At 40.3% G+C, this 288,358-nt stretch overlaps 2 long non-coding RNA genes across 8 annotated transcripts; both read right to left on the minus strand.

Moving 5' to 3' along the window:
- Positions 1-12,893: 12,893 nt before the first annotated feature.
- Positions 12,894-104,684, minus strand: LOC140895725 (uncharacterized). 6 transcript variants are annotated; one of them, XR_012154325.1, is made up of 13 exons: positions 104,578-104,684; positions 104,157-104,459; positions 101,338-101,443; positions 100,616-100,728; positions 98,493-98,651; positions 96,055-96,148; positions 93,667-93,842; positions 69,748-69,840; positions 53,772-53,884; positions 52,154-52,303; positions 51,888-52,037; positions 43,665-43,802; positions 12,894-12,987 (listed from the first exon to the last, which is right to left on the minus strand). It is a non-coding gene; the product is annotated as an uncharacterized LOC140895725 (long non-coding RNA). The 6 variants fall into 6 exon arrangements; XR_012154321.2 differs by having other exon boundaries at positions 12,895-12,987; positions 51,888-52,041; positions 104,578-104,683; XR_012154323.2 differs by having other exon boundaries at positions 12,896-12,987; positions 51,888-52,041; positions 96,055-96,145; positions 104,578-104,683.
- Positions 104,685-108,919: 4,235 nt separating this feature from the next.
- On the minus strand, positions 108,920-138,559 carry LOC140895726 (uncharacterized). Of its 2 annotated transcripts, XR_013636466.1 has the most exons (5): positions 137,807-138,559; positions 120,272-120,455; positions 115,118-115,351; positions 113,966-114,196; positions 108,920-108,997 (listed from the first exon to the last, which is right to left on the minus strand). It is a non-coding gene; the product is annotated as an uncharacterized LOC140895726 (long non-coding RNA). The 2 variants fall into 2 exon arrangements; XR_012154329.2 differs by lacking the exon at positions 108,920-108,997 and having other exon boundaries at positions 113,643-114,196.
- Positions 138,560-288,358: the final 149,799 nt, after the last annotated feature.

The raw sequence follows: 288,358 nt of genomic DNA on the forward strand, positions 1-288,358 counted from the left end.
TGATGGCAATAAATTTGACTGTGATCACTAGAACTAGCAACTTTAACTATCAAAAACTCTGTGTAATAAAGTGTCATGACATTGTGTTATATAGATACCTACACTTCTCTCCAGATCAGTGCACACTAAATGTATTTCCTTTAGTGTTAAGAGTTTCAGTATCTTCCCTTGATACTGCATCATTAATTTCTTGAGAGCTGAAATGCTCACAAAAACATTACCAAAATTAATAGCCATGTACCCCAAAGGTATCACAAAGAGCAAATATACAGAATATTACACAAATCCAAACTCAAAGCACTTCATAATGCTACTGCTATACCCTTTGCTCTTCTCTGTCATCTAGCCCTAACGCGTGAAAGGTTGGTGCTATGGGAAGAGTATAATTACTTAGACTGTATACTAATTACGGTGGGAAATAGCAATGCTTTTGACAGTTTAGCACTACAGGCAGTAAAAGTTAAATATTTTTTTTCCTAATTTAAGATCATTTTAAAATAATACCTCCAGGTTCAGTGACTTCTTTCATAAACAACTGTCTTGGCAAAAAATTAAAGAACACGGGAGGTCTTTCATTGTTTTCAGTGAGCTTTGTATCAATTCTTGAATGTACAAAAAGTGTTTTAGTGTCTATCATGATTATATTTCAAGTATAACACATTTCAGTTGGTTTAACTGTCTCTAGGAAAGATGGTATCTTTTTTAACAAACTATTTATTAGTAAAGGGTTGCATGATTGGGGGGGGTGTTTAAAGTATCACAGAGAATGTTTTGATCTTTACTAAAAAACAAAATAAAACCCTTAATCAGTTCAGAGGCAGTATGGTCTAGTGAATGGAGCATTGGTCAGGGACGTGAGAAAGGGCATTGTATTCCCAACTCTACCACCTTGGGCAAGTTGCTTTAGCTCTCTGTGCCTCTGTTTTTCCAATTATAAAATAAGGATAATACTTCTATTTCGCACCGTTTGTTTGTCTTGCCTATTCAGACTGCAAGCTTTCTGTAGCAGACACTGGACCCTAGATGCTATCAGAATACAAATAGTAAGTCATAATAATTCAGCAACTAACACATTTATGTTACAATGCTGGGATTACGTTTACAGTACTCTTAATGCAGTAATCATGGAAATTTGAGGCACAGGTAGGTTTATATTCAGATAATCAGTGCGTTTATACGTAGCTAAGTCTGACTTCTCAATTCATCTTTTTATCATCTGCATTGAGCAGAGGGTGAGACTATTAAAACATCAACATTCTAAGTAGCTGAACCTGAAGGAAAACACAACATCAGCAGCAAGGATATTCAGGGTGTGAAAAGCTTCCCTAAGTGCTGTAAAAGACCGTAAAGGGGAACTGAATTAAAAATAAACAGAGCGTGAGTAGTAGATGCAAACCTAATGCCAACAATCTTTCTACTCACAGTCATTAAAGATCCCACAGCACTCTTCACCAAAGCAGGGGTGCTACCTCCAGCGGCCTGGCCAAACTCCAGCGTGGATTACTGTGCATTCTGCCCTGTGGTTGCATTTGGACAAAGCATTCTTCATTTCCTCTCCTAAGCGTCTGTATTGGGCTATTATGCTGTATAGGGCTATTAAATAGTTGTCAGCCACCTCAGAGATTCATTTCAGTTATGGATGAAACATTCTGGTACTTACAAACATGATAAAGATGTTTTCTTGGTTAGTTCTCCAAATAAGTAAGGGACAACCACCTGAATTTAATGGGGGGGGAGGGGTTGGGTTTGTTTTTGTACCTTGGAAGGGAAAAAAGGGCAACAAGGAGAGGGGGTTGCTTCACATTCTCTGGTCTGTTGCCATTGGTTCTCTGATGGCTCTCTTTGTCCCATTTGTACCTTTCCCATCATTCCTTCCAACTTGCCTGTCCTCGTCCAACACCAATACTCCACAGGACTTCCCGACTTGCTCTCTTTCTCCTTGTTGCTCTCTGCCTGCAGGCAGGGTTGTCTCAACTGCTCAGTGGCCCTTTCCTGGGCCCTGGGCCAAAAAAAGTCAATAGGAGTCTTTCCTTTGGCTTAAAAGACTTTGGATAGGGCTTTTGGTTCCTGACAGCTGCCTCTTTCAGCTCAGCTGGTGGATGGCTGTTTGCAGATGGGAAAGGCAATGCTAAGGCTAGGGTTAAGGGTCACTGAACATTTAGACAAGGAGCACTTCACTTAAAAAATAATGGCCTCCCACACCTATTGCTGCATATCCCTAGAACACTGACTGGGGCATAACATCTGTGGGATGAGATTTTAAACCTGTGACAATCTTGGCCAAATAGGGACTGCTGACAGGTAGGGCAAAGTGATTCCTGTATTTATAAAGGACCAAATTTTACTTGCTGTACTCATGCAACTATTGATTTCAGTGGGACTCTCTGGGAAAGTGAGACAAGCAGGATTTGAGCCAAAGCTTGTAAAGCACTTTATTTGTACATCATACTAGCTGAAGGTTCTCAGTGAGGCCAGGACTAGCCAGGAGACAGAGGGCTTCAACAAATTTGCATGAATATTTACATTTATTGACATGAATTTTGTGGCAGTTTGCATTCCCTACATGATATATTTAAGAATAAGTTAAAATGTATTCATACAAGTAAATAGCATATATTCTGCCAGCTGTAAAGCTGAATGTTTGCTGGATTTTTCTTCCCTTTTTCCATTTCTTGATTCTCTTTTCTATCTGTCCCACTGCTGTTCTCTCTTTTATTAAATTTTCTCTCCTTGTTTTCCTCAAGATTTTCTTTTTTGCCTCAGACCTCATGCAAGAATATTAATGATCAGTGAGTTATTGGCTTTCAAATGATACCTCACAAGTCAGATTTTGTAGAAAGATTATTACAATAGTGTGTAGGATGTGAATACAAGGGTGCGTTGTGTCACACTCTCTCTTATTTGTCTCAGTTGTATCACTCTAGGGTAAAGGTCTGAAGATGTGCCTCCACACCAGTGCCTCTGTTCTATTATTCAAGTTGCCTCTTGACAATCCCCTCCCTGCCCCCAGCTCCTTTCCCATACCCCACAGTTATATACAGTAGGGAATGAACTTCATTTCTCAGCTATGGCTGGCTTGAGTGGAGAGCCGCTGCTGGGGGCCAAGCTGGGGACAGATGAGAAAAAGACAGCTCCAACTTCATATTTCCGTTAAAATAGCTCACCAAATAGCATTCTTACAAATGGGCAACTTGCCAGCACATTAGCCATCCGGTCAGCAGCTTGCACATCTTTGAATGAGAACATAAATGCGTTATTATAGTAATTCAATATTAAAGTGGGGACTCTGGACCAATGTTGCAAATTTGTAGTGTGCAAACAATATCGTAGCTGGTAAGTCATTTCAAGCCCTTTTACCATGTATCTCATTCATTCTTCACCCCTTAAAATGTTCATGCTTCTTTAGTCATAAACAAACAATAGGGTGGCTAGTTATTGCTTATGTAGAAGTGATAATAACTACTGATATATACGGAACTTCCCTAGGATGATCAGTAAACTAGAGAGAGACCCCGATAGCTTCACTAAACCTTCCCAACCCTGTTCCCCAAGAGTGACAGAACAGGAAATCAAACCATAACTGTCTAGGTTAGCTGATATTTGGATTAGGTATCTATGCATCCTAGAATAGCTGACAATGAATGAAAATAGAGATGAGCCCAAGCATAAGTAGTATGGGTCTGATTCAGTGACCAAAGAATTAAGTGGCAGTCTTCCTATTGACTTCAGGGGGCTTTAGATCAGGCCCTAATTGTGTTCGTATCTCTGTTTCACTTTCTAAGTAACAGATTTTTTTCTTGATCTTGAAACAGTACTTTACATTTAACTCTCAATTGCTTGAATGCTATTGGTTTAAGCTAGACGTTTCATATTTTGGGACAAAATAGCTTTCTTGTATTTATCAGCTAATGGTAGAGTACAGTCTTGCTTAATGTGCAATGTCTTTGGGAGATAGGTTTAATACCTGTGCTCTATAATTCTTTAGTATCCATTTACGTAAACCATCAAGATGATGATGTAAGCTTTTATTCCTGGTAAAAGGGACAAATAAATGAATCAGTTTTCATTACTCATTACACTGGTAACTCCTGAGTAATCATTTGCATAATGGCTATAAATGATCATTCTAGAAAGGAGACAAAGGAACGAGAACAAAGTTTTGAAAAAAATACAATTAAGTTGGACAGTCCATAGTCACAGAATCAAATTATCTCAGGAATAGGTGCTTAAATTAACTTCTCGGCTGTGACGGCGTGGACTGGCCCCGCACTAGAGCAGAACGGGTTAAAGCAGCACTCTTAGCAGCTGAAGCCATGCCCCCTTGACCCCGCTGGGCATGCTCTAACTGCTGCTGCAGTATAAGAGGGTAGCAGCATAGTTCAATCTGGGCTGATTGCCAGTGAGGAAGAGGTAGAGGTGCCAGCCCAAGAGCCATTACAGCCCTTATCTATAGGAGCCGAAGAGCCCAAGACCTGGACCAGAGGCCTGCTGCTATCGGAACCCCAGGGAGCATCTGACACTGAGAAGCCTGGAGGCCCTGATACCCTATGGACCACTGCTGCAGGAAAGCTGGTAGGAAGTGACCCAGGGAGGATGAGGGAGTAGTACCTCCCACCCTTGTTAGGTCAATGTTTCGGTGGGATTCCCTGCTGACCCAGTGGCAGATCATTTTGCTGCTTTTTGGGCCCTGGGTTGGGGCCTGGTGTAGTTGGGTGGGCCTGGGCCCCCCTACTGGGGCTGCCACACCCCTCCCCCCTCCAGTGACAGCATCCAGGTACTCGCCGATGGGCCGCACTCCCCTGCAGGTGACGGTGATTGTATTGACTCTGGACATTGGACTACACAGCCGAGTGGCTGAGCACAACCATATTGACTTAACTGCCAGGCTACCATGCCTGTACCCCACCCCAGAGTGATGGAAGGAGGGGTACTGGCCCCACGACATATGCATATATTGTTAATACTCATTTTACATGCCTAAATGCTCATACTATATTCATTCTATCAACCCTTAGGAGACTGTATAATTTCCAAGGTTTGGGGGAAGCCACTAGGTTGCACTGTACCTGAGAGAACAGAGGCAAGGCCAAGTCAGGATTCCTGTTGATATCAAATCCTCCCCTTTTCCCCAGCCTGGCTTTCTATTTAAGATATCAACCCTGTAGCCTTGTCTTGCTCCACCATTTCAGATAGGTAACCATCAGGGACTGGGCAAGTAGGAGTAGGAGAAATTCCTGGCAGAAAGTCTAGAAGAGCTGGTTACCAGTTAGGTATAGATGGATGAGATGCAGAGGAAGGAGGCTAGCAAGGTGGCTGAGGGTTCACTATAGAAATAATGGAGATTTGCAGGTTGGGCCTTGTGTTGGAGATGTATGGGGGCTTCAGGTACCCGGAATGAGTAAAATCAGTAAATCAGAATAATTTACTGATTATGAGCATGTTAATCCTCAAATTCCTAAGGGTTAAGGTTCCCATGCTTGGAGTTGTGCCTGTGGTCTAATTTGAAAGTGTGACATGTAGAAAATGATGATCTCAGAAAATATTTTAGAGATGGACAAACTTTTACTTTAAAAATTTAGAATGATTTATCACTAGTTAAGAACAGAGATCTGAGTTATTAAGAATTTGAATCTGATTTCCAGGTATTCTGTGTACATTGTGGGAAGATGTATATCAGAAGTGACAAGTAATTTGTTTTGGAGATATGAGTGGTTAGGAATGCTGCTCTTGACTAGTTTTGGGGGGATTAACAGAGGAATGATTTAGGTATTAACAACTCTTTTCATGTTCATAATAAAGGCTGCATGGCTGACAAGTGCATTATAGTGTCTGCATGGCTCACTATCGACTAATTAGAAGTCAGTATGTTTAAAGCCCAATAAAAAGACTTTTAAAAATCATAAAGGGGAGTACTCATACACATTCAAGTTAGATAAAAATACATTAAGTATATGTGTACTATGCCTTTTCCAGATAGGCAATCGCAGTAGTTAGCACAGCGATGTTTCTGAAAGGCAAACAGGAGTGGAGGTTCCATAGCAAATGAGGCAAAATGGTCCACAGAAGATGCACTCCATTAAGATATAAAGCTTGAGAACACATGGCTGATACTTCAAAGATTAGGATTTATGTACCCTAGTGTAATTTACCTTATTCTTGAGGTTACTGATGAAACGAGTGTTATCACGTGGTTGAAATTGTCTTGCGCTGAGTGGTGTTCTGAGGGTAGTAGTACTGGGGTAGATCTATGTGTAGACTTTAATGGAGTATTTGATTTGATTCTTACCTATGAATTTCTAGGCTCTCCAATTTAGAAGGCCAATTCTCTAATGGTCTGAAGAGGCAAAATTCCATTCAGGTTCACTGAGTTCTGTCCATATGTGTCAGTAGAGAATTTGCACAGGAGTGTTTTGCCTTGTGGTGTTTGATACTTTTTCTCTATAATGTTTTAAGGCAATTTTCAGTAAAGGTTAGTATTTCTTGTAAGCTTAGTGTCAACGTAACTATTTTTGGTTTGGTTTTGCCTGGTAAGATATCATATATATCTTTCTTTCTGTATAGCAATTACTGTTTAATGCAAAATCTGAGGTCAGTAAGGTTACACAAAAGTTATGTAAAACCCCTTAATCAATGTCTTCTGAACTAAAAGTTTGCTGTCTCAAGAGTGGCTGGGCTGTTCAGTTTTAATAGATGAACATCAATAATGTATTTACCTCTAGGTTACTAAACTATCTTCTGTGCTGCTCTTCATACACAAATTCATCAGCTACAGGGATTTCTAAGAGCAGAGCAGATCAACTTTCTCCCACTGCTGAACTCAGCTGTCAGCTAAAGACAAACAAACGACAAGTTGTATTGGAAAATAATAAGGCTATCTGACTTATACCCAGTGGGGATCAAAAGTCAATTGTTTTTAGCTGTTACAACTATGGCCAGTGAAAAAAGAAATCTGGCATTTACAAATTACATTTTTATTACACACCAGAAGTAAATAGCCTTGCCACCCTAGAGGCAGTGCTTTGTTGAAGAAAGACTCTGTTAAAGAGTTTTGTGTAGCTTTCAGGTGGTAACTATACTCTAATTTTTTGCATAGTAGTTACTTTGATTTTTACAAGGCATTAGTTCATAGAACACTGGGATGGCCACGTAAGGGTGGGACATATTAAAGTTCAGTAAGAGTGAAATGTGGTTATGGTCAGTATGTAATGTCAGAACAAAAATGTAAACCCAAAGGACGGGTAGAAATGACTTAAGATGGGCCACGGGGATATTACTAGGAACAGTGAGATAAAACAGAACAAAGGAAACATTTAAGCTGAATATCAGGAACATTTTCCTAACACTGAGATCTGTTAAATTGCAGAAAAGTCTCCATAGAGAGGCGACTGCAGCTTGACTTAAATTGATTTGAAGATCCAAGATCTTTTTTTGTAAAAAAACCCAACTCTAATAGCTGGGAAAAAAAGGAAAAGAATACCTCCACAATGGTCTCATTTTTCAAACTGCGTGTCTGCAACAATAGGAACACATCAGGTTACCTGCAAGATTTTGCATTTATGCACACAAATTGGGTGGTTGTGCTCCCCAGGTGCACATGTAAAATACACAATTTCCACACATAAATGTAGGTTTTGCAAATAACCCAATGAATGCTTTATTTTTGTAAATGTGGATTTCATTACAAAGAGTGCAGTCTGCGTCATCTCAATATCTACCTGTCTCGTACACCATAAAACAATCAAAAATACAATGGGAATATGAGACTGGGCAGAATTTGCCCTGACATATTTTGGAAACTTTGTTTAGGAACCACTTGAAATGAATGACTCTAAAGACTACTATATTAGATATGTTACAGTATTGCATATATTCACAAGCCTTCCCTTGAGATGTGCCCACAGCTCCCATTAAGTTAATATGGACTTTATACTATCCAGCATTCTTGCTGTTCTAATTTCTATGGTGGTGATATTTTCATAAAAAAAAATGCCAAACTAGTGAAGCAGGGGCTGCAGTAAAATCTTTCTAAAGGAACTTTTATTGTACGGTAGGTGTGCTTTACCGAAGAAATTTAAAAAGGCCATAAACTGCATGCTAGGTCCAAATGTTCCCTGTAAGAAAATGAGTTGTATAGTATTCTTTCCCTAGTTAAGGTTCAAGAACATTATAGGAATGAAAAAGTAACTTCAAGTAAAATTGCTAATATTGTTGGAAAAATAAGCTAGCATGACATTAGTATCCTCAAGGGATGAGAGCCCTCCAACATGAGCAGGGCCGGCTCTAGGGTTTTTGCCACCCCAAGCTTCAAAAGCGCAACTGCCCAAGCAAAAACACAACAACAACAAAACGGGGGCCGGAACGCCGCCCCAGAGTTGTGCTGCCCCAAACACATGCTTGCTTTGCTGGTGCCTGGAGCTGGTCCTGGCCATGAATCATTTTACTTTGGCTGAGTTACTTTGACCCTAAGGGACAGTTTTCTTCTAATTGCACATAATGAACTGGTTCCCTCACTTTCACACAAATTATCTCTTGTGGAAATAGAAATCTGAAGTGGGGGGGATTATATATAAACCAGCTCCTATTTTAAACTATCTGTTGTACATCTACTGAGATACCAGAAAAACAGCATTTTCATTTTGGAAAGGTTTACATTGTAGGAGAGGCTTGCTATTTTTACACTATACAGGTAACTAATTGAATAATGCCTGGATGTGCACTAAGAATGGGGAAGAAAGGACATAAATGCCCTGATATACCTAGGTAGGAAAGATGGTTTATATGGCCCCTGATACTACAGTATCTGAGTATTGCAGACATTCATGGATTTTATTCAACATCCCTATGAAGTTATGGGGAGTATTTTTATCTCTGCCTTGCAAAAGTGATACTAAGACAAACAACCATATCCTCAGCTGGTGCAAATTTGTTTTGCTCTATTGGAGCCAATGGCTCTAGTTTGATTCGCATCAGCTGAGGCTCTGTCCCAGAAGAATTAAGGGCCAGATCCATACGAAAGACTCCCATTGATTTCAATGGGCTTTGGAGAAAGCCCTTACTGACTAACCCAAAGTCTTACAGGAAACTTTTATCAGAGCCAGGAATTGAGCCCAGATCTTTTTGGTCTTACGTTAGTTTCTTAAGCCCAAGACACCCCAGCACCCTCCTTTGCATGGCCCACAAAGTCAGGCACAATTAGTCTTTGCTGTCAAGGGATGCACAGCAACCCAAAGGATGTGGGGCAAAGGCCTACCTCCCCCTGATCACCATGCCCTGGAGAAAAACTACAGCATAGGTGAGGAGCAGGCTACACCCAAAAAGAGATACAGGAGGGGGTGCTCTCCTACTGTCTTCCAGGGAATTCAGGCAGCAATCCATCTCCTGAGGCCAAAATCTCATGGGGCAGAGCAGTTTCTTGCAACCTCTTGCTATGGGCTGTGCCCAAAAGGCATGACCAACCCTTAGTGTGTTACATAAATTTAATTCACTGCTTTTGGGTGGGATCTCAGTTTGAATCTGGGTCAATGTTAAGCTGAGCTCTTCTTTCCTTGAAATAAGCAGCACTACCTTTAGAACATTATTCTAATGTGAGTGGAAGTATCCCTTCCAGGTCCAAGTTAATAGCCTTTTCTGAAAAGTATTTAGCACAGTAAGCACAGAGACATGAGGAAATCTGGAGCAGCCTGATAGCTGGCTACATTTCTAAGACAGCAAGCCTGCTGTGACTTAGCAAAATTTGATTGGCACTTGGAGCCTAATCAGCACTATTTGTCTAATACCTTATGTTAAATTACAGTGAAGCTGTAGTGTAGTGAGATGTGACATCCACTAAAATATCAAAATACATTATGATGAGAGCCTTTATGGCAAAGGTTACATTAATTCACGATAGGACACTTTCATACCACTTCTTTAATTTTGATGGTTTTGAGTTGATTCAAACATTCAAATTATTTTTTATGTCTGCCCTCTTGATTGCTCTGATTCTTCAAGAAAATGGTGTGAAAATGATAAACCTCACCTCCAAAACAAACTCAGTTAATGGCAAAAAAAAAAAAAAATCAACTAAAGACCACAGTGCACATTTTGAAAGTGGGAGAGAGAGTTTCATGCACATTACTAAACTCAATACTAATTCAATAAAAATGAATTTGATTATGATCTGAAGTTGCACTAGTGTACCTGGGATTAAAATTATAGTAATTAATCATGCTTCATGGTATAAATTATGAAGAAACCCTTTCAAAGATGAAATCAATGTAGTATTGAATCTGCAGACAGCTTGACTGTAACAGCCCAAAGGGACAAGTACTGCTTACCAACCCCACTTGCTCCAGGGAAACAGAAGGCCCTGAATACTACACAGGAAACCTCTACACTCGTGGGTGATCTGCCATTATATATTTGCACAGATCTGCATCCCCTGTGCAGAGAGTATATAGTGTTCCCGGCTGCTACCAATGCCATTAAGCTGTAGTGGGCTTTGTGGGAAAGGCTACACACACGGGCTCTAAACCAGGCCACTTGATTACGTACTGTCTTTTCCTCAGAATTTACAAGCTTCTTTGTGTAAAGCTCATTTGTATACTAAGGCTTTGCTCAGTGGAGGGTCAGCATTTAATCCCCGAAGAGGTGTGAAATAACTCTTCCTATTCTCAATTGAGGTTAACTCTGAAACAGAATGATGTGAGTTGAACATCAAAATAGTTAATCATTTCACTGCTGATCATTTTAACAAAATCATTCCACTCCAAATATTGGAATTGTGGGGAGTGTTTGAATATACATCGCCTCAATGATCTAACCCCATTCAACAATTTTTGAGTTATATCCCCTCCACGCTTTTTTTTTTTCCCCTCATCTCAAAAATTTACTTGTAGGGATTTCACTCAAACATTACATGGACACTCACAAACATTGATTTCTACTTCATGGTGAATCTAACTTGGAAAAATCTCATCCCAAAGACAACTTGTCTTGTGTTCCACTTTCCAAAACATTATACAATAAGCTGGGTTTTTTAGCCTTTACTTTAGTGGCCATCAGGAACACACTAAATGTTGTTGTGTTTTGAAATATGCCATTTTTCACCAATAACTTGTATCTTACCAAATTTATTACTGCACAGTTACTGAATCTAGTAAATGTTAATACATTCTTCCATAAGGCTAAATGGCTTGACATAAGAATCATAGAATCATAGAATATCAGGGTTGGAAGGGACCCCAGAAGGTCATCTAGTCCAACCCCCTGCTCGAAGCAGGACCAATTCCCAGTTAAATCATCCCAGCCAGGGCTTTGTCAAGCCTGACCTTAAAAACCTCTAAGGAAGGAGATTCTACCACCTCCCTAGGTAACGCATTCCAGTGTTTCACCACCCTCTTAGTGAAAAAGTTTTTCCTAATATCCAATCTAAACCTCCCCCACTGCAACTTGAGACCATTACTCCTCGTTCTGTCATCTGCTACCATTGAGAACAGTCTAGAGCCATCCTCTTTGGAACCCCCTTTCAGGTAGTTGAAAGCAGCTATCAAATCCCCCCTCATTCTTCTCTTCTGCAGGCTAAACAATCCCAGCTCCCTCAGCCTCTCCTCATAAGTCATGTGTTCCAGACCCCTAATCATTTTTGTTGCCCTTCGCTGGACTCTCTCCAATTTATCCACATCCTTCTTGTAGTGTGGGGCCCAAAACTGGACACAGTACTCCAGATGAGGCCTCACAAATGTCGAATAGAGGGGAACGATCACGTCCCTCGATCTGCTCGCTATGCCCCTACTTATACATCCCAAAATGACATTGGCCTTCTTGGCAACAAGGGCACACTGCTGACTCATATCCAGCTTCTTGTCCACTGTCACCCCTAGGTCCTTTTCCACAGAACTGCTGCCTAGCCATTCGGTCCCTAGTCTGTAGCTGTGCATTGGGTTCTTCCGTCCTAAGTGCAGGGCCCTGCACTTATCCTTATTGAACCTCATCAGATTTCTTTTGGCTCAATCCTCCAATTTGTCTAGGTCCTTCTGTATCCTATCCCTCCCCTCCAGCGTATCTACCACTCCTCCCAGTTTAGTATCATCCGCAAATTTGCTGAGAGTGCAATCCACACCATCCTCCAGATCATTTATGAAGATATTGAACAAAACTGGCCCCAGGACCGACCCTTGGGGCACTCCACTTGATACCGGCTGCCAACTAGACATGGAGCCATTGATCACCACCCATTCAGCCCGACAATCTAGCCAGCTTTCTTCCCACCTTATAGTGCATTCATCCAGCCCATACTTCCTTAACTTGCTGACAAGAATACTGTGGGAGACCGTGTCAAAAGCTTTGCTAAAGTCAAGAAACAATACATCCACTGCTTTCCCTTCATCCACAGAACCAGTAATCTCATCATAAAAGGCAATTAGATTAGTCAGGCATGACCTTCCCTTGGTGAATCCATGCTGGCTGTTCCTGATCACTTTCCTCTCATGCAAGTGCTTCAGGATTGATTCTTTGAGGACCTGCTCCATGATTTTTCCAGGGACTGAGGTGAGGCTGACTGGCCTGTAGTTCCCCGGATCCTCCTTCTTCCCTTTTTTAAAGATTGGCACTACATTAGCCTTTTTCCAGTCATCCAGGACTTCCCCGGTTCGCCACGAGTTTTCAAAGATAAACTTTGAAGAACTCCATTATAACGAGAAACTCAGCTATTATTTTTGACATTAAATTGTCATAGAATGCATAGCTGGAAATTATTCTTTACTCTCCATATAAAATATAGTGAATGCAATAATGGATGTGTAGGGACGGTCATCAGTTTCCTTATGAACAACAATTAAAAAACCTTAACTACTTAAGAGTTCTAATTTTCTTTGTCTGTTTCTGCAGAACTACTTTATTTTAAGAGTTTACATTGAAGAGGTCTAGATGAATAGTCAAGGAATTGGTGAAAAGCTGTGGAATCTTCTCTCTCGGTGATAGTTCAAATCCAGCTCAGTTCAGTAGTCACTGGAGGGAAAAAAAAAACATTACTATTGCATGGCTGTTCTGTGGGCTACACAAAAGAAGCTGATGGTTTCAGTCTAATTCTGAGTGGACAGGTGTAAATATAAACACAAGTGGCACTATTTGGTGCCCTTGTTAGCAAGAGAAGATATATGGAGATTGAATTCCTGTCTCACTACTTAAGCTGGCTATGCAAATTGGTGTGGAAACGTGGGGGAGCCTGTGTAGCTGTGTGTCATTGTTCTTTCCTACAGATAATTAGAGGGCCATTCACTCTGTCACATTCGTCAGCACAGACATTTGAAGTATGTACTAATTAAGCTCCATGATATGGAGCTATTCAGCCTGTGGAGCCTTCAAGCTCCGTTATGGGCACGAGTGAACTTGCAAGTTCTTTGACTTGTAGATGTTAAATCAGTGCAGTTTACAAACTCTAACCACTCCAATCAAAGGCTTAAGATGTCCTCAACTAGATGCTACTGTTGGTATGATCTATTAGAACTCTGTACTTCCTTGAATCATTTTTTATTTAGTAAGTTAGTATACACCTAAAGATGTATATTTCATTGCTGGATGCCAGGTGAGAAGCCTCATACAGATCTGCCAAATCAAGAAAAAATGGCCTCAAAGAATTAATGCAGTCATTAAACATCATAATATATTCTTATACAGAGCTATTATATCCTTGCCTCCAACCAAGAGTACCCTTCTTAAGGAGATAAAGATGTTTATGGAAAATCAAAGACTTCAGTGGCTATATTGATTAAAGTGTTGGAGAAAGAGAGCAGACAGCATGTATATTCAGTAGCCACTGGCACAGCAGATGTTGTTGAGTTGGACAGCATTTGTAAAACTCTGTATCAACAGGCCTGTTACTGTTGTACTGAGGTCTTGTACTGTTTCAAGCAGAATTATTGAATGATATTTCCCAGAGCAGCATAATGGGCAGAACTCCATTGATTTAAACTAGTGGCGAGTGTGAGACTCTGTACCCCAAAGCAACACCTTGAAACCCCCATATTCACCACTGTCATATAATGTTTCATACAAGGTATGCCTTGCAAGGTATCACTTTAAAAGTTTTGCTGTGTTGAACATTAATATCCTGTTGGATTGTATGTACTATCCTAGTATGGGAAGTTATGAAGTCTGTCCACTTGCCTTTGTAGAAGTGGCAGACTGGGTAATAAACTTACATTGGTCAGGCTTCTGACCAGGGCATGACTGTATAGCCCTGGGGTCTTAGGCTATGATGCTGGGGGAATTGGCTGGAGCCTCTCCATTGTTGGTTCATGGGTGGCTAGAACAGAGGTCAGCAAACTACGGCCCGCAGGCCACATCTGGCTCGCGGGACTATCCTGCCCGGCTCCTGGCCGGGGAGGCTAGTCCCTGACCCCTCCCCTGCTGTTCCCCTCTTCCACAACCACGCCACCGCGTGGGCAACGCTCTGGGCAGCAGGTCTGCACACTCCTGCAGGGAAGTATGGCAGCATGTCTGGCGGCGGCTGGGCAGCACGGCTGCCAGACATGCTGCTCTGAGAGGCATGGTAAGGGGCCCAGGGGGTTGGATAAGGGGCAGGGGGTTCCAGGGGGCAGTCAGAGGACAGGGAGAAGGGGGCAGTTGGATGGGGTGGAGGTTCGGGGGGGGGGGCGGTCAGGGGTGGGGGTTGGATAGGCATGGGAGTCCCAGGGGGCCTGTCAGGGGGTAGGAGTGTGGATAGGGGTTGGTGCAGTCAGGGAACAGGGGTGGGGGGTTGGATGAGGGGTGGGGTCCTGGGGGGGTGGTTAGGGTCAGGGGGTCTCAGAAGGGGGCTGTCAGGGGACAAGGAGCAGGGGGGGTTGGATGGGTCAGGGGTTTCAATGGGAGCAGTCAGGGGGCGAGAAGTGGGAGGGGGGTCAGATAGGGGCCAGGCTGTTTGGGGAGGCATAGCCTTCCCTACCCAGCCCTCCATACAGTTTTGCAACCCCAATGTGGCCCTTCGGCCAAAAAGTTTGCCCACCCCTGGGCTAGAAGAAGCATTCATGTAACTCAGCTGGGTTTGTTCCTGCCTGTGGATGTCTGGGTAAGTGCAGTACCTACCAGAGGTTTGCAGCTTGTCACAACATCACAGTGTGAGAGGAAGCATAGCTTGGTAAGACAGAGGGGTCAGAGGTACCTCAGTTCCAGGTTGTGCCCCATTGAATCTGTGACCGTAAGAGTCGGGCATCTCTTATTTGGCACCAGGAAGCAGTCATGTGGAGATACATGCTTCATATCATAGCTTGCAAGGAGATAAACCTCTCTTACGGGGGTGTGATCAGTGTCCCCATGAATAATGATTCTGACCTCATAACACTGGAAATCTGGAGTTGGTCCTGATTTGCATGCTGTAACTGAGATCAGAATCTGGTCTTACAGCTGGGGAATGAGTCTGGCCTATCTGCAACAATTTTTTTCATTGATTAGGATATGTAGGTGAATGAATGGTACACAAGGATGGGTTTAAGCAGAAGACCTCAACTTATTTTAACAAAAAGAAGGGGTGTTGTATGCTCACCCTCTCGACTCTCACATGCCAGGAATTTTACTGTGCCCATCATGTAACCAAAAACTGACAACTTTGCAGTTCACGTTTTTCATGGCCCTCCAAAAAACTCATCTCATGAGCATGTCTGACCAAACTAGTCTTGTTTGTGGCCTCAATCAATTCCACACCCCAAATGAATCCTAATTCTCAAGTATTCCAGTGCAAGTCCCAAGATCATTTTTACCAGATAAATCACCAAGATATCAGCTGGGTGTAGATGGACCATCAATGAATGCAAAAGGGGCATCAGCTGATCCCACAACATACCCCTTCTACCACACCCTCAAAGGCAGATGGCTTCAGTCCTAAAGCTCAGTTGTGATCCACCTGCCAACCTGGCTGCCTGCTTTTGGGCCTATGCATAATAGAGAGTGTCCACAGATACAGACACTGCCCTTCCTAGGTCTCCTGCAATCACAAATTACATGGTTAGTTCAAACCCTGGCATGCCCAGCAATCCATCAGTAGGGCAGACATGGGCTTAGGAAATCAGACTATTACAGGACCTAACTTCCTGGAACTACTGAAAGTAAAAATCCTTCAGTGCTGCTGACGTTGCTGCCCCATTTGCAAAGGAATGCATGCCAAAATTTGCTGGATTGAGACCAAAGTAGGTTAAGTCTTCTAATGACTGCAGCAAATTGGCACCTGATCGGGTAGCTGCTAGCCCTGTGTATGAACAGAGTCCAGTCTGGTTGGCTAAAAAGGGCTTTGATGGGACAAATATTGTTCATCTGCACATGCCTTTGGCTCTCCCCCCTTTCCTGCTTGATCAGTTTTTGAATATCTCCATTTCAGTGACATTGCTCTTTGCATACACTACTGTCCCCTGCTGCTTGTGCACAAGCTCATGAACCCTAAAAGAACAACACACACACACGCACACCATGACAAAGTGGTGGTGGGGTACAGGGAAAGGAGCATGAGAGCCAATCAGCATTCCTTTCCCCCCGCCCCCTGATTCCAAGCCAACATGAAGTAGAGGCCCTCAGGAGAAAGAGGTGCCCAGCTCTTGCCTTACTAAGCATGTACTGTCCACTTCCCACTTCCCTGACAGGCACCGTGTCTCATCATTACTGGTCCAATCAATAACTCCTCCCCTGGGAGGGGGGGGGAAATATTTCCATAGAAACTATTTTATTCGGTTCAGAGTTACTGAAAAATCAGCAACATTGGACTGTGCTCAGCTGTGAAGGAGCTGGACAATATAATCCACTCAACAAGACCAAAGTATGTCTTAAGAAAGCTTTGTAGTTAGTTTCTAGCAGTTAAAGGATTTGAAGTTGCTCAGTATGATCTGGCAAAGAAAAAAAAACATTCAAGGAAAAGATTTAATATACTTCTACCACACAATAAGAGTCACAGAACCCCTTTCTCTTTTTAGGTGCCTATTAAATAAATGAACCTATGATTATATCCATTTATACTCCAGTCTATTTCTTTACAGCTACTCCACATTTTTAATATGGATTTAAAAAAAAATTAAGCACACATCACATGTACAGCATACTTCTAACAAATAATAAACCATCTAAGTTGCCTCATATAGCTGAACTTAGTGCTCAAATTTCTGATGATCACCATTTTGAAAGGGTGCATTTATCAGAGCTGCTTGGATGCTTTATCGATGTCTGTATGGCAGACATACAAAGAAAAGGAAATATTAGCAACTCAGAAGCTGGAATTGAATATCTTGAAGCGTAATTATGCTTCTAAAAAGAGAATTTGGAAAACATCTTGATTTTTGGTTGAATTGCAGAGGGGCATGTAACTAATAATTTGAGAAGTTGCTTTAAAAGTTAACATTTTCATTCTAGTACTGCTAAAATAGTATTATTCACAGAATCAGAGGGCCCTTTCCAGCACAGTACATCTATGGTATTAGTAATTATTGAAGGTTGTAGGTCCTGGTTATGCAACAGGTCTAACAGTTCAGGAACTGAAGCATTAGGAAATACACATGGCTCATCCCATTGTGACATTTTGCTTTGTTTATATATGGCAATTCTCATAAATATAAACGGAGGGCTAACCACCTTTAAATCTCTTCTGGCCAGAGGAAAAACCCTTTCACCTGTAAAGGGTTAAGAAGCTAAAGATAACCTCGCTGGCACCTGACCAAAATGACCAATGAGGAGACAAGATACTTTCAAAGCTGGGGGTGGGGGGGGATGAACAAAGGGTTCTCTGCCTGTGTGTTGCTTTTGCCGGGACCAGAGCAGGAATGCAGGTCAGAACTCCTGTAAAGGGTTAATAAGCAATCTAGTTAGATACATGTTAGATTCTGTTTTGTTTAAATGGCTGATAAAATAAGTTGTGCTGAATGGAATGTATATTCCTGTTTTTGTGTCTTTTTGTAACTTAAGGTTTTGCCTAGCGGGATTCTCTGTTTTGAATCTGATTACCCTGTAAGGTAGTTACCATCCTGATTTTACAGAGCTGAGTCTTTTACTTTTTCTTCAATTAAAATTATTCTTTTAAGAATCTGATTGCTTTTTCCTTGTTCTTAAGATCCAAGGGTTTGGGTCTGTGTTCACCTATGCAAATTGGTGAGGATTTTTATCAAGCCTTCCCCAGGAAAGGGGGTGTAGGGCTTGGGGGATTTTGGAGGGAAAGACGTTTCCAAGTGTGCTCTTTCCTGGTTATATTTGTTAGATGCTTGGTGGTGGCAGCAATAAAGTCCAGGGACAAAAGGAAAAACAGTTTGTACCTTGGGGAAGTTTTAACCTAAGCTGGTAAAAATAAGCTTAGGGGGTTTTTCATGCAGGTCCCCACATCTGTACCCTAGAATTCAGAGTGGGGAAGGAACCTTGACATGGTGGCAGAGCGGTGGGATTAACTTGAAATCATTTTGAGATCAGTTTGAGATTTTTTGAACCAGAAGCACAGATTTTAAAAAAGGATATATTTTTTTCCTTTGGGCTGCTGGAAAGCAGGTTTTAAGCTGAAAGCAGTTAGAGGGTTTGTTTTTTTGTCTCTGCTTGGGGGCCAGAGCAGAGACAAAGGGGAATTGTATTTTGTGAGCTGGAGTTTTCTCTACCTAAAGGCAGGGTAGTTAACCTCCTGCAGGGAAATTCCCAGGTCTTCACAGACCTGAAGAAGTTTTTTTTTTTTTTTTAACCTGAGAGCAAATAGAGGGGTTTTCTGTCTATTTGCCTGGAGACAAATGTATTAGGGCTTTTTTTTAAAGGATTTTTCTGTAGGCTGACCATCACTATCAGAGAACATAGGTATCCGGTTACAGCACAATCTATTTATATACAGATATAGATATATTGACAAGCAAAGGTTTTTTTTTTTGTTTGTTTTTTCTTTCTAACTCTTGGGTGTAAAGTTAATTAAAAACAGAGAGGCTAACATGACAGAAACCAAGGCACAACACAAATTGGAGTTAACCAGACTGGAGGCAGTGAAAGAGGCAGAAAAAGCCCTAGAGGCTGCCCACAGAAGAGCTATGGAGGCAAGGGAAAAAGAGAGGAAGCATGCACTGGAGATGGAGAAGGTAAGGGCTGAGCGGAATCTACTGGATAACCCTAACAATCCACAGATGGGAGCGACTATGTCCACAGTATGATGAATCCAGTGATATTGCTGAATATTTTCTCACCTTTGAGAGACTGTGCACTCTCCATAAAATTCCTGAAGCTCACAAGATGACCACATTGGTCGCAAAATTGACTGGAAGAGCTCTGGACATATTCAATAAGATGCCTATTGATGAGGCTTCTGACTATAATAAGTTCAAGGATTTGGTTTTAAAGCAATTTCAAATTACATCTGAAACGTACAGAGTAAAATTTCGAACCCTTAAGAGAGGGCCTGGACTAAGTAATGTGGCTTATCTAAACCAGATGAAGGATCTGTTAGACAAAGAGGTCCAAGGAAGGGGTGTCACTAGCTTTGATGGCATGTGTGATTTGATAGCTCAGGAGCAATTCCGACGATGTCCAAGGAGAAAATAAAACCGTGTTTATGGGATAAGGAAATGAACTCAGCAGAAAGTCTTGCTGCTTATGCTGATTGATACGAGCAGTCCTAGACTGCCAGAGAGGCGGGGCAAACCGGAACAAAACGGGTGGAGAGAGGAACAACCCTGGTCGCAGTTGGAGTGGATACCAGAAGGGACCCCCTCAGACAACTCCCTACTACTGGGGGCAGCCCAAGACCCCAACTACACACCAAGAAATACTCCAGACACCTTATTGTCCTGCCACACCATTCTCCAGCAACCCACCTCACCCCAGTGATCCGTCAGCTGGACGATGTTTTAAATGTAATGAGCCGGGGCATGTAAAGGCCAACTGCCCCAAGAACCCCAACAGATTACAGTTCATTGCACCGGAATCACACCAGAGACCCTCTCAGTGGAGGGAAACTGTGAGCTTGGGCGGGAAGGTCACCGCGTGGAGGGACACCAGAGCACAAGTGTCGGTTATCCATGCTCCTTAGTGGACCCCAATTTAATCGGCCCAGAGATCCAAGTGACAAATCAACCCTTCAAGTGCAACTCTTTCAATTTGCCTACAGTCAAGTTGCCTGTCCAGTACAAGGGCTGGTCAGGAACGTGGACTTTTGCAGTCTATGATGATTATCCCATCCCCATGCTGTTGGGGGAAGACTTGGCCAATCATGTAAAACTAGCCAAAAGGGTGGGAATGGTCACCTGCAGCCAGGCTAAGCAAGCTGTCACACCTAGCTCTGTTCCGGAAACTTCTACCAGGACCCAGTCAGAGGTGATGGAACCGCACCCCATGCCAACGTCTGCAACAGCAGTAGTGGATCCCGTCCCAGAGACCCAGACAGAGCCAGCCCCAGAACCGGAACCAGCGGAACAACCAGCACCAGACCCATTGCCAGCACTGAATCCAGTACTCGCAACCCCAACACCAGAGGACCCCACCGAACCTGAACCGGCAGCAGCCGATAACCCTACACAAGAGGCTCAGCCGGAGCCTGAAACCCAACATAGTGCCCCAGTGGAGAGCGGTTCACAGTAAGTGGAAACAGCCCCATCACCTGAATCGCTTCCAGAGGGACCAAGCCTAGGTCCACAATCCAATGAGGAACTGATCTCTCCAGCGTCAAGGGAACCGTTCCAGACTGAACAGGAAGCAGATGAAAGCCTCCAGAGAGCTTGGACGGCGGCACAGAGCAATCCACCGCCTCTCAGCTCTTCTAATCGATCCAGGTTTGTTGTAGAAAAAGGGCTTTTATACAAGGAAACTTTCTGGTGGACACCAGGAAGACTGGAATCCTCAGACAGTTGGTAGTTCCAACTAAGTACCAGGTAAAGCTCTTGAGCTCAGCCCACAATCATCCTAGTGGCCATGCTGGGGTGAACAGGACCAAAGACCATTTGGGGAGGTCATTCCTTGCCTATTCCCTCCCAGTGGATGTTTCTACCTATGTCCGGTCTTGTGAGGTGTGCCAAAGAGTGGGAAAACCCCAAGACCAGGTCAAAGCCCCTCTCCAGCCACTCCCCATCATTGAAGTTCCATTTCAGCGAGTAGCTGTGGATATTCTGGGTCCTTTTCTGAAAAAGACATCCAGAGGAAAGCAGTACATACTGACTTTCATGGCTTTTGCCACCTGATAGCTGGAAGCAGTAGCTCTAAGCAACACCAGGGCTAAAAGTGTGTGCCAGGCACTAGCAGACATTTTTGCCAGGGTAGGATGGCCCTCCAACATCCTCACAGATGCAGGAACTAATTTCATGGCAGGAACTATGGAAAGCCTTTGGGAAGCTCAATGTGTGAATCACTTTGTTGCCACCCTTTACCATCATCAAACAAATGGCCTGGTGGAGAAATTTAATGGGACTTTGGGTGCCATGATTCATAAATGAGCACTCCAATGATTGGGACCTAGTGTTGCAGCAGTTGCTCTTTGCCTACAGAGCTGTACCACATCCCAGTTTAGGGTTTTCCCCATTTGAACTTGTATATGGCCGCGAGGTTAAGGGGCCATTATAGTTGGTGAAGCAGCAATGGGAGGGATTTACACCTTCTCCAGGAACTAACATTCTGGACTTTGTAACCAACCTACAAAACACCCTCCGAACCTCTTTAGCCCTTGCTAAAGAAAACCTAAAGGATGCTCAAAAAGAGCAAAAAGCCTGGTCTGATAAACATGCCAGAGAGTGTTCCTTCAAAGTAGAGGACCAGGTCATGGTCTTAAAGATGCTCCAGGCCCATAAAATGGAAGCATCATGGGAAGGACCATTCACGGTCCAGGAGCGCCTGGGAGCTGTTAATTATCTCATAGCATTCCCCACCTCCAACCGAAAGCCTAAAATGTACCATATTAATTCTCTAAAGCCCTTTTATTCCAGAGAATTAAAGGTTTGTCAGTTGACAGCTCAGGGAGGAGATGACGCTGAGTGGCCTGAAGGTGTCTACTATGAAGGGAAAAGTGCTGGTGATGTGGAAAAGGAGAACCTCTCCATGACCCTTGGGCATATGCAGCGACAGCAGATCAAGGAGCTGTGCACTAGCTATGCACAGACATTCTCAGCCACCCCAGGACTGACTGAACAGGCATACCACTCCATTGACACAGGTAATGCTCACCCGATTAAAGTCCCACCTTACCAGGTGTCGCCTCAAGCTAAAACTGCTATAGAACGGGAGATCCAGGATATGTTACAGATGGATGTAATCTGCCCCTCTGGCAGTGCATGGGTATCTCCAGTGGTTCTAGTTCCCAAACCAGATGGGGAGATACGTTTTTGCATGGACTACTGTAAGCTAAATGCTGTAACTCGCCCAGACAACTATCCAATGCCACGCACAGATGAACTATTAGAGAAACTGGGATGGGTCCAGTTCATCTCTATCTTGGACTTAACCAAGGGCTACTGGCAGGTACCGCTAGATGAATCCGCCAAGGAAAGGTCAGCCTTCACCACCCATGTCAGACTGTATGAATTTAATGTACTCCCCTTTCGGGCTGTGGAATGCACCCACCACCTTCCAAAAACTTGTAGATGGTCTCCTAGCAGGATTAGGAGAATATGCAGTCATTTACCTTGACAATGTGGCCATATTTTTGGATTCCTGGGCAGAATACCTGGAACATCTACAAAAAGTCTTTGAGTGCATAAGGGAGGCAGGACTAACTGTTAAGGCTAAGAAGTGTCAAATAGGCCTAAACAGAGTGACTTACCTTGGACACCAGGTGGGTAAAGGAACTATCAACCCCCTACAGGCCAAAGTGGATGCTATCCAAAAGTGGCCTGTTCCAAAGTCAAAGAAACAGGTCCAATCCTTCTTAGGCTTGGCCAGATATTATGGGCAATTTATATCGCAATACAGCCAAATCGCCACCCCACTGACCGACCTAACCAAAAAGAAATGGCCAAATGCTGTTCAGTGGACCGAAAAGTGTCAGAAGGCCTTTAACCAGCTTAAAGCGACACTCATGTCTGACCCTGTGCTAAGGGCCCCAGACTTTGACAAACCGTTCCTAGTAACCACAGATGCATCCGAGCATGGTGTAGGAGCAGTTTTAATGCAGGAAGGACTGGATCAAGAATTCCATCCTGTAGTGTTTCTCAGCAAGAAGCTGTCTGAGAGGGAAAGCAACAGGTCAGTCAGTGAAAAAGAACGTTATGCCATTGTCTATGCTCTCGAAAAGCTATGCCCATATGTTTGGGGACGGCGTTTCCACCTGCAAACCGACCATCCTGCGCTACAGTGGCTTCATACCGCCACGGGAAATAACAAACTTATTCAGTGGAGTTTAGCTCTCCAAGATTTTGATTTCGACATCCAACACATCTCAGGAGCTTCTAACAAAGTGGCTGATGAACTCTCCTGTGAAAGTTTCCCAAAATCAACTGGTTAAAATTGTCCTTGAGATGTGGAAAATATTGTTAGTCTTTATATACTTGGTGGTATATTTAGAGGTGCATATGTCTTATTAACTCTGTTTTCTCCTAGAGCGCCAGGAAGAAATCACAGCCAGCGTTTCACCCTATCTGTGATTTGGGGGCGTGTCATAAATATAAAGGGAAGGCTAACCACCTTTAATTCCCTCCTGGCCAGAGGAAAAACCCTTTCACCTGTAAAGGGTTAAGAAGCTAGGATAACCTCGCTGGCACCTGACCCAAATGACCAATGAGGAGACAAGATACTTTCAAAGCTGGGGGGGGGGAGAGTTCTCTCTGTCTGTGTTTTTTCTTTTGCCAGGACCACAGCAGGAATGCAGGTCAGAACTCCTGTAAAGGGTTAATAAGCAATCTAGTTAGATATGCATTAGATTCTGTTTTGTTTTAATGGCTGATAAAATAAGTTGTGCTGAATGGAATGTATATTCCTGTTTTTGTGTCTTTTTGTAACTTAAGGTTTTGCCTAGAGGGATTCTCTGTGTTTTGAATCTGATTATCCTGCAAGGTATTTACCATCCTGATTTTACAAAGGTAAGTCTTTTACTTTTTCTTCAACTAAAATTCTTCTTTTAAGAATTTGATTGCTTTTTCCTTGTTCTTAAGATCCAAGGGTTTGGGTCTGTGTTCACCTGTGCAAATTGGTGAGGATTTTTATCAAGCCTTCCCCAGGAAAGAGGGTGTAGGGCTTGGGGGGGATTTTGGGGGGAAAGACGTTTCCAAGTGGTTATATTTGTTAGACGCTTGGTGGTGGCAGCAATAAAGTCCAGGGACAAAAAGGTAAAATAGTTTGTACCTTGGGGAAGTTTTAACCTAAGCTGGTAAAAATAAGCTTAGGGTTTTTTTCATGCAGGTCCCCACATGTGTACCCTAGAGTTCAGAGTGGGGAAGGAACTTTGACAGCAATCAAGCTTTTTTAAAAGTTCTTTAAATCCACTCCCTCAAAGCAGTTAAGCACATGCATAACTTTAAGCACATGAGTAATCCCATTGTAGTCAGCAATACTACTGCACACAAGTACTTTGCTGGATTGGGGCCATTGTAGGGAAGAGAGAGCTGACCTGGTTTCCAACACTGTTGTCATTGTTTCTCTGCACTGTACATCACATTTCATTGAGTGGACAGGAGGGAGATGTTCCTGTGTATGTTCAGTTTAGGGATCTCCTGTGCCCAAGGTTAGGAAAGAAATCAAGGTTTCTATGATATACCAAAATAAAACTCAGATATTGAAGCTGACTACATGAAAGCATTTTTTATTTTTATTTCAAAAGGAGGTAAATTTATCTTCATTGCCACTGGGTATCTAAAAGCACATCTGTTGTGTCCAAATGCCAATGCAATCTGCCAGTGCTATTCGAGACACATGAGCTGTCTCCTCCTGGGACACTCTGTGGTAAAGGGAAGCAAACTTATTTTCTAATTCATACTCTCTTTCCTATTCTGAATACAGCACACCCGTTTAATGCGTCAAATAAGAGTTCACTTAACTAGCCAATGGTAATTCTTATGTGCCATTTAATACTTATTCTGTGCAGTTGAATAGGATGGTAAAAGTTTAGTAAAAGAGGATTGCGAAGTGGTTAATTTACTATGTGCACAGCTCTGAACGTTTTAAATAAATGATAACTACCACATCAGGAAAACAGAAGAATTAAAGTGAATATATAGTTTTTAGACAATGCTTATTGAATTCATTTTATCCCAGGAGTAGAATAGTTGTGTCCTCTTGCCTCCAGCTAGACGGTAAACAGAATTTAAGGTAGAAAAGTAAAAGAAAGTAGAAGGTAAAAGAGCAAAGGAGCTAGAAAGAACAGCTGAATGACAGGCCAAACCCAAGTTACTAGGCTTCAATTTTAGCACTACATCCTTGGGTCTGGTTTGTGGAAGTTCCAGTGTCACAACCTGCAAATAACTGTCTGAAAGTCCTACCAAAACCTGTACACCCCCAAACAGGTCAAAGGCACAAAACATACTTCAGAACCTTATAACACTGTGTAGAAAAGATCATGTTCTACAACCAGCATCAATGCGGCAAGGCACTCTCCTTACTCGTGTTCTATCAGTGAAACCCAATATTGGTCACGAGAAAACTTTGACCTGCAACTAGCCAACTCTGGTTTTTCTAGGTAAACTGGCACAAAGTACTAAGTAGGCAACGAATGCAACCATAGAGGGGAGATAATGTGTCACATTACTCACCAGTGTCTGCAGGCGTGATCAAGGAGCAACATTAAAGGATGCAGAAACTGAACCCCCCCAAAGTAATTGCATACGAGAAAGAGACTATAGTTTTAGGGCTGAAGAGTGACTTGATATTTAGAAGTGTTAGAGACTGTGTTACATCTTCAAGATCCATACCATTAGTTCTTTGTTTAAAAAATAGCTTCGATTGCATTTTTTTATTTTGCAATGTTATCCAAGTGGAATGATCATGTTCTATAATGGCAATCATAAGCACAGCGCTGGGCTATGATTTCCCATTTTCTGTACTCTAAAACTAGAAAATATACCTGATCCTTTGCTCTAGCCTAACTGCACTTGGCACGGAACCTGATGGATGGGGAATAGAAACAGATGGGAAGTGGAATGGGGCAAAGCTGAGAATACATCACATGCACTCCCCTGATCCCTGGGACATCCAGGGGTTTGTTCAAACCTTCTCTGTAATTAGAGCAACCTTAGGGATGTTCTAACTTATGTAACAGCTCCTGAATTTTTAAGCTGGGTAATGGCAGTGCCCCCACTTCACCTCCCCCAACTCACTCCATCTCATGGCCTGGAGAGGGGGGTGGTGTAGAGCCAAATATGACAGCCTACATTTGCTCCATCTGAGGAAAATTTTCCTCCCTTATAGTTCCTTTGTGCCACAAGAGTCGTGCATGCGGTGACTGTGTGCCAAGATCTGGTTTATTATTTTGAAACAAATATTAAGCCCTGTGTAAATTATTTCTTTTGGTGTTTTTCTTTCCACAGATTAGTCAACACTGAGGTAATGATCAGGGCTATCTTTGTAAATAAGCATTAAAAGTAATACCAGCCCAGCTGACCCAGAACTGAATAATTTTGTTAAAACTCTTCTCCTCCCACAAATCTGAGAAAAGTAGCAGGCCAGGATGGCTTTTCCCTTGTAGTCGGAAGAAATAATCACGGCCATGGAGGAAGTGAGTCTAGGCAAGACCCCGCATCCCCAGCCCTGATGATCTACTGATAGCATTCTATCACACTCTTAAAGAAATTATGGCTCCTAAGCAGTTGTACATTTATGAAAATGCCTTAGAGAATGGTATGTTACTTCCTACTATGAGGCAAGTCTTAATTACAGTTCTACTTAAACCAGGAAAGGATGTGTGAAAGTATAATATCTACTGACTCATATCTTTAATCAATACTGACATAAAATACTTTCAAAAATATTGGCTAAGAGATTTGAAAAAGTGATATGGTTCACCCCAATCAAGTGAGATTTATTTTAAAAAGCATGGTTCAGACATCAGTTGATTAATGCTATGGCATTCCACCAACATTCTAGACATTCCCATGCAAACGTTTCACTTGATGCAGAGAAAACCTTTGACATAGTGAACTGGCATTATCTGTTTCTTACCCTGGCTAAATTTGGGTTGGGAAATTCCTTTATTTCATGGATAAAGATGTTATATTCTAATCCCAAATCTAGTAGCCTATCTCCTTCTGCCTGCCCTGCTGTGATCTGTTTCAGGAAACTAAACAGGGATGTCCCTGCCCCTCTCCTGTTCAATTTAGCATTAGAACCATTTGCAATACTAATTAGGGCAATGGTTCTCAACCAGGAGTACATGTACCCCTGGGGATACACAGAGGTCTTCCAGGGTGTCCATCAACTCATCTAGGTATTTGCCTAGTTTTACAACAGGCAACATAAACAACACTAGCAAAGTCAGTACAAACTAAAATTTCATGCAGACAATGACTTGTTTGTATTTCTGTATGTACTGCACACTGAAATGTAAATACAATATTTATATTCCAATAGATTTATTTTATTATGGTAAAATGAGAACGTAAGCAATTTTTCAGTAGTAGTATGCTGTCACACTTTTGTATTTTTATGTCTGATTTTGTAAGCAGGTAGTTTAAGTGAGGTGTAACTTGGGGATACACAAGACAAATCAGACTCCTGAAAGGAGTACAGTAGTCTGGAAAGGTTGGGAGCCACTGAATTAGGGAACACCAAGGTATTCAAGAGATGAAATCAAGGGTCTCAGGAGATAAAAAAAAAAAATCCTTCTATATACAGACAACATACTCCTATTTATTAAAAATCCAGATCAATCTGTGCCAAACACCCTGAAAAAAAATAGATAACTTTGGCAAATTCTCTGGCTACAAGATACATTGGGATAACTCAAAGCAATAAGGATCTCATCAGATCTAGCTGGAAGTGACTCTCCAAAAGGGACATTTGGGTGGCAACAGACAAACCTGGGATATCTTGGCATCCTGTTCTCTAGGGAAATTAAAAGCATAGACAAAGTTAATCTAGTCCCATTAATCATGCAATTTAGCAAACTATTTAAATAGATGGCAGGTGCTACCTCTCCCCATTTTGGAGAAAAATAAACTACTAAAATGAATGCACTTCCCAGAATCCTTTTTATTATGAATTCCTTCCCTATCTACATTCCTCACTTTTATTTTAACCAAAAATCTAAAACCATGTTTAAGCCCTTCTTGTACGGTAAACAAACCCAGAATCTCCTTACACAGATTACAGCTCCTTGTCAAAACAGGTGGTTTTAAACTTCCCTAATTTTAAACTTTGCCATCAGGCAATAATTCTTAGCCAAGCTATGCAGTGACTCATTCCCTCATGCTGTACAGTCCTGGCTTGGCTCCAGCTGGAAGCAGAATTGGTTGCTCCTTTACCCCTTTTTTCAATTGACTGCACTTGGATTACTACTAATTCCCTAAAGAACAATCACCAACTACTGTGGCAGCCAGAAATACTTAGTGTATGATGTCTACTAAATTCAAAAATACCCCCTTCTAAATGCCAAGGCCTCTACCTGGGATAACTCAAAACTCTGTATAGCAGACAACCCCATAATTTAGCCAGACTGGATTAAGAAAGGGATTTTGACCATGAGTCAATGTATTAAAATGATACCTTCCTCCCTTTCATGATATTTGAAGAGAGACTAAGAAGGGAGAGGCCATATATCCAACTTAAACATGCCATCTCCCATCTGTTTAGTCCAGATACATGCGCTATCCCAACCTCCTTGAATTGCTTTATTTTCTCCAAATATTACACGTATTGCCAAGACCTATGGCAACACTATATGCACACTTGGCCAGCAAATTTGAATTAAACACAGAGATTCCCTAAACAAGGAATGAGAGGAAGAACTAGACCAATTGTTCTCTGTTAACCAATGGAACCTCATTTTAGCTAGCACTCTGAACTGTTCATGGACCTCTGTTTAAAATTAATCCAACAGTAAAATCATATGGACACCTCTCTGACTGCTCAAAACAGGTGCCACTAAGTCAGACTAATGCTGGCCCTGTGATTCATGGCCAACATTAACCCATATGCTCTGGGAATGCTCCTACACCCATATATTTTGGGTAGAACTAAATTGCAGAGTTAATATTTTTTCCTATAAAATAAAATTGTGTTACAAACTAAACATCTATTTTCAAACTTAATTGGTGTTAATTGGATGCTGAATAAAGCTTAAAAAAACATTGGCTAAGCAGAGTACTAATAATTATTAGAAGACTAGTACTACAAAAATGGAAATCCAAAAAATGACCAACAATTCAAGTCTTGAGCACAGAGATCGTAAACTTGGCCACCCTAGGAAGAACTGTATATTGTAAAAGAAAAATGTCAGAGATATGAGATACTTTCCTGGAAGCATCTGAATTATCCTGTTAAATGCATGAGCCCCCATCACTTTCCTCTCCTTTCTCCGCACTTCCTTTCCTTCCCATCTCTATCCCTCTCCTCTGAATTTAGCTTTATCTTACTTCATATTTTTTCTTTAAGTAGTTGGATTTATTATAAACAAATTTTGTTTTTAAATTGTGTAATAGAAATAAGTCAATATATAGAATAAAACGTTTCAAGTATAGCTAAAGTTAGGTAGCAAATGGTATAATATATTATAAGGATTTTATGCATAGTTAATTTTGTTTTAAATTAACACAAGTTAATAGGAAAAAAATAATCCCAGGCATTCTATTTCTGGGACATTGTTACGTGATCCCTTGAACTTTGCTGTAAATATACATAATGAATGTGATCTTGTAAACCTTATTCACCAAATGTGTGCACTGACTTTCATGGGATCATTTTGCAAGAAACATCTGCAGGATCTGGTCTCTAGTTAAAGAGGTCCTATTTACCTTATTGTCAGTATTTCCTACTGTATACTTTTTCAAAGAGCTAAATAATTTTATGACAAATATACTGATTGTGGTTTATCAAATGTCATGCTTCAGGGTTTAAACTGATGTTTTGAAGGGATCAGGAAGGATTTTCCTACCATGTACAGCATTACACAATTTATTAGGTGAATTTGATTATGTTGTTTTAATTTCTTTAGCTTTCTCTGAAGCATTTAGTTTGAGCCACAGCAAGACTGATGAACCAACTATCTGAATCATGATTGAAAATCTAGCAACATTATGTGCACTGAAAAGGACACACATGAAATCATATAACTAATGGTGTAGCACTTTATATGATCACTAAAGAAAAATAAGAAGCTGAAGCAATGCCTGACTGCACATATTACTCTTAACGACTTGCAGTATTTACCCTTTCCTCCATCCCATATTCGCCTGCCGAATATGCCTTTTATAGCCTTAAACTGATGCTCCACGGGACAACCTCTCAAGAGTGACACAAAGTGACCTGAAAGCTGAGAATCAGAGGTGATGTGAAATTTTCCAGTGGAATAGTTTTCCATCAGAAAACACTCACTTGATGAATGAAATATTTCTCAGCAACATATACCTTTAATCAAAAAAATTCACAGGAATTGTTTAATTTTCATAAAGTCAAATTATTCAATATAACAAAAGTCAAAACAATAAGAAAATAGAATTTTTCAGGAAATGAAACAGTCTGAAAATTTCGAGATTTTGACTTTGTCCTCATTCTGGGTGAAACCATATTTCAAAACCTTGGAATTTCCATCCCATGGGAAATTCCATTTTTCAACCTGCTGTACCGAGAGCTCACTCTGGTATGCACGAAAGGGGTTGTGGCAGGGAAATAATTAGATGGGGGCCTGAGGTGGGTGGTGGCAGGAATGGAGTTTACAGAACTTTACTAATCTCTGAGAAACACAATCGTCTCTAGAGAACTTTTCAAGCTGATAAAAATTAGAGCAGTTCTATGGATGCTCTAATTTGCATCAAGAATCAGTTCAGGCCCCAAGTTTCCCCCAGGTCTGGGAGAAGTGGGAAAGGTGTTTTACAGACAGTTTGCTTCCTCCACTAACTGCACTGAGCATAAGTTTAGCATCACTGAAGACTGAGCCCTAAGTGTCTAGTGTCAATAGAATTCTAAGCAACAGAACAGATTACTGCAAAACATCTGCAAGAAGTTAAAAAAAAAACAAAGCAGAAAACCACAAGCTCAATCTTGTTACAAAAGAGATTCTCAGGGAAAGGAAGAACAAAGAACTAGAATTATGAGTCAATACAGAAGTCAATAGTACATGTATACCTCTAGGGAGTTACTGTAATAAATTAGGCAGGGCTTTTTATTTTATTTTTTTTTAAAGGACTAGGATTCATTTTGTGTAACCAGAAACAAACAGTGAGTTTAAATGATTCTGTGCAAGTTAAAATAAATATTTTTAAAGGAATCTGGAAAGAGCATTGTTTACTGTTACCCTGTTCAGGGTGCAAAGATGTCTGCATTAGTCAAATTGCATGATTCTGATTTCTGGTGCCGGGGGAACACTACAAGGTTATAAAAGAGTTGTAGGAATCATATAGTTGTAATGAAACATGTATAACTAACATCACCAAAATTGCAAGGAAAGTGTCCGGTCCAGCTTTCACTACAGAGGATCAGACTCTGCATTGAGATATTCTTGGATTCTTTTTACAACTTGAAAGCTCATATATTATGCACAGTGCAAGTGAAGAATGCTGTTCACAGACCATGAACACCAAATCGTAGCATTTCAAATGAAGAGCATGCATATGTTACTCAGTTACAGAATTATTTTTGGCACAGTCAAGCAGGTTAGCAGTTGTTGCTTGGGAGAGTTCCAGAACAACAGCATCCTCTTAACTGGTACAGACCCTGGAGGAAGTTAAGTAATTGTCCCAGTTATCAAAAGCTCAGAGGAATACTTTGTGCTAGGAGATTTTTATTTCATGAATTGCTTTGAAGATTAGAAATATGCAAATTGGGTCAACCTTGCAATTTTCAGGGATCCAAGCAGAGATTGGGTACGTAGGGAATGAGTGGACTGGCAAGAAAATTGCAAATCTGAGTAGTAGCCTCAAGAAATTGCTTGCACTGCAACCATCTGATATGTATGCATGTGGATACATTACCCCCTAAATCTCTCTCCTATTGATCCTCCCTTGCAGACCACCATGGTTCACTGTTCTGTCGTTTTACGATTTTTATCCTTCCCATTTCATTAGACACAGGTTAAGAATCATGATCTTATACCATGTCAGTGAAAAAATTGTTTCTAGAACATTCTTCCAAAGCCTTGGCCAGAGAACCTCTGCACAATTGCAGATTTAAATGTTTCTTGCTGCAAAGAGCTGTTGTTGAGCAGATTGAATATCTGGAACAACCTTTCCGGCTTCATAGAAATACAGCCAAAGGCAAAACAATACCAGCCTCACTAACTGTCAAGCAAGAGTGCTGAAAGCACAGGGGAAGACTACACTACTACATGTGAATAGGACCCATGTCCCAAGCAGTTAGTGAAAGCCAGCAGACAATTCCAGTGATTACTAAGGACATGTCATAAAACTTTCAATTGTCCGATTTAAACTCATGGAACTTGTCACCTCAACTCACCAGTTGTTGTCCTGCCTCTAAACCCCTTTGACATGATAATCATTACCTTATGAGGCCACTAACCAACTTCATCAATAACTCATATCTTACTTGAATTTTCCACTCTGACATCAGTGCTGGTTTTGACATGGAGATGGAGCTAGTGATAGATGATCTCTTCAGGGCTGGCAGAAGCCAAAATATCTATGTGAGAGATCTTAGAGCTATCAGCAGCTTTCAACACTTGATCATAATCTGCTGTGGACATTACTGTAGGAACTAGCAAGACTAGAGAGTCAGGTACAGCTTGCTCCTTGCTCACTCTCAGAGATCACACTGGTGGTGACAGGAAACTCCTTCTCTTTCTTGGAGGTTTCTGCAGTCCTCAAACTGATCAGCTTATTTAATGTATAATTCAAGGCTGCTGACACTATGTGATGATACAGGCTACAGTGCCATCAATATAATAACAATACACTGCATCTTGTTCCTCTAGCATGGACAGTGTGTCCGCCCTGCTGTCCAAAGATTTGGAGTAAAGAAGGGCCCACTCAGTCTCAGCTTTGATAAGAGCAGAAGATGGAAGTATCTAAAGAAAGTAGTAGGAAAATTTCACTTCACCTCACATTAATGGCTCTGCCCTGCAATTGTTAAGGTGGTCCAAACTGCAGAATCCGTATTATGGACTTGTAACAGGGTGCACTCACCTCTCGTAAGCGCCCCCTTGGCAAAGTGTGTGTGCCTGTACTCTCTGTTTTTCCCTGCTCTGGGATAGAGCAGTGCCCCAGGGCTCCCTCCCTGGTGACAATGTCTTCACCTTCTTGGGCTTTCTGGCTGCAACTCTCCAACTGGACCGCTGTAGTTCAGTTCACTCTCTGCCTCAATGTCCAGGCCACTTCCCCCTAGTGGCTAATAGGTGACGGTGGGGACCAGGCCCATCCACTATTCCAGGTCCCAGCCCAGGGACCCTATAGAGAGCAGCCATCTGCTGTGTTCCTTAAATTACGTCACATGGCTTCTCTAATTCCCTGGGCCATTTCCCCATGGCTCCCCACCATCTTCTCCCTTACCTCAGAGCCTTGTCCTAATGGAGTCCCAGCAACCAGCTCAGGACTCCTTCTCGCTCTCCCTGCCTTCTGGCAGCACTCCCTGGTCTGAGGTTCTGGAGCTCCATCAGTGAGTCACACTCCTCCAGCTCCAGCAAGGAACTGAACTCCCTCTGGTCTTGAAGCTCTTCTTACACTAGGCCGTTGGGCCCTGACTGGCTGTGTCCCAGACAGCCTCTCTAGGCAGCTTGGAGGACCCCCTCAACTGCCCTTTTTGGGGGTGCAGGGTGTGGCAGGGGCATGAAGCCTCCAGCAGGGGGCCTCAGAGGGGGCCTCAGAGGGTCTGATATACTCCCTCACAGGACTCCATTACTGATGGATGCCCAAATAGCAGCAGTGGCCAGAAACATCTTCTGATTTCAGCTGGTCAGAAGACTACTCTCTCTCTTTCTCAATTACAGATTTAGGCACAAAGAGGCATGCTTCTCTCATATTAAGACTGATTTACTGCTGTACTATGGGTGAGATTTGGGGCCCACTGAAGTCAATGGAAAAACTTCCATTGACCTAGAGTCAGGATTTCTCTTACTATACCTTGACCTGCACTAGAAGAAGGTGGTTCAGCAACAAATCTACTAAGTATTGTAACTAATGAAGAAAAATAATTCTATGGCCTGTGTAAGGAAGGTCAGACTGATCTGAGTTGTCATTTCTGGATTTACAATCTAGGAATGCCACACTACATTGGCTACCCCTCCAATTCCCAATGCTTTTTAAAGACCTAGCAATAATCTTCAAACCCTTATACAGACTACAATCCAGTTATCTCAAAGAGATAAGATATCCTAGAGAGCTGTGGAGAGAGTTTTCTTCACAGCAGCTGCATTCTCTAAGTCTGAATCAACATGTGGCAACAGGTTAAATTTAAGCTTAGTTTGACTGATTTATCAGTCATATTAAAGTAGTGATGTATTGTGATATGAACAAAAGGCCTCCCAAAAGGAAATTTATATCAGCAAATATCAGTCAACGCCTGTTAACCTCTGTAAGTAGGCTTGCAGGCATACTACCTGAACAGAATTGTTAGAACTCAATAGTGCTCACAGTCACTGAACATTTTGCATAGAAAGTGTTTACAAAAGGCACCAGACTGACAGCGCTACAAAATTCAGGGGGATTTTCAACTTCCATCAATTAATGTGTATGTAAAATTTGGGGCAGTATATATCAGCCCACACAAACTGCTATTTATGCTTCCTCATTGAACATTTGGCTCTAAATGTTGTTGTATTCACAGACCAAGCTCAGCACATACTTTGCCAGCTTAAGGTTTTTCAAACTATGCCACCAGAAGTGTCCAAGTCTCTTAGAAGGTCTGGCCATCTCTAGGTGTCAGAGGAAAATTCAATCTCCATTCTCACTTCATGGAGAAATCACATCCCTCAAAGCCAGAGAAAATAAGTTTAATTTGGGGAAGAACTGCCTCAGGGGCTGGGAATGAATCTTTCCTCTCTAGCTGGAGTAAGCACATGGAGAAGTCTTGCACCACCCAGCAGCTGCTAACAGTGGTAGTAATGGCTATGACTTGCTATATTCTCAGGTTTGGGTCATTCAGTTGGTGGATGGAATCGATTGTTGATATCCCATCCCCAACTTGACTTCATAATACCCCTCCTCACTGCTACAGAGAGAACTGCCTCAACAGAATTCCAAGGCACACAGGCAGAGGGGTTTCTGGCCCTGGGCCAGAGGAAGTGGGAGCCCATCCCCTCTCCTTCTGCTTGCAGTCCCTGCCAGCGCTCCTTCAGGGGAAATGGGGTTGGGGCTCGGGGTTCTGGCCCAGTCCTCACACCCAGCACTCCTGCCAGGGAATGGGGTCGGGATGGGGGGGCCCCATTTTTCTGGGGGGGGCCCCAATTGACCATGGCCCCTGGGCACAGGCTGTTGGCCCAATGGCTAATCCATCACTGCACACAAGTGCCAAATGGAGCTGGACCATAAGTGGAATATATGGACCACAAATGGAATATATGGCTACAGCAAGGTAGCCATAGATGATTAATGCAATAAAATGACCTCTATACGTATGTACTGTTCTTAGTGTTATCTTTGTTTAGGGTTCTTTCTTGATTTTTAACAATGTCTGTATCTGTACATACAAATGAATGCAAATAAATTAATAAAAACATGTATATAACTGTCCGCTATGGCACCATATCTTTAAAGCTGCTTGTCAGTCTTTCCAATACCGTAAATAAAGCCCCTTCAGTATTGTTTGTGCTTGCCTAATTCTTTTAAAAAAAAACTTTTTGCCTAACACTATCGAGGAGAGCCACAGGGTGCCCTGGAGCCAGAACAGAGTTTCAATACTGTGGGCACTGGCTTCCTATGGATCCCAAAAGAGTTTGGGACAGAACTGCAGCCCCTCACCCTGATTGAAGGATTCAAGAAAAAAACATCTGCTAAGGGCTTCTTGTCAAATTTTCCGACTTTCAGACCCAAGGGATATTTCCAAGAAGGGGGCTGATTTGAGCCCTGATGAGCAATTAAGATGATTCTTATCCACTAATATATACATTGTTACATTCTGTTCTTTGATTCACATCAATAAATCCCAAAATCTCACAGGGATTTATATTTATATGAGCAAACAGAATGTGCTCCATGGTTAACAGCAACTGCTTATTGTGCCAAATCTTAAAGGAAATTCAGCGCTATTGTTTATTCTCACATCCACTCCCCAGGATCCAAGTTAAACTACTCATTTCTGCAATAACCAATAAAAAGGTACAAAAGAAACTGCCATTAAATTCTTGTAATGGCCTATTTCACTAACATTGTTAATTATTAATTTTTAATTAACAGATTCTGTGTAATAAAGAAGAAATCTTTTGTAACTGAGGGTGAAATTCACTCCCCTCTTTAAAGAGACAAATCAAACCTGTCCAGGGAACTAAGCAAGGTTAACAAAATTAAATTCACTTTCCAAATCTGTCGACAGGCCATAAGGCCACAATAGCAGATTCTGCATCTCCAAAACCCCCATAAGGAGTTTATAGGCAATGGGATCTACATTTTTTCCGTCCATTTCCAACAGCTCTATTGCACAGCCTGTTGAAATACCCTTTCAGTGCAATGAAAGGGATATGGAGAAACTTGGTATAGCTGTTGTTCCCTCCACCATCATGTAGTGAAAAGGGCCTATCCCAACTCTCCATACTCATTTGAATGTTAACCATAGTAATTTAAGTTAACCAGTAACTCCTGCTTCCTGTCAATTGCTAGGGATCTTTTCCCAGTGAATTCTGGATAATAGACAACCCACTTGTTTTAAGAGATCACCCAGATAATCTTTACACAAGCTATGGGCCTCATTTGCCACACGGTTATACCAGCACAAAAATGGAATGGAATGCTGCTCCACCTTTACTAGACAACCATTTCTATTAATTAACAGGTTTTAGTCAGTACCTTGCATCTTAACAGGACCATTAATTAATACAACAAAACCTAAGGTTATGAGGCTATGACTGTTCTCATTAAAATAAGAGATTTTCCTGTCAATGGATGAGTAATGCAATCTGAAACATTTCCAGAGACAAGGTTTCTTTGCCAGGGATTCTTCATATACAAGACTCAGTTAAAGTAACATCACATTTTTATATCATTCATCCCAGAGTATCTGAGCACTGTAGAAAAGTTAGAACAAGAAATGAACCTGAGCTCACCCAAAGGCCAGAGAGAAGAAGCCACCCTATTAGCAAATATATAAATAAATGAAACAAACCTGAGCGGGGGGAGGGGGGGGAATCCTTTCATTGATTCACAGGGAAAACTTTCACTGACCTCAGTGCGAGTTACACAAAAGGGAACAATGGTAAAAAAAAAAAAAAAAAAAAGTTGTGAACTCTTAGCTGTGGCCAAGCACACAGTACAAATCAGGAGCAAGGAAGCCACCCGCAGCTCCCATTGGCCGGGAACGGTGAACTGCAGGCCCTGGGAGCTGCGGGCGGTGGTGCCTGCGGACAGTCAATGTAAACAAACTGTCTCACGGCTTGCCAGCAGATTACCCTGGCAGGCTGTGTGTGGCCCATGGGCTGCAGGTTGCTCACCACTGTGCTAAGGTCTTTTCAAACCACCTCAATATTTCATTAATTTAAATTATATCCATCACATACACACACCAAGTGAAAAAACTAAAACCACCATCTGAAGGATATAAAGCAGTGGCTCTCAAACTTTTTTACTGGTGACCCCTTTCACATAGCAAAGCCTCTGAGTGCGACCCCCCCTTATAAATTAAAAACACTTTTTTATATATTTAACACCATTATAAATGCTGGAGGCAAAGCAGGGTTTGGGTTGGAGGCTGACAGCTTGTGATCCCCCCATGTAATAATCTTGTGACCCCCTGAGGGGTCCCGACCCCCAGTTTGAGAACCCCTGATATAAAGCTGTATTTTTATCTTCAGTTCAGGATGACAACATTAAGCATAGGTCCAAACCTTGAGTACTTTGTATATGTCACCAGCACCTAAAGATGAAAATGAGATGCATGGGTATAAACAAAACACACACTCCAGTTATGTAGCCAGTTCCTCAACTATGGAGTGACCCTCTAATGGCCAGATATGCTAGCTCTCTGGCCTCAGCACACCACATGATCTTGCTAATACATTGTCATGCCCCTCAGCGAAGTACATAAGCATGTACCTAACCTTAAGCATATGAGCAGTCCCACTGATTTCAAAGGAATACTTCATAGGCTTAACGTTAGACATGTTCTTTAAATATTTTGTCTAATATTTTGCCAAACACTTTTACTCAACATTTACAAAACTATCAACCTCTTTTATTCTAAAATTTATAACACCATAGTCTGTCCTGCATTCCTTGTGGAGCCACTGAAGTCAATGGTATATTGGGGCATACAAGAAATATAGGATTGTGCCCTTATTTCCTTTGGCACTGATTCTGAAATCACTCCATATGAAATCCACAGGACTCCTGGGTCCTTTATTTGTATTTGTTCTAATTTTCCTCACTGTTCTCCTCATAAAATAGCATATCCAGGCACTGTAGACTATATTTTGCTAAACTTAGGCTTTCAAAATCCTTTCTTGAAAATATTCCAAGTTCTAAAGAACAAAGTCTGCCCTCAGATACACATGAACAGCGTCCACTGAAATAATGGAAGCTGTATGTTGGTAACTAAGGGCAGAAGAGAAGAGAAGAGAAGAGAAGAGAAGAGAAGAGAACGAGAGTGTGTGTGTGTGAGAGAGAGAGAGAGACAGACACTCCAGTGTAAAAATACAATGTTCCCAAAGTCCTGTAATTTATAACATTGTAACAGGTAGCGTAAAACCTATCTGAACTGATTTACAAATAAATATGCTCATTGATTTAAAATACATCCTCCTTTTCATTTTGGAATATTGGATTGGTGTTCCGAGGGGTTTTGCAGATAAATCATAATCTTTCCATATGACATTTTTAATAGAGAGAAGATTGGAAGTGTGGACTGGGAACAATGAAAAAATAAGATGGTGTTATTCATCAAACTTCAAGTTAGAAAATGGGAAGGTTATTATATAAAGTACTTGAGATTCATCTTTATGACCTTAGGTGAACTTCAGCATAAGCCTTTTTTACTACAACTTTGAGAGCTTAGAAAAATCCTCCAAGCAAAGTACCTTATAAAAATAAATCCCACTGTCCCAACTTCCCTTTCTGATGGACTGCAGGATGTTGCCCTCTTGTATTTGTTCCCTCTCTACTGACTCTCAATTTTCTGAACAATATCTGGAGTCTCCCAGGCAGTTCAGATAGCTGCAAGCCATAGGAGAGTTTAATTAAATGTCTATTATACTGAATCAGAAATGGGCACATGTGAGACAAGATTTTAAAATATATAGCTCTCACTGTACTACCTGTGCCTCCTGACACTGAATCCCATGATTATGTGCTCTCTTTTTCTTTGTATAAACGGAGTTTTAGTGCCTGGAAAAATCACTACAAACCAAATACTGGCAGATACCATTCAGCATGAGGTCCACCCTATGACTAGTCCCATTGAAATTAATGGGAACAGTTGGCAAGTAAGGTATTACTCAGCAAGCACGAGGAAGAATGTCGGGATCTGTCCTGAACTAACAGAATTGGAAATTCAAGTCTTTTGTTGATGCACAAAAGTGTTACTGCGTAGACAGCAGTGGTCCAATGCTCTCTTTACTGTCCATCAGCCATGTTACGAAAGGATCAATTCTAGAGCTGAGGGGGGTAGTTCAATCTTTCTATAGAATATGTAGAAATACTACCAGTTGGGAGGCGATGTATGGGTTGTGGACCTTTTTCACTGGAAACTGTGTGGCAAAGAGGGCAGAATTATCTTTATTTCATTGTAGGTACAAATATTTGGCCAGCTTTTCATGATGTAAATGAGCACAGCTACATTGCCATCAGTGGAGTGATGATGATTTATATCAGTTGAAGATTTAGCTACTAAAATAAAGTCCCTGCTTATATTATTGACAAAACTATCACAAAGGCTCTGTGGGGGTGACAGGGAGAAAGGTGACAAAAGAACTTTACTTTGATTTTGCATGCTAATTTTGGATTACAATCCATTGAGGTGTCATATCACCTTAACTACTGGAGTATCTTTGGGGGCAGAAGGTTTAGGTGGGGTTTTTGGTCCTTTAATAATCCTGCCATGTGGGGCAAGTGCCTATTCTCCAGCTACTCCCACCCCTGCTCCCTTCCCCAAAATCTCAGGAGAAGTGTGTGATCATCACTCTAGGATTATCTGCAGCCTCACAGGAAGCAGGGAGTGTGTCCTGCTTCTGCCACTATGCATCTCAGTTGGATTTTCTGGCCAGATATGCTTCCCCTGCACATCACATAGCAAAGGGGGTTAGGTGACCCATCACACTCTTCCTTATCCAGCACAGAATTCTGCCCTGATCCTTTTTTTCACTTGAGTTCATGGGAATTTATTCACTAAAAAGCAATTTCACTCCAGTGATTCTTCCAACTGGCTGCTGCTTTTGTCAGTTTCAGCTGACAGCTGCAGCATAGTGGTAGGGTGCTAAGAAGGATGTTAGCACCAGGGTCTGCCATACTCAGATGAAGCAATCAGATAAATTCAGTATGCAAGAAGAGCAAGTCAGGCCAGACACAAGGTTGATACGTGAACAGTGTACTCAGAAGATGGAGCTTGTATGCTTGGGGGAGTTTATTCAGAAGTGTTCAAATCTCAGACAAACATCTCACTGCAACTTTCATATTATGCACCATTGAAGTAATCTTGGAAACAAGTTTAACCATGTAGCTAGAGGGACTTCCCTTCATGAACAGGCTGATGAGCAGTCAGCTAGTTTGGCAGGAAAATTCCACTTTTTGAAAAGTAGCTGTTCAACCAACCATTATGACAAATGGGGCATTTTTAGTACAAGTTTGGGGTCCATTTCTGTGCCCCTTTATCTTAGTCCTCTGGCACAATATGCACTGCTTGTGCATTGCTCTGAGTGAAATCCTGACCCAACCGATGTCAATGGCAAAGCTCATTGACTTCAATGAGACCAGGGTTTTACGCTCTGTCTGTAGAATAGCAAGAGTGGATAGAAGTGCAGTGGTGGTGCACCTAGATAAGTTGGGCCTCTAGTATCCGTAGAACTGCAACAATAAAATTTTGGATTGCTCCCCTTAACAGCAAGCAAGACACTGTATTTTGTGAGAATGTTCCAATTACTTTTTAATTTTTTTTTGAAGAGGTGAAAGGTCCAAAAAATGTGGGTGGCACCAGCAAGAGGAATTAAAGGAACTACAGGAAAACAAGAACAGTGGAAAAACAAAATTCCTAGGAGGAAAAAGAAAATAAATATGAAATTCAAGGAAAATGAATAAAAAGTAAATAGACTTTAAAAGACAGTCAGCCTGAGAGAGATACAGATTCCGGCAGCCTTCCTTTGTCCCTTCCCCGCTGGACCTAGCGGTACCCACTCCAAAGCATTGGGCTCAATGACCTCTTCTCCATCCTCTACATGGTGAGCAGCAAGAGACAGAAGGAACTCCCAGGAAATGGCCAGGAGAGTCTCCAGTTTCTCAGGGCTACTTTGCCAGTGCAGATAGCACCTTAGCTAAGAGTACAAGGTGTATGCCACCTTATAAGTGATTGCACCCTCCAACCAAACCCAGAGGGCTGAATCTAGGGAACAGAGACCAGAAGCTCCCCTCCCACCTCCACAGGTGAACTCTCCCCTTTTTTATGCCTACAATCCTTTCCTCTCTGTCACATTAACCATACTCAACTTCCCCCTGCCCCACCAGTATTCCCTAAAATAAGGGTTTTTTTAATATAAATAAAACAAATGTGAAAAAAGGAAACTAAAGACATAAAACTAGTATGACATGCACCTGTCATCAGCCTGGTCTCTTCACTTGCATCTTGTATCTCATCACCCCCTTCCCCAACACTTCATCTGTTTTTTTCCCCCTTTCTTTTTCGATGGTAAGTACTTTGGAACAGGAACTGTATCTACCCATATGTTTATACAGTGTCCAGCACAAGAGGGCCCAATCCCGTTTGAGTTCTATTGCAGTGTAAATATATAAAAATAATGCAAGCAAAGCCATTTCAAAAACAGCTTCCAAGAGAACAAGGTATTAGGAATTCTACAGAAATGATAAAAATTACTGAGGAAAATTGTACATGAAGATATGGAGGGAAAAAGGATATGGAGAAAAGGAAAGGAGTCATAGGGCCTAATTCTGTAATGCAACTTCACTGAACTTCACTGAGAATTTTGCCTAGAGCATAGGGCTGGATCTATAGCAAGCCATGGCCATGCCTCTCAAGAGCAGTTGCTGTTTTTGGTTGCCCAGGCCCAACCTCAAACAGATAGTGCCTGATGTTCAGAAGAGATGAGCACGCCATTCTAACTGAAATCAGTGGGAGCCATGCATACTCAGCACCCTGAAAAATTCAGGCCCAAAGTCTCTCACATTGGGCATTCAAATTAGATATTACTTAAATTGTGTCTTAAGATTTTTGTTGAATGTTTGGTGATAATATGTGTTATACTATTGAAGGCCACATAAAATGGAGGCTGTCTACAACAGATAGTGTGGTTGTGAAAAGTATGGGAATATGAGCTTTTGGGGTCCTGTCATTTCTCAGTTGTTTACCCTATTTTTGATGACCAGAGCTTCAAGAAAAGACATCCCATTACTAGCCTCCCTTTCTTTGCTAGCACTCCTAGCTAGGGGGAGTATTTATAGTGTTGCAAATAATAAACCATCAAAGGTTTTGGGAAGACAGAACACCATTCAATTCAGTGTAGCCATGGAGTGCAGGCCAATGAGAAAGGATAGAGAAACAAATGATGATTAAAAAAGGTAAGAGACATGAAAGGGGACAAAAAATGTGTCTCTTGTCCTTCTGTTGAAATGCCACCATATCTATTTTAGAGTCTTACATTTTCAGTCACATTTATGATTCCAAAATAACTGTAGAATAAACGATAATAGCTAAACAAAACAAAAAACACCTGAGTGTTAATATTTTCTATATAGGTTTCAGAGTAGCGGCTGTGTTAGTCTGTATTCGCAAAAAGAAAAGGAGTACTAGTGGCACCTTAGAGACTAACCAATTTATTTGAGCATAAGCTTTCGTGAGCTGCTGTAGCTCACGAAAGCTTATGCTCAAATAAATTGGTTAGTCTCTAAGGTGCCACTAGTACTCCTTTTCTATTTTCTGTATATAATCACATGAAAGGTGATGTAAAGAAATAGCCCCTAAAGACAGATTTTAGTAGCCTCTGTATAACCAAAACAACGTTATTTGCTGCGTCTGTTAACAGTTATAAAACATTTGATCATATTATAAAATAAAGGATTAATTTATATTTTATTGTACCTTTTATAAAATACAGAAGTTTCAATATTGTATTTTTTTAGCAACCTTTAAACAAACCTTATCTGAAGTGATTCCCCCCCATCTCCTCTCACTAATTAAGACAGTTTGAAATTTCTGAATTTAAAATAGGCACAAGAAAAAGAGTGTAAATATACAGTCACTATTTAATTGTCAGGAGATGACTATTTAATTTCCAGAAGCTGGGAATTGGCAATGGGGATGGATCACTTGATGATTACCTGTTCTGTTCATTCCCTCTGGGGCACCTGGCATTGGCCACTGTCGGAAGACAGGATACTAGGCTAGATGGATTTTTGATCTGACCCAGTATGGCTCTTCTTGTGTTCTTATGACTTTTTCTGGACAATTGTGTGCTCCTTAACAGAGTAAAGATACAGGTTAGAGAGTTTTCAATTCACTAATCAGTTATTAGAAAATATACACAAATCCAGGTTTTCTCACATCCCCCCCACCCCCATACACACACAAACTCACTCTCCTGCTGGTAATAGCTCATCCAAACTGACCACTCTTCAAGTTTAAATCCAAGTTAAACCAGAACATCTGGGGGGGGGGTAGGAAAAAACAAGAGGAAACAGGCTACCTTGCATAATGACTTAGCCTCTCCCAGTCTCTATTTAAGCCTAAATTAATAGTATCCAATTTGCAAATGAATTCCAATTCAGCAGTTTCTCGCTGGAGTCTGGATTTGAAGTTTTTTTGTTTTAAGATAGCGACCTTCATGTCTGTGATTGCGTGACCAGAGAGATTGAAGTGTTCTCTGACTGGTTTATGAATGTTATAATTCTTGACATCTGATTTGTGTCCATTTATTCTTTTACGTAGAGACTGTCCAGTTTGACCAATGTACATGGCAGAGGGGCATTGCTGGCACATGATGGCATATATCACATTGGTGGATGTGCAGGTGAACGAGCCTCTGATAGTGTGGCTGATGTTATTAGGCCCTGTGATGGTGTCCCCTGAATAGATATGTGGGCACAATTGGCAACGGGCTTTGTTGCAAGGATAAGTTCCTGGGTTAGTGGTTCTGTTGTGTGGTATGTGGTTGTTGGTGAGTATTTGCTTCAGGTTGCGGGGCTGTCTGTAGGCAAGGACTGGCCTGTCTCCCAAGATTTGTGAGAGTGTTGGGTCATCCTTTAGGATAGGTTGTAGATCCTTAATAATGCGTTGGAGGGGTTTTAGTTGGGGGCTGAAGGTGACGGCTAGCGGCGTTCTGTTATTTTCTTTGTTAGGCCTGTCCTGTAGTAGGTAACTTCTGGGAACTCTTCTGGCTCTATCAATCTGTTTCTTTACTTCTGCAGGTGGGTATTGTAGTTGTAAGAAAACTTGACAGAGATCTTGTAGGTGTTTGTCTCTGTCTGAGGGGTTGGAGCAAATGCGGTTGTATCGCAGAGCTTGGCTGTAGACGATGGATCGTGTGGTGTGGTCAGGGTGAAAGCTGGAGGCATGCAGGTAGGAATAGCGGTCAGTAGGTTTCCGCTATAGGGTGGTGTTTATGTGACCATTGTTTATTAGCACTGTAGTGTCCAGGAAGTGGATCTCTTGTGTGGACTGGACCAGGCTGAGGTTGGTGGTGGGATGAAAATTGTTGAAATCATGGTGGAATTCCTCAAGGGCTTCTTTTCCATGGGTCCAGATGATGAAGATGTCATCAATATAGCGCAAGTAGAGTAGGGGCTTTAGGGGACGAGAGCTGAGGAAGCGTTGTTCTAAATCAGCCATAAAAATGTTGGCATACTGTGGGGCCATGCGGGTACCCATAGCAGTGCCGCTGATCTGAAGGTATACATTGTCCCCAAATGTGAAGTAGTTATGGGTGGAAATCTATCAACTGCATGAAAAAACTTGTATAGATACAGACAGACATCATCTTCCTTTCCAAATGCAAACAGATGGACATCGTACCAAAAGGACTGAAGGTAAAAAATCCATTACAATCTACATACCACACAGACTATGCTGACAGCTTGTGCCACACGCTCTCAGAGAAACTGCGGAATCACCTGATCAACATCCTCTACAGCAAACAGGGAAAGATTAAGAATGAGCTCTCAAAAATGGATACTCTCATAAAAAACCAAGCTTCCACACAAGCTTCCTCGTGGCTGGATTTTATTAAAACTAGACAAGCCATTTACAACGCACACTTTGCTTCTCTACAAAAGAAAAAGGACACTAAACTTTCTAAACTACTACATGCTACAAGGGGCCACGGCTAAGTCATTATGCAAGGTAGCCTGTTTCCTCTTGTTTTTTCCTACCCCCCCCAGATGTTCTGGTTTAACTTGGATTTAAACTTGAAGAGTGGTCAGTTTGGATAAGCTATTACCAGCAGGAGAGTGAGTTTGTGTGTGTATGGGGGTGGGGGGATGTGAGAAAACCTGGATTTGTGCAGGAAATAGCCCAACTTGATTGTCATGCACATTGTGTAAAGAGTTGTCACTTTGGATGGGCTATCACCAGCAGGAGAGTGAATTTGTGTGAGGGGGTGGGGGTGAGAAAACCTGGATTTGTGCTGGAAATGGCCCACCTGATGATCACTTTAGATAAGCTATTACCAGCAGGACAGTGGGGTGGGAGTAGGTATTGTTTCATATTCTCTGTGTATATATAAAGCCTGCTGCAGTTTCCACGATATGCATCTGAGGAAGTGAGCTGTAGCTCACGAAAGCTTATGCTCTAATAAATTGGTTAGTCTCTAAGGTGCCACAAGTACTCCTTTTCTTTTTGCGAATACAGACTAACACGGCTGTTACTCTGAAACAAGTTTAATTCTGGCACAGCCCGGGGTCAATATTCTGAAAGATATACCACCTTATTCCAGAAGAGGAACTTAACCATCTCTCCAGACAGCAGTCCCAAGTCTCACCAATATAGTTACACTGTCTCTCTGAAAGAATTTGACCAGTCTATAAAATGTGGCTTAGTCCTGAATGTGTAACCCACTATTTCAGTGCATTATACATCCTCCTCAAGTGGCTAGTCCACAGAGAATAACAGCATTCTGCTACTGCCAGATAATGTCACAAAATACTTTAGTTCCGGTGGAAGAGGTCTGAACAGTGGTGCTGGAGATCTTGGTTTCAAGCAAGCTGATAACTCATACAGCTGCACATGACAGAAGTTGTACTTTTTCTTTTTAAAATAAACTAGGACATTGCATACAAAAATACATTAAGACTTTTTTAATAAGGTTGCAAATTCAACCATGGAAATGTTAAGTGCCAGAAATAAGATGACTTATTCAACCCCTTTGTGCAAAGGGGTTAATATGCCATCTTTAATTAAATGAACACCTATGCATTTTTAATGTTTTTTGGTGGACAAGGCTGTACAAGATATAACTGTTGCGAGTCTAATCTCAGATATTAGAAATGCCTAATAATTTAGATGTCCTGTGTTACCACTTTAAACTCTATCACTATATTAAATTTTAATGCCATAAACATTCAAATTCATTAAGCTAAAGTAACCCTAATGTATTCAGAATTTAATTCTTGGGGAAATTGATAGAGTGGTTGAATTGCCTTTTTGCCAGGGGCTGATGAGCAGAAAAATTAGAGATAATTTGTTCATAATCAGCACAGTGTTTGATTGACAAGAAGATACTGTCTTCATGCAAAAAGATACAAAAGTACATTTTTTGGTGTCAGGCTACCAGGAACTAAAAGGTCACTTCTCAATAACAAGCAGGTTGGCCTTAATAAATGACAACTGACTATTTAATATGGCCAGGAGTTATAGGACTAGATCCTCAGCAAGACCCCATAAATCTGAGAGGAGGTTCAAATTAATTAGAGGGGGAGTGCAGGGCCAACCAGCTCCCTTTGGCTGGAAGTCTATAGAGGAGGGGAGGAGGAGCCCACCCCTGCATTCTTAGATATGCATTCTCCCTTCATTCCAGCTGTCTATCCCAGTAGCCCCCCACCTGGTGGAAAAGGTAGGGGAGGGGCATTTAGACTCTAGGTTGGCTTCACGTTCACATTTTAGGTCACATAAGTCAGTAAGTAGATTATATTAGTTGCTTTTTCCCCCCTAATCAAACAAGTCCCGGTAAGATGGATCAGAGGCCAAAGTGATTAGAGGTCCAAGTTAATTTGTTTGATCAAAATCACATGGATTTTATACAAACATGTTTTCTTTCTTATGTATATGTACATCGGATGTGCAGAAACATTCTTCTGTTGGTTTTGCTGATGTAATTGCCTCATGAACTACTCATTTATACTCTAGTTACTGAAAAAAAATATTTGGTCAAGCCTGTAGACAGCCCTCATACGTTTATAATTCAAGACCCTAGGGTTTTGATTCAACATGTGACCATAGCTCACCTGACTAGTCACACCTCTGAAGAGCTATCAAGTAGCAAAGACTTTTATACACTTTTGACCTGAGCCATATTCAAACTGTTACATAAAAGTTTTTATATTCACTTGTAAAGTCTGTGAGCCAGACAGTTACCACATAAATTTCATAATTAAAAATCAGATTATTTCCCCCCTAAATACCCTGTAATTCAAGGTTCATTATGATTATCAGGTGAAATGTGGGAATACCTCAGGAAATTATGTCTTTGGGAAGGGAACAGTATTTGAAATTTGAATCAAGATCTTGTTCCATAACCCTCAAAAGTAATCATTGAGCCTGAACAGACATCCACCTCGGTCTCTACAGTCCAGAGAGATTTTATTTTTTATTCAGAGAAGATGTCAGTAAGAAACCAAAAAAATTGATTTTCGGTGCACATACACAGCCATTGTAAATATGCTGGATCCTGTGGCCAGTTAATCAGTGTATGTGCTTAAATCCATCCATCGTCAGCAAAGCACTTTAGTGCCTGCTTAACTGAGAGACTTTTTTCCATTGGACCATATAAACTGGAACCATAAACTCACTGAACATTAAATCCCACCAAATGAGGGTAGATCCATCCCCATCATCGTACCCGCTCATTATACTCCACACCTGAATATAGCCATTATATGGACAACATACCCCCAGAGCTCAATGTCTGTACTTTGACCCGTTAAACTTTTATCCCCAATCAGGTAGACTGCAGATTATGTATTCCTTACGCCACCCACTCCTAAACCGAATTTCGCACCCCTTGATAATCTGTACCTTATTCCCTGATAACCAGAAACTTCTATGCCTAAATTCTGTACCATTTTCTTTTTACTTCAACATTATCTTAATAAAATTATTAAGCATGTGTCTAACACTGAAGTTAATGGGACTGAAGCACAGGCTTCTTGCTGAACTGGGATGTTTTTATCTCTGAGGGTACTGTTCTGGCCCTGACACCATCATCATAATACCTGAATATAGCCCAGTAACCTGATTTAAAGTTAGACTTGAAAATTATAAACTTTGCCACACTAGCATAGCCTTTCCTGAATTTTGTACCCTACTTTCAACTCTTTTGAGGTCATCTCCTGGATGCACAATGAAGGAGACCATTAGGTGTCTTTTTGTTCTGTGTTTGTACAGCACCTAGCACAGCGGGATCCTGGTCCTTGACTCATGCTCTAAGGCCCAATGGTAATACAAATAACAAATAACAGCATACACTAGGATAATCAGACATGGTCAAGGTTAACTTGAAGGTTTTGTTTTTATTTTTCTCTTTTCAAAGTTCATGTCATTCCTTATGCACATGAATTAAATTTGTCAAAGAAATAATCAACCTCCATGATCACTTTTTCTGAGGGAAAATTCAGTGTGATTTGCCTAATGCTCAGATAGGGTTTGATCCTACAAGATGCTGAGCATAATTAAGAGTGCTGAGTGCCCTCAGTTCTCACTAAAGCCAGTGGTAGTGAAGAGAACCCATCAGTTCACAGGAGGAGCTCAGCACTTTGAAGGATTGACCTGATAACCAATATAATACAAGCAGGTAGTGTGTCTTAATAATAGAAATAGGAGTGGACTGGTGTCAAGGCCAGGGCATAGGCAGCCCTATTAGAATCATGAGCCAATTACGAGGAATCAGGCCAAACTGGAATGCCAGGAGATCAGACTCCAGAATCAATCATAGAATATCAGGGTTGAAAGAGACCTCAGGAGGTCATCTAGTCCAACCCCCTGCGCAAAGCAGGACCAATCCCCAACTAAATCACCCCAGCCAGGGCTTTGTCAATCTGGGCCTTAAAAACCTCTAAGAAGGGAGATTCCACCACCTCTCTAGGTAACCCATTCCAGTGCTTCACCACCCTCCTAGTGAAAAAGTTTTTCCTAATATCCAAACCAGAAGGCAGTTATCAGGAATCAGTTATGGAATCAGACCTAGTCAGGATACTAGGAGATCAGGATTAGGCAACAGAACCAGAGGACAGGAACCAGGTACCAACTGTCAGGCTAAGTCAGACTACCTGGAGATCACAATCAGAAGACAAGCAGGTAAGCAGTCCATGGTAGGGTGGAGCCCAACTCTATTTCCTATTCCCTCCTCTGGCTTAAATAAATTGGCTGTGACCCAATCAGGAGCCTTTGAATTCTCCCTACCAGAGCATAGATGTGGGGCTTGTGCTCCTTTTGGGCTTTGTGGACTTCAGTCTCAGCTGTTGTCTGTTAGCTGCCAGGTGGAAGATTGGAGTGTGATGACTCCCAGACCTGTGCTCAAGACTTGTGGGGCCTATTGACTATTTAGATGCACACTGCCAAGAGGCACTATTTATAATAGTGAAAAAAGTGTTTAATAATTAAAATATTCTTCTTTTAATATACTCCATTTAAGTGGGTGAAATCTTCTGCATCCCTCAAGTTGATATCAATGGATCACTTGTTTCAAAGAAAAGTGTGTCTTCATCAGAGTTAAGAAGCTTCTTTTAAAAGCATTTTGTAAATACAGCTGACATCTTCAACCTGCGTGCTCACTCTCTTAACATAACATCTATTTGCATGAAAAGCCATCCACAACACATACATGAAACAAACTCCTGTTAAAATATGTTAATAAAAAACATCATATTCCTAAAATCACACAGAACATCCTATTTTTCTCACATGGGCTATACAGAATTACCATAGAGGAGAGGGTTGAAGAGTATAAAGCTGATTGCAGCCATTTTTTGTCTAGCACAGCACAGGCAAAGTTAAACAAATTCATCACTGAGTCCTTTGTAGTAGCATCACCACTTATCTCCAATGTGAGGTCACTTACCAGATTAGATAACATATGCTGGGTGAACCTCAAAAGATTTGAACACTCTGTGTACTTTAGAAGGCATACAGAGTCCCCAAAGCATATCCAAATCTCTCTGGTTTGGGTGTCTCCCAAGATTAGGCATTTTCATTACATTTCTGATCATATCCAGTTTCAGCTGGACTGGAAATACCCTGGAAATAGTTTCTCTGTCATAGTGCTGCTGCGGCCACTGCTGGGGAACCAACGTTAACCAAATATTTTCAAACCTCTAAAGAGAGTTTTGACCTTTAAGTTTAAAGTTTTTATTTTATTTTATCTGAGGTGATTTGTCTGTCCCGACATACAGCAAATGTTATCAGATACTGCAGCGTACCAGATTCTAGTCTTACGTACAGCACTGTAAATCAGTAGCAGAAGTCAACGGAGTTACAGCGATATAAGTGAGATCAGAATCATGTCCATTGACTTTCAATAGGACTTCCAGACAGGAAAATACAGTAGGGTTGTGATCAGGTTAGCAATATAATATTGTAGGGTTTCAAGTTCACCCCTCCCAATTTGCTCAGTCTTCTAAATGTAGGGGCAGGGGCATGGGGGAGGGAGTCTAGGAGGACAGAAATTCCTTCATAGACAGGCTCTCACTTAAAGAACAGCGGGCACAGGAGGACAATAAAAATTATTCAAAGACACTTCCCCCTACTTACATTCAAAGTCCAACGTTGTCCCCACAGAGGAATTACAATTATGCCAGTGAATACTGGAATTACCATATAGTACAAGTGCCTAGTGGCATTAGTCAGCAATGAGTATCATTTTTAGAAGACTTCATAAATATTTCTTTGAAACGACCATAAACACTTGCTCATGAACAGGCAAGTAGAATTGAATATTTGTCCTGCCAGGACTGAGTTACATCCCGGTCCTCCTAGTAAAGTTCTGATGCTGGCTGGATTAATTAATGACAATGTGATTAACACAGTACGTCCAAGTGGTGCCACCATCAGAATCACAGTCAGAATCATTGTTTACAATGCGGGTTTTGTATTGTGCAGCGGAGACGCACACCCATGCAACTACTTTTGTGGAGTTTCACTCAAAATGTGAGTCCTCTTTGCATTACATTACTCAAGCACATTGAGAGATAAAATACAACAGCCTTAGAATAACAGGCCTAGAAGACAGATGCACTTTGATGTCTATTGAAAATTTTGCACCAGTGGCACATATTCAAATTTCCCACTTAGTTAAATGAGAAACAGCACAAAAAAATATGGAAACATTTTGTACTTACATAGATGACAGGCATAGGAGAGTCTAAGCTGCTGGCTAATGTAATTTCAGTCGAAATGGTTTCTGTGGATTTGTTCCTGCACCATTTATGTCAATGGAGGTTTATCAACTGGCTTAAATGGAGACTGGATCAAGACCTATAAGCAGATGACTATCTAGGTCCAGGGGTGAAAAACAAACAAACATGTGACAGGAAATTTGGGTCATTTCAAGCATAAGTTTAAATGTGCATGTACAAATGCCTTGTCTGGCTTCTTTTTAACTGACCTGACAAATTTTTCTTTAGATTTTGGTTACCCTGGCGTACTGCTGAAATATTCAGATCTTACTTTTGGCCCAGGGGAATGAAAAGGACGTTGGAAAAGTTCTTAGCCTTTAGAGGATTTTTTTCAGCTGAAGAAGAATGCTTTGTCCTTTCTATGGTGGAGAAAATAAATAAAATTAATGTTACAACACAAAGAGAATTGTTGTGTATTGTTGTTTGTAAATCCTGAGCATCATAATGCTGAAATACATCCAGAGAGATGGAGAGGTCCTAAATAGCATCCCTTAGTTTCCCCTTTACAGTCTGGAATACCTAAAGAACGAGGCTTCTTATAGCTGAGAAAAATTGTGAACTTTGATCTTAGGCTTGTGGCTTTTTGAGAAATGCAGTGTAGAAACTAGATAACCATTTGTTATGGGAATTAATGCTTGTGATTGGTTAAGTTAAAGTGTGTTTACTAGGGAAAGCAGAGTATTTCAGGGTGCTGCTGGGTTGTCTGGTCTGTTTGTAGCACAATTGAATTAACAATTACTTATTTTTAAAAATAGAGAGGAAGATTTCCCTTCTTTTGTGTGGAATTAAGGGTACTATCCTCCGACAGTCTAAATTCTCTCTAAGCTGTGCGGCCACACAGCAGCCTATTAAAGGCTGCGCAGGCATGCAGGGTGGAGAGGCACCTCTCCCCCAGCCCTGGAGCTGCTGCGGCTGGGGAAAGGCACCTCTCCCCCAGTTCCTGGCTGCTGCTGTGAGAGGGGGCTGTGGGGAGTCCTCTCTCCCCACCACAGCCTCTGGGCAGCCTGCACCCCCAACCACTCATCCCTGGCCCTTCCCCCAAGCCCACACCCCCAGCCAGAGCCTCACCTCCCCTGCACCCCAACCTTCTGCCCAGCCCTGAGTGTCCTCCCACACTCCGAATCCCTCGGCCCCATCCCCTGCCACACCTGACCTCCATATTGTTGCACATAACAAAATTGATTCTGCATGTGGATGTAACAAATTAGAGGGAACATAGCCTACAGTCCTCTGCAAGCTATTTCTCTTCATTCTACTTAGCATGTGAAATGGTGGAGAGAGAGAAAGCAGCTCCTTCCCCCCATCCTGCGGGCGGTGCAGCATTCATTTGCCCCATCTTGCAGCTCCACTACTGCTGGCCAGTTCGGGGGGGAAGGGTCAGCAGTGGCCCACACTTTTTCCTACGGTCACAGTTGCAGGGTTAGCAGTCCCCTTTCTGGTTTCTCTGGCAGCAACTGCCTCAGGTGCTCAGCCTCTTGTCCCTTACCAGTCTTGGGGTAAAATCTCATAATTTTTCCACTCTTAGACAGGGGCCTGGGTATAATACCACATGAATACCAACTGTTCATCACCCTGCAGATATGATTAGGTATTGGGCACCTGTATTTCCTCCCTTTCGGAACCTGAGACCAGTGATAGAAACCAAAAGACTTATTTTTATTCAGCAATTAGAACAAAGCATTAAAAAAAGAAAAAAAGGATTTTAAAGCAACAGCCTACAGCCAGCAGATTTAGTATAATCTGATTTTAACTTTCCTACAAGATAAATCAGTTGGGATTTCCTCTTCAGTTACAGGAACAGAACAGAACAGAACAGAACCAACTTACATGCTCCTAGCAAGCCCAGATTTTCCTGTGCATCTGAAGAACTCATTCTGGTTCTCTCTTGTTCAAACTGATTTGGATCCTCCCCATGAGAGCAATAGTTCAATATTTCTCTGCTAGAAATTTCAGAAGCAGAAAGAAGGAAAGCAATTAAGCAGCTGAAAAACAGCAGAGTCACTGATTAAGATAAGGTCACTGTTAAAGCTGAGGAGGACATGGTAACACATGAAATGCATAAACTTTGTGATGCAGGCTGGGAGAAAGAATTCTGCCTGGAGACTGAAAGACAGTGAGATCTGTAAATTACCAAATAAATGTAACTACCTTGTGTATGATAATTGGTGATGGATACCTCTACTTGCAGTACCCAGAAAAGTGTTGTGTACAGTAGATAGAACAGAATCACTCTAGATCCAGATGAAAAATTGTGTAATGAGCAAGCAAGCTTCAGATTGAAATGACTGTGTGTAGATCACATCTTTACCTTGAAATGATTGATTAAGAAAGGGCTTGCCTGCCAGAGGAGACTAGTTTTGAACTTAGTTTTCACCAGAGCTTTAGAGCACCTTCATAGAGTCGCTACAGAAGATCTTGTGACAATATGGGCTTTTCTAGAAAGACAGTGTCACTGATCACAATGCTGTATGAAGGTTAAAAATGCTGTATAAAGACAGGAAGTGGAGAGACTAATCGGTTTGATATCATCCCTGAAGTGTGGCAGGGTTGCATGTTATCATCCCTTGTCTTCTACATTGTGATAGATTACGTGTTGCAAAAAGAAGATACTGGAGTGAAGTAGAGGAAAATGTCAAGATCTTGACTTTGCAAATCACATTGTTCTATTGAACACAGGCGATGATGGCATGAAAAAAATCACTACCAATGTCAAATGTGAATCTGCCAAAGTAGGATTAAGAACCAGCCAAAAGAAAATGAATCATGATAGTTGAAAGTGGAGTCTGTAATGATAGTACATATGTGACTGATAGCAATGGGTGCATCATGATTAACAACTTTGAATGTCTTGGAAGCACAATCACACAACTCCATTAGGTGGTGAAAGCAAGAATCTGGAAAGCAAGTGGAGCTTTTTCAACACTGGTAAATAACTGGAAAAAATGAGGAGATCCTTACAAGAACAGGAAACTTAATTCCATCAGAGATGTTTGAGGAGAATACTTGGTGTCCGCTGGTGGCATAAAGTGACCAACACTGATGTGTAACAAAGGACTGGTCAACAGACTGTGTAGACCGGGGTGGCCAACCTGTGGCTCCAGAGCCACATGTGGTTCTTCAGAAGTGAATATGCGGCTCCTTGTCTAGGCACCGACTCCAGGGCTGAAGCTACAGGCACCATCTTTCCAATGTGCCGGGGGGGTGCTCACGGCTCAACCCCTGGCTCTACCAAAGGCCTTGCCCCCACTCCACCCCTTCCCACCTCCTTCCCTGAGCCTGCCATGCCCTCGCTCCTCACCCCCCGAGGCTCCTGCATGCCACAAAACAGCCAATCAGGAGGTGCTGGGAACGGGGAGTGGAGCTGATGGGGGGGCTGCTGACATGTTACTGTGGCTCTTTGGCAATGCAGACCGGTAAATTCTTGCTTATTCTCCGGCTCAGGTTGGCCACCCCGGTGCAGCCAATGATTAAAGAAAGAAGGCTGAAGTGATTTGGACATGTTGTACAGATGTCAAAAACGTATTCCAAGACAAGCCCTTGAACAGTTACCCATCTGGTGGAAGAGGGAAAAGAGGAGGACAACAGATGACACATACGAAAACTATTGAGAAAGATGCTGCTGTAATGGAAAGAGACTGTGACAAAGCAAGAAATGTGGCATTAGACGATCAGATGTGCAAACACTGGGTTTCCTCATGTATCACAAGGCTTCTGATCTAATCATGAGAGTGGTCTAGAGCCATTAAGGCTACTCACTCTGCCCTCACCTCTTAACCACCTTTAAGGGCAACTATTAGAGAAGGGTTAAGGTCTGCGACTCAGTCAGACCCTAGGGTGAAATACCCGCTATCATGGTACAGACCAGCACACTAGTGACAGATCCAGACACAGTATCAGTAATTAATAAAGAGCACCTCCAACGTTGCCACAACTATGCTTTTATGTGGCACAGTCTAATGCAGGTGATGGCGCTAAGTTTACATCATCTGTGTTCAGGAAAGTGCAAAGACTGTGCTTGTGCCCAGCCCCAAAAGAGGGGCACAATCAATCAGGAAGACTTGTCAAACCCTCCTTGTACATAGGAGGAGCCAGTCTCATCTTTCTAGTCTGTCCTGGAGCTGCCACGCAAGTAAAGAAACTAATGCATGCTCCTCAATTAACCTTTGTAATGTAGAGAAGCTCTCAGCTCCTCAGGTATTAGAAAAACATTTGACACAAGACACACAGTTGTTAATTCACAAGCAGAGGCTGGGTCACTAATGCATAGGTGACATACATCTGAAATCTATCTTGTTTTTCTATTGCTGTATCACAAGGTCACGCCTAAATTACATATTGAAGATTCATCTGTAAGTAAACTAGTGAGCACTCTAAATCTATTAAATCTGTTTGGGGCAGCTTTTCATATTCATTTTTAAGATTAGAACAGGAGTGGATTTTAAGACAGCCCTAACTTAAAACAACTGATCGACTACTGCAACAGTTCTTCAAAAACCCATCAATTTGGCTGAGGTCATGAAAAGGTGCTGCCTCAGAGTTATTCACAGGACTCAGTACAGAGCATTTTGGTAATCTGAGTGCTGTGGTAACCGTATCTGATTGCAAAGGCAGTACTGGAAGGTGTGAGGCCAAATCAGAATTTAGTCACAAAGCAATTCAAATTCTGACTCACCTAGTTTACTTATGGCACACTTTTGGGCCCTATTTTCAAATGTAACGACCTAGAGTTAGATACTTAAATTGATATTTAGGAACCTCACTTTTGAGTTAAGTGATTAAAATAGATATTTAGGAGCATCAATATGGATTTAAGCTATTTCTAGGTGCCCAAGTTTGAAAATTATTCCTGTTTTGACAATATGAAAAGATATGTATTATTCACCCAGTGTCCAGTCTAGAACTAGTCATGACCATGCTAGTTCCTTTGATGGACCATTAATCTTTCCCAAACTGATCAGATGTATTTGTTGTTCATAACACCCTGAATAGTTTGTGAGAACAATTTTCAGATAGTAGGTTATCAAACCGTAGTTCACATTGTGTATTTTGCTTCTGATCTTAATCACATTGTATTGTTTCTGCTTCCTGATTGGATGACTGAATATTTTTAAATAGAAAAATAAAAAATTGTGAATAATGCACTTTCTGGTAAAAAAAAATGAATAAATAATCGTCACAGCCATCACAAATATTTTCCAAATACTTTGGAGTTGTCTGAACAGATGTGACTAAAAATAAAATGACTCTGTGAACTAGAATGAGCTGAAGTTAGCACTATTATTCAGGAAATAGTAGTGGTTCAGAATTCTTTTATTATTAAATTACGTACCAGCTCTAATATAGCCAGGTACCACAGATTTCTCAGTAGCAAAATCTTTTCTCTTTCCTCTTCTCTTTAGCACAGAGATTTATTTTCTACTGTACATATGATTACTGGAGGAATTGTTGAACTCAAAAGCAAGCCAACAAAACTACAGCCTTGTTTTAGGACTTTAGATTTTTACTATATTTCATTCTTAAAGAAAGAGCATTTTTACAACCCAAGTGCCACATGTTAACTCCTACTTGTGAAAGCAAAATTACGATATGTATGATAATATTTTATCTAGCAGTGACAAGGCCAGGCACTTTGCTGACTAATATAGTAATGGGGATTTTAGATTAGATTACCCCATTTTTTTTTCAATGCAAAAAGATGAAGAAAAACACTTTCCCCCATGCAAAACACATTTTTCTTTGGCTTTGCAGGAGCACCGATATTTCACCTGAATTCACTTTGCCACACCCAATAAGAATGAAACAATCTGCTGTTATCAAATATGAAATCTTGGGAAGGATGCACCCTGACAAATTATAACACTATTTCTAAAAGTCAGACACAAGCTTAATAGTGTAAGACCAGGGGTAAATGCAGATTTTCCATGTGAGCTAATTCAAGCTGCTTGCTACTTAGAATATGTAGATCAACATCTGTTAAAGCTTTGGTGGGCTGACATGCTTGGTTCTATATTTATTTGCTATACAGTTTGATTTACCCTACTGATTCGGGGGACTCTGTGTAATATTTCTGGGATTCTCCCATTGATTGTATAGACCCACTCAGAAAGTTTTCTCTTCGTTTGTGAAGTATGAAAGCACTCACAGTTTAGCTTTCCAGACACAGAGTGAAGTCCTGGCCCCACTGATGTCAATGGGAGTTTGCCGGGATCTCAGCACAAAGTTCAGTGTTAACATGTAAAAACTGTGAGCCAGATCCTCAGCTTGCTGTAGCTTCATTGACTTCACCGGAGATATGCCAGTTTACACTCGCTGGGGATCTGGCCTGGTGTCTTCATTTATTTCAATCATTTGTGTCTAGATATGGCACAGCTCATGTTGCAGTAATTTTATATGCTCATTTGCTGTCACTGCACGCCAAGTCAAACCTGGAGGAGGTCCACTTTACCAAAAATGTTCAAAAACATATTAAGAAAGGGAAAAATCTCAAGAAAGTATGATTATTATTATTTTTCTTTTTATCCCTTTGCATCTAAGTATTGATTCTGCAACACTGAAGTCAGCGGGGATTTTGTTGTTGGTTTTAAAACTATGAGGATTAGTCCCATAAAAACTAGCAATTTCTACATTTATCTATTATATGTGCAAATAAACTCACAAGACAGCTATAAAGTTGCTCTTTATTATAAAACATTGTATAGCAGTAATAAAATTTTAAAAACTGGCTTTCAAGGCTGCAAAAGAAAAAAGGAACATATTCTGGAAAGATTTCTGAAGAAAAAAGGGTTTATTTCTATAAAGGATCTATATAAATGTTTTCAGAGAGTCCTCTCAATTGTGTATATTTAATAGATTATCAGAAACCGCTCTTTTAAAGTTTGATTGTTAAGTTACTTAAAACATTCCTTGAGTTATATGTGGCACACGCCCAAGATATTTAGCAAGAGTTCATGTTTTGATTGTGTTAGGGCACTTAGTACGGCTCAAGCTGAGAAGAAAAAAATAAATAAATAACAATCCCAGAAAACTGAAGCATAACTCACATTAGTCCGTCTTTCCAGTGACTGGTCACCATTTTTTAGAGAGAAACTTTAAAGGGAAAATTTCAAGACTGCTGGATTCAAAATGTTACTGTTCTGTCTTACTTTTATAAACTGCACAGAACTCAGAGGATGGGCCAGATCCTCAGCTAGTGTTAGCTGGCAATGCTTTACCGATTTAAGCAGAGTTATGCATTACCTTAGGATCTGGTCCTGTGTATTTTTCCCAACGAAATTTTTTCACTGCTGATTTTATCAGCTAAGGCCCCAAGTCAGTAAACCATTCTGATTCAGCAAATCACTCCAGTATGTGTTAAATTTAACCATGTGCTTAAATCCCATTTATTTTAGTGGGATTTGAGAACATGTCTAATTGTAAGCATGAGCTTAAGTCTTTTGCTGAATTGGGACCAGAAAAAAAACAAGTTCACACAAGTAGTTTATGAGAGAGTTTAGAATGGAACTAGATCTCCTGACTCTCAGTCCTGAAGTTTCCACAAGAACATCCTTCTCCTCTAGTCACTAACAATGAACCTTATTTAGTATTTTTTTAGACGCATCAAAAATCTCTTATATTTGAGTCCAGGGTAAATTTTTTCCTGATGAAACTCAAAAATATTTTCTTCAAATGGAAATTCCAACACAGCTTTAATTAAAAGCAGTACTGGATCATGTAGCTAAAAGTGCACACACATAGCATTGCATTCATTAGATACATCTGCAATATTGGGTTATAAAAAATAAGCCTATCTGCAACAACAACAAAAAGAAACAAAATCAGAGACTCAAAGTGTATATGTTAGTTATTTCTCCATAGAAAATAGCAATGAAAAAAAGATAAATTCCACACATATACACATGAGAGCATTTGTGTGCCTCTTACTCACAGTTTTGACTCAGCAGTACAACAAAGTGCTGAACTGCACACTTCATTGAGTGGAACACTGCCAGATGACTTTTGGCTGTGACCACCTGGCATTAATTGTTGCATCATCACTTTGTTTAATCAATGATAAAACAGATGAAGTGTGTTACACTTTATAAGATTTAAAATGAATCACTTTATCGGTGGTGGCCAAGCAAAATCTCTGTGTATCTCAGCCAGCACCATGAGCATTTTGAAATATATTTGCAATCATAGTTTTTATTAAATGAACACTAATACATCAGGTATTTTCTTATAAGCACCCTATTGTACGATTTATGAAATGCCTATGAAAATGAGAATTTCTTTTGACCAATAATTGCCTTCAAAAATGTCATTTAGCCACCTTGTGTGTCTCTTCTGTGTCAAAGTTATAAAAGATATATTAGAAATGGAAAAGGTACAGAAAAGGGCAACAAAAATGATTAGGGGCATGGAAATGCTTCCATATGAGGAAAGACTAAGAAGACTAGGACTGTTCAGCTTGGAAAAGAGATGATTAAGTAGGGATATGATAGAGGTCTATAAAATCATAAATGGTGTAGAGAAAGTGACCCCTTTACATAACACAAGAACCAGGGGGCAGATTTAATATAAATAAAAGAAAGTACTTCTTCACACAACTCACAGCCAACCTGGGGAACTCGTTGCCAGGGGATGCTGTGAAGGCCAAAATTGTATCTGGGTTCAAAAAAGAATTAGATATGTTCATGGAGGATAGATCCAACAGTGGCTATTAGCTAACATGGTCAGGAATGCAACTCCATGGTCTGGGTGTTCCCCTAAGTCTCTGATTGCCAGATGCTGGGACTGGACGACAGGAGATGTATACTTGATGATTGCCCTGTTCCATTCATTCCCTTGGAAGCATCTGACATTAGCCACTGTCAGAAGACAAGATACAGGGCTAGATGGACCATTGGTCAGACCCAAAAATGCCATTCTTATATATTTAAAGTAATCATCCTGTTAAGATAGGATGCTTTTCCAGTGTCTGAGCTTGGCGCTTGGATAGGAGCTAGATGGTGGAGACTCAGTCCAGAGAAGACAAAGATGATGCTGGTGAACTAAGATTATATGTGCACTGGTAGTCAAAGAGGGATGCCCATTTTTGCTACCATTATTCACAATGTAATAGTCCTATTGATTGTCTCATCATCAGCAATGACCAGTAATTTTCTGGAAATCTTTGCTTGCCAAGTAGTTTGTGACCTTTCCTACTGGATGAGATCCTCTCCATACTTACCAATGAATCTGTCACTCACACATTGGATTCACTCTACATAGGATTGAAGACCACTTGGAAATGTCACCAAGTAGAGCAGTGTTTCCCAGACTTGTTCTGCTGCGTGTGCAGTGAAAGCCCCTGGTGGGCCAGGCCAGTTTGTTTTCCTGCCGCGTCCGTAGGTTTGGCCGATCATGGCTCCCAGTGGCTGCAGTTCGCTGCTCCAGGCCAATGGGAGCTGCTGGAAATGGCTCGGGCTGAGGGATGTACTGGCTGCCGCTTCCAGCGGCTCCCATTGGCCTGGAGCAGTGGAAGCCACAATCGGCCGAACCTGCGGCCACTGGAAGCCACATTCGGCCGAACCTGCGGACGCGGCAGGTAAACAAACTGGCTCGGCCCACTAGGGGCTTTCCCTTCACAAGCGGTGGAACAAGTTTGGGAACCGCTGAAGTAGAGAATAGAGCTGCCTGCTTCAATCCGGCAAGCTAATTCATGCAGACACACCCACGCACAGATCCTCTTGCAGGATTGAGATCTTAGAGGTGTTTCATGCTAATAAAGAACGAGGTCTGTCTGGAAAACAACAATCCTGTTTTGAAAAAAAGAAAAGACCCTGCAATTATGAAAACTGATTTTGTTCTGATGCAGAATGAAAGTGAGACTCTTTGAAAAATTCCTAAAAAAACCCAGAAACAGTGAGAAAGGCCCACCCACACCAGAAAAGCACTCACCTGTGGTGTACGAGATACAAATTAGCCAGCATGAGCGCTTGAACCTAGGCCTCAATTCGTTGAGGCGGGTTCCTTAGCCAGTAGGGTGTTGGTTATTCTGGGTACACTTACTGCCTTTAGAAACCTTTCTAAAGAAAGTTTAATCAAAATGCCCTTTATGATTTGGCCCTGTGTACATTAGACACCACCTCTCTCCTGGGAGCTAAGATCAACTGGGATGCTCAAGTTAACAATCCCTCGTGCACATTGGGATCAGGAGAAGGTATTGTCAATGGAAGGCTCATTTCACAACCTCTCTACGGTAGTTATTCAGGCGTTTGCTGAGAAGGTTGGTTAAGTAGAGTGATTTTTTTCTCTTTTGTTTGTGGGTTCTTAAATGTCATTTTTGACCATTGAACTAATGTATTTTTAAATGTTACTGTTAGTGTGCTTAATGAGGCTGTAATAGAGGAATAACGTGTATATGAATGCCTTTAGGAGGTTTCTAATTTCTTTAATAGTCATAAACCCCGTACAATGAATGATGATGAAATGTCTTATTTTTATAACAGTTCCAGAAATCTAAGCTTCAGCCTGCCTTTTCCAAAGTTCCAGTTCTTTTCTGGAAATATTGCTGTGAATATTTCTTTCAGAAATGACTGTAATTAAAGGGGCATCATGAAGTTCAAATTTTGTCTCAAATTTAGGTATTGTAAAAAATAAAATTTTACAAAACCTAAAGACCCAATGAAAAAGGTTTCCATCAATTTGTTAAATACAAAGGAAAAAAAGGTGAAACAAACTGGAATTAACTAGAAATTGTCTAAGAAACAGAAGTGAAACTTGCTACTCTATTGTCATGCCAAGGATGAGAAAAATGCAAAATTAAAGAAACAGCATAAGCAGTGAAAAGTAAACTAGGCTCAATTTTTTCTTAAAATAAAGTACTGCACATTTTAACTTGTCAGAGTCTCTCTAAAATTGTTTATTAGTTCAGATTTTTGTCCGTTAGGCAAAATGCCTAAAACATTTGTAGACCTTCTACCTGTTGTCCCTGCAGTTTTCTGTCCCTGTTCAGCCCAAGTATACAGTTGACTTGCTATTGTGAGCCAGAAGACATTTAGAAAGTACGTTAGCAAGCAACTTGCAGGCGCACCCACCTCCCCATGTTTATTCATACAAAACAATGCAATGCTGTCTAATCTTGCAAGCAGAAAAGAATGTAAACACCAAAATATATTGTACCTTAAAAGAGGGCTCAACTCTATAAATCTCAAGGGGGACTCGGATTTAGGTAAGCATGAAAGGTTGCAATAATTAAAAAAAAAAGATATCTGCATAAACTTTCGGCTCCACAGAAATGAAATTTGTTGTATCACGTACTAAATACAAAGAACAAAAAACTTGCGTTTTCACTAATCTCCTATACCTCAAAAACTAGTGAGGCCCTGTCTTGACCTGCACAAAAAGTCTGTATTTCAGTCATATTAGCTCAGCTGAGCTACTGTAGCATGACTGAAAAGTCCTGTTAAAACACAGGCCTAGCACTCTTGAATTGCTCCCTCCTAGGCTAAAACATAGATAGCAAACACCATCAGACCTGTTAGCTGGGTTAACACTAGCACAGGCTAACATGATTTACAAAACATTTGTTTGCCTGTCCAAACAGAGCCTAAAGCCAGAGATCAGTAGGATGTGAAACTAACAAGCCCCATTAGTATAATGGTGTAAATCTGCATTACCCTCATGGGTGCGAGTTTTCACTATTGCACTCTTATTTATACTCAATCCATTTTCCCTGTCCAATGGGCTAACAGGTAGTGTTCTACAGCTTGCACTCTGCCCATCTACACAACACCCACAAAGTTGGTCACTCAACCACACTGATCCTCATCTCTTCACTGTCTTTTCAGACTTTGTTATGGTACAACTAGAAAAAATAAAAGATTACTTAAAACAACATTAAGGGCATGACCATCACAGGAGTAGGTGATTTCACAGACCATATACAGTGCCGCAATAATAATGATATATATGTTTATAATGGAACCATTCATTCAGAGGACCTGATTGAGAATCGTGTGCCAGTCATAACTCTGAATTTCTTTGCACTTATGGATATATATCAGATTTTTATTGTACACCCACTGCTGCTATTGTCAAGTGAAACTTTACTTCTGATCCCACATGCACCAATCTGAAAATGTATCCCTTAACACTGTATTAACCATAGAATCATAGGACTGGAAGGGACCTCGAAAGGTCATCTAGTCCAATCTCCTGCATTCATGGCAGGATTACATATTATGTAGACCATTCCTGACAGATGTTTGTCTATCCTGCTCATAAAAATCTCCAGTGATGGAGATTCCACAAACTCCCTAGGCAATTTATTCCAGTGCTTAACCACTGAGACAGTTAGGAAGTTTTTCCTAATGTCCAACCTAAACCTCCCTTGCTGCAATTTAAGGCCATTGCTTCTTGTCCTATCCTCAGAGGTTAAGAACAACAATTTTTCTCCCTCCTCATTGTAACAACCTTTTATGTACTTGAAAACCGTTATCATGTCCCCTTTCAGTCTTTTCTTTTCCAGACTAAACAAACCCTTTTCTTTTTTCAAATCTTTCCTCACAGGTCATGTTTTCTAGACCTTTAATCATTTTTGTTGCTCTTCTCTGGAATTTCTCCAATTTGTCCACATCTTTCCTGAAATGTGGTGCCCAGAACTGGACACAATACTCCAGTTGAGGCCTAATCTGTATGGAATAGAGTGGAAGAATTACTTCTTGTGTCTTGCTTACAACACTCCTGCTAACATATCCCAGAATGATGTTCACTTTTTTTGCAACAGTGATCCACTGTTACGCCCAGATCCCTTTCCGCGGTACTCCTTCTGAGGCAGTCATTTCCCATTTTGTATGTGTGCAACTGATTGTTCCTTCCTAAATGGAGTACTTTGTATTTTTCCTTATTGAATTTCATCCTATTTACTTCCATTTCTCCAATCTGTCCAGATCATTTTGAATTTTAATCCTATCCTCCAAAGCACTTGCAACCCCTCCCAGCTTGGTATCATCTGGAAACTTTATAAGTGTACACTCTATGCCATTATCTGAATTATTGATGAAGATATTGAACATAATCAGGGCCATAACTGATCCCTGTGGGACCCCACTCATTATGTCCTTCCAGCATGACTGTGAACCACTGAAAACTACTCTCTGGGACCGATTTTCCAACCAGTTATGCACCCATCTTATAGTAGCTCCATCTAGGTTGTATCATGCTTGTGTATGAGAAGGTCATGCAAGACAGTACCAAAAGTCAAGGTATACCACATCTACTGCTTCCCCCCATCTACAAGGCTTGTTACCCTGTCAAAGAAAGCTATCAGGTTGGTTTGACATGATTTGATCTTGAGAAATCCATGGTGACTGTTACTTGTCACCTTATTACCTTCTAGATGTTTGAAAATTAATTGCTCAATTATTTGCTCCATTACCTTTCTGGGTATAGAAGTTAAGCTGAGTGGTCTGTAATTCCCTGGGTTGTCCCAATTTCCCTTTTTATAGATTGGCACTATATTTGCCCTTTTCCAGTCTTCTGGAATCTCTCAGGTCTTCCATGACTTTCCAAAGATAATCACTAATGGCTCAGATATCTCCTCTGTCAACTCCTTGAGTATTCTAGGATGCATTTCATCAGACCCTGGAGACTTGAAGACATCTAATTTGTCTAAGTAATTTTTAACTTGTTCTTTCCCTATTTTAGTCTCTGATCCTACCTCATTTTCACTGGCATTCACTATGTTAGATGTCCAATCACCACCAACCTTCTTGATGAAAACCAAAACAAAGAAGTCATTAAACACCTCTGCCATTTGCACATTTTCTGTTATCCCCCCCCCCCCCCATGGAGTAACAGACCTACCCTGTCCTTGGTCTTCCTCTTGCTTCTAATGTATTTGTAGAATGTTTTCTTGTTACCCTTTATGTCTCTTGCTAGTTTGATTTCATTTTGTGCTTTGACCTTTCTGATTTTGTCCCTACATACTTGTTTATTTGTTCATATTCATCCTTTGTAATTTGACCTAGTTTCCACTTTTTGTAGGACTCTTTTTTTTTTTTTAGATCACTGAAGGTCTCCTGGTTAAGCCAGGGTGGTCTCTTGCCACACTTACTATCTTCCCTACGCAGTGGGTTAGTTTGCTGTTGTGCCCTTAATTATGTCTCTTTGAAAAACTGCCAACTGTCTTCAATTGTTTTTCCCCTTAAACTTGCTTCCCATGGGATCTTACCTACCAACTTCCAGAGTTTGCTAATGTAACAATGTACCTACCAACTTCCAGAGTTTGCTAATGTAACAATGTACCAACTTCCAGAGTTTGCTTCTGCCCATCCGAGTTGACAGCAACAAGGGCTGGGTTCAATATCTAGGGGTTCCATTCCAATATCACAATGCAAAACTGGCTCGAGCCCCCACCCAGTGACCTGGGAATATATACCACCCCCACTGGGCGCCTCTAACAGGCAATACTTCCCCTCTTGCAAGCACAGAGTCAGAGTGTAGCAAAAGCCTTTTAATAACAGAGGAAAACAAGGTGGCCTCATGTTGGGGAAACACCACCACAGGATTCATAACACAAAAGTCACCCAAAGTCCCAAAAGTCCAACAACCCAAAAGTCTCTGTCCCTGGTCAGTGCAGCCCCAGAGTTCAAAAGTTTATCTGCAGAGTTTTACCTCCCAACCTGGGTGGAAATGGGGGGGTTAAGAGGCACCTTACATGGTCCGAAGCCAACTGCCCCACCTCTCTGTGGGGCTGTGCTCCGCTCTGCTCTGCCAGCCGCTCTGCTCCACCCCACCCCACCAGCCATCCCATGAGCCGCTCCAGCCATCCCACAAACTGCTCTGCTCCACCAGCCGCCCCACTCTGCCCCTCCAGCCATCCCATTAGCTGCTCCAGCCATCGTGCAAACTGCTCTGCTATGCCAGCCACTCTGCTCTGCCAGCTGCTCCAGCTGTCCCGCAAACTGCTCTGCAATATATCTTCAGCCCTCCCCCCACTACTTAACACAACACTCAGTGATTTCAGCTCTTTAGTGATTTCAGTTTGTAGTAGGGGAGCCACAGTGCTGGTGCGCCATTGGCCCAAAGTGAATTCAGCTCAGCAGCCTGTAACTAGACTCCTAGTGGAATCAAAACTAGCTCTGATATTCCACAGTGGAGAAGGTACAATTGGCATGTAGGACAACCACCAGGGCCCATACCACCAGGCATTAATACCTATCCCCAGCCTCTCTCGCTCTCAATTCACTGGGTTTTGGAACCCACAACCCTTGCCTACTCAGTGCTGCTTAGTTGATGGTGAGTCCCTCCATCATAACAAAAGGCCAAGTACAGTTCCACTGTCCTTGAGTCACATAATCAGGATAATAACAGTTTTTTCTTCCTGCCCCAATTACAAAGAAACTGGGGCTCCTACAGCAGCCAAAGAGACCATCTAGGCGGGGTGGGTGTCCCTATGCAAATGAGATCAGCCCCTGAAGTTCTTTTCCACAACCCACCACAACTTGCCACCAGATGTCAGGGTAGAGCTCATCCTGACTCTTCTTACACTAAAGTCTGCCTTCTTGAAATCAATTGTCTTTATTTTGATGTTCTCCCTCCTACCATTCTTTAGAATCATGAACTCTACCATTTCATGATTTATTTCACCCAAGCTGCCTTCCACTTTCAAATTCTCAACCAGTTCCGCCATTTTTGTCAATATCAAATCTAGAACAGCCTCTCCCCTAGTAGCTTTCTGGAAAAAAAATGTCTCCAATACAGTCCAAGAACTTGTTGAATAATCTGTGCCGTGCTGTGTTATTTTCCTAACAGATGTATGAGTAGTTGAAGTCCCCCATCACCACCAAGTCCTGTGCTTTGGATGATTTTGTTAGTTATTTTAAAAAGCCTCATCCACCTCTTTTTCCTGGTTAGGTGGTCTGGAGTAGACCCCTACCGTGACATCACCCTTGTTTTTTATCCCTTTTATCGTTACCCTGAGACTTTCAACAAGTCTGTCCCCTATTTCCATCTCAACCTCAGTCCAAGTGTATACATTTTTAATATATAAGGCAACACCTCCTCCCTTTTTGCCCTGCCTGTCCTTCCTGAGCAAAATGTACCCTTTGATACCAATATTCCAGTCATGCATATTATCTCACCAAGATTCTATGATATCAATTATGTCATAGTTGTGTTTATTTATTAGCATTTTGAGTTCTGCCTGCTTGTTCCCCATAGTTCTCGCATTAGTATACAGTTATCTAAGATGCGGATTTGATTCCTGACCCCCAGTTCTGTCTGGTCTCTTCTTTATCCCTGTTATAACAGCCCATGCTCCCCCCAAATTCCCACCCTTCTCCCTGGTCTCCATGTTTTTGACTTACCTGTGGGCTTTGATCACCTGCCCCCTTCAAACCTAGTTTAAAGCCCTCCTCACTAGGTTAGCCAGCCTACTAACATGAATCCTGCCACCCTATTACAATATCCTACAATGAAAGTGAAGTTTACTTAATTATTAAAGGCCACAAATAAACATTGAAGTTGTCAAGTTTCTTTTCCCACTTTGAACTCTAGGGTACAGATGTGGGGACCTGCATGAAAGACCACCTAAGATTATTCTTACCAGCTTAGGTTAAAACTTCCCCAAGGCACAGATTTCTTTCTTGCCTTGGGAACCAGCTTAGGTTAAAAACCTGATACACTGCCACCATCAAGCGATTTAAACAAAGAACGGGGAAAGAGACCACTTGGAGACGTCTTCCCCAAAAATATCCCCCCAAGCCCTACACCCCCTTTCCTGGGGAAGGCTTGATAATAATATCCTCACCAATTGGTACAGGTGAACACAGACCCAAACCCTTGGATCTTAAGAACAATGAAAAATCAATCAGATTCATAAAAGAAGAATTTTATTTAAAGAAAAGGTAAAAGAATCTCCTCTGTAAAATCAGGATGGTAAATCATTTACAGGGTAATCAGATTCAAAACATAGAGAATCCCTCTAGGCAAAACCATAAGTTACAAAAAGACACAAAACCAGGAATACACATTCCTCCAGCACAGCGAATTTACAAGCCAAAAAACAAAGCAAACGTAACGCATTTTCAGCTAGATTACTTACTAACTCTACAGGAGTTGGAGAGCTTGCATCCTTGATCTGTTTCCGGCAAAGGTATCACACAGACAGACAGACAAAAGCCTTTTTCCCCCGCTCCAGATTTGAAAGAATCTTTTCCCCTCATTTGCTATTTTGGATCAGGTGCCAGCAAGGTTACCTTAGCTTCTTAACCCTTTACAGGTGAAAGGCCAAGAGGGCTTTTATAGATAGCACTGTATAGAGAAAGGTGGTTACCCTTCCCTTTATATTTATGACAGGAGTCAAAGGGTATATTAAGGTTTTGGGCCAGATTAGCAAACACCTACTCATGTGATTCCAATTAACTATTCAAAGCTACTTGTGTCCTTTCGTGATTTCAGGATTGGGCCCTCAGAAAGTAGAGCCCCACTTCCATGTATTTGCTATACATACCGCTTTACAGAAAAGAGAAATGCTCACAAAATTAGTGCTTATGCTGTAGTACATATGGAGAAATATTTGTAAAGGTATTAGTATGCACCGCTGTGTAGATTCTTCTCATACAAGGGCCAAAGAGGGAGGTCAGCAAGACACGACTCATACTTTTTTTCCACTGACAATCACAGTCGCAGAAGTTACAGCCACACATCTGCTATTTTTTCTGGCAGTCAGAATTCCAGAAGTGCACATTCTTTTGCAGTATGAGCTGCCTATCAGCCAGAACAGGGACACAGGCCCATACAATTTTAAAGATTTAAATACAAATATTTTCCTTCTTACTTGCTCAGGTGTTTTGAGTCTCTTGTGGTGAAATAAATCTGCTGGTTCTTCAGTCTTCCAAGGACCACCTCAGCAAAACGAGATATAGGGTTTCTAAAAGAAAAACAAACAGAAAAAATAAAACAAAAATACGAAATCAAGAAAATAAACAAATTAACCAACACACACACACACACCCCGGCCTTTTAATACATCATGATTAGTTGGGTTTTTTTGTTTTTGTTTTTTAAAGGCACAGATATTTTATCCCAAATTAGCTGAGCTGGGTTTGAAAGAGATGCTGGGGGAATGGAAAAATTTAAACAAAAGTATATTTTGCAGGGATAGAGTAGCCTGTTAATAGTTCTAGGGGAGGCAGGCAATGCTGTGTGTGGACTCTGGCTACATTAAAGTTATTTTAGACAAGGTGGTCTCACCCGATTCCCTTAGAGACCCTTGGTGCTACAATACATTTTGACAAGTCACCTTTAAGGCAAACAAGCATGATTTGTTTTCATGAACTCTATTCTTACACTCCTGTATCCTAAGCTGTAATTATTCAGTGATAGTCTGTCACTATTATTCTGTTTCAGACACATCCAATTAAAAATAGTGGCTTGGTTCATAGTTCTCTTGTGGGTTTTATTCCCCTCAAATAAAGTTCTTAATTTAGCTTCTGTTGAGCCTAGAACACATCACATTATCTGAACAAGGCAAATTCATGATTCAGAACATAATCATATCCAAGCAGGCTGTTCGAACTAATCTGATTAGTTCTGACAAGCATAACACGAATCAGTGTATGTCTGGTTAGTATTGTGCTCCTGTTTTTGTGTTCTTCCTGTTTAAACTAATAACTACATTGCTAAAACATTTGGAAAATGCTTCTTTGGCCTAAATCCACACTTGAACTGTACATATTCATCACTTCACTTTTCTTTAAACATTTCCCTGTCCTTTTCCGACTTCCTTCATCTTATATGCTTTAGTGACACTTAGTAACTTTACTCCCTTTGCAGGAACTGTGGCTGGCTCTGTCTGATGTAGTATAGTTATTACAATACAAATATCTTGCTTAGCGAAATATATCCTCTAAAATGGAAGGTAATAGGAGAATGGAACCTAGGGAATTTCCAGTGTCTTTGCCTCTGCAGCCCTGGGCCTGTGGAATATCCTCTTTTCCAGTGTCTGTAACACTCAGAAGATGTACTTTGTTTAAAAAGATAGATATGGATCAGATCTCATTTATCTGTACCACTTCAGGCACTTTAACTGAAACATATTGAATAGATGTGTATTATGGCTACAATATTACAACATATGGGTCATTTTTCTCCCTACAAAACATATGGGCAAAAGTTGACTTGTAAAACTTAACTTATTCCAAAGTCAGTTTATGAAACCTATGTTCGAGTAACATTAGGGTATGGGCTACAGCTTTATAATTACTGATTAATTGTACTAATAGTCTCAGTGATATACAGATAGAGAGGATGCACAATCTTAGCCACACAGGGCTCAAACTCAAACACATATAGACCCTGATAAATTCCAAACTCAAAATGATGCAGTTTTTCCTTTTTAAAAATAAAATGTCCTTGTTTAACTGACCATTACTGAAAGCTTAATGGAAGGATTGTGTTTTAAGAAAGGGATTTAAACGAAGAGGGAGTGATTATATTACAAACAAGATGGGCATAAGGGACAGAATGGGAGAAGGCATGTAGATGAGATTGGTAGAAGGATTCAAAGGGATAAATTAGGCTTGGGTGCAGCAAGCTGAAAAAATAATGGGACATGCTTAAAACTAAGCATATGCTTAAGTGCGTTACTGGACTGGGTCCTTGAAGAACAAAACAGATTTTGGATTAACTTCACCCTTGCAATTTTCTGTGCCAGATTTTAGCGTCAAATATTTAAGGTTTTATCTGTAAGGTCCTATGCCTTTACGCACAGTAACTAATATTTGTTTTCACACAGTGTTCAGACAAATTTTAAGGACAGAACATTTATCTAATTGAACTCCAGGGTATACAGTCCTGATCCTCAGAAAAACACCCTGGGATATATAAAGCCACTAAGCAAGAAAGCCTGTCTTGAAATATTTTTTAGATTTCTTTCCAAAGAGTTATAACCAATAGGACAGTACAAAAAAAAGTTACTGTAAAGGTACAATATGGTTAAGTCAGTAGGAGCCCAATGTTATTTTCAAACAAAGCTATTTTTTATAGATTGGCCCTTTTAAGATGCTGTTCTTGAGCACCATAGTCAATAAAGCTCTGTTCTTTAATTATTAAACACCCTCAAAAATCTCTCAGGCAACTAAGGAAAAGTACCATACTGAATATTTCTCTGTGGATCCCTGCAGAAGAGATAGTTGTTATGCTGTGCAATAGCTCTGACTTTTGCAGTCTGTGTTAATTGCACATTTTTTAAACCAAACAGAATGTTTCATCTCTTGGTCAATATTAGATTTCACTCCTGCAAACAGCTGGAAGAATGGCAGGAGTTTGGGCTTTGAAATACTTATTGTTGAATTATCTTTAGGTCCTTCTTTTAAAAGTTAAACACATTAGAAGTTCAAAAATGAGTTTGAGTGTTGGCAAGAATATACTCTGCACCTTACTATATTTTACAAACTACGATCCATTTTAATGTCTGATATCATACATATCAATGTCAATTTCCACTTCAGTATGCTAAGAAGGTAAGATGTGGGCTTACATTTTTAACAAAAGCCAGTAACAAATAACAATCTCAACAGCCTATATCACTCAGAAAATCATCTAACCATATTCCAGATTTTACATTCTTAGAGAGCCTTTGCTGCCAATGTTTGGTACATAGCCTTAAGTCTTGTGTCATTGTGCCTTAGTGTGTCGCAGCTGAAGATGCCAGATTCAGGACAAACTGCTGAGAAATATGGCAGACTTACCCCACACTAGTAGTTATTCGATCATTAGATATACCAAGCCAATGACAAAACTAAACTTCTGTGTCACCACACTGGTTAACAAGAAGTTAAAAATGCAGTCTTCTTAGGTATTCCAGCACTTATTTCACCACCTAGACACTAGACTTTATGGTGAGTAGTTATTGAAAACCAATTTAATCAAATAAAGGGGCTTCTGATCTCAGAAGATTAGCCACATAGCCAGGTCATTATATAACTCACATCTTACCCAATAATCACATGGCTTTACTAACTAAAATCTAAAGGTTTATTTAAAAGAGAAGAAGAGAGTTAAAATGGTTAATAGATCATGTACATACAATAATGGCAATGTTCTTATACCAGAATTATAGCAGTGATGTTATAGACTGCTGGCTTGTAAAATCTCTGGTAACTTCCTAAAGATTGGAATGGACTCCAATGGTCCTCTGTCCATAGTTCAAATATGCTCCTTTTATTGTTAATCCACAGTCCGGGGAATCCGAGCAAAAAAGAGGCAACATGGAGATGTTTCAAGGGTCTTTTATACCCTCTACCATGTACTTGGAATTTTACTGTCCCAAAACAGAGCTTACAGCACAGTTTGTGGAAAACAAGATGGAGTCCAGGGTCACATGAGCAAGTCACATGCCCTTACATGGCTTGCTAATGCATAGGGGCAGCCATTATGCATATTTTGGGTGGGCCATCCACAGGAAGGCTCACCAGGTGCGACAGGCTTCTTCTTTGGCCCATGGTTAGAATGAACTGTCCTAATGGGCCATCAAACTTGAAGAGTCATTCATAATGTGTGGCCAGAGCATATGTAAATTATCTTGTGGGTGTTACTCCATGAACCATACCATGTAACCATAGATTACATAGCCAATATTCAAAACTTCAGATACAGTGATGATACATGGATTTAAACAAGATAACCATATTTAGCAAATATTAACTTTTCTGTTGATACCTTACATGATATATTTTGTATAAGTTTGTCACAATTGTCTAACAGTGGTAATATTAATTATATAATGGTCATATTTCAATCATACAGCATCACACCTTAGCTTTGCAGGAAAACCATTGGTGACACCGTAAGGAGAGATTTCATGGGGTGGGCAATTAACACAATTTGTGGGGGAAGAGTCAACATGGCTTTTGTAAAGGGAAATCATGCCTTACCAATCTATTAGAATTCTTTGAGTGGCAGTCAACAAACATGTGGACAAGGGGGATCCAGTGGATATAATGTACTTGAACTTTCAGAAAGCCTTTTACAAGGTCTCTCACCAAAGACTCTTAAACAAAGTAAGCAGTCATGGGATAAGAGGGAAGGTCCTCTCATGGATCTGTAACTGGTTGAAAGATAGGAAACAAAAACTAGGAATAAATGGTCAGTTTTCAGAAAGGAGAAAGATAAACAGTGTGTCCTGCAAGGATCTGTACTGGGAGCAGTATGGGCATAAATGATCTGGAAAAAAAGGGTAAAACAGTAAGGTGGCAAAATTTTCAGATGATACAAAATTTCTCAAAATAGTTAGATCGAAAGCTGACTGCAAAGAGTTACAAAGGAATCTCACAAAACTGGGTGACTGCATTTATCAGCATTGAATTTCATCTGCCATTTTGTTGCTCAAAGCAAGGCACATTAGAAACAATAATCCTAACTATACATACAAAACGACAGGATCTAAATTAGCTGTTACCACTCCAGCAAGAGATCTTGGAGCCATTGTGAATAGTTCTCTGAAAACATCTGCTCAATATGCAGCAGCAGCCAAAAAAGCTAACAGAATGTTAGGAACCATTAGACAAGGGATAGATAAGAAGACAGAAAATATCATAATGCCACTATATAAATCCATGATACGCCCACAACTTGAATACTGCGTTCAGTTCTGGTCACCCCGTTTCAAAAAAGATATATTAGAATTGTAAATGGTACATAGAAGGGCAACAAAAATGATTAGGGGTATGGAACAACTTCCATACGAGGAGAGATTAAAAAGAATGGGACTTTTCATACTGGAAAAGGGATGAGTAAGAGGGGATACTATAGAGATCTATAAAGTCATGAATGGTGTGGAGAAAGTGAATAAGAAAGTGTTATTAACTCCTTTGCATAGCAGAAGAACCTGGGGGGTCACCCAATGAAATTAATACACAGCAGGTTTAAAACAAACAAAAGGAAGTTCACACAACGTACAGTCAACTTGTGGAACTCATTGCCATGGGATATTGTAACAGGGTTCAGAAAAGAATTAGATAAGTTCATTGAGGGCAGGTATATCAATGGCTATTAGCCAAGATGGTCAGTGATGCAACCCCATGCTCTGGATGTCCTTAGCCTCTGACTGCCAGAAGCTGGGAGTGGATGACAGGGGATCATTCAATGACTTCCTGTTCTGTTCATTCCCTCTGAAGCACCTGACATTGGTCACTGTTGGAAGACAGGATACTGGGCTAGATGGACCATTGTTTTTACCATCTATGGCTGTTCTTATATTCATATTTGCTTAGGACTAGATTGTGACATGAATTGCTTATCCACATAAGGGATTAAGAGAAAGTAAAATTCCCTCTAATGCTCCTACGTGGATTACAGAGACCATGGACTCGTAATGCAGAAGTAAGCAGAGCTATTCACTTACCAGTAGACTATTGGGGCATGTAAATAAAGACAACAGAGACTAGGAAAATAAGAGAAATGTTTAAAATTGCATTCGCTGTTCAAGCGAAAATTAGAGTGAGCTAAGACAGAGCAACATTCAAGCATTATTCCTTCCTCCTATGTTGTTCTCTCTCATCAAGCCCTTCCTGAAAGTAGTGTTCTCTACGTTCCTGTACTATAGTAGTGCTGCCTGTTGGGATGCTCTTTATTTTAGCAAATGGTGCCGGACATTTCTGAAAATCAGTGGGGGGAGAATCCCCCTCCCACACACACACACCCTTTAAATCAATTATTTGATTCTGTAGTCCTCAGTTGGGCAAAATCCACATGGATTTCAATGTGATTTGCGCCTAAGGCAGTGATTCTCTTCCTTTTCTGTACTGTCACTTTTGCAACAAGAAAAAAAGCTGCAGGACCCATCTAAGCAACAAAGCAAGGGAGGGTGGTTGCAATCCACCGAAAAAACTCTTCACAATCACCACGTTGACAATTCATGATGGAATGGTCTGATCCAACACCCACAGAAGTCAACTTAAAGACTCCTATTAATTTCAGCGAGCTTTGGATCAGGGCTAAAGATAGGACTGCACTATTGCAACCCAGATCTCAAGAGCCTGAACTATACATGTCCTGCTGAAAAGGCTGTTGTCACATTGCTCTCACCTCGGTGAGATCAACCTTCAGGCAGACTAGGAATCAATTTCATTGTGCTGAGACCTTTCCCCAACAGCAGGACTTGTCTGCTCCAAAAGCTGGTGGAATTAATATTGTATCTGTGAGGAAGATGATTTTTTAAAAAAAGGTCAGGGAAATTGGAACTTGACAGCTGTCTCAAGAAATTTTTACCAAAGCTATTGTGAGAACAGCCATCATTTCCTTGTTAATGACTTCTATTTTTAGATCACAAATGGCTTTGTAAGTAACTAGTGCACACATCTTCTGTGAACAGGATCTAGCTAACCAGATTAACACAGTTATAAGGTAAAGTGAAAGAGGAGGGAAGTAGCTAGTTTTCATAGCTCATTGATGGGATGTTTGTCCATATGGTTCAGAAAGATATGAAGAGATTTGTTTTGTTTTAAAGCTTTTCAAATCAAGCAGGCAGGTTCCCTAACATTGAGATTTTAATAGCTTTGTACTGTAAAATCAGGAGATTTTGGAGCCTGCTTATTGTGATTTTGTTGATAATTAACAATGGGTGGACCTTAAAGGGTTAGTATAACCAAATGAATACTCTATGGGGCATGATACTAAGGCAGGAAAACTCCCATTGACTGTAGTGGAATATTGTCCTTTCTAGGAACTATGGGAGATGGCTCAAAACCATTGGAATTCATTAGAATTTTAAGGCACATTCAAAACACACGACAGCCTCTGTCGGTTAGAATCCTTGAAGTAAGTTGTTGTAAGGGGTTTCGTAGGCTCCTTTTCTTCCTACCTGTGGTGCCAGATGATTTTGTTTACCCATTTATGAAAAGTGTACCAACACCATTCCATTCAATACCTGCATTAGGCCCAGTCCTTCAAGATAATGAGTACTCTCAACACCCACCAAAATCAGTGGAAGGTGAGAGGGCCTAACCCCTCAGTGTATCAGACCCAGCACTTTCCAGGAAGGCTTTCTGTTTGTTTGTTTGTTTGTTTAATATAAGTAACACTTCACTTTTCATTAAGTATAAAGGCATTTTTAATGGCAAGGCTTTTGTTTTAAACTTTGTTTCGTGCCATTTTAAAAAAACATGGTAGTGAATTTCATTTCTAAGATACTGACCTGTTGTGTGTGTGAGTGTAAAGGGTGGGATTAAACTATTGTCTGGCTAGAGTTTTGACATATGGTGAGAAGTTTTTGCCATCAAACATTAGCTGAATGACGAAGATTGTCATTTCCATTTTTAAACTCTGCTTAAAGACAGTGACTGGGAGGTGGGGAACATTACCATTGGTTTATGGCTTTTCCTAAGATTATCAGGCCAAATTATCCCCACTCATGCTAAATTCTTTTTCCACCATAGTGCTGGGTTTGCCCCCCTGTGGAAAAGGCTGCAGGGCGTACTCCCAACCCTGGTGGATTTCCAGGGATTTCCATGGAAGGACAGTGACTCACACTGGCTCTGACACCCACTACCACCCTCATCTCCTTGGCAATGTGACTTCATTGAAACCCTACTACAAGACTCCCCCAGTGGCAGTGGCCCCTGCATGGATGCTCTCTCTGAAGTTTTTTTCTGAGGATTAGAAGGAAGTACAATGTGTATCTCTGCCCCCTATCACAGCAGGGGCGTTGGACACAGAGAAGCATCCGTTATATCCATGCACATTATTAACACCACTTTTCCTCCTGGAATGGATGCACTGTACATTGTAACTTGCTTCTCCCATTGTTGCAGTAGATTTCTGCAGTTTTGTGCCCTCTGAGAATATTTTGCTACAAACAGAGGAAGCTGCTCAACCTCAGTTACATGTAACAGAATGAGGGCAGATGAAAAGTAACCTCGTAGTTTCTGATGGCATATGAAAAACTGGAACACTTCCAGGAGAGCCTGACCCCACTCTCCCAATGAATTCTATGACAAAACTACTTTTGACTTTACTGGAAGTATAACAGGCCTCAAGTTTGATTGTAAATAACCCAGTTTCATCTGATTCTAGAAATGTCATGGGATATTTTTTAGCAATGTCTGTTCTAAGTGTTGTCATGCTGCTTGACACTATATTTAATTTTCTCTATGTGCAAGATTCAGATTCACCTCCAGAATTTTCAAAACAAAGGGCCATAGTGTGCTGTTAGTTTTAAAGCACAACTCCTTGAAATCAGTGGGGAGTTCTGCTTAAAATCTGATGGTGTGGTATAGCTTAAGGGCAGAAATATATCATTTAAGATTTGTAACTTTCTCTAAATCCAAAGAACTATAAAACACACCGATTCCTGTGAATAAAAGAAACGTAAAATACTGAGGCTCACCTGTCTGTGTTTTATTTTATTAATCTCCATAATTTATTTATATAATATAAATAATTATGGAGATTAATAAAATAAATAAAATATATAAAATTAAAAAATAGAGCTTATGAGAAAAAAATCTTCTAGGAAGATGAACACACATCCTGCATCAGTGATAGTTTATTGAGAAGACAAATGATGTGTTATCTGCTCCATAGAAAAAGACACCCAAAAAGGCACTCTAAAAATGAACAAACGTTTTAACCGATGATGTTATATAGCTTACAGATTCATACAATACTTGTCAGAACAATGTTACACAGAAATCTACATCCAACATTCATAAATATTTTCCGTACATGACCAGAGGGATTAGGAACTGCACTGAAACAGAGAAAACAGACTTGTTATTTACAAAAAAAAAAAAAAAGAGTCTAACTTGTTCACCAAAACATGTGAGTTTTATTAAAATCATTTGAAATGGAGCCAGCTTATGTTATGGTTTCATTAACCCCGATCTCAAATTTCAGACGCATATAAGGTTTTGTTTTAGGGTTTTTTTTCCTAGCAATGGTAACACTTAAACAGCTCTGAATTAGGGTTTGGTTCAGATAAACATTCAGAAATACAGATGCTTATTCAAACTTCTTGAGTCTGCCAAACTGGGCTAGAAATCTCCCAAGAAAAAACAAACCTAGTGACACTTTTGGTGCACTTCCAGGCCCAGCTGGGATTGGGGAGGACATGCAACAGGGCGGAAGAGGGGGAAGTGAAGGAGGTAAAAACATTTAGCTGAGTATTTCAAAACCTCAGAAAGAAGTTGAGTTTAGTTTTACAAATGGAGGAATTTTCGCATTTGTACTAAGAGGGGGATGACAAGTGAGTGCCTTGTTGTAGGTGGAGAAGTGGGGATAAAGAAACTGGTACCCACATATATTTGAAAGTATAGAAATTCAGAGTTAAAACAGTCAAAACTACCTTAACTCTTCTCCCCACGCTTAGGAAGATGGGAGTCTGATATTGCTTTTTCTTTGGAAATGTGTACGACTGACCATTGAATTTATATTTGATTTTTTAAAAATCTGTCTCTCATTCTTGATGTGATGGTTTGCTATCACCATTCTGACTCTGTTCAAGCAAATTCTCTGATCTCACAGACAGCTTTGTGCATAAGCTGAACCAATCATAACGATGTGCGAACACTGTGATTGGTCACATTGTTGCATATCATTTTCCTGCACTTGGGGCAGGAATGGCATGAGGGAAGGGTTCTGTTCACAGCATACACACAGAGAATTTTGATGGAAACATAAAAGACTCCCACTGGAGATTGTACCATACTACTACTTTATTTCTTAGTATTCAGAATAACACACATGAACCCCAAAACAGAGAGAGACAAAGCAGGCTGCTCCCTAAAACAGAGAGTCAGAACTCATCCACCCCCCCCACACACACACACTTTACTCTTTACACTTTACTCTGCTGGCTTTCTGCATATTGACTCTGGATTGTGTGCTTTCTTACAGAACCCCTACCCTGCAAGCAGAACAGTAAACTCCTTAGGTTTTAAAGTGATGGCTTGTAGTTTTTACAGTTTTCAATACAACACAGGAAACAAAAGGCCAGGCCCAGCTGTAATTCAGAGCAGACTCAAGGCTACTCTAATATATACTCTGCTTCCTATGATTCCCTATGGGGTCTGGTAAGTAGAGAATAGCCCTGTCCTCTCCATCTACCTAGTACTTATGTCAGACACGTCCTTTATGCTGGGGCTGGAAGCAGAGCTTGTACATTCCTTATATTGACTCTATGCCAAATGGGGAGACATTTCTACCCCATTTACTGTAACTGAGAAGTGGATACATTTTCTCTGTGTTTAATAAGGCTGAGATTGTTGGCTGAATATGGAATCACAGGGCTCAATTTGGTTAGTCAATCACTGTCTTGGGGCACGGGAGGTGGAGAGTCAAAGAAAAATCAGAAACTTGGGCCTGTGGGAGAAATGATCCTGAAGGAAGTTGGGGAAGCTCCCAATTTTATAGGCTTGGTGGAAACCATGCATAATTTCAGTGTTTCAGATGAGTTTTCCAGATTTCACAACTCCCACTGAATCTCAGTGGGGTGAAAGCGCTTTAGATCCAAAATGGAAAAAAAGATCTGTACAAATCTGTAGCTGCCAGTCTTAACACAGCTCCAGTCTGAATCCACTTAGGGAAGATTCTCATTATTTCATGTAGGAAACAAGTTTCACTTCATAATTGTTTCCAAATGCATTAAGCAGACTGTACTTTTGTCAAATGGCAGAGATTCATTCTACAAAAACCACCAAGAGAACTCAAGCAGATCAGCAGCACAGAATATATTTTAATTTGCTGCAGCTGAGAATAAAGGCTTGCTAGTGGTAGGAGTAAGCTGGTTTTCTTCTGAGTGATGGGGAAAACGTGCGTTTTTTATTTATTCGTTCACTTTTTGTTAGTACAATGGGGCATGCTTGTCGCGAAGTTTGAGAAAAAATAAGATTTACTGATCTTTTATGCGTCGTCAGCACAAGACAAACATATTACAGTTAGGACAAAAGGCTGGTTTAAATTTCTCACTTTTCCATCTTTTTTGTGAGCCTTGAAAGTAGCCACTTTTTAAAAAATTTGGTTGTTGTTTCTCAATACAAGTTCTGACCCTGCAATTGAATACGAACAGATGGGCACCTGCAGAGTCTCAATGATTTCTATAGGCAAGAGGGACTGCCCATGTGCTTCCAGACAGTTTGTTATAGCTTTTATTGGAGAGAAAGCCGTAGTTCAGGTTACATTCTAACTTCCATTCTAAGCGCCTCTTTTGAATCTTTCACCGCTTTCTCAGAAATTGTCCTTTGGAGCAAAGGTTTCCATGCTTGGTCTCTCAGTCCAAAGGCAATTCTTTTGTTTTGAAGTTTAAGCCAAATCCCTTAAGTTCTGTGTAGGTCAAAAGCTTGTCTTTTTCACCAACAGAAGTTGGTCCAATAAACGATGTTACCTCACCTACCTTGTCTCTAAGCATTTGTCATTAGTGAATGGGGAAAAGATTACCCTGTCCATTAAAGAGGATGGCTCAGATATTTTTGCTTACCAATTACTCAAAATAATAATAGTGAATAATGCAGTCACCCCATCCCCCTGATGATACAGGCTTTATACCATATCGTCACATAGGATGAAATCCTGATCCCATTGTAGTCAATAAGAATTTTGCTATTGACGTCAGTGGGGTCAGGATTTTTCACTCAGAGTCTTTATATACCTTCTGATCAAAACCACATATTGCCCATTATCTGGTTAAACTTCATTTATTTTGAATATACAGTCTGATTATAAAAGACACTGTTAATTGATAAGTACTCAGTAACGTGATAGGTCCAGCCCTGCGGTCACTGGAGTGAGTGGCAAATCTCCCATTGACTTCAATGGTTTCAAGACTGGGTCTAATTTCATTTAAAAGGTAAAGTTCAATTGGGAAATAAAATGCACGATGTAATTCTTTTTATCATTCAAGTGGCTCTGGAAAATACTGATTTTTATGCTTTTACAGGACATACACACACAAAATAATCTATCAGCCAGCTGTACTAACCATAAATTTCTAATCAAGTGAAAAAATGAACCTTTGAAATGAATATTCTGCCACTCTACACTGGATATATTCATTTGACAAAGGTTTTCTTTGATAAGTAATCCATAAAAATCAATCCTTCATGTGGACTATATTATGAATAAGACAGTGAGTTTGATGCTTCTTCTCATGTCAGCTGAGCTGTTATTATGTTACTATTTATTTTTTGTACTGTGGTAGCACCTAGTTGCTCCAGTCTCATTTTGCAAGGCACTGTTCTAACACACAAAAAAGATAATCTCTGCCCTGAAGCACTTACAGCGAGTGGAGATACATAACTGTAGAATTTAAACACTCATATGTATGTGTTTACATTGCAACTCTATCCTATCCTGGCCATACTATCATTAGTGGTTGGGGGCCATCCAGTTGCAATCCTACCAGAGGAAATGCACAAGCTGTCTGAGAGGCCACCAGAGGTCGAGCCAGCAATGGACACGGCTGCACTATAATACATCTTTATCAATTTGATAATCAAAATGTATATGCTAGTCAAAAGTTATGGAACTGTCAATGACAAATATCACACACCAACCCCAAATAAACTCTTAATGGCCTAGATCCATAGCTCTATTTGGCGTGACTGGAGGAAGAAAATGCAAATCTGGAGGGAGGCCTACACCAGCTCTACATTGCCTTGGAATCCCTCCTACCCATTTAGGGAAGTTTTATAGCACCAAAAAAGGGGACAGAGAACTGGAGGGAGTTTGGGCCAATGATTCTACAGTACAAGGTAGTTCCTCATGGAGCTGAAAGCCAATGGTCACAGAATCCTCCCCCCTCATCATTATTTGTTAAAACTGTCTGCACGGTGAGCTCTCATTTTTTGTAGAGAGTTATTATAAAGTTGTGACACTGTGACAGGCACCTCTCTCTTCAGACTGTTTACTTTTTTGCAGTGTTACAAAACCAATTGAATATTTATGAAATACATAGAAAGGAAAAAGAAGAAAGAATACTGTACATACTTTGGCCCTGATTCAGCAAAGTACTTAAGCACTTTTCTACCTCTAAACTAGTGAGTAGGCCCACTGATGCTTAAACTTATGCAACATGCTAAATTGAGGCTAAATTACTGTAACTGAATGCAAGTTACATGAGCATGCAACATATGGTGAAACTTGTCTTCAAGTAACCATCCAAAGGATGCAGAAAAAAATTGGCTGCCCGGTAAAAGTGATCTTAAAAGGCCTGATCTTGCACCATTTAATCAATGAGAGCTTTGCCATTACTTCAACGGGTGCAGGATCAAGCCCTAACCGAAGACCTAAAAAAGTTGTACTAGAAACCTTGGTGTAACAGCCAGGAAAGGATTAAAGGTTGCCTAGGTATGACTTCCTTCAGGACATTGAGAGCGGAAAAGCAGGAAAGGCCTCTTGGGACTGCCACCCGCGTTAGCCAGGGGAATGGTTTTGTTTTGTGTTCCTTCATGGGGTTTTGAATAATAAATTGTGCCCCAAGACAAGGGCCTGGAACAACCTGAGGCATGGCACCGGTTCTTTCCTGATGAAGCAGCCCACCAGCTTCAAATGGGACACTCTGAAGTGGCTACTTAAATAAGAGAACACCCTAATGCAAAGGATTCTTTTGTGCAAGCCTTGGTCTCTGGCATCAGTTTTTCATGAACAAAATTGTGTACAGCGATCCATACATTAAGAAATATAGGTATATTCTTATCCTTAGAAGTGCATACTCACCAATTTCTCGGCCAAAAGACAGAATAAATGCATTAAAACTGAAAAGAGTCTTTCCAGCAGAATGATCATATTAATTGTATTGTGAATATTCTTATTAGTCTCATCTTCTTATTATTCGCTTTGTTTACAAACTTTTTAATTAAAAAAAGGTTTATCTTTTAATTCTTTGAGAATGATCTAACGTTTTTTCCCAGAATGCATAGGGACAATGAAGTTTACTTTGAAATTCTAATTTATTACTTGAATTACGTTCTTCTTCTTAATAGTTCCTACTTACTTCTAGGTCTCATTTTGCACTCTTCCTTTTTTAGCATTTCATGCTATAGCACCATTTATATTTTGCTGCAGCTTGGGTTATTCCACCCGAGATGAGGAAACAACAGGCGGGGCTCTCAACCTTTTTCTTTCTGAGCTCCCCCACCTTACCTCCCCCCGACAGGCTATAAAAACTCCATGGCCCACCTGTGCCACATCATCTGGTTTTCTGCATATAAAAGCCAGGGCTGGCATTAAGCAATTGCCCAGGGCCCAAACCACAGGGGGCAATGAGAAGTTAAGTTTCTCAGGCTTCTGCTTCAACCCCAGGTGGCAGGGCTCAGGGCTTCAGCCCCATGCAGTGGGGCTTCACCCAGCGAGTCTAAAGCTGGTCCTGTTTGGTGGCCTCCCTGAAACCTGTTCGCAACCCCCCAGGGATCCCTAGACACCTGGTTGAGAACCACTGCCTCAGGGAATATTTCTCTTATCCATTTACTAATTGAAAAGTCTGAGATCATTGTCTTTCCAACAGGCTTGATCTCCAATTTCTGCTCCTGCTTCAAACAAGACTGATGTATTTCATTACATAGCACTGTGGCTAGACAATTTGCTTGGCAGAATAAATCAGTTGGCAGTTCTTTAATTTTACTTGTAAACACATTACAGAAGGAAGCAGGATTAGTTTCATTAGGGTTCATTAGTTTAATCATTTAGGATTTGTCTCAATATAACAACGGATTTTTCTAAAATGAAATAAAAATTATGAAATATTATAGGCTTGAAATACATTACATTTTGACTACTTTTCTTGTGTCCTAATGAATGTTTATGGGGTATATAGTCTGTTTTATAAGAAGGCATTGTCTACGTTATATTCATTTAAAAAGAGGACTTGATTCATATGCAACAGGGGTTTTCTCAAAGATGAATTTTCATTCTGTACTTAAGAGTGACAAAGTGAAAATCTTTTTGTCCAGAGGCAAACAAGTGACAATGTTGGCTAGCATCATGTAGTAATCATACATTACCTGCCAGCACTTAGCTCAACTTTCATGGCAGCCACTAAAGACAAAGACAATAGGAAGAAGCCATATTGGACATAGTGGGCCAAATTCAGAGGTGAATCTAAGAGACTAAGGTAATCTAAGTGTGAATAAATTGAACAACTGTCATGTCAAGCTTGACATAATAGAAGTATTGCAAATGTTAGGCCTCTAACTTCCGTATTCTGCAAAATGCAAGCCTTGCAAAAATAAAGCTTATGCTTGTGACTTGTGGTCAGGAAACGGGGTGACCAGATAGCGATTTATGCTGACTCCTATGTACTTATCAATCCAAAATTACCCACATTCAAAATCTAATTGGCTACAAAAAATAGATAGACCTAAAAATTAATTATGCATCAATTATACAATGAGGGCAACCACATAAACAATGTGGCCCACCCTGATTGGTTGGTCTGTTCTAAAACACGGCCGTGAGACCAGAGAAAAAGGCAAAGGCACAAGTGTGTGTGTGTGTGCCATTGGTTGTACCTGACCCACACCCCCTGAACCGAAGGGATGTGCACTTCTCAACTGTCTGTACCTGGCCAGTGCGGAAAATGGCAGACTGAAGGGTAACATATTTTTTGGATGAATGCAGGGAAAGTCTATGGAGTAAAAAAGTCTGGTCACTCGAGCCGAATTGATCATAGTCGTATCGATACCATAGTATACAATCAATAGTAGAATAATTATCCTTAATAAAAATATTATTTACTGGAGTGAAGGTCCATATTTTAAATGGATAGCCAGCACTAAAATGAAAAAATCAAATTGCTTTGCAAGGGAATCTTGTTTGCACTTCACAGCTGCTGGAGAAATAGCCCTCAGACTAGTATGGTATGCTATGAATGTGTCAGCTAGGTTAATAGGTGCAGAAAAAGAGAGGACGCCAATATAGATATTGAAGAGCAGAGCTGTTATCCAAGCTGGGGAGGAGGGAAGTTATCTTGGTAGTGACATTTTCAATGAACTGTAAGGCAAAGAGTAGATGTCATCCATGAATCAGAGGTTGTAGTAGTCAAGACAGATGTTCGGCAAGGAAACGGGTAGGGTGTAAACATAACTCCATCCAAGGCAGCAGAAATTTCTAAGTGAACAAGGAAAGAAGAGAGACCTTTAGATTTGTCTGGTAAAATGTCATTAGCATCTTTGGTTTCAGAGGAGCAAGAAAGAGAAATGCCAGATTGAAGGAGATCCAAGGGGCAGGGGAGGAGGATTTTATGGTCATGGAAATAGATCACATACTGGAAAAGTTTAGAGACAAAAGGAAGGAGGAAAATTGCCTGAGAAAGAGAGAGTATCAAAAGAAGGGGCTTTTTAGAAGAGTTATTGGGACAACCATTTTAGGAGATCACACCTCATACTCCAGAAGGGGAAGGACAACATTATACAGGCACTTCGAATAAAGGGATAGATTTCATACAGTTGCATGGAAAACTACAACACTGGAAGGAGAATCCCAGAAGACAATTTGAAGGTTATTATAACCAGGATTTATTCTTTGCTAATCAGATTGTTTTACTATGAGCTGATTAGGTTTAGTTTGCCTACAGCACTATTTCGGCATGGAACTCGGTGCTGTATAAGGTCTTGGTGATAGTGGGGGCTTTTACTACTGCTCTACTGAAGTACTTCTTTTAGGTAAAAGATAATGAAAGACTATATTGATGAGAGGAGATAGGTCAATAGCAATGAGATTGTGTAGCTTCAGTTTGAAATAGACATGTTTCAACCTTTGAGAATGGTGCAGTTTACACTGACTTAAGCAGCACTTTCCTCTCTGACAGGAACTGGCCCTCTGAGACTATCTTATAAAGTAGGGTCAGTGGAGACAGGTTGCTGAGATTCTTTTCCTCCCCAACCACTCTTGCTGTATGGCAAAATCTTTGCTGGAGCTATAAATGTTCATATTTCAAATTTACTCTAACTGCCATCATGTGAATAAAAACTCACTTTAAACATGAGGTTCAGTGTCTTTGTGATTGAAGTATTTTTCAAGAATGTTAGATCTTGGAAAACAAAGTTGAAATCAAAGATTCAGACTGCGGATGATCCTCTATGCAGGATTTTTCCATTCCAGGAAGACAAAGATCGTGGAAGTGGAGGCTCACTGAAGTTTGAGACCAGCTTTATGAATGAAGGGAGTGAATGCATAGGCCTTTGTGACAAAATGCATCAACCATAACTATTTGGCCAAGGTAACAGGTGCTTCCAAGGGATGGAAGTAAATAAATTTAGCCTTAGAAGTGGTTTACATTAACGTCCTTATGTCTGCTCATATCATGAGTATCCTGGAAACTAAAACATGAAGAGTGCAAATGAAATCATTTTTGGATAACTAAAGCATACATTCCTTAGCTACTACCTATGCTCTGGCCATATAAAAAGATATCACCTTTGACATACAGTATAATCAGTACAAGGTTAAATTTATGTAATATAGTAGTTATTTAGCATAGCTCAATACTTAAGAAAAAATACATGTCCTACATCTGACTACAACTTGTATACAGTACCCTTGGGTTCCTCTAGAGTAGACTCAATAAGTGACACAGTCATAGTGCTTATGGAAAAGCTCAGATCTATAATCAGGTGGCCTAATGTGTGCTTAGGGGATATATAACACCATAGTAAGTATACAGGAATTCATAAATAATATTTATAAATATCTACATCTGAAACATTAAAAAATGAAGTTTTCTGAAGAAGACAGCCATAATTATAGGGCATAATTATAGGGTGGCCAAACCGGGGCTCTTTTACAGTTAAAGTGTGGCTCATGGAGCCTATCATGCCCCCACATTCTCCACTTCCAGATAGGTGGGAGGGGAGTTTGTGGCTTCTGCCCTGCGGTGGGATGGTGGGGCTAGGGACTTGTGCCCAGCGGAAAGGGTGGTCTCAGGACTTCATCCCTGCAGGAGGAGTTTGCTGGGGCTCAGGGCTTCAGCAGGAGCGGGGCTAAAGCCCTGAGGCCCGGCAGATGCCTCCTGTGGGGCTGAAGCCCCAAGACCCCCTCCCTGTAGGGCAGAAGACCCTAGGTACACGACCCTTCTGCAGGGCTGAAGCCCCAATCCCCAGCAGGTGCGCCCAGCTCTCAACCTTCTGAAGATTATCGTATTTGGCTCAGAGGGTCAGTAAGTTTGGCCACCCCTGTTATAGAGGAACTCTAGTGTCTCCAGAGCCTCAGTCCTAACTAGATTTCTGTTACAAGCTCAAATTTTACTCTAATTTCAGCAGAACTAAAGCATTCTTAGGGGATCAGCTTGTAGGACTGGAGGTCTCATGGCTACCAAACATATCTTCAAAGAAAATGAACATTTGTTTTGATTCCCTAATTAGTCCTTTCCTGAGGTCCAATGTATTAGATTTTTAAGATCAATAAGTTCTTGGTTTTCTCAGACTTTTTCCTCTAACATGCTTTTAAATCGCTCAATTTTCCTTTGGTTACCCAAATGCTACAAATCTTTCTGACATGTACTGATAAGAGCAGCACTGATTTAGAAGAAGAAGAGATCTCCCTACAGTGACATTAGTACTGAAGCAGGTTCAGAGTATAGCAGATGTTGTGCTTTCAAACCAATGAAACTTTAAGGATAAAGTTTCTTCTCTATCTCTTTCCCAAAAGCAAACTCCTGCCTTAGTCCACAAATACGCCACTTCAAATAGAAGAAAACCTAGAAAAGGCCAATGCAATGTCATGGTTTATTCTTATGCTGGGATGCTTTGAAGAAGAAACTTAACTCAATTATAAGGAAATATGAACACAGTAAGAACCATTTTACAAGTAGAAATAAGAAACACAAAATATGCAACTATTTTATGCACCTAGAGACCCCATCTGAGATCAGGACCCCATTGTGCTAGGCACTGCACAAATATAGTAAGACAGTCCCTTCCAACAATTATTGGAAACTGGTCCAATTGTATATATTAAGATTTATGTGCAATATTTTTTGTTTTTAAGATGGTTTCCTGGTCTTCTCTCTAGCTGTGAGTGAAACATCTTCCACTCCTAATTTTAATTGTTCCTAAACAGCATCAAGGTAACATCACCTTTAAATCTTTCAGCTAAATTCTGCCTTCAGTTACCCCTTGTACAACCTCACTCACTTCACAAAAGGTGTAAGAGGTAGAATTTGACCTTTTGCAAGCAACTGCTGGCATCAGGAGAGCTAAATCATCTCAGTGAGAACCAGCATTCTAGTAGCCATGGCAGGGAAAGGTTAAACACAGGTTAGATTTAGGAAAGATGGAAGGGAGAAAATATAAGGCAGGGAAAGGACAAAAGGTCAGAGGGCAGAAAGACAGAACAGTATTGAAAAGAGAGTTAAGGAACAGAAGGAGTATTCTCTATATCACCTGCAAGCCTATGCGAAAGTCAGTCTATGCCACCCTAAATAATGAATCAGTGGAAAGTTCTCAATTTCTGAGCAAGGGCTAGCCTCACTGAAGTACTTTCTGCAATGCCTCTTCACACCTCCAAGAACCACGGCATGAGGCCATTTCTTCCAACAATTCCAAGGCTCCTGGATTTGTTCTTACATGCAGGTAACAGCAGACAACTGGAAAAAGAAAACAAAAAGGTTGCAGAGCCCAAGGGCAGCTCTGTACAGGATTATAGGACCTGCTTCTCTAGGGAGGAGACCTGTCCTGTCATTTCATAATCTCACTGGTATCTCTTTCAATATAATGCCAGCATAAAAAGCTTAAAAATAAAGATCCCATGGAAATGTCTTGCAGGAATACAAAGATGATAGAATATGAATGAACAGATAATTAGATACGGTATATTATATAAGAAACTAAATGCAAAGCAAAAGAATCACAAAAGGAATTTATCCAGGAAATCTTCTAAACTTTTGACTTAAAAAAAACAAAGAACATACAGTTCTATCTACAAATGTCTAAAGAATCCCAAAATGTACTTGTTCTGTCAGAACTTTCTAAGCCAAAGTTATGAACCCTGCGAACATGTAAACCGCTTTTTGGCATTTGTCCTAAGTTTAAGGAAACCAAAGTCTGATAATTTTGTAAAAACATTACTAAGCATTACTCAGCTTCACAGCCTTGTTTTGAGATATTCCAACTGATTCACTGTGTGTTAAGGTAAGCAATCCAGATTGGAAATCAAGCTGTCAAGGTTCCTTCCCCACCCTGAACTCTAGGGTACAGATGTGGGGACCTGCATGAAAACACCCTAAGCTTATTTTTAAGCTTATTTTTAAGCTTAGGTTAAAATTTCCCCAAGGTACAAACTATTTTACTTTTTGCCCTTGGACTTTATTGCTGCCACCACCAAGTGTCTAACAAATATATAACAGGGAAAGAGCCCGCTTGGAAACGTCTTTCCCCTCAAAATCCTCCCCAAGCCCTACACCCCCTTTCCTGGGGAAGGCTTGATAAAAATCCTCATCAATTTGCATAGGTGAACACAGACCCAAACCCTTGGATCTGAAGAACAATGAAAAAGTAATCAGGTTCTTAAAAGAAGAATTTTAATTGAAGAAAAAAGTAAAAGAATCACCTCTATAAAATCAGGATGGTAACTACCGTACAGGGTAATCAGATTCAAAACATAGAGAATCCCTCTAGGCAAAACCTCAAATTACAAAAAGACACAAAAACAGGAATATACATTCCATTCAGCACAGCTTATTTTATCAGCCATTTAAACAAAACAGAATCTAATGCATATCTAGCTAGATTACTTACTAAATTCTAAGACTCTGTTCCTTTTCTGTTCCCGGCAAAAGCATCACACAGACAGAGAGAACTCTTCCCCCCCCTCCCCCAGCTTTGAAAGTATCTTGTCTCCTCATTGGTCATTTTGGTCAAGTGCCAGCGAGGTTATCCTAGCTTCTTAACCCTTTACAGGTGAAAGGGTTTTTCTTCTGACCAGGAGGGATTTTAAAGGTGTTTACCCTTCCCTTTATATTTATGACACAAGTGTTTTTATTACAGCAGTTGCTGACCTTTCAAAAGACTCTGGCTGCTCAACTAAGATTTGCAGAAGTGAGAAAGAGACCCAAAGAAGGAAGCCACAAGGCAGCTAAATGAACCTTGTAAAAATCCTACTTCAGAGGAATTCTTTTGTGAATAGAGTCTTTGGGGGCAGTTTGGTGGTAAGGACTTATATTGAAACAAACACAAACATGTACCAAGATCTTTCCAATAAGAGTCTAAGTCCTTACAACTGTCTTAGACAGAAAGGGTTGTATTCTCCTCTCGCTTATTGCAGCTGTTCACATTGCTTACTCCATTGACTTCAGCGAATCCGCATTTGCACCCATGTGAGAGGAGAACAAAGCCCAAAGACTATGTGCTAATTATGCATTCTACAGTACAGTAGGAGCCTTCCTTTTTTTTTTTTATTGCAGCAGCAAATATATTTCCATGGCCTGTGACCCAGTTTTCAAAGATCTGTTTCTGTCTCAAGGAAATCTTTGAAAGTAAGAGTGCGGTAGGAAACCAATCTGCTTCTATAGCAGGCCATATATTGGTCTGTTCTTTGTCTGGTATTAAAGATGTTACACAAAAAACAAATCTTTATTCCTTTCTAGTTTATCAGCTACTGGTGGTATCCTAGCCATCTTTAAAAAATATTGGAAGTGAATTTTATGCTGGGATAGCATACAAGATTGACAATCTTACAACTGCCAAACAGAGGCCAGTCAAAAGCCATGTTTAACCAGTTACCCCTCTGCATATTTGTGCGTATGCATGTTCATTGACGCCATTGCAGCCTGTTCATTGCAACCAAGACTCAAACTGGGATCCTTTGTCAGATCAGACAAGAGAAGGCTTCCCCTTCTCTGGGCCAGTATTACTATTGATCTTGTCTCAGTGGGAGTCCTTTAGGGATTAGGGGGGAAGGATATATGTCGTAGACCTTCACTGGAGTCTCAGCCAAGGTTTGAATGAACACAGAACCATCTATTTTTCACTGAAGTTCAGTCTCCATGCCCATTAAGTCCTCGCCTATTTGCCAAAATTACCAATAAGGGTACCATGTGGGATAGTTTTTGTAGGCTGTGTGGTGCCCACCAAGAGCTGAAGCAAGGCTTCTGCCAACATACTACAGATATACTGCCTTTTAGGAAAAAAGAAACAAAAAACTTTAGATGGTAAGATTTTCAGTTGTTACCAGCCTTGTCTAGGTTTCAAACAATGACCTACAGAGGAAAGAGATCATGGACTTTACTTCTGCACTGAGTCATCCAGCTTCATAACCATTTCCACTGAAAAGTTAGGAACAGAGAACCATGACTCCATGTGGCAAACAACAATAAAATGACCTGTATACTAAAGACTGATTGAAAAGTGTGGGAGGGGAAAATGCAGAAAATTTAGAAGCCAAATGTTATATCACTTGACTGTATTAAAGGATGTTATGAAGTTTTCAAATGCTGTTTAAAACTTTGTGTTTTCCAGAAGATATATACAGTATTTGATAACATAATGTAAGCTCTCTTAAACTGCACTTGGAATGAAACTGAGGGATGATGTACCTGTAATACTTAAGACAAGTTTTTTAAGGCTTAATCAAATTATATCTCCTTAATTTAGAGATGTAACCTTATGATTGTACATGGGAGGCTTACATGAATAATGCCCATTAATGATAACGGAGTTAGAAGTATGCAGGATCACTACGGATCCTGAATTACTTTACTGGATGCTCTTAGATTGTCTGAATAGCAGTCAGATGAAGAGCAGAAATAATGCTGATACGAAATCATTGAAACCACTTAAGAGATTTATCTCTGTGTAGTAGATAGACATAATGGCAGTTTAAAAAAAAAATCTGAAGTCAACTTGAGTGAAAGAAATAAATGGACTATGTTCAACAGCATGATATATTTAGAGTTGCTTGTTTTACCTCAGTTTTGACTTTTCTCTTTTTCCTCAATCTTTCATTTAAGAAAGAATAGATATTTGTTCTGCCAACAAAAATAAAAAGCTTGGAAGAAAACGCAAACCAGATAGGGAGCAGTAGGAGTAATGAATAATCTACCAGTCATCCAAAATTCAGATTACATCCAGCTAAACTTTACATTTGTTTTGTAAATTTAAAAGGATATAATCATTTTAGATGGCTAATGCTGCAGAGGTGACTGATCTACACTATATTTCTCAAGTGAAAAGAGGTTTGGGGATTGAAGCAATTGTTTTCTTACTTGAAAAGAAATTACGTTATTGATGTCCTTCATGGAGCTTTAAGGTTATCCTGACAAACTAAAATAGGGAACACGATTATTTTGTACTTGATTCATTTTTGAATTTCAGTTCATTGCCTTATGGTTGAAAGCAGCTAATCCAGAGTCGTTTTCTGGAAAGGGCTATTGCCTTCTTTATAAAGGCATGCTTTTTGTTTGCTAAAGAATGAAGTTGCCTTGATTTAAAGTTTAGCACGGTAAAATGATCACAATATATGGCTGGCTGAAAAATATTCTGTAGAAATATTCAGAGGAAAAAACTGTGTTTTCACTTAGAAAGAGGTTGTTGTGGAAAAAATTACCTTTTCAACTAAAAAAAGAATCTACAACTTTTTGTTTTTCAATTAAAAAAAAAGATCAATTTTTCCTCAGAGGAAATTCATAAAAACTAACATTTTTCTTTTGTCAACATTTACCACAAGGAAAAAATCCATTTTCTAACAAGCTTTAATAGTATACATTAGTAAATATTTAAAACTCACTTCCTAAGCAGCAGTACTTTTCATTGACAATTACAGGTGAACCTACCTTCGTCTTTCTATCTCCAGGTCCTCATTTTCTTTTCTTGCATTGCTTTCTCTCCCAGCTCATGTTTCTTTGTTTTCTCTTTCTAACCCATTTCTTGTTCCTTCTATGGAGGTGATTAAGATGTGGCTTTTTAGTGTGTACCTCTCAGATTTTTCAGATCATTAAGTTAGGCCTTCCTGTTATGCGAGTCAAATCAAAAAGGTACGTGGCTTTCAAACAGCATTAAATGAATTACATGGTAACAGCTATCATGAAAAGTTACAAACATTTTCTGGGGAAGCTCCTGAAGAAGGGACATATTACGTTGGCCTGCCTGCTTCAAAATCTCATGGTTCTCTACTGTTGATGAGCGAAAAATATCCAATACCTCACAATAATTCCTCTTTCAAATTTTACCCCATTTTACCCCTTGGATAAATGTAATGATTTCACTGACCTGAAAGAGGGAAGACTGCTTAACAATGAATCCTGACTCACACTGTTATGTTACAGAACTGAACACAGAAACTTTGCCCGCTAATCAGATGCATCTGTCAGTTATGCTGACTATACAAATAAAGCTCTCTCTATGCGCATATGCATTTTGCTTTCAAATTTAAAATGGCCCAGTTGAGGTCAGTCACTCTGCTCCTTGTGTTAACCCAGAGAAGTGCTGACTTTGCCTCAGTCTTACAGCTGTACATATTTTTTTTAAAATGAGGAATGTGTTTATTTTCATTGATATGCAAACACATGAAGCTCCTTGAGATTGGCTCTTTAGATACTCTGAAAAAAGAAAAGGAGTACTTGTGGCACCTTAGAGACTAACTAATTTATTAGAGCATAAGCTTTCGTGAGCTACAGCTCACTTCATCAGATGCATCTGATGAAGTAAGCTGTAGCTCACGAAAGCTTATGCTCTAATAAATTGGTTAGTCTCTAAGGTGCCACAAGTACTCCTTTTCTTTTTGCGAATACAGACTAACATGGCTGTTACTCTGAAATCTAGATACTCTGAAGCATTCTGGCTGTGATCCCAGGGAAGACAACACCTTCAGGGATTTGTAGTGCTTTAGTATGAGGGAAAAACATAAACCAAAATTTTAAAATGGTCATATTTGGTTGGGCGCTCAAGAAGACGCTCCCGCTCAAAGAAGGCCCAACCACATAACCCCACCGAACACTAAGGAGCCCCAGTCCTGGGGCACTTGAAGCATTAGGTGAGTTGATCTGCCAGATACTTTGAGTGAAATCCTGGCCCCAATGAAAATCAAAGGGAGTTATGCCACTGACTTCAATGGAACAAGGATTTCACTCTTATTCTCTCATGACATACACTGTTGGGCAACCAGACTTCACATCATTATCAATGCACTGAAAAGTATGAGATGGTGCAGATCTTGTGCTAATCATTCTATATGTCTAACAGACCAGTAAAAATACTTTAAAATCCTGCCCACAGATTATGCTTATGCTAAAAATAACTATTTGCTAACAAAATTCCAATTCTTACACTGGCTTGGGAGGAGAAGATTCTGAGACTTACTGGGAAGAAATGAGGTGGTCAGAGTCTGTGAACATTTGGATCAGTAATGGGGAGCGCTCACAACTTTCTAGATGGCTCTAGGACTCATGGCAGGACAGTATGTGCTCCCAAGAATAAGTACCTGCAGAGGTAGTTCTTGGTAGAAAAGAAAAGGTTTGCACACAGTCCTTGATTCACAGAGCTGTAGTTCAAAGTGGTGAAACATTTTGAAGTTACAGTTGGTTCCTTCGGGCACTTATGGTCTATTTTGCTATGAAATGAGGTAAGAAATCAATGCTGCATCCATATGAAAGGCACATCATCTCGAGTCAGAACTAGAGAAAATGACAAGCTTCACAGTAAGAAACTACAAGGAATGAACATTTAACTGTCCAAACCGAATGATATGTAATGAGTTAAATAATTACAACTGAAGGTAGAGTTTGAAACCAGGCTCATTATTTCATTTAAATGGCTCTCTCTCCAGTAGGAAATGGAGGAAGATTTTGAGTATATTGAATTGAGAAATAAGAGTAACACGAAAAAGGTGAAAAAGTGGTTATGGAGGAAAATAATCTCATGTTCTTTAATTTTAAAATATGCATTTCATGGTCCAGTACAAATGGTTTGATCTCATTTTCTGTGCTGCCTATGTTTAGAAAGAAAGGCATGCATCTATTGAAATGAAATAAGCTTTAAAAATGATGATAGAGTTGCTGCCAAATTTATGCCATCTTTGCTGCTATGGTGCTATTATATGAGTGACATATGAGTGACATTGATAAAGTGACATGATAAAAGTTAGATAGTACCAGCTGCTTCAGATAAAATGTTTGCATTTTTTAATTTTAAATTATTAAGGCTAAAACTGCTGCTTTTCATACCTGATTCCTTGGCGATTAATCTTTTGAGGAAAAACTTGCAAAACTTTGAGTAGAGTTCATTTCATTTTTTCCTGAAGTAGATCCTGGATGTCTGCTTTTGTGAACAAAATTTTCATGGTAATTTAAGAAAATGCATTTATTTACTTATTTGGATTTCTACAAACAAATCAGAAATATGCTCTCCTGAGATCTAGGAGCCCTCAATCGAGGCATCTAGCTAAAGTGAAAGTTGTCTAACCACAAGATTTCAGTAATCTGAACTGAAAAAGGAAGGTTAGGTATAGATTATAGCTAGTCACTTTGTCAAATGATGGCTTCTTCAAGGGAGGCCACATCAGTGCTTCTTTAAGAGAATATAAAACTACTCTCCTTGTGGGAGGTGTTGCCAATGACCCATGCCATCTCGTTACTCTGTGGACACTAACACCAGCTACAGAGGGAGCACAATTTCAAATTTTCAGCAGAAAGTTAATTTGTAAAGTGGCTGTTGGGTACAAATTCCTTTTTAAAAGATATTCTCTTTTCAAACATGTTCAATGTAACAAATATATTTCCTTCAATCTTGATCTTCTCAGTGCCATTTTCCCTTATCCTTCTATGAATGATTTGCAGAGGAAGGATACATTGGATACAAGTATACATTGCACAAAGCTTTATAGTTTTTTTGTTTAAAAACCTATTGTTAGTGGTAAGGTTCAAACTAAGGAACCTGGATCCAAATAGGTCATGAGCATGGGTTAGTCACAAAGCTTACAGGTAAGGAAGGCTTAGTCCTCGGTTTCTGGAATGGTGCCAAACTTAGTTCGTACTTGTCTACACTTTCACCTTAAAATGTTCAGCTACACCTGTTGCTAAAATTCATGAATATTTTCGTAGTCTTGACAGTGACCAGTAAGTTAAAATAAAATGTAAGTTATTGTTTCAGTGTAAGAGCTTTGGGCCTTTATCAAGACCACTGTATGGGCTAATTCATCTACTGCTTGCTGCTTCTGCTAATAAAAATAACTTTTTAAGCTGAAGTCTCCATTTCACTGTTATTATTAAAGCTGTAAGAAGTTCACACCAAGATATTTATTGTATTAATCTGATGGTGAAGGAGAACATAAACAATTTGCCTTTGGCAGCACCTTAAGGGAACTAAAATAAACATGAAAAGGTTTGCAAGACCAGGAAGCAGTGGCAGATTAGCCACAGGGCCAACAAGGCTTATGCCCAGGGTCCCGGCTAATTGGGGGGCTGCAGAAGAATGGGCGCCCTCCTCACCTCGCTCTCAAAGACATATGGAGTACTGCATTGGGAATATGCTATCTAGCTCCCCTCCTGTTGCAGTACCAGGCCTATTGTTCTTATAGCACTCACTTCCCCTCCTCCCCCAACACGTTTCTTCTTCTTCTTCACCAAATTTCAACTAGTGTCTGCACGATCATCCTCCCCCTGGACCAGTACGAAAGCTAAATCACTTATGCTCATCAACCTCTCCAAACTGACCTAATTAAGTCTAATTAGCTGATTCCCTGACGTGGGACTTTAGGAACAAAGAAGATTTTACCGTTAGGATATTAGTTTATTTAAAAAAAGAAAAGGAGTACTTGTGGCACTTTAGAGACTAACAAATTTATTTGAGCATAAGCTTTTGTGAGCTACAGCTCACTTCATTGGATGCATGCAGTGGAAAATACAGTAGGGAGATTTAAAGAAGCCAAACATTGCTCATACTAACTTTGTCTCTCAGCCACTGAATTTCTACTATTAAATCAACCAGGGAAAGCAACCTTTAAAAAGGATGGATCCTTAAGACAAATATCATTTAAAACCAAAAAACCTTAAGAAACCAAAACCATGATCTATTACGGCCTTAAGAGAAGACAAAGCAAATATGTCACAATATCAAATAGTAAAGCCTGATCACTTTACTTGCTATGACACAAAAATGCATCAAAATCATGTGCTAAAAATCTTTAAAACTGTTATTAATTACTCTGTAAATAAAAACAAGCTAACCAGAGCTTGTTAAAGGGGAAACACAGACACGTACGTATTCTGGACTAGATGCTAAATTGATGCCAAGGGTCAATTTTTACACGGGTTATAAACCCATGAAATAGGGGTTTCTCTTAGCACAGTACTTAAAACCTTTAACTACAGTGGCACTTACAGTGTTGCTATGACATACATAATACACAGTTTCTAGATCGTTAATGCTGGAGAGGGATCCAGTCCACAAACCCAGTTCCAATTATCCCTGAAGAACTCCAGAAAAATTTGAACCTCGATCTACATATACATTTTGTGGCTGTCCCTTTATCATGGGTTCAATCAAAACCAAAACCTGAAGAAATTGATCTAGAACACCACTGCATCTTTGGATATTTTTTACTTGTAAAATAAATATGCGTGAGCTTAAAAAAAAAAAAGTGAGCAAACAAATAAAAACAAACCTTAAATTTCTTGCAGATGTTATATGCAGTGTAGTTGTAGCCGTGTGAGTCGCAGGATATTAGACACGCAAGGTGGGTGAGGTGTGATATCTTTTATTGGACCAACTTCTGTTGGTGAGAGAGACCAGCTTTCAAATCTCACGGACCTCTTCTTCAGGTCTGAGAAAATTATAGAAGACAAAAAAATAAAATAAACCTCACCCTGTCACCAGTGGGTGAACACTTCACAAAGTGATCACTCTATATCCGATTTATCCATCCTCACATTCAAAGGAAACCTGCACACTTCCAGAAGATGAGCCTGGGAGCTTAAATTCAGTATTCTGCTAAACACTAAAAATCATGGACTGCAGAGACACTGGCTTTATGGTTTATTACAACAATCTGTAACCCACTAATCCTCCTCTATTTATACTAAGCAATCTGTTCCCCTTTGCATTTTGCTGTGATCTGGGAGTACCTTTCCCCGATGTCAAGAAGAGCCGTGTGCGTCTTGAAAGCTGGTCTGTCACCAGCAGAAGTTGGTCCAATAAAAGATATTACCTCATCCACTGTATCTCTCTTGCGGATGTTATAGCAGAGTTCCAACATATCAGGTAGTAATTACCATTACGTACATAGAATTTTTAACAAGTCGCTATAAAACATTTGTCTGCCTTATACTACAAAGGCTATGTTTAAAATATTACACGTGATTTTCTGTGCTACAGTCCAGGTACATATATACAGCCATTTTACATAAGCTGTCCTGAATATTCATGCAAATACACATTCTGCATACACACAGTTCAATCACTGTGTAGTTAGCCCTGTGATATACAACCAAGGACTTGTGCACACGCATACAGTAGTGTGTATACAAAATAGCAGCAAAGATGCATACACAGACCCCAGAGCTGAAAATCAAGCCCTATTCATTCCAGTGGAGAAGGTTCAACATCCAGGGTTAGATCTCTTTTATTGTTATTGTAGTAATACCATACGTTTAAAATATGTTTTAAAAATTAGATTTTCAATTAATAGTTTGACTTATTGCATATTTATTCACTAACTTGAGCTGCTTTGTGTTCTGGATTTGTGCACTGTGGTCTCGGTGGGAAAACAAAAAACAAAACAAAACACACAGGTTCCTGGAGAAAGGTAGGTTTTAACTCTGAGCAAGCCAACGTGACTCATTCTATGATCTTAAGCAAATTGTTTAAACTCCTTGTTACACATTCAGCCCACCTGGAAAAATGGGGATCAAAAGAATGACCACAGTGAGAACTGGAGCTGGGACTTTCCAAGGACAGTTCTTGCAACTGTCTTGCAGAGAAAAAAGCAGCTACAGATTCTCTTTGACTTTTTATAATGGAATAATGGTTTTTATCCTTTTAATAAACCTCTTCCACATTGATTATGGGTGCCTTGAGAGAGACATCATGCAAGTGGGAAGTGGTATTTGGAAACAGATTAAGTCTTCTAGCTGCTCTTCACTGTCCCAATTATGATACTTATCCTGCTGCTAAGTCATAGACATTTGAACTGAGAGAAGAACTTATGACCGCCTACGAGCTAGGAATCCATTAAGTATTGAACAAACTGACACTGGAGGATAGCTGTTTTTGTCTGTAGCTTTCAGGGACAACCTGATTAGCATATATATTTTTGACAACATCCTCCACGCTTCTCCATGTAGTTTATATTTTCCTTTATGGGATTTTTTTTCTTTTTAATTTATAGGACAAATATTTCCACTGCCACTATCTTCTAATTCTGGCTGCCGAAAGTTGTAAAACAAGGAATGAAATCCTGTCCCACTGAAGTCAATGCTAGCTTTATTTCAGACAAGGTTTCTTACATTCTTTTGGCTTATTCTGCAGAAATCTGGCCACCATTTGGAAACATATTTTGGCTCAGTTTTCAAGGGTTCAGAATCAGAGAAGGTGTGGGAACCTATTATAACTTTTCTTCATCTCGGCAAAACACTATACACACAGTGTTACAATATATAAACATGTTGGGCCAGATCCTCAGTGGATATAAACCACTGAAGACAGAATTAACCTGATTTATTCTATCTAAGGATCTTGCCCAGGGTATTAAAGTCTGTTCAGCTGCACACAAGAGTTGTTATTACATACCTAACTTGACCACAAGCTAATATGTTCTGGGTGGGCTGTTTTGACTTTTCTGGCTGTGCATCTTGCCCTTCACAATCTTGTGCACTCTCTTTTGGCTTTGTATTTACACGCATCTGTTAGGATGACATGGTGCCAACTCTTAAGGCTATATGCCAGGTTTGCTAGGCCATAGTTACCAACAAAACAAATATTCAACTTGATTGTGTTCAAAACACTCAACATTCATTTTGCAAAGAGTCCCCTATGTGTAGTAGCTATGCCATTTACTCAGGCCGCAGTCAAACTGTTCTGTGCCTAGGGAGAGTAAGTAAAGAGGCCCTCAAACATTGATAAGGAAAGGAGATGGAATTATAGAAGACTAAAAAGGACTCTTATAGACACCAAACTTGGGGATATGGATCTTAATAAAAAATGAATCCGACCCAAACCTTTGCTCATCCTTTGGAGCGAAGAGAACCCTAACTGGGAATAACAACAACAACAATTGGTAAATTTTTAAAAAATGGTGGATGCTTCTCCACTTACTTGGGTTGGTAAAACACTGTGGGTTGGATTCAAAAGGGGGACTCAGGGGGCTAAGTCCAACTCGGTGGCTGCCCAACCCTGCAGGCATCCACAATCAACATACACTTAAGTTTCTGCCACTAAAATCCCCAAGGCACCTACATTAGGCACGAAAGATCACGACTATGACTCTATAGTCCAGTGCTAAACATACTTACCTGGGCATTCAGACACCCAAGTTCGACTCCTACAGCTGTTCACCACACAGAGGAGGCAATTGAACCCAGGTCTCCCACATCCTGGTTGGATACTTTAATCACTTGGCTACGGAAAATAACGTTGGTTTCATTAATCCCATGCTTACACACCTAACTGTCTCCATGCATCGTATAAAGGAGCCTGGATAGCTAATTCAGAATAGTGAATTCCACTAGGCAGCACAGCAACTAAAAGTTCAGCTCTGCAATGCTCACTCAACTGAGTGGAATTCACCTATGTTCAGAAGCCCAGCACAAGGCCTATTTTGAGGACTTAAATAGGATGTAAATAGTTCATAGAGTCTGCGGCCAGGTTTCTGTACAGGCATGGACTTCACCTTATGATAAAAGCTTTTCTAGTGCTAACTTTTACCTGGAAGAAATCAAGAATTGGAGCCAGTCTTGTGATCTCCATCCTGGTTCTGTGCTGTGTCTGGCAATAGCCTATCATTTCATGTAACAAAAAGCGGCAGAGAGAGGGGAGAGAGGGGGAGAGAGAGAGAGAAAGAAAGGTTGCTCATTGTGTCACACTAGTGAACATAAGAGCTACTTAAGTGGTCTGAAAAAGACAACAGCCAGCCACAAAAACATTAGAAAACAAGTGTGCATGTCAGTGCATGAGTGAGAGTGCACGTCCTAAATGCTGGTGTTTGCACAAACTATTAAACGTCTGTTCACTGCAAAATGTAGGGTAGGGAATTTGACAATCTGGGCACCACAAGTTTGACAAGTTTGCAATGTGTTTATAAAGCATGAGGATCTGCTTCCTGGAATGGTATGCATAACTCACTGCATAATTGCAACAGACTGTTACAATACCTGGACCACTGTGTGGCCAATCCTGAAAGGTAGGTAAGCACAAGGAGTCTTACCTTTCTGTCCCCCCCACCACCACTGCCCTTGCCTCCCTGTACATGTAAAGCCAGTGGCAGAGGTGTGGAGGAGTACAGTGTGTACACCACAGTGAAGTGGAGAACACGATGGTGCAGCCATGTCTTTATTCCTCTCCCATACCGGCCTGGGGAGCAGGGCTAGCATGGGGGAGTGCAGACCACTTCCTTTTATAGAATAGTACAGCTTCTGCTTAGATATTCACTTTACTTCGGAAGCATTCTTATTGTGTTAAAAGCCACCGGACAGCCCTGTACATCCTCTGGAAGAACAGCCAGTATGCACAGCATCACAGCCAGCCTCAGTTCATCACCTCTAAAACGCAGCTCAAAGGGATACTTTAGCTGAAATGTATTTGTCATAAATATAAAGGGAAGGGTAAACCCCTTTGAAATCCCTCCTGGCCAGGGGAAAGCTCCTCTCACCTGTAAAGGGTTAAGAAGCTAAAGGTAACCTCGCTGGCACCTGATCAAAATGACCAATGAGGAGACAAGATACTTTCAAAAGCTGGGAGGAGGGAGAGAAACAAAGGGTCTGTGTGTCTGTCTATATGCTGGTTTCTGCCGGGGATAGACCAGGAATGGAGTCTTAGAACTTTTAGTAAGTAATCTAGCTAGGTATGTGTTAGATTATGATTTCTTTAAATGGCTGAGAAAAGAATTGTGCTGAATAGAATAACTATTTCTGTCTGTGTATCTTTTTTGTAACTTAAGGTTTTGCCTAGAGGGGTTCTCTATGTTTTTTTAATCTAATTACCGTGTAAGATATCTATCATCCTGATTTTACAGGGGGGATTTCTTTATTTCTATTTACTTCTATTTTTATTAAAAGTCTTCTTGTAAGAAAACTGAATGCTTTTTCATTGTTCTCAGATCCAAGGGTTTGGGTCTGTGGTCACCTATGCAAATTGGTGAGGCTTTTTATCCAACATTTCCCTGGAAAGGGGGGGTGCAAGTGTTGGGAGGATTGTTCATTGTTAAGATCCAAGGGTTTGGGTCTGTAGTCACCTAGGCAAATTGGTGAGGCTTTTTACCAAACCTTGTCCAGGAAGTGGGGTGCAAGGTTTTGGGAAGTATTTTGGGGGGAAAGACGCGTCCAAACAGCTCTTCCCCAGTAACCAGTATTAGTTTGGTTGTGGTAGCGGCCAATCCAAGGACAACGGGTGGAATATTTTGTACCTTGGGGAAGTTTTGACCTAAGCTGGTAAAGATAAGCTTAGGAGGTTTTTCATGCAGGTCCCCACATCTGTACCCTAGAGTTCAGAGTGGGGGAGGAACCTTGACAGTGTTGGACACATGAAATGGATGAATGTCCCAACCCTAAATTATACAAGATGGTGATCAGACAACGACACAGACGTAACAATTACAATTAACTTGCCTAATGAAAGTTTCAGGGTAACCACAGGACCTTTATCATAAATCTGAGTTTATAGATCTAGTGAGCAGCAGTCCAAGAAGAAAACTATGCTAATAAAGAAATCCTTAAGAGTTGACCTTCAGTATCAAGTTTGCTTAAAAAAAAAGACTAAAAAGGCAATTGTAATAATGCAAATAACAAGAAACAACTCTTGATATATTGCTTGTAGGTAGGACGAATTCAGCTGATAAATATAAAGTCCAGAGTCTGTTTAATTACTTAGGTACGTCAACTAGAACTCTGTTATTGTACCTGAGCCTACATGGAAAAAAAGTCCCCTTCCTGCAGCTTGACCCACCCCACTGCATTGATGCTGAGGTACTGTTTTAACCATTCTCTCCATCCCACAGTGAAGTTCCTTCCATAGATTCCTTCAGTATTGTACAGAGCTGATTGTGTTTCTCGTATTAAAATGAAACAAAGTCTATATTGACTTGCAAGTCTTAGTTCAGTTATACGTTACAACTTACTATCCCATTTGGCGGTTAGCATTACTGCTATTATTCATAGCTCAGCCATCTTTTTTGAGTGGTTCGGTTAACGTTTAAAACGTTTCTGGATGAAAATAGAAGCTTATCTTGTCAATTGCACGACTTTTCACATACACCTTACGTAAATCAGAAAGCGAGGTCACTGGGGAATGTGCTTCTCGGCAGGTATTTCTATTTTCGCAGCTATATTTGAACTGAGTACAAGTTCTGGCAGCACATTTTAAAACACAGTGAAGTTTTGGGAATTAGCTTTTCTTTCACAATAATGTAAGAGATGCAAATCTGAAATAGAAAAGGTAGAAATACCATCATCTTGTTAGATGTCCAGCCTAAGCCTCTTGGTCAGGTCTGAGCTGGCTTAACTACATGTGATTTTAAGAGAGCTGGTGGCACTCATTACCTTCCAGGAGGGGTGATCAGCACCTTGAAGGCCTGGGACCTGATTTTATAGACTCAGGTTCAGATAGTTTTAATAATCATATGAGCTTCCAAAATAGAGGAGGTTCATTCAAACTAAATCCAAACTGCAATGCTTCTGAGGTTGGCTTGTATCTAATGTAGACATGACAATGGAATGGAATACATAACTTGTGAACAATGGAGCAGTCTATTTTGCAAAGAGAAAAAGGCAAAGCACATCACTTTCAAACAAAAAAGGTCATGATTCATTTTATTAATTGATAATTGCCTTGTAGTCAGTCCCATCATAATTAATTCCCCAAAGGTAATTTAATTTTAATTATTGAAATAGTCAATCATATAAAATTAAGTAACAATTGAAGGATAATAATCAGCTACATACATCTGGCTCACAATATTGTTCTATTGCTTAAAGTGACAATCGCCTTGAAAGCCATTCATCATAGTCAACATGGTTCTGACATCTCAGTAATAACCAAGCACCATACTTACAAGTCTCCACATTCATCAAATCCATGTGAATGTGGATTCACTACACATTTTAAACAAAAATTGGTACATATATTACCCAGATGATTTAAACATACTAAACATAGAGACCTCATGATTAAAGTGTCTGGTTATACCGATGACTGCAAATCCAGATCAAGATATTTCCTACGTTTAATATTAATTCCTTGCTAATTAATGGCTAATTCTGGTCTCTGTATCCACATGCCCTAAACTCGATCTGTAAGTCCACGAACATTAAATGCCATGTCCTCTTCATTCCTCTAACAGAGTCATTTTTGGTGGTGTGGAATATAAGCCTGTACATATCCTGTGCAGCGGATCCTCTGTGGCTGAAATTAAGTCATACGAATGGAACAAACATTAACAAATCTAATAGCCTTAAAGATGCAGTACATCTGATCATGATATTTGGTAAAGGTAGGTAGGTGGAGATGTCAGAACTCTCTGAAAGCTCAATATTCTGGTTGGAGTTATGTTTAACCAGCTATGTGGATGTCATCTGGGGATTGGCTCATTTCTAGGTTTATACAATAGCTTAATTTCAAAGCAAGACAGAAAAGTAAATTAAGCAGAGATTTATGTACTGAATATCCCCACTAGATATATTGCACACAGGACTTTAAAGCCTGATCCAGCTGCATTAAAAATTGACCTATACTTACTCCCTTAATAAAGAAATAAATTCTCGCTAGCCTCACTATAACCCATTTCCCTTTCCCCCGTGAAACATCCTCCCAGAAATTCCTGGGGTACAGAAGATGGCCCAGAATGGGATATCACAAGTACCAGAAACCTCATTACCATCACTGCAATTCAAGGTATGTATGATGTCACTCAATTAGCTTGTGAACTATGTGAAAGTTATGCATATGGATGGAGATAAATGTGTACCTAATGATAAAATAGAAAAAACAACAACAAAACGGTCAGTTCTGAAAGGGAAAGATCACTCAAATTCTACCAGTAGTCAACACTAGCTTTTTCATACTTTTGGCTCAGGCAGTACAAAACCCAAAGATGCTTGGATATCAGTGATAAACACAGAATTAGCTAGAAAGATAAAAACATAGCAAAGAGTAAGTTCATGCATCCTGTATAATAGTTCTGAAGACATATTCATTAATCAATGCAGCAAATTCAGCGCTACCATTTGGGTATCTTCCTGCTAAGGTCCCCATCCTGCTGCCCTCACTCATGTGGATAGTTCTGTATGCAGAGAATTTCAGGGAGACTACTAACAGGACCATTCCATTAACCAGTATTTGTTATTTATGGCCATGATACTAATGCCATATCAGAAGCAAAAGAGATGACACAAGGTTCTGTATCAATAAAGTCCAATTAATTATTGGCCTTAATTTTGGATCTCAGCTAAGGGATGTAATAGCAGTGGCCTTTATGTAGTTGTTTAGTAAATGTTATAATACACGCAAATGGCAGCAGTTCAATACTGAATTGCTATTGAAAAAATTGACAGTGCTTTTGCAAAGTGACTAAAGAGATTAGTGAAAGTGCCAAGTGTTCACTTAGCTCATTTATTGCCAGAAAATGTGTTAGTGACTCTGTGATTGAATTTTTTTCATGTCCTTAAATGACTTGATAATGGATGGAATTGCCAACAGAACATATTTTCTGATGTGATATTTACAAAATTACAAATAGATATTCTTATTCTTATATATATATATATATATATATATATATATATATACACACACAAAAAACTTAATTCTATAGTATAAAGTTGTTAGACTGAATATTTTGCCTCCCCCAAAGAAAATGCTAAAATGAAAGAAATGAAGTCACGAGTTTCAAAAGTAAGGTATCTCAAATGTTGGGTGCCCAGCTTGACACACCTTATAAGGGCCTGAAAATTAGTGTCAAAGCTGGCAGATCCCACCCCACACAAATAGATGGTGGCTGCCAAGTAGAATGTGGTGATGAGGAGAACTAGCAAATGCCAGTGGGAAAATAGCTTTTACAATGAAAAATGCCAAGTAAATGATGGACCCAAATGTCATTGATGAAAATTGTTAGGCAGGCTCAGAGCCTGTACAACCAGAGTGACAGTAGGTCCGGTTTTGCCATCTTCACTCACACGGAATAGCGCCTTGTTCCACTTGTAACCCTATTCCTTCCAGTGGGAATACTGAAGGAGTAAAAGTGTCACAGCTCAGAGCAATTGTATCTGTATTTCCCTTACGTGGTTCAACAAGGGCACCCCCTGGCTTCTGGCTGCCTTTCTTGGGTGGAGACTCACATCCTCTCTCCCTCCTGACTACTGTACTTCCAAGCTGAACAGATCCCAGCCTTCCCTGTGTGCAGTCTGCCTAAGCAAGCCTGCCTTGCTTCTCCCTCAGGTACACAGTGTAATTGCCATCAGTTCTAAGTTACCATACAATACTTTCTAAGGAAGCCTATTTTATTCTTAAGGTAAAAGCATTACAGAAAAAAAAGTATTAAAAATAAAAGAACCTGCAAGCATGCTAATAAGTTTACCCAGCTGTCTCCTTCAGACCCCTAAAGGGGTCTCTCATGGTCACAAGTTCATAACAGCCCTAGCTGAGAACTAGCACACATGCAAAGTTTAGTCCCTTCTTTATACAATTTGGAGGTCTTTGAACGGGAGTCTTCAGGAGCAGGTAATCAGTATACAATAGGTTTCAGAGTGGTAGCCCTGTTAGTCTGTGTCAGAAAAAAAACACCGAGGAGGACTTGTGGCACCTTAGAGACTAACAAATCTATTTGGGCATAAGCTTTCGTCGGCTAAAACCCATCTGATGAAGTGGGTTTCAGCCCATGAAAGCTTATAGCCAAATAAATTTGTTAGTCTTTTGGGTTTTTTTGCAGTACACAATAGGTTTCTCTTCCCAGGGTGCATCTTCAAAATGATGGATTACAAGTGGATCATTTGCATTCCTCTCATTCCCAAGCATTTCCTATGAAATTCACTTCACACATATCGTCTGAAAATGTCCTTTGAAGTTCTTAATATCTCCCAAAGATTGCATTAATCCTGTCTTCCTGCTAAAGAAATTCTATACACTCCCACAATAGTACATAAACATTTGCATTTTCAATATTCTGAACTTCAAAGATGTCAAACTTAAATCAATAAGGTTTAACTTAATTCAGTAAGGTTTGTCTAGGATATTGTCATACCTGTCACATAAGGTATTTACCATTCAGCATGAGTAAGTGTAGGAGACTCTAACCTGGTGCTACCAGGAGATTAGAAGATGACTAAGGATCACTGACAGCAGTAAACTAATGCACAAGATTTAAAACCAGAAGATTATTTGAGAAAGAAACTAGATCTGGTAATTATCCTTTGCAGATGAATATACTGATAAGGAATCATTCTCTTGCTTACATGCTGGTAAAGGAGCTCCTCCAATTGTAGGGGTATTACGCCATATTTAAAGGTTATCTATGAGCATCTATCACAACATTTTCCCTTAGAGTCCCAGATACATGTGGTGTTCGTGGGTGGTACCAGACTGACAGCCCTGGAAACTCAAGTCTTCTGTTTACTCGCACAACCTGTACAGCATAAAGTTGCAGAGCAAGTTTCTCCACCTGACACCATCCTGCCAATATGCCTCAGTGCTGATCTGATTGTTACTCCACTAGGGATGAGAGAGTCTATTTCCACTCAAACCCTGACACCTCACTAATACTGACAATATGAGTGTCAAATGGTGCCAAGCTGTGATGGTGGTTTATGTGAATTTCACATCTGTAAGCAACACATTCTACATAGGCCACCAGACCAGGGTTATGTCACACAGAAGGAGTATATTTGAATCTGTGATGCAGAGGTAAAACACTTAGCGTACCATTCCTTTCTTCTATCCACCATAATTATTCTTTTCTGAAAGGTATGTCTGAAGAAGGCAGACCAGAAAGAAAAAAGAAAAAAAAGCTTTAGGAAAAAGCTTGTCAATTGTTTATTTTGTTACAAACTGCATTTGTGTTTTCTCATTCAACCTGAATTGCAAACCAACCAAATTATCTTGGGAACTACATATTTAGTATTTAGCTTTCCACTGACACCTTCATCATAGCCAGATAACTCAATGGCACATCAGCTTTTCAATGCTAATTAATGTTAAAGTTATTTTACTTCATTACATTCATACTGTTAACTCACTTTGCTAATGAGATTCAGAGTCAGTGCATTTTTACCCCTTCCGTAAATAATGCTTACAGAAGCAAAGTCAATAAAAACCAGTATACCAAAACCTTCTCACCTAAGTTTCATGGTCAGTACATATTTCATTAGTGTATTTCCATAGCACTTTCATGGCTACAATGACTACATAAATAAGGATAGGCCCCAGCCCAAAAGATGAAATCCAGATCAAAATCTTCTCAAAGACTGACTGGTGTACAGCTCCAAATTTTGCTTTGGTTCATTATACATAAAGAAGCCAACCTTGACTTTGTGTCTGGATCCAAAGTTCCTCATAAAGTTTAGGGGTGTTCAGATGCAGGAGTTTTGATTCAGAACCATTTTTAAATCTAAATTAGGCAGCATGGTCCAGGTTACACGGCAATGCACTTGGAGTCTAGAGAATCGGGTTCTATTTCCAGCTCTAACAGGCAACTCACCTCTCAGTGTCTTACATTCTCGATCTGTAATTGGAGGGAATTATACTTACTGTCCATAGTAAAGGGCTTTGAGATCTATGGTTGAATTATTTTACTACACATCAGCTATATCCCTCTCCTAATCACAAAATGCCTGTTATTTAAGAGCTGGAAGGATACTATTATTGATGTAAATTCCTGTTAAACAGCATATTGCATACAGCGAAACTTGTCTTGATAAACCATCCAAAGGATTAACAAATGTCAGTTGACCCACAGACTTTTAACTCAAGGTCAAACAAAACTGATTGGAAATGTTGTGAATACTGCAGATTAGTCATTTAGATGAATTATACCTCACATTTCGTTGTACTTAGCTTACCAAAAAAAAAAGCCATCATTATCTTTCCATCATGCTGTTGGTCCAGCTAAATGCTCTGAATCTACAATGGACAGGCAGAACTTGAGTGAAATCCTAGACCTTTTCGGTAAAATTCCCATTGAATTCAATGAGATCAGAATTTCACCCCTCAAAACTGTGTGGATTCCCTGTAACTTCAGTGGAACTTCACATGGACATAAGGATTACTTTGCACGATTTAGGCTTAAATTCTATACAGTTGTATAGTCTTTTCAGTGTATCAAAGTCCACAGACCATAAAAATGTTTCAAAGTGCACCACATCATCTGAAATGGAATGTAAGTCTGTATAATTTTGAAAAGCTAATATGACTGCAAAGATTCACAAGTTGTGTACTGTTCTCAGAGTGGTAGCTGTGTTAGTCTGTATCAGCAAAAAAAAAACACCCCAAAACGAGGAGTACTTGTGGCACCTTAGAGTCTAACAAATTTATTTGGGCATAAGCTTTTGTGGGTTAAAACCCACTTCATCAGATGCATGCAGTGGAAAATACAGTAGGAAGATATATATACACACAGAGAACATGAAAAAATGGGTGTTGTCATACCAACCGTAATGAGACCAATCAATTTGGGTGGGCTATTATCAGCAGGAATAAAAAAAAAAAACTTTTGTAGTGATAATCAGGATGGCCCATTTCAAACAGTTGACAAGAAGGTGTGAATAACAGTAGGGGGAAAAATTAGCATGGGGAAATAGTTTTTACTTTGTGTAATGACCCATCCACTCCCAGTCTTTATTCAAGCCTAATTTAATGGTGTCCAGTTTGCAAATTAATTCCAATTCTGCAGTTTCTCGTTGGAGTCTGGTTTTGAAGTTTTTTTGTTTGAGAATTGCGACTTTTAGGTCTGAAATTGCGTGACCAGGGAGGTTGAAGTGTTCTCTGACTGTTTTTTGAATGTTATAATTCTAGATGTCTGATTTGCATCCATTTATTCTTTTGCGTAGAGATTGTCTGGTTTGGCCAATGTACATAGCAGAGGGGCATTGTTGGCACATGATGGCATATCACATTGGTAGATGTGCAGGTGAATGAGCCTCTTATGGTGTGGCTGATGTGATTAGGCCCTATGATGGTGTCTCTTGAATAGATATGTGGACAGAGTTGGCAATGGGCTTTGTTGCAAGGATAGGTTCCTGGGTTAGTGGTTTTGTTGTCTGGGTACTGGTGAGTATTTGTTTCAGGTTGGGGGGCTGTCTGTAAGTGAGGACTGGCCTGTCTCCCAAGATCTGTGAGGGTGAAGGATCGTCCTTCAGGATAGGTTGTAGATCCTTGATGATGCGCTGGAGAGGTTTTAGTTGGGGGCTGAAGGTGACAGCTAGTGGCGTTCTGTTATTTTCTTTGTTGGGCCTGTCCTGTAGTAGGTGACTTCTGGGTACTCTTCTGGCTCTGTCAGTCTGTTTCTTCACGTCAGCAGGTGAGTATTGTAGTTTTAAGAACGCCTGATAGAAATCATATAGGTGTGTGTCTCCATCTGAGGAATTGGAGCAAATGCGGTTGTATCTTAGAGCATGGCTGTAGACAATGGATCTTTTGATGTAGCCTGGATGAAAGCTGGAGGCATGTAGGTAAGTATACAGGTCAGTAGGTTTCCGGTATAGGGAGGTGTTTATGTGGCCATCATTTATTAGCACTGTAGTGTCCAGGAAGTGGATCTCTTGTGTGACTGGTCCAGGCTGAGGTTGATGGTGGGGTGGAAATTGTTGAAATCATGGTGGAATTCCTCAAGGGCTTCTTTTCCATAGGTCCAGATGATGAAGATGTCATCAATGTAGCGTAAGTGGAGTAGGGGCATTAGGGGACGAGAGCTGAGGAAGCGTTGTTCTAAGTCAGCCATAAAAATGTTGGCATACTGTGGGGCCATGCGGGTACCCATTGTGTACCGTGTGCCTGAATGCAGTAAAGCTGAAGGCCAAAGTTTAATATTGGTTTATACAATGTTAATCTGATTGTTATTCATGTGATGTATTCATGCAATCCATTTTTCATGACCCTAATCAAAAGTAAAAAATGAATAAATTCAGCAATGCAGAAAAAATAAAGAATGAATGAGGAGGAATACCACCAAGGCCATCAGAGTTTCTTTAGAAAAAGGAAGTTGCTCTATGTGCTAGTCCAGGAGGCTCTCTCCCACTGCTTTATTAATACTGAGCTTCTGCACTATGCAGTGATCTACAATGGTTTCTGAGGATCTCATTTATCTCAGTCCTTCAAATCCCAAAAAAACTGGCAAACATTTTTAAATAACTGACTTGCTTGCATATCAAACTTTGAAAAGTTTTCAAGATTTTGTTTAGTTTTGCATCCTAAGCTGCAAACCCAACATTATTCATTAAAATATTCAAGTATTACCAGAAACATTTTCTGACACCAATTTCAGTGTGTTTTGTTTGTTTGTTTGCTTTGTTTTCCTCTTCTTCATTAGCATTTATTACTACTTAGTTAAATTCATTTATATTTTAAGGTCAGCAGGAACTGATAAGTCAAATTACTTTCCATCTTATACTGGGATACATCGCCATTACTTAATGGACCATAAATGTTCCTTATATTATCTCTTGATAATGATTTTGATTGGTTGGCTAATGCTAGTGCCTTCAGCTAGCAGAGATTCATAAAAAAATTATTTGGGTTTGAGCTACATTTTATTTAGAATTTTGAGAGTTTTATTTTGAATTTTAAGTTTTACTAAAACAGAAACTCAGTGTTAAACTGTTTGGTTTTGTGTTTAAAACCCATGTTTTAATTGACCTTGACAAACTGTCCAGGATTCACTTTGGATGGCACTAAGGATCAATCAAAAGGATCACAAACCATTTGAAAGACAGCAGATCTGGACTGCATTTTGAGCTTTGAACTGAGCAACATTTTTTTTGACAAATAGTTTATTTGCAAAAAAAAAAAAAAGGCAGTTTTGATCAACCCCAAACTATTTACAAATTTGTCACAAATTCACTAAATAGTTTCAGCCAAAAAAATAAGAGGGGAGGGGAGCTAGAGTCAGAAAATGGCAAGTGGAGGAGGTGGTGGTGCCAACCATATAACGTTTAGAGGAGCTACCTTATAACTTTTAGCCTGGTGGTTAGACCACTCACCTGGGATACCCAGATTCAATTTCCTCCCTGTTAATGGGGAGAAGGGATTTGAACTTGAGTCTCCAACCTCTCAGGAGGTAGCTCTAATCACTGGGCTATGGGATATTCTGATGTGGAACACTCAGTCTTTCCTATTGAAGCTGGTCCAGTATGTACAAATAATAAATCTTTGGAGCAGGGACTTGAACTTGGGTCTCCTCCACTCCCAAATGAATGCCCTAAGAAACCAGGCTTGAGAGTATTCTTATTCACTTTCTCTGGCCCAATGACTAATCAAGTATTTTATTACAATGTGGATGAGCTGCAACAGGCAAGATGGAGAAAGAGCTACCCCAAATTTCTCCATAACCAAGCAGTCTCCTGAGGAACGGAAGACCCAAATTAAAATACCCTTTTCCAAAGTAAACCCAGGTCTCCCACATTTTACACATGAGTTCCCTAAAAGTTATAGATTTAGAATCATAGGACTGGAAGGGACCTCAAGAGGTCTTCTAGTGCAATCTTCTCAACTCAGGGAAGGACTAAGTATTATCTAGACCATCCTTGAGAAGTGTTTCTCTAACCTGCTCTTAAAAATCTCCAGTGATGGCGGTTCCACAACCTCCCTAGGCAATTTATTCCAGGGCTTAACTACCCTGATAGTTATGAAGTTTTTCCTAATGTGCAACCTAAACCATCCTTGTTGTAATTTAAGCCCATTGCTTCTTGCCCTATCCTCAGGGGTTAAAGAAAACATTTTTCCTACCTCCTTCTTGAAAACTGTTATGTCCCCTCTTAGTCTTCTCTTCTCCAGACTAAATAAACCCAGTTTTTTCAATCTTCCCTCAGAAGTCACATTTTCTAGACCTTTTATCATTTTTGTTGCTGTTCTCTGGACTTTCTCCAATTTTTCCACATCATTCCCGAGATGCGATACCCAGAACTGGACATCACTACGACCTCTTTCTGCCGCTCCTCCTCTTTTGTTAATCTAGTCCTTTAAAAATACCAGACACAAAATGGTTTGGGTCAAACATCATGTTTTGTTAGACCCAAATGGAGTTTTTCAATTTGCCAAAAGATTTCTGAATTTTTAGCTTGAATTCAACCTGAACGAATATAAAAATAAAAAATATAAAATTAAGGAACGGCCACTGAACAGAAAAATTAGTTTTTCACCCAGCTCCACTTGTAACCAGATATGTAATTGTGAGAACTTTGTACGTCTGTGTATTTCATAATAAAAGGTATCACACAACTTTATAATGGATACCAAGACTCTTCAGTGAGGAAAAACAAAGCAGGTTTCTGAACAACTGAACTGAAGTTCACAGTAAGTTCATTTATTCAGGAGGAAAAATAAAGCACTACTATCTAAAACTGTCATGCCATCTGAGACAAACTCCCTGCTTCAAAGCATAAACTAATCACCTGTGGGAGTCTGGAAGGTATTTCACAATTAGCATTGCACAATTATCTAGATACATAGCAGCGTAAGACGGTGAGGTGGTTAGCTACTCAGAAGCATCAGATCATCATTTAACACTGCCCCACCCCCCACCCAAGAACATGAAAAATCCACTGTATAAATAACAAATAATTCTTCCCCCAAAAAGGCCTCCTAAAAGGACTAGAAACAGAAATATTAATAGAATCATAGACATATAGGGCTGGTAGGGACCTTGAGAGGTTAGCTAGTCCAGTCCCTGTGCTGGGGCAGGACAAAGTATACCCAGACCAGATATACACCAGCTAAAATCTAACCTGTTCTTAAAAACATCCAATCACAAGAATTCCACAATCTCCCTCAGAAGCCTATTCCAGTGCTTACCTATCTTTATATTAGGAAAAACAGTCTAACTATCTAACCTAAATGTCCCTGGATGCAGATTAAAAACTGATTACTTCTCGTCCCTACCTTCAGTGGACATGGAGAACAATTGATCACTATTCCTTTTTGTAACTCCTCTTAACTTATTTGAAGACTGTTATCAGGTACCCCCCGGTCTGCTTTTCTGCAGACTAAACATATCCATTTTTTATAATATTTGCTCATCTTAAAAGTTTAGAAAGCTTGACCTTTCTTCTTTAGCTCTCCTTTAGATTTACTCCAATTCTTCAGCTTTTTCCCCCATGCAGTAGGCCAGTAACCCTGTTAAAGAAGAAAATTAGGTTAGTTGGTAAGACTTGTTATTGACAAATCCGTGCTGGCTATTACTTACTACTCTATCATCATCTAGGTGCTTACAAATTGACTGTTTAATAATTTATTGCAGTATCTTTCCAGATATTTCAGTTAAGCTGACTGGTCTATAATTCTACAGGTCCTTTTTGTTTCCACTTTTAAAATAGATACTGTTTGCCCTTCTCCAGTCCTCTGGGATGTTGCCTGTTGTGTATTAATTATATTGATTACTTAAGGGAGAATTCTTAACACTCTGAGATTTGGTAGCTTCTTCTTCCAAGATCAGGCCCTGTATTATTAAAATTACGGTTCAGTTGGGAACCCCAATGTGCATGGTTGCAACACTCACACTTAATAAAACTATGACAAATACAGAAGGTTTTTCCTAACACAGTTAGCAAAGTTACAAACACTTCAACTCAGCAAGGTAGACAGATAATTTAGAAAGTGTGTCTGAGCATCCATATACTCTCACCATCCCTTGAAAAAGGATCCAAAAATGTTAGTCACACAAGCCAAGATATAACTTGTATGATGTGTTATGCTGACACCATTATGCCTAATACATATTCAATGTTTCATCCCCTTTTCTTATTTGTACTTCCCCTCCCTACTAATGGTGGAGTGCCCTTCTCGCATAGGTTTCTAATCTATTTACCTCAAGTTTATTGGCATATATGTCAATTAGTAACTATGGCACGTTTGTGGTCAGATATCTGCTGACATTCCTAACTTGAAATATCCCAAACTGGTATAAACTAGCATCCTGTGGTTATCTGTCAGCAGTTTAGTCATTACAGCATTCAATCTCGTGATATCTTATGATCTATGGTGACTCCTGGTTAACTAGTGCCTAACGTCTTATTTAGCTAAGACTGAGGCCTGTAGGATCATAACTTTACCACCTTAACTTATGCCTATGCCTTACCTAGCAAATACTTAAAGGTTACAGGGACCTCACCCATCCTCCATGATTTCTCAGAGATAATTGCTAACTGTTTGGAATTGCTTCAGCTGGTTTCTTAAGTACTCTAAAATTATTAATTTAATCAGGTACTGATGACTTGAATATACGTAATTTTTCTAAATATTCTTTAACCTGTTCTTTCCTTGTTCTGGCTTGTGTTCCTTCTCAATTGCTGTTAATATTAATTGTGTTAAGTATCTAATCACAACCAACATTTTTAGTGAAGCAAAATAAGCATTAAACACCTGAGCCTTCTTGATGTCATCTGTTATTAGCTCTCCTACTCTGTAAAGTAGTGGACCTGCACTTTTCTTCACCTTTCTCTTGCTCCTAATGCATTTCTAGACCCTCTTCTTATTACCTTCTATGTCCCTCACTATGTGTAACTCATTTTGTGCCTTAGCCTTTCTGATTTTGCCACTACATGCTTGTGCTATTCTTTTGTATTCATCCTTAGGAATTTGTCCATGTTTCCACTATTTGTACGATTCTCTCTCAATTTTTAAGCCTTTAAAGAGCTCCTGCTGGGGCCATATTGGCATCTCACTAGTCTTCCCAACAAACACTAGATAGATTTGCTAATTCCTTCAGAAAATGTTGAGCTGTGGAGTCCCAAAGACTTCCATCCCACTGGAAAATTAACCCAATTAAAATTCAGAATATCTAAAAACTATACAACAAAATAATATTAAGATCCAGAATATATCCCACTTGAATACTCTAGACAAAGTTTCACAGCTCTGAAACAAAAACTCGGAGACAGAAAAATTATCAAAATAACTTTAACGGAACACCTTAAACATGTTTCATATCCCCAAATGCCTCATTTCAGCCTGAACTTTAATGAGGTTTAATGGAATTAGCCATATGCTTAAAGTTAAATAGGTGCATAGGTATTTTTCTGGAATGAGGTTTTACAATAAAATCTCTAGGAAAAAAAATTAAATTACCCTGATATCGACAGCAATGTTTATTAATAGCGCTGGGCATGAAACGGAAATGCCAGAAAGTCTTTGGACTAGGTCCCTCACAAAAGGTTCCTTAGCAAAGAAAATAGCCATGGGATAAGAGAGAAGGTTCTCTCATGGAAATTCCAAATTTCGCTCAGCTATATTGATCAGTACTGAAGGGTGGACAGCAGACAAGGTGAACCAAGGGTATAACTGAAAATTTAATAGAAGCATAAGAAAGCAACAGCTGTGGCTGGAGGGAAGGATTGTGAAGCTGAAAGGAGCAGTGATTAATGGCTAAATGTTCCCAGAAGCTCAATTTCGGGTATTGAGACTTGCCAGTGTTGACACTTGTCAAGTATGTTTACAATTCAATTATAAATAGAAAATCATATACTGATCATCTTAGAACACTCTATTCTTTGAGTTATTTTTCTTGATATACAAGACAATTGTCAGTATTTTTAGTCCACCAATCATTGGGATATGAAAACAAGGCAAATTAATTGTGAGTTTAGACTGTTCCTTGGTTCTTAGATCACAACGCAAGCAAGAATAAACTGTTGGAGGCAGAGTGAAAGTAAAATTGGGAGGGCAGACATGATTTAACTTCAGTTACTGGAGCATGAATCACAGTTAATGGGTGTTTTCTGAGTGTGTGATATCAGTATTATGAGACAGGAAGTAAACAAAAAACAAATAGATATCAAAATTGCCCTCAGATAATTAAAAAAAAAGTTATTTTTCTTTCACAGGAGACATAGTTCTCAACCAAACAAGAATTTAATCGTCTCTAATTCATTGCACACATTGCACTGACCTAACAAGGTATTTGTTTTCTGTGACACACAAGTGTCTGTTAAGAGACAACGTCTATGATAATGACTTACATATACATTTCTCTTTTCATATGGAATGATCGCTAAGATTTTATAAACTTTGCAAAATGTACAAGCTGATTTTCAAAATTACACATATTGGAATCAGTTCATCTATCACATATGGGCCAGGTACTCAACTTCACTGATGTCAGTGCAGCCATATGGACTATACCAGATGAGACTCTGACCCATTATTTGTATAACATTCATGGAATTTTACATGCAGTAAGAAAACAAGGCTCTGATTCCACTCTCATTTAATACCCTTGACTTCAACAAAATTTGACATCTGTAAACATTCCCTTCTGTGCAAAGCTCCCATTTTATCTACGCAAATGAACTATGAAGTGATATGCGACACCCGCTCTACCAATCTGTTTTTAATTTCACTCCTTTCAGCCATCAGTATTTCCTGTTCTGCTAGAGACAGAAAGCTAAGCATCAATTAGGAAAGAAGTCTGGTTAACACATACAGTATTGCTAATTAAAAGTAAACATTTCCCAGTTATTACCATGGATCAGTCCTATTCCAAGTGCAGGGAAACTGTCCTACTCTAGGATATCACTATGTACTGATGGCAAATGCTGATTTTTTAATGGTGACCACTGAACAAATGCTCTTCTGGTAGCTTCCCCTGTTGGCACTATACAAATGCCCATCTGGTCAATTACCTTGTGTCAGGCAAAGCAAAGAAAACAAGGCCTGCTGCAGTAACTGTTCTACGCCACCAGCAGAGCCAGATAGCGATTAGGACGAGGTGTGGGCAGGGTTAGAGTGGGGAAGCTAGCAGGTGATAAAAATCAAAATTGTATAATAACCCTGAGGCAAATTCACACCTCGGTTCTAGCTGTAACTTGCTAAAACTAATACAGACACCTTTGGGTTTAGCCCCTGGTTAATATCATGCAGTAGCACTACACAACAATTCAAGATCAGGAACAGAAAATATTTTATCCAGTTTGAACTACAAGTAAAATATTAAGTATCAGAAGGGTAGCCATGTTAGTCTGGATCTGTAAAAGTGGCAAAGAGTCCTGTGGCACCTTATAGAGTAACAGATGTATTGGAGCATAAGCTTTCGTGGGTGAATACCCACTTCGTCAGATGCAAGTATTGGAAATTTCCAGAGGCAGGTATAAATATGCAATATACATGGTATAAGATACCCAATCATGTGCCAGCAATGCCCTTCTGCTATGTACATTGGCCAAACTGGATAGTCCCTACGTAAAAGGATAAATGGACACAAATCAGATATTAGGAACGGCAATATACAAAAACCTGTAGAACACTTCAACCTCCCTGGACACACAATAGCAGATTTAAAGTTAGCCATCCTGCCGCAAAAATACTTCAGGAGCAGATTTCAAAGAGAAACTGCTGAGCTTCAGTTCATTTGCAAATTTGACACCATCAGCTCAGAATTAAACAAAGACCGTGAATGGCTAGCCAACTACAAAAGCAGTTTCTCCTCCCTTGGTATTCACACCTCAACTGCTAGAAGAGGGCCTCATCCTCCCTGATTGAACTAACCTCGTTATCCCTAGCCTGATTCTTGCTTGCATATTTATACCTGCCTCTGGAAATTTCCACTACATGCATCCGATGAAGTGGGTATTCATCCATGAAAGCTTATGCTCCAATATGTCTGTTAGTCTATAAGGTGACACAGGACTCTCTGCCACTTTTTAAGGAAAATATTAGATAGTCTGAAGAGCATAATTACTTGTTCTGCAATATGGGAAGGACACGGCAGAGAGTTTCAACTCTGTTCTTGCAAAGAGTGATATGGTTTTCTAATGACAAAGGTGGGTAGGTTATAAAGTACTCCATCAAATCATAAATTAGCAGGAGAGGCCTCGATTAAAACTATCTGACACTACTGGTTCATGACTACACTCAGTAGAAAAATATGAAAACCAAAAACCACATTATTCTTTAAAGTCATATGACAAAACAGCACAGAGGAAAGGTGTGGCAAGTCAGCACAACAGTGTAGCAACCAACAGCAGCCGACGTTAGTAGCAATAGAGCAGCATAGCCTTGTAACTTGCAAGGAGGAAGGTACAGCCAGAGGTTGGGGAATACCTGGAACTTTATGAAGAGGTAGGTAGTGTATCCTTTGTGGAGATTCCTGTATTTCTTCAGACAGTGTTTCATTTGAAAAACCATTATTAAAGCTTCATTGTTCATACCACTGTAGTCAAAGTTTTCCAATTCCATAAATCTTCAATATTCTCCCTATACCGTCTTTGGGAGGGAGGGGGACTATCTAGGATGAAATTTGACATAGAGATTAAAACCCTGATCAGTTTCCTCATTTTTACACAAGACAACTTCAAAAACGATGGGTAAGCAATTTTTGAGTTTCAGAAACATATTTAAAATTCACTTATTTCAGGAACATAAGAATGGCCCTACTGGGTCAGACTAAAGGTCCGTCTAGCCTAGCCTGTCTTCGAACAGTGTCCAGCGCCAAGTGCCCCAGAGGGAATGAACAGAACAGGTAATCATCAAGTGATCCATCCCCTGTCACTCATTCCCAGCTTCTGGCAAACAGAATGGAGGAAGCAACAGGTTATTAATACAAAAAGCCTCTATTTAAAAAAAGGAAATCAAGTATATGATTAACATGTGAAAAGGTTCAATCTTTTTGGGTGTTCTCTGCATGTATGCAATATATTTTGATCCACACATTTTCTGAAGGATTTTTACAATGTAACTTACGCTTCAGGAATATACAATAATGGCATTCAGGTCTATTACATACATAATATGGCTTTCAATACACGGCCTAATCATAGATTTATTCAATAGATCAAAAGAGCCATTTTGGTCTATCAGGTACAAAATGTGAGTATAATTACTGCATGTGTTTGTGTAATAGATGTTCCTTTTTAGCCTATTACAAAAAAGGGGGGGGCACTATACGAGTTTTTTATCTCAACCTAAATATAGTTTTATCATTTTTTCCTTTTTTGCTAACAGAAAAAAAAACGGGTTTTTTTATTTAAATAATTTAAGTCTTTGACAAAAAGAAATGAGGGCCAGGAAATAAAAAAAAAAAGTGGCGTGGGCCAAGGGATGTGCTGGTTGCTCTTCCTGCAGCCCCCATTAGCCTGGAGTGGCGAACCGTGGCTAGTGGGAGCCGCAATCGGCCGAACCTGCGGACATGGCAGGTAAACAAACCGGCCCGGCCCGCCAAGGGCTTTCCCTGAACAAGTGGTGGCCCTAGTTTGAAAACCACTGATCTAGATTAAATTAGTATAAGGTGGATGCACAACTGATTGAAAAACTGTATTCAAAAAATAGTTATCAATGGTTCACTGTCAACTGGGAAGACATATCTTATGCAGTCCTTCGGGGTCTGTCCAAGATCCAGTACTCTTCAATATTTTCATTAATGAGTTGGATAGTGGAGTGGATGGTGTGCTTATAAAGTTTTCAGATGACACTGTGCTGGAGGGGTGGCCAGCATTTTGGAGGACAAGGTTAGAATTCAAAATGACCTTGACCAAGTGGAGAATTGGTCTGAAATCAACAAGATGAAATTAAGAAAAGACAAGCACAAAGTAGTTCAAAGGGAAAAGATCAAATGCACAGCTACAACATGGGGAATAACTGGCTAATCAGTACTACTGAAAGGGGGTTATACTGGATCGCAAATTGAATATGAGCCACAGTGTGATGCCGTTGCAAAACGGACTAATATCATTCTGGGGTGTATTAACAGGAGTGTTGTATGTAAGACATGTGAAGTAATTGTTCCATCCTACTCCATACTGGTGTGGCCTCAGCTGGAGTACTGTGTCCCATTCTGGACACCACACTTTGGGAAACATATGGACAAATTGGAGAGAGTCCAGAGGAGAACAACCAAAACAACAAAAAGGTTTGGAAAACCTTACCTATGAGGACTGGTTAAAAATTGGGCATGTTTGAGAAAAGAGGAAGGGAGACTTGATTATAGTGTCAAACATGTTAAGGGCTGTTACAAAGAGGATGGTGATTAATTGTTCTCCATGTCCACTAAAGACAGCACAAGTAATGGGCTTAATCTGAAGCAAGGGAGATTTAGATTAGATATTAGGAAAAATATCCTCACTGTAAGTATAGTTAAGCATTGAGGTTGTGGAATCCTAGTCCTTGGAAGTTTTTTAAGAGCAGATTAGACAAACACCTGTCAGGGATGGTTTAGGTTTAGGTGCAGGGGGCTGGCCTAGGTGACTTCTCAAGGTCCTTTCCAGTCCCACATTTCTATAATTCAAAAAAGAAAAATGGTAGAATGAGGCACCTGAATTACAAATTGCATGAGGTCCTTCAGCAGCATTTCTGACTCAGAATTTCAGTTTTCTGCCAAAATATTCAGTTTTTAATTTTTTTTGGCAAAAAAGTTAAAAAAGAAGCCTTTTTTCTGACCACATTAGTCCATTACTTCCTGACCCATAGAGACTGATAGGGCCTACCAATAATGCTTTCCAACTTTCTGCCACACAAAGGATTGTTCCCAAAATCTGTTTTCAAGTGCTTTGTACAGATTCATATGCAGTGACTAGCACAATGGCTATTTCACAAAATTGTTATCATTTTTGATGTGCCACCCATATACTGGAGCATGAAGAATGCCCATAGAAAGTGTATTTCATCAAAGAAATCAGCCCTCCCACATCCTCAGAAAGGCCTGATTTTACAGGATACAACTTATACACCCTAGAAGTGCATTGTACAGCGTAACCACATAGCACTGAAATGCAGGTAAGTGCAGTTTTGTATTCTATGAAGAGTCATTGTCTACTGCACCCAGCTGCTAAGATGAGACTTTCAGCTTAAAGAGAGCTGGAAAAACAAGAAAATATGTAGTGGTTTTTAACAGTTATAAACAAGCACAAAGTGAATGGAATTACCTTGATGTAGTAGAGATCAGACCTAATATATTCTCTTTATTAAAAGAAATAAAAAATCAGAGATTGATTTAGTTTTCTTTATTGATAGTTCAGTGCATGGGTAATAGGATAAAAAGCCTTTTATCTCTACATCATTAATTCAGCTTCAGCCCTAGGTGAGTAGCGGCTAAAAGCTTTAATCATCACAGATGAGCGTTCAATAGCCTCTGTGAGGTAGGCTGATGCTCTCGGTCTAGACACTCACAATAGGAATGTGTGTGCACGTCACAGAAATCATCACCGTGTGTGGAATCAATTGGATATGCATCCTTGCTGGCAGTCTAAGCAGAGAGAAGGAAAACCGAATGGGCCCATAGAGTGCACTCTCATGTGGACTTTAGAAATGTTCCTTGCAGCGGAGGATTGAAGCACATTTGTGCAGGGAGAGGGGCTGCTTTTAGGGCCATTGGCTGTGCTGGGTCTGTTATATTGGGCTTGTCTACGCAGCGCCAGCAAAGTCTGCCAGAAGAGTGTGATTTGTAGTATGTTACATGTGCACTCTGTCACAGATAGACACTGGTGGCATGGTCTAAAAAGGTATCTACATTGTGTTAACCTTTCAAACTGGACTACGTTAACACAAACTAGGTACCTTTCGGAACACACCAGCAGAGTCTACACAGGGAAGCTAGAGAGCAACACATTAAAACACTCTACAAACCACGCTACTCTGGTGCGCTTTGCCACAGCACATAGACAACCCCATTGATGAATTTGGCACTTCAACCTTTAGTGCTATCATGATGCATACCTTTCATAGCAATGGCAGATTAGCCACTGGGCCAATTGGGCTCGTGCCCAGGGTCCCGGGCCAATTGGGGGGCCCCCATAAAAATGGGCACCTCTGTGCCCTGACCTGCTCTGCCCACCCGGTGCTCCTGCAGAAGCCCCTGCACCCTGAGCCCACTCCCTGGCAGGAGCACCAGGGATGCGGGGTGGGGACTGCAGGCGGAAAGGGTGGGGAGGGGCCCCCACTTGCTCTTGCCCAGGACCCCACTAAGCCCTACTCCACTTCTGTTTCATAGGCACTATTTTTTTAACATATTTAGTTGCAGCAAGTAAGAGGAACTGGATTGCTGTTGTGGCAACATTTTAACACAACCTCTGAGAGCAGAAAACAAGCTACAGTGTTTGGTGAGCCAGTCCAATTCAAGCACATACATTTTACGTCTTTTACTCCACATAAAGGAAATGAATGCCTACAACTCCAACAGACTTCAATGAGAGTTCCTGGCGCACGTGCGCACACACACACAGGTTGGTTTTATTTCTTACTTCTCCACATGCATCATGGTTCAGCAGGAATATCTAATATGTATTGAATATTGCCATAGGGTTTTGCAATATATAATTATTTATCAAGCAAATCAATGTTAATTTGATTTTAGCAGGCACCTGTTAGTACCTGAAGGCCTCGGTCATTCTTTGCATTTCAGAATGGCGATGCTCACATCAGCCAACAAAATAAAGAAAAAAGAAAAGGAGTACTTGTGGCACCTTAGAGACTAACCAATTTATTTGAGCATGAGCTAGTGAGCTGTAGCTCACGAAAGCTCATGCTCAAATAAATTGGTTAGTCTCTAAGGTGCCACAAGTACTCCTTTTCTTTTTGCGAATACAGACTAACACGGCTGTTACTCTGAAACCTGTCAAAATAGAGAAGTTATCTGCATCAAATTTGTCCAGTGGCATTGAGGATGTAGCACAAAATATTCCACTTCCTTAAGCAGCATCCTGATTCAGCAATATGCTTTTAGGTGCACCAATGCTACTTCAGACCTATTGCCTAATGCTACTTCAGACCTATATCCTCTAACCAGTTATTCATTCTCCAGAGTACTATTAAATTCCATTCAGTCAAACACAAGCCACCCATATCATATAATATTCCCTCAAGACTTGTATTAAGAATTGAATATATTGTGCAAAATAAGATAAAAACCAGGCAGATATTGCTAGTGACTTATGAGGGACTATAAGCTAAATAAGGCTTCTCGGGCTTTTATGAAACTACAAGGTAGCTCATTGTAATTAAGACTGTAATCATGTCAGAGGTGTTTTCTATTTTGTTGAAATTTCATCTTCATATAAATATTTCATAGAGCATGAATGAAAACATGTTCATTAAAGAATCCTAATCAGGATCTGTAAGCCAAATACAAAATGATATTAAGAGAATAAAAGAAGGAAAAAACTACGGAGCTTCCACTGAATGTGTCATGAGGAAGGCAAACTGCTAATAATGTACTTCTACGTTGTAAATATTGCATTAGATGCAGATTTATGAGTTAGATGCAATTTCATAATTGTGTTGAAAGGGGAGTTGTAGACTGCCAGAAAATAAATAGTCTTTTACCTTATTTGCAATTTGCTCCTTGTAGGCGCAAACGGTTTATGGCTAACAATAAACATATCATTAAAAGAATAAGTCAGTTAGGGAATCTTAGCCATTGCAAGAAGACCACTTAGACACTAGGTATGATTTTTCTGCCCAAATACTAGTTCAAACTTACAGAAATGGCTAATATGATAACAATTTGATTGTTAAGAGGTACAAAGGCCTTGGGTGGGGCCTATGCCCGATTACCGAAATCAGTAATTTTAGTAGCTCTTTTCCTTTAATCAGTATTAATGTGACTGACTTTTAATAACAATAGATATTGGAACTGTGGTACAGTAGAACCTCAGAGTTATGACCACCTTGGGAATGGAGGTTGTTCATAACTCTGAAATGTTTGTAACTCTGAACAAAACAGTGTGGTGGTTCTTTCAAAAGATTACAACTGAACATTGACCTAATACATCTTTGAAACTTTACTATGCAGAAGAAAAATGCTGCTTTCCCTTTATTTTTTTTAGTAGTTTATGTTTAACACAGAACTGTACTGTATTTGTTTTATTCATTTATTTTTGTCTCTGCTGTTGCCTGATTATGTACTTCCAGTTCCAAATGAGGTGTGTGGCTGACTGGTCTATTCGTAACTCTAGTGTTTGTAACTCTGAGGTTCTACTGTAATAGTTTTCATTTAATACATTGAACAGTTTCGGCGAAGGGGGGGGGGGCAGTGCGCGTCAGAAAATGCTTATTCATTGAAACTGAAACTTTTCAGATAAATATATAGGTTTTGACCAAATTTTAGTTGAGGGGGTTTCTCAGGTGCATGATGGAATATCTAATCAAGACTAGAGAGGAAGAAACACATCCCATCATAAACAATAGTCTGGTGGTTAGGGCACTTGTCTTGGATGTACCAGGTTCAAGTCACTACTTCACCTCAGGTTGAGCTAGGACTTGAACGTGGGTCTTCTGCAACTCAGTTAAGTACCCTAACAATGAAACTATTACTGTTCATTTGTCTCTTCCCCTCCCTTATTTTTACTGAGAGATTTCAAAGAGTATTGATTTTGTTCCAATTTGGAACAAAAACCAGTTTCCAAACCAATTTTTGCAGATTCAGCTTGACTGAAATGGTTCACAAATTCAGGTCTAGTTTGCCAAAGTTTCAGCCAGGGAATAAAAATCACAAGCAGAAGAAACATTTTGTTTTTACATTTTGAAATAAAATGTTTCAAACCTTTCATTTTGAAATATTGCTAGATTTTTTTATGGGTTAAAAACATTCTAACAAAGCAATGTTTTGTTTGAAGTTGAACAAAAATATTTTGTTTAACCTGAAACAAATTGTTTGTTTTTATTTTAGCAAGGGGAAAAAAAGTCATCTTGGGTCAACTCAAAATGATTTTGTATTTTTGTGGGGGAAGGGAGGTTGGTTTAGCCTCCACACTGAAAAGTCAGTTATTTGCCCAGCTCTGATCTTTATATCAGTTGTGATGACTGTGTTGAGGACTTTTGAGGGCTTTGTATATCAGAAATGAACAAAAATAGTCACTTTAAAACACAACAAATGCCACTTTAGATATAGAACATTTCTTCAAGAAGCACTAACTGTACACATTCAATAAGGCAAACATGCAGTATTAGACAATGAGAACTGTCACGCTAAAGGATAAACATGGCAAAAGCATTGGGCTTTATTTACCACTGACCAAGGGTTAGATTGGTCTGGGTCACAGATCAGTGACAGTCAGAACTGTTGCTGGTAAAGAAACATTTAAAATATTAGTGTCTGAGCCCTGAAATCCTGATCAGGTAATAAAATTGTGTGATCTGGCAACTGCAGGTTGGGAAAGTATTTTTCTTCTCCTTTGATTTACAGTATAATACCCTGTGATGTTGAGTCCTTCTGTGGTCCCACAGAACTAAAAGCATAAAAGACTTAAAAAAAAAAAAACCACGTATAATTAGTCACTAACACTCATCTATTCACTTCCTGTCTAGTCGAGGATGAAGTTGTCTGTTGCTGGAGGTAACAAGAACAAATGATAACTCAGCTCTGCATTTTTTTAAAAAAAAGGAAAGGAGGCACTTTGATCCAGATGAACAATTTAATTTTCAGAAATTAATTCTCTCAGTAATTTATGGAATGCCAATAAAATGGGTCTCTTTGAGGGCACAAGAATTAGTATTTTTTCATTGCAAAGCAGCAGCAGAAATAAATTAACCTCTATTCACAAAACCATGCTTTCTAATGCATCCCATTATTTTAACAGTTTCACAGATTGTTTAATGTACCGTATGTCAGCGAGTCCATAAATGCTCCTTTGCTGAATATTCAACTTGAGACAATGAAATCAGAATAAAAGCAGACCTTTGAATTTCTGCCATAATTAACATCTGAATTCAATACAAAGTTGTTATAGGTTCATTCAATACATAATGTTTTATTTTTCTTTCTTCTGAACTAGCTTACAGTTAATTCAGCTAGCCCTGGTTCCAGTTACTGTTTATGACCCCAGCTCAAGGCTTTAGATTGATTTCAAGAACTTCTAGTATTATTTCCCCAAATCAGCCTGCATCTGGACCTAGAAAGCTCAGACTAGGTGATAGGCAGGAGCTGCAGCAGCAAGTGACCCCAAAATACTGGTTGGAAGAAAAGGACAGGAATTAAACTGAGGACACTTATTTTAAGCAGGATTCTGTTTAACATCCAGCCAAAGTGACAAAGGTAGACTATCATCTCTACTTTGGGTTTTCCTGGACCCTTCTCCTGGTGAGTGCTTTCAGAGACTCAGAGTCATCCTCCAAGGTCCTACAAGCCCCACAATGGTCCCTACCATTTATCCTTAAATCTGTTTCTAGAGTTGATAGGACAAAATCTTGGATAGTTGAGCACTTCAGTTCCTGGATGGTGAGTGCGTTGAAACACACTGGGTTAGAGATTTGGATAGTAATTGAAGAGTGTGATACTTCAGAAAACCTTTCCATTACGATACATTCACTTGTATCTTCTTTGGCACTAAAGGGAAAAGAATTACCAATATGTGAAAACTCATGCTAAAACTAGATACAGTAGATTTACAGAACTTAGACATTTAGGCCGTCTAGTTGATATATGATATAATGAATTTCACCCTTCCCAACCATAAATTTTTGTCCAAAAGCATTCTATTTTGAAAGTTCACCAAAAGTCATAAAAAGCTCTGTTCACCTTTGTGCACTGTGTAAAAGATATTTGAATAGGACAGGGAAGAATTAAACAAACATTTGCCAATTACTGACAAGAGATGAGCTGAATTTACTATTATCTTCTACAGCTGACATGTTTACAAACCCTTCAGAAAAATGGAAATCCAGAGCAACTGAAACAATTAGAGAGATTTCAGGTAAAATTTATGGTGGAAATTAGGAAAGTTAAGTGGGATTTTAAAGACCATTAAACTAAGGACATGAAAACAAAGATTCTCTGTGCATCAGAAGCAGGAAGCCAGTGACAGAATTAGTGAGTCTGATTGATTTCCAGGATGTAAAAAGAAAAGGAGTACTAGTGGCACCTTAGAGACTAACCAGTTTATTTGAACATAAGCTTTTGTGAGCTACAGCTTACTTCATCGGATGCAAGGAGCAATTAAGGAGAAAATGGACATTGCACCAGTCTTCATCCTCTCTGCAAAGATATCATTTAACACACAGTCTATTAGACAGGTTAGATATCATTATTAGATTATTATTAGATATCATTTAACACAGAGTCTATTAAACAGGTACTCCATTTCCCCTTCTCAGCATGAAAACAATGCAATAATATTGGTGCAAGGAAACAAAATTCACTAGTTTTGCTTTGTGTGACTTTTTTTGCAATGGTATGTCAGATCAGTTGCAGAACAATACACAATAAGGTACGGTATCAATATTGAAGTTGAGGCATGCACATTAAGAAGCCCCAGAACATGTTCAACTGTAACAAATATATGAAAGGGGTGTGCAGAACTGAGCAGATGTTTGACTCATAAATACACCATATAGAATAGCATAACATAGTTATATAAAAAACCTGGATGCTTTATATGGTACAGCTGCCTATTTATAAGGTTTCTGTAACTTATCAGGCCACAGCACCTCTCTCTTTCCAATATTTCTTAGTTTCAAAATACAGGCTGTTTTGAAAGACTGTCTTTACAAGGAATAAATAGTTTGCATACTAAATACATAAAGGAGCCATTCTTGTGTCAACATTCCCTATTTGTCTGAAGTAGAAGACACCAGCTACATCACATCAAACTAGATGGAGTTGTCTCCAATGAAGTCTCAGGAAAGAAGACTTCCAGGTGGATCTGTCTTCTGCCCATAACGCTGAGGATTCCTTAAGAATTAAATTAGTCAATGCCTCATAACGGGAATGACAAGGACATTACGTTTCAAAGTTCAAAAACAATAATGGAGTCTACAAATCAATAAGGTAATAGGTGTGGTGTGATACCAGGAAAATTCCCCAGACTCCATTTTGCATTTCTGACCTCCCTATTGAATAAGGAGGAGTCACTACACCACTGGAAGCTTCAGGTAATATGGTCAAAAGTAGGGGAAAGGTCACTCCATCACTGAATGTAGGCTAAAGGTCACATAAAATAGGCAGGAGAAAGAAAGTGGTAAACAACTGACAGATCAGAACACTGAGGTAAATAACAAACAGTGATAGGCTAAAGTAGACCTGACGTTAGCCAATGGAATGCTTGGAATGTTGGCACTGAACAGGTGTAGTAAGGATAAGCATCTAGAAAGTTCTCACAGAACAGTATAAGGGAGGGAGTTAGGAGCTGCTGGGAGGGAGAGAGAGAGAGAGGTTAGGAGCTGCTGCTGCAGAGAAGAAGATAGGAAGAGAAGCAGAGCTGATGGTAAGTATCAGGTTGGACAGCTGATAGTGGATGAAAAGAAGCAGCCGCAGCAACAGAGGAGGCCCTGCTGGAATGTAGCAGCAGAGGGAGACAGAGTGCGCAGGCAGCGAAGTCAGCAAATAGAGTAAGCCCATCAGTTATAATTATAATATAGTCTACTGTCAACGTGTACATGTGTATGTTTGGGTTAATAAAGGTGTATGAGTGTGTGTTGGTTGTGGAGGGAATGTTTATATGTAAAATTTAAAGTACATTGAAGAATTGCTGTCAGCAACCTGTGACAGACTGATCACCTATAACAGGGCACATCCACTTAGAATCATCTCAACTGTATGTTACTGCAGTTCGGGTGCTCTTTAACCTGTTATAAGGGATTTATGTTTTTAAATTAATACTGTATATGGGATTATTGTTTGCAACAATAAAAAGATGACTTTTTTTGGAAAAAATGCTGCCTATGTCAATCAATTACTGGAAGACTGTATCCATGTCCTCCAAGTATTTCCTTAGCTACCCTGGAGAGCATAACTGAGGAAAGATAGATTAAGGGGGCGATAGGTGGACTATTGTAGGTGCACACCAAAACCTGTTTTTCAGGGAAACATGGTGCACAACCGTTGATATTCCTTCCCTTGATATATGTCTTCATGGCTATATTAAATGGTGTTAAACACAAGATACAATTAAATTTTAATTGTAGGTGTATTAGCCAATTACAGTAGCAAGGGGAGCAGTTTAGTTTACTAGTAGCCTCAGAGGGATCATTGAAAGTGCCAGGGACAGCTGGCAAAAACTAAAGAAAGTGGTAACAGTCAGAAGACCACAAAGGTCCGCTGAGCATCAGAGAGAGCTGGCAATGGCTGAAGTGAGGGTGAGAATAAGCTGTACGTCTACACAAGTAGCAGACTGTGCCAGGAATGTCTGAAAGAGCCTTAGAGGGTACTACTGGTGATAACTAGAAAGACCCAACCCCAACTCAACTACCACACTTATTTGAAATCTTGTTTTAAGTAATGGCACATCAGTCATATTTTGTGATACTACTAATGAACTGCTACTAATGAACTTTAAATATAGCATTGATTCTAACTAAATATAACAAAATGACTAGCATGTATGTGTTTTACTGTCTTTGCCTGCCTGGATGGATGGATGCAGAATAACTTAACTGTGTTATAAGTAAAACCAGTCTAAACTTTCCAATTTTCCATCCAAATTTATCAGAATTTCTACAATGAAAATGGAATAAAATTTCCCATTTCCCCCCTTTTTATTGATCAGCTCTAACCATCAGCCCTGAAACGTCAATGCTAATAGAGATCCTTCTTATTCTGAAATGGAAAGGAACCCATGTTTTCAAAACAAAAGTACGTTGTGGCAATAGTCACACTGTGACAACCAAGAAGTTTTAACTGGGCATACAATTATTACATAACAAAATGCATGCTTAGCAGATTTGTAGACATGCTTTTTTAATGTATTTCTCATTGGTTTTCGTAGAGAAGCCTCTTAAACACCACATCCTCCAGTGCTTATTTTGTGGCAGGACTTGCCAAGATTAAGTCGCAGCACCTTTAGGCTTGGCAGTTCATAGCCCCAGAACCTTGTCCGGCAATTTAATTACTCCAGCCCCTGTGTGCACAAAGATAGCTATGTCAGTGGGAGAAATTCTCCTACCAACATAGTGCTGTCTATACTGCGGGTTAGGTCAGTGTAACTTATGTCACTCAGGGTGTGGCTTATTCACACTCCTGAGCGATGTAAGTTATACCAATGAAAGCTGTAGTGCATTCATGGTCTAATGCACTGAGTGGATAAGAGACTATTCAGGGCTGTACAAGGTTAGCGACTGAACAGGAAATGGAACTCAGAAGTTCTAGCCTCCAGTCCTGCACTCTTACCAATAAACCACACTTCATAATGCTAAAGTGAATCTGACCTTATTGATACCTGACTGATTTGTGCTGAAAGGTGGGAAATCATGTAGAGGTGAACCAGGGCACTAGTATGTTCTTTCAGTGATCTATCAAGTCTGCATCAGACCGAAGGATGGAATACCCAGTTTTGTTTCAGCGCACTATATTTCTTTCTTTTTTGAAGCTGTAGCAGGCCTATATTAGCCAGAACGAAGGGAAGGTAAAATACTAAGCATCTGAGTACAGCATTCTAACACCATTCTAACCTTCCAACAGCATTCTATCACCACCCCTTCTGTTTACCCAAACAATTCACTTTTGTATTTTCTGAGGAATACAGAAAATCTAATTTGACTCATTTAAAATAAAAACTCAAAGCCTTTTAAAAAAAGATTATTGCACAGTAAATTCTGCAGCATGCTCAAGTGCCCCTGGCTTCTGGATACTTCAAGTATGAAATATCCACTTCAGTGGAACAGATATGAAAGAACACAAAAATGTTTACTTAATTACTAACTGACTGCTACAATAGATTTATTCTATCATTACTAAAAATCAAATTATTCATATGCTAAGGTATTTAACCTCAGGTATCCATATCATAGGAATATAGTGTAGCATATGAAGTGCAAATTTAAAAGGGGTTATTTGTTTATGTCTTGCACTTGAAGGGTTTAACTTAGCTTAGAATTAATTATTTGCATCAAGCACATCAAAGAGAAGGGATAAACAAATATAGCTTGGAAGTTCATTAATTAGAATTATAAGTTGAATAGGGTCTCAAGAATTAATGTAATCAAACTATCTATCTAATGCACAGTACATGTGAAGATGGACAGGCTGGTATTTCAAATCTAATAGGCTACAGCAAACTGATGTACTAACACCTTGTACAGGCAGGATATAAAGGAAACTTCAAACTTTGTTCTTTTTACAGATTGTTTTTAATTCAATTATTTCTCCTATGTATCCAAATACAATTATTTTGACTGTATGGGAAGATTGCAGGTTTTAAAATAAAATATACAAGATGATTTATGATGGAATTAGACCAGCCCCAGGGGCTGTATGTTGTACCAGCTATACACCAGTGCTCACATGGCTTGCATCTGATTTTACACAAATAGAAAATTATGTCCATCTCCTGGATAGGGAAAATGGGCCAAACACTTTTAAGTAGTCCCACTGAGGTCAAGACTCACTGAGTTGAACAAGATTTGGCCCTGGTCTTCACTTAAGAAACTTGCTTCCAGGAACTGGATGTTTATTTCAGATGTTGTCAATAGAAGTAGAGGGTTTAACTTGGCCAGAGATGTAGCCATTTTCTCTAAAATTTATAGCACAAGAAATTACAGAGGTTAAAGGAACTCTCCCACGGAGATCCAAGATGAAGGAGCCTTAGTCTTCCCATATGTATATAAATATAATTTATTTTCATCACAATTAAGTGCTTTGATAGCATGGAAATGATCACAGTAAGAAATGTTAGGCCTGATTCAGATCTCATTTATACCAGTTTTACCACAGTTTAGTTCTATTGACTTCATTGGAATTACATTTTATTTGTATCAATGTAACAGACAGCAGAATCGGGCCCATTGGATTCGATCAGAGCAAAAGCTATGGTGAAGAAATATGGTTAAAGGAAACCTGCAGAACAAGAACATCTTCATGAACATTACATTGTAGGCTCATCATGGGAACAAATAAATGGGAAAACTACAATAATATTTCTCTCTGTGCTCTCCAATAATAAGCAATGAGACCTTTCTACAATCTCAGGTGTATACCTCAGATGGCCATTGGGCCTTGATGCTAGTGAGTGTGTGAGAGAGAAAGAGAGAGAGAGAGAAAAAAAAATCATCCTTTGGCACATCAATCCCATCAGAACAATATTTCCAATTGTTTACATAGCTGAAAATTCCTCACTGTGGCAATATATTTTGCATTATGATTATGTCAAGTGCCAGCAGCATGCTGGGCTTAGTACTGAGCCAAGATGAGTCATGGGCTTACCTTGTAATTCTCCTTATGAAATCTTTGATGATATGATTACCACAGTTGAGAGTAAACTATAATTTGAGTTCCTGTACAATAATATTAATAACCGTAAAAGCAAAATAAAGTTAGATTGTAAAAAGCTATTCTATTTATGCAGTGACTAACTAATAAAAGTAATATATTAATGAAGTGCATTCAAGCACTTTGGAATTAGTTGTGTGTATTATCCATTTAATCATGAATACAGTCTTTAGATATAAAACAGAATTACAAACTGTAAATTGGCAGCAGGTTTAAATCAAACAAAAGGAAGCACTTATTCACACAGTCAACCTGTGGCACTCGTTGTCGGGGTGTTGTGAATACAAAAAGTTTAATTCTTTTTTTAATCCAGTTAGACAAGTTCAAGGAGATTAGGTCCATCAATGGCTCTTAAATCAAGATGGTCAGGGACCTAAACCTCTGACTTCTAGAAGCTGGGACGGGATGACTCAATAATTTGCTCTCTTCTCTTAATTCCTTCTAAAGCCTCTGTCACTGGTTGCTGTTAGAAGATAGGATATTGTGCCCGATGTAGCATTGATCTGACCACTATGGCCATTCTTTTGTTCTTATTAGTTACAACATTCTTTCATGTTTCGTTTATCCTTAATTTACTGATATGTAATCTGTACCTAACTCCAAATCACATTAGTTTTAAAATGATTTCATTGCACTGACCTCAATAGAGTTACCTTTGATTTACACCATGCGAGATCAATACCAGTTTGGTGCCAGATCAAGAGTCCTTGAGATTGAAAGCGTTTTTATACTCAGAAATGGACAGTACAGGCAGCTGCAGCGCAAGCTTCAGCATAGTGCCCTATTGTTATGCATATACCCTGACTCTGGAGGGACTTAATCTAAACACAGGAAGTGAAATCCTTGTCTCTTTGAAGTCAATGGGAGTTCCCATGCCCATTCAAACCCTGGAGACTCTGTGCAGCCAATAAACGTTCAACCAGTTCTCATTGTGTTTTTATTTCACCTGTCTACTAGAGAACTGGAGTGAAACCACAAACAATTCACAAAGACACTTAACAGCCATCAGAAAGTGAGAGTTTTCAGCCACTACTAACTCAAGCTGAAATCAAACAAATGCCTTGATGTAAAAGGTGGTGTTATCCCATTAGCTGAGTTGTTCAGATTCTTATCAGTGTTATATCTTTCAACAGAAATTTTAAAACTAGTAGCCTAATCATTAGCTATTTATAGTAGGCTTTACATTTCAAAATCCTGTAACTACCACAGGGCAAGAAAATCATTTGTATTCCGAGAGTATAATCAAATTAGCACTAGTCTTTTGAGTGGCATTGACATTCCTGGGTAAATAGCATAGTTACTTGCTGGCTTGTTTACAGTGTTCAAAATTATTAAATAGGATTGATTTGCATTTTCTACTTCAGATTTTTTCATTGGACCTATGCCAAAGCTACTACTATTATGAGTATAAATAAGATATCAGGGCAAAGAATACTAATGGAAAACCACACTGAAGTCTCCTTTTGCATTTTCTAATGTCAAAACCCTCAGGCCATGAAAATGAGAAGTGGACCGAGCTACCAGCTAGATGTACAAATTAAGGCTCTGATTGCTAGCTTGGGGCCCAGATCTTCAAATAAACTGCGTGAAAGCTGTTCTGCTTGGCCAAATCTAGATAATTGAAATACAAAACTTAGAAATATTAGAGGCTATAAATTAATAAAAAAAAAGACATGGGATATGGCATACTAAATCAGATCTTAGAACTAACAGGAGCAATAAACTGAAGCAGGAATTAGCTTAATCACCCATGTTAAACACTACTAGGGAGTTGGTTTTTCAGGAGGGGGGCAAACTCCATATAAAAACTTAAGGTTATAAAGGTAGCATTTTCTCTCACTGACCATCTAAATCAGTGGTGGGCAACCAATGGCCCATCAGAGTTATCCGCTGGCGGGCCGCGAGACAGTTTGCTTACATTGACCGTCTGCAGGCACTGCTGCCCGCAGCTCCCAGTGGCTGCAGTTCGCTGTTCCTGGCCAATGGGAACTGTGGGAAGCGTGGCCAGCACGTCCCTGTGGCCCGCGCCACTTTCTGCAGCTCCCATTGGCCGGGAACAGCAAACCGCAGGCACTGTGAGCTGCGGGTGGCCATGCCTATGGACGGTCAATGTAAACAAACTGTCTCACGGCCAGCCAGCAGATTACCTTGACGGGCCATGTGTGGCCCGCAGGCCGCAGGTTGCCCACCACTGATCTAAACTGTGTCAACAAAATGTATTCATAGAGTCCAAGGTCAGAAGGGACTATTGTAATCATCTAGACTGATGATTGTCTAGTCATTTAGGAGTATGTTTTCTGTATGTATGTAAGTGGGCATTTGTACACATGTATCCCAGCGTCATTCAAGAAAATGGTGCACAGATAAATGTGGAATTTTAGGTAGACAAGTTTAAGGTTGGATTGTATAGCTGTCTTATATCTGCCGCCTATCCACTCTCTAGAAAACCCCACTGAAAGGGACATTTGGAAACCCACGGTTTCTATTTAATAAATGGTGTCTGTACCTTAAAGTTGTAGAAATTTTGCTTCGCTGCTGAACTAAGAACTCTGTGTAATAGTGTTCCATTCATTATGTTACATGTCATCTTGCAGTATACATGGACAGGGCAACAAAGAGCGACACTAACAAAACAGTTAGGATCTGGATGACATTGCAGCAGGTAGACAGTGCATCTTTTTCTCCAGATTAATTTAGCTCTATTCTTTCCACATTAAACAGGAAGTAAAACTTAAGACTTCCAACCTTGACAGTGAATAGCTGGTGCATAGAGTAATACTTCCTACAATAAAAATTATTGGGAACAGTCAGAGGCATACTGATAGGCAGTCACAGACAGGGGCAGTCACAGACAGGCAAAACTAGTAATGACTGGATACTCTGGAGTAGGGATCAGGGAATCATGGTTCATACACAGAATGGGATGGAACAGATTGCTCCAGCTACTGGCACGCAAGCAACATACCAAGCAAATTACAAGAATTGGTCAATACACTATACCATACTTTGTGATACAAGATTTAATCAATATCAACCTCCCTGAGACATTTATAAATATGACAAAAAAATCTAGCATAAAAATATACTGTTAGAGTAGATACCACAAAAACTCCCCACCCCCATCTTCCTAGAACTGCTGGAAGACAGCTACAAAACAAGTGAGCTGTTTTAGCTCAGGACTGGACCAACACTTGAGTTTTTCAAATTTTGAGGCCCCAGATTGTGTTATACCAATAAAATAAAACCCAACAGGATCTTTTGAAAGGGGATAAGACAAAATGCCGCGTTTATTGTGAATACAAAAAGAGGCACAGTAAACAAGTAATCATAAACATTCTATCCCATGTACTCACACAAAATACCAAAAGAGGCAAAGCAAGTAAACAGTCATATTTACTACATCCTATTGACTCCCACACATACAAGTTCTGCAAAGTTGTTATAGTTACCAGCCTAGAGGTTGCTCAAGCTAAGTTACTGGCCAGGTAACTTGGGCATGAGGGTGGAGCCAAGTCTTTGTCAGATGCGCATCCGATGCTCCTGGAGGGTGGTTGCAGAACCAGACTCAAAGTCCTTAGTCTTTAGGGTCTGTTTTTATAGGCGTTTATTCCTATGCCAGGCTATGAAGGTGGCTTCACCATGCTGTTGCTGAATCAATCAGCAGATGACACATTCCTGATGGCTCTGTGCTGCCAGGTGTTATCTTGTTCTTCGGTTCTCCCATCCTTGAGGTTGCTGGGTGGATTCCAGTCTGCCCTCCAAGGGTCATCCGGTTATCTCCACTTAGCGCATTCTTCAGCCAATCAATACTGAAGTTGTAACTCTTAGGCTGCTACTCCTAACCATTCATCTTCTATTTACACACAACATCCATTCACATGTATTCTCGAGCTTTATTTCAACATATATCTCTTCTGACTTTAACAACTCTTTGGGTATAACGAAACTGCTTAGTCCCCTTACCATATAACATACATAACAAGCAAGATAAAGAATGCGAGAAGGGTGGGAGTCTCTGTGTGCTGTTCCGAGGAACAGTTGTTTTTGAAAAGTCTTATCTCTTCTGAGAACAGACACTCTGTCCCAGGATGTGCTGAGCAGTTTGGCCTTGCAAACCGGTCACAGAGAAAGGAAAAAGGAAAGGCCTTCTAATTAACATTACTTTGGGATCTTTAAACTATATAAAATTAAAAATCATACAGAAATCCTCATACAGAAAGTAACAATTGGACCTTAAAACTTTAAGTGTCACAGCCTTTAAGAGATCTCATGTGCTCTGGTTGCCTCTACAACTCTGAAAGGCTTGATATCACATGATGTTTTCAAAAAGGCTACTCGGTCAAACTGACCCCCTGTGCTAAATACATCACAAATGAAGAACATTTCAACAGATTTAAAAACAAAACAAACTCTCACACACTCTTCTCTTGTTTTCCAGTAAACAAAGTGGCATGTATCTGGTGCAGTGGTCCTGTGTCATGTCTTTTTCCTTGTCCATTATTAAGGATGCTGCAGGATAACAGTTTCTCTATCTCCTCAGATTTCATCTGTTAGAGAAATGATGATCAATTCCATTATTTTCTAAATTGAATTTAGAACTCAGACTGACTGACAGTGTTGTGTCTGCCCACTGCTTGACTAGACAAGGTGCAAGACTAGACAAGTACTGGCCCAACTTCTGTTGGTGAGAGAGACCTTGGTTTTAGTATCTAGAAAAGTTACTAACCCAGAAAAATGATAAAAGACAAAACATCATATAATCTGTGTGTGAATACTTTTCAGAAAGCAATCATTCTATATCTGATGTCTCAGTCCTCATCCTCAAAGGAAACCTGCACAACACCTTCAAAAGATGAGCCTAGGAGCTTAAATTCATAACTTTGCTAGATACTGAAAAAATCATTGACTGAATAGAGACACTGGATTTATGGCTTATTACAACAATGTATAAACCACTCAAATGTCCCCCACCAGCTTTCTCCTCCCCACCTGCCACCCCCCGACCTTTGTCCCGTGATTGGAGTAGTGTTAACAGGCCCCTTCACCTTGAATGGTTCATTGAAATACATTGTTAACTATGTATGCTAAACAATCTGTTCCACCTTGTATTTAGCTGTGATGCTTTGAGTACATTTCCCAGCAGTGCAGAAGAAGAGCTCCATTTAAGCGAGAAAGCTTGTGTCTCTCACCAACAGAAGTTGGTCTAGTAAAAGATATTACCACACTATCTTGTCTCTATAATGTGCTGGGACAAACGCAACTACAACAGCACTACCTATAACTGCTAGACAGCATGGGCGAGTCTCCTACTGCATATTATTGCAGATAAGCTCTCAAAATGTGGTCCTCTTGATTTCTAGGCACTAATTGTATCAGACAAGCCAAAGAGCAAGTAATTCCAAGCTGGGCTATTAGGAGACTTGATAAACTTCCTTCAGCTTTCTTTGTACATCTTACAGTTGGCACTAGAAACTGAAGTCTCCAATTTGTCCATGAGCAGGCCTACTTCAGGAAGTGGCCAAAAAATCTTCTGCAGAAGGTTGTCCCATTAGTCTCATTTCCAACCCACAGGGGCCACCTTTAGGGGTGAGAGGGTACTTGTACTCTTACACTCATTCCATACTTATCCTATGTGCTGAGAATAGCTGTTTCTAGTTATGATGATGCTTTTTGTATGATGCCAACATGTCTACTGAAAACTAAACTAAGACCACCAGCTCATAAGGGTATTAACTTACTTTTGATTCCTACTGACCTGTAATAGATCCAAATAAGTAACCTAGTAATGAAATATGGAAACTTTCATTTCCAATAGTCCAAGTCATGTTTTTGACTGAATATACAATATTTAGCACATGCATTTTAATGTATTTAACAAAGACCAATCAAGCCAACTAATTTTGCCTCATTAAGGACTTCAGACTGAACCTGCAATGTTTTAAGTATTAATGAAAAATCATAAGACATAAGGCAATGTTAACATTGTATTTCTGCTACCCTGCATGATTAACCTATAATAGAAAGCAAAGTGCTAATGACATGATCTTGTCTAATGTGTAAAAATGGGAAAACACAGTTCTAGTAAATTGTGCATCCATTTGCCATATGCTCCAAGAAAGATTTCAAGCAACAGTCATTAACTTTGTGTAAGTGGTGACTATGCTTTTGAAATAGATAACTAGGGAACAGAATTAAAGAAAAAAAGACATTTATTCCTGCATTCTACATGACTATAATAGCTGATTGCTCTATTTAGTGGCTTACAAAACATTCTATAATACAGTCTATAAACAGGAGTAATAATAATTCTGAAAGAGAAGCCATAATGTAGGAACAGACATCAAAATGTGCCTAATCATTAAGCCTAATGATTAAACCTGAATTAAGGCAATTTGATAGTTTATTGTGTCTTCCTCATACATCTTCAAATATCAAAAGTGAAAAAGTGGGCGGGGGGAATGAACAGAATGGTAAAGTACAAGGGCAGATTTACACTACTGTAACATATCAGAATTTGACCTGTACACTAGGACAGATGACTCAAAGTACATCGGATCAATGTAGCTAACATTTTCAAAGCCATCATAAACTCAGGCGACCAACTATTGTCAGAGACACTAATCACCATTAGAACTGAGTAAATAGTTCATAGTTAATATTCATTTCATAATTTTTTCCCACACCCCTTCTTCCTCATAGGACTTTAACACTAGAAGGAACCATCATGATCACCTAGTTTGATCTCCTGCACATTGCAGGCCACAGAACCTCTCCCACCCACTCCTGCAATAGAAACCTAACCTGTGGTTGCGTTACTGAATTCCTCAAATCATGATTTAAAGATTTCAAATTATACTTTTCCTGTTTGAAAACTGTCTTCCCAAAAGGTGCCTCTGCAGGTCTTTTTTTTTTTTTTTCCACCTCTGATATAGAGTAGCTTTTATAAAACTTCTCTGTGGCCTAATGGGAGAATTTCCTTATTTGCCTACTATCTGAGCCAGGCAGTGGATGTTCCCTTTAGTTGTTGAGAAGGTGGTTCAACCTCTAAAGTAAAGGACTATGGACTATTATAAATGACCATGCAAACTATATGTTTAGGTAAGGATGTCCATGCAAGTGTTATACTTTAATTTTAAGCAAAAACATGGAGATTCTGGAAATGCATCTTGATTAGTGCACAATCATTTCTTTCCCCTCTCCCCACAGGTGCATTTGCCAGTAGGAAAGCCCACTTTGCGAGTTCTCTCTATTTACTAGCAAATCTCTCACTTCTAGAGAGAAGGTCTTGGCATTATAAGCTGTTGAAGAAATCTTGCTTGATGGCCAGCCTAGCATAAGTATTTGCTTCACAAGTCATTGGTAATATGATGCAACATATCAAAATATTATAAGATCTATTGTTTGTTTTTTAAAGCTAGAGTACATGTACAATTTCAGGTATATTTTAAAAGGGTCTAGGAGTGCCCTATGTAGATTCAAAGAAAGCAAGAAAATATGTTTGCAGACTAACTACAGAATGGAGAAGGAGAAATCATAAAATTACAGATAGATCAGCAGAAGGAATGGAGAGTAAAAAAAAGGGGGGGGGGGAGGGTCCAAAGAGAATTACCATAAAAAAGAAAATTAAGGAAGAAAAGAGAAGAGAGTGGAGACCATAATCCAAAGAAAGCCTTTTCTAAGAATACAGAAGGTTAAGAGGATTTCATGAAGGATTTCAAGGGACACAGAAAACCTGGATTTTGTTGAAACTGATTAACTTAAAATATCACAATTTCTGATCAAACACCCTTTAAGTGGTATGTTCTGGATTTACGTGGAAATTCCTTTTTAGAATAGGTTTCAGAGTAACAGCCGTGTTAGTCTGTCTTTGCAAAAAGAAAAGGAGTACTTGTGGCACCTTAGAGACTAACCAATTTATTTGAGCATGAGCTTTCGTGAGCTACAGCTCGATGAAGTGAGCTGTAGCTCACGAAAGCTCATGCTCAGATAAATTGGTTAGTCTCTAAGGTGCCACAAGTACTCCTTTTCTTTTTAGAATAGTTTACAAGGTCTCCATTTCACAAGCTTGAAGTATGGCTCTTACATTTTGGATTCTGCTATTTTGTCACTTGCCCAGGGGCGGTGAGTTGTATGGCCCCATAGTGCCCAGGCTCCAGCAAATTCAGGGTCCGAGGGGCCCGGCTCCACCAATGTTCGGGGCCGGGTCTCTCCCCCGGCCCCACCTGCTGCCCCGCACACCTCCCCTGAGTGTTCCTGCCTGCCCTGGGCAGCGGGCAGCTACCCCCTGCAGCTCCGCGCTGCGCTCCCTTGCCCCCAGCTGCCAGCTGCAAGGGAGCAGTGCCAGGAGCAGGCTGAGGCGGCTGCTGTGCCTGTGGAGGGAGGAGGGGAGGAAGCGCATGGCAGCCCCTCCGCCCCCTGCCCCCTAGCATACGACTCCGAGTCAACTCCGAGGGAAGGGGGGGCTTATTCTGGCTGGACCTCCTGAGCAGCAGCCTAGGGGGGCTTGGGTGAGTGTCATACTGGGGGAGCTGGGGAGAGGCCCCTCTCCCCTGGAGCTTGCTGCTCCCAGCGGGGAGAGGGCTGGGGGGGAGTCCCTTCTGGTCCCTCCACCCCAGCCCCGGGGCAGCCTGCCTGCTGCACCCCAAACTCATCCCTGGCCCAGCCTCACTCCCTGCACCCCCTCCCACGCCCCAACCCTCTGTCCCAGCCCAGAGCCCACATCCAGCACCCCAAACCTCCTCCACCCCCTCCTGCATCCCAACCCCCTGTCCCAGCCCAGAGCCTGCACCCCTCCTGCACCCAAACTCTCTCCCAGAAGCTGCAGCCCAAACCCCCTCCTGTACCCCAACATCCTGCCCAGCCCAGAGCCTGCACCCAGCATCCAAACTCTGTCCCAGAGCCTTAGGCAGGTGGGAGGTGAGGGGGAACAGGACTTGGACCTGGACTCATTCTGGACACCACCAAAAATTATACAAACCTGCCCCCCACCCCCGCCACATTCAAGCACCTTAAGGAAACAAAGTTAAGTAACTGAGATGTCAACAAGCATTCTCCACTGCCTTGCTCATGGTATTGTCATTTACACCTGTGCAAAGTGGTAAAAAGCACTTTTGTTCTTACTTTGTAGCTTTTCACATGCACTTCACAAAAATGTAAATAACTATGCAAGTTCCAAGTCTGTGCTTAATGAGTTTCTAGGTGCTTAATGTTAGATACATTTAGCTACTATCTTTAAGAATTTGGAGATTCCTTGCCTCATCCAAAAAGCAGAAGGAAAAAAATTCTTAAATGGTTCAGTCAGAGTGTCACTTTTGTGAATACTTGCTTTAATACTCGTTTTCCTGCTCTGTAACCAAGGGCAATAACATTCTATTCCTTTCATTTGCTCAAGAGGAAAATTTGTTCCAATTTCTGACACTATCATCTCTAACTTCAGGGGTCTAAAGTATTACAACAGATATATGTCAAAGGGGAAAAGGTTAATCTTGTCTTCATGTTTTTCTACAGTGCTTTATAAACTGTTTATTTATTTATTTATTTTAAAAAAGTTGTTTAGCAACTTACCCAAGGATATGCTAATACTGACTGCCCCCCGCCCCTAGCAGATGAAATGCTAATGCTTCAGCAACAGACAAGGAAGGATCCTAAACAAATTGCTTCTTTTTCATTGTAATTTTGAAGTGTCCTGGAGAAACGGTCATATTTCTCAATATTACATTACAACTCATGGACTATGCTTTTGTTATTTAGGGAAAGATGAGCAGTGCTAAGCAGACCTACTATGAGCTTTCCTCTACTTTCAGGAACTACAAGAAGCCAGTCCCTTTCTTTAACCTGCTGTGCTTTCTGTGGTTTGTGCTCACTACCGCTGATCTAACACACTTGCTCTTCATCTCATATTTAATGTGCTCAAGCCTATAATTAAAATATCTCAACCCAGAGTTCAGAATAGGGCCACCAATTGCAGGGAAATTTTAAGCTTTTTACATTTTAAAAGGTCAATCTGAAAATGAGATGGCACTGCCTGCTGACCTTTCCCTGAATGTTTTTTGTTGTGGTTCTTGCAGAGTGTGTGTGTGTACACACGCACACAATGGTGAAAAGCCTGGGGCCAGTGTCTGACAATAATCTTCAAGAGATTTTCAAAAGGAATAAAGAAACGTGTGGAAGAAGGTCTGAAACTGAATATTTAGAGGCATTTCCTCTCCTGCTTTCAGAAGGAGCGGGAGAGAGTGGGAGTAGAGACTGAAACCAGAACACAAAGTGAGGTGCCCTTTCTCCCCCTCATCTTGTCAAAGGCTTAGAGACTGAGAAGAGAGAGGGGGTTCGAATGCCTTCAATCAGTCTCACAAAATAATCTGTTTAAAGGATGGCAGAATTCAACTCATGAGCACCGATTCAAGGGACTGGGTTGATGATACACATACAGATAAGTTGGAAGTTGCCATACAAACTGTGAGAGGCTAATTCGTTAAGATGAGCTATTATCAGCAGGAGAAAAAAAACGTTTGTAGTAATAATCAAGTTGGCCCATTTAGACAGGTGACAAGAAGGTGTGAGGATGCTTAACTTAGGGAAATAGATTCAATATGTGTAATGACCCAGCCACTCCCACTCTCTATTCAAACCCAAGTTCAACTTCCAACTTATCTGTATGTGTATTATTTTTATATATATAATCTTCTTACTATATGTTCCATTCTGTGCATCTGATGAAGTGAGCTGTAGCCCACGAAAGCTTATGCTCTAATAAATTTGTTAGTCTCTAAGGTGCCACAAGTACTCCTGTTCTTTTTGTGGATACAGACTAACACGGCTGCTACTCTGAAACAGACATTCAGAAAAGAATCTTATAATGGAAATACTGGGGAGAGAAATTTGAACTCTGATAGGCAGGGGACTGAGGGAAGCAGCAGCAGGAGCTGCATCACAAAAGCAGGAAAACAAAGAAAAATAGACGAATGCATGCATCTATCAATAGATACACACATCCCAGAGTCTATTATGAGTGTCTATACATTTCATGAAATTGTAAGCAAAGAGAAACCTACGAGTATAAGATTCCCCAACAGGAATAAACGGGAATTGTTACAAGATGGGAAGCAACAAATGAACAGGCAGAGGAAGAGATTTCTCTTTTTTGTTGCTGCTTAATTATAAATTTCAGTCAAAGTGATACACACACTATCCCTTTCCCCCTCAATTATGCAGTCAGGAGAGATTTAACAAGCATCACAGATACAAGTATAATAAGTTCCCAAGTAAGATGAGATGACTGTAGCAATTGACCTTGGTCTGATTCTTACTTAAGTACAGCCACCCACACTATCCATTCTGCTGAGAACACAGACTCATCTCAGTACAGATGATGTTGGATTCATTCTATATTCCTGCCTAACCACTGCTGTGGCTACACTCCCTGACCCCTCCTTTATCTGCCCCTACAAACCTCTGTATATGTACTGCACTCAGAACAGAGCCAGAATCTCTCTCCCTTTGCCTGTCTCTCTCCCCTACTTCTCAAGTGGTAAATAAGATGTAATTTTGCTGTGATATTTTGTAATTGCTTTGTTTGGGAAGTTTAACAGATTTTTTTCCCTCTGACACTGACAACAGTGAGTTGCTTCCACTCCAATATCCCAAACTATTTCACATACGTATTTATTTCACACCAGTCACCCTAGTTTCTAGGCACTGGAAAGAAACAGAAGGAACAGCAAAACTATTACAGGATTAGTGCAAAATGGCTGAGTCACACAGGCAAATCCAGCCAGTGATTGAACAGAATGAAGGTACTGAGAAACTTTGAATTCTCTCTCTAACCCCAATTTGGGATATATACTCGCTAATGCTCACCTTGCTAGCTGGGATACAGCTTTGATGGGGCTGGGAGCAGTAGAGACACCTCCTAGGTCCAGCAGGGAAAGATCTTAACTAGCAGCAGCCGAAGCAGTATTCCTTTTGTTCTCTTTCCTTTCTCTCCTCCCTACTTTGCTTTCAGCAGGTGGAGGCTGCTTCTTCCCTCTTTTTTCCTTGTGCTCAGAGCAGAGGGGGGATGTCACATGCTGTATTGGGGAATTGAGTTCTGGGACCTGTCCCACCCACTGATACTGCCATTGGGTGGTGAGATGGTTCTGGGGCCAGGTGATTGGCTCCTTTTTGGTGGTGGTAGAGGAGGAGCAGGGCTATACAGTTTACTGCCTAGGGGATAGCCCCAACAGATTCCCTGTTTCAGTCCCACCTTTCTCACCCATTTTCTAGTAGCTGGATCTCTGGGGCTGGGTTAACTGTTGGTTTGGGGGTTTAGAAGGGATTTTTTTCCATATTCAAAAATTGGCAAACTGCCCTGTGGGATTTTTTACCTTCTACCTAATGTCTAATAGGTCTAGATTTGGGGTTTAAGTTAGAATTGTCACAACTCTGGGAGGGTTCTACTGCAGCTGATGGTTTAGAAAAGTGTCCAATTCAGGTCCCTCTGACCCTTGGACTGCCTTGGGACTGAAACTCATGATGAAGAGATGTGTCTCTAAGGTTACAGCTACACTCCAAGCTAGGGATGTGATTCCCATGTCATGTACACATACTCACTTTAGCTCGATCAAAGCTAATGCAACTATAAATAGCAGTGCACCTATTGAGGCACTGGGGAGGGGCAGATGTGACCTTGCCCATCACTAAAGGTACGGCCCCCTCATTGTAAGGGGAGGAGCCACAAACCCAGGCATCAGCCAAACCTGGAGGACAACAAATGAAAAAACAGGGACGGGAATGAAGGTTACAGGAATAAAATCAGGGGACCCCAGATATAGCCCACTGCTCCTCAAAGGCATCCAAGAATTGAGGCAGGCAGCAGACACTGCCCAGAGGAACTCTGCTTGGATACCTAAATAAAGGAGAAATTGGAAGTAGACCTCAAAGTAGCGAAGGCCTCCTCCTGTCCAGATTCCTCTTCCTGGTAGGGTGGACGGCCACCTTGGCCAGTGCTTGGAGGAGACTGACAAGGAGGTCTCATGACTTTATGGGGCCACGGACATGGTGTGTATGGATCAGGAGGTGTTGGGGGAAAATGCAGCCAGAGCTTTAGGGGGAGGATCTGGAGGAGCCAGAAAAGGGGCTGCCATCTGGCACACCCTGCATTATGTGCACCAAGGCCTCTCTCTTGCCATAGAAAGGGCGGGTGTCAGGGGAGGCCATAGCTGCAGTAGCACAAGCAGGGGCAGAACAGTTTAGAGTTGCTGGTTATAAGCCCACCTGAACTCCATGGGTGCATATTCATACCAGGTAAGCTGTGCCACCGTGAATGCTGCCTATGCTACCACGGCTACTTTGCTATTTATACTCACACTAGCTTTAATCTCACCCCCAGTTCATAGAATCACAGGGTTTGAAGGGACCACAAGGGTCATCTAGTCTAACCCCCTGCCAAGATATAGGATTTGTTGTGTCTAAAGCACCCAAGACAGATGGCTAGCCAGTGTCCTTTTAAAAACCTCCAGTGAGAGAACTTCTATAACCTCCCTAGGCAGTCTGTTCCATTGTCCTACTGTCCTTATAGTTAGGAAGTTTTCCCTGAGATTTAATCTAAATCTGCTGTGCTGTAGTTTGAACCCATTGCCTCTTGTCCATAGTGCAGACATAGTCTGTCTTGTTCAGCTTGTGGCTTTCCTCATCTGAGCGCTTCTATGTCCACTGTGGGGGAGGGAGGAGGCCAGGACTCTAGATTCCAATCAGGGTTCCCTGGCAGGACTGAGGGTGTACAGGAGGCATGGCCTTCACACACCCTTTAAACCTGTCGTTCCCCAAGACAACTGGTTCCCATTGAGAGTGGCACTGGAACCTGATGGCTACTGTGAGGTCGTTACCCTAAGTGGGTAATAGTCTTAAAGTTGCAGTCTCTGCATTTAGCCAAATGGGTGTTTGTCTCTCATTATTTCCACGTCTACTTCAGTGCCTGACAGCTGACTTTTTGCACAAGTGGTTTGTCTTGTCAGATAGGGTTATTTATTTTTTGGTTCTCCCATCCCTGCTAATTAGCACTTTGAGATGATCACCTTTTATTTCCCCTCATGAGTGGTCTCTCTTCTTTTTAGTAACTAGATAATAAGACTTTGAAACAGAGGAGTGCTGGGTGGCAAAAAAAAAAAAAAAAATGAACTCCTTTTCCTGAGCTGAGTCACATGAGCTCTAAAGCTTGACAGCAGCATTGCCATCCTCAACCATTCAAAACGCATACACCTTGCTTTCAAATCATGAGATTTAAATAACTAACCCACTTTAGGTTCTTTTCATTTGCCTTCTGGTTTCTGAAACTTCAGAATACACTTGGGTCACATGCATTCAGGCCTTTCTCCCAGATCACAAGGGCTAGAAACCTGCCTTTTAAAAAAAAAAAAAAAACACCACAGCTGAGATTTCTCCCATAAACCCTTGCCTTCAGGAGCTGGGGTTTTGTTTAAAACCGCCCACAGCAAATATTGTGTCTCATGATAAAATCCAGAGAGTTAGCACCTCTGAAATAGCATTGTCATAGGATAGGCATCAGTCTTCGCTGATTCCAGCAGTTAATGTTACAATGACTTCATGAGACTTTGAATATTCTCTCTACCTCCTTCACCCATTTTGGGGGACATACAACTTCAAGATTCTTGGGAGTGTATGTTTTCCAGGAGTGTTTGGCTTGCTCAGTAGAGTTAATATTCATGCTGTCTAGCAAATCTATTATTTGATGCCTCCCATCCTTGCTAATTAGCACTTTGAAGTGATTACTTTTTTTCAGCTGACTATAGATAAGTGGGTTTCTCCTCTTTGGGAATTAACTACAGATATGTGCTTGACTTCATTTGTTTCTGTTGCTACGCTGCAATTTTACATGTTTCTATAAACAATGAATCAGCCTGATCTTCTAGGTTAATAGGGGCTTGCTCTGTTATGATGGGACAACTTCAGCCTGATGAGACACTTCAGCTCAAGACAAGTTTATGTGAGGAAAAGAATTATCAACATCCAGTTTTAATTGACAGACTCTATTGACAGATTGTTCAGCTGCAGAAATAACATCAACTATCCATGCTCAATGCTAAGCCTACTGCTAAAAACACAGTAAAGAGTCATATCTTCTCACGGGCATAGGGAAAGGAACAGAACTTTGATTCTCAAAATGTCCCAAATATTGGGAGATCTGTGAACAGAACTGGACCCCTAGATAAAACTACTCAGAGGTTCAGGCAGGATCTTCAAAAGTCTGTTGGGTCATTCTAAGTGATCTTGGCAGGGGGTGGCCAAGGAACTGCAACTAAGAACATTGTTTGGCAGGCACTCTATTAGCTCTTCCTGGTCGTAGCTCTTCCCTAACTCTTCCAGCACTAATCGCTCCTGCTACAAATTCTCTTGAATTACAAGTTTTGGGACACATGGACATCCCTCCTAAAGTGAATGGCAATAATGGAGTGGAGGAGGAAGTTATCTGTTGACATGATTCCTATTTTATAGCATGAAAACTTCTTGTATTTGAATTAGTGGACCGCTGTCTATGGAAATCTCTCTTGTAATTAAATTGGCACACTTATATTCTAAGGGATGATTGTGGGTTCAGTTGCAGAACTCCCGCTTCACTATTTTACTACCAAAATATCCTGGCACAAGTGCACTGGAGAATAATCATTCAGATGCTACAGTATTTTGGGCAATTAAATATGTTTAATCCCAGGGACAAATATAATTACATTTAAAGAGCTTCTCTCCGTCTCCCACTTCCCCAGCGGTACAACATCATAAGATGAGACAAAAATGACAACATTAAATAATTAGTATTCCACCTAGACCAGTCATACTTACCAAACTTAAAAAGTGGCTGCAAGGAAATTGCTCGCTTACTTTAAAAACAAAAGAAAAGCTCATGTAAGCAAAGGTTAAGCATGAAAAATGTTATCCCAAAAGTGAATGCTTCAGAGAGTTACGAATATATGAAAAGTCAGCTTGTGAAACAATTTGTCATCCTTAACTATAATAGCCGCTAACAAGCATTGGCTATACTACTTCTATGCATCGGAAAGGGATTTTCCTTTCCCTTTCTTTGCTCTGGAACAGCAGCTTCTAATATGTGTTTGCTTCCTGGTTTGTGCAAGAGTTTTCCAACCTTTGCTCCTAGACAGCTTCAATTATTTGTTTTCAGTCAAAAATAAAAAAACTATATCATTTCCTGCCAATTCCTGTCCTCCCTGATTTTTGCCTCTTCCATTTGTCTTCTTTCAGCCACTTTGCTCAGTACATAGCTAGTTTATATGGGTTGGAAATCTCATAAAAGACCATCTTAAAATAATAAACACCACACTGCTTTATTTTCCTAAAGTGGGATAGATGTTAAGGGAGATGTAGGTTCCACAGCCCAAGCCTGATAAAGATTAAGCTGGTCAAAATTTTTCAATAGAAAATGTTGATTCACTGAAACAGGAGGATTAGGAGTCGGGGGGGTCTTTCTTTCTCCCCCCCCCCCCCGGAATGTCCCCCACCCCACCAGGAATGTATTTGTTTTGAATAAATTTTTGTCAGGAAGCTTTGTCAGGTCCAGGATGGCATTTGAATTGGGAAATGGACACTCCAGAATAGTCAATAGCTCAGTGGTTAGGGAAGTCACCTGAGATGTGGGAGACCCAGGTTAAAGTTCCTCGAATCAAGTAGAGCAGGAATTTGAACTAGGGTCTCAGTTTTGTCCTGATATATAATGGGAAAATGTCTCAAATCTCAAAGATTTTCATAGGATGGAAAAACCATTTCCTGTCCAGCTCTACTGATGACTGCTTGCTGTCCCGTGATGAGATGATCAGGCCAAGATAGTAGGTCAAGTCTGAACACAGCCCTCAGGACAAGGCTATTAGAGAAAGAACCATCCCTTTGAGAATATATTTTTTTAGTTGAACAGTACTTATGGATTCTCAAAAAAAAAAATCAATAAAACTATTAATTTTGAATCAAATAAGTAAACTTTAATACTAGGCATTAGTCTTTACTTCAACCTACTTTGCATATTTAATTTTTTAAAATATTTCTAGCCTTTGCAGAATTTAATGAAACATCAGGACTCAAGTGCATTTCATTTACTATAAATCCTCCACGAATGGAATTTTGCTTGACAAATTAATCTTTGCCTCCTCCTCTTGCACGGGTAACCCATGATTAATTGCAGTGATTGTGTAGAGCTCTTGAAGTCTGGCATTAAAGTGTGCCAGGAAAAATAATTTTTTGCCCACCAAAAATCCTGATGTTATGCACTTCACAGTAACTATGCTTAATTTGAATAGGGATGGCGAAAACTGGAACCTCCAATCTGAATCCCTTCAAACTTCAGAGGTGGTGGTTCTGATCTGAACGGCTGCTTCTGAATCTGCTTCTCCAGTTTCAGTTCCAAGTTGAATCCAAAACCAGAAGTTGCATCCCCTCAAGACACACTTTGGAGGTGGCCAAAACCCCATGAGAATGTCCATTCTCATAAGAGTCAATCCAAAATTAGTACAATTTCTTGAACTACAGATCTGATAAGATTTTTAGAATTGGGGGGGGGGGGTGAGGAGGTCTTATTAAATAGGCTCACAAAATATTGATCCCATTGGTCCCACTGTAACTCTGATTTAACCCTCAAACCATTGCCTAAACTTCCTCCAGACCCAGATCCAAACACTGCCTTTCTTCAGCCCATGACTAATTTTGAGAGGAAGCAGTTATGTCAGATCCATTAGGTGACCTGCATTATCACCTGCTAATGAGTTTTACTTTATCAGTGAAGTGGAAATGTTACTTTAATTGTGAATTTAGTATTTGTTTGGCCATTTTCCTTTAATTAGCAAATATCTGAAGCTATTATTTCTTCCAGATTCTCTCAGTTGCTATGAGTCATGAGCTTCTTTTGGGAATTTAGCAATTACATAGTTTAGTTTATATTTGGCATTATACACACCACCTGGATGTTAAATTACTAGAAATATTTCTGTGCCTATAAATAATGCAAGTTCCTGGTGCTGCTCTAATTATGACACGTTCATGATGTATTGCTTCCTAAAATTGATGGAAATCCTCCTTTGCCACAAAATGCATGCATTTATCGTGGTAAGGGTGATTTTGAGGAAAATCGATATAAAGAGATCACATCCTGCTTTCCTTAATCAGTTGACTCTGGGAGTTAATGAGAGTTTAGATTGAGGTCTGGTCTACACTACAGACCTATATCAGAAGAACTACGTCACTCAGGGGTGTGAAAAATCCACACTCCTGAGCGACATAGTTATACCAACCTACCCCACCCCCCACGTAGACAGCACTATGTCAGCAGGAGAACTTCTCTCATTGACATAGCTACCACCTCTAGGGAAGGTGGATTAACTGAGCAGACGGAAGAGCTCTCTCATGGCAGCTTAAAGTATCCTCATTAAAGTGCGGCATTGGTGCAGGCTATGCCGATGCAGCGTTTTTAAGTGTAGACGTGCCATGAGTATAGGACTTAGAGCCAGATTTTTTAAGTGATTTATGCACCTAAAGATGCATTGATTTCAATGATAGCAAGGCTCCTTGGTGCTTCTTGGCACCTCTTTGCGTGTTTAGGCACCTAAATCAGTCTCGCCCTTAATCCTATTTTCTCTTGTAGAAGAGCATTTACTGTCATGAGGGAAGGTTTTTAAAAGGCACAACTAGGTGTTATGTGCCTAATTCCCATGGCCTTTCAATGATGGTTTGGTGCTGAATTGACATTTGTGCTTTTGAAACCCTCCCCAGTGGTGATTTCAGTTGTCTCATTTATAATGTTAGTAGCAATAAGGAAGTGCATAAAATGACTTAGAATAAATGTGAATGGCTTCAGTTAATCGTGGGAGCAGGATGAGAAAGTGGCTGGCTTGTTACATCTATATCTTAGCTTCACTGCACAGAGCATCCCATTAGTCAGCCATCAGAAATGTAGGTGTATAATTGCTTTAGGGAGTAGATTTGTAGAAATGCATAGAAGACCTAGAATGTGAAATGTAATTAAGGGGATTCATACAGAACCACAAATTAATATAATAGACCCCTTTCTCTACTGCACTCAGTGGTATTTGAACGCATTACAAAGAAAGAAATGTAAAGTAGACAAGCAGGCCAAGATTTTCAATAGTGAGTCGTGATGGGTGCCTGAGTTTTTGAATGCCTATCTTGAGGCATCTGCAAGAGAACTGATTTTTCAGAGGATGAGTGTTCAGCACTTCCTGAAAATCCAGTCCTTTTCAGCCAGCTGAGCACCTAAAACCTGAAGCACAAAAAAAAAAAAAATCACTGCTCATTATTGAAAAAAGTTGGCTACAAGCTATTGCTTCTCTCCCTTTCACTAGTATGTTTCACAGGGTTTTGTTTTCTTTCATTTCATTTATTGGGAGCAGGGTGGGTGAACTGCTATTAGAAATATTTTTGAGCACAGCTAAGGTGGCTACACATAAGAATGGCCATACTGGGTCAGACCAAACATCCATCTAGCCCAGTATCCTGTCTTCCAACAGTGGCCAATGCCAGGTGCCCTGGAGGGAATGAACAGAACAGGTCATCATCAAGTGATCCATTTCCTGTCACCCATTCCCAGCTTGGCAAACAAAGGCTAGGGACACCATCCCTACCTATCCTAGCTAATAGCCATTGATGGACCTATCCTTCATGAATTTATCTAGTTCTTTTTTGAACCCTGTTACATGTGATCTGTTGTCATCCCCAACTCTTGTGGCAGTGATCCTACACCCTTGGATGGGAAAAAGCTCTGTCTGCCACAAATTTCATATCCTACTTGTTATAGTAATTGTCTCTGCACGTAGCCATAGCTTATTTTTAAGTTTATGTAACAATTTCCTCTTAATTTATTTTTCCAAGGGAAAGTGTGTTCTAAGGATACAGAAATTATGCTGTCTGAAATCCTTCTAATGTTTAAGTGCCACCTCAGGGGAGCACTGTAGCAAACCAGGAGTGTGAACATTTAACTTGGTTTCTTATATAATTTATAATTTTTTCAGTTTATAAACTCAGTGAATATTCAGTTTGTGTGCAGCTCAAAACAATACACATATGCTTTCTATTCCATACACATTAAGCATTTCAACTAGGAAATGGCTGTTCAGTCTCATGGCACCACCACCACCGTCTAGCCTATGGAAAGTCACTATAGGGAACAAGATAGATATTCCTAACATGTAGTGTTAGACAGTTAATGTGGACGGGGGAGAGGGGGACTTAGAATCCATTAGAAATTCTGTATAGGTTTTCATAAAAATGTGTATTGCTCTGGATAGATTCAATAAACTCAAGTTTTCTAATCCATTGTATGAAAATAGAACAGTAGAAAAACGATATTACAATACTTGTAAATCTACAACATTTTGACATGAACTTATGCATTTCTTTACCCAACAGTGACAGATCACGACACATACATAGCTGGAGATTTGAAGTTTGTAATAAGCAGATGCAGCTTTATGAACACACAGCTCCTGAGCAAACCAGAAATACCATTTTGTAAGCAGCTTTTCAACTCTAACTCACTGACAGGTTCTTTGAACATATGTTTTGTTTAAAAAAAAAGGCACTGCGATTGAGTTTCTGCTGCAGCAAAATTGTAATGAGGCATTTTTTCCCCTTCAAATTATTTTAGTTTTTTTGGAAACACAGTAGTGTGTCAAATTTGTTAAGAACTTTCTGCAACAAGATGCCCTTTTTTTTTTAAATGGGGAAGGAGATGAACTAGAGGGCATTACCCAGGCTTTTTAAACAGGTTATCCTTGTCTTTAAAAGACATGATGCTAATTCTCAAGATATAAATGATTACTTTAAAGCTCCAATTGCATGGCTTGCTTAAATACAGATGACTGCAATGCAGATAATAATTCAATGCATTTGAATAGCTGTTTATAGCTCCGTCGTATTTTCATTAAGGTTGTTGGATATATTAACCTATTATTTTTCAGTAATAAAAGATATGAATGATTAAAACAGTCATGATTTTGAGGAAGAACAAGACAGACTCACCTACATAACATAAGCATCACCTCTGAACAGCACAATTTAAGTTAGTTTTTAAAGTGACGCCACTCCCGTCTGTAAATTACCTGAATGGAATGGCAGTCAGCATCTAAAAAATAAGTTAGAGAGTGTATCTTAGATACTGACCTCCACTGGATGGCATGACACAAGGTGTGTGAGGTAATATCTTTTACTGGACCAAAACCTGTTGGTGAGAGAGACAAACTTTCCAGCTCACACAGAGCTCTTCACCTCAGCTGGGAAAGGTACTCAGAGTGTCATAGCTATATACAAGGTGGAACAGATCGTTTAGCATAAGTAGCTAACACATATTTCAAGGTGAAGTGGTCCATTAACAACCCTCCAATAATAAGGGTGAAAGGACAGGGCATTGTTAGTGGGCTACATATTGTTGTAGTAAGTCAAAATTCAGTGTCTGGATTATGAACTAGGGGTCACCAAATGAAATAAATAGGCATCAGGTTTAAAACAAAGAAAAGGAAGTATTTCTTCACACAATCCAAAGTCAACTTGTGGAACTCCTTACCAGAGAATGTTGTTAAGGCCAAGACTAAAACAGGGTTCAAAAGAGAACTAGATAAGTTCATGGATGATAGGTCCATCAACGGCTATTAGCTAGAATGGACAGGGATGGTTTCCCTAGCCTCTGTTTGCCAGAAGCTGGGAACGGGCAACAGGGAATGGATCACTTGATGATTACCTGTTCTGTTCATTCCCTCTAGCACACCTGGCATTGACCACTGTTGGAAGACAGAATCCTTTGGTCTGACCCAGTATGGCTGTTCTTATGTCTCTATTGAGTCCATGATTTTTATGGTCTTGCAAAGTTATGAATTTAAGCTCCCATGCTTGTCTTTTGTAAGTGTTGTGCAAGTTTCTTTTCAGGATGAGGACTGAGAGGTCAGCTGTAGAGTGATTGCTTTGTGAAAAGTGTTCATTCAGACATGATATTGTCACAAGCTCAGGGGTTCCCCGGGGAAGACAGATCAGCACTGCATGTTGCTAATGCTGTTGCAAGCATCGCAAAGCATTTTGGGGAGGGTAAAAGGTGTGAGTGAAGAGTGAAAGATTCTTTTGCAGGCTGCAAGCGGCCAAAGGGGGAAGGAGAAAGAGAGCAGAGAATGGGTTAACTCAACACTGCAGCTAGCAAGGTCAGTTCAAAGATAAGACGCTGGCTCCAGCCCAAGGACGCTGCTCACAGTCGAGACTTGGCTGACAGCTGAGAAAGATGGGGGTGTGAACATGCCTGAGCAGCCATAAGAAAGAAAAACCCAATTGCACAGACCTGCAAGGCAGCGAGGCCAACAAAGAAGAAAACAAGGTCTAAAACTGCAGAGATTGAAAACACCGGTGAGACAGCAAGAGGTGGAGCCGACCCTTGTGGCCCTGGAGCCGGGGTGTTTTGAGAAAACTAAAGACACCATGGAAAGCCAGTTTGGACTGGCACAGAGGGCACCAGGAGCAGAGGTCTCTGAACAAGGCATCCTCCCTCCCCTCAAGGAGCCTGGGACTTAAAACCCTCCTGAGAGCTGGAGCAACTTGGAGATCACAGCGAATCCTTGGATGACCTGGGCCCAGGACAGCACTCCTGTCCACCCTTTCCCCCCTCTTCTTACATTACCCTCAGGTCATTGGCCAGCTTTGGGTCAAGCGTATGTGAGTATGAAAGTGGGTCAGGGCTTGGGGCACTAATGCTTTCTTCCTTCCTTTGAATGATGTGGAAGCATTTCCAGCCCTCTCCGCGGTTATTTTATTATTTTATCAATAAAGCTTTAAAATTTAGACACTTGGTGTGTTACGTCATCTCCTCCCTTAATGATCCTGTGGCCTTAGACCGATCATCTGACGCTTCAGGCAGATTGGTAACAGAAATCTGTCACAATATGGTGTTTCTATCTTATTTTCCTATGTGAGTTCATTTGAGGGTGTAGAGGTTGTCTGGTTTCACCAGTTGCTATAGAGGCATTTAGTGCACTGGATGAGGTTCACTACATGTTGTGATAGACATGTATAGGACTCATTAATCTTGAAAGGTGTGTTGTGTGGGGTATTAATCATTGTAGCATTGGAGATATGTCTCCAGGTTTCACACCCGTTGTTCTGGCAGGGGCTGATTCTGCTTTGAGTTGGTGGGTCCCAGTCTATGGGGAGCTTTCGTCTCCTGATGAGCTTGGGGATTGTTTGAAGGCCAGAAGAGGGGACTCAGGACAGAAAACAGGACTGAAGATTAGCAAATATAAAAAAAATTAATCCTCAGGCTCCAGTCTGAGATCACGAGTTAGTAGGTTTCTTTTCTGACAGTACCATTACAACATAATTACCCACGTGCTATGTTTAAAAATGGGTCAAATCAGCTGTAAATCCACAAAATCATTTTGTATTAATGTTTAAAATCAAATTAATGCACCATTCATTTATGGCTCATAAATACAAAGACCTCTGCATAACCTTGATCGAGGAATTTTAAAGATGACCCTGTTTAAATTCTAAAATATTTCCACAGAAAATTTTAGAAGTAATAGCATAGCTCAATGCACAAGCCATTAAGTCACTGTTTAACACTGCATAAGATTAAAGTGATTCAGCACAGCATAACCCTTTCTACAGGCCCTTTTATACACAAGGATGTCAGAACTAAATTTATTATTTCTAGTAATAAACACACCCATTCTGTTATATACCCCAGACCATACAACTTTACCCTGTCCTCCCAGGCTACCACCCTTCCATCACTCCCTTAATACACCCTTTACCAAACTACGTTCTCCTAACACAATCAACTACTACAAACATCCACAACTATGTGTGTGTATATTATTTGAGGTGGAATCTGAATCTTATTGATTGTTGTAAGATTCTGGAATCTAAAGCTTATTGATTGTTGTAAGATTCCTTCATTGTAATTCAGCTAGGTTCTACATATCCATTTATTTTCCTCAGAAGCAATCCCTCCTGCCCTTTCTAGGTCCTTTAATCACCGATGGGCAATGCAATTCAATTAAGGCATACTGTACCAGTGACTCAGGTCCCCAGGATTTAGACTTCAGTTTCAGAGCTCTGTTTTTTTAAACTATATAAGATTGGTGAGAACATCAAAATCTCTTCACATTGGTCTAACTGTTCCCACTGATGTCAATAGGATTTTTAACATTGTTTTCAAAAGAAAAAGGGGAGGCCAGTAGTGAGCACTTTTGAATTAACACTTATTGTCCCCTTTTTCATACTTAGGGTGGGATTATTTCCCAAAAACTTTGAATAGAAACCTTCAGACTCTTGACCTATTTGAATGCATTGTCTTAAAACACTTGGATTTACTCCAAACTGTTCCAAATCATCTCCAGAAAGTCATTGTATAAACATTTGTTCTTCCCAATGCTATTTCCAACTTGTTTGGTGAAATTATTGATTTTGAAATAATAAATTGCTTTAGACAACACATAATTTCTCCATTATGATTTATATCAGGAAAACCAATCAAGTGAAAAACACTAAATTATTTGTGAATGTCTTTATTAAAGTATATATATATATTTTACACTAAAATTTTACAGCAATATTAAATCTAATTAAATGCCTCATAAAGCAAAACATTAAGTAGATGACAAGTCATTCTTCTGCCCTCACTGTCATGAATCCCTGTTTTTGTTTGCAAATGGATATTTGGCCCATGTGATAGGATAATGATATTAGATGTGCTCTCAAATGTTTGGGAAGGTCAAATGAAAGCTGCAAAATCCTCTCCAGTGATGATTTAGTGTAAATGAATTTAGAGTCCTGTTTGACATAATCCTGAACTCAGAGATAGTCAGACATTTCCCATGACTCAGTTGAGCTGCCCTCATCCCTGCACAAGCACAGTTTTGTCTGTATTTTAGAATCACTTTGCCATTTATTGAGAACATTTATGAGCATTAAGTTCCATTTAGAAGAAATCAGAGGCAACAATTAAAGACTGAATTGATAGCTAGCATGGTAATGGAGATCTCTTCTAAAGTATTGTCTGGAGCAGCACCTGGCCAGTTTCTGGAGATTAATATAATTTTAAAATATCCTGCTAGATGTATATCATTAAATGCCCACTGAAGTCAGTTGGAATATTTCTACTCACTTCAACGGGCTTTGGATCAGTCTCAGTGATATCATACCAAGCCATATATTACACAGATAGCGTTAGGGTCACATGGAAAATATGAGTTTGCTCCTTATCAGGCAAATCAGAGGAGCTTGCAATGTGACTTGAGAACCGACTAGGCAGAATGTTTTGGGCAGCATTCAGGACACAGAGGCCAGACTGTATCACTTTATGATGCAGAAAGTGTATTGTCCTTTGCCCTTATGTGTCTGGCAAGATTGTACCTAGTATGCTGCTTTCAGCTCTGACCATCTCATTACCAGAAAGATATGGACAAACTGGACCTCAGTCAGAGAAAATTATGGGGAGTCTAATTAATGAGGTAATTAAAAGCATTGATTGGTGAAGTAACAACTAAAAGGTGACAGATATCTACAAATGTGTGAAGAATCAAGGAAGGAGAGGAACTGTTTAGCATGGGTTCAGAAGGGTATAATTAGAAGTAATGGAATGAAGTTAGGAAATGAGAAATAGGAAAACCAACTCCCATATAGTGCTATATAGTCTTTAAGGAAACTGCTTCACTCTCCAGTACTACAATGGACAGCACACTTGAAAAACTGAGTAAAAATCCTGCACTTGCAATGGGAAGATTAATTGACCTATTGGTTCTTCTTCATTTCTAGTGTATTACTCTATGGCATAAGAATCAATGATGATCCATCAGTTAGGTTAGCATCTGGCTTACTTTCCATTTATTTTAAAATATGCCTCCTGCCACTCTCACTGTGTCCAGTATACAGTGCCATTCAAACAGGGCCTCGAGAAACTAATTCTTCCAAAGAGTAAAGGTTCTGTCTTGGGAACAAGAAAATGTGTTTCTTGATGCTGACTATGTTATCAAGTAAACCACATCAATATGAGCCCGTCTTCAGAACAATGATTGTCCTGGGAAGAACACGGAGGCTTTACAAGCCTGTCACTTAAAAACATCCCTATTCTGTTTTGACACTGATTTGGTGCAGCATCGGAGATCGAAAAAGAAAGCTTTGCAAAGCAGCATCCCTGCAGAGATCAGCAAATCTTAAACGAGATGCTGGAATTTCTAAACAGAATTTCTGTGTTTTGTATCAATGATTCTCAACCTGGCACATGGGTACACCAATGGATACTCATCATCAGCTCTGATGGGGTCAGGAGCAGTGGAGACACCATCTGGGACCAGGAAGGAGAAATCGCAAGTGGGAGCGGCTAAGGCAATGTTTCACATGACCCGTTATTTCCTTTGATCTCAGTGTGTGCGGGGGGGGGGGGGGGCAGGCAGTGGGCAGTTCCTTTTCTCTTCCCAGCCTTCTTCCTTGTGCTCAATACATTGGGAGGGGATACATGCTGATCTGGGACTAGGACTCCAGAACCTGTCCTACCTAGTGTTGCTGCCACTGGTTGGTGGGTGTGTTGCTGAGTTCAGGTGATCAACTCCCATTTGGTGGTGGAGTGGGTATATGTGTGCAGGGTTTGATACCATACTAGACAGGGAAGCCATTCAGGCTTCCTGTGTCAGCCCCTCTCTTTATCTAGTTGCCAGATCTCAGATGATGCCAGGAGCTGAGCTGATTGCCAGTTCTGGGGCCTAGATGGGATTTTTATCATATGCCAACAACGACAAATTGCTGTGGTGATTTTTTCACCTTCCATCCAGCATTCAGGAGCTCTGGATTGGAGGGGAAGAGTTAAATAAGCTTGTTCCAGTGCATTTCCTGCGTTAGAAAGTGTCCAACTGAGGTTCCCGTAACTCAGCATTGGTCACAGGCACAGCAATGCCTCTGTGTCTCACGCAGCTAGAGGCTGACCTCATCTTCTCTCTCCTACCTCCAATGAGAGGAGGTGGTTGGGATTCTAGGTTCCAGCTAGGATCCTCTGGCAGAACTGAGGATATAGAGGGAGCACAGCCTTCATGCTAACCCTCAGGGACCATTCAGAACTGCGCTGCAAAACAATAGCAGGCAGGTTTGAGGTGTTTACCAGAGTTTGGTAATAATTTAACTATATTATCATGTCCACATCAATGGTTCAATTTGCAATATCTTGAATGCATTAAACTGTTTGCAAGTAATATCCATAGGAAGATTATTACCCCAAATACTAGAAGTTTCTACTAACAATCTCTTCCAGTACTATAGTGCTTAGAGGAGTTCATACTCAGACAATTTGGGGTGATGTAGCTAAACAAAGGTCTCTGATGTTTTTCTATCTATATATCTTCATACATGAGTTTGTTTATATTTAAATATACATATTAAAATTAGTTCAACCAAAAAAAACTCAGTGATTCAAAAGTTAAATCCACAAATCACTTTTGAGAATCAAAGAATTTGATCTTTACTTGCTGTACAGGAATAGAAAAGTAAATACTGAGGCATAAAACAGTGACATTTTAAAAGAAGGATAATAATAAATGTATAATTTCTATGCAAGGCTATCCAACCTGATAAAATTCAGGAAGATTAGAGTTTAAAAAGTTAGTAAATCATCAGAAAATCTATTTCTTCAATATAAAAGCCCTTTGACCTGATGCAAGGACCACTGGAATCAGTGAAAAGAACCCCATTAATTCCAATGGGCTATGGATTAGACCCATTATGAACAAAAGATAGAAATAACAACTAAAGGATGCAAGGGGGAGGGGGTCAAGAAATAAAGGGAATAAAAGTCACACTTTCAAATATGGCCCTTAAAAACCACCTATGTAAGCTTTTGTGTACTGACCAACTAGTTGGGTGGCCACTCTGTGTACACAGTTTGCACCTGCAGATAGATTTTCAGAGGAACCTAAAGGAATCAAGCTCCCACCTCCCAGTGCAATTCAGTTGGAGTTGGGCATCTTTACTCCGTTGGGCTCCTTTCAAAAATCTCAGCCACAATCCATTGCACAGGCAGAACTGAGGACACCAGTGTCAGAATCTGGGTTGAGATCACTTTGGGGCATTTAATCCAAGAGACTCAGCAATAGCAAGTCTCAACATACTTTCCCAAATGCAAAAGGTAGTCTCCGAAAACAAATATTAAGCACCTAAAAAAAAGGAGGTTGGGGATGTTAGCTAGAATGCCTTTTTCTAAAATATATCCATTTACATAAAGACAAATAAGTCTCAAACTCTCCTTTTGTTTCTGAGTCTAGAGTAAAGGTGGGACAAGTCATTTTGAAGAGTTGGAGTACTTCCAAAAATTAGGGTGAGGTAAGGGTTACATGTCAGCACATTGTAAAGCACTGTATCAGAAACCCAGAGTCTGTCCTTATTCCCATTGAATAGGCACTGTTTGCCAGTTTAGCTAAGGGCATTAGCAACAATGTTTGATACACGTCTAAAGGGCAAATGCAGCACTGGTCATTACTCCTACCCCTGGCAGACAGACAGCTGAAGGGATTCTTTCATAAAGCAGCAGCGCTGGAAGTCTATCATCTTCCTCTTTTACCTCATTTCCCAAACCACATACCACAAGCACCAATTGACAGCAAATCTTACTGAGTGTGCACTATTCCGGAGAGAGAGAAAGCTAAAGAGAGCTTTCAGGAGAACTTCCGTTCTCTCTTTTCAATGAATTCAAGAACTGAGTTTAAAACAAATTTATATATAAGACACAAAACCTTCCATCTAACCTTTCTAGCTGGCTCAAAACCTTTGGTACAAGGCTTTTAAATCAGGTCCCTGCTCAGGCTTTCCTCCAGCAGACTTGCTACCCACACTGCAAACTTCCCAGCCACAGCCTGTTTTCTGAAGGCTTGCACTTCCTAGGCTCTCTGCCAGCTAAGGAGAGTCTCTCTCTGAGTTTAGGCTGTCCTTCATAATTCCAAGGAAGCCTGGCTCTAAGCCACATGCTCCTATCATGTGACCAGACTCATTTCCTTCCCTTGGGGAAGCAGACTACATCTGGCACTGGTGACACTGACCCTTCCTCCTAAAGGGCCAGCTTACACTTTACCAACAACTGTTTCATGCCTGTGTAACTTTACTGAAGTCACTCACTCCCTGGTATTTCTGCTTTGAAATCAATGGAGAAATGGATATAAAACTGGAGTAGTACAATGGTGAATTGGGCCTTTATTTAGTCATGCTGGCCATTGCTACAGTCAGTCCCTCATTTTTCTGAGCACAAACATTCACACCTCTTGTCAAAAATATTAAAAAGGGAAGAAAAGGAATAAGGTATCTTCCTAAAAATTAATTAATCCTGCATCTTTGTTTCTTTCCTTCTCCTATCGCTAGACACATGGAAATGAAGGGAGCACTGTCATCCTTCAGTGCTCCAGATGGTAGAATTTTGAAAACATGCCACAGGCTGATTGAATTGGCTTGTGGCATTAAAACTTTAAACCTTGAAATTCCTGTCTAATTTCAGTCTTTCAAAATGAACAGCTATAAAGATAAAAGGGCAATTTGAAGCCAAAGTTTGTTGGGAACATTCTGTAGGTACATTAGAACGTTCCAATGAGGATCCTTGTTAGCTAGCGAGTTTCATCTGGTTAATTTGATAACAATATGGGAAGATTATAACATTTGCACATCCACTTGTCTGGGGACATGGCTTAGGCTACATAGACTAAACCCAGGAATGCTGGAGGTATTTTCTTTCTTGAATAAAAATTTAGTAACTACCTAAATTCAGGATCTTATTGTTTAACTTTTATTGTACATTCCAGAGGCGAAGGGAAATAGTTACTGAGAATCCTGCTAATTGTGGATTTTTCATGGCATTCATGATTTTCAAATGCTAAAAGTATAGTTACATACAGGAGATGCTCAGCACCTTGCAGGATTGGACCCTGTACATGTGAGCAGTAACCATATCATAGCAATAGCCTGGCTTTAGGATACTCTCTTATATTTTTACACAGTAGCACCAAGGAACCAAACAAATGGGTGGTAAATGCTAAATTGCTTATTCACATGTCATTAAATATTCCATGTTAGTACTCCAGTCTTTTAATTCTTATCCATATCTGACTATGCAAGTCTCAAGGAGCCTCTTCAAAACTTAGCCACACAGAATAGTATTAAATATAATATCTAAGAATGAAAAGCTGACATTTATCATAGAAAAAATCTTCCAAATTCAGGATGAATCAGACAGTGATTATGAGATACAACTGCTTTTACTTTGACATATCGGCTAGGATATATCAACTTGAGGGAAAGAATGCACAAAAGTGGAAGCTTGCATTAAGTAAATGGTAACTTTTATCTGCATGCATTTTTAGTGGTTGCCGCAACACTGTTCAATATTATGTTATGGAAAGCTCTCTGAAGGAGCTGGTGTTTGTTTTTTAATCATTATGATCATTTGGGAGGCAGTGGGTGAATCCCAGTGAGAAACTCCACTATAGTGCATAACTAAAGGCTTCTGGGAATCCTGGCTTACTTGACAGCTGGAAAATGATTCGCAGGGTCTTGTGGATATTTCACATCTGTAGAAGAGGTCATATAATGGCATATAATGAAGTGTGAAATAGAAAATGTTAATCTCATTTTACCTAGTTTTTCACTCAGGAAATTATCTCTCCTTGGGCAATGGATAGTGCCAGACAAATATGGATGAGTCATGATGAAGAAGGTCAGTTGTTGAATGTTTCTTCTTTCTGAAAGAAATGCTCATTTTGTATTTCTTGTGTGCAACATAGAAAAGTTTGGTTTGTGAGGGCTGGATTCCAAGAAACAGAACATCAGACTGCAATTTGAATAGAAAGGCAATCTTTATATTTGCACTTTTTTGTCCCAGACACATCCACACAGGTGCCTTGACAAAGTATGCTGAATAGGAGCATCATTAAATGTTAATAGCCCCAGTGCTATAGTAAATATCAATTGTGTGATGTCTTGAATTAATTGGTGAAAACACTTGTTAAGAAAAATATCCTGGAACAGATTTTAGTTCTGCCCTTAATACAGTTCTGCCCTTAATATACTGCTGTAGTGTGCACTGGGAGTGGGGGGGGGATTTCTAAAGCGTAGCGATGTGTTCTGCAGTAACTGGCCCATATAGACCCTGCTGATGCAAACTGAACACTAACACTGTATTAATGTGCACTAGGGAACTTTTAGTTTGCATCAGCAGGGTCTTCATGGGCCAATTATTGCTCAACACATCAGTACGCTTTAGAAATCACACCCCTGCCCCCCAATACGGTAAATACATTGCTGTAGTGTGTACACAAGCCTTTACACTTTTTATTAGGAACTTTGCCCATGTTACAAACCAAATAATTGTTCTTCATTTTCCAACATTCCAAAGCACTTTTATCTTGCAAAGTATTATCACATTCTGGCCTGTGATCCTAAAGAGTTAAGATCACTGACTGGCAGTTAGTGCAGTAAAGAATCATTATCTGAAAAAAATGTAGACTGCAAAATGATGACTGGAGCTTGCCAGAAAATTTTGACATTCAGCATTTTCCCATTTGAAAAGGGTCAGGTTTTTTCATGAATAGTTTTGTGAAACATTTTATCTTCCTCCTATTTCCCCCCCAAAATCAGGTCTATTTGTGACAATGGTTCCCGATTCTGTCATCTTAAAGATGTTCATTGGTTATCTTCACATTGAACCAAAACCTGAAGTTACTCAGATTATTCCCATTAGAGATCAGCCTATTTTGTCAAGACATATTTTAATTGTGTTTTTCAATGGGAGCTTAACCTGAGTAAGGACTTCAGGATTTGACCCATAGCATTTAAAACACAATAAAATAAAAGTGCTAAATTCATAATTAATTAATACAAGTGACTACTGTGGGGATCTTTTCAGGAAATGTATTTACTCATTCATACTATAAGAAGTGTCAGAACAGCTCCTGATCTGTTATCCTAGAAAAAAGACAATGCTCTATTATGATCTACCTTCCCCTTCCTATTGTTTCCTGTCATTGTTCTCCTTTCCTCCCCATCCTGGTCTTGTTAGCTTTCTTCAGACATAAATATCACATAAGAGATACTGATTTACATTAAAGTGTCATACTAATGGAACAAGAGGCAGTAAATAAGCAATAATGAACGACTCAGTTTTGTCTCTGTTATCTTCTTTAGAACAAAATGTCTCAGGAGATGATTACCTAATGTATTTAGAGTGCCATGTGATCTAGAGCTATTGTATATGTATTCTTTTTCCAAACTGTGGTAAATATATTTTCAAATATGATCTGATTTATTGACATACTTTAGGTTTTTATTGTACTTCTGTTTACATTTAAAATACCAGCAAAATATATTTATTTTAACAGCATTACAAATACCATACCAGCATATTAACTGAGAATCAACACTACACAACAGAGATTGACAGTGGGATGGCCCTATACTTCTCCTCGATTGGTTGGATAAAACTCTGGCATTCAACTGGTATCTTGTCTATCTCAGTGCTCCTGCTGTTACTACCATGAGAGAGGCTGCAACAATGATAGTAAGGGTGGGATTTTTTGGGTGTGTGGGGGGGGAGGGCGGGAGAGAAGCTAGTGTAGATAAAAAGCATAAAAGAATAGAGAGAATAATCACTTAACAGCTAGATTCTGATACCCTTACTCACAGAGGCGAGTGTTTACTTCACAGGTAGTTTTATATGGTTCAGTGGGATTATTTGAGAAGTAGTGTACTATCCAGTGTGAGTAAGGGTATCACAATCTGGCTCCTAATAAGAAAGCAGATTTTTGATCCAAATAAAAACAAAGGGTTAAATAATAATAGTGATTTAACAGCAACTATTGAGCAAGAAACATATTGCAAGTCTCTGCTCCCTACTGTGAAACAATAAACAGTTGTTGAGCCAATGTAACTTTTAATTTGTCCACCCATTAAACAAGATAAAAAAGCAACCCTTGTCACAAAAGATTGATACGAAAGTTCCCCAAATCACTTCAAAACACACCCTTCATCCAACTCACATGAAGTCTTTCTTAGCTAATAGTTTAGCCTAACAGGATATACCTTCTTCAAACTGGTCATTAAACATCACTCTAACTAGCATCCACTAGTTATGCAACACATTATAGAAACGAACATAAGAATGCCCATACTGGGTCAGACCAATGATCCATCTAGCCCAGTATCCCGTCTTCCGACAGTGGCCAATGCCAGCTGTCCCAGAGGGAATGAACAGAACAGATAATCATAAAGTGATCCATTCCCTGTCACCCATTCCCAGCTTCTGGCAAACAGAGGCTAGAGAAACCATCCCTGCCCATCCCTAGTGAAAAAACTAGCTGTCAACCTCACGCTGACCCGATTTCTGAGATTGCTCAGAATGAAGGACAGAAGATTACAATGATCTGGGAGTCATTAATGTGTTTCAAAATTCCTAAAAACCTCAGTTGTAGAATTCCCCATTTCTAATATTAATTTTATAATGACAATACTAGGCTGAAATCCTGGTCCCACTGACATCGGTGGCAAGACTTCCATTGACTTAAGTGGGGCCAGGATTTTACCCTAGGGGAGCAGGGGGAGGAGGCCATACACAAAGATAAGTGTATATCTAACTTGAGTGACCTCCCTCAGTTTGGTATTCACTTGCAGATTTTTCCTGTGTAATTGTACTGCACGCATGTTGAGAGCTTGGCTTTCACCTCGAATTGTGAAAGTACTCTGCAGTCTCTAACCTTCTGCATGATTTTACAGATCCTGTAAACTCATGTTTAATGGTCAACTAAGGACAGCTCATCTCACTGCACTGCTGAATTAGCAATGTTGGAAACCCCCGCAACCATGAGGTGAAAGATGTTGAAATGCTTACCTAGCTCTGAAGGATGCAGGGGCATGTCAGAGGATGCCAGGGTTAGAGCAGTTGGAAAGAGGAAAGGAATCCATTAAATCATGCCAGGTGTTTATGAATTTCAACCTGTTTCTCACTGTGTGGTGCCTTTGGAAGTGTCTCAGAAGCTACCTATTCATATTAAAAGCATACCCTGTTCAAAAGGGAATGAAAACACTGACACGAAAAGACTTATATGAATTTAATAGCTATCCTCCACAGAAACTGCATCCATTCTGCAAATTCTTGGGGAAAAAACCCAACTATTTTAATTGCAAATCAATCAGAACAAGCTAGTTTGTGTACATTCAAACTACAGACTGCCCTGCACTACAGTTGACCAGCAGATAATTTTAGTTTCAGCTGCATATTAGTCTGCATTAAAACAGCCAAGTGGCTAAATAACTACCAGTACTACCAAAATACCTGGTTAACCTATACCATGCTGTTTTCCAAAATAAGTTAAAAATGGGATGGAACATACTCAGATGTCCAAAACTTGTCAAAATATGAGTGCATAAGATAATGTCCAGAATTTCCAATGCTAGGGGACACAAATATAGAAATATGAGAAGATGAGTTGTAAAGGACGATGTTAGTTTCTTAATTGAACTAGGAAGTTAGAAAAGGACCATGCCATGATTTTTTCCCAACACTGATATTCTGAAGGAGTGTTTTTACGATGCCGCTCCTAAAGTAATCTCATTTTGTCAATTATTTTTTGGTTTGGTTTGCAAACAAGTATGTTGTCATGGTCTGATTTTCATAGGTGCTGAGCTCCTGCAACTCTTTTTGACTTAAAGAGGTCAGAGTATTCAGCACTTTCAAAAAAAAAAAAAAAATCGGCCCAATCCAGTTGGCATGATTCTCAATTGCATGAAGGCCTCCTTATACTGCTTTGTAAAGGTGCTAAAATGTGGGTGCATATAGCTACCTGAGAATACCCCTTGTGCAGCAGGCTTCCCTGGCTGGCAAACAAGTGTCATGAGGGCTCTGGACCAGCCCCATTTTCAGCCTTCAGCGTAGGGGACAGTTTGTGGGTATATCCAGGCCTGTACAGAGTACTACTGGGCGGTATTCTTTGCTTCCTGGGGTTAACAGGGGCTAGAGCAGGGGTGGGCAAACTTTTTGGCCTGAGGGCCATATCTGGGTATGGAAATTGTATGGTGGGCCATGAATGCTCACAAAATTGGGGGTTGGGGAGTGGCTCTGGCTGGGGGTGCAGGCTCTGGGGTGTGGCCAGAAATGAGGAGTTCAGGGTGCAGGAGGGAGCTCCCGCCTGGGGCAGGGGGTTGGGATGTGAGAGAGGGGAGAAGATGAGGACTCTGGCTGGAGGTGCTTCCTCTGGGGTGGGGCTGGGGGTGCAGGAAGGTGCTCCAGGCTGGGACTGAGGGGTTTGGCGGGTGGGAGGGGGATCAGGGTTGGGGTTGGGATGTGGGAGGGGTTCAGGGGTGCAGGCTCTGGGTGGCACTTACCTCAAGCGGCTCCCAGAAGCAGTGGCATGTCTCCCCTCCAGCTCCTACACCAAGGCATGGCCAGGCAGCTCTGCGTGCTGCCCTGTCCGTAGGAGCTGCAGGGGCAGCGCCTATTGACCATGGTTCCCAGCCAATGGGAGCTGCGGGGACAGCGCTTGGGGTGGCGGCAGCATGCAGAGCCCACCGGCTGTCCCCACATGTAGGAGCCAGAGGGGGACGTACTGCTGCTTCCAGGAGCCATGCGAAGTGGGGCAAGCACAAAGAAGAATACATGTGTCACGGGGCCAGTACACCCCATCCCCCTTTCGGGTTGGGCAAAGGCATTGCGGCCCCGTGGTTATGTCTGCCCACCTGCCTTTGTCTAAGGGCAATATGGTCCAATGGCTAGATGCAGTATGGCCTATAGCCAGAGTCAATCTAGTCACTCTTGACATCAGGGTGGTGCAGCCTAATTGTCAGAGTCAATATGGCTGCCCTTGCTGTCAGGGCAGTACAGCTGTAACAATGCTGCCTCTGGTGGGACACAGCTGAGAATATCAATTCAGGACAAATTGCTCAGAGCATGGCATTTACAGCCCAAAGCTGGAGTTCCTTTACTATTAAGGCACACCAAGCCAGCCAAACAGAGAGTACTTCGGTCTCACCCCACTGGCTAACCATAAGTCATACAAGCAAATCCCGTAGATGCTCCAGTTTCCACCACCAGTGCCATTCATTATGGGGATGACTGGTTATGAAAATCAATACCCCAGTAAAAGAAATAAGGTTCTCCCGATCCCAAAGGGCCAAGCCCCAGACCCAGGTCAATATACAATTCAGATCTCATCCACAAATCATTGCGAATCCTTTAGAATCTAAAATCTAAAGGTTTATTCATAAAAAGAAAGAAATATAGATGAGAGTTAAAACTGGTTAAATGGAATCGATGACATACAGTAATGGCAAAGTTCTTGGTTTAGGCTTGTAGCAGTAATGGAATAAACTGCAGGTTCAAATCACGTCTCTGGAGTACATCCACAGCTGGGATGGGTCATTTAGTCCTTTGTTCAGAGCTTCAGCTTGTAGCAAGGTTCCTCCAGAGGCAAGAAGCAGAATTGAAGATGAAATGGAGATGATGATGATGATGCCTTTTATAGTCCTTTTGCCATGTGGCTTGTGCTTTCTTTGTTCCAACCACAAGCCACCCAGCACATGGCATGGAAAAATCATAGAGTTCTGTCCATAGGCATGTCCCTGCATGCCTTGCTGAGTCACAAGGTGTATCTGCCTTCTCTCAATGGGTCAGTTGTATAGCTTATGTTCCTTAATGGGCCATCAAGCAGGCTAGACAGTGCTGATGCCAAATTGTCTGGGGTGTCACCCAGAAGCATACTGCGAGTTTGAACTACAGACAGTATAGAGCCAACACTTATAACTTTAAATACAAAAATGATACATGCATACAGATAGCATAATCATAACCAGCAAATCATAACCTCCTCATAGACACCTCACTTGACCTCCCCTGTACAAGATTTGGTGCCACTATAGGACCTTGGTTGCAACAACGATCTATACAGTCACAGTTCATGTCAAGAACATCACAACAGCCTAATGCAGTGGTTCCTAAACTTTTTCCGCCGCTTCTACAGGGAAAGCCCCTGGCAGGCCGGGCCGGTTTGTTTACTTGCCGCGTCCGCAGGTTCAGCCAATTGCGGCTCCCAGTGGCCGTGGTTCGCTGCTTCAGGCCAATGGGAGCTATTGGAAGTGGCATGGGCTGAGGGATGTACTGGCCGCCGCTTCCAGCAGCTCTCATTGGCCTGGAGCAGTGAACCGCGGCCACTGGGACGATCGGCCAAACCTGTGGACGCGGCAGGTAAACAAACCAGCCCGGCCCACCAGGGGCTTTCCCTGCACCAGAGGCGGAACAAGTTTGAGAAACACTGGCCTAATGGTTAAAATCAATACAAGTGCCCGCTCACTAGGACTGTATGGCCTACTGGCCAGAGTCACTACAACTGCCCTCTCACTTGGGCTGTATGGCCTCGGGACCAGAGGCAATAAGGTTGCCCTCCTTAGCAGGGTTATGCGGCCTAATGGTCAGAGTTGGGGAAGTGGGCCACCCCCTCGGGGGATGGGTGGACGGGTTACAGGGACCCAGGCTCTCCCTCTCCACCAGATCCCAGACCAGGGCCCTGGTAGTGGCAAGTGTGCGTGCCACTGAGTTGGCGGGGATCTGGCAGAAACACACCAACTCAAAACCTGGTTCACTAACCAGTCCACTGCCTACTTTCCCTGGGTTTCTTCCTACCGTATCCCCTGATGATATGACCTTGACGTCTTCAGGTTCCTCATGCTGTGCTACCGCAGTAACTCTGGCCTCCACAGGGCGTCCACAGGTATCTGGGCATCTGCCTGGGTCTCGGCATCTCTGGCTCCCACAGCCTGGGGCTTTGGCTGCTCCCAGGCTGGAGCCAGCAGCGTTCATCCTTCTTTTCCAGCAGTCAGCCTAGAATGAGCTGGACTGCTCTCTTTTATACTGAGGCAGTACTTGGAGCATGCCCAGTAAGGGGATGGAGAGAAGCTTCCTCTGTCCAGAGTGTGGGGTTAACCCCTTCTTGTCCAATCTGGGGCCAGTACACCCCATCACAACATGGTCAATCAATTGTTACAAATTGTTAACGTCCAACAGTTCAATACCTTGTTTATAATCATAGTTTATAACAGCTTCTAACTATTACACGCTATTCGTGTTTGTGACATGTTTATAACATACATTAAACATTTATAAACCCTTTATAAGCCTTTTATAAACATATTCTTAACATAAAGTGCAAACAAGCTACTTTAATTTAAAAAAAACAAACAAACAAACAAAAAAACAGCAACACTTTTGTAGAGAAGTGGGCTCACTGGCCAGCATGCCCTCTCATGACAAGGCATGGCATAGCAGGCTCTCCTCCTCTGGAGCATTCTGCAGTGGTCTGCTTTTTCTCATGACTTGGCCCTTGGGCCTGGTCACATTCATTTCCACCTCTTCTGGTGGGACAGAAAGTCCCATACACCATTGTCTAAAACCTTATTCCAGGCTTTCAGCTCCAACTCTGCGCCCAGTCATCCTCACATACCTTTGCCCTTGTATGAGGAGGGGTTTAACACCATCTTCCTTGGTGGCCAGTACAGGAACCCAGGCTGTCCCTTTACTACAAATTCCAGCCAAGGCACCCCTGTGGCAAGCAGCTAAGGTCTGCTTCTCCAGAGTCTCTGCTGCCTCCCTGCACTACTATCTGGAAATAGCCGGTCTCTTCTAGGCCCTTTTCTGGTCTCTGCAGAGTTCTTTTCAGCTTCTTGTACAAAGGAACACCTCCCAGGGCTTTCTTCCTGGAGATTCAGCTTCTCCCCTATTGTGAGGAATCACCATAGAATCATAGAAGAATCATAGTAGATTAGGGTTGGAAGAGACCTTAAGAGGTCATCTAGTCCAACCCCCTGCTCAAAGCAGGACACCACTGTGGTTGCATCACCCCTGGGTTTCCCAGTATCTCTCTTGATCCTTCTCCAGTGTTCCCTTCTCAGAAGAGAAAAAAAAGAGAATAGCTTTGAAGGCTCTCTCCTTCTTTTTTTTTTTTTTTTTTTGGTTAGTTAGCCCCATCCATCACAGCTAGGACTCATTCTTAATTGTCCTAACCCATCTTCCAGATGCAAGCAAGTGAACTAACTGTTCTCTGGTTCCAGTTAACCCTTTCACTGCCACACACACAGCGCATCACCACTTTCTTTTAAGCATTTTCCAGAAAACAATACAAAAATGCTACCTCCCCCTTACTCAGCCAAATTCCACCTACTTCAGATGACTTCAGTGGAACTGTTAGTATAACTAAGGTGAACAGGATTTGATATTGTCTAATATATAAGAGCCTATATATTCTGATATTTGTTTCCTGCATAGTAAATGCAGAAAATAAGTAATAATCTGAGCACCACAGAGTTTAATAGAAAAGTTTTTGTCTAGGGGGAAAACATAATCAAGAACGATAATTAATTTTGAGTAGTAAATTAATTACATACTACATTCTCTCCACTTTTCATCTTCATTACCAAGCTATACAAGTGAATCATATTAATGATCCTGCTTGAAATTCTCTGACATTGCTGATTTATTAAAGCATGGAAGATGGATGCAGAATATCTATGTCAGCAACGTGGCTGGCAGATCTTATGTTTCACTCAAGATGCTGTCAACATAAAATAAAAAAGCACAGATGTTACAGTCTCAGCAATGTTACAATCTCAGCAATACACTCTGTCCCTCTTTGTATAGTTATTACAAAGTAAATTTGCAGTAAATAAGGATGAGATCTTAAAGAGCTAATCATTATATATATATATATAGTACCTTATGTTCAATATTTAGACTCTGTGCCCTAGTCAACCTTCACTGTTTGTTGCATGTTCACTAAAATTAAGGCTCTTTTTAGCTATATTCTAAGGATTTTAAAGGAAATATGTAAACAAACATTCCTGAGCAGTTGAAAGACTTCACAGTAAGTGCTAGATTAAAGAAAACTGCAGATGCAGCACAAGTAGTTCATACCATTCAAAATCCAGTCGCAGAACCTTTCCTTCTTTTGGCCTTGGGTATTAAGCGTGTATCTATTTCTGTTATCATTATATCCCACCGGCAACTTAAATTCATCTCTGTCAAATTTTAAATGGGTTTTGGAATGCAATTATATTTCTCATGTTTATTCATGGGTAACTTCTGAGTTGGTCCCAACAAGAGAAAAGGATTTAGCGAATATTCTGAGTTTATCCTATATCTACCTTTTGGACTTTACAACTAGGTATCATTAAAAATCAAAATGTGCTTCAAGTTACAAACAAAGATAAACACCTAAAAATAAGGGGATTATCAAAATGGTAAAAAAAAAAATGGTTAAGAAACTATTCAAATAACTCATGTTCACTGCTCACGTCTTTCTATATTTCATCTTAAAAGTTCAGTTAACAAACGGTTTAACCTATTGTCTCAAAGGCTGAAGATCTTTGTAATAGGTAAACGTGGTTTCCATTTTGGTAGCAAAACAACCCCAAATAGATTGAGGCTGACTAAGGGCTTGTCTGCATAGGGAAATTGACCGGTTATTCTGCTGCAGCTATCCTGGCATAACTCCCCTGTGACTTTATTCCAGAATAATTATTCTACTGTAGCTATGTCAGTCAATTTTCCTGTGCAGACAAGCCTTGAAAAGGATTTGGGGGGGGGGGGAAGAGGGACGGACGGACTTATTTGCGTATCTCCCAGGACCACATAACCAAGCCAATATGAGTTTTGAAAGACGGACAAATCACATGTTCTTACAAAAAGGACATTAATGTGTTTCGGCTGGAGATAAGACACAAGCACAGCAGCCGAAAGCAGTGCCTGAGAGAAGGAGGAAAGAATATCTGAAATCCAGGCACTTTCTCTGTGCATGCGTTGACGCTGCTTTTCCTGCTAATCCATTTTTGTTGCTGGCAACTTCAAAAAGTATTTTCCATTATAGAAGTCATTTATATAGGCTAACCTGCCATGCTGTTTTCAAATCTGGCCACCTTATCTTAAAACAAGTTATAGAAGAGTTCAGAAATGGGTAATAAAAAGGAGTAGAGTCCTGGAAAGACTTCACATGAGGAGGGATTGAAAAGACAGAGACTGTTTAGAGAGAAGACAAATAAGACAGGACATGATAGAGGTGTACAAAATGATAAATAGCAAATAAACTCATTTGGTAGCTTTAGCAAACAACATTAGAGGAGCAATCAGCAGATGCTAAGATGCAGGCTACGTGAATCAAGTTTGTGAGCTGTGGGATTACAAAGGCACAAAGGGAATTCTTCCAGACTTCTGGGATGTCTTGTGGTGCAGGGGGATTTTGAGACAAAGCCCAAATGGAGTGTCTCTGGCCTGCAATTAAAGCTTGTAACCCCAATGGTATTGCACTAGGTAAGAGGGGCTTTTAAAGCCAAAGGTCAGTTTAGACCTGTTCTTTGTGCAAGCCAGTACTTTTCCCTCATGGCTAAAATCTCTCATTCCAAAACCTAAACTTTTGCATTAAAAAAAAATATTAAGGCCAACATTTTAAATCTGGTTGCTTAAAGTTAGGCTCCCAAATCCATATTTAGGCAACTAAATATTATAGTATAGGTTTCTAGAGTTACTCGAGTGCTCTGAATCTACAATCAATAGTGCAATACTGAGACCGGATAGGAAGATTCCACATATATTGATCTGATTAATTATATGTACCTGAAAAGGCTCAAATTGTGCTTCTTTCCTTCCCCTCCCCTCCCCAGCAGGAATTCGTGTTCATAGGCAGCTAAGGGCAATCAGATCCCAAAACATATTAGTAATGCCTGATATTCATTGGACTATGTTCTGGTACTCACCCCAAAATCACTTTGAAATTAACTTTATTTATTAGTTGTTCTATGTGGTTTATAAATAAAGTAAGAGTTAGATGGATCCACAGATTTGGAAATTCTAAATGTAATGTAATTTGGAAGCTTAGGGTAAAGTATACGTACATTGAGGTACCCCTCTATTTTATAGACCTGCATGAATTTATTTTTTTTACTTTAGACCATAACTTTTGCTGTACTAGGGATTGCATTGACAACATGGCAGGAGCCCAAATGCTGCACCTAATCTGCATGTACATTTACACAGAATTTTAATGAAAAATGAATACAGTTATTTTATTAATATAGAGTGATGTACTGTAAGTGCATGCAGAACTTCACATAAAGTAGACACAATATGCTTTGAAGATTTCAAGGTGTGGAGTGTCCATGAAAAGACGAAAGTCAACTTCCTGAGATCCAGCTGTATCTTAGAGGTGGCCATGTGCACTGCAGAATGCAAGTCCAAGTCTGCTAGTTGATCATGGGGATATGTTCAGATTAGCTGCCTTCTCCTATAACTCTAGGAAGCATTTATGGAACTCCAAAGGGTTTCCTTCACAAAACGGGTATTGAAGCATTGTGAATAAGCTCTAGAGAACTTTGGTTTTAGCTTCAAGGTGATCTAAAAATGGACCTGTAAACAACGAACATTTTGAACCCATCAAGGGAACAAAGTTGAAGCTAATATAATCAGCAGTAAAATAGTTTACATTCCATTTAGATGAATAAGGACTGTACATACCACCTCAGATCTATTATTTCAGGCCATCAGCCTCCCAGATTAAAACTTTGCTACAATGGCTCATGTCAAGGTTCCTTCCCCACTCTGAACTCTAGGGTACAGATGTGGGGACCTGCATGAAAAATCCCCTAAACTTATTTTTACCAGCTTAGGTTAAAACTCCCCAAAGGTACTAACTATTTTACCTTTTGCCCTTGGACTTTAATGCTGCCACCATCAAGCGTCTAACAAATATATAACAGGGAAAGAGCCCGCTTGGAAACGTCTTTCCCCCCCAAAATCCTCCCAAACCCTACACCCCCTTTCCTGGGGAAGGCTTGATAAAAATCCTCACCAATTTGCATAGGTGATCACAGACCCAAACCCTTGGATCTTAAGAACAAGGAAAAAGCAATCAGGTTCTTAAAAAAAGAATTTTAATTGAGGAAAAAGTAAAAGAATCACCTCTGTAAAATCAGGATGGTAAATACCTTACAGGGTAATCAGATTCAAAACATAGAGAATCCCTCTAGGCAAAACCTCAAGTTACAAAAAGACACAAAAACAGGAATATACATTCCATCCAGCACAACTTATTTTATCAGCCATTTAAACAAAACAGAATCTAACACATATCTAACTAGATTGCTTATTAACCCTTTACAGGAGTTCTGACCTGCATTCCTGCTCTGGTCCCAGCAAAAGCAACACAGAGACAGAGAGAACCCTTTGTTTCCCCCCCCCTCCAGCTTTGAAAGTATCTTGTCTCCTCATTGGTCATTTTGGTCAGGTGCCAGCGAGGTTATCCTAGCTTCTTAACCCTTTACAGGTGAAAGGGTTTTTCCACTGGCCAGGAGGGATTTAAAGGTGGTTAGCCTTCCCTTTATATTTATGACAGCTCACAATCACATGCTTTTTGATAAGGGCCAGAAGCTTGCTTTTTAAAAAAAATGAAAGCATCCATTCTGAAGAAACTGACTTGTGTTTCTGATGGGCTGAAATTTGTGGAGCACAGTTTCAGAAATTGTTACATACATAAATACCTATTCCTTATGGACAATAAAAGTTAATGAGGAAAATAAGCCTAACAAAGCATGTTAATAATAAGTAGAAATGGAAAGCATAATAAATAAGGATGAACAAATTAATTAGGGCAAATAAAAGCAAAACCCAATCCTGAGCCAAACCAACATTATTCAGATTCAGACTGGTTTGGATATTCTCCCCCATCTAGAACATAGTTCCTAAATGTGGCTGCTCTTTGTACATCACATACAGATTTCCCTTTTTTTGAAGAACTGGGGCCTAAAATTGCCTCCTGATGTGTGAGATCTAACCCAAAGAAACAAGGGTAGTCCAAATAAAGCACAGTGCTAAAACATACAATCCTTACATAATCTTCAGCATGCATACTACTTATGCATATCCACAGATTGCCATTATTAAGCTATCAGGAGATGCCAATGCTTACCACACAGTGGCATCTGAGAAACCACAATATTTTCCTAGACTTAGAGTACCACATAACTATACTATCCCTGATGCCACTATATTAAATGTAGTATATGTTGACTTCTTATAGGACAACCTGTGCGTGCATATTATTCTGCCTTTGTATATTGTGTGTAACTTGCCTTATTTACTGACTGTGTTTGGTAGAATTTGAAGTTAATGCATAAAGTTAGGCACCTTCATAGTCTTTGCAGGACCCGGGCCTTAGTTTGTCATTTTTCTTTGGTAAGTGACCATCAGAGTTTTCCTAAATTAAAGAAACTCCACCAAACCCCTGGCTGGTATAACTGGCATAGTTCCTCTGAAGTTAATTGAGCCACACTACTCTACACATGCGGAGGATCTGGACCAGTATATCCTATGTTAAATAAATTGTAATATTGATGATAAAACACAGTCCTAACTGGGAGCCACTTCCTCTTCCTATTGGAGTCAATGGGGGTTTTGCCATTAATTGAGTGAAAGGAGGATGAAGCCTGAAAGCTGGAGAGAGATGTGAAAGACCCAGTATTTGCAGGTCCAGCACTGCACTTTTTCTGTAAGCTGTCAATACAGTCTTCAGTGCACTACCATGTGGTAATGTGATCAGACTAATATGCTCATTCCACCTTTGCTTTACTTTTAATGTGTCCTACCTACAGAGCTGCAAAAGGCTGTGTGACCTGATCCAATACATCTATGTTAAAAATCTCAGTGTATTTTTATATTTGTTTCCTTGTTAGGTCTTGGCCATTGATACTTTCCAAGTTGATTTAATAAAGCAACTGGGAGCTTGTCTGCTTCTTTTTGGTGAGATCTGTGTGCTACATGAAACATACATATTTGCTGAGAATGAGACTCCTAGCAGGGGAGTAGTCAGGATTTACTATATTTACTACCTTGTAAATTCAGGCAGGATTCTGCATATTGCCAGAATAAGTGCTCTCTTGCAATTTGTGTTCTATCTTTTCATTCCCTCACCCTGGATTCCTTCCTGAAAACAGTCCTCACACACACACCAGAGGCAAGTTCAACACCATAAGCTTTATTTACAACATACTTTACAAGTGTTTGTTCCACGCAGCATTTAGCAGTTCCACAAGCTTTTACTCACTACCAAGGTACAGGACAGGAGGGGGAGACAGATTAGATTTTGGGCTCCTTCGCTCCAGCCTTCCCTCCCTTCCCCTCTTCTCTTTCAACCATCCTCAGCTGAGGAGTTGGATCCTCTTTTTGCTGGTTTAATCACCTGTTACTTAATCAATTATCTCGTCTCTTTGGCTCAGGTAGGGGATGCTTACCACGTACAAAGAGTGGAGAGTTAGCCCTAAGCTACTCACACTGTGTCATGCCATTACAAGCAGTGCTGGAATTGCTGCCAACATTCTGCTGAAACCAGAAAGTGAAGAAAAATGTAAAAACAGAGGAAGAGACAATAAAAATGTACCTAAACTATTCTGAACCTCAAAAAGAAAAAAAAAATTGGGTTTGATCTGAACTTTCTCCAAAATGTCAGATAAGTTCTTTTTCAACTGAACCAGTGCACATATCTTACATATCTTGTAAGATTCCAGCACTTATAAACAGGTAGTTAATAATTATAGAGTATAATGGTCATAGGAGCAGTTCTAAAATCTCCATGGTCGTTCCTGGAAGTTCTTGTAACAAATACTTGAAGTGCTACTATGACTACTATCTGTTTTCAAACTAGCACCGTTTTCTAATTATCTTCGTAAATATTTTCCTAAAAATACCATCATTATGGAAATGAAATAATTTCAAATGCATTCCTATGACAATAGATATGGAAAAGTTTGGTTAAGCATTCTCTTTCCCTTGGTGACTCTATATATGATATATCTATGAAGATACGTATACATATATTTATGGAGTTCATACAAGAATGGATGTCAAATTATATACTTCTAGTTGTTTCAAAACTGACCATCTATGGTTATGAACCTATGTTCCATTCCTTTTGATTGATCTCATTCTATCCCCTAATAGGTTTATTTTATTTTTGCATTATTCTTGCTATTCAAACTGCCTATTGGATACTCTGATTACACAATCTTACAATATAAAATAATATAGTCACTGCAGGATGAGCTAAGGATGGAGTAAGCCCTGAAACAGTGAAAATATCATAAAGAACATTGAAGAAATTGATACAAAAGGCTGAGGAGATTCATGGTAGAAATTATGTAAAACAAAATTGGCACCATATGACTCTATACACAGATAAATATTTATACATTAGACAAGTAGGGATAGATGCACTGCAGGTCACATGTACAGGAAAGTACATGGTGAACCTAGAAAAAGTAAGCGTAGGAATAGAAGAATAGTAGTATTAGTCAGAAGGGGAAAGAAGACATGGGGCCAAGTTCTCTGCTGGCACAGTTCCTTTGGCTTCAGTGGAGATACACCAGCAGAGAATTTGACTCAGTGTGTCATGCTTGCAGCTAAAATTATCATCAATAGTTTAGAAGACCAGAGAGTGTTCAAAAAGCAATTATATTTACAGTAAAGGCATTAACATTAGGGTTAGGAACATCGTCTGTAAAACACCCAATACTGGCCTTTCCACAGCAACTTTGGGTTCTCTTTCCTGATACCTCAGCTTGCAAATAAACAGTAGATATTGGCTGCAGTTGAATTTAATATAATCATTTATTGACCAAAGAAGTACATATTGAGCAAAGCTTCGGCAATGTCAGTATTTAATGTGAGCGACAATAAATCTGGCTGAAGAAAACTAGAAGTCAATATATGTATTGCTACATATATTGTATTTTAAAAAGTAGTCCTGACATGGATATTGATCTAATTTTATGTAAGCTCTTGGGACTTTTTAAGTCAAGTTAGAAGGCAGTATAGCCATGCTGTAGGTAATATGTTCCATTTCCTTACATTCATTATCATAGTGGTGCCCTACTGGAAAAAAAGCTCATTGGACAGCAAAGCTGAATAATGCTTTCTATTAGAGATGCACAAAAACTGAAGAAAAAATTTGTAAGCATTCATTCGATTTTAAAAATGATGTGCTCCAGCAACAATTACATATCTATAGCATCTATGCGATCAAGTTATCATGAATGTATACAGATAGTGAATTTTAAACTCACAAATACAAGAATTTGCACTGGAAACTGAATATGTCTCTACGTAAAAGAATAAATGGACACAAATCAGACATCAAGAAATATAACATTCAAAAACCAGTCAGAGAACACTTCAATCTCTCTGGTCACTCGATTACAGACCTAAAAGTCACAATTCTTCAACAAAAAAACTTCAAAAACAGACTCCAACAAGAGACTGCTGAATTGGAATTAATTTGCAAACTGGACACCATTACATTAGGCTCGAATAAAGACTGGGAGTGGATGCTCAAATAAATTTGTTAGTCTCTAAGGTGCCACAAGTACTCCTTTTCTTTTTGCGGATACAGACTAACATGGCTGCTACTCTGAAACCTGAATATTTTATATGGTATAGGACACTATATGGCACAATAAGGGGACAGAGGTCCCAAACTTCCTTACAAGGCTTTTGAAATAGAAACAATTAAATAGGAAAGATATAAATTGTATCACACCATTAGCAGCTAGAACTCCACATACAGAATAATGATATTTCTAGGAGTTATGAGCTAGGCCTCAAAAAACATGAGATTGCCTGAAAAATCATGAAGAAAAAAATAAATTTTAGGTTCTCTATATTCACCTTCTGTTTTCTAAGCCTTTAGGGTTGACATTTTCAAGATTTTCTCTTCAAACGTTCTTCCTGTAAATGAAAGCTGAGAGTCTCATTTAATCACATGACTCCAGTAGCTGGAGCTTTAAGAAAACACACCAAATATCTCAAGACTTGTGGGTAAAATCTCAAACTACTCAAATTACAAACTGGAGGTGCCTTCCTGAGCTACAAGTAACAAAGGGAGAGAGTGGCCCCAGTGAGTTTATCTTCACTAAACTGCTGCACCAATGCAGCTGCACTACTGTAGTGCTTTAGTGAAGATGCTACAATGTCAGTGGGAGAACTTCTCTCATAAGCATAGTTAATTCACCTCCCCGAGAGGGGATACCTGTGTTGATGGGAGAAGCTCTCCCGTTCACATAGCGCTGTCTCAGTATAACTGCATTGTCCAGGGGTGTGGATTTTTCACACCCCTGAGCAACGTAGTTATTCTAATATAGGTCTGTAGTATAGACCTGGCCTGTGCCACCTTTTGCAAGACTGCAGTACACAGTTCCAACCACAATTAAAGGTGCTCAGCTCTTCTGAAAAATCATTTTCAATTAGGTGTCTAAATATGAAGTTAAAAACCTGATATTAGGCATCCAAGTTTGAAAACTACAGCTTTATCCATTTATAAAATGGATATAATCAATGGGAATTGTTCAATGTGAGCCAGACTCTGGAAAATTGGCATTGCTCAACCCCCTCCTCCTCCCAACCAACAGTTGCCCTTGTTTTTAGTAAACAAAAATATCACTGAAGTCCCCCTTTGAATCCTCCATGTTCCACCCCTCTCAACCCCCCTCCCCATCTCCACTCTCCTCATGAGGGTTGTGTGAGATGTGCAGTCTCTGTTCTCTCAGCATCTGAAGCTACTAATTCCGGGAGATCTAGTACAGTTATGCAGGAGATGGAGTCCTTTCCAGCCCACAGTGATTGCTACAGCTCAAAGTAGACTCCAAGATTTCTCTGACTCATGCCCCTGGCTCTAATGAGCAGATCTCTAGGCCTCCAAGCACTCCCAAGCAAATCCCCTTGCTCTATTTCTCACTGTAATTCTCACATGCCACAGTGTGAGATATAGCCCATCTCCTAGATCATTAAGTCCCTGTGGCTTTAACTTCTTACAGTTCTAGCTTTAAATTCTGCTCTGCTTTTAAGTAAACTAGCCTTAAGATTGTCAGACTGGTAGAAATTACTTTTTAAAAAAAAAAAAAACACAACAAAGATGGGTGACTCATCCTGCCAGGTCTGTTTTCCCAACTCAGGTGCCTTCCATTGCTCTTTGGTACAGATTTCATCCTTGTGTGCATATCAGTATGTCCAAGGTGAAATGGTAGTCAGTCTGCTGACTTTGATTGATGAAAATGCATGCATATTACAAATACACAGTTGTCTGTCACCTGATGGTAGGCAGCCTGATAGACCTATTGTTTTGAGACTGATACAAAGTCAATAAAATCACATACCACTTAAGAAGATACATGCTCCACTGGCACTGCAGGTCCAAACCCAAACCCAATCTTACATTCTAAGGCTTACTTGTCTCAATTGCATGCGATAAAACGAAGAACTGAAAATGGCAAAGTTTACAGAGATACTTAACTGTGCTGCCTTGCACCTAAACTCAGATTTCAAGCTTCTACTCTTCTACCCCATTAAGATGTTGGATTTGTTTGGACACAGAATTTTGATTAGCGATAAGGAGCTTTGCCAGAATTTCACCCCAGATATTTACTATAGATTAAAATTGGGCTCCAATGGAGTTAAGTGTCACTGACGTTCCACATGAGAAGTTGTGGAAGAAAGTCATGTTTTCTTTACGTCAGAACTGTGTGTTATTTAACAATTAGTATTAGATTGCTGTATTCATACGACTTAAAACTATGATACTGCAAGGTAAGGAGGTAGAATTCTAAAATACTGGATGCATGACAAGAGCTGGCAAGAACTGTGGAAGATCAGTATAAAGGGTTTTATTTTTTATGTTTGTCATTGGGATGGCCTGCATCAGACAACCAAAACAGATGAATTAATGAAAGGACAGTCATACTCCATGATTTAGTTCTAGCAAAGGGGTTGGTGACCCCCAAATGAATACAATTTGCATAAAGATACTGTGCCTCTAGGGTTCAGGGCTAGGCTAATTTCACTGAACCATTTCCCCAACAATAGTATGTTAAATCCAGGTTGCTAATCCAAGGAATTTGATCATGTATCATTTCATTCAAACTTTGGCTCAGGACATGCCTGATTTTGTAGTTTTAGACTTGGCTGAAAGAAATGTTTAAAAAAAATTCTCAGAATACTAGATCCACAGCTGAGGAAATTAGCATAACTCAATTAGCTAGTGTGAATCAATTGAAGTTAAGGCTCTGACCCTTGAAGTGTAATATAAAATTGCTTGATACTGTAAAGTATGCATTAAAAATAAATCATCAATAATAGAAGTGCTACATATACTTGTACATTACAGCAGATTGATCTTCAAAAAATTAAGAATTACTCTAATTTTAAGAGCCAAATTCAACCTTTGTTGAAGGATGAATTTGGCCTACACATTCTATAATTTATTATGCATTGTCATGTGGTAAAATCTGAATACTGCACCAAATACTCTTTCCTTGAATGGATTGTATGTCATAACATTGTTGTTAACTCAAGGGGAGTTGATCTGAAACTTAATTGATTAGAACGTCTTCACATTTCTGGTGTTGACACTGGGATTTTGTGGCTTCTCTATGAAGGAATATAACAAATTATATGTTGTGGGAAATGTACAGTAGCAGTAGAGTTCTTGCTACTGTAGAGTTATTTCTAAATTTAATCAAATATTTTCTTTGAATTCTAAGGCTGCACTGTTATGTGCTGTAATTTACTGATTCTCTTCAGCAGTAGCTGGTGAGGGAGCAGCTAAGAGGCAATAATGTGTAGCAATATCCCCTCCAGAAACCTCTTCATGTTAATTTAGACGATTGGATTAGGTTACTGAGAAGATTACTTTGGAGTTTTTCACTTTTCTACCAGTTTTCATTACCGCTTTTCTAGGTAAATTGAAGAACTTAGCTCACAGAGTCAGAAGCTAATCCTTTGAGTAATTTACAATTGGTGAGAGACTTGAACATTTTTCCTACCAAAGCATTATATTTAATCTTAAAATACTAAGTAAACAAACCCAAACGAGAGCTTGCAGTTAACATCAATGAGTGTTACAGACTGCAGGATGGCCTAATCCGCTTTGAATTTTCAGAGAAATTAATTCCAGACAGCTAGTAGGCCAAATGCTCTTCCCTTAACTTACATGGCTAGCAGCATGTAAATTAATGGAACTGTTAGTGTCTGGAAGGCGAGCAGGATTTGGCTTAATCTACTAATTTGGTGTAATACTAGGAGAAAGCTCATGCTTCCTCCTAGTATTTTGATCTGAAAAATCATAAAATTGCTATTCCTCACAAAATCACTGTTGAAAACAGAACAGAAAACCTCTATGCATGTCATTTGAGAGGGTGGGAATGAGAAGAACATACAATGGATTACCTGTTTCCTGGGGAACTGTTTTTTCTTATATTTGGTCTTCTGCTTTGGTGTGGCGTATTTGATAGGGGTCCAGATATCACATTTTAGTGAGGGGAGGTGGGATGGTTTTATGGCTCAAAACTTTTGGGTTCTAATTTCAGCTATGTGTCAGATGTCCTGCCTGACACTGAGAAAGTCACATGCAGGGGAATCTTCAAAGGGGAGAGTTTGGGCAAATGACAGGGGATTGGAAAATTTGAGTATTTGAGTCTGTAAAGCATGTAATAAATATAAATAACAGAGGTGTAGCATATACTTTTATTACAGCAGATTGATCTGCAACTAAAGTTACAAGGTGTTGTGGAAACAAGGTGACCAGACAGCAAATGTGAAAAACTGGGACAGGGGATGGGGGGGTAATAGGAGCCAATATAAGAAAGAGACTCAAAAATCAGGATTGTCCCTGTAAAATCGGGACATCTGGTCACCCTATCTGGAAATGGGAAGCATTTTCTAAGCTTAAGGGAATCAGTGTTGAGTTCTGAAAATGCTCTATATGCACAAACAGGAATGGAGCCCCAACGGAGCATGCAACAGGCTACCTATGGCAGTGCAGGCTTTTGAAAATGTTGGTGTTAATCCGTGTGGGTGAAATCCTGATCCTAGGGAAGTCAATGAGAGTTCTGCCATTTACTTCACTGCGGCAAGGATTTCACCCTCTGCGCCTCAGTTTCACATAGGATGCACTTCAGAGACTAACCAATTTATTTGAGCATAAGCTTTCATGAGCTACAGCTCACTTCATCGGATGCTGTAGCTTACGAAATCTTATGCTCAAATAAATTGGTTAGTCTCTAAGGTGCCACAAGTACTCCTTTTCTTTTTGCGAATACAGACTAACACGGCTGTTACTCTGAAACCTAAAATAGGAGGAATAATAATCCTTCCTTATGTCTCAGGAGTATTGTGAAAACCAATTCATTATTGTTAGAGAGACTCTTAAATACCACAGTGGCAGCATCATAGCCAAGGATGTATCTAAATAAAAGTTCTGTGTCATCGTAGTAAAAATGATTTGTATAACAATAAAATACATTTATTTTGTAATAGGTTTTATATCGCACTAATTTTTTTCCCCACTGGTATAAATTGATACAGAACTCCTGTACTTTTCATGAATCCATGCCGACTGGTAACGACTTGGAAAATGAAATGATACTAAGAGCTGCAGGGTATCAGTATTGAACACATTGCTACAGGAAGATTATTTCTGGAAAAAATGGTAGTAGCCGCCAAGATATTTGAAAGAATAAGTATTTTCAACTTTCTGACCAATCCAGTTGCTTTTTTCTCCTGATTCAACTAAACAGATAACCACCTTTCACTGATTAAAATGATGAATGTATGCGTTGGGATCTGGGAGTTCTCTTCCTTTCAGTCCCAACAACAATATCAAAAGTACTTGTAATATACCATACAAGCTAACAGTGATCTTCATTTGTAAATTCCCATATAATTATCTCTTTATTTCATTAATTCTCCCTTTAATTTATATTGCAGCTAATCCATATGAAGTGGCCAGAACAAAAAGAAAAACAGTTCTATTAATTCAGTTTGACACGTGGCTCTTTAGTATGACAGCAGGCCAGGGAGGTGGAGGAGCTTTTTGACAACATATTAGTAAATGAGAATTGGTTCTTTCACGATACAGGCAATTCATTCCTCCAAACTTGCCATGATGTCAGTTGTGATTGTGCCATGCTAACAACAACGTACTTTACCTCTTGTTCTGCCTTCACTCCCTTAAAGGAGAGGCTGACAAATTAAAAATAATTAATTATGAATTTAAGGAGCAGACACACTTGTAATTATCTCAGACATGCAGTGATTATGATAAGATCCCCTGAGGGGATCAGCTGGAGTGACTTCAGACTCTATGGTAATCGTTGAAAGGGCAACTAAATTACCTCCTGTCCCTGTGTCAGCAGAGCTTGAAACATACAGCTACAATAATTGTGTCCGAGCATTGAGCATGACTAGAAGCTGAGCAGGTATTTTATTTAAGGGAGGTTGATTCATGAGCGTTGGAAAGACTGGGAGGCTGCAGAAGGGGGAACAGACACTTTTCAGTTACAGTAAAAAGACCTAAGATGAATGTAAACGATTTTTTTTTTAATGTGGGATTTGAGCTTATTGCTACTGCTCCTTGCAGTGCATTTAACAATTAGCTTTCTTTGACTTGCTAGTATGAACCCTGGGCTATGGGAGACAAAGTGTAAAATAAGGGGTGATCCTGCAAATACTTATCCATGCAAGTAGTTCTATTGACTTCAGTGTGACTAGTCCTGAATAAGGCTTACACATAAAAGTACATTCCCAGGATTAGCCCCTAAGAACTGGGCACAGCAGTTTTTTCCTCAAGTTAAAAATTCCCATGGAAGCAATAGAAATCATATTTAACTTTTCATTTTAAAGTAAAGCATACAGATTATCTAACATACTCTTTGCAAAGAAAAACCTGTATTCTGAAATACCATTTGCCAGGTTTAGCACTTTTATCAAGGAAAAGCCTTGGATATCTCAAAAGGAAAGGAAAGGAAATCAGAATTTTTTTTTAATTCATGCTAAAACAATATATTTTTCCATGTTGTCATAAATATAAAGGGAAGGGTAAACACCTTTAAAATCCCTCCTGGCCAGAGGAAAAACCCTTTCACCTGTAAAGGGTTAAGAAGCTAAGATAACCTTGCTGACACCTGACCAAAATGACCAATGAGAAGACAAGATACTTTCAAAAGCTGGGGGGAGGGAGAAACAAAGCCCCCCCTCTCTCTCTGCCTGTGTGATGCTTTTGCCGGGGACAGAACAGGAATGGAGTCTTAGAACTTAGTAAGTAATCTAGCTAGATATGCGTTAGATTCCATTTTCTTTAAATGGCTGAGAAAATAAGCTGTGCTGAATAGAATGGATATTCCTGTTTTTGTGTCTTTTTGTAACTTAAGGTTTTGCCTAGAGGGATTCTCTATGTTTTGAATCTAATTACCCTGTAAGGTATTTACCATCCTGATTTTACAGAGGTGATTCTTTTTACTTCTGTTAAAATTCTTCTTTTAAGAAACTGAATGCTTTTTCATTGTTCTTAAGATCCAAGGGTTTGGGTCTGTGGTCACATATGCAAATTGGTGAGGATTTTTATCAAACCTTCCCCAGGAAAGGGGGGGTAATATTTGGGAGGATTTTGGGGGGAAAGACGTTTCCAAACGAACTCTTTCCCAGTAACCAGTGTTAGACGTTTGGTGGTGACAGCGAAAGTCCAAGGGCAAAAGGTAAAATAGTTTCTACCTTGGGGAAGTTTTAACCTAAGCTGGTAAGAATAAGTTTAGGAGGTTTTCATGCAGGTCCCCACATCTGTACCGTAGTATTCAGAGTGGGGAAGGAACCTTGACACATGTACAGGCATTAACAAAAAGGGTTGAAAGGTGTGATCCCGTTCCTAGACAGAAAAGCAGACCTCTACAAAGTACCAACCTCCCTAACATTAGTTCTTGAACCACAACCATGTTTTTCTGTCTCCCATTGCAGCAAATGAAATCTGCTGAAAGCAAGCAGACCTACAAGAACCAATTCTGGAAGAGACATCTGAGTGCTGCAGAAACCAGAAGTGAAATCCTGGCCTTACTGAAGTCAATGGAAGTTTCACCCCATCTGCCTTTCCTGAATGGTGTATATTACCCAACCTAGGATAATATAATTATTTGTTAAACAATGTGTATATAAAACTGGAAATTAAAAACAAGGAGGAGAGGGAAAGCTGCATTCTGTTACTCACCAATTAATTAGCAAGATAAATCTATGTATTAACATAATCAGTGAGCAAAATAAAGGAGAAAATAGGAAACCTATGTTACTTTCAATATTTGGATACAAAACAGAATTCTTGAGGGTGCTTTATGATGTATCAAATTGAACTGTAAGAAAGTGAACCTAAATCAGTAGGCAAGAGATTTTCAAAGACACAGACAGCAGTTAGATAGCTAATTCTCATTGACTTTCCATAGGCATTATGTGCTTAGTGGCTAGTTCTGCCTTTCAAAATCTATGGGCACCTATGTTGTGTTGAAGATCCCAACCCATAGTTAAAGTTTCTGTATTTCATTTATGCAGGGGGTGCTGCATGCCCACTTACTCATTCCTGGAACAGACCAAGACCAGTTCTGGGGAGGGGGCAAGCAGGACAATCACTCAGGGCATCAACTCCTGGGGGCATCAAACTCCTGTTCTGCTCAGTGTTTCCTCTCCTCCCTGCACTTTGCTCCTGAGTGGCCAGCTCAGCTGCTCAAAGGCGGGGATGGGGATGGGGATGTTTTTCACCCTGGCCAGCTAAATGGTTTAGATGACTTCTGGAGCAGAGGGTGAGTAGGAGCAGGCAATGGCAGGAGCTTTGCTGCCCATGAGAGTTGGATGAATAATTGATTTTTCAGTTTGGTGGCAGTTCTAAAAAATGCTGGGGGGAAAAAAAAACAGGTTAGGAATTAAATGAATCTGAAATTTTTCAGAATTTGTGGTGAATTGAAAAAAGTCTGTTCCAGAGAAGGGATTTGAACCAGATTCTCCCACATTCCAGGTGAGAGCCGGTGGGCTGTTGGTCACAAATTGTGGGGGGGAAGGAATCAGCACCACCAACTGCTACCTTTTGCGAGTGGCCAGAATTACTACTATCAAATTTGCAATTATTTTGAGGTTGACTAAAACTGCATTTTTTGTCAAATAAACTATTCATCCGAAAAACTTTGGCCAGCTCTACTGGCCAGTGCAGCTGAGCTGGAGCAAGGGGCAGTAGCAAATTACTACCACTCCCTCTCTCCATAAAATAAGGAGGAAGGAAAGTAAGAACTGTGCCTCAGAGCCATGGCTCTGAGGCACATGGCTTCCTCAGCTACCCCTAGGGTGTAAGCTTTCATAGCTAAAAACCCACTTCTTTAGATGCATGGAGTGAAAATTACAGGTAAATTTATATTGGCATACATAAAATTACAGATACCCACGTGTGTGTATGTTATGCCTATATCTGTAATTTTCACTCCATACAGCTGAAAACATGGGTTTTCTACCCATGAAAGCTTATGCCCAAATAAATCTGTTAGTCTTTAAAGGTGCCACCAGACTTGTTGTTTTTGTGGATACAGACTAATATAGCTACCCCTCTGATACTTAGTACCCCTAAGGTGGTGAAGCTTACATATCATCTCTTGCTCTGGGCTATACCTAAAGTCACGAGACGCTATACAAACTTATTTCTCACCTATCCTTGAGAATAACATACCAGGATTTTGGAATAATGCTAACTATTACACCATCTCCTTTTGTATTGAGTTAATATATGTGGGATAAAAAAATAAGAATGAAAAAGAGTAAGAATACTATAGAGTCAGGCTAGACAGTAGCAGAGGAAAAAGAGTCTAAACCCTCTTTTTGATTTCTATGAAACCGGAAGTAACAAAATTTCTGAAGTATAGTGTATGTTCTGTCCTAGTTCTAGTCATGACCAGAGAAAGTTTTTAGAATAATTCGATCTGACAAAGAATAACGGAGGATTTCTTTTAGTTCAGTGTTACACTTACTACAGAATGCTCTGATCTTCCACAATCAAGTTCTAGAGCACATGAAAACTCCTATACACAGGAATTTATGGAATAGGTAACAAAAGGTCAGCTCTTAGTCCCATTTGCCCTGCCACTTGCTTGTTAAAACTTCTTTCACATTATGGCCTTACTTCTTCCACTGTTTCACACATTCTGAGCAGTAGGATCATACAGACAGAAAAAAATTAGAATGAATTTTGTTTTAAAGGAAAAGAATATCACAGCATTAAAAGAACCCATGGACTAAAAGTGAATGTTCGCAAACCTATCTTAACACTGTTTTGCATGGGAGCATAGTGAATGTGGTTTAGTTACTCTGTTTAATTCTGAATTTAGTTTAGTTTAGTTTCGTATGCTTGTTTTGTAGGTTTATATTATAATGCCACCTGCAGTGATGGAGTATGAATACCAAATTTGAGGCAGACTGTTGGGACCCATGGCACAAATGCAAAATTGGTTGTGAACTCTATACTTAGGTTTCACCAACCAAGTGTAACATCCTCAGGCACTAGAGCAGCCTAAACATGGAGTCACAGACAGTCTCCTTGGGTACTCCCATCTATCTTGCCACACAGGTGGGTATATCCTTGTGAGAGATGATCCCTTACACCAAGAATCAATCAGGTTATTATCAGTCCTAAAGGACCAGCCGCTTACCCCGGGACAATTGCACCTTAGATCTCACACCAAAGACAACGCTTGTAGCCAATCCTATAATAAACAATGAGAATTTATTAAATAGGAAAAAAAAACAAGAAAGTTATTTACAAGGTTAAAACAGGTAACACATGCACAAATGAGTTACAATCTTAACTTTCAAAGGATAATAGAAACTTCTATAATAAATAAGCTCAGTTTGAACTTTAGGGCTAGCCTTGGCTAAGCAGCTGGGGATTGCTTACATGTGCCTAGAAAACCTTGCCCCCCCCCCACTTTCGCCCCCCAGGGTCCAAGCAGCATAGAGATACAGTTCCTTCTTGTAAGGGATTTTATCCCCTTCCCCCCCGTGCTCTGAACTGTAAACTCAGCCACTTGCATACTCATCTTCGGTGGGGGGGGGACACGAGAGGGGGGCAGAACACCACATGTATTTTGTCCTCTTTAATGCCACACAATAGTCTGTCTGGTGTTGATGGACCTTTCCTGCTGGGCAGGATGTAACCCTTTCTGTTGGCGATTAGCATTTGACTCTTGCTAATGTCTCTCTCGTCTGGTGATTTACACAGTTACAAAGGCTCCCAATACAACTGCTCAAATGTTACCTTACAATGCGGGATACAGATGGTATAAGTGAGGATGCTACATGCAGCAACTAACAAGCATTCAATAAAGTTAAAACACTAAAACCATTCTTATAATAAAATACAATACTAACACACAGGTGAGACAGACCAGTCTCAACTGAATACTGACAAATACATAATTGGAATCAGAGACCGTGGCATGAACTGGCACTTGGTCTGCCAGCATCACAATAATTGTGGGAGGATTTATGAAGATTTATTAAGGTAATTTAGAACATAATAGATCTCTTTTTCTTGTATTTACCCTTTTATTGACCTCTGGCACCTTCCACTGAGGCAGTGAAATAGTTTGTATTGCTTTCAAGCTGCACAAATTCACCTACCACCGTGTTTTCATGACATTTTGTGTCTTCTGATCACTGGAAAACTGCAATTTCCTCTAAGAACCCTGACTCAGAAGTATTTGTGTTCTTATGCTGCAGTGTTTTGATCTTTTAGAAGAGCAGCTCATTGTTTAATCTTAACTATTGGTCCCTGGCAGTTAACTGGCCCACCGTCTCACTTGGCAACTGGTATTGTCTATGCTAATATCTTTAGAGCTGGTTGCATCTCTGTCCAAAGAACAAAGAAAGGAGGTAACAAAGTTTGGCTGCCACTATTGTCATATTCGTTTAAATTAAAAGCAGTGTTACTAAGATTAATATTTCAATCTTCCTGCAAGAGTAGGGTCATATGTAAACATGACTACAGGGAAACACATAATTGAGTGAAAGAACTTAACTGGCTTGTTTATATTGTGATTGCTAGGAAAATTTATCTGTGTAGGCTGAACTTTATTTTTATTACTTAGCTTGTTTTAATATGCAATCTGTTTTGGATCAGACACCTAGGATAATATAGCACACTCCTATGAAAAGACTTTTATACACTGTTTCTCTGCTGCTTAATTCACTTTGGTATGTCTGCCTCAAAAGGCATAACCCTGGGCATGCTTGGCTGTGCAATTAAGGGGCAAAGTCAGCAAACTGCTATGAATCAGCTCTGCCATCACACGGCCTGATTCTGCCATTGAAGTCAACAGCACAGGGATTTATTAAATACTCTATGGTTTAGAGGTCTGGGAACAGAAGAACATTTATTGGTTCACTAGATCAGTTACCCAGAGGCAAACTGCAGCACTGAATACAAACCGTCTAGTGAGTCACCATGTCCTAATGGCTTATAGGAATACCAGCTCCATTGATACTGATGCATGAAAGTAATAAAGTCTATAATTAATGTTTTCCTTGGCTGTAAATCTTTCCCTGGTTTTGGCTGATGAAATTCTGTTCTGTTATTAAGTGCAGTGCTGTTTTACAGAACCAAGGGTTTAAAAGAGCATAAAGGAGCTAGACAAATGCTGAATATATTTACATCATCAAGAAACATAACATTCAGGGAAGCAAAAATTTAGAAGTTATTTACACATCATTTTTGCTAATGTTTACTTTTTTTTTTTTTAAAACACATTCAACTGCAGGGGAATTTACTGTAATGAAGCATTTAATGGCATTTGTCCAAACTATCCTGCAGGCAATATTGAGTCGTGCAGAATTTCTTTTAAAATTCTGCTTCACGCACATTAGACAGTATAATACATCATTTATATTATTCTCCTGGGTGTCCTTAGACTATCTGAGCTGGCATAAACCAAATTAAAATAAAAATAGAACTACAAAAACATCTGCTAGCTTAGTAGATCTGTGGTAGAACTTTACATTTCTTCTTATTTTATTTCATTATGCTGTACCTTTTGGGACTTATTACTCTTCAGTACTTGTAGTGCAACTTTTCTGGTAAGGTATTTATGATCATTTCTGTTTAGTATTTTATCCTCCAGGGACCAACACTATTTGAATCTGTTCTCATAATATCAATGGCACAACATAAATTCAGTGAAGGACCAAAGGTTTCCTTTTTTCTGTAAGTCCTTCCTTGACAGCATCGAAAAGGACCAAAAAAGGTGTTGCGTGCTCACACTTGCATTTATGAGAACATTTGCTGAAATATATTTTGGCCTGGATCCTACAAACACTTATGCATATGTGTAATGTAATAACATGATACATGTGAGTAGCCCCATGGATCTGAAAGAGACCACTCAATCATATGAAAAGGTATGGATATTTTTAAGTTGTTTGCAGGATCAGGGCTATCAATAGTAGTATACAAACACTAGAAATCAGCCTTTTCTGAGACACAAATACAGAATAATATGTATTTAAAACCTTAGTTGGAGTACGGTTGTGGAAATCTAGCTACTTAACCCAGAAAATTGGACAAATAGGTTTAGTTGTGTGCAAAAATCATAATTTTGTTTTATTGCATTTTCAAAAATTTAAGGCATATCATCTTTCATGAGTTACCATCCCCCAAATTCTGCCTTGTTCACAGCTTCTATAAATTGACTATTTTTGCATTCAAAGTGTATAAAAACAGAACTGATCTGGCAAAAGCCACCTCTACTTGGAAACAATTACTGACTTTAGCAGCTGATTCTGCGCAAAAGGGCCAATATGAAGATTTAGAATGAAGTTCTGAAAACTGAATTTTGAGCAGTCTTACATTTTTCCCCACTGAAATAGTATTAGAGTATAGTGTAAACAGACTGCTTCAGCTGACACAGGAAAACTATTTTTTAAAAGAAAACTACTTTTTTTTTCCTTAATCTATGAAACACATTCATCCTTTGGAGTTTATGTGCTTTCATAGATTTAGAATGCATTGCAGGACGAACTCATCTCTGTTAGATGGGTGTTAACTTCATTGTAGTCAAAGTTACAAGGGGTTAAAAACAGAACTTAATTTGGAAGCAAAATGTGATTGTTTATGTTGCAAACCAGCCATTCTGATTTTAGAAGAATGGTCACGGGATATGTCCAACATATACTTTATAAAACACTTCATTAAAGGAGCTGTTCTAAGGGCCTCAGAAATAGTGGCATGACTGCGCCCTCATACAGTTTAATTCAATTGCAATTGATTCTGTTACAAGTTGAAATCATATATTGGAGGGAAAAATTGTGTGTTGTGTTCTCCCCACACTGAGCAAGTTTAAAAATATGTATGAGGTGAGTTTTGGCATGACTTTTCCCTCGTAAAAATCCAGTAGATTTTTTTGTCCAACAGACTTCGCAGTATCTGATGTTGATTCATAGTGATTGCAGATGAACATCTGGTCAGTTTATAGAAATGGTACAATGTCATATTGAAGCAATATTTTCTTGGTTTGGTTTTACTCTTTTCTAATTTTCTCTCACACAATGTTAGTGATAATATATAGGCTGAATTCAAGAAAAATCAGAGGTCTTCAGTCCCATCTCAGCCATTCCATTATTTTGCAGAGGATCGATAGCAGGTTGACAGGGCTGGAAATTGCCATGCTCTTTATTAACTCAGACATGAACTCTTTTAGGAACTTTAAGTCAAATCAATTCAGTTATTTTTCCACTTGTGGAAAAGGAGAAACATTCCCACCACCTCTTAAGAAAATTTTAAAATGCTTTTCAATGGAAACAGTCTGAATTTTAAAAATGGAAATTTTCAGATTGTCTAGTTCTCCTACACCCTACAACACTTACATTGTTAGCAAAATAAATAAGTAACATAACTGAAGGTCACTATTCTGGTCAGTCAATTTCCAGTAAGTCCAGAGGAAATCACCCCAGAGAGTATGTGTAGATAGATTTGGGCCCTTATGGCGTCTCATATTAAAATATAATTCAGCTGGTTTTATTAGTAGTTTTTATTAGGAAAGAAGGATATCCTGGCTTGCAGTGAAAGCTGATCTATCTCTTTGGCCATGGACTCTGCAATGCATGTGAATTTCATTTTTACGTTTGTTGAGAAGTGTTGTCAGATAAGAAGCTTGGAAAGATCTGCACCTTATTTCTAGTCTGAATTTGTCTATCTTCAACTTCCAGCCATTAGATAGTGCTATACCTTTCTCTATTACATTTAAGAGCCCATTTTCAAATATTTGTTCTCCAAATAGATACTTACAGTAGGTGATCAATCTTCTCTTTGTTAATGTAAACAGATTGAGCTCCCCCAGTCTTTCATTACAAAGCATATTTTCCAATCTTTTAATCATGTTCATGGCTCTCCCCTGAACCCTCTCCAATTTTTCAACATCCTTCTTGAACTGAACACCAGAACTGCATACAGTGCTCCAGCAGTGGTCACCCCAGTGCCAAATACAGAGGTAAAAGAACTTCTCTACACCAACTCAGTATTCCCTTTTTTACATTCAAGGATCATTTCCCCCCCTTTGGGCACAGCAGTGTACTGGGAGTTCATATTCAGTTCATTATCCAGGACGACCCCAAATCCTTTTTAGAATCATTGCTTCTCAGGATAGAGTCCTCCCATCATGTAAGTCTGGCCTACATCCTTTGTTTCTAGATGTATAACTTTACATCTGGCTGTAATGAAATGTATGTATGCAGCCAGTTTTACCAAGCAATCCAGATTGCTCTGTATCAGTGGCCTGTCCTCTTCTGTATTTATCACTCCCAGTATCTTTGTGTCATCTGCAAACTTTATCAGTAATGATTCTATGTTTTCTTCCAGCTCATTGCTGAAAGTGTTAAATAGACTATAGCCAAACACCAGACCCTGTAGAACCTGGATAACACGCACCTTGCTCAGTAATGATTCCCTATTTACAAGAGTTGTCAGGTAGCCAGTGCTTAATTCATTTAACATGTACCATGTTGATTGTGTCTTCTTTTAGTTTCTTAATCAAGATGTCATGAAGTATCTAGGCAAATGCTTTACAGAAACCTATGTATTTTACAGCATCACTTTATCTTTTTCAACCAAACTTGTAATCTCGTCAAAAAATGAAACCAAGTTAGTTTGACAAGAACTTTTTTCCACGTTGGCACGAATTATATTATCTTTAATTCATTATTGAGTCCCATATCAGGCATGCCATTCTTTTGCCTGGAATTGATATCATGCTAACAGCCCTATAATTACAGGCATCATCCCATTTACCCTTTTTACTGTGACAAAATGGCCAATGTTGGTATTGTGGGTCCCACACTTTTCTTGGTGGGAGGCTTAGAGGTTTTTCTAGGCCCCTGCTCTTGGGGCACAAATGGCCCCACTAGTGGCCCAGGAAGGTTGTAGAGGAGGGAAGTGGGGGAGGGGTCTGGGTTTGCACCTCACTCTGAGCCCTAGCCCCTCTCAATCCCTGCGGGTGTCTTACTCTCTTCCCCTTTGGGTAGGGTTACTCTCAGTCCTTGACACTGGGAGAGGGAGTCTCCCTGCCCTGCTTGGGCAGAGTACCCTTCCGTTGGTTCGCTGGTCTCTCAATTCTCAGCAACATACCTCCAAACTTCAGTCCTCCTGCCTTCCTCTCACACACTGACTGCCTGAAGTTTTATAGGTTCCTGACAGGCCCTTAATTGACTACAGGTGCTCCAATTAACCTGTAGCAACCCTCCCTAGTCTACAGGGAGCTACACCTTAAATAGCCTAGGGCTTATATATCCTCCTTAGACCACTCTCCTCAGCTAGCGCTCGCCTGCATTCCAGTGCTCAAAAGGACTACTCTCTTACTGCTCCTTGGCCGTGCTGTATCACTTCACATTACATATTGAGACAACATTAGCTTTCCTTTAGTTGTCTAAAATCTTTGTAGTGTTCCAAAACCTACTGAAAATCAACATTACCATCAAAATAGTTCTTTGACTATTCTTTAAAAACTCTTGGATGTAAGTTCTCTGGACCTGCTGATTTTACAATGTCTAACTTTAGTAGCTGCTGTTCAACATCCTCCTGAAATACTGAGGATCTCTGTGTTTATTCTAGATAAGTAAATGAGTGACTTTTCCCAGGATAGGGTCAAAGAGGTGCCACAAACCTAACGCATATCAAGCGGAGGGCACTCATATACCTTTTATATTTGGGAGAGGCTTCAGGCAGTAAGCATTGTATAACACAACTTAATATACATCTCTATCTAGAATTAATAGCAATGTTCAAGACCAACACATCATTTCCTCACAGCTATCAGCTAAATAGAGGCCCTAATCTTTCACTCATTGGTTTCTAACCCCATTTTTTCTTGTTAGGTCACATGTAAACATAGTTTAATATAAAATAATCCTTGAACTAAAAGAATCCTTTGGGATATGGGTCCTCAGAATTTGCTATTGTAAAATGAGGGTTTGTTTCCCCCCTCTTTGCATGTTTAATCAGCTCTCTAGATAGGCTGGAAAAAGATCAAGGAAGAGGGCCAATGGTTCTTTAAAAATAATAAAACCAAGTCCCTTATAAAGCTTTTTTAAGGCTTCTGGATTTTCAGTTTTGCATTTCTGGAAGATAATCTTAAAGTCATTGGGAATTGTTAGAAGTAGTCAGACAGATTTTAGCTTATCCAACCCCCATTTGAGCCAAATAATAGTGATATATTTTGTCTAATTATATATCTTATGTTGGATATTATACTTATAGAGCAGTATTCCATACTAGCTAGACCACTATCTACAGTTACTGCTTTTTATAATAATATAGCAAAGCATTAATGTAACAAAACTAAAGAACAAAAAGCACAACAAACTGAGTTTGTGCTGCCAAGTACATGACTGGGTGAGACCACTCTAACATGAGGGGAGTAATAAAATAAAATGACCGACTTTGGCTCACACAGTTGCCAAAATGACAAGGAAAAATACATTTTAATGTAGCTTTCTTTGCTCCCCACCCACTCCATGAAATACTTAATGAGGTTTTTTGGAACATCAATGGGGATAGATTTACAATTAATTTACTAGGTAAAGATAGAGGCAATTATGCCACAAGAACATTCCTGTTGTGCTTTATATGAGTGTGAATAACTTGTCTGCAAGTACTTTATTTTTGTCCCTGTGAGTCACTGCTATTTGTTAGTTAATATCACCTGTAAATTTAATCAAAGAGCTCTGCTAACTACAGTAGGGAATTAATTTTAGTTGAACTTACTTAATGGAAAGACTGAATAATTGTTTACGTTATTGCATACCTGTGATGGATAAAGTAAGATTTTTTTAGTAAATCTGTATATTTTCATGATCTGATGTAGACTTCCCAACAATGTCATGGGAATCTTGTTATGCGATTCCTATGTTAGTTTTACAGGCTCTGGAAGTCCAGGTAGTTCAGGTAAACTACTTTTGTAACCCACTAAATATGTATGAAATACTTATGTAACCCATTAAAGCTTGATTACACAAGTACCCACGAAAATTCCATTTTACTGCAGGAATAGTGAGCGGGTTCCATCTGTTTTGACAGTGGAACTCCCATTTGTGGATATGATAAATATGCAAATTTGGATAGCTGTGGACGCCCATATGCTGAGTTGCTCTAGTTTGGAACAAAGACACCAGAATATAATAAAAAAGACTGAAAAAACAAAAAAAAAATCAAAGTTTGTAAGAAGACAATGAGGGTTAACTACAACTCTTCATAAATCTAAATGCAATTTTATCATTACAGCAAATTCTACGTATTTCTTCAGTACCAAAAAGTACACACAGATCTTATGCCCATGATATTATGTGGGCTTTGAACCCACTCCTACAAGATGCTAGGCCACTCTGGGCAAGGTGCAGAACTCCAATGGGAGCTGAAGGTGCTTCATCCCTTGCGTGATCAATAATACATAAAATGAGAATCGGCAGGGGACATAAAAATCTTGTCATTTGAGATATAGCTTGGTAAATAAGATGTAAGTAATGAACTCATAACATAGAAACTTTTCTCTCAAATGGCATTTTAGGCTTCAAAATACAGATTCCAGAGCTTTAAATGAGCAGCCTTAATCTCCAGCCATAGGTTTGTGCTACTAATGCCTGAATCTCTGTTACAGTCATTTGGCAGCATTGGTACCAGTTTTCCTTTATGGCAAGGTTCCTTCCCCACTCTGAACTCTAGGGTGGAGATGTAGGGACCTGCATGAAAACCTCCTAAGCTTACTTTTACCAGCTTAGGTTAAAACTTCCCCAAGGTACAAACTATTTTACCCTTGAACTTCCACTGCCACCACCAAACTTTATCTGGGTTCCTGAGAAAACATTGTTTGGAAACGTCTTTCCCCCCAAAATCCTCCTAACCCTTGCACCCCGCTTCCTGGGGAAGGTTTGGTAAAAATCCTCACCAATTTGCATAGGTGACCACAGATCCAAACCCTTGGATCTTAGAACAATGAAAAAGCATTCAGTTTCCTTACAAGAAGACTTTTAATAGAAGTAAAAAAGAATCACCTCTGTAAAATCAGGATGGTAAATACCTTACAGGGTAATTAGATTCAAAACATAGAGAATCCCTCTAGGCAAAACCTTAAGCTACAAAAAAGACACACAGACAGGAATATTCATTCTATTCAGCACAGCTATTTTCTCAGCCATTTAAAAAAATTCATAATCTAACACATACCTAGCTAGATTACTTACAAAGTTTGAAGACTCCATTCCTGTTCTATCCCCGGCAAAAGCATCACACAGACAGACACAGACCCTTTGTTTTTCTCCCTCCCCCCAGCTTTTGAAAGTATCTTGTCTCCTCATTGGTCATTTTGGTCAGGTGCCAGCGAGGTTACTTTTAGCTTCTTAACCCTTTACAGGTGAAAGGATTTTTCCTCTGGCCAGGAGGGATTTTAAAGGTGATTACCCTTCCCTTTATATTTATGACACCTTAATTATAGATATTTGCACATTTCTGGCCAAATCTAAACATGTTTTCCTATGTAAGCTAACTTATGTACTCGGTTTGCAAATACACATTAAGTGTCTGTATTTCATATCCTACAAAAAGGAACGCAATGGATCACAAGTTAGCAAATGTGCTAGACATTATTCCATGTCCTAACAGATGACATTTAAATGATCCCAATGCTGTCAAATGCATTCAGCTGGATGGATATTTTGGACCTAAATCTGAACTGGATCGTAAGCTCGCTGGGCAGGGACTGTTTCTTCCTTTTGGTCTTAAAAATAGCTGAGCACACTGTTTATACTTAATAGTACATAATCGCTCCCTATTCAAATTGAAATCAAACCAAATCACTTTGCAGACTGGAAAAGGTTTTGTTAAGGCCCTCCCCCCACCCTTTCCCTACCTGTGCCCAGCCAGCATCTCAAATGTGTACCTGCCCATTTCACCTTCAAGCAATTGAGAGGCAGATTGCACCTGCCTGTGTCAGGTCTTTGCTTTGCTTTGTTGTCCAACATTGACGTGAGGTAGGATGGGGGAGGGAAGTTCAGATACTTTGCTCATCAGACCCATTACCCCTTAATTCTTCACTCTGCACACTTCTAATTTAACAATCAACATCCTTGCCTCTCTCTCTGCTTACTGCTTTGTGGGTCTCTGGATGAATCAAGGATAAAGTGAAGAGCAAAAGAAAGGGCTACACTTGGAAAGCTTATTTACACTGCCCCTCTGCTTGTCCTAGAGGACAATGTGCATGTGAAAGTTCCAAGCTGTAAAATATCTCCTTTAACTCACATGAATTTCCAGTAGGGGCAGAATGAGAAATTGCTGCACTGATTCCATTGCAGCTAAACCTAGACCCTCCCTCCACAAATAGTCTTATCTTACTAATTTGACATTTAGAAAGGTTCTCTGAGGCTTAGCTAATATATAGTTTGTATTGTCTCCCCATGGACTTCCCAGAACCCCTTTTCCTCCTTCAATATCTCCCATCATTGAATATCTCACAGCTTCAAAAGTATCCCTTGTCCACTGGAATTTTGCTGCATTCAAATCTGATGAGCTCAGAGACTTTCCTGACATGTTATTCAGGATGGGGTCAGAAAAGTAAAGAAAGGAGAGGGGAATGGATGAAGCTACAAAAGGTTCAGATACCCTTCATGTAAGGACCCAAGCAGACATCACTAGCTTTTAAATACCTTCTTACCTTATGTCATTTCATGACAAAAAGACTACTAGAAGGTTAATGTCATTATAAAGTGGGTAATAATATATTCCATGTCTAGACAGAAGGCCTGGTCCTAGGGCACTTGGGCTGATTAACTGATACCCATAATTGCAACTGAGTGTCACTATTCTTCAATTAGTTCCAATAAAATAGGTAAAGGAAAACTGCAGGCAATTGAACTGATTAATAATTTAATCATATCTGATCCTGGGCAATCCTGACTGCATAATTTTTCAGTTCCCTTTTCTATTACTTATGGAAATTAAACAAGCAAACAACAAGGTTATTTAGAAGATATATATCATTAAAACAGAAAAGTTTGGAAATGGGAATAAGTAAAGTTTTACTCATTCAGGGCCTTACTGAACATTCATTCCTCACCCACTCAACCCTCCTATTAGCTCCAATAGCAGTTCTGGATGATCAAAGAGTTCTGCATAGCGCCTGTAGGAAGAGCAACTGATAAGTAACAAACAATGAAGAAATGTACTCTCACACAAAGCAAAGATAGCATCTATTTCCAAATCAAACTGCTTCTACAAGGTGAGAAGGAAGAAATAAATTGTTATTCCTATTTTTAAATAATTGGAAAGCACACAGGAAACTTTGATGATGGGAGCCATTGAAGTAGACAGGTGAGACAGATGATTGCCTTTAAAGAAGTCCACATGAGTCTTCACTACACTATGAAAAATATCCATTGGTGACAGACCCTGTGAGGGGTTTAACCATCATTACTGGGTGCTGAGCAAGATTTGTCTGTCTGCAAATCTAGCTAAGATGTATTTGACCCTGTGACAGCTGCACCTATTGTCAGCAATGGGCAATTTTGTCAGTGTGTGACTTATGAAAAGTGTTTCCATTATTGACTACAAGGTGAAAGGCATTTTAGAATGTATGGAAGTGGAAACTGCAGATGATGAAAAATAAGGTTAGTCTTTACATTTTGAAATTATTCACTCACTACAGAGCATAGCAAGCTCTCCCCAGCATTACATAAATAACATATTCATCTTGACAACATAGACAGCAGTAATCCAGTGATCTGCAGGTTTGTTTATAGATGGCATAGGGGCTAAGTAAATGGGTTGCATTGCTGTAGTGCCTCTAGAATAGAGAAATACGGGCAGCCTACAGAAAATTGTTAAAATGTATTTCTTTTTACCAGAACCACATGTGGTAACAGGAGCCTCTCATAGCCTGCCAACAGGTAGCAGCATCTGTGAGGTTACAATTTCACTTTGGCATTCTGACAATATCTCAAACTCTGCATAAAGATGATTTGAAACAGGGTCTCTAATGGAAGTGTAAGGGGATAATACATGAATAATACATAAATTCAAGCCTGAGAATCATCCCCTGCACAGTCTACTGCTGCCCTCTTCTCAACCCTTCACCATTCTTCACCCATGGCCAAAAACACTGAGCTCTCTCTCTCTCTCTGTTCACCACTGAAGTGGCTTTGTATTTCCATTTCAGTATCTCTCTCGGTTCTGCCACAACAGCACTCACTTTGGCACTACTAATTAAATTTCATCATTTAAGGATGTAATTAAACTTCTAAATTATAAGGTGTTTTGGTTGTGTTTTGTTTTTATTGTGATCTTCAATCAGTTTAACATGCGGTAGTCCATGGTTTATAGTTTGTCTTGTGAAAATGGATAGTGTAGCAACAGCTTTGGAAAACATCCTATTTAGTCTTAAATATATGAGAGAGGGCAGTGTAAAGAGGAAGATAAATGGTTCCTAATGTAAATCAGAGAACTAGTGCAGAATAATAGATCTCTATGTCAGCTTGTCATGGGGCTTTTTGAGGAAGAAGAAGAAAAAATGTAGCAAGCTGATAGATAAAAAGGAAAGGTATCAGTCTTAGAAATAACAATTGGGCTGAGAATTAGGTACTGTTGAAATCCAAACGACACATCTGGTTTTCTTTTCAAAAAGAATTTAGTTAAGCAGAATAGGTGGTTCCCACAAGTTCTGGAAAATTATAAAGAAAAACAAACTAACCTAAGCAAATATATATTAATATCCTCAATGTTAGATTTATCTTTATGTAGGAGTTTCAGACACATTAAAGCTATGCAAGACTAAATTGGTGCAGTTATATAGTAAGTCTTACAATTATACATCAATAAGTATTAGCCAAAAATTGAGGTTTACTAATGAAAAGCAATGGGGAGAAGTCGGGATACAATTCAGCAACTGCTTTAAAAGCATGTGAGCTTTTCTATTCATTTTAATAAACTCAAAACAGGTAATTAACTAAATGACAGGTTTAGGGAAGAATTTTATTTCACAACATTACTAACAATTCTAAAAGAATTGAAGAAACATATCCATTACTGACACATATGATACAAATACTGAAGGAAGTAGCTAGAGGGCATAATGTTTTAGCACATTAGCCTTTCACCTATAATCACCTCTGTTGAAATGCTGGCTTAGGGTCATGAGGGAGAACACGTTTAGGGATGTCATTTTAGTCTCCTTATACACTTAACAAAACTTACCCACAGTCGGATGAATTGGCACTACCAGACATTATATAACTATTCTGATGTAAGTATGAACTAAATTTAGGGTTAGAGGACCAAATGCTTTCATCTAATTGCTGCCCCTTTGCAGAGCCTAGGTAAATAGTACAGCTCGTCAAAAAGTGCCTAGGATAGGATTTTCTATGGAAAACTCTCAATTTTCAACAGAAATTCTAAAACCAAAATATTTTGGCCCATTTCAGTTTGGAAATGTTGCCATGGTGCCTCACAGGAGTTGTGGTTTGGGAGCCTCAAATTCCCATTTTCCTCTATAGGCCAGGTTCCCTGGTCAGACTATATTTACCATGGAGCACCATGGTCTTCCCTCTTGGAGAGGTTATGGGAATCCCCTGACCATGGTGCATTAGAAGTGATGTAGTCCAGCCAGGGAGCCTGACCAATAAGGGAGAACGGGGACAGGAGACACCAGAAGCACATCTCCCATTAGGCACAGTGGCAGCATTTCCAAATTGAAATAATTCAGTTTGGGGGCATTCAGTTTGTTGATGAACTTTTGAAATTGTCTGCAGAAAGTGGGCTTTTTTTAAAAAAAAATCATTTAACTGAAAACCCAATTTTCTGTAGAAAAATAGTTATGATAGAAAATATTTGACTAGGCCTAGTAAAGAGGTGTTACAGAAACTGAAGGCACCTAGTAAGGGTTTGTGGGGGAAGGTAGGTTACTACCTTAGTGGTTGGGAAATTACTCTCACTCCCTCACTCCTTTTGGCCCTCTCACTGGTCCCCTGGATCCAGCCCCATCCAATGTGGAGACGCCTGTAGATTAGCCACTCTATTGCTGCCATGGCTTCAGCCCTCTCTGGCCCTGAGCTTTAGCTCTCCAGTTTAGAGCCAGCGGACAACTCCCTCTTCTGCTGCTGACCCCCTCACCGCTGCCACCACCAGAAGCCCCAGTGTGATAATTTTGCCTACAAATGTACTGTAATTGTGACCTCAACTGTAAAAAGTATGTGGAAGTTCATAAGATGTCACAATAACCTATAATAACAAACGTGGGATAGAGAAAGGGGCAAAAAGGAGACAGATATGTTAGTCTAAACAAAAAGGCCTACTGATATAATTCAAGGACTGTGTTAATATCGTGTTTGGTAAGCAACACAATGAGGGTCCAAATATTAATAAACCAAAATGTAGTGAGACAAATCTTAGGTCTAACTGGTGGACAAAATAATGAGGGGATGGGCTATTCCACCCACCACTTCCTTTTTGGGTCCTTAACGACTTTGGCGGGGCGGGGGGGGAGCAATATGGAAGAACAGATGGAGGCTACTGGAGCAAGCTTTACCATCATGGCTGCCACTACCGCCACCATTTCCTGGGACCTCCAGGCCTTCATCACCCTGATCCTGAAAGATGTCCTACCCAGACTGGCCAAAGAGAGGGATCTACATGACACTGCCACCCCTACACGCTCCAGCTAAATCTCAGCCACCCCCTGAGAAGAAATAGTCTCGGACTTTAACAGCAGCAGCAACAGTTCCATCCTATCTCAACTAATTTTGTCTTTTCCCCAAAAGAACACTTATTACCATCTCCGATAAGAGACAGTCAAACAGGGTTTAATTTCCCCTTCTAAAACTTTTTTTTCTGCTAACTGGAAAGGGAACAAAAAATGTTGTTAAAATGAAACTCTTACTTAATACTAGGTTTCAGAGGAACAGCCGTGTTAGTCTGTATTCGCAAAAAGAAAAGGAGTACTTGTGGCACCTTAGAGACTAACCAATTTATTTGAGCATGAGCTTTCGTGAGCTACAGCTCACTTCATCAGATGTTTACCGTGGAAACTGCAGCAGACTTTATATACACACAGAAATCATGAAACAATACCTCCTCCCACCCCACTGTCCTGCTGGTAATAGCTTATCTAAAGTGATCAACAGGTGGGCCATTTCCAGCACAAATCCAGGTTTTCTCACCCTCCACCCCCCCCACACAAATTCACTCTCCTGCTGGTGCTAGCCCATCCAAAGTGACAACTCTTTACATAATCAAGTCGGGCTATTTCCTGCATAGATCAAGGTTTTCTCACATCCCCCCACCCCCATACACACACAAACTCACTCTCCTGCTGACAGGAGAGTGAGTTTGTGTGTGTATGGGGGTGGGGGGATGTGAGAAAACCTTGATCTATGCAGGAAATAGCCCGACTTGATTATGTAAAGAGTTGTCACTTTGGATGGGCTAGCACCAGCAGGAGAGTGAATTTGTGTGGGGGGGGTGGAGGGTGAGAAAACCTGGATTTGTGCTGGAAATGGCCCACCTGTTGATCACTTTAGATAAGCTATTACCAGCAGGACAGTGGGGTGGGAGGAGGTATTGTTTCATGATTTCTGTGTGTATATAAAGTCTGCTGCAGTTTCCACGGTAAACATCTGATGAAGTGAGCTGTAGCTCACGAAAGCTCATGCTCAAATAAATTGGTTAGTCTCTAAGGTGCCACAAGTACTCCTTTTCTTTTTACTTAATACTTTACATTTCAAATCCTTTAACTGTTTTTCCATCTTTGCTTTATCTTTTATAAAAGGTTCAAAGGAGGCTAAGGTTGTATAACAAACCCTGAACCCTGTTTAACACTATTTAATGTTGGACAGTGACTGCATTACATTAACACTTTGGGCCCATTTATTCCATCTAAAATAATACAATTGCCCTGTCTAGCCCAAACTATCTGGCTTGGGGACATCAGCCAGCAAATCCCTCTTGCTGCTCTCCTTGCCTTCAGCCTTCCCCCAGGAAACACCTTCTGGACTCTGGCAACTCTCACCTGCCCCTCTTTTCCTGACTGTTACTCAGGCAGCCTGGATTCTTCAGGCCCATCCTCATGGGGTCTCCCCTGTTCCCTTATAGCCCCAGGTGTGGGCAATACCCTCTTAGTTGGCCAAACTCGGTGCACCTGCTCTAGCACTGGAAAGCTGCACCTGCTTCATTTACAGAGTCTCTTGGAAGACAGAGCCAGAGAAGGAAATGTAGAGAAACTGGGGATCAGCCTTTGCTCTCACCAAGTGCAGGCAGATTCATGAGCTGAAATTCACCCAAATGCATCTGCTGCTGAAACCCACATTATCTGCACCTCCTCAGCTGCAGTTTCTACCAGAGAGGCTTTGGTGCTAGTACTGGCAAAAACTGCACAGTAAAGTGGCTGTGTGGAGGTGGGACCGGGCCTGGCTGTGAATAAAACTGCTGCTGCTCCTGCTGAACATGTGAGATGATCTTTGGAACATCTGTAAGTTCCGGATGCTGGCCTCTTCCTCATTCCTTAGCAGGTAGGGGGAGGAAAGGACTCTGCAGAGGAAACTCCGGGGGTCAAAATTGGAATTTCTTGCCCTTCATCTGCATTTTTCCTGCATAGTATGTAACCCCTCATCCTTTTTCATATTCTTTCCCACTCAACCCCTCCTGAAAAAGAGGGGAAATGAGACTTGATGAGAAAGGACCACATAGTAATAAATGCAATTATGAAGACATTTAACAAGTTTTAAAGCCTGCATTAGATATTGTGGTTTCTACAGTACAGTAGTGTCATTTTAATCTCAAATTTTCACAAGATTAGCAAGGGGACTGTTTTTCTTTCTCTGTGGAAAAGCCTGTCCAAAAGTTAAATGATACACTAGGCTTGGTTACCTCTGATGCTCTAAATGTGGATCGATTGCCTTTGATTTAGGAATGTTTTTTTCTAAAATGGATTTTATCAAGGTACAAATACTACAACATTTTCCATTTATTTAGCAATGGTAATTGCTTTATTACTGTAAAAAAGAGTTGAATAAAAGATATGATATGAAACTTATTGAGCTGGTATTTTTTCATCTTCATGGCTGAGCTCAAGCCTATTAAGTTGGAAAATAATATAATATAAATATTATTAAATATAATATATAATATAATATAATATATTAAATGTCATATGGAAAAAGATTTTCAATTTTGAGTTGAATAACACTTGATTGAATTTCTGTTTGGATTCCAGCTCACTTGGAGCTTGGTAGGAAAGAATTAGTTAATAGCACCAGAAATATTAGTCAGCAAGTGGAAAATAAATGTTTAGTTGTTGGAGGTGAAGTGTGTCCTATATTCACAGCAAAGTGAAGAGCTGAAGTGTAAAGACTGGAAATACTTTAATATAATTTTGTCACTAAAAATGAAATGCATTTTAAGAGTGCTGCAGTACAGAATGTAGGTACCAGTTACTGAGCTTTGTGTACTTAATGTACAAAACTGAACACGAGCTAAATGATCAGAAAGTGGCATCTACAGGAAGGCAGTACATAGCAGGTTATTAAACCTTGCACTCACAGTGGTGACTCACACTAGCATTAGTATATATTGCTTAACCAAAGCATATTCTCCCAGTTCAATGAATTACGCTCTTGCAAGATGAATTATTTCTAATGAGAACTACAGATTGTCTTCTGAGTACGGTGGCTGGCAGGCTATGCTGGCTGACCCTGGTCTTATAAAAAAATACATCACAATTGGCAGTAACTGGCACACTTTTGCAGCCTCCACATTGAGGCTCAACAGAGACTGAACCATATTCTCACCCTCCCAGAAGCCATATCAGATTTGAGAAACACCAATGAGCTAGATATGCCACTTTAAGACATTTAAAAGTACTACACTGACTTAATTTTTTAAAAGGAAATACATCAATTATCCTGAGCTTTTTGCTTGTTTTTTACCATCTGCTTAGCAATTAAAGTTTAATCACCTCTTGATTTAAGGTTGTCATTTTTAAGCAATCAACATTTAAAGTTTTTCAGTGCTAAGCACGTAACTGCATTTCAAAAGCACCAGGAGCTGCAGGGAGTGGAGCTAGGTGGGTTAGGTGTGGGTCATGTTTAACAGCTAACAGGGCATCTGAGGGTTTGATAGAAGACAGTCCTGCTCTCTTGGACCCTATTGATGTCTGTGACTTAAGCAGAAGGGAAAGCACCAGACTGGGGGAAACAAGAACCAGAATGAGTGAGTGAGATCGGGGTTGGAGCTGGAGTGCCAGAATTGCCTGAGGTCTGAAATTATATAGAAGACCTGGCTGCGGATTCAATGCTGATATTGTACCATGGAATAGTGCTCTGAAAGGATTGCAGCTAGACTGGGAGAAAAGAAGCAGAGTGGGGAGTCCACTTGTGTGGCTGGAAATCTGAGGCGGGATATTGGTACAACAATCTGAAAAAACTGCTCTCCTGGCATAAAAATCTCAATGCTCAAGCTTTCTCTGGACAGCATGCAGGGTTTTCCCATGAGAAGCAGCAGAAGCCTAATGTTATTGTCAAATCTCAGATTTACGAAAGAACAAAAGAAATTCTAACAAAAATAACAAGTTCTAGTTAAGATTGCTAAATGCAATTCAACAGTAGACATATCATTAAACACACCTGTGCAAAACCCAAACATCAACTGGAAATTCCTAGTTAAGTTTACATATCAACCTGAATGTTGAGTTCACTTGCACAGACCTTTAACAAAATGTCTCTTCATGATATGGTTTATCAATTCTTGATGATAAAAGAAAGTGTGTGTCTGTCAGACAATTTTTTGTGACGGTGTTGGTTCGGGGGATTAAGAGATGTAGGTTTGATTCCTTTGGCAGTTCCAGTTCAATTTTAGGATTATATAAAGCAGGTTGACTGTACTGAGATGATATGACAAGAGACATTCTCCTTCAATGAATCACAGGAATCACAGCTTGCTTACCCAGTCTATAAAGCACAAGGTGAGGTGAAGTCATTATCAGAAGTCAGGACATGCTTTAACTTGATTATGTCTTTGCCATTTAGTTTCTGCATATTTGGACTGTATATAAAGAGTTGTTAGATGCTGCCATCTTTTTCTAATATTGACTTATTCTTTGAACTCGTTAAACTTTTGGAGTTATAATGCAGCAGAAGGCTCAAAGGATTGAGCTAATACAATATCCACAGAAACTTTTAAAGAATTCTAAATAATTAAGTAGATTTCTGAACCTCTAAGGCTTTTTTTTTTTTTTTTTTTTTAATATTTATTATTCCTTTTAAGGAATCTTCTGGCTCCTTGCTTTTCCCTCAGATGACCCCAGGAATCCCAAGAAAAGTAAAAAGATATTATTTGGTCAGAGAGCTCAGTGTGTGTAGATAAGAGAATCTCCTTTAAGTCAGCGGGGCTACTCTGATTTACACCAGTTGAGGATTGGGCCCCTCTTGGTAATGTTCGGATATCGGTATTAATAAGAATGCTTGTATAATGTTTGGTTTGATAGTGGGTTTTGTTTCTTCTTCTGTGTGTATCTTTTTTTCTATACAAATGATTCAACCATACCCTAAAGCTGTCTGCTCAAATACTAACGCAATTATCTCATTGAAAGTGTAAGTCATACATTAGCTTAGTGTCTTCCAGGTGCCTATAAAAATGAGCTTAAGATCCATGATAGAAAGAGTCCAGAATTTAAGTATTCCTACAAATGAAACTGAATATTTAACGAAGTGTATTTGGAGCATTTAACCCTAACTAGAATGATTGCAAGGGTAAGTTAATTAGTTAGTTCTTCCATTTAAAAGTAACAATATCTGTCAGTATGTCACCTTAAAAGGAGTAAGATGTTTCTTCCACATTCATATAAACTATACAATGAGCTATCATAATTGGCCTAACTGAGGAGAAAAGGCATATTTGTTAACCAGGGGATCCTAATTAACCTCTGCTGGGTATATAGAGATTCAATAGGGAAAACAAGATTTCAATTTAGTCACACCCATCCTTAGTATGAAGTTAAGGAAGTTTTTTTATATTTGGTAAATATATACTTGCTATCATTGCAACCAGATGCAGATATTTATTATTCAGAATTAGCCATGTGGTAGTGTACTTACAAAATATATATTCAGATTTTTTTTTTTTAAAAAAGGTAGACCTAAGCTAGATTTTTCACCTTTCCAATACATATTAGGATCTAGTCTGTTAGTCTACCCAATTTCCAAAATATTAAAATTAAGCCTAATATTGGCCGATCACATAGCCAGCCATTCAGCCGCATACTAACACTATCATACATGAGAATTCATGAAGCATACATGGAATTCATCCATTTCTATAATAAAAGTTTGAAAAACACTGGCAGAAAGTTTCTTTGAAAGTTTTTATGACATTACACATTAATGACTGCTGCTAGTTTGCTGGGAGTGTGCATAAATATAACCTGTGTCCTGGCTAGGGGACTACTGCCCACCAAGTATCTGACACAAAGCCGACTGAAGTTAATAGAAAGACTCCCATTGATTTAATTGGGCTTTGGATCAGGCCCCTAATGTTTTGGGTCACATCCTCTGTTTTCTCTCTTATGCAATCTTCCACTGAAATTTGAGCTAGTCACCGTAGGGAGAGAAAGAAACCCTGACAATCTCTCTCCAGTGGTTCTTAACTGACAGTGAATGCAACGCAGGGGCACCTTACAGCCTTTAACACTGTGGTCTTTCACTTCCAGTCTGATCACTTAGATATTTGATGATACTAGTTGTAGAGATCTGACAACATAACACATACAGCTACATTTTATGGAACTATATGTCACCGGTGCTGTGCCATCCATACCTTGCACCAGGATGATGGGACAAAAATAAGGCTGGCTAAGGAGGGTGAATGGAAAACACAAAGGTCCTGCATGTTATAGAGCTGTTTCATCTACAGCAGTGGTTCCCAAACTTGTTCCGCCGCTTGTGCAGAGAAAGCCCCTAGCGGGCTGGGCCGGTTTGTTTACCTGCCGCATCCACAGGGTCGGCTGATTGTGCTTCCAGTGGCCACGGTTCGCTGCTCCAGGCCAATGGGAGCTGCTGAAAGCGGCGGCCAGTACGTCCCTCAGCCCGCGCCGCTTCCAGCAGCTCCCATTGGCCTGGAGCAGTGAACCGTGGCCCCAGGGAGCCGCGATCAGCCGAACCGGCGGACGCAGCAGGTAAACAAACTGGCCCGGCCCACCAAGGGCTTTCCCTGCACAAGCGGCGGAACAAGTTTGGGAACCGCTGATCTACAGACATCTGAATCAGCTTGAATTATTTCAGTGTCAGTGCAGAAAGTGAATCCAACAACTAAGTATCAGATTTGCTAAATTTAAGTTTTTCTCTTTCTAAACTTTGACTAGAAGTTGACTTTCAGCAAAGTGTCTGACCTGCCACTTTTTGGATGGCAAAAAGGATACATCAGAAGTAATCTTGCCTTCTTAACTTTCATACACATCATGAAATTCAGTTAACTAACATTTACTACAGGATGTGTGAATGAGTTATGAAAAAAACAAGAGCTAGCCCAAACCTTTTCTTCCATTGCTGACAATTCAAGTAAGGGCAACCTGAATGTCTCAATGTTCCTCTCTCCTCAGCATGAAACATTCCTGAAACTTCCTTTTCACAAGCCTTCAATTGCTTATGCATGACTAAGACTAAGATTTTGTCATGTGACTTTTAGTAAAAGTCACAGGTAAGTCGCAGGAATAAACAATAAAGCATGGAAGTCCAAGCCGCACTGCCCGGGCTGAAGTCATGGAGGTCCCCTAAAATCACGAATCCATGACCTCCTCGTAGCTTTATGCATGTCATTCTTAAATCAGGCTAGACTGAATACCAGAATAGCACTAATTTAGCACTTTTCTATTAGGCAGCATGAAGGAAAAAAACCTGTGTATTGTAATCACAATTATTGCTTGAAATTGTAGTCATTCCCCCACAAGCTTCTCCCTGCAGCAATCTGGGGAGAAGTCATGCGGTTCTTTTGTGCAATTAGTACACCTGGCAGGCATGATCACAAACTGTAATGTTGAATGTAACTATTAGAGATTGTGCAGAAGATTCAGAATTAAAATTGCTCTTTTATAGGGACACACTGGTGCCCTGCAGCCTGCTAAGGATTTCAAACACCACAAAATGTTTCAACATTTCCAAGATGAAACGTTTCATTTTGGCTTGGTTTGACATTGAACTGTGTTCACCTAAACTACAACAGTGCCTCCTGCAACTTAGAGTTATGGTACTTCATGCCATCGTTCTCCTCTATGGATTGGGTTCAGTGGCTGGAATCTCTCTTGCTGCACCACAGTCATGGACTTCCCATAATGCACCAGGGAAGTTCAACCAGAAGGGAGAGCTTGATGCATCTTGAGAGATGTATTCTGGACAAGAAATCCAGTCCATGGATAGAATAGGGCCAGGAGAAATCTACATACAGCTCCCAGGAGGTACTGTGGCAATTCACGTGGCCATAGTTAATGTCAAACTGAGTTAAAACAAAAACCTTTTGATTCAGTTTGGCAAACTGAAATATTTTGAGTCAAGTCAGCCTGACCCATCACAAATGACTTTGTTTTAATTTTCCCAGAGGAGAAAAAAAATGTTTAGTTTATCTCATCAAATTTTCCCTTAGAAAATTTTAATTTTGCAGAAACTACATTTTCACAGAAAATTCCTGACTAGTTGTAGTCATAAATATGCCCCTCGCTATTTAAGGAGGAAATAGCTAGGGGCATATTTATGCAAAACAGCATAAGCCTAAGAGTTAAACCTATATTAGGAGTTCACGCACACTATTGTTCATGTTTAACTAAGTCAATTAAACATCACCATTTTAGTTAAATTGGGGCAACGTGTATGTAGACAACTTTCTTGGAATATTACTGTACTTCCAAATGTGACCCGTGCAAAACAAACACACAAACCTGTCACTCCCTCAGTTAGTATTGTAAATAATTTATAGCAAAATAGTTGATTCAGGAAAATGAAATTAGAGTGTATAATTTATGTAAAAGTTAATTCCACAGTTCTGCTCTCTACTTCTGGATAATTTTCCATGTTTAGTTTGGCTATTCTCTACCTGACTTGAGAGACTAATTTTATATGGCCCCATATGGTATACTTTCAACCAGAATGAATTTTAACCATTCAGCTTCCATTTATGTAAATTGCAGCTACTCGGCTAACATCCTTCAACTCCACCTACTAGATTTTTTACAGTGACAGGAGGTAACAGTGTTCTTACCACAATACAAAATAATTTTTTACATGAAAAGTTATTTCAAAATGAAAAATAAAATGTTTCATTCCAAAAGTGTTCAAAAGGAGGCATTTCAGCATCGTCAGAACTTTTTTTCTCCAGTTTCTTCTGAAATGGAATTCCAGTGAAGCCAACTTGATATCCTGAAACATTCCAGTGGAACTGCATATTCCGAGATGGAACATGGTTCTATCGACAGTTCTCTGATTGACTCTACACCTACCCTTCTGTTTTGTACCTTTCCATTCCAAACTTCTTGGTTTTTTCTATGCTGCCTTTTACTCCAGGACCTCCCTTTCACCCCCACTTCCTTATGTGAAGCCTTTGACAATCCACCCTATTTCTTTATTTATTAAACTGCACCACTTTGTGATGGACACGTTTTCAGCTCATCTATTGCTGACTGCATCTGTACTGCACGGTTTTTTTATTTAGACTGGAATTGGGGCCATGTTATTTACACAGTTAAGCACACTGTTAGCATACAATGACTATTCCTCTTTAGTATCAGCTGGGGAAAGGAATATCAGCAATACCATTTAATCCCCCTACTTTCCACTCTACAGATTAGAATTGTCATGCTCTGGCTTCCTAGGAAGAGAAGAAATGAGAAACGGAACCAGCAAAATAATGTAAATAATTTTGAATGAGACTGACATATTGCAAAATCCTATCTCCTTCTCCCACCCACCCCCCATCCTCAGCCGCCCACAAAAGGGTTTTAGTGTAAGAGCCTTAAAATTCTCAGGGGTCAGTCCCAATGAATAAAAAGCAATCACCTTTCCACTCATTTAACAGAATGATATGAAAGTAAAGCAAAATTCACCAGAAACATTTACCGCAGGACAGCTATGGGAAATGTACTCCTGGGACCAATCAAACTGGCCACTGGATGTCACTGGAGATCTTGCACCACAGAAACACAGCTGCTAGCATATTAATCTGGCTGGAAATGATATTTTGGAGCATAACTGCAAGTATCAGTTGTTTATATTACATCCCTTATACTCCCATTTTGTTTGATTGTTTCGTTTTATTGCTACAATATGTAGAGGGGTTTTTGAATAGGGGGAAACAGTGTGTTCATTAAACAACCGTTATACAGAGTTATTTGGGGTTCTTTGACAATAACTGAATGTAACCCTTTACATGTAAATACATGTAAGGCCATTTAGAAAAGGTTAAAAATGGGTGTACACAACAAAAATGCTCTTTGCAGAATCAGTATATTGCAAGCAAACAGCACACCCCACCAGTGACCAACCTGAAAGGAGATTCACACCTGTCTGTGGAAACTATTAATCCACATCATAAAGCCACTTTACATAAATAAGTCCCAGAAGCGAATAGTACATTTTCTCCACACTTGAATAGTTGGGGTTTTTACTGTTTACCTTTGAACCTTTCAGGATTTATTTTCTTTAGAAATCGTCAATGAATTACAACTCCCTAAGGAGACAGCAGCATTCATATTTCAGGCAGAGGAGCAGCTTTAACCATGCAGAGCAAATGGTTTGAATTCAGGTTGAGCCAAGCAAACTTTTTTACCCTTACACAGGGCAGAAATTACTATAGAAGGAGGCTCTGATCATTTCTTTTTAACTTTTGCTTAATATGTTAGTGTGTTGCAACCTTACTAGTGTCTGTACAAAGCATTGATAACTATGCAGCCATAACAAGCAAGCAAAAGATTTTTGTATGTAATGTAACAACAAACACCCACGGAGCTAGCAATTTTCAGCCTTTCGCCAGTATTCTAAACACAAACGAGCAGATGCAAACCCTTTCAGAATAATAGGGTGCCATAATACGTGCTTTTCCAATTAAAAATCATTCAACAGACAAAGGAACTCAAACTACAAAGCATATCCTAGAGAGAAATTGTTTGGCCTCTAGTTCTCAGATCTAGTTTAGAATCTCTGATAATGTTTAAAATCAACATTTAAAGTCTGTACATGGAGCACAGGGAGAGCACCTATTGAAAGTTAAGGGCTTTAAGCCAATGGCCATGTTGGGGCAGCTGGGAGACCACAGAGCAGGTGCCCCCTCCCCCAGAGAATTCTGGCCAGCGCCACGGAGATTTCCATGGTCATGAAGTGGGCCAGATGTCCCAGTTTATGAAGCGTGCAATAAAAATCCAACCCCATGGTATCAATTTGACTCGCCTCATTTACCTCATCAGCAGGCACTCAATATAAATTCCATAATAGGTGCAACATATTGCATGTATATTTTCTGAATTGGCAATAGCCTGCATAACAGCTTTCCTATCACAGATATGAGTGTTATAGAACTTTTGTTGGAGCACATCTTAGTAACATTGTGTTGAATTTGTAGGAGTCATGGAGTCTCTGTGGTCATCAAATGATTGTGCATGTTTGTCTTAACACATTATTGTTGGTTGGGTGGTCAACTAATATTCAGTATATCGTCTCCATTTTAAAAGTGTAAAGGGAAAACACTAAGCATTTCAAAGCGTCTTACCAATATGAATCAATCCTCACAACACCCCTGTGACTTAGGTATGTGTTATCGCATTTTATGGTGAAACTGAGACAGAGAGCTTAAGTGACTTACCTAATATCACCATTGTCAGAACTGGATTAGAATTAGAGCTTCCAGCTCTTATTCTTATACTCCTGCTACACTAAATTATGCTTCAGATAGAAAAAGAAGAAATGGCTTGAATGGATTAAAATGATTGAAGATCAGTTCTTGGACGGGAGGAGGGGGGTATCTAACCTCTGACATTGAAAAAGATACACACAGAAAACCAGGCAGTGTCTTCATACACAACAACATAAATAAATACACCTTTGCAAAGAAATACTTTAAAGAAAATGAAATGTCAGGACATCAGTTAAGGTGGTGGTGGCCACCAGTATGGCGATATTACATTAGACTAGTGCCTCTCAAACTTTCCAGACTACTATACTCCTTTCAGGAGTTTGATTTGTCTTGGTTAACCCCAGTTTCAGCTCACTTAAAAACTACTTGCTTACAAAATCAGACATAAAAATACAGAAGTGTCATAGCACACTAGTACTGAAAAATTGCTTACTTTCTCATTTTTACTGTATCATTAGAAAATAAATCGATAGGAATAGAAATATTGTACTTACATTTCAGTATATAGAGCAGTATAATTGAACAAGTTATTGTCTGTATGAAATTTTACTTTGTACTGTTTTTGCTGGTGCTTTTTATGTAGTCTGTTATAAAACTAGGCAAATATCTAGATGAGTTGACGTATCCCCTGGAAGACCTCTGTGTATCTCCCCGGGTACACATACACCTGGTTGAGAAACACTGTATTAGACCATTAAGTCTATAGATACATATGTAAGAATTCATGAACACTCATAGTTGCAAACTAATTCATGGTGATTTCAGTGTGCTCAAAACCAACAAGACCAGGTTTTGACATTTCATGGAAAGACAAGTCCTAAGTAATCATCTAATAAGGGCATAAGCATACATACAAGGCATACATTTTTGCTAGTGAAGGTAATTAACCACTGGAACAATTTACTGAGGGTTGTTAATCCATCACTGATGATTTTTAAAATCAAGATTGGATGTTTTTTCTAAAAGAGGTGCTCTAGGAATTATTTGGGGGAAGTTCTATGGCCTGTATATACAAGAGGTAGACTAGAAGATGACAATGGCCCCTTCTGGCCTTGGAATACATGAATCAATATCTAAATTTTTAATTTTTTAAAGGACTTTTTCAGTTCCAAAGTGAAATTACAGCAGAATACTTCTCCAAGTATGTCCTCTGCATTAGTTATTGGTCAGCAATAACTGTTGGCCATTGAAGCGAGCCAAAAATCCTAGCGTGTAAATACCTTTAGGAGGGTACTACACACCAGAAAACATTGAACTATTTAAAAAACAGAACCAAAAACTGAGGTTGCAAGTTTCAGGATCAACGAGGAGATAGAAAGTTAGTGTAAAGGAGAACCTGCCCCCCATCACTCATAACATCTTAATGCTAGAACAATTATGAATTGCACCTGCTCTAGCAAAAGTATGAGATAAAACCACCATTTTTAGCCAAACTACCCCCTGCTTCACAGTCCTAACCTGTAAACCCTGCCATTATACAGCACATACCTCTATTTTTAAAGTAACCTTTTATCAACACTAAGCAAGTCACAGCTTCGAAGAACTGTACAACTACTAACAAATTAATCCTCACCGAGCTCTTGTGAAGTGTGTTTTACAGTCTGAGAAATGGAGCCAAAGAAGGATTTACTTGCCCAAAACCACATAGCAAGTCAGTGGCATAGCTGGCTTGAGAACTCAAGAATGATCAAGGATTCAATGCTCTGCTGCAATCCAGCAGAGTTTCGGCACAATGGGGAAAGGAACCAGGCTCCGCCCTCCATCTCTCCTTGCTGACACACCTCCCCACACCATGCTCATCCCCTGCCTTCCCTCCTATGATACAGGCACAGCATGGAAAGTGGGTGACAGAAATTGGGTGAGACGGGGTGGAGCTGCCTCCACCAACTTTAACCTGGGGGAGGGAGAGAATTCTCCAGGGGAAATCTCAGTGTAAGTTTGCTTTGCACATGGAGAATCCAGACTGGAACCTTTTGCATGATCACTAGGACTGCACTGCTGTTTCAGAGGCACCTCTAGCCAAAAGATTTGGGCCACCATTTTGGGAATGCTTTCTGTGTTGATTTAGTCTTCTGTCAGGTTCACTCCTTCTGATTGGAGTGTTACTCCTTCTTCCTCCATGTATGCTTTAGGCAAAATAGAGGTAGTATCCCAAAGGGATTAAACAGCATTAACAGTATTCTCAATGCCACTGGCAGAATCCACAGGGAGCAAGGGACCTCTTAACATGTTATTTTATTGTTAGCCATGAGAAAGGAGAGAGAAGCCAAGTGAGGAAAAGAAAAGGTTATGAGCATACAGAGGAAGAAGGACTAGATGTGTAAAGGAAGTTGGAAAGAAAAGGAAGGGGAAACAGAAGAGAGAAAGGAAAAGAACAAGATGATGCATGCCAGTTTTCCACCATTCATATCTTGGCTTGATGTCTGAAGTAGAGCCGGTCAAACTTTTTTCACCAATAAAATTTTACACAAATATTTTGCCATTTTTGTCTCACTTCCCCCTCAACTATTTTGTTTTTTCATCAAAACTGAGGGAAATGGAGACGTTTTTCTAAACTTTTTGTTTATTAAAAAACAGCCTTTTTTATTGAAAGGGTCTAACAGCTCTAGTCTGAAGCCATCATTAATGCTTAACCTAGACTTTCTGTCCTGCAGACTGCAGGTAAGAGAAACTGAGGACAGCAGCACCTTACCCTTCAAATGGGATTTTTTTAAATATACATAATCAGTCAATAAAAAAAACACAAGTGAGATGACATTGATTAAAACCCCTGAATCTTTACTTCCCACTTTTCCTGTTATAGGGGAGAAAGAGGCTGATGACTGACGTTAAATGGCATTTCCTAGGTGCCTCAGGAACAAGTCCATCAGCCAGTGAAGAACTGTACAGTAAACTCAGGGTCATGACAACCAGTCAGAGCAGCCTTTCTGGTTGAGCAGACCCTGAGCATATTCTCTGAGCATATTCTCATAGACTCTGAGCAGACCCTGAGCATATTCATTGGTGTCTCCTGAAGTAATCCACAACAGTCTCTGTGTTCATCATATGTAGCAAGTAGACCAAGAATTGTGAGAGATTCAGATCTGTAGAAGAAGAATGAAAGACCTGCTGAGGATTTGCATGGGCATTAAAAAGACAGAATTTTCTTCCTCAAAATGCAAACAGCTTTTGCTCCTTGCAGGGGGGAGAGCTTCCATTGACCAGATGTACCATAGACTCTTTTCAGCTGGACTGCACTCTTGCTCTGAAACCAAGCCATTTGAAGTTTCTCGTCAGAAAACAACTTTCTGAGCTTAGATTCCCACATATCTCATTCATTGTAAAGTCAGATCCAAGTAACTGATATGCTATATGGGTGTTTTGAGTCAATGTATGAGTCAGCTCAGAGGGACTTATTAGACACCAGTTTTGTATTAAAGGATTCTGGCTGATTTTTATGAGAAAGGCACCTGCCAAGACTTTATATGGCACAGAAACTGTGGGCTTATATCCCTGTACTTACACATTCAGTTAGAGAAGTCATCAAGCATTAGCTCTTTGTCTATCAAGTACAATTCTCCCTAAAAACAGGATAGCGTTTGGTTCTTCAATTAACTTTTATTCTGGTGTTCTTTCCCCTTTTCCAATGTAAACAAATTTCTCACTGGAACCAGCAATATGAAAGCAGGCAAACTGAAGAACATCTCACTTGTGAATTAATTATATGGGCATGGATCAATAAAGCAAGAACATTATTTAATTGAAATGAATAAGAGCAGCAAAGCTACTTAATGAGAAAATGCTGAAGCCACTACAGAGACTAAACTAAGGATCATTTCACAATGCTCTTTCCTTTCATGGTTCTCATTTTAAGTAAAGAATGAGGAACATGAATATGAATGTACTATCAAGTTACTAAATTAAAGGCAAATACTAGGGATGGATCAAATAATTTGGCTAAAATCACACCCTCCCCTAATTTTCACCCCACCCCCAAAATTAAACCAAAACAATTAGACATGCAATAAGTGTCTAGATGAAGGGAGATATGTTGTCCTTACAGGCTCTTCAAGATAAATGAAACTGCCCAATAATTGTAGTAATTTGGGGTGGGGGGCAGAGGAGGTTTTTGTGGAGGGAGAGGGGAAGCAAAGATTCCACAAATGCATATCTGGCAAAGCTACCTCTGCCATTAAAGTCTAATGTGCTGTTCAACTGTAAAAAGTACTCTATAATTAAGGCAGCATGAATTTCCATGTTTTCTGGAACTCCATGACATCCACATCACATATGCTCAGTGTACTAGGAAAGATGGACTTTTCTAACTGGTAGCTCTTCAGACTCAGCCTAGGATACTGTGCAGATCTCTCAAAGCTATGGATTTTCAGACCCTCCTGAAAGTCTAGGGGACAGCCAGTGCTGCTGCAAGTGATGCGGGACAGGCTGGTCCTCTGGCATGTGCACGGGGAAACTTCTTCCCCTCCACCCCGATAACAGATGGCTGGAGTGTTCATGCCTTCTACACTGAAAGCAAGCTCAGCAGCAGCTGCTCACTGCTAGTTCTGAAGCATCTCCCACCTTTTCTCTGGTTTCTTTAGGTCTGAGGAGTGAAGATCCTCTGGTACTGCTTCCCCCCACTGAAGTGGGAGACAGTTAAGATCTCCCCTACATAGCCCAGTGTGCTCCCTGGGAAGGAAAAGCAAGGAATAAGGCCCTGAAGAAAGGCAAGGTAGGTAGCCAGGCAAAGTATCTAAAACATAGATTTTTTTTATCATGTTCTCTAATCCCACCCAATTGATTCTATGCTCTCTATAGGGAATCAATTGGGTGGGATTAGAGAGCATGATAAACAGTAATGGTATGTAGGGATATTTGTGTGGAGTCAGAATCAATTGTGCAAGAGAGTCTGGTGGGAAGTCAGAGCATGGGGGGCAGGACAAAAATGAAGTGTGCTTAGAGGTGTAGCAACCAGAGTACTTATCTTTTACTGATAATATCCAATTCCACACTAAATAGATTATATTCCACTAATATTTTACCAGATCATTCAGAATGTAAGCTTTTGGGGGCAGGAATCTATCTTCTGTATCTTTCGCTGTCATAGCCAGATACAGTTGTGGATGCTGCAACATAATAAGAGCAAAAATATCTTCGTAAGTTTTAGAGCCACAAAAAGTCTTATGGGTAAGAGAAGAATGGTGTTCAAATAAAAAAAAACCTTTTTATTACCAATGTTCACTTATGCAAATGGAAGGGAAATGTCAACATTCTTTCTCCCTCTCGCCCAATTTCTATATTCACTATTGCATTAGCCAAGAAATAAACGCTGAAGTATAATTCCCTTCCCACAGGAGTTAGTGATGTTCCACCAACAAACAATTCATTATTTTGGTGTACTCATTAATTGTATGTAGTATGCTTTCTTCTCTGATTTTTACTGTGTATAGACAGAAAATGTGACAGTGTTGAATTTTGACATTTCTGCGGAAAACCTTGGGAAGCCAATATTAGCATGTCAGTTAAATATAGTTTTATTAATTTATTATCATCATCTTGTTATGATGAAAGCTAGCTTCAACAACCAATAAAATAAGTTGCCTGGGAAGGCAGTCTTTGAAAATAAACAAAATTGCACTGAAAATCTTGTGTTTGCTTAAAATATGGAGGCTTGCGGTAGGTATAAGGAAAACTGAATTATATGTTTACCTATCTGCCAAAAACAATTTAAAAAAAAGTCAGTGCCTGACTCCAAAAAGGGTGGGTAATACCAAAGACCCTGATTCAGCGAAACACTTAAAGTGCTTGCTTAATACCTGGTCTCAGTAATTCTGACCAGAGGGATCACAGGAGACAGTGGATTGCCCAATGGAGATGGGTCTTCAGTGCAAGTGACAACATATATATGCTTACAGCTTTATAACCTAAAACCACATTCCTAACGTCCATCTTCCAAACGTTAGAATTAAATAGTATTGTGGACTATATTGGAGAAAGTGTGAGTATCTCATTTAAACAAGACTAGGGCCAGTGTATCTTGCATCCGCAGCTTCTCTCCTATGGTTTATTCTGCCAACAATTTTATTTCCATTGTCTGGGAATGATAGCAACACATTATAGCTCTTTCATAGATTTCAGAGAACTTTTCTGCTGTACAAGTATGTGATAGAAATGTGAAATTTAATTTTAGTCACTGATAAATAAGAAGCTCAGAACAATATCGGAAATTCTTACAACATATTCCAGTGTTGCTAATTTAAGACTAGGCCTTTGATGAGGCAGAGACTCAGAAATAGAGGATGAGCGAATAAATCTAATATACACCTTTTCCTTGTGGAGAGCAATTTTTAACACCCTGGTGAAATTTAGCTCCTGTGACACTTTTAAGAACATAGGAATTCCCATATTGGATCAACCCAGTGCTCTTTCTAGTCCAGTATCTTGTCTCCAACAGTCACCATTACCAGCTGATCCAAAGAAAAGTGCAAGAAACTCCAAAATGAAAAATAGTGGAATAAAACTGTCCATAGGGAAAGTTATTTCTAAACTCCCATCAGTTAGTGGTTAGCTTACCTGTTACCTGTGAAGCACAAGGGCTTATATCTTGTATACATTTTTATTTTAAAATAATGAAAATATTTTCATGTATGAAACGCCTGTATTTCTGATTCCTCCTCAGCTTGTGGCCTCAATTCTATCTTGTGGCAATGCATTCCACAGCTTAATAAATAATACACTGTGTTAAAAAGCATTTTCTTTCATCAATTCTAAGTTTCTTTCCTTTCTGTTTCACTGGTTTTACCTTTTTTCTTGTACCATTAAAAAGAGTAAAATGGATATGACTTCTCCATATTATTTGTTATTTTATAAACTTCAATCATGTCTCTTCTTATTTGTTTCCTCTCTAAGCAATGACAATCCTTTCAGTTTCTTTGCATATGGAAGTATTTCAATGCCTCTAATCATTTTTATAGTCCACCTCTGAACCGCCTCAATTTCTGCATACATATATTTAAGATGGAATGACTATAACTGAACACAATATTGCAAGTGAGGATTTTATCATTGATTTATATAGTAGCATCATAATATTACCAGGACTGTTCTTTATATATCCTAATATTCTGTTTGTTTTTTCACCAGTGAGTGGGTGTTGTATTGAGCTGTCTATATTGCACTTGGTCTTTTTCCCTAAGTTCATTTACAATCCAGCAACAAAAATAATAAGTTCATTTTTCTCCTTTTATCTTTTTTCAACAATAAATTTAATCTGCTGAAGTGCTACTCATTGCCTATCTTTTTAAATTTCCTATGGAAGTTCACCCATTCTTGTCTAGTCTTTACTATCATTGACTTGGTTATAATGAGACTATTCACAACTATTAGATTGTAATATTTACAATCTTGCCTAAGCAAAGGGCAGTGCATAGCCCAAGAACATCCCCTTTGGTCTGGGAGAAGGAAAGTCACTTTACCCTTCTCATGAAGCAGCTTATTCCTCAGTCTACTCTTAGCCAGTTACTCTGACTGTAGAAGAAAGAGGTGGATCCAGGGCTCCTTCCACTCTCCAACCATTTGTGTCCCCTCCCCTCCCATTTGCTTATAAGGTGAAATATTGGGTAAGTAGATCTTACTTCTCATTCTCCTGTTACCATCGCTGGAGTAACAACTCGAAGAGAGCCAGGCAGGGTATCAAGGCAGTCCTTACTCCCCAACTCTCCTCCATAGGGCTGATGAAGGACAGTAGAATAATACTGTAGCCAAGAATACAGTATGGTTCAATATAAATAAGAGAGTAGAATTAGGCCTTTAGGATTTCCAAATATGGTTAACTAAGGCTAACTAAGGAACCATCTCTTTCTTTATATGTTATCATGTCTGCTAAGGCTCTCAAACTGGCTTCACCAGGAGGCCTGCTGGCTAAGAGGTTATTTTTTTAAAGGGGCCTTTGATTCTTGAACTCATTTCCTTGGTTGGTCTGAAAGAGCCAGCATATGTTGACTTTTAGGGCAAGTTATCCCAGGGTCTTGAGATTGAGGGTGGGGTTTCACAGGCTTCAAATACATTAAGTGAATGAGAGGACGGGAATTATATTTCTTATTTTTAACAGATACAGATAAGGGAATTTCATAATCAGTTTTATAAGGTATGTTACTGTGTTTAGTACACACATACCAAAAACACTGAAAACGCTTTACAAATACTAATTAATTAATGAAAATAAAGTTACTGATAAGCAATATAACATCCCCATGTAAAAGACTAAACTAGCAGCAAAACCTTCTACATGACAGCTTAATTATCAAAATAGCCATTTACAAGAAAAATCTTCATATCAAATATAATTAAAGCAGGCCAGAAATCAGTCAACACCCAAGCCAAAGACTCATAAATGAGTTTAACTTTATGCACTGAGTAGTCCCCTTAAAACCAATGGACCTTAGCTCTTACACTGTTGTGGTATAAGTTATATAATTGTCAACAAGAATGAATGCCTCCATTATCCTCAGAAATGGCAATTGTAATTAATATAATATAATTTCTTTTAAAAACTATACAACTATGAGGTAATTCATGGTAAGAAATGTTGATTTGACCTTCTGGACTGTTGAGCTGTACAAAATGGCTACCATTTCCCCAATAAGCACATCTTGCTGTACCTAGAATTTCAGTTTGCTCCCAAGATATTTTAAGGCCCTCCATAGGATTCATCCTTATAACTCATTTAGGCAACTCTGAAAATCCCAGGCAATAGTTTAAAAAACAGACTTGGGGAAAAATCTGAGTTTCCTGTGGACAGAAATTCTGACATTTCAACATTTATTTTTGTCCTGAATCAGGATAAAAGGTTGAAATATTGGTGGATCAGATTTTCTGGATTGATTTAGTAACAGTGAAACTTGTTTCAGCATTTTCAATTGAAATGAAACATTTCAATATTCCCAAATCAAAATGTGTCATTTTGGTTTGTTGGGCTGATCTAAACCATTTCCTTTCAAATCAGTTCAACATTAAATTGCATTTTCCTAGGGTAGTGCATCACTTCATACGAGTATTAGTTTGACTTTGATGACCAAAGTCAGTTGCGAACTGAGTGAGCGGTGAACAGAGAAGAGACCAACAGAGGGAATTTGCCTGGATGGAGTTCCTACGGAGTTGTTTGCCTTTCAGGCTTCAGTGAGCAGTAAATACAATATCTGAAGAGGCTCTTAGAAGGAAGACAATATGGATAGTGAGTGATCAGCTGTTGTGACCTGCACAGGATGTGCCATGCTTGTCTTTCTCCCTGAGGATAGAAGCGACTTTGTTTGTATGAGGTGCAAGCTGGTCTCCATGTTAGAAGAGAAGGTTAAAGGACTAGAGACCCAAGTATCAACCCTGTGTTCCATCAGAGAAAATGAAGATTTTCTGGATAGAAGTCAGCATTTGGTACTGGAGTCACAGCATGCTGAAGATTCAGAGAGGGCAGTGCAGAATGGGGAAAAAAACTGGCAGCATGTGACCTCCAGAAGAAGAAAGAGGAGAACCCATGTACCCCCAATTCAGATAGAGGTAAGAAACCATTTTCAGGCTCTCTGCAAGGGTACTACAGTGGAGAATGGTTTGGAAGAATCATCTGAGGGAAAGGAGCAGAAGGAGACCCCACTGATTGGAAGGCCTGGGATGCATTGTCCTAGGGATGGGGGTTCCATGACCACAACTTCCAAGAGTAGGAGACGGGTGGTGGTGGTCGGGGACTCCCTCCTAAGGGGCACAGAGTCATCCATCTGCCGTCCAGACCGGGAGACTTGATAAGTGTGCCAGTTGGCTGGAGCTAGAATTCGGGATGTGATGGAGTGTCTGCCAAGACTGATCAAACCCTTGAACCGCTACCCCTTCCTACTTCTCTACATGGGCACCAATGATACTGCCAAGAATGATCTTGAGTGGGTCACTGCAGACTACATGGCTCTGGAAAGAAAGATAAAGGAGTTTGAGGCACAAGTCGTGTTCTTATCCATCCTCCCTGTTGAAGGAAAAGGCCCAGGTAGGGACCATCAAATTGTGGAGGTAAATGCGTGGTTGCACAGGTGGTGTCGGAGAGAGGGCTTTGGATTCTTCCACCATAGGATGTTGTTCCAGGAAGAAGGATTGGTAGGAAGAGATGGGATCCATCTAACGAAGAGAGGGAAAAGCATCTTCTCAGGCAGGCTTGCTAACCTAGTGAAGAGAGCTTTAAACTAGGTTTGCAGGGGGATGGAGACCTAAGCCTTGAGGTAAGTGGGGAAGTGGGATACCAGGAGGAAACACAAGGAGGAGTGTGAAATGGGAGGCCACCTTTCAGTCTGGCTCTCATAACTCTGCTGCTGATGGATTTCCATTCAAGCAGGGAATGTTCCACTCCCTTCTCCAAAAGGATGACAACACCCTCATGGTGTTGTCCATCATCCCATCCAGAAAATAGCAAAGTTTTTCCCCAGGTTGTTGTTAATCTTCCTGATCCCATCCATCTGCTCTCACTGACACCCAGGATGTGTAAGCTGTACCGTCTCATCTCTGAGGTGACCTGACCTAGTTTTCAGAAATGACAGGCTGGGGAGAAAAGGTGGAGGAGTTGCACTGTAAGTAAGAGAGCAGTATGATTGCTCAGAGGTCCAGTATGAAACTGGAGAAAAATCTGTTGTGAGTCTTTGGGTTAAGTTTAGAGGCGAGAGCAACAAGAGTGATGTCATGGTGAGCATCTGCTATAGACCACCGGATCAGAAGGATGAGGTAGACAAGGCTTTCTTCGGACAACTAATGGAAGTTTCCGGATCACAGGCCCTGGTACTAATGGGGTACTTCAATCACCTTGACATCTGCTGGGAGAGCAATACCGCAATGCAAAGACAATCCAGGAAGTTTTTGGAGAGTGTTGGGGACAACTTCCTGGTACAAGTACTGGAGCACCTGACTAGGGGCTGTGCTCCTCTTGACCTGCTGCTTACCAACAGGGAAGAATTGGTAGGGGAAGTAGAAGTGAGTGGCAACCTAGGCAGCAGTGACCACGAGATGGTTGAGTTCAGGATCCTCACAAAAGGAAGAAAGGAGAGTAGCAAAATATGGACCCTGGATTTCAGAAAAGCAGACTTTGACTCCCATAGGGAACTGATGAGCAGGATCCACTGGGAAGCTAATATGAGGGGGCAAGGAGTCCAGGAGAGCTGGCTGTATTTTAAAGAAGCCTTATTGAGGGCATAGGAACAAACCAGCCTGAAGTTCAGAAAGAATAGCAAATATGGCAGATGACCATTTGAAGTGTCTCAGGTCAGTTATTAGCTATCCTTCCAAGAGCAGTCAAGACTGTTACCTGTTGCAATGTACTAAACACATAGTGTGGCAACTTGGGCTACTCAGTTGTTCTTTTTACAGTTTCAATGCTATTACCAAGTATTTCTATTTTGTAAGTGTTCTGAGTGCTATCAATCAGTTTGACTGACAGCAGTAAAGAATCTTCCTCACCAGACCAATCTTAATTCCTTGTTGACAGAGATGAAATATATCAAAACCAATGCATTTCTAACATCATAAATGTAATGCCATATGCTGCTCTAAAGAAAAGAAGAGAAGGTTTATGGAATGTGGGGAAATTCAGATTGATTTGCTGATCACTGTCTCCATAAAACGGAAATAAACATCAAACATGCAAAACAACTCTCCCATTATTGCTATTTTATCTTGCATGTCTCCCTGAAGGGATATGTGCTCAAGCAAAAGCAGCAACAAAAAACTCTTCCTTTTGGAAATTACTTTGAAAATTGGAGTTAAATAAATCATGTACATCTTCCTTTTATCTCATCATCCCCATCTTTTAACTGTCTATATTTCTTTCATACCACATAACAAATGATGTTGCAGCCAGATTCAAGTGGAGCATTTCTCTACTCTAGGAACATCTGTAATCCTCTCTCTGCTTGGTCATTCTGATCCTAACTCTATCTCAAAACTATACAAAATCTAAGTCTCATCACTTTCTTGGTTTCATAAGTTTCCTATTAAGTCTGTCAAATTTCCCCTGTATTGTATGCATAAATCAAGAAACCTATACAAGTTTTGCTGCAAAACAAAAATCAGACCAAGTTCACCCAAGAATTTAACTGGCTGTAAATTTGTCAAACTCTCTGCTTGCTCCCACCTCAGAAACAACTGAGTTTCCTGAATGAGATGGTGAATAGAAAAAAGAAATCATGACAGGACAATAAACATACAACGCTGGTATTGAATTCAGGAGTTTCCCAGGCTGCAGTCACATGTCTTGACTACAAGCTCCAGGTGCATAATATCATGAATGGGTGGAAAATATTAGGTATGCAATACCAATTCTTAAATTATTCCAGATTCTTCTTGTGCAGGGTTAGTTTTTCTCATAATGTTAGCTTTAGATGTATTTAAGTAGCAAATATCCAAGCCTAAAAGACCTTGGGCTCTTCAACATTTTCTTTGTTTTGCTGAAGACTCACCTCCACCAAAAAAACTTTCCTTTCAGCCATCATAACAGATATTAGGTTATCCCACTAGTCTTATTACTCAAAGCCATTGATGTTGCATGCATTTATCCTTTTACATATAACTGAGTCACTCACTTTTCTGTGCCTTTTCTACTCTCATTTTACCTATACCTTCACTCCCATTGGTGAGCCTAATTCTGTTCCAGAGTAAATGAAACAGCTATGTTATTAACTGATGGTCATAGATGAAAGCCATTACTATGTAAGGCATACTCCTAGGAGGGAAGCTATGACTCTATACCTGTGATTTAGCCAAAAATTTGACATATAACACCTGCAATTTCTTCGACTGCTTCCACCACTAGCTTTACTTATGCAGGCTGCTCATTAACATATGGTAATTGTACAGGAGCTCAGTACCAAATTTACTGAAATCCAGTGAGGTGAATAAATCCATATGCTGCTTTCTGCTCAGTAGAATGAATGCAAAGTTCTGAAGTGAGTTGTATATTCTTCTGTGAAAACATTTAATCAAAAAGTGTGAAAAAAATAGAAATAGCATAAATAATTGAAGCAGTTTGGTGGGAATATTAAACCAGTCTTTGATTTGAGAGAGCCTCTCCATGAAAATACAGCGCTACTTTTGTGTTAGTGGCGTCTTTCATTTAATACTGAAGTCTCTATGGAATGTAATATTTCCCCTTGAAGTACTTCTCAGCTTCAAACAATTAAAAAAAATCTTCCAGGCCTTAAGGAAAAATCCTTGAAATAATAAAATACTCAGTGAAATGAATGGGGCTGGTCTAAGTTTTGCTTGTGAGAAAAGCAAAGAAAAAAAGTCAGACTTATGAAAGTGAGAAAAATCTTGACTGTAACAGGTCAAATGAGAGCTGGGAGGGTTGCCTAAAGTACAATAATTACCTACACTTCAGTGAAGCCATTCTCCAAGAGTTAGTGAGGGTTTTACTGAATCCCATTTCACTGTTTACCACAAAAGATAGATGGATGTGAGTGGTTCCTCATAGGGTCTGTCACGGTTCCTCCCCCACTCTGAACTCTAGGGTACAGATGTGGGGACCTGCATGAAAAACCTCCTAAGCTTATCTTTACCAGCTTAGGTCAAAACTTCCCCAAGGTACAAAATATTACCCCCGTTATCCTTGGACTGGCCGCTACCACCACCAAACTAATACTGGTTACTGGGGAAGAGCTGTTTGGACGCGTCCTTCCCCCCAAAATACTTCCCAAAACCTTGCACCCCACTTCCTGGACAAGGTTTGGTAAAAAGCCTCACCAATTTGCATAGGTGACCACAGACCCAAACCCTTGGATCTGAAAACAATGAAAAAGCATTCAGTTTTTTACAAGAAGACTTTTAATAAAAAATAGAAGTAAATAGAAATAAAGAAATCCCCCCTGTAAAATCAGGATGGTAGATATCTTACAGGGTAATTAGATTCAAAAACATAGAGAACCCCTCTAGGCAAAACCTTAAGTTACAAAAAAGATACACAGACAGAAATAGTTATTCTATTCAGCACAATTCTTTTCTCAGCCATTTAAAGAAATCATAATCTAACACATACCTAGCTAGATTACTTACTAAAAGTTCTAAGACTCCATTCCTGTTCTGTCCCCAGCCAAAACGACTTCAGACAGACACAGACCCTTTGTTTCTCTCCCTCCTCCCAGCTTTTGAAAGTATCTTGTCTCCTCATTGGTCATTTTGGTCAGGTGCCAGCGAGGTTACCTTTAGCTTCTTAACCCTTTACAGGTGAGAGGAGCTTTCCCCTGGCCAGGAGGGATTTCAAAGGGGTTTACCCTTCCCTTTATATTTATGACACGCCCCCCAAATCTCAGCTAGGGTGAAACACTGGCTGGGATTTCTTCCTGGAGCTCTAGGAAAACAGAGTTAATAAGACACATGCATCTCTAAATATACTACCAAGTACATAAAGACTAACAATATTTTCCACATCTCAAGGACGATTTTAACCAGTTGATTCTGGGAAACTTTCACGGGAGAGTGCATCAGCCACTTTGTTAGAAGCTCCTGAGATGTGTTGGATGTCGAAATCAAAATCTTGGAGAGCTAAACTCCACCGAAGAAGTTTTTTGTTAGTTTCTTTGACGGTGTGAAGCCACTTTAGTGCAGCATGGTCGGTTTGCAGGTGGAAACGCCGTCCCCAAACATATGGGCATAGCTTTTCCAGAGCGTAGACAATGGCATAACATTCTTTTTCAGTGACTGACCAGTTGCTTTCCCTTTCAGACAGTTTTTTGCTGAGAAACACTACAGGGTGGAATTCTTGATCAGGTCCTTTCTGCATTAAAACTGCTCCCACACCACGCTCGGATGCATCTGTGGTTACTAGGAACGGTTTGTCAAAGTCTGGGGCCCTTAGTACAGGGTCAGACATGAATGTCGCTTTAAGCTTGTTAAAGGCCTTCTGACACTTTCCGGTCCACTGAACAGCATTTGGCTGTTTCTTTTTGGTTAGGTCTGTCAGTGGGGCAGCGATTTAGCTGTAGTGCGGTACAAATCGTATGTAATAACCGGCCAAGCCTAAGAAGGATTGAACCTGTTTCTTTGACTTTGGGACAGGCCACTTTTGGATAGCATCCACTTTGGCCTGTAGGGGGCTGATAGTTCCTTGACCCACCTGGTGTCCAAGGTAAGTCACTCTGTTTAGGCCTATTTGACACTTCTTAGCCTTAACAGTTAGTCCTGCCTCCCTTATGCGCTCAAGGACTTTTTGTAGATGTTCCAGGTGGTCTGCCCAGGAATCCGAAAATATGGCCACATCGTCAAGGTAGGCGACTGCATATTCTCCTAATCCCGCTAGGAGACCATCTACAAGTCTTTGGAAAGTGGCGGGTGCATTTCGCAGCCCGAAAGGGAGTACATTAAATTCATACAGCCCGAGATGTGTGATGAAGGCTGACCTTTCCTTGGCAGATTCATCTAGCGGTACCTGCCAGTACCCCTTGGTTAAGTCCAAGGTAGAGATGAACTGGGCCCGTCCCAGTTTCTCTAATAGTTCATCAGTGCGTGGCATTGGATAGTTGTCTGGGCGAGTTACAGCATTTAGCTTACGGTAGTCCACGCAAAAACGTATTTCCCCATCTGGTTTGGGAACTAGAACCACTGGAGATGCCCATGCACTTTCAGAGGGGCGGATTACACCCATCTGTAACATATCCTGGATCTCCCGTTCTATAGCAGTTTTAGCTTGAGGAGACACCCGGTAAGGGTGGACCCTAATTGGGTGAGCATTACCTGTGTCAATGGAGTGGTATGCCCGTTCAGTCAGTCCTGGGGTGGCTGAGAACGTTGGCGCGTAGCTAGTGCACAGCTCCTGGATCTGCTGTCGCTGCATACGCCCAAGGGTCATGGAGAGGTTCACCTCTTCCACACCACCAGCACATTTCCCTTCGTAATAGACACCTTCAGGCCACTCAGCGTCGTCTCCTCCCTGGGCTGTAAACTGACAAACCTTTAATTCTCTGGAATAAAAGGGCTTTAGAGAATTAATATGATACACCTTAGGCTTTCGGTTGGAGGTGGGGAATGCTATGAGATAATTAACAGCTCCCAGGCGCTCCTGGACCACGAATGGCCCTTCCCACGATGCTTCCATTTTATGGGCCTGGAGCGCCTTTAAGACCATGACCTGGTCTCCTACTTTGAAGGAACGCTCTCTGGCATGTTTATCATACCAGGCTTTTTGCTCTTTTTGAGCATCCTGTAAGTTTTCTCTAGCAAGGGCTAAAGAGGTTCGGAGGGTGTTTTGTAGGTTGGTTACAAAGTCCAGAATGTTAGTTCCTGGAGAAGGTGTAAATCCCTCCCATTGCTGCTTCACCAACTGCAATGGCCCCTTAACCTCACGGCCATATACAAGTTCAAATGGGGAAAACCCTAAACTGGGATGTGGTACAGCTCTGTAGGCAAAGAGCAACTGCTGCAATACTAGGTCCCAATCATTGGAGTGCTCATTTACGAATTTACGTATCATGGCCCCCAAAGTTCCATTAAACTTCTCCACCATGCCATTTGTTTGATGATGGTAAGGAGTGGCAACCAAGTGATTTACCCCATGAGCTTCCCAAAGGTTTTTCATAGTTCCTGCCAGGAAATTAGTCCCTGCATCTGTGAGGATGTCGGAGGGCCAACCTACCCTGGCAAAAATGTCTGCTAGTGCCTGGCACACACTTTTAGCCCTGGTGTTGCTTAGAGCTACTGCTTCCGGCCATCGGGTGGCAAAATCCATGAAAGTCAGTATGTACTGCTTTCCTCTGGGTGTCTTTTTCGGAAAAGGACCCAGAATATCCACAGCTACTCGCTGAAATGGAACTTCAATGATGGGGAGTGGCTGGAGAGGAGCTTTGACCTGGTCTTGGGGTTTTCCCACTCTTTGGCACACCTCACAAGACTGGACATAGGTAGAAACATCCTTGCCCATTCCCTCCCAGTGGAATGATCCCCCCAAACGGTCTTTGGTCCTGTTCACCCCAGCATGGCCACTAGGGTGATCATGGGCTAAGCTCAAGAGCTTGGCCCGGTATTTAGTTGGAACTACCAACTGTCTCTGAGGATGCCAGTCTTCCTGGTGTCCACCAGAAAGAGTTTCCTTGTATAAAAGTCCTCTTTCTACAACAAACCTGGATCGATTAGAAGAGCTGAGAGGCGGTGGGTTGCTCCTTGCCGCCGTCCAAGCTCTCTGGAGGCTTTCATCTGCTTCCTGTTCGGTCTGGAACTGTTCCCTTGATGCTGGAGACATCAGTTCCTCATGGGATTGTGGACCTAGGCTTGGTCCTTCTGGAAGCGATATAGGGGATGGAGCTGTTTCTGTTGACTGTGAACCGCTCTCCGCTGGTGCACTATGTTGGGATTCAGGCTCTGGCTGAGCCTCTTGTGTAGGGTTATCGGCTGCTGCCAGTTCAGGTTCGGTGGGGCCCTCTGGTGTTGAGGTTGCAAGTACTGGATTCAGTGCTGACACGGGGTCTGGTGTTGGTTGTTCGGCTGGTTCCGGTTCTGGGACTGGTTCCGTCTGGGTCTCTGGGACTGGATCCACTACTGCTGTTGCAGACATTGGCCTGGGGTCCAGGTCCATCACCTCTGACTGGGTCCTGATAGAAGTTTCCGGAACAGAGCTAGGCCTCACGGCTTGTTTAGCCTGGCTGCGGGTGACCATTCCCACCCGCTTGGCCTGCTTCACATGATTGGCCAAGTCTTCCCCCAACAGCATGGGGATGGGATAATCATCATAGACTGCAAAAGTCCACATTCCTGACCAGCCCTTGTACTGGACAGGCAACTTGGCTGTAGGCAAATTGAAAGAGTTGGACTTGAAGGGTTGAATTGTCACTTGGATCTCTGGGTTGATTAAATTGGGGTCCACTAAGGAAGCATGGATAGCTGACACTTGTGCTCCGGTGTCCCTCCACGCGGTGACCTTCTTCCCGCCCACACTCACAGTTTCCCTCCGCTCCAAGGGTATCTGGGAGGTATCTGGGCCTGTGGACCTCTGGTGTGATTCCGGTGCAATGAACTGTAATCTGTTGGGGTTCTTGGGGCAGTTGGCCTTTACATGCCCCAGCTCGTTACACTTAAAACATCGTCCAGCTGACAGGTCACTGGGGCGAGGAGGGTTGCTGGAGAACGGGGTGGTGGGACGATAAGGGGTCTGGAGGGTTCTTTGGGAGGTAGGTGGGGCTTTGGGCGGCCCCCGGTAATAGGGTGTGGTCTGGGGTGGTCCCTTCTGGTCTCCGCTCCAACTGCGACCAGTTTTCTTCTTCTCTGCCACCTCCACCCATCTGGCTCCAATCTCTCCTGCCTCGATTACAGTTTTGGGTTTCCCATCTAGGATGTATCTTTCTATTTCCTCAGGAACACCCTCTAAGAATTGTTCCATTTGCATTAGGAAGGGCAAATTTACTGGAGATTCAACACTTGCTCCTGATATCCAGGCATCCCAATGTTTCACAATGTGGTAGGCATGTCGGGTAAATGACATGTCTGGTTTCCACCTTAGGGCTCGGAACCTCCGACGAGACTGCTCGGGTGTTATCCCCATTCTGACTCTCGCCTTGGATTTAAACAGTTCATACTTGTTCATATGTTCTTTAGGCATTTCAGCTGCCACCTCAGCTAAGGGTCCACTGAGCTGCGGCCTCAGCTCTACCATGTATTGGTCAGTAGAGATGTTGTACCCAAGGCAGGCCCTTTCGAAGTTTTCTAAGAAGGCCTCAGTATCATCACCTGCCTTGTAGGTGGGGAACTTTCTGGGATGGGAAGTGGTACCTGGAGAAGGATTGCTAGGGTTTGTTGGTATATTCTGCTGGGCCTTTATCCTCTCCATCTCCTCCACATGCTTCCTTGCCTCCATTTCCCTCTTGTGGGCAGCCTCCTGTACCTCCTTCTCCAGCCGCATGAGTTCTATCTGTCTTTCATGTTCCCTTTGTTTTTCCTCAGCCTGAAATTTGGCTAATTCCAGCTGTAGTCGAGCCGAGGATTTGGCCATTCTAACCTCTCTGTTTTTAACTAACTTTACACCCGAGGTTTAGAAATAAACAAACAAAACTTGGCTGTAAAATTTTGCTGTGCTGGAATAGAATACCTATTCTCTGATAGTGATTGTCAGCCTACAGAAAAAGACAATTCCCTTGTCTCTGCTCTGGGCCCAAATTAAAGCAAAAAACCTCCAACTACTTGGAAACCTGCTTACCCAGCCCAAAGAAAAAAAAAATTTCTTTTCAAACCTGTGCTCCTTGTAAAACAAAAAAAAAATCAAAATCCTAAAAAAAACCCTGCCACTTTTGTCTCCAGGCAAATGGGTAGAGCACACACCCCCTATTTACTTTTAGGAAGAAAAGAAAAAAAAACCTCTGGGTTGGAAGACTGTGAATTTCCCTGCAGGAGTTAAGTACCCTGCCTCCAGGCAAAGAAAACCTGCAATTCACAAGATAATCCCCTTTTGTCTCTGCTTGGCCACAAAGCAGAGAGAAACCAAGCTGCTTTCAGTTTCAAAGCTGCTTTCTGGACTTCCTAAAAATTCCTTTTTAAAATCTGTATTTCTAGTTCAAAAAATCTCAACTGGATCTCAAAATGATTTCAGGTTAATCCCACCACTGTGCCACCATGTCACGGTTCCTCCCCCACTCTGAACTCTAGGGTACAGATGTGGGGACCTGCATGAAAAACCTCCTAAGCTTATCTTTACCAGCTTAGGTCAAAACTTCCCCAAGGTACAAAATATTACCCCCGTTATCCTTGGACTGGCCGCTACCACCACCAAACTAATACTGGTTACTGGGGAAGAGCTGTTTGGACGCGTCCTTCCCCCCAAAATACTTCCCAAAACCTTGCACCCCACTTCCTGGACAAGGTTTGGTAAAAAGCCTCACCAATTTGCATAGGTGACCACAGACCCAAACCCTTGGATCTGAAAACAATGAAAAAGCATTCAGTGTTTTACAAGAAGACTTTTAATAAAAAATAGAAGTAAATAGAAATAAAGAAATCCCCCCTGTAAAATCAGGATGGTAGATATCTTACAGGGTAATTAGATTCAAAAACATAGAGAACCCCTCTAGGCAAAACCTTAAGTTACAAAAAAGATACACAGACAGAAATAGTTATTCTATTCAGCACAATTCTTTTCACAGCCATTTAAAGAAATCATAATCTAACACATACCTAGCTAGATTACTTACTAAAAGTTCTAAGACTCCATTCCTGTTCTGTCCCCGGCCAAAACGACTACAGACAGACACAGACCCTTTGTTTCTCTCCCTCCTCCCAGCTTTTGAAAGTATCTTGTCTCCTCATTGGTCATTTTGGTCAGGTGCCAGCGAGGTTACCTTTAGCTTCTTAACCCTTTACAGGTGAGAGGAGCTTTCCCCTGGCCAGGAGGGATTTCAAAGGGGTTTACCCTTCCCTTTATATTTATGACAGGGTCTCTATTTCCAAGGGCCAAATACACATGCCATTTTGCTTGAGTAAAAGGAGCTCTGTGTTCTGAATGAGTTCGCAGATGAAATTGCAGAACTACTTACTGTGAAATGTATCAGCCTTTGTATCAGATGACTAGAAGGCAGCTGATTTTTAAAAAAAGCCCAGAGGTGATCCTGGCAATTACAGGCCAGTAAGCCTAACTTGAGTACCAGACAATTTAGGTGAAACTATAGTAAGGAACAAAATTATCAGACACATAGATAAACATGATTTGTTGGGGGAAGAGGTCCTTGTGGAAAGCAACTGCAGGGAGCACCCTGCTGGTACAAGTTCACTTCTCTGGGCTACTTCCTACCACTAAGTCCCTGCAGTTTGGGGAATGGCCCCTGTAGTCCAAACAGTCTCTCTCTCAAAAAAAAAAAACAAAAAACAAAACAAAAAGAGCCCAAAGGAGCACAGCCCTGCAGGTTATCAAAGAGGGTGGGGTTGGAGAAGGCACTGCCTGTGGGCCTTACCCACTCAGTGGTCTTCTCTTAGGCTAAACCTTCTGTCTGACTTTTTGGAAAGATTTCTCTTTCCTGGAGCCTGTCCATCCCCTTTGCCATCCTCTTTGTGTTTGAGATCCCTTTTAACCTGCTCTTCCATGCTCAGAGGTCTGTAGGGGTGGGGCTACGTATGCCCAATATTGTCTTCTAACTCCTTTGGGACCAGAGTGGAGTGTACAGCTCATCACCAGATCCAAAGGAGACCCATGGCCAGACAGTAATGGGCAAGAGGCTTTCCATACTTACCAGATGGGAACATCTGGCTGGAATGATACTCTGAGGGGCAGGAACAGAAACCATAAGAGCAATAATCTTCAGAGGGAAATGGTTTGAGGAAACACTAGTCAGCAGGGCCTTGCTTTTGGAAACAACTGTTGCACCCAGCAAGGGACTGAAGAAACTGGGGAGTTGGAGAAAGACATGTTTTGATTTGATATTTGAACGGGTTTTTTGTTGTGTCTGCAGGGCCGTTCTTAGGCATATGCAGCATATGCAGCTGCGTAGGGCACCTGAAAATTTGGGGAACCACTGGGTCTTAGTGTCCACCCTCCAGCTCTTCCTATCCCTGTTCTAACCCTTCCTGTAGGCTCCCACAGCTGGCTGCTGCAGCCTGGTGAGTTTTGCTCTCAAGGGGATCTTGTAACTTAAAAGTGAAAAAGCCTTTTGGTCTGCCAGCCCTATTAGCACAACATTAAAACTGTTAAAGAGCCATTCAAGTGGCAATGAAGCCATTTAATAGGAATTTGCCAAACCCCAGGTATATACTGTCAGTTTCTGAATATACTGACAAAAACAGTTGTGCATGCCTGTAATATTTACTCAGAACATGTTAGTTTACAGCACCTTAGTTTAAAATTTGCTTTAAAATATTTCATTAGTGAGTTGGTGAAGATTATAAAATCACATCTCTAAAAAATCCTTGCATAGATTTTTAGATGCACAATCATCTTTAGCCTTAAATGCTTGGATCTTCAGACATGTAGTTTTTTATATAAATCCCTCAAAAGACCACCTTTATCTAAAATACACATTTTAATTTCAATTACTATATTAAAAAAATATTTGCTTCCAAAGTCTTCCTGTCCTTTCTGTCCATCCCTTTCTCCCTTCTTCCCCCTTCCCCTAAAGAGAGCCCTTAAAGGGACAACACCCCTTTCCTTCCAGATAGTTGGACAAAGAGTTTCCCTTTCTTTACTTCTGACTATCTGATGAACTAGTTTTAAGAGAGCCCTCCAGCAAAATCAATACCTAGTAAAATATCAAATCCTTTGTTATGCCTAAAATATTTGGATACATATTTTTAAAATTGCTGAAAATTCATAAACATGTCTATTGTTATGGAGATCACACAGAGTAAATTAGTGTTCCCTTCTTCTAAAAGCAATGAACATTGTTATGAACAAACTAAACCTCTGTGACTGATTAATTTAAAATAATGTCTTGTTTCAGAGAGTTAAATATGTAGTAATCTGGAATGATTACTTTATGAAGGTTTAAGAATACATTTAACATATAAAATCAGCTTAGAAATACTGATTAAGAAAATGTAAAACAGAGAAGAGCTGCATCATGTATTCCATAATATTTAATGTTGTATTCTGCAAGATGGCTGACTCACCCTTACTACAAAGTTTTTGCAAATAAATCTTTGACAAACTTCAGGACATATCAAAAAACCTGCAACTGACATTTTTTATTCCCAAGTTTAGTGCTTTTAATTAGGTACCTTCTGCATGTCCAGTCTTCACCATCTAGCATGTAGTGGAAAACATGCCCCATTTTCTTTAGAAAGAAATTGCAGAAGAGTATTTTTTTCAAATGTCATTTGCTTCATTTGGGTTCTGGGATTTGGCTGGAAGGGGGTGAGCAGGGTGGGAGAGGGAAGAGAGGAGGGAGACAGTGGGGAGTGGGCAGGGTCTGGGCAGAGTGAGGCAGGGCCTGGGGTGGAGCAGGACTGGGGCCTGGGTGGGGCCACAGACAGAAGAGGTGGGCTGGGGAACTAGCCTCCCCAAGCAGCAGCTTCACCCACTGCCCATGACAGCAGGTAAGAGCAGGTCGGCTCCCACACACCCAGTGCACACTGCAGTCTCCTTAGGCAGAGGTCGTATTCACAGAGCCAAATGTGCCAACGCTGCACATTCTGCGGAAGGGAGAGGGTACAGGGGTCTCAGCAGGGAATTGTGACTCTGTGGGGAACTGTGAGGCTGGCCGGGCTTCTCAGTATCCTTTGCTGCCTCATCCCTCCTCCCGGCCCTTCCCTGGGCTGCGAACCCAGGCTGCCGTCGGGCATAGGGGCACCAGTTTAATAATACTGCACAGGGCCCCATAAATCCTAAGGACAGCCCTGTGTGTTTGTTTTCATTAATAAACTACCTTATACGGGGGTATTATTTGATTTACACAAGACTCTGGGTTCAGTTAGTGGGAACCACAAGAAGGGGGAAAAGGGGGTGGCCAAGTTCAATGCCAGTTTGGGTGGACTCAGTTACAGTCAGTTTAGGACATTGCCCCTAAACCAGCAAGGAAAATCCCCTCAGGTGAACACCTTTAGATAGGTATATCTTCAAAGCATAATATTAGTACATCCACAAATTACACTCCATTAACTCAGTGGGCAGATTATTTTAGATTTAATATACTTTAGAACACACAATTCATTTGTTTTCAAATAAGTCTCCATTATCGGATATTTTATGCATAGCTTTCTCAAGAGATGCAATCCAAGTAAGGTTAGTCTTTCATTCTTCTTCAGTGTGGGGAGCACTGTCTTCCCAAAGATTTAAAATCATTCACTTTGCCATTAATCCAATCTGTAGCCAGGCTGCCTTCTTTGATGAAATGTTCTTCAAATAAGTATTGTTTGTTTAATTGTTTCAGTTTCAACATAGGAGTCCTATCCCAGGCTCTTGGTGCCCTTGACAGATACTTAATAAAAACAAAACAGCAGCAGAAATCTAATCTTGAGGCAACAAAGGCATAGCTGATAGTAACCATAACCTCTCACTCTCCTGTGACTTTTCTCCTCACAATAGGACCATAGTTTAGTCTCTCCCATCTTAAAAAACCTCATCACCCTTGACCCCCACTTGCCTCTCCAACTACTGCCTCATTTCCCTGTTATCTCTAAGTTCATTGAGCACATGGCCCACAATTGCTGTCTGACGTACCCCTTTTCCAGTTCCTCTGAGACACTTTCCTATCCAGGCTCTGCCAGGACACTAACAAAGGAACTAGAAAGAGAACTGAAAAATAGCACACTGAAAACACTTCAGCCTGTGCCTCCCCACTCACCTTCCCAAATGCACCATGTGCGCATTGAACAGAAGAGGCAAATAAGGTGCAACTTTGTGGAACCTCCATCTCAAACCTGCCCATTTTCTCCAACATCTGAAACAGAATTCATAAAAACCTTCCAGCTCACGTTTTCAAGGAGAAGTACATGCCTGAGAGTGTCTGCACTTTTGATAACCTTCATATTAGTCATGCTAAATCTCATGCATGATCCCTCTGGGGTTCTTCATGTACCTTATAGCTATATGCATGAGCAGTTCTGTTCATTCTCCTACATTCTGTGCATGCATTTTTAGGTGAATATTTCTGTCAAAAATACTCTGTACTTTTAAATTGTTCCTTCACTGTTTTAGAATTAAGAAACCACTTTATTTTCTCCTTCTCTCAACTCCCACTTAAGTTTAAATTTTAGTATTAAGCATAGTGGAGTCATGCCAGGGGCATGGCTGGCCCCAGGATAAGGAGGGACTGCCACTTGCTCAGATCTGAGGATCAGATCCATAGATCCTACTAGTGCAAATAATCTCTGCAGGGCTAGAATGATCCTCAGAATCACATAGATGGAGTCAGACAGAGGAGAAAGTTTGTCTGACTTGCCTCATATGAGCTGTCCCCTACAAGCCCAGCTCACACTCTAAGTTTGCTACAAGCAGCAGTCTCAAAAAGCGGGAGGGTTGCCAGATAAAGTTTTAAAAAGATCTACTGAACATTTCAAGGGATAGTTAGGACAAAATTTTCAAATAAACTAGATGGGTCTTGAATGCAATACAAACGCAAACCAAGGCCATTTTTGTTGTATACTTCTGTGGTGTGAATGAAGTATTTCAGATGGTACTAAATGTTCTAACTGGAACCAAGCTATCTCACACAGTCATAATTAAAGTATGGCAAGATCATTGGGTCCTTCTGGCATTTACAAAGTCTTCAGAAAGCCCCAGTTATAATAATATAATTCACGCACCATTTCACATGCACTTGGAGCTTTGTGTGGCCAAATCTGATTACCTGATTTGTCAGTCTGATTTTTTACACTCACATCATCCATCTCCACTCTCTGAACTCAGTTGATGTTGATTTTTATTAAATCTTTGCGTTCTGGAACTTACCCAGAGAACTAGAAAAAAGCTAAAATTGTGCCAATATTAAGAAAGGATAAATGAGACAATCCATGTAACTATAGACCAGTTAGCCCAACTTTGTGACTTTCCGCCGGGGAAAATAATGTAGTGGCTGATACTAGACTCAATCCAAAAATAATAAAGGATGGTAACGTAGTTATGCCAATCAACATGTTTTATGAAAAATAGATCTTGTCACTTCACTTCTCAACTCCCTGTTCCCATTTGCACAGGGTTGCAGATGCCCACAATTCTTTGCCAGTCCTTCAAGTCCATGGCACAGGCTCGTAGGTCTGGGAAATCCCATCCTTTTCTTTTCAAATTTCTCTTGTCAGAGTCTTTCATGTATCCTTGGTCTTCCACATGCTTTCTAGCTGTCGTCCTCTCTGGCTGGTCATTCTTCATCCATTCTTATCACATGCCCACCACAAACATGTGCTCTCCAACCTATCACTGAGAGTACCGACTTCATCTTCCCCTTAATTTCTTCCATGAACACTCTGCCTACCCTCTGCTTGCCTGTCATGCTCCTCACTATATTCTATTCTATTACCTGTATCTTGTTTTCTTCCATCTCTATAAGACCCTCATAGAGCAGGCAGAGACAAACACATGCAGCATACGCTTTTCCTTTCAGTCTGTTACTTAATTGTTGATCATACAGTACTCCTGCCACCTTTTTTATTGCCACCCATGCACATTGGGTTCTTCTTTTTAGTTATCCAGATCTCTCTCTGATGGAACTATGTGACTTCTCATGTATACAAATTCTAGCTTCTGATTTATCTTCTTTCCTGAAATTTCAAACAAAAGCTCTTCTTCCACCTTCCTTATTTGTATAACTTAGTTTTCTTCATGTTTACCTTCAAACCATGTTCTTCAAACACAGATGCCAACTCTGATATCATATTTACCAATTCCTCTTTGCTGTCAGACAAAAGAGCCAACTCATCAGCATACATTAATTTTCACTGTTTCCCCACAAACTTGGCTCTCCTACTAATCAACTCCATAACTAAAATGAAGCAAGATGTCTCAACCCACATTAAAACTCTCTGAAATTCCATGCATTGTAATCACCTTAGCTCTTGACCTTGAAAATAAATCTTGTCAGATAAAGTAAAAAATAGATTTCAAAATGTAATTGTTAATAGAGTATCATCACTGAACAGCAGTGATGTCCAGTAGGGTGCCTTCAGGGTCTGTACTTGGACCGGTGCTATTCTTTATCAATGATACAAAAATAAATAAGTAATCATTGCTGATAAAGTCTGAATGAAGATGGCACAAAGATTGGTGGAGTGGTAAATAACAATAAGGACAGGTCACTCCTACAGAGTGATCTGGACTGCTAAGCCCGAGCTCTCATTGTGATTCTGTGGCTAAGCCGTCTAATACAAACTTTGTATATATGAACCGGCAAATATAAAGAAAGAGGGACGTGTTCTTACTTCTTTACTTTCAGCATTAATTAGATAATTATTAAGTATCAGGGGCAGCCATGTTAGTCTGTAACTACAAAAACAACAAGGAGTCTGGTGGCACCTTAGAGACTAACAGATTTTTTTGGGCATAAGCTTTCATGGGTAAAAAACCCACTTCTTCAGACAGTGGCACCTTAAAGACTAACAGATTTATTTGGGCATAAGCTTTTGTGGGTAAAAAACCCACTTCTTCACATCAAACCCACTTCTTCAGATGTGAAGAAGTGGGTATTTTACCCACAAAAGCTTATGCCCTAATAAATCTGTTAGTCTTTAAGGTGCCACCGGACTCCTTATTGTTTTTGTGGATAATTATTGCATCCAGAGTTTGAAGAGGATGTTGAAATATTGGAGAGGGTTTAGAAAAGAATCAGACCTAGAATACCTGCCTTACACTGAGACACTTAAAAAGCTCAGTCTACTTAGTTTATCAAAGAGACAACTAAAGGGTGATTTGATAAAGATCTACAAGAGTCTATATGGGGAGAATGTGTCCAATACAAGAGAGCTCTTTAACCTTGCAAGGAAAGGCATAACATGAACCATTAGCTGGAAGTTGGAAGTTAGACAAATTCAAAGTGGATTAAGGTGCATATCCATTGGAACAATTTTACCAGCCAACCATTGGTCCTGGGGAACCTGTCACTCCCAGAATCCTGACTCCTCTTCAGATCTTTTCCTTCTTCCTGGTGTTGGGAGAGAGCCAACCAAAAAACCCACTAAGTTTCACTAAAGGACTAACAGCCCCTTACATAAGCACTAAGAATGTTATCATTTTTGGCTTTCTCTAGGTATGTGATAGGAAATATAGCCTATTTTTTCTTTTTAGGAAGATATCAAAATTGACAATAAGGGGCTACATTACATTCCACTCTAAACAGCTATGTGGAAATGGAATTGCTGAGAACTGGAATGATCCCAGTAAGGACAACACTAGTGTTTTCTTTTAAATCTGATCTGAGACAGTAGGATGTATCCCCTATGGCCACCCAGTATGGGAAGCACAGCAGAGTGGTATGGAGAAATTTACAGAGCAAAGGAGTTTATATGTTTATCTGCCAAAAAGAGAAAATAAGTGCAATGTCTGTACTGTGATTTAGTGTAACGTATTGGATCCAGATGCTTAGGCAGCTTTGTCTTATTCCTCTTTGTACTAGCTGATTTCAACACCACAGAGAGGTGTTGTTTGTGCCACCAGCCCTCCCATAATTCCATCAAGGAAGGGCAGCCTTATTTTATGGCCTGTGCTCGATAGAAGTTGTACCATTAGCAGTTCCTCAGAGATATTGGCACATCCACCGGCCACACTAACACATTGTGCAGTTTGGGGGCCACTCTGACCTTTTGCAGATCTGCAAAATGAAATAAGTTTATGTCCACTTTGCAATAATGCAACCTTCCCAGCCCTGACACTTCATCCCTCCCCATTGGACAGCCTCCACAAGAATCTACACTTGAGGAAGAGAACATTGACCATAAGCTGAATTTAGCACTGTGAATATAGGTCATAGCAAAAGGATTGTGAAATCACATCACTTATAAGATTACAAGGGTTCTAATTTGCCTAGAGCCATGATTTGTTTTTGTATAAGTAGGTCGTAAAAGCAGAATGTAAATCTGTACAGGACTTTGTATACACAAAGGGATATAAAATGCAATTTGAGCAATGTTGTGTTCTGTTTTCCAAAGTGCATGCAACGCAGATGCTTTGATCTTGTTTGCAAAAGTTCAATCAAATATGAAAATATAAACATTACAATTATTGTTTACATTTTAACAGCCCTGGATTTTTTTTAAGATAAACTCAAGAAGTTTAAATCTGTCTTTCATTTCAGAACTAAGCAGTGGCTTTGATCTCCAAATCAGGTCAATAAACCTGAAAGAGCCTCACCTGTGTTCACATTAATGCAAGTGGGTTCACATTAATATAAATGCAATCTCAGTCTGCTTAAATGGACATTATGGAACTGGCCTATCAAGAGGTTTCAGAGGAAAGATCACTCAAACAGTCAATGTTATAATATTTAGCTATGAAACAGGCTTACAATCCAAATGAAAGAATTTCAAAAGAATACCCAACTGTTTTATGAATCACAAAATGCATTATGAATGGGAAATGTTTGACTAAAATGAATCCACCAGAGTTCATTTTTGTTTGGTCATTCATAAGAAAGCTCTGTTTATACTGTATTAGGTTTCAGCTAAATTTGCAATCACTTTTGTAAAATTGCCAAAACTCTTTCTTTTTTCCTTCCTTCCAAATCAATGCCCCCGCCTGTTTATATCCCAACCCTGACAATGGAATACTAGAATCTATAACCTTATGCTTAAGACAAAATACAAACCCTTCCAGTTTCTACTGGGATTTAACTTGCCGAGCCTCCAATGGCTAAAGCTGCTGCTTCTACAGTTTAGTAGTAATGCATCTGGTGTATCGGTTCTCTTGAAGAAACATGGAAATCTATCTCCTGTTCCCATCTTCAGTAGTTTTAAAACATTCTAAATATTTATAAATAAGTATAAAAACCTTACGCTTATATTTTTTATTTAGCTGATTCCGAGGCCATGCCTGATGCTTTTGTGGAATAGCTGGGAGACCAGAGTGGTTTTCTTTGTGAATTTTTGGATGCATTTCCTAGAAATTCCTGAATGTGATCAGAGGCAACATAGAGCACTGTATCAGCAAAGCCAACTTTCTGATGCAAAACATGGCAAATTTTACCTTGCACCAAACTATGAAATCAGAAGCAGTGAAAACATTATTTTGAGCAAATTATTAATCTTTTCAAGTGCAACTCTGCCCCATGCTTCCCAATGCAGGTTCCTCTAGCAAGGTGGCTCAACATATACTGATTTTTCCTGTAAAGAGGTTTCCTGGGTTTTACTAAAGTACTCTAGCTAGATTTCTACCTGCACTCTCCTGAGCTGGCCATACTACAGATCTCTTGTCTATCTTGGGCCTTCTGGAGGAAAGCAATGGCTGCTATTACCAAAAAAAAAAAAAAAAAAAGATTAACATGAGATTAACTTTACGCTAAGTACTCTTGCTTCCTCATTTGCTCTACCAAACTGCACATTCATAATCACAGTAGCCTTACGGTGGAAAGACACACATGAGGTTGGAGTAAATCTGTTATTTTCAACTACAGAGCTGTAGTGAAACAGACAAGGAATATAATGAAGCAGCAAAATCATCATGACGTAAATAATTTCATACATTTTTGTTTCTTGTTTTAACAGCCAGTAGGTCTGATTAAAATAATCTGTTCCTTGTAATTTTTTTAAAAGTGGTCAGATTTAAATTCCTTAGGTTTAAAACATATTTTCCCCAGTGTTCAGAAATTAAAAGCAATATTTATTGTACTCTATTATATGTATATGACATGGCTTGGAAAAAAATAGTCTGTTAATAATAGTGGCTGTTATGGAATTTCTAAAATGAATGAATCCTTCAAAAGTATCTTTTCTCAGAAATATCGTTAAATAGGCAGACGTTATTTTAGTTAAATGATTCATAAATAATAAAAAGGGTATCTTGACTATCTTCATATTAATAGGGTTGAGCCGAGAGCCAGATTAAAGATCAAACATTCATCCAAATAAGCAGAAGACAGATAAGAATTTATAATCAGAAAATGAAAACAGTAGCAGTCTGTTTAGTTACAGCATGGTGGGTTTAAGGGATTTAATGGGCTTGTATTTGTACAGTGTGCTCAACAACTCACTAATAACTTGAATTGTTCATGGATGGAGTTTACTTGAAAACAGTACAGGGCATTTTCGCTTTGCTGTAATACTTTTAAAAATCAGCATTTAATTCAATATGTTTATAGATACTTTTCATTTATAGAGTGTCATTAGTCCATATTAAAGTGCTTTACAAATGTTAATGAAGCCTGGGAGATTTAAGTATTAGCATATTGGTGTTTCAGATAACAATCCGAGGCAGCGATCAGGTCACAAGCACCAGTCTGTAGCAGAATCAGGACTAGAACTCTAGAGTCATGACTCCCACTACCCTGATCTAATCATTAGACCCCTCTGTGAAATTGTGGCCCTATTGAACCCAGTGTGAGTTTTGCCATTTATGGGAACAGGGCCAGGAACTCACCCCTTCTTTCTACATATCAGATAAATTCTTGTTATGTGATACTATATACACTTTAATAAAAATCATATTGAGTGGTTTCATTTCTTGCATACATAGAGGTTATGTTGTCCATGAGGCGTATGATAAAATGGGAATATCAGAGGTGTTTATGACAAGAACATAGGCTGAGGGCCTGATCCAAAGCGTATTGAAGTCAATTAGTGCCATTGACTTCAATAGGCTAAAGATAATTTTCATAAAAATCAGCCTTCAAATTGATTTAAGTATGGCAAAGAGAATAGGTTTAGAGTTGTTTAACAAAAACACGTACGTTTGAACATAAAGAATATACTCATTCAGAAGCCGAATATTTTGGGTAAAAAAGTAACGCATCAAAGAGCGGGGGTCGGCTTATAAATGGGACTACACCAAAATTTGATGATTTAAAACTCTATGAAATCATTGAATTGAATATCTAATACATTTTCATTTTGTTTACCTGGGACGTCTGCAGGCATGGAGCCCCTCAGTTCCTTGTGACCGCAGTTCGCCATTCCCAGCCAATGGGAGCTGCCATTGGCTGGGAATGGCAAACTGCGGCCACAGGGAGCTGAGGGCCTCTGTGCTTGTGAATGCTCCAGGAAAACAGAATGTCCCAACCCGCCAGCAGCTTACCCTAATGGGGCGGAAGCCAAAGTTTGCCAACCCCTGAAATATAGGGTCGGCTTATGAAAGGGTCATACAGTTTTTACTATTTTTACCTATCCATCTTGGGGGGTTGCCTTATAAACGAACAGGCTAATGAGCAAGTATATACGGTAATTGATCTTTTTCCCCCTCTACAGTGCTTTCAAAGTGAAATGCAGCATAGACTGAATAGCTAATGTGACAGGGTCGGGCCAGATGGCTACAAGAGAGTGATAGAAGATAGATATATTAGCTGCAGGTTAAGCAGGTAACAGGTTAAGCAGGTTCCCTGGGTAAGGTAACAGGGGCAGTTCCAGAACAATCAGGAACTTGCTGGAACCAGTTAAGACAGACAGGCTAATTAGGACACCTGGAGCCAATTAAGAAGCTGCAAGAATCAATTGAGACAGGCAGGCTAATCAGGGCACCTGGTTTAAAAAGGACCTCACTTCAGTCAGTGAGGGGTGTGCAAGGAGCTGAGAGTGATAGGGTGTCCTGCTGGAGGACTGAAGAGTACAAACACTGTCTGGCATCAGGAGGAAGGTCCTATGGTGAGGATACGGAAGGTGTTGGGAGGAGGCCATGGGGAAGTAGCCCAGGAAGTTGTAGCTGTCACACAGGTGTTACATGAAATACTGTAGACAGCTGTGATCCACAGGGCCCTGGGCTGAAACCTGGAGTAGAGGGCAGGCCCGGGTTCCCCTCATCCCCCTAACTCCGTATTGGATACAGGAGTTGCTCACCTGGACTGTGGGTCCCATCAGAGGGGAAGGTCCCTGTCCTGTCCCCTGACCCACTAGGTGGACCAGCAGAGACTGCAGGGATTGTTTTCCATCCTTTTCCCCATGCTGTCCAGTGATGAAGTTAGCTGAGTGAATGGCAGGTTTGAGCCACTAGCAAAAGTGGCCAAACTGAGGGCTGCCATGAATCTCTGAGGCAAGCAAATCCACCAATAAGCCGAGGACCCACCAAGGCAGAGGAGGAACTTTGTCACACTAAGCACCTGCTGATTTCTTAAGAGCTGGAAGACTGGTGATACTTTTAAAAATAATGTCTACGTACAATATTATGGAACTTCTCTTTTTCTCCTGATGTTTCATGCAAGGGATATAAGGTTACAGGGATGGAAGTTCAGATTTGAAAGTTTCTTTGCAGTACATTTTAAAAAAAATCTATTGTTACAGCACTCATAAAAGGAACTGATCCAGCAAAGCTAAGGAGACCATGTTTTCAAAATCAATAACCAGGACACTTTTGGGGTGACATTTTAGGGTCAAAGGTACATTTTTCTCATTAAAGTGTGGTAATGTCACTGGTCAGTGTTACAGCTCTCCCTCTGTGTTCAATCTACAGAGGATATGAGTCTATAACAGCTCTAGCTAAGCTGTAGCAGCTCATGCTTTCAGTTTCTATTTCAATCCCAAGTGTGTCAGGCCAAGATGGCAGCTGCTGTCACACTAATGTCATTGCCACCAGCTTCTGACTCAATAGCAACATATGCATATTTCTCAGAGTGGAGATTTTTTTCTGCAGAAACAGTGTTCCAGGTTAGTTTATTATGATGCACTAAACATATGTCCTTAATGTTCACTTTGGGTAAAAGAACAATTTTGAGTATCCACGGTCATTCCGTTTTTCTATTTACAGCGGACTTGTTCATTCTAATTAATATTAATTCCCTTTAACTGTTTGGTTTTTTTTAGTAAATGGAGCAATTTTTTCTTGGTGCAGTAATATGTCTTGAACAAACAATTTGTAGTTATAAATCCAGGTATTCTAAGGGAAGTTCCTGGGAAGCCATGTTAGAAAGTGGGACTGAACCAATAAAGTTAGGACATATTGTCACACTAAGCAAAGTACTTGGTAGCTATTGTGAAGTCAATGAGACTACTCAAATGGTAATTAAGCATGTGAGTAAGTGCTTTGCTGGACTATGGACATTAATTAGATGGTGTTTTATTCATCTATGTGTTTTTCCTGATTTGAGGTTATAGTCTTATTTCTTAATGTATGATTTTGAAACTACTTTTCGGTTTTCAGTTCCATCATTTTCTCAAAATAATGGTCAACATATAACAGGTTAACTTCACCAGAGATGGTGCAAGGAGGTGAACTGAACACTTCCCATGCTGGGGGGCTGTCACATCCAGTGGCAACTAATCCCAAAGGAAGGCAGTTGTTGTTGTTGATGACGGTTCTCTCAAGCAGTTTTCAGTAGGTGGACCAAGGGTAAGGTTTGGTTGTGGCTCCATAGACACTCCACAAGCAGAGGCTACTCACGGCATATGCTGAAGAAATACATTTCCTGTTCATACCGCCTTTTGCTGGGCAGTACCCCCCACTTTTTGGGCTGTGGCCACTTATGGACAGAAGCTCAAGGCGGCTTTTAGATGCTACTACTTCTCCTCCCACAACACTTTCTACAATAAGGGCTCTGTCTCTGCGTCTGCACTGGGCAAATCTGGCATGGTTCTAGGAACGAACTAGGTACAATATGTCTCCCTCAGAAAGAATATATCTTAGAAAGTGCATTATGTTCTGTTTAATATTTAAGAACTTAATACTATGATCAAATTCAGATAAGAGTTCACCATATGAACAAACTGTGTAAATAATGTGAACAGAAGTAAATGAGTAATGAATTTGGGTCCTTCTTTCCCCTTAATCTTCCTGAGCTTTACCATTAAGCTTGGCAGAGTGTTCAAACAGAGTGTCTATCTTTGATTATTTGGATCTAGCCATGGTGAATATCTGCACAGAGTTTAAGTGTCTTCTCCTCAAGAAGCTGAAATATGCAGCAACTGAGATAAAGAGATTTGTTACAGTTGTCTGGAAAAAATAAATGTAAGGGCCAGAGAAGATTTAAAAAACAATTGTAACTAAAGGGATAGAAAAGTTTTCATTTTGTTTTCATCAATAAAATGTACATCATCATTGATTTGGTAAGATTTGCCCATTTCCTTTAAGCAAAGTCCGCAGCCAATTTAAAGTTGTCAACATTATATATTGTTAGCATTAGTACCAATCTGAATCTGTATGCAATGCTCTCTGTTCATCTAGAAATTAGTGTTTCCTATTAATTAAAATGGGTGACCATTCTTACCCTGAGCATTTTGTTGGTATAGCTAGGAGTACATGTAGGCAAGGATTAGTAAGGATTCTCTCATAAGGCCAAATTCTATTTGTCTTATTCACACAAGTCGCTCCAAGTAAGGCAAGCAGGGTTTGGCCCATGGCAATATTTGCTAAGTTTTCAAAAGATTCTTGGTCACTGGCATCTGACAATAAGATATGACCAATAAAAAGTTAAAAATGCTTTCTTCATCATAAACAAGCCTATAAGATATTTGTTTGTTAAAATGCCATCACTGACGGAAAATTTAGGTTTATGTAAAGTGTTGGAAACATACAGCTGGTAATTAGTATCACAGTAATTAGAATCCCTGCTTTAACCAATGAATTTTCAATTTCCATATGTTCAAAAAAGCATTTTTTTCCTTCTTCTACGGATTCTAATTCTGTTCAGATAATAAAATACTACTGTCATCAGCTTTTTTGGCTTTACTTTCCTCAACTTCTAGACTTACTTTATTGTCTTGGAAGAGGTATCATTTTCCAACCTGAGAAATAGACTACCGAAACTGACACATAGCATCCCTCTCTGGCTAATCATAATCATTGCTTGATTGAATCATCTCTAATTTGTTTCAAGGTATAAACACATTCATAAATGTAAAACTTTGAAATAGTTCTAGTTAAATCAATTAGCCTTTATTTTCATTAGCCATTTGTGCTGCCATTCAAAAATATTAGCTTTTCTGAAGGTTTTCACGTGCTTCATCCATGCCTGGGAGAGACAAGCTTTAGCAATGGGCTGGTATTCAGACATTATTGCCACCCAAATGCTGGTCTTTGATAATGCAGGCAGTTGAATTGTGCAACCTGGAAAAACCCTGGTCAGGGAGGAGAGGGGGAGAGAGAGAGAGATTTAGGTCTTCACCCAAGCATGGTGATGACGGAGAAGCCAGGAGTCTAGAATGGACGCACTTTCTGTACCATGCAGGGGTAATACTGATTCAATTGCCCTGTGACAGATACAAAACATAAGGGTAACAAGAGCAGGGCTTTGGAGCAGAGCCCGGAGCTGGAGCGCGGAGCAGCTCCAGAGCAGTGGAGCTGAAGGTTTTTGCCTGGAGCTGGAGCTGGAGCGGAGCTGGAGCACAGCTCCAAAGCCCTGAACAAGAGGCTCAGAAACAAAATGATATAAGCTAATGCTTAAAAAAATGACACCAGGAATCGCAAGACTTTAGGAAAAAGTGGAATGTGGGTAATTAATGCATGGAATGAACCACCAAAGGCAGGCCTTGCTTTCTACTCAAGAACATATTTTTAAAGAGAAGAGGTTACATATGCAGTTGTAGAATAGAAACATTAGGGGGTACAAATCCAAGATAGACTGAAAAGACTGAGGTAAGCCACCAAGAGTCCCTGTAACACCGACTGTCACTACTTTAATGACCGAGCTAGTGTGTATGGAATCAGGATTATTCAAGCAAATTACATGCTGTCAGAAGGTATTTTAATGCAGGGTCTTCTACAGTCTCTCTCTCTCTCACACACAGCCTGTTACAAGCCTGATATATCAGTGGTGTACATATGCAGCAGGAAAGTCATTTTATCCCCACTATTTTTATTCAGAGTAGCAATGGTGAGCAGCAGGGGAGGATATGAAATAATTGTTGCTTTTCAGTGTGTTCTCACGTTATAATGGGAGAAAATAGCTAATGGTTACTGTTCTGTTTCTTTTAATTGGTGAATTGGATTTTATTCTGGACTTTACAGGATATTTACTTAGATGCTGTATTTTTGGAGTAATTTTAAATTGGGCATAACAACATGTATAGCTGTGGTAAAATAGACGTTTTAATTGACAGACACAGTATCACAGATTGAATCCATGCTGGTGTAAGCAGTGTCAGGATGAGCTCCACCCTGACATCTGGTGGTGAGGTGTGGCAAGTTGTGGAAAAGAATTTCAGGGGCCGATCTCATTTGCATAGGCACACCCACCACGCCTAGAATGAGACCATAGCTGCCCAAATGGTCACTTTGGCTGCTGTGGGATCCCCAGTGTCTCTGTTATTGGGGCAGGAAGAATAAATTGTTATTACCCTGATTATGGGAACTGTGCTTGGAACTGTACGTGGCCTTTTGTTACGATGGAGGGATTCACCATCATCTAAGTAGCACTCGCTAGGCAAGGGTCATGGGTTCCAAAACTGTGTGAATGGAGAGAGGCTGGGGACAAGTATTAATACTTGGTGGCATGGGCCCCTTGGTGAGGGCCTTACATGCTAATTGCACTTCCTCCTCTCTCCACTGTGGAATATCAGAGCTAATTTTGATTTCATTAGAAGTCTAGTTACAGGCTGCTGAGCTCACTTTGGGCTGACAGTGCACCAGCACTGGGGCTCCCCTATTATAAGCTGAATTCACCTAAGCGCTGAAATCACTGAGTGTTGTGTTAAGTAGTGGGGGAGCCTGAAGATATATTGTGGAGCAGTTTGCGGGCCGGCTGGCGAAGCAGTTCGACACGGAGCAGTGTGTGGATGGCAGGAGCTGCTTGTGGGCCGTGGAGCTGAGCGAAGGAGTTCGTGGGGCGGCTGGCGGAGCGGAGCGCAGCTGAGTGAAGGAGTTCGTGGGGCGGCTGGTGGAGCGGAGTGCAGCTGCGCGAAGGAGTTTTGTGGGGCGGCTGGCGGAGCGGAGCGGAGCGCCGCTATGGAGCTATGGGGCGGTCAGCTTCAGATCACATAAGGTGCCTCTTACCCCCGTCCCATTTCCACCCAGGTTGGGAGGTAAAGCTCCGCCGATAAACTTTCGAACTCTGGGGCTGCCCTGACCAGGGACAGAGACTTTTGGGGCATTGGACTTTTGGGGTTGCTGGACTCAAGAACCAAAGGGAAAAGGGCATGCCCCAATTTGCCTGGGGTGGGTTGTTTTTGCTCATGGGTTGTGTTATGAATCCGGTTGGTGGTGTTTCCCCAACATAATGCCACATTGTTTCTCTCTGTTATTAAAAGACTTTTGCTACACTCAGACTATGTGCTTGCGAGAGGGGAAGTATTGCCTCTTGGAGGCGCCCAGCGGGGGTGGTATATATTTGTCCCAGGTCACTGGGTGGGGGCTCGAGCCAGTTTGCATTGTGTTATTGGAATGGAACCCCTAGATATTGAACCCGGCCCTTGTTGCTGCCAACTCTGACGGGCACAAGTCTATGGGTAATCTTGGTTCTCGCCCAAACATCAAGAGATATGGGGTGACTCCCGTAGTATCGTTCTTTGTGGCATTGTAGGCATGCACCAGAAATGCGACATGCTGGCTCCAGGTTGCCTTCTGCTCTGGTCGCAAAGTTCCCAACATATCTAATAGGGTTCGATTGAACCTCTCTGGCTGAGGATCACCTTGGGGGTGACTAGTGAGGAGCCAATACATTTAGCACACAGGCTTGTGGAAGCTAAAGTGGGCTTCCTGAGGCCCTTTGGAGGAAACCAATGAGTTGGTATAAAGGGAGTGTGATTTGTCGGGACGACAAAGTCTCGGCTGGGGGGAGGATGTAAGCAGTGTCAGGATGAGCTCCACCCTGACATCTGGTGGTGAGGTGTGGCAAGTTGTGGAAAAGAATTTCAGGGGCCGATCTCATTTGCATAGGCACACCCACCACGCCTAGAATGAGACCATAGCTGCCCAAATGGTCACTTTGGCTGCTGTGGGATCCCCAGTGTCTCTGTTATTGGGGCAGGAAGAATAAATTGTTATTACCCTGATTATGGGAACTGTGCTTGGAACTGTACGTGGCCTTTTGTTACGATGGAGGGATTCACCATCATCTAAGTAGCACTCGCTAGGCAAGGGTCATGGGTTCCAAAACTGTGTGAATGGAGAGAGGCTGGGGACAAGTATTAATACTTGGTGGCATGGGCCCCTTGGTGAGGGCCTTACATGCTAATTGCACTTCCTCCTCTCTCCACTGTGGAATATCAGAGCTAATTTTGATTTCATTAGAAGTCTAGTTACAGGCTGCTGAGCTCACTTTGGGCTGACAGTGCACCAGCACTGGGGCTCCCCTATTATAAGCTGAATTCACCTAAGCGCTGAAATCACTGAGTGTTGTGTTAAGTAGTGGGGGAGCCTGAAGATATATTGTGGAGCAGTTTGCGGGCCGGCTGGCGAAGCAGTTCGACACGGAGCAGTGTGTGGATGGCAGGAGCTGCTTGTGGGCCGTGGAGCTGAGCGAAGGAGTTCGTGGGGCGGCTGGCGGAGCGGAGCGCAGCTGAGTGAAGGAGTTCGTGGGGCGGCTGGTGGAGCGGAGTGCAGCTGCGCGAAGGAGTTTTGTGGGGCGGCTGGCGGAGCGGAGCGGAGCGCCGCTATGGAGCTATGGGGCGGTCAGCTTCAGATCACGTAAGGTGCCTCTTACCCCCGTCCCATTTCCACCCAGGTTGGGAGGTAAAGCTCCGCCGATAAACTTTCGAACTCTGGGGCTGCCCTGACCAGGGACAGAGACTTTTGGGGCATTGGACTTTTGGGGTTGCTGGACTCAAGAACCAAAGGGAAAAGGGCATGCCCCAATTTGCCTGGGGTGGGTTGTTTTTGCTCATGGGTTGTGTTATGAATCCGGTTGGTGGTGTTTCCCCAACATAATGCCACATTGTTTCTCTCTGTTATTAAAAGACTTTTGCTACACTCAGACTATGTGCTTGCGAGAGGGGAAGTATTGCCTCTTGGAGGCGCCCAGCGGGGGTGGTATATATTTGTCCCAGGTCACTGGGTGGGGGCTCGAGCCAGTTTGCATTGTGTTATTGGAATGGAACCCCTAGATATTGAACCCGGCCCTTGTTGCTGCCAACTCTGACGGGCAGAAGGGTTACACTGGTATCTGACCTAATACTTTTGTGGGACAATGAGAAATTGCCTGGGTATTAGAAAATTGTGGTTCTTGTTTGGAGTCCCAGAAATTACCCACTGGGATTGTTTGGTTGTTTTGTGACATCACTATGATACATTAAAACACATACTTTGGTCTTTATCACTTAGCTTGTATTTTTAGCAACTAACCAGTTAGTTTAATTCCTACTTGTGAGTTTCAGACTATGTTCTCTATGTTGCTAAGAGAGGAAAAGCAAAAGTATCTGATGTGTGAACACATGATAGACAGGTTACCATTGGACTAAAGAAGTCTATAATTTGTTTTATTTTGTGATGAAAGTCGAGTAAAAATAGTTCAGGATTCAAGGCTCATTAACACACCACCATTAGTGTGTATTGGGGATTGAGAACAAGGAGAGCAAACCGTGCTTCCTAAATGTGTTACATTATAATTTTAAAAGTCATAAAATTAATATACTTTGGACTGTTTCGTAAGTATAATGGGATTGATGCTGTTCCTACGCAAATCAGTGACAAAGCTCCCATTTAATTTGATTATGCAGGAACAAACCCAAAGAGAAATTCAGTTTTCTGTTCATGCAGGATCAGCACTAATCAGAGCTCCAATTTTGTGCTCAGGCAAATAAAAGGCTGCAATGCTAATTTCTGAAATTCTAGTTGTTTCAGTACTACTGAATCTGATTTTCTCTGGCCTGTAAAATCTTTTATTTCAGTCATTCTCAGAATGCCTTTCTGGGAGTGGATATCTTTTTAAACTATTGATTGTAAAAAAGTCACATTGCCCTTATTCATTTCAGTTAAGGTGGTAGCTATATAGTGGACCTATAATCACATTTGATTTGATCTGAGAATCCTTTACATTTCTAGCCCTCGTAAAGAAAATCCTTTCGGTGCATTTTCCTGCACAAAAATGATTTCTTATAAAAACATGCAATTGTAACTTCTTTTCTCATTTTGACCAATTTATCAGGTAGGGAACCGATGTTTATGATTGTCAAAACCTCTCATTGGTTATTTATTGCCTGCCTGCCATAAGATTTTAAAGCATGGACTGTGCTTTTTCTATTGCTGACTGAACAGAATTTTGTTTAATAATTTTCAAATAAAATTTAAAATCAATGTGCAAAGCTTAATAGGTTGAATTTATGAAATGGGAAGTTTAATATTATCTTTTTTGCCTTACAGTTGCATTCAGGTGTAAAAAAAGCCATCAATATAATGTTAGAATTTAGAAAATAATAGAATTTTCTTGAAAGTGTTTCTTGAAGTTAAATAAAAAGGTGTTTTTAGAAAACTCAGAAAATACTAAGTTGTAACCTAATATTTTCAAAAGAATATATTTTAAAAAGTCCATTCACATTGAAGATGCTTTCATGTGAGCATTGCTTTAATTGACCATTAGTCCACTCAGAATGATTTCACTTGTAAAAATGCATGAAGAGGATGTTGGAAGGCCATTTTAAATATTGCTATAAATGCAAGTGTATGGGGTGATTGTAAATTCAGGTCTGACAATGCAGCACCAAAAACCTTGCAGCCATTTACAAAATATATTTGAAGGATACAAAATAGCGGTTTATGATGCTAGTAACTTACATCACTGAGGTATTTTAATGGCCGTGTGACCCTTAGACTAAAATAAGATATAGCTACCTAGAGGGAAATTATTGATTTCCAACTATATTTTGCTACTGTCAGACTCTGAAAAGAAGAAAATACTTCACACCAACTCTACCCCAGAAAATAGGAAGACCTATAGAATAGAAAAACCTGTGGAATATTGATATGGTGTATTAGGCAGTTTTATGTACCCCATCACTGCCTTGAAACAAAATAGACTAATTTTATAGACCAGTAATAACAGTTTTCATTACATTATATTGTATAGTATTGCAATATAGTATCTTTGTAAGATCTAAAAATCATAGCAGGGGCCATTAGATCACCTGGTCTGACCTCAAGTATATCATAGGCCACCAACACCACTCAGTACCCACACACCAAACACAGCAACTGAAAGTAATTCATTTATTTATTTGTTCTAACTAAAACTATAATTCCTGTAATGAATAATTTATTGTGCCATTACTTCCTGGAGAGCTGGACATGAAGGATTAAATTTATAGATGAAATTATAATTTATTTGTAATTCACCACCTAAATACTTTTCCCCCTCAAGTGTAAAAAGTTTACCTTTTAGTTTAAGTATTTTACTAGCTATAAAGCCTGTTCTCTGCTGCCAATTACAACATTATGGATTTTAACTGAATCATTGTGGTTATGGTAAGGGAACAACTCAATTGTAATATTATCATGCAGTTCGACTCCCGTAGTTAGGTAGCAGAAAAAACAAATGATCTAACGCGGAGCAGAACCCAGTCCATCTGATAGCCAGCGACTGTATATTTTGTGGCCCCCTGACTAGCTTGTATTTCCGTCAGTATGTTTTTTCTGAAAGTCTGAATGTTTTCTTCCTTCAGATGGAGTGTACTCGAACAGTCCTTGTTCAGAAAGAACCACTTCTGCTGTGAAATACTGTGAACATGAACTGCAGTCTAGGCAACCTTTTCCCTTTGATGTTTAAGTATGATGATACACTACACTGAATTTTGTGCACAGTAAATCCATGCCATGTTGCACTTTGAATGAACAAACAGAGGAGCAGGAGGAACCCTGGATCCACCCTTTTACCTGCCATTTGCTAGTCAGAGTAGCTGGCTGGCTGTACAATAGTGAAGTAACCTACTCCTCTTCCAGATAAGAGGAGGAATTGTGACTCTTTGGTCTGCTCCTAAGGTAACTCATGACAGTGCTGCCCCTTCCTCAGATCAAGTTACAAGCTATTCATAAATGTACTGATGACTCTGTGAGGAGTATTGACTCGTAAACACACAGGTGTATGAAAGATGTTACCACAGTAAAGGGAAAAGACTGCATAATTTACAACAAACATTCCAGTACTGCTTTGCTGTGACTTCATAAGTGTTTTCCAGGACTGCAGGATTGGAGAAGAAGTTTTTCATCCATGTTAAATTTTCATAATGGAATATTAGATCCTATAGTGGCAAAATGTAAGAGGATTTATAATAGAAAATATATTATAATAGAAAATATATATCGCTTCTTCTGGTCACTCTGGGTAAGGTTGCAAAAGGTCTCAGTTTTAACCCCCGGTCATTTTTTTATGAACTTCAGAAATCAGCTATTGAAGTTATTTTGCAATATTTTACCTTAGCCCCAAAATAAATTATTTGACGCATTTTAAAAAATTCTAACCATACTTTTACGATCTGGCTGTAGGAAAAGCAACTGAAATTTGAACTTGCATGTGAACAGTCCATAATTAGTACTGCATTTGCAACTAAAACCGCATCACTTCTAAGCATGCTCATTATCACCTCTAAGATTTTAGGAGAGCTTAGTGAAGTCTGGTTTTGTGACATCACTGAATACTTTCCCTAACCAGCATGAGGGGAGCAGGGGCTGCAGTTGGGATAACTTGCATGAGCAAGACTACATTTGTCTTATTGGAGCACATAGAATAAAATGCTCCAGAAAATTAAGTTACATTTTTCATCTCACCTCAGCTCCCATGACAGATCACTGAAGCAACCTCAGTTAGAATGTAACACAGGGCTTTAGAGATCAATATTCACATTGTGAGTTTCAAATTGCACTCAGCTAGCAATAGGAAGCAAATGAAGCCATTGCAAAATTGCTGTAAAACTCCAGCAATAAGTTCACTAGGTCATGCACCAGGAGTCCACTGTACTATCAGAAATACATTTTGCCACTTTTGTGCCAGCTGTTGCCTCCAATCTTCACCAAAAACCATGTGAAATAAATGGCTTTTGCAGCATGCCTGAAAAGGCATCGAATTTGGGCTATTTCAAAATAAGGGGTCCTGCTAGCTTGTTGCTTTATATTGGGCTTTGGTCTTAGCTAGTGAAGAAAAGCATGAAGGCTGAGGTCCATGAGATGAGGATCTATAAATCCTTTCTCTGCCTCAATTGGGCCTATAGGGAAGAATATTAACCTGTATGAGTAAGAGCCCCATGGAAAAGCCGGGGTATGTTTTACATTCTGATGTTGCATACCTCTAACATTTTGATTGATAAGATATCCTGGGTCAGTGGTTCTCAACCAGAGTACATGGACCCCTGGGAGTAGGCAAAGGTCTGCCAGGGGATACCTCAACTCATCTAGATATTTTGCCTAGTTTACAACAGGCTACATAAAAAGCACTAGCAAAGTCAGTACAAAGTAAAATTTCATACAGACAATGACTTGTTTATACTGTTCTATATACTATACACTGAAATGTAAGTGGAATATTTATATTCCAATCAATTTCTTTTATAATGATATGGTAAAAATGAGAACATAAGCAATTTTTCAGTAATAGTGCACTGTGACAATTTTGTATTTTTATGTCTGATTTTGTAAGCAAGTAGTTTTTAAGTGAGCTGAAACTGGGGTTAACCAAGACAAATCAAACTCCTGAAAGGGGTATAGTAGTCTGGAAAGGTTGAAAGCCACTGTCCTAGGTGATCAGATACTTGGAGCTGATCCTGCAACATCTTTTAAGAGTTAAAGATTATTCTGCATGTTTAAAATATGTTTGTTTGTGTCTGTTAAAAATCTTTGGACATACAGAGCAATTGTGTGGTATTCTCTCTTTGAATGCAACAGAGAGCTACTTAAACTACTTAAAGTTCAAGATTTAAATACAACAGCTCTACATTTGATTTGTGTGCAATGATTTCTGTTAAGTCCAAAAACGATAAAACTCATCTCTGTGCTTTGGCAAAGAGCACGGTTGATGTGAAAAAAGCAGAGTGAAATAATAATGAGGTACAATTTGTCCTAATATCTTGGTTATCTCTAGGAATGTAAAGTACCCCTTGAAGTCAATGGGGTTTTACCAGAGTAGAAGGGTTCTGCCATATTTGGTCCTTGGTAAGAACAGGCAATATAGTCAGTTAAATAGAAAGTTTTTTCAGGATGTTTTCTTATCAGTCTATTTCATCTTACATTTGAAACACGACTTTCCTGCTAACACATGAGGATTCTAAAAGTTATTGCTGCTCTTTCTGTGTTAGACTCTTTAATGGCTCTGTCTGTGGGGAAGATTGTGCCATTTATATCATGGTGCTTATTAGGGTAGGCTTGCCAGGCGTCCGGTTTTTGATCGGAATGCCTGGTTGAAAAGGGACCCTGGCAGCTCTGGTCAGCACTGCTGACCTGGCCATTAAAAGTCCAGTCCGTGGTGCAGCAGAGCTAATGCAGGCAGACACCCTGCCTGCCATGGCTCTGTGTGACTCCCGGAAGCAGCGGCATTTCCCCTCTCTGGCTCCTAGGCACAGGGACAGCCAGGGGGCTCTGCTTGCTGCCCCCAGCCCCAAGCACTGGCTGCACAGCTCCCATTGGCCAGGAAGTGGAGCTGGAGGGGGGACATGCTGCTGCTTCCGGGAGCCACCTGAGATAAGCACTGCCCACAGCCTGCATCCCTCACCCCCTCCCGCCCAGATCACCCTCCTGCACCTGAAATCCCTCATCCCCAGCCCCACCCCAGACCTGCACCCCCAGTTGGAGCCCTCATCACCACCCTGCATCTCAACCCCCTGCCCCAGCCCAAAGCCTCCTCCTGCATCCCAAATCCCTCACCCCCAGCCCCACTCCAGAGCCCAACCCCCCCAGCCGAAACACTCAGCCTCTCATGCATTCCAACCCACTGTGTCAGCCCCAAACCCCCTCCTGCACCCTGAACTCCTCATTTCTGGCTCCACCCCAAAGCCCACACCCTCTCCCGTACCCCAACCCTCTGAGCCAGCCTGGTGAATATGAGCGAGTGAGTAAGGGTGGGGGAGAGTGAGTGACAGAGAGGGGGGTGAATGGGGTCAGTGGGGGCAGAGCCTCAGAAAAGGGATGGGGCTTCAGATGAGGGGTGGGGCAGGGTGTTCGGTTTTGTGTGAGTAGAAAGTTGGCAACCCTAGATTAGGGGAATGCAGAATCACACTGCTCCAGAGGGAACACTCAGCAATTGTGCCTGCCTGAGACATAATCTTCCCAAATGGACTTCTAGTGCACTGGTAATCTCCTCACTCTGTTCAATCCATGCAGATTGCTCCCAAGGGTATGCCAGCCCCACTCCGCAGAGCAGTGCAGGGGATATTGAAGTAAACATGAGGATTTAGTTAATGTGCAATCCACTACATAAAGATGTATTTTTCTAATGTCCAAAAGCATTGTTATTTTATAGGTGAATAATAAACCAGCTGTGTGCTCAGACTTAAAGGACCTGAGGGGAAGAAAGACAAGACATCTGCACAGAGGTTTTGTTTGTGTACTTATATTTACATATGCAAGTATCATAAATGTGCATACCAGTTTGATATCTGTGCATGTTAATGGCTGCCTGGGCACTGAAGTAGCTATTTATATGAAAAAATACCCAATTTACATATTCTATTGTGGTAATTGGGCACAAAAATGTAGGTGTACAAGTGGGCCTCTAGCTTCTTGGCCTTAAATCTTTCTTCATGTGTAATGCATTAAAGTATTACCAAGATATCTTGAAAATTCACACTGTGCTACTCCTTTCTCTGTCATCTCAATTGTTGGTGATTCCACCCATCCTTTGACAGATGACTGCTGTGTTGGACAAGTACTGAACCATGTCTCCTGAATTGCAGATTCTTGGAAACGGACTGGATTTCAACCTGGCTACAGAAGACGTGGGCACAGTACCAGAGAAAATGAACTGTGATTCAAAGAAATCGCAGCGGAGGGTGACTGAGCAGATTATTACATGTATAAAAGGCACAAGTGCCTCACACAGGGTGGCACACTGACAATCCTAATCAAGCTCTGAGAACCATTAGTAACAGCTCAGACTTAAAAGATCTTTTATTTTTATAAAAGAATGTGTTGTATTGAAAACTGTGTTAAAATTATAAACCATCAGTCAGGATCAAAGCCAGCAGCTGATCCAGTCTCCAGGCAATCTAACAAGTGCAGCTGGCCTGTAGTAGGCTGCCTGATTGGCTACACCATCTGAAGCCCGGCAGCACCAGTGGTTTGGTGGCTACCCAAAGCATTTGCCCACAGTTGTGATAGTTCCTTTGGCTGCTTGTTGCCAGCCTTGCCCCTGCCTTGTTCCACTCCTAATGCTGCCTTGCCTCACCCCAGATAGCCCAGCTCTGACCGTTAGCTCCGATTCCTTACTCCGGTTCTCACCTTTGGCTCTGGCATCTAGCCTCAACTCAGATGCTCCTGCTCACCCTCTGACCTCCACTGGGCATGACTGCCCATGTCCCAGTCTCTGACACTATCACTTTAAATGCCAAAGGGGTTCCAGGTTAGCCAGCTCTGAAAAACGTATGAGCTTGGGCCCTTTTTCTAACTTCCATGTGTGTACATGCTGCCAACATAACAAAGAACAACCAAATTTAACAGCCCTTCCGTTGCTCTTCATGCTAGTAATATGGCTACCAATTGAAAAAAAACCCACATGTGTATTACAGACTCTGCAGAATAAAGCTTGCTGTGCATGTACTGTAATAATAAAAATGAGATGGTAAAGGTATATGAAGTGGACTATTTGGACTTACTGCTTAAACAAGGCATCTTTTATGTAGTTAACTAACCAGATATAATTCTATTTCTTAACCAGTGATTCTCACACTGTTCAACACTAGATGCCTGTCTCTGAAAAAGAAGAAAGGAAATCTTTGTTTTGCACATGCTCCTCAAACCATAGTTTGAAAGCTGGAAAAAACAAAGCCCCTGGAGAGCAAGACCATAGGTGAGGATGTTATAGAAAGAAGGGAAGATTCAGCCCCCAGTTAATACTTAACAAGCCATATTTTGTCTTGTTTAAGCTAACACTCTTTCCATCTTCATGAACAGTCAATATTTTCAAGTAATTTTTATGGTCATCAGAAGCTTCTCAATCTCTCATATTGATTTATGTACCTACTTCTTCATCAGGATACAGTCCTTTGAAAACAAAGGCAATATATCATCTCAGGTTATAAATCCTGTTAAACTTCATTCAGGGATTCAGAAATAATACTCTGATTTTTCATTACGTTAACCTATACTTAACATCTAATACTGATGTGTACACTCTGATCACTTTAACTCCCATTAAAGGACTATTCTGTAGAGCTTTTATAAATGGTTGAGGCTTAAGCTTCTAATCTTCACATTTAAATTACACCACTGTATCTTTAGCACATAACTTCAGCAAAGTTACTCTGACTTTACACCAGGGTAACTGAGAGCAGAATGTAGCAGACCGAGGTTTGTGAAGCTACACAGTTGCTTCCTGCTGTTTATATATAAACTGCTATAGAAACTAAACAGGCTTATAGTTAATAAAGGGAATTTATATACATTTCACCTGTCTGGAAAAATTATTTTTGTGCCTGATTTCTATTTTTTCCTCTAGGTACAACTAGGTACAAATTTGCTTAGGTAGCAATATTATTCTTATTTTGTTCCTGTTAATGGTCCCCAATCAGGGTCAGAACCCCATTGTGCTAAATGTCATACAGAGAGAGTAAAAATAAAGTCTCAAGCCAGAAAACTTCACCTGGAATCATTTCTTCAGACCAGATTCACATTCCGAACATTCTAAATAATATGAAAAATTTTAAAGAATCAGTGGAAAAATTATGCTTGTTTTAAAATAAGTTGTTAAGCTCAGAAACTTAGTTTTAGTGCTTTCAGTCCAACTTTGCTAAAAAGATACAGGCTTCTTGATTTTTTTTTTCATATAAACTTATGAGACAGTAAATTTAGACTCTATCTTTTTTTATTCCATAGCCACTTAAAGCCTAACAATGCTATAAATTACAGACTGGGTATCTAATCCAAAAGTTTTTTTCTCTTCTAATACTTGCCATGTTGAGTTACAGAGTGGGTGGAATGTTATAATGCCACTCATCTCTGCTTTCTATAGAGCTACATGCCATTGGAGCATAGCTCATTTTTATAGATTTTTCTTTTATTGTGTACATCTGGGGTGATATGACAATATAATACTGCATACTGTAACTCAAAATGTGAAGCATCAGGGAAAAAAATAAATAAGCAGTCAACTGTCCCTATTAGTTCCAGTTTCAAGGCTAACTTAATGCAGCAATTGGCACAAGTAAAGGATGATTGACATAGTTATAATTAATTCTAGAGATTGTTAAAAAAATGTACTCTTTTCCATTTCAGGGGCGTGATTCCTATTTTCATGTAGACTCCAGGCAAGGGTTATTTCCTTACGGGTGGATTTAAATAGACTTACTCACATTTAAAGATGGTGAAAATTTTCAGACAGAAGGGTTTGCTGTCAGAAAATACCATTTTTTTCAAAACTGAAACTTTCCAATGGAATGTGTTGATTCTGAGAAAATGTCATTTAAAAGAAATCCAAACAAGGCATTTTGGTAAGGTTGAAACAGAACAGAGAATTTCAATCTTTTGCGTTGTAATTACTTTGTTTTGGAATAATATGTTATAACAGACAGTAAAATAAAAAGTCAAAATCTGAATGAAACATTTGATTTTATCCAATTTGAATGTTTGACCCAAGACATTTTTTTTCCGAAAATTGCATTTCGCTGGACATTTAAAATCGTTTTCCTTACAGCTTAGAACTAAAACAAATTTCAAAATTGCAAAGTGTCTTACCATATGGCCTCACCTCTGATGTAAATGTGGTAACAATTGTCAAAAGCCTCATCCCTACTGGGTAGTTGTAGGGATTATAGCATCAGTTCAGGCACCTGGAATTGCTTCTAAACATGATGTTTCCATGCATCAAGTGCTAATCATAAGGTACAAGCTTTTAATGTCCTGGTACAACTGTAGTTCTGAGCAAGGCTGAACTGATGCCATGCTAAATGTAGATGGGAGGTACAGTTAAATGGGCTCAATTGGTCCTTCAAGCACAATATCACAGTCCTGTGAGACACTCAGCACTCTCCACTGCTTCAGTAAAAAATGAAGGAATTCAGCACCTCACAGGATCATTCCTCTGTAAACAAACAGGGAGGGTGTTTTTTCTCCCACTCTTCTAGTGTTATATATTTAACGACCCCATTAACAGAGCATTTTCAGCTGTAAGTAAGTTTAACAGTATGGAAACATTTGGGGACGTTCTAACCCAGAACTGAGAGCACTGGTTTCAGGTTTCAGAGTGGTAGCCATGTTAGTCTGATGGTGTCCAGTTTGCAAATTAATTTCAGTTCTGCCGGTTCACATTGGAATCTGTTTTTGAAGTTTTTTGTTGACAAATTGCCACTTTTAGGCCTGTTATTGTGTGACCAGGGAGACTGAAGTGTTCTCCTACTGATTTTTGAATGTTATGATTCCTGATGTCAGATTTGTGTCCATTTATTCTTTTGCGTAGAGACTGTCCGGTTTGGCCACCGTACATGGCAGAGGGGCATTGCTGGCACATGATGGCAACAACAGACCTAAAAGTGGCAATTCTTCAACAAAAAAACTGTCTCGTTAGACTGACCTCACACTTGGTAAGGCAACTCACATCTTTTCATGTATTTATACCTGCTCCTATATTTTCCACTCCATGCATTTGATGAAGTGGGTTCTAGCCCATGAAAGCTTATGCCCTAATAAATTTGTCATTCTCTAAGGTGCCACAAGGACTCCTCATTGTGAGAGCACTGCGGAGTTCTAACAGCCCTACACAGATGTTCAAATAATGACTAATGACAGGCCCTCTACCCAGCATTTCTAAAAGCTAATTTAAAAACCCTGCTGCTTCCATTAAAATAAGGGGTGGGAGTGGGCCAATCAATTACAATGGACTGTTGTTGTGTGTGACCAGGGTACACCAGGGTAGGAAGCAGTCAAACAACAATGGGAATCAGCAGCAATTTAAAAGCTCCACAGAAGCCCGTGGATGTTAGAGCTTTGCAGGACGGATCCTATGGACTGCTGTGATTTAGATATTTACTTTTATACATGTTATAACACATCCAAATTAAGAGAACTGAAAAAAATGTTTAGAAGAGTTTTTATCTTATTTTTATGAGAAGTAATTATTTTTGAACACCCAAAATGTACTAGGTCCCTCACAAAACAAGTAAAGACACAGACCCAATCCCAAAGAGCAAACAATAAAGATTGGAGACAACACAGCAAGTGAAGGTCATAACCATCCCCTCTTTTGGATCCTTATGTGAATCTTCTGTTGCCTCTTCAGATGGAGCAATATTCTCTCCAGTTCACAGTTTTATTTTACCTATAAAGTATACTTTTTTGAACAAACAGTGTTTGCCACTAGGTGCTGGGAGAACACTATTAATGGGAGCATTACAACATTTGAAACTATTATTCTCATTGGGCTTGTCCATAATCAGAGCAGAAAGAGTTGGTCCACTCAGCCTGAAAAATTCCAGAAACAAAAGCTGCACTAAACATGGTAGTGGAAAAGATTATCAACACATAGACACTGCAGTTGTGCTTATTGGAGGTTCTTTCTATTTAGTGCTGTATTCCAGAGGAAAGGGAGGGGAAGACATAAGGACATTACCCAAAGCCTTTGGGGATTTCCAAAGTGGAGAGGGGTCAGGTTTTATTAATTCTAAGGAGTTTCATTTTGGATGACTTACATATTTTGTAAGGTAACATCATTCATTTTAAAATATATGTAGTGAAGTAGAAAAATCACTACATCCCAGCCAGCCCAAATATCATGCATCCTATGGTATTAAGGGAATTCACTGAACTTAGTGAGCCATTGAGATTTTTGAAAAATCATTGTCAAGGAAGGCACCAGTACAGGGGAACATCAATTCAAAGTAAAGGAAAAAAGGTGATACTGATAGAAGTTAAACTGGTTGGGAGGTCACTATTTCTACTAAACTCTTGGAACAAACATTAAGAGAAAAATAATTAAATATATAGGGAGGAAAACAGACCATGCTAGTTGAAGACAAGGATTCAACAAGAATACAACACTAACACTTTGAGAGTTCAGAGAAATCACAAAAATGCTGAAGGGGCTGACTTAAGAAAGATTAAAAGAACTAAAGAGAGCTAAGAGACAATTACATTTGGGGACATAATAGTCTACAGATCTGGTAAAAGTTGTGAAATCTTGGCCCCATTAAAGAAAATGAAAATTTTACTTTGAACTTCATTGGAGCCAGAAGCCTTGATTTTCACCCCAAGAAAGTGGAGGATTTCATGATATGGTACAAGTAGGAATAAAAGAAGGAAATTTTAAAAGGTGATATTTATACTGAATGGGAGAAAAGTCTTATAGTAAGATTTCTGAGGCTATAGAAAAGCATCTGAAGGGACATGGTAGGTATCCTGACTTTTGGGACACCAAAAGCTTGACTTGCTAGAACACTAAAAGATACGTAAAGTAGAGAAAAATCCTGCCTGGGCAAAGAGACAAAATGGATGATTAGCTTCCATCTCTCACTTGTTTGAGCTTTTAGAGTTTTCTCTGGCACCAGCTGTTGGACTATTGCTTTCCACTTTCAGAATTACTTTGAGAGTAAGTGCCGTGAACTATTTCTATGTAAGATAGGGACTCAGCTTTCCTGCTACTTTCCAATCCAGGCACTTTCAGGCCTTCATTGTCCGAGTTCTGAACTGCTCCTAAGATGACTGATAATTGAATTATAATGTGGAAAAATATTCATTATGAGACCAACTAGGGAACATATTTTCATCAATAACCTCTCAACTTGCAGGTCTGATTTATGCATATATACTTCTGTGGGTGCAAGTCAGGTAATTAGGAGCCAGATATCCAATTTGGGGGTGTAAATGTGGATCTTCAGCATGCAACATTTAGGGACTCAACTAAGGTTAACTGAAAACATGACCCCATCTTGAAACCACTTAAATTTTTACCTGGGACCTCTATCATATTTGAACCCAAGTATGAAAATATAATGTATTAGCCAATTACCTTTGCTGAGCTTGAACAAAGGCCCATTTGGTACTGTATTAACTTGAGTCCATACGGGTTGTCAGCATAAAATAAGTTAGGGCAGAAGGAAGAAGGGGTTTGAAGAACTCATTGAGCATCTGGGGAAAACGAGCTATAAGAATATTGTAAAACCCTCAACTTCTTCAGTGGAAATTAGTGATTAGTAATTTTTCCTGAAGATGATGTGAAGCTGTAAACTGAAATAGTGAGCTGAGAACAAATTTAGTTTGTGGTTTAAGATAGTTTGTGTGTTAATCCTTAGACTGCAAGCACTTGCTCGACTGCAAGCCAAATAAATACTTCAGCCGAAAGTATGTAAAAGGATCTCTTTTAAGGTATTTTTCAATCTTAATTACTTTGTTTTCATTGCTGTGGGAAAGTAAACACCCACATAGGTACAAATATCAAGTATTTAGGGAGTAAGCTGTCTGCTACTCTGTCTATCACTGCATACTATGTAACAATTTGAAGTCTGCCAAGGAAAGTAGCAGCACTGTGGAGCAAGTCTTCAAACGTGTAGCAGCAAGGAATTTCTTGAGGACTGTCAATTCTGAGCCAAAAGCAAGCAGTGTATTACAAAGGTGATAATAGGAACAACAAAAGGAGAAGATCCAAGTTTTAGAATAGGGTAAATTATTTAATGTGTTTTTAAGCTATTCTGTACACTGTGTGGAGTTTCCTTGTCAGTAAGAACATCTCATCCACTTTTCTGTCTTGCTAAACCTTTTTCTCTGTTTAGATATTTATCTTCCTACTGTAAATCGACTTTCATCTGGCCCTTTGAGAGTGAGAAGCAAAAAATTCTTATTGTTATGGACAGCAATGGATTTAAGACAGATCCCTGTACATGGAATCCAAGCCCAATGGTTGATGTGCACTTCAAAACTGAACTTTCTGCATCAGAAGGGCTTTGGTGCATGGCTCTGCCTAAAGCAGGGGTGGGCAAACTATCGCCTGGGGGCCACATCCGGCCCTCCTGATGTTTTAATCTGGCCCTCAAGCTCCTGCCAGGAGTGGGGTCAGGGGCTTGCTCCACTCCACATGGCTCCCGGAAGCAGCAGCATGTCCCCCCTCCAGCTCCTACACATAGGGGCAGCCAGGGGGCTCCGCATGCTGCCCCCACCCCAAGAGCTGCCCCTGCAGCTCCCATTGACGAGGAACCATGGCCAAAGGGAGCTGCAGGGGCAGTGCCTGTGGACAGGGCAGGGCGCAGAGCTGCATGGCCATGCCTCTGCATAGAAGCCGGAGGGGGGGACATGCCGCTGCTTCTGAGAGCTGCTTGAGGTAAGCACTGCCCAGAGCCTGCACTGTTAACTCCCTCCTGTGCCCCAACCCCCTGCCCCAGCCCTGATCCCTTCCCATCCTCCGAACCCCTTGGTCCCAGCCTGGAGCACCCTCCTGCACCCCCAACCCCTCATCCCCAGTCCCACCCCAGAGCAAGCACCTCCACCTGGAGCTTCATCTCCCGCCGCCCCCCCCCCCGCATCCCAACTCCTGCCCCAGCCCAGAGACCCCTCCTGTACCCTGAACTCCTCATTTCTGGCCACACCACAGAGCCTGCACCCCCAGCTGGAGCCCACACCCCAACCCCCAATTTTGTGAACATTCATGGCCCGCCATACAATTTCCATACCCATATGTGGCCCTCGGGCCAAAAAGTTTGCCCACCCCTGGCCTAAAGGATATATGGAAGAAATTCCCCCAACCTTCTCTTTACGGGGTTGTCTCTAAGGGGTGATAGCAAGGAGGAAAAAATAAGCAGCTTTTCATACATGGCAAAACAATCCTTGCCTGGGTTGAAAAGTCATTAAGCATGAAATCAAAAGGGCTAGGTGCCTGAACACTACTGAAAATCCTATTAGGTAACTATATGCATCTGTAGTTGCTTAAGTACCCTTTAAAAAAATCTCCCCTCAGATACTACAGGGATGGGAGCTATATATTTAACATGATCTAGTTATGTACTTGTAAGCTTTTCACAGTATTTTGTGATTTTTTTTTCTCCTGTTTTGCATGGCTAATTAAGAACCCAGCAGTTGATTGTATTCCTCCTAAATAGACATGTCTATGAAAACAGAAAACAATACACACTTGTTCAACTAAAGTTCTAATTTGCCTTTGTGCTCAAATTAATTAGTCTGGTGACAGAGCTGGGAAGATGGGGAAAGGGAAGCATTTTAGAAGTTAGTGAAACTGGAAGTTTTTATCTCTAGTTCCTTGGAATTTTCTGTTTAAGTTCCTGATGCAGCATCATTTAAATGTGTGTCTATGTTTTAATTTCAAACAGCTAGTTTATTTAGGTGCTTAAATATATTTTACCAAGTGAAAGACACACTAGGAGAACAACCTCGACCTCAACATATACATGCATGATGCTTATTTACAATCCATTTTCTTCACAATAAATTTCAACTATCATTCAAAAAGGTAGGGCAAGACATTTTGGATCATATTCATCCCTGGCACAACTTCAGTAGGGTTGCACCAGGGATGAATTGCTGTCATTGTGCGGACATCAGCTGTGACACATAAGAAAATATCAGGAACACTGCTGCCGTGATGGGGCACAAAATAATGAAAGGCAATGATTTGATTGGTTGAAGCATGAGATTTTTGGAAAGCAGGACTAAGGGGATAGCAACTAATCATGTAATATAATTTTCCCAAAAGAAACATGAACTAGGAACTTAAAATTGGCTTAAAATTGCATGAGTATTGATTTAGCAATTCTTTCCTCCTTCAACAATATTAAGAGCAAACACTTGGATTTTTAAAGTAATTATACAATTGCAGGAAACAAAGGGTGGTTTCAAGATCTAGTTCAAGGTTGAGAGATTTTCAGAGTCAATTAAAGGGAATTACAGTTAATGGGAATTGGGCGTTCAGACCTTTTAGGCAACTTCAGAAAAAAAAAACACCTCAGCCTAAGAATAATAGAGGCTATTATAAATAGTGAAGTTCCTGGAGAGACCAGTAAGGTTGTAAAAGGGTAATCAATGGAGTTACAAAAGGAACAATTCTGCCCAACATGCGTACACCTAGCTAATACCAGGAGGAGTGGGCTCCCTGATCACATTAAAATGTAATGCAGGAGTGGACTGAGGATGTATAGTGTATTTCCATAAGATATATCCATCTCTTTCTCACCTCCCAGTATAAATACTATGCACTTTGAAGCACTGCTCATATTTTAAAGAATTATATTACCCTGAACAAATTAAGCCTCAGAGTACCTACTCTACTCGACACATTTTTTCCTTTTCCCTCTTGTTTTCAGAAATGGCCTAGTGCAAGATGGGGCTCATTACAGTTTGTACTATGGCAAGCCAATAAAAAGTAGCAGATGGCACATTAGGAACTGGTAATTAAGTTGGTATCCAAAGTACATAAAGCTACAACTCCCGTTTTGATCTGCTCGTCAATCAGGTGCTGAGGCAGTGAAAGCAAGACAAGGATTTAAACACAAAATATGCCTCATGGACACAAAAGACTTTATGCTCCGAAACGTGCACTATGCTATTTAATGTCATATTAATTGCTGTGTTAAATGCAATGAAATCCATGTAAAAAGAAAATAATTCACTAGAATTAGGTCACCCTTATGAAAGGTCCTACTACTAATTTAAATTCTATAACCCTTGACATGGTTACAACATGTAAACAAGACTTAATTGAGTTCCTTTATCTCAGCTAAGGCCTTGAGTTTTAAGCCAGTAACTGAGACAAAATATACTATGAACTTTTAACTGTGTTGCAACTGTGTCAGCAGATAACAGTGGCAATTGGTTCTGTTACACTTACACTTGTATAGATACGGCTTACCATCTGTTCATCACAAGAAGCTATGTAGCTACTCAGAGGCCTCTGCAAATGGGAAATTCCAGCTTCTTGACAATGTATCTATAATGTATCTGAGATTCCAGGGTCTGGGCTCTGGAAAATATACAGTGCAGTGCTGAATTATCTTTCCCAGAGAACATTAAATAGGCTGCAGTTGGGATTGTGTGTCCCCTACCCACATTGGCCTATTCCTTCCACATCTGCTCACCCAGTCTTCACTCCCACTCCTTGCACAGAGCCTGGACCTATAATGTGCATTGTTGGGGTCCAGCAGGAGGTAAGAATGGTTGTCACGCAGGGTCATCCATGCATAGAGGGGAATCTTCTTGTGCATGCCTAGGGGAAGATCTGCAGCAATGTGTGGCATTGGACTAGATGATCTCCTGAGGGGGGTTGGACTAGATGATCTCCTGAGGTCTCTTCCACCCCAATCTCCTATGATTCTATGATTCTAAGAGGCAGTGGAAAATGTAGGAAAATAGCTGCTGATGAAGTACAAAAATTTTAATTGAAGAGAATGTTGTGATATTCAGAGCTGACTTAACTCTTCTAATCTCCACAGTTGGGGCTTCCAAGGATGGTATCTTATGCAAGCAACAACCTTCACAGAATTGCAGGATCTGTTTTACATTAGGACAGAGTGTCCATGCAAAAATCTCACCATTTTGCAATTCACTGACCTTCCCCCATTTGTCTTTTACATTGTGGCAGAATATTACAATACCAGATGCAGGGCTGGATCCTATCAGGCACTGAGCGCTCTGCAGCACATACTTGATTTTCAGGATGAAGCCCATAACTCCTTATTCCAAACAATGAAAATCAAAATTAATTCCATGATTCTGATGCTGTACTATTGAATAACATGACTGAGTTATCACTTGGTAAGTTATCTGCCTCCATAGTAGTATTCTATATTTTGTATAACAGTGTTCTCACAGTGATCATTTACTCATTCTCTTCGTACTTCATCACTCTCCTTTCCTGGAATAACTCCAGTTTATATATGTATTATCTTCATTAATCACAGAGGAACCTAGTAGAACTGTGGTAGAAGCAAATGCAGTATCTTAACAGATAGATGGGTGTGATCTTAAATGATTTATAAAATACATTTTTCAGCTAAAATCTAAAATAACACAGCCACCTGATTAGTTCAAACAATATGTCTTGAAAACTGCCACACACTGATGTTACCAGCCATGTAGCTAATACAAGTAATGTGTTTAACTGCTAAGGACAATGCAATACCTTGCTGCAATACCTTTATGGACTATTTAGAAAGAACCCCTAAGAAAAGGGGGTTCTGCCCTAACACTGGAGAATAAGGGCCAGAACCTCAGATAGTATTAGTCAGTATAGATCCATTGAGGATTAGTCTTTAGTTAGGGTTGCCAACTTTCTACTCACACAAAACTGAACACCCTAGCGCTGCCCCTTCTCTGAGGCCATGTCACTTGCCCCACTCCTTCCCCAAGGCCCTGACCCCACTCACTACATTCCCCCTCCCTCGGTGGCTCACTCTTCCCCACCCTCACTCACTTTCACTGGGCTGGGGCAAGGGGTAGGGGTGTGGGAGGGCTCTAACTGAGAGGTGCGGGCTCCAGGGTGGGGCCAGAAATGAGGGTTTCTGAAAAATAAAACACCCCAGCCTCTCTACCCATTTTAGGGAAAAAATAGTGTAGTTAAGAAATGATCAGGTATTATGCTAAAGAAATTCCGCTTGCTTTTTCAATCATTGCTCAAACAATTTTTGTCAGCATTTCTTACCTCATCAGTCACATCCATGTCATTTAACAATCCCTCCTTTTTGGCCCCAGTGCATATAGCATAAGATAGGAGCAGAGAGGAATGCATCCAACAATTTAAAGTCTCTCTTTCTGCACCTTTCGTTTTCCTAATGGCTGTCTCTGTAACATCTCTATTTTCTTTCCCTTCTATCATTAGCATGTAGTGTCTTGTATGTAAATCCCGTCTTATGCTTAGCTGTATTGCATGTGATTCATCACTTCTATATTACTTGTGCAATTGATTAATTAAAACTGAACGTGAAAGCATATTATCACGGTTAATTATTCTAGTCATTAAGGGAGCCACAGTGATCCACAGAGATATTGGGAATTAGGACATTTTGAAATTTCTCACCACACTTGAGATAATGACACAAGAGACAACAGCACTGCACTTGTAGAAAGCAGTACAGCCCAGTTGTATGTGCAGGAAGAAAGGGGGGAAAGGGAGGAAGCCACGCAAATCATTATCCATTGGAAAAAATATTCTGTCAAGTTAACAATGAAAAAGCTACTGAAAGAACTATTGCCAGTAGTAGTTTATATTGATTTTACCCACCTATTAATTGAAGGCAGAAAAGAACCTCTCTTACTCCAAAAGCTAAAATTCTGTAGGTCTTACCTGAGAAGAGGCCTAAGCTATAAAACAAACATTTATATGAGTAGTCCCACTGACAGCAGAGACCTTCTTGAAGTTAATTGGACTTCTCAGATGACAAAGGGCTCAACTTGTACATTATAGCCCGGGAGTATAACTTACCATACATTTTGAGCAAGATCTTCAGCTGCTGTAAACTGGCATAGCTCTATTGATTTCAGTGGAAATACTCCAGTTTACAAGAGTTGAGCACATCATCTACATTTTATTAGCCATTGTAAGTTGTTCCACAAATGTGTAAATAAGAAAATATGGTCCTGGTCCTGCACAACTATTGTGCACAAGTAGTGCCATGGATCCTTTCAAAATTGGTCAGTTTTTGCGCTTAATTCATGGGTAAACAACCTGTACTTGTCCCTTACTTTCAACCAAGGATTTTTTAAAAAGCACATGCAAATTAAAATAGGCAAAAAATACATAAATCAGAAACAAAAAAGTCTATATATTATACATGTGTGTGTCTTTGACCGTATATGTGTTGTATATTTTTAATGTGCATCAAAAATTAAGACTTACTAAACATGGATCTGCTGTTAGAATCTTTTCATCTACATAAATAAAATTTTTATGACAAATTGTCCTTACGTAAATATAATCATCATATGAACGGTATTGTATAAGTACTTTTAGTGTAGCCAATAAATGTGAAGTTACTTTTAATTGGAAACATTTATATGACTGTTTACTAATGTTTATTAATTAAAATATTCATCATTCATAAAATATTAATCATCCATAAATGATGGTTGAAGTCTGTACCGTGCAATTGACTCAGTGCAGGTGGACCCCATGTCTCTATGCAGTGGGGCACTGTGAGGTCTCAGGGGGTCTGTCTATGCACAAAAAGTTGTAGAATCAGGGGCTAATATGCTGAAAAGAAGCTGAAAAAGTTATCCTGACCATTTGCAAGTAAATTCAAATACCATGAAATTTATAAGTGAATTTATTTTAATGGGTGACCAGGGAGATAGTATCAAAACAGAATAAAAGAATAATTTAGAACCAGTAAAGAGTAAGCCATTAAATGTAATGTTAACACTGAATGTTACAGCAGAGAGAAATACATCCAGTTAGTGCTACACAAGAATATTCACACAAGAATATCTTCACATAAGATATTTTAATACTATTTTAGAGATTAGAAATCAGATTTTTTTAAATCCATTCAGATTCTTACTGACTGAACCCAGCATGTATACTGTATACAAATTAATGAAATTCAGTTTAAATGCGAATGTGAACTAAAGTGGAATAAATAATTGATTTTCTGTCATCCGAATCCTTGCACTTATCTCTAACATGTCTTTACGTGCCTGAATTTAGCTTTGTGTAAACAAAGGAATGACACTGAAGGGGCTTATGACAGTGTAAGTGATCCCAGTGAAATTCTGTGATAAATTCTTATAGGACTTGGTGGCATATAGATTTTTCAAATTCACATCTACTTGTAGTGGAAAGTATGTGTTCTTTTAATGACTTATGCACACGATGACTTATGCGTATAATATATAGCTCCCATATGTACCCATAGCACCAATGTATTCAAAGTCAGACATACTTATTCTTCCTATAAGGTGCAATAAATAGAGTGGGAATTTCTGTGCAAGTACAAGTTCTCTTATGCCTCTAACAGGATCTTATGGAAAACAAGATCTTGTTTCTTTTTTTCACCACGAAGGCAGACAATTTCAAAAAAGATTTTCAAAAAGGAAAAAAAGTTCCCTTCCCCCTGCAATTGGCCAGGGATCAGTCCGTGAAACCCACTGATCTCAAAATGGGTATCTACCAGAGACCAGGACCATCCATGGGAGCATAAAGCCCATGCCTTCCACTGGCCACTGCTTTGCCTCCTTGAATGCTCTTTCACAGGGGAATTTATTGCTGAACCAGGGGGAGAACAAGCACAAGTTAATGCTAACAGTCAACTTTAATTTATGCTAGGAATTGCAGGGGGTTGACAAAAAGACCACAGATCTTGTCTACATTGTTTATTTTTATAAAATTGTTCACCATTACTACACCAATGCAGTTCTGCAGGTGGTAGCAATGGAGGACAACAGACTAGCAAATATAAAACAACAGCTACTGCTGCTGGCATTTGTACTATTATGTCAACTAGATATGCTCTGAGCAAAGTCAGACAACATGTCTACCAACACAGCTGCACCAGTTGTAGCAATGATGGTAAATTTTAGAAAAAAAGGATAGTGTAGACACCCCAGTAGAGGGCCGCTGTCAATCTATCATTTATAGCCTCATCTCCATAAAGCAGCCACTGAGGTGTCTTCAGAGAAACAGAAGAAAAGTATTTGACCAGAAGCCATTCCTAGCCATTCCATGCAGCCACAGTCCATGACTTCCCCCTCCCCCAGGCAGTCATAACACTTTATAACCTAAATTGTATTGGCTTCCCTAACCCCTTTATGCCATTTCACATTGCAAGCTAATATCTAATTACACATCAAAAGACTGTATTAAAAGAACATTATTGAGGTTTCAAAGTCAAGCACTCAAAAATTAAGAAATGCAAGATGATAAGGTTGCCATTATCTGTGAATGGGGCTCAGCCAGTGGGATTCACAGATATTTGCTGACAGCAGAGGAATGGTGAGACTCAGGAATCTTGGGCTTGAGTCCAGGTTCTGGAGGGGAATGTGCTCTAGTGGGCACAGACTCTTCTGCCCCTTTTCTCCAAGATTGACAATTTCTGCCCTGTCCTTTCCAACCTGTCCCTGTTCCAGTCCTCCCTCCACACACATCCCTGGCTCATCTCCCTAGTCCCTACTCTTCATGCTTCTTACCATAGTCCCAGTCTCCTTGCCCAAGAAATTTTAGTCTGACTGCCCCAGACTCTTTGCTCCAGTCTTCCCCACTATTCCCACATTCTTTGCCCAGCCAGCCCCGGTTCCCTCTCGTCTGGCTTCTCAACTGTTATGTCTCTTTCCTCCGTCCTAGTCTCCAGTTCCAGGCTCCCTTCCACCCCAACTTCTAGTCCCAATTTCCCTCTCTTCCCACCCCTACCAGTCTCCAGTCCCAATTACTCCCCACCCCGCAACTAACATCCACTGCTTTGGCACTTATTCCCTCTACGGTCATATCAAGCAGTTTCCTCCTAGGCTCAGCAAGGGGATCACTGAAAGCACAAGAGAAACAGGCTCCCTGTTCTCATATCAGATGTCCAGCCATGACATGGCCAACAACAACCCAGAGCTGCGATTGCAGGGAAAGTCATGCTCTGCCCCAGGCTAGAGCATGCCCAGCATGAATCAAATATTCTAGAAATGTAACTGCTAAAATCTAACAGGTCTCTACTGACCATGTGCATAGTGCCACTTTTCAAAGGGTTATAGCTTGGCCAACTTTATGCCGATTTGCACAAGGAACAGCAAGAGACACATCCCTGACACAAAGATCACTTCTCAGCCAAATTTCAAAGCACAAGGATGTTATAGCTTTTTAAAGAGGAGATGGCCAGAATTGAACATGAGGAAAAATTATATATTTTTCCCTAGTCTCATTCTCAGAAGCAGTGGAACTGCTTTGGCTTATTTTTCTTTCTTAATCAGACAAAATCTCCCCCCTCCACCCCTTCCCCACACACACCTGACATGAGAAGTTTAAAACCAAATGGTTACGTTTGGAAAAGTTATAAGGAAGTTAAAACATGATTTTATAATAGGAAATGTTGGGAAACTTTAATAATAGACTCAGATCTAGTAGATATTAAATGTCTTCCAATCATAGCTTACCAAGCACAGAAAATGTCTTGCATTAATGGTGGTAACAGTATGCCTTCCAAATACTCATAATGCTATCAAATTTAGCAAATATGTAGAGATACAGTTAGGATAACAACCTTTTTCTTTTCTATAGTATAGTAAATATATTAACTTTGGAAATGCCAAGGCAAACAAAAGCATTTAACCAACACTCCAATCACAACTGTTTGCCTACTTTAATAATTGTATAATCAATTATTTGATTATAGCCCCCTTTTAATATACATAAAATAGTTTTTATTATCCAGGAGCCTAGCTTAATTACATTTAGGGCTTTGGCCCTATAGTTAATATGGTATCAACGCCGCCATCCCCAGAACAGACAGCCAACTGCAACCTGACATTGTTGTGACCAATGCAGAAAAAAAGAAGGTCCTCATGGTAGAGGTCACGGTGCCATTTGAAAATAGGTCACCGGCTTTCCACAAGGCCTGAGCATGGAAGGCGTTGAAGTACACCCTGCTGGCCGACACCCTGAGAGCCCAGGGCTACGAGGTCCAGATACACGCCCTGATCATAGAATCATAGAATCATAGAATATCAGGGTTGGGAGGGACCCCAGAAGGTCATCTAGTCCAACCCCCTGCTCGAAGCAGGACCAATTCCCAGTTAAATCATCCCAGCCAGGGCTTTGTCAAGCCTGACCTTAAAAACCTCTAAGGAAGGAGATTCTACCACCTCCCTAGGTAACGCATTCCAGTGTTTCACCACCCTCTTAGTGAAAAAGTTTTTCCTAATATCCAATCTAAACCTCCCCCACTGCAACTTGAGACCATTACTCCTCGTTCTGTCATCTGCTACCATTGAGAACAGTCTAGAGCCATCCTCTTTGGAACCCCCTTTCAGGTAGTTGAAAGCAGTTATCAAATCCCCCCTCATTCTTCTCTTCTGCAGGCTAAACAATCCCAGCTCCCTCAGCCTCTCCTCATAAGTCATGTGTTCCAGACCCCTAATCATTTTTGTTGCCCTTCGCTGGACTCTTTCCAATTTATCCACATCCTTCTTGTAGTGTGGGGCCCAAAACTGGACACAGTACTCCAGATGAGGCCTCACCAATGTCGAATAGAGGGGAACGATCACGTCCCTCGATCTGCTCGCTATGCCCCTACTTATACATCCCAAAATGACATTGGCCTTCTTGGCAACAAGGGCACACTGCTGACTCATATCCAGCTTCTCGTCCACTGTCACCCCTAGGTCCTTTTCCGCAGAACTGCTGCCTAGCCATTCGGTCCCTAGTCTGTAGCTGTGCATTGGGTTCTTCCGTCCTAAGTGCAGGACCCTGCACTTTGGGTTCTTCCGTCCTAAGTGCAGGACCCTGCACTTATCCTTATTGAACCTCATCAGATTTCTTTTGGCCCAATCCTCCAATTTGTCTAGGTCCTTCTGTATCCTATCCCTCCCCTCCAGCGTATCTACCACTCCTCCCAGTTTAGTATCATCCGCAAATTTGCTGAGAGTGCAATCCACACCATACTCCAGATCATTTATGAAGATATTGAACAAAACCGGCCCCAGGACCGACCCTTGGGGCACTCCACTTGATACCGGCTGCCAACTAGACATGGAGCCATTGATCACTACCCGTTGAGCCCGACAATCTAGCCAGCTTTCTACCCACCTTATAGTGCATTCATCCAGCCCATACTTCCTTAACTTGCTGACAAGAATACTGTGGGAGACCATGTCAAAAGCTTTGCTAAAGTCAAGAAACAATACATCCACTGCTTTCCCTTCATCCACAGAACCAGTAATCTCATCATAAGAGGCGATTAGATTAGTCAGGCATGACCTTCCCTTGGTGAATCCATGCTGGCTGTTCCTGATCACTTTCCTCTCATGCAAGTGCTTCAGAATTGATTCTTTGAGGACCTGCTCCATGATTTTTCCAGGGACTGAGGTGAGGCTGACTGGCCGGTAGTTCCCAGGATCCTCCTTCTTCCCTTTTTTAAAGATGGGCACTACATTAGCCTTTTTCCAGTCATCCGGGACTTCCCCGGTTGGCCACGAGTTTTCAAAGATAATGGCCAATGGCTCTGCAATCACAGCCGCCAATTCCTTCAGCACTCTCGGATGCAACTCGTCCGGCCCCATGGACTTGTGCACATCCAGCTTTTCTAAATAGTCCCTAACCACCTCTATCTCCACAGAAGGCTGGCCATCTCTTCCTCATTTTGTGATGTCCAGCGCAGCAGTCTGGGAGCTGACCTTGTTAGTGAAAACAGAGGCAAAAAAAGCATTGAGTACATTAGCTTTTTCCACATCCTCTGTCACTAGGTTGCCTCCCTCATTCAGTAAGGGGCCCACACTTTCCTTGGCTTTCTTCTTGTTGCCAACATACCTGAAGAAACCCTTCTTGTTACTCTTAACATCTCTGGCTAGCTGCAGCTCCAGGTGCGATTTGGCCCTCCTGATATCATTCCTACATGCCCGAGCAATATTTTTATACTCTTCCCTGGTCATATGTCCAACCTTCCACTTCTTGTAAGCTTCTTTTTTATGTTTAAGATCCGCTAGGATTTCACCATTAAGCCAAGCTGGTCGTCTGCCATATTTACTATTCTTTCGACTCATTGGGATGGTTTGTCCCTGTAACCTCAACAGGGATTCCTTGAAATACAGCCAGCTCTCCTGGACTCCTTTCCCCTTCAAGTTAGTCCCCCAGGGGATCCTGGCCATCCGTTCCCTGAGGGAGTCGAAGTCTGCTTTCCTGAAGTCCAGGGTCCGTATCCTGCTGCTTACCTTTCTTCCCTGCGTCAGGATCCTGAACTCAACCAACTCATGGTCACTGCCTCCCAGATTCCCATCCACTTTTGCTTCCCCCACTAATTCTACCCGGTTTGTGAGCAGCAGGTCAAGAAAAGCGCCCCCCCCTAGTTGGCTCCTCTAGCACTTGTGCCAGGAAATTGTCCCCTACGCTTTCCAAAAACTTCCTGGATTGTCTATGCACTGCTGTATTGCTCTCCCAGCAGATATCAGGAAAATTAAAGTCACCCATGAGAATCAGGGCATGCGATCTAGTAGCTTCCGTGAGCTGCCGGAAGAAAGCCTCATCCACCTCATCCCCCGGTCCGGTGGTCTATAGCAGACTCCCACCACTACATCACTCTTGTTGCACACACTTCTAAACTTAATCCAGAGACACTCAGGTTTTTCTGCAGTTTCGTACCGGAGCTCTGAGCAGTCATACTGCTCCCTTACATACAGTGCTACTCCCCCACCTTTTCTGCCCTGCCTGTCCTTCCTGAACAGTTTATAACCATCCATGACAGTACTCCAGTCATGTGAGTTATCCCACCAAGTCTCTGTTATTCCGATCACGTCATAGTTCCTTGACATCACCAGGACCTCCAGTTCTCCCTGCTTGTTTCCAAGGCTTTGTGCATTCGTATATAAGCACTTGAGATAACCTGCTGATTGCCCCTCATTCTCAGTATGAGGCAGGAGCCCTCCCCTCACAGACATTCCTGCCTGTGCTTCCTCCCGGTATCCCGCTTTCCCACTTACCTCAGGGCTTTGGTCTCCTTCCCCCGGTGAACCTAGTTTAAAGCACTCCTCACTAGGTTAGCCAGCCTGCTGGCAAAGATGCTCTTCCCTCTCTTCGTGAGATGGAGCCCGTCTCTGCCTAACACTCCTCCTTCTTGGAACACCATCCCATGGTCAAAGAATCCAAAGCCTTCTCTCCGACACCACCTGCGTAGCCATTCGTTGACTTCCACGATTCGACGGTCCCTAGCTAGGCCTTTTCCTTCCACGGGGAGGATGGACGAGAACACCACTTGCGCCTCCAACTCCTTTATCCTTCTTCCTAGAGCCACATAGTCCGCAGTGATCCGCTCAAGGTCATTCTTGGCAGTATCATTGGTGCCCACGTGATCCTGGGAGCCCTGAGCACATGGGACCCCCACAACGAGCCGGTATTGAGAGCGTGCGGATTTGGTCAATGTTACGCCCAGCTCATGAGACAGCTCATGGTGTCTGACACCATCAGGTGTTCCAGAGACATCTACATGGAACACATAACAGGATACCACCAGTACCAGGTCGAGAACCGAGAATGCCAATCAGGGAAATAACCCACTTCCTTCCCTTACGAACTGAGGGACATACCCCACCCATGTACTTATTCTCTACACCACTACTGACTTGGACTCTTAATACATTCCACTGGTGGCGTACCTGAGCCAACTTATCCACTGATGCTTTAAAAACTCCCACACCCCAATATGGATCTATGCTGGTTATGTGATATATATGTACCTCATGAACCTTGTAACTGATACTTGCATTCCCCCATAACCCAAGCCCAACACCAGATGTACAGTACCTTCCCTCTTAACTTGTATAAATTTGATTTTAAACATTAACTTTAATAAACAGATTTAAATCTGTTATTTGTTGTCATGGAAACTCTGCCAAGTGGCCAAACAGACTGCTGAAGACCATTTGAGCAAGACTTTGGGGGTGGGGGATGAAGCTTTACAAATATGCAGATGGAAAAAAAGCTGCAGTGTTAGGGATGCAACAAATGTCAATAGCCACAAAATTCAGGGCTGAGAGTGCAACATACTAAGAATATATTGCAGGCACAATGTCCTAACAGAACAAGCTATCTAAAAAATATTACTTAAATCTCATAAATGTTTCTTAGCGGTAAACAATCTTTTCCACATCCAGGACTGACCACTAACTTTGTTGGTGTCATGAGTTGTCATGAGCCAGGATCCCTCCATATTCCACCTTCCTTACTTTTCCAATGTTAACTTGCAACCCACTTTCATGGAGCATTGACCGGTAATATTAATAATGACTTAATAATTTCTTAATGTCTGTAGGGAGAAGTTTACGAGGCATAATGTAAACACCCAACTTGGAATTTGGCCAGGATAGTAGCCTTAATGTTCTAACTCTTTGAAAAAGTACCATGGGTCCTCTACTTACTACAAACAGTCATGACCTCAGCTTTACATCTCTTCAGAAGAAGACATTGGCACTAGCATAGTGACCTTAAACACCATGCAGGGATATTAGTTCAATAATGACTTGACTTAGGAAGATTGATACCAACCAACGTATCAACACCTATTCCTTCACTGCATACATATTCTTTGGAAGCCTCCCATTGAAGTACTGACCAAGCTGAACACTTGCTTAACTTGTGAGACATAATAGGATTATGACACAAAGTAGGATAGCTGAAGGCACCTCCCACATTCAAGCTGATCTCCCACCATTAGGGATTTTTCACTGACAGAAGGTATGAATTTTCTTTATTTATTCCAACTCAGGAGTTCTAGTTATATCTGCTTGTACCAACCTGAACACAAAGCAAAGTATTTCTTATCCCTATTTTTGTAGTTGCCCATTCGGTTTGTTATCTTCTCATTTGTATTGATAAATAATGACAACCTGATCTCTTTGTGGAGAGAGAGGCTTTCAGACAAAACTTATGCATAATGTTGGATTCATTGCATTCCATGGATCCTTAGTGAAATAGTCCAGAATAATGACTTTAAAAAATTTTTTAAGTGGGAGACTTGGAGAATGGGGGGCTAAGAAAAATCCATTTTAGAAAACCCTACGTGAACAGAACATTATAGCTTGCACTGTTAAACACATAACAGACTGGAATGCCAAAGTTTAGTGGCATGTGCAACAATCACTCATGTAAGTATGCATAGAGTCCATAAGTAGATGATCACATATTATTTCTCAAGTAACAACATGCAATTTTTTTTACAAACCTAGAAACATGGTTGTAATAGTACAATGTAATCTGCTGCCAATGCCGGACAAACAACCCGGGAAAAATACACTGCATGTCAGCAGTGCTGCGTGATGAACAAAACCACACTGGGATTCATGGAGTACAGGTTTTACCCCAAGATTTCAAATATGCCAAAATTGTAACAATTTACAAGCATAAAGGGGACAGACACAATGGTGACAATTATCATGGCATTTCGCTCCTCTTCCTCGCTGGAAAGATCCTTGGTAAGCTGTAGCTGAAAAGGCCTCAGGTCATTGCAGATGATGTAACAGTCCCTGCATCCCAGTGTAGTTTTCATTTATCATGCAGCATTGCTGATATGATATTTACACAGCAAACTATTCTTATACTTTCAACATTCTACAGATTAATTGAAACAAAATCAAGTAATAGTGAAAAATTGCTGACATGTATAGGCCATCTGGGTTTGCAGCTAAGTTACATACATCGTTAACTGCCTCATGCTCTGCATTATGTCTAAGGAATATTTTTGACACTAAATGAAAAGAAAGTATAAAATACAGGAGGGCTGGAAAACTTGATACATATGTATCCCACTTAGTCACAGTATGTAACAATTCTCAACTCCATTTTATCAAGAAATTCAGAGCACCCACAATGAGCTAGAACTCTGAGGGATTATGTATAAGCAACTAGGGGCTTGGGAGGTCTAAGGCATTGATTTTAGGGTCTCAGGTAGCTGTATATCTCCACATCCCAATGAGGCCTGCCCCTGGGAGTGCACCTTGGAGATCCAGAGCTAGGAATAGTGACCCAGCTCTGCCCAGACACAGTTGGCTTAGAGCACATAGGATCCAGTGGCTGGATCTTCTCACAACAGACTGGTGTCCTTCCAGGGTGGTTGGGAGGGGGAGAGGGCTGAACCAGGTTGTGACACATACCTATGTCTTAGAAGGAAAATAACTTCTTAGACTTTTTATTATGACAGCTGTATTTTCAAAATGGCATCTAATTTTGGTCACTTAATTTCAGATATGCTGAGCACCAACAAATGCAAGGAAAGTCAATGGGAGCTTCAAGGCCAGTGTTCTTAAGAGTGACTATGGCTTTTCATGGCTATGTTTTTGAGTGCCCAATTTGAGACACTGTAAAGGGGCCTGATTTCCATAAAGTTAGTGCTTAGCACTTTCTGCAAACCTCACCCTTTAATGTGAATCACATTTGGTTCCTACAAATTGAAGGACCCAATTTTTTATAATTTCTGACCACATCAATAAAGAGACACAGAACAATTAGACCATACAAATAGCACAAGTGTATGAAAATGAAAGGAAAAAAACCCAAAAATCTGTTCATGAATCTTTGATAAAGAGCATGCAGACTTTAATATTGTGTATCCACAAGGAGGCATATGTATATTCTGGTAAAATTTCTGGTTACTCATAAAACCTTAAATTTGTCACTTCCTGATGATAGAATATTTAACCATGCTACCTAATGTTCTTTTAATGTCATTTAAAATTACAGGGATAAGATACCCAGGAAAAAGTCATCACAGCACATCAAACAAATGTCTGGGAGAATAAACAGACATCAAATCATAAAGATCAGAGTAATGATGAAAGATGCAGAGGTTTGGTTCACTTCTGATAAGCAATGAAGAGTTTGGAAGCCATATCCTGCCAGGGTTCCTCAGTCTTTTACTGAGGTCAACAGATGGCTTACCTGAGTAAATGCTTAGTAAGACTAGCAAAATGGTCCTGACTGCTAAGCCAAACGAGCTGAACTCTTGGTGCTGGAGATCTCAGAAGAACAATTTGTCACAAAGTCAAATTTAAAATGAACCTCTAAAAAGTTCTGGTTCATAAACATTTACTACTTTTCTTTGGAATCCATGAGTTCATGGTTCATAGTTCATTACCATGCCACATAAGACACTGATGTTTCACTTCTAAAATATGTAAATATACAAAATACAGCTTATTTTAAGTCTAAATTGTTGATATGCTAAAAAATATTTTAATGCAGCATGTAAAGACTTGGCATACAAAGCGTCTAAACACAATAATTAGGCATTTGGAAAATATGTTGATAGTTTTATGTTTAGCATCACCACATGGCTAATAAGGTTGCCAGTTCTTAGTTGTACTGACACAGAATGAATTTTTTATTGGCACATTAATATTCTTGTCTGATGGATGCTTAAGGCTTTAACAGATATATAAAAGACACAAGAGGCTAACACAAGATATCCAGTGTGGGAAGGAGGGAGGTAGAAATGTGTTTAATTCTATGATTCTCATCCTTCCATGTGTTTCTAAGAATCTACTCCATTTCCAAT

This window comes from Lepidochelys kempii, chromosome 11, assembly GCF_965140285.1.
Source record: "Lepidochelys kempii isolate rLepKem1 chromosome 11, rLepKem1.hap1, whole genome shotgun sequence".
Lineage (NCBI taxonomy): Eukaryota > Metazoa > Chordata > Testudines > Cheloniidae > Lepidochelys > Lepidochelys kempii.